Source organism: Canis lupus, chromosome 4 (assembly GCF_048164855.1).
Source record: "Canis lupus baileyi chromosome 4, mCanLup2.hap1, whole genome shotgun sequence".
Taxonomy (NCBI): Eukaryota; Metazoa; Chordata; class Mammalia; order Carnivora; family Canidae; genus Canis; species Canis lupus.
In genome coordinates this window covers 59423889-59703630 of record NC_132841.1, presented here as the reverse complement: position 1 = coordinate 59703630, position 279742 = coordinate 59423889, and the positions used below count along the sequence as shown (strand labels likewise).

The window sequence follows — 279742 nt, the reverse complement described above, 5'->3', positions numbered from 1 at the left end:
AAAACAAGTTATCAGGATCCCTGGGTGGCTCAGCGGTTTGGCGCCTGCCTTTGGCCCAGGGTGTGGTCCTGGAGTCCCGGGATCGAGTCCCATGTCTGGCTCCTTGCATGGAGCCTGCCTCTCCTTCTGCCTGTGTCTCTCTGCCTCTCTCTCTCTCTCTCTCTCTCTGTGTGTGTGTGTGTGTCATGAATAAATGAATTAAAAAAAAAAAAAGCCAGGTTATCACCAAGATCTTTATGAGGCCAAGTCTCTGTGCCCCACCCCAGAGGCTGTGGTCCCCAGTATGCAAGAGCAGCCCAGAGGGAAGAGGGGCCACCAGGGAAGCCAGAGGGAAGGAGGGGTCCAATAAACAGCCACTCCCAGAGATAAGGGGTTGTCAGAGGAAGAGGTTGTGACGTGGACAGGGGCTTCTCCACACACTCGGTACCAAGCTGGACCACCGTCTGAGGCACCCAGTCCCCAGCGGGCATATGGGGACACTGAAACCCAGGGAGGCAGGTGTCCAAGGTCACATGGCGAGTCAAAGGGTAAGGTGGGGTGAGACCTGCCATTGCAGATGCCCAGCCTGGGACTTTTGAACAAAGTTACAGTGTCCTTGAGAGGGAGAAGCTGGGGTGTCATATCAGGGCTGTCTCGGGGCTCTGGTTGGGGGGAGGTCGACCTACAGGTGAGGATAAGGGGTGGGCTGAGGCTCTTTTGCATGGGCTAGAGGAGGAAGAGGAAGCAGATATTTGTATAAGCAAAACCCCGGGTTTAGGAGAGAGACACACAGGCGAACTATCTTCCCAGGCTGGCTTGGCTTGCAGAGCAACGAGAAACTTCCAGGTAGGCTGCTTATGTTCTATGTGGCCCTCAGGTGGGTGACTTCACTTCTCTGAGCTCCAGCTGCTTCATCTGCAAGGTGGGGATAACAAGACCCTACCTCATCCTACATGAAATAATACGTGCAAATGACTTGGCACTGAGTGAGTGCTCACGAGATAGTGGTACTATTGTCATCATTATTGCTCTGGAACGATGCCGAGGGCCAAACCCTGCATTCTTAGCCCATTCTCTGGGCTGGCAATCAGAGACCTGGGTCTGTTTCCAGGGCAGCACAGTCCTGCTGCAGGAACTTGGCAAAAATCCCTTCCCTCTTTACACTTCTAGGCTCAATTACCCCACCTGTAAAATGAGTAGGTTGGCTCTCCAAGGTCTTTCATGACCAGGATGCTATGAAGTCTAGTGTCTCTCCGTTTTCCTAGGTGAACAAGGGTTAGGTTTGGAGGATTGGCAGGTCTGGGTTATGGACCCCTTGGGTATCCCAGTTAGGCAGCGAGAAAGGCCAGTGGGGTCAGAGACCCAGCTCCTGTGCCCAGCCCTGTGCTTTGTGTGACTTTGCCTGGATACCTGGACCTGTTTGTGCTTTCCTCATCCAGCAAATGGGGCCAGTTTGCCCCACCCTTCCCAATATCAGGGCTCAAGGAAAAGCAGGCCCGGGGCAGGGTGGGAATAGAGGTTTACCCCAGCGTGTGTCTGTGGAGTAGGGGGCCTACCCCAGCCCACCCTCTGCCCTGGGAGAGGACAGCACTGAGGGGACCATGGAGCAACTGGCATGGCTCCCCTGGGCCTCAGGGCTCCCTGGTTCTGCTCTCTCCCTGATCAGAGAAATAGTCCCTACTTTGCCTGAAAGGCCCCCCACCTCCCAGCTACCACCCAATCCTGGGCACCGTCTTCTATCATTTCTGGACCCCTGCCCAGCTTCCCTGTCACTCTCAAGCTCCCCGCCTATCCTCTAGCTCATTTGCCACACACCAGCCATAGCCATCTTCCCACTGTCATCCCCATCAGTCAAAGCTCCCAAGAGGCCTGTCCCACCTGCCCTTGCTCTGCCCTCATCAGACTTATCTCCTGTCCCCCATCACTGAGCTCCAGATTGGTCCTCCCGTTCTACAGGACCATGTGTCCCCTTGGGCCTCAATACCCGTGTTTATGCTGTCCCTCTGCATCTTGACGCCTATGTCACTTCCTCTTGCAAGACTTCCATGTCTCCTCCCTTTGGGTTGAATATCCCAATTCCTGGTCCTTACCAAGATGTCATTTCATCTTTATTTGTGATTATTTGATTCATGCATGCTTCTTCCCCCCACCACACTATGAAAATCCCAAGGGCAGGGCCTTATCCACTACCAAATATGATGTCAACACAAAGGAGGAGTATTAGTACACACGTCAAATGAATGAAAACACGAACAAATGAACTCCTATACCTATTCCCAACCTCCATACTCTTGGAGGGTACCTAGAAAGCCCCAACCTTCCCACCTCCCAGGGATTGGCATGCTTTCTGCAGCATCCCTGACCAGAGCCCTCCAGCAGTCACTTGCATACCTCCTGTGATAATGAGCTCACTTTCTATTTCCTGGCAGCTCACTTCATAAATGGATGGCCCTATAGAGAGCACTTCATGATGGAGGGGTTTGAACCTATTTCTGTGCCTACAGCTTTCTCTCTCAGGTGTCGGGTCTGCCCTGCACCCCTCCCTAAACTCAGTCCAGATTTTCAAGCCCCACTTCGGATTTTCTCTTCCTTGTCCAAGCAATCCCAGTTTCATCAATTCAGAGAAAAAACCCAGTCCTCCTGAGCCTCTTCTCTCTTCCCTGTATACTTGCCAATTTTTAAGGGGATCCCTGTCTTAATTGCCCCCATTCTGTTATAGTACCCTTCAGAACCCCAGAATGCAAGATTCTGACTAGGGCCAATTCCTTTGGGTGGGCCCCCAGTACAGTCACACAGGGCCCAGCATTAGAAGGGCCCCTTTCATAGTTGAATTTTCTCCTGCCACCATCTTGAAGTTCTTAATAATTTTTGAACAAGAGATCTTCTCACCCTGTCATTTTGCACTGGACCCTATAAATTGTATCCAGATCCCGACACATCTGTCCAGCCTTGAAATGATGCTGACCTGCCCTGGCTGATGTCGTGATCCAAGCGAGGGACAGGTTGAATAGATAATAGATTCTGTTCACCTTTTGGGGGCCACATGACTCTGCACATTAAGGGTATCCCCAGGAAATGTTGGAGGATCAGTCATCATCGGGGGCGGGGGGGGGGCTTCTGTGCAGCTTGTTGGCACTGAACCCCCACTGTGGAAAGGGAACCCATTGTCCCAAGACTTCCTGACCCAGAGCCTTGTCCTTCACGAATCCTTCCTCACATCTTCCAACCTTGCTACTCGCTCGCTCCCAGCTCCTCACCTGTTTTGTGCACGCCCTCTGGGGTAGCTATGAAATAAGTACCAGTCTTTAACAGAGGAAGGGGGTGCAAGATGCATTTAAAAATACCACTGGGCCCCAGCTATAATAAATGAATCAGGGCTTTTAGATCCTGATTCACACAAACCAACTGTTAAAAAGACACGTTTGAATCAACTGGAGTATTTTGCATACGAACTGAGTGTTAGATAATACTCAAGAATTTGTGTTAATTCTGTTAGATGTGTTAATGGCATATTATGTAAGAAAGCGTCCGCGTGTTTTAGGGATGCATGCTGAAGTATGTAGGGGTAAAATGACACAATGTTGGAGATTTGTTCTAAAATACTCTAGCAAAAAAAGGAGGGGAGTGGATGAAATAACTTACAAAATCTTGATAATGGTTGGAGCTGGGTGATGAGCATATAGTGGTTCACTGCAAGTTCCATTTTTGTGTATGCTTGAAACTTCTCATTAAAATAAAAGGCGGGTTGGGGGAGGTTGAAAGGGTTTGTCAAGAGAATTGTGAGAAACTGCCTAGAATGTCTTGCAAAGACGCCACTTCCCTACCTCTTTAAGAACTTTCTCTGGAGGGTCAACTCAGGGAAACTCCCCAGTTGTATGCAGACTCGTGTATGTGCATATATGTGCATTTTCCCGGGAAAAACATCCAGAGCTTTCATAGGAGGCTCAGAGGGGTCGTGACCCCTCCCGCCCCACCCCCCCCACCCCCAAGATTCTACCTTAGGAGGGAACTGTTTGAAGTCAGGTTGCCCCCTCACCTCAAGCTGGTCACTGCGGAGGGCGCCGCCGGCCCGATGTGGCTGTGCGACACTGGCCCGGGGCCCCCCACCCTCCCCACCCCCGCCGCCCCTCGGATCCCTTTTCTCCCCCTGAGAGATGGGGTCACGGGCGGTCCACGCGGCGGCCGGCGAGGACGATCCCACACCTGGCGCCGCCTCGGACGCTCGCCCAGGACGCGCCCCCGCGCCCCGCGCCCCGCGCCCCCACCCCGCGCCCCCACCCCTCCAGGCCCCGGCCCGTCCACCTCCCGCTTGGGGCGGCAATTTGTCTCCTTTTGAACCCCCCGCCCCCGACGGGTTTCCCCCTTTGATTCGCGGCCCTGAGGCTCCCCCCGCTTTGAAATGCAAACCCGCCCGGGCTGGGGCCGCGGGCGCCCGGAGCTATAAAAGGCCTGGGTGGGGCGGGCGCGGCGGCCGGGCCCGCGAGGCCAGGTGAGCAGTCTGCTCGTCGGGGCGGCCGGGCGGCGGCTGGGGGCGCAGCATGCGCGCGGGCCCCCGCGGCCACCATGTACGTGGGCTATGTGCTGGACAAGGACTCCCCGGCCTACCCCGGGCCCGCCAGGCCCGCGGGCCTCGGCCTGGGCCCGCAGGCCTACGGCCCCCCGCCTGCGCCCCCGGGACCCCCGCAGTACCCCGACTTCGCCGGCTACTCCCACGCGGAGCCGGCCCCCGCACCCTCCGCGGCCTGGAGCGCGCCCTTCTCCGCGCCCAAGGACGACTGGGCCGCCGCCTACGGCCCAGGCCCCGCGGCCCCCGCCGCCAGCCCGGCCCCGCTGGCATTCGGGCCCCCTCCGGACTTCAGCCCGGTGCCCGCGCCCCCTGGGCCCGGCCCCAGCCTCCTGGCGCAGCCCCTCGGCGGCCCGGGCGCCCCGTCCTCGCCCGGAGCGCAAAGGCGGACGCCCTACGAGTGGATGCGGCGCAGCGTGGCGGCCGGAGGCGGCGGTGGCAGCGGTAAGGACCCCTCCTCCCTCGCCCTGCGCCTCCGGACGCTTCCCCGGCACCGGCAGGTGCCAGGGCGAGGCCCAGCCGCCCCTGGCTGACCCCTGCCCCGGCCCGCGAGGGCGCCCGCTGGGCCTCCCTGACCACCGTGGCCCTGGAGTGCTGCTCGCCCAGCTCCCCCCTTCGGAATCCCAGGCTGCCAGCCTTGGTAAAGCACAGCCCGTCCCCTACAGAGAGGGATCGGAGGCCCGGAGACGTGAAGAAACGTGCCCGTGGTGGCCTGGCACGGCCTGAACTAGGACGCAGGTCCCCAGACTTACCCCAGGGCTCGTTAGCAACACTGGCCCCGGTCGTCATCCGTTGCTCCCAGCCCATCCCAACCCCGGAGTAAGCTGCGAACCCTCCCCAGGACGGGCGATGCCCTGATGGCGTGCACAGGCGGGCCCCCTGCCTTTCCAAGGCTCAGTATCCCCATGGGTACAGTGAATCGACTGGTGGCTCCTATCCTTTGGACCAGAAAAGAGCCCTCTGTGGTTAGATTGGGGTGGGGGGTCCATACCTTGCCATCCCAGGGCCCTCCCTGAACTCTTGACCCTGGGGGAGGGGAAAGCAGGAGCAGTTGGGAAGGTGGCTACTGTTTGGCTCCTGAGACTGTGAACCTCCTGCCCCCAGGCAGGCCTCTCTGATCCACCCTCTTCAAAGGCAGAGGAGGGGGCAGGACAAAGGGCCAGCTTTAATGAGGGGCGGACTGACCTCCTTTATAGGTCCCCCCTTTGTCATGTAACAGGCTGCGCCTTAGCTCGGTAGTGACTCCTGTTGGCCGGAAAGTGAACACGATACCCCATTGTCCCGACTGTGTCCGGCCTGTCCTGACAAAGGCCACCTGGCCTTAGGGGCGGGAAGTCGGCCTGCCCACCCTTTGATGTCTGTCCCCTCCCCCCTTCCCCCAGCTGGGAGGGAGCCTGGGACTTCCCCCACCTCCTCTCTCTCTCTTCACCCCCATGTCCCCTGCACACACTCCTCACTCCTGGGACAGATGCTGGGGAGATCTGGCTATAATCTGAGCACCTTCTTGGAAGTCCCAGGGACACAGAAGCTCCTATCTGCCTCTGGAGGCCTCTCATTTGTGTGACCTTGGCTAAACAGTAACAGCTAATCTTTAAGGACCACTTACTAATGAATGGACCAGGCACTGACCTAAGATCTTGCATTAATTCTCACAACATTATTGTAGGTACTATTATCATCCTCATTTTTAACTTGAAAAATCTGTGGCCTAGAGAGCTTAAATCCTTGCACGAGGCCATATGACGAGTAAATGGAATGGAGGTGGAGGTGGAGGCTGGGACTTGAACCCTGGCAGATTGACCACCAAGCCTGTGTTCTCATCCTCTCAACAGCAGCTTCTCTTAAATTAGTCATCTTTTCTGCATCTCAGTTTTACCACCTGTGACATGATAAGGAAGGGTCTTGTACTTTTCTTTAAGTTATAAAAGGACCCCTTTGGAAAATCTGGTGGAAAATACAAATCTCTCTAGAAAAAAAGTGTTGCCTAATTCAGCAGACAATTTTAGGGGTTCTAGAAGCTCCCTAAGGACTTCTCCATTAACCCCGGTTGAGAACCCTGCATTAGATTAAATGAGAGGAGGTGTCTGGGGCCACAGATTCCCCTGGGTTTTGTGTCTGTTCCCTGGAGAAGGAAGCCTGCTTTTCCTACTCCTCTATTCCACTTGCTGGTTCCTGCTCATCAGGCAACTTTGGAGATGGCAGGGTGGGTTCCAGATGGAGGAGGAGTTCCTCAGGAGCAAGGACGTGGAGACGGTGTGCCAGTGGGGATCAGAGGACTGGTGGGAGGCCTCGGGGGAGCTTTCAGGCTGTGTGATGTTGGGGACAGGAGTTGTGTTGAATTCCGCTCAGCCTCTGGTCTCAAAAGTCATTTGGAAACTGTTGTTCCTGGGCAGGTAGGGGCCTAGCAATAAGTCTGCCCAAAGGCAAAAAATTTTTCCTCCTTTACCCCCAGAAAGTAAAAAGAGGGAGAGCCAAGGGAAGTTTGCAGACTCCTAAGCAAAGTGGCTGCCCCAGAGACCCATTCTGCTGAGGACTCAGGATTGTCAGCTTTCTAGAAACTGGAAGCTGCTGCCTGTCTGCCCGGGGACATCTGACTCCAACCAGTGTTCCTGAGATGAAGCATAATTGGCAGAATCAGGATGGAGTTACAGACCCTCCCTGAGAGAGTCGGCCAGGCCGTGCCGCCTGCCCCCCCCCCCCGCCCCCACCAACACACACACCTTGGCCTCAGTTTCTCCTGGGCAGTGAAGATCCAGGGTGTCTAGGATATTGCCTGTGTAATGCTGTTGTCTGGGATGGCAAAGGGAAGGTGGGTACATGCCAACACCCACCCCCGCACCCCCTTCCCCCACAGCAAATGTTGCTGGCCACCTGGTCTTGTGGTACCAGGTTTTCTTGCCAGCCCCTTCTCTCCTGCATCTGAGCCTCTAGCACTCTAGAATACTTGAACTGGACATTTAGAGACCAAACGTACCATTGAGAACTAAAGCCCAGGGACTGTAAGAAGTGTTCTAATTTCACACAAGTGGAGGCTGAGCTGGGATAAATATTGGATGAGTCAGTTAAAATTTTTCCAATGGTTTCCCATTATATTTAGGGTGAGATCTATCCTCCCTGAAGTCTGCAAGACAGTAGAGCATCAGCACCTGGCCCCTGCCTGCCTCCCCAGCCTCGCCCCAGTCTCCCTAATCTCTCCTTGGTCACCAAGCTCTAGACACTCCAGCCTTCTTTTAGTTTCTCAGATGTGCCACATCCTGCTGCAGGTCTTGTGCATAGCATACCCTGTTCCCTCTTCCTGGAAACTCCTGTGTCCTAACTCTTTGCAGGCCTATCTTCTTCTCACCCTTCAGGTCTTAGCTTAATGGTCATCTCCTCTGAGAGGTCCTCCATGATTTCCCAAGGAAGGCTCCCCCTATACACATCGATAATCCTCACCATGTTTCCTTCAGAGCACCAACACTGATTTCAATTTACTCACTTATCTGTGTGTTTGCTATTTCCCCACCCACCCATCTACCAAAGTCCACCAAAGTAACACCCATGAGGTCCAGAGCCACATCCATTTGACCCATCACTACATTCCAGGCACCATCATAGTACATGACATTTAGTAGGGGCTTCTACATTTTGCTGAATAAATGAACAGGACAATGTGAGGAACAGTAAGACAACTGGGAGAAGAGGGAGAGATGAGATCTTGGCTTTGACATGTTTCTGAGGTCCCAGCCCTAGGGATAGGACCCACGACTGCTGAGCTGAGCAAGCTCATGCCAAGGTTGGAAGCCTGTCCCTCCTGGGATGGTACGCTCAATACTCAGCTGAGGAGCTGGCATAGCTGAGGCTGGGATGGGGACTATGACCCCGGTTTTATCCTAAGGAGGGACAGTGAGAACCAGAAAGATGAGGGAGAGGCTGTTGGGCTTCACTCCATCATCAAAATACTCACCACCCGAGTGATTGATTACTGCCACCCGGCTCAGGCCTGGATAGGAGAGGACTTTAAGGGGTTCTATTTTGTGGTCGTACCTGTTTGCACCTATAAATAGCAGTGTTTTCAGTAAGTCCAGCCCCTTCAGCTTTCTTTCTTTTTTTTTTTTTTTAAGATTTTATTTATTTATTCATGAGAGACACACAGAGAGAGAGAGAGAGAGAGAGAGGCAGAGACATAGGTAGAGGGAGAAGCAGGCTCTCCACAGGGAGCCTGATGCGGGATTCCATTCCAGGACCCTGGGATCACAACCTAAGCCAAAGGCAGACGTACAACCACTGAGCCACCCAGGTGCCCCCTGCCCCTTCAACTTTCAGATGGAGAAACTGAGGCCCAGGGAGGAGGAACCCTCCTCCTTCCCCACCCTCACATTCCAGACCCTCTCCCTTGGCCCCTTGCCATAGCCATCAGCTTGGCCTCTCACCTTCAGCCTCTCTCTGATGTCCCAACTGTCTTCACAACCATTACCAGATTTTCAAGGCACATCTCCTGCTCGAGAGCATTCCATGGCTCCCCAAGGCTGTGGAATCCCCGTTTTGTTATATGCCATTTCACTGCCATCAAATCCAGCCACATTTCTTTGGCATTCAGAGCCCTCTTGAGAACTGGCTCCAACCCACTATTGAAGCCAGTATCTAGTTCTAGATACAGAAGTACTTACTGGGGAGGCTAAGGGCCACTGCCTGGGAGCCTCGGGCCTGGGGCTGCATATCTGTGAGAAACTGCACAGCCTCAGGCAAGTTAACTTGGATCATTTCTCTGAGCCTCAGTTTCTTCCACTATAATGTTAGGATAACAATAGGATTGCACCTTGAAGCGATGGTGCCCATCAAGCCCAGCCCCTGTGCTTGGTACACAGTAGGTATGCAGTGCATCAAGTGCCCATGATCGTCTCTGCCCGTCCTTAGCAGGTGCACAGAAACATACACCTCACACTCCCTGCCTCTCCAGTCTGGGTCCCCCAACCTAAACTACCCTTCCTGCCCTATTCACCAGTTCAAATACTGCGCCAAGGCCACCACCTCTAGAAAACCCTCCTGGATTCCCTCCCCTCCAAGCAACTTATTTTAGCAACTCTTTTTTTTGTTTGTTTGTTTTTAATTCATGAGAGACACAGAGAGGCAGAGGGAGAAGCAGGCTCCATGCAGGGAGCCCGATGTGGGACTCAATCCTGGGTCTCTAGGACCACACCCCTAGCCGAAGGCAGACGCCCAACCGCTGAGCCACCCAGGCGTCCCTTATTTTGACAACCTTCACCACTCTTGTTTATCACTTCCATCTACCTCAAGGACTAGTGGTCAGCCCCATCCTTCTCACCAGGCCTTGCGCCAAGTGATAAAGCTGGTGACCGTGGCATTGGTTTGAGTCCTTACCGCGTACCAGGCGGTGTGCCAAGAACTTTGCATGGGTTTTCTCACTCAAGCTTCAGAACAACGCTAAGAGGTGTGAGGATCTATTATTAGTCTCATTTTACAGATAAAGTTAATGAGGCTTAGAGAGGGTAAGGTGACTGCCCAAGCTCACACAGCTAGGATGGGCCCCACAGGGTTCAAACCCAGACTCTACAGCCTAAGTGGAATCTATCAAATAAAGTAACACACGAAGCAGCCCCAGACCCCTCCCTCTGTGCGTCCCAGCCCAGGTGGGGAAAGGAGGCCGGTTGGAAAGCTGGGAGAAGCTGATGGGGGATGGTGGGCACAGCAGGGGCCAGGCTGTTCAAAACTGGTTCTCCAGGCGAAGCTGTGTTTGACACCTCGTCTCTCAGATGTAGCTGGGAAGGGGAATGACCCAGTTAGAAGGTGGCAGAAGGCTTTTTTTGGTTGGGTGTTTTTTTTTTTCCCCCAGCTTTGGCAGATACTGCTGCTGAGAGCTTAGGGAATCATTGTGAAGGTTCAAAACAGCTTTGTTAGTAGCAGGGTCTGACTTGTCAGTAGGACGTTATCTTACTGGGCTGGCCCTCCAGTGTCTGTCCTGGAGCTCCTGAGATTTGGAAATAATGTTTGCATCTGGAGTCCACATGGGCTAACCTGCTGAACCCTCCCCATGCCACACTCGACCCTCAAGCTTGTAGGGGTGCATAGGTCCCTCTGCATCAACACAGAGAGCAAGTAGACCCAAGCTTGTAGGGGTGCATAGGTCCCTCTGCATCAACACAGAGAGCAAGATTGATGCTCCAAGCTCAACATCTTCCAGTGACTTCCCATTGCTCTTGAAATCAAATGCAAACCCTTGACCCCAGAGCTCAGAGCTCTGCTGGTCTCTCTGGGCTCACCGCATGCCTCTCTCATTCATTCATTCATTCATTCAGGCGGGCAGAGGATTCTGGCCAGAACAAGGCAGGGTCCTCTCAGGGAGCTGCCCCTTACTCTGCTACTCTCTGCCACAGGGCCTTTACACATGCTGTTCTCTTTTCCTGGAACATCCCTCTCATTGTTGGCGCAGAAACCTCCTGGACCTTCAGGTCTCGACTTAAATGTTGCCTCCTGCAGGAGACCTCTATCAAGCTAATTGGAGTAGATCCCTCCCCATCCTCCACCCCTGCCATTTAATATAGCTCTCAACTCTAGGTTTACTTTCCTTCATACTAATCCCAGCTTGTAATTATTTTGTTAGTTTGTTTTTAATCTGACCCTCTCCAGGAGAGAGGGGAATGAACTATTTAACAAATAAATTATGAGCACGAACCAGATCTACTGAATACTCAGCTCCTGTTCAGCATTTTCTCAAATGCAGGTATTTCTGCCCCCCAGAATTGTACATCTCTACATTAGATTTGTGGCTTTGACTAAGGCTCTGGGAGGATGGCCCTCTGGAGGTTGAGCTGACCAGCTGATGAATTGGCTGTGGGAGCGGGAAATGCCATCTGGGCTTTTGGCCCAAGCATTGGGAGGGTGGTGGCCATTTACTTAAGTAAAGCCCCACCAGGAAGCAGTAAGCTTGTGTTAGATGTTCCAAAGGATTTGTCGAGCACTCGCTGTGTGTCAGGCACTGTTGTGGGATGGGGTGAGCAAGATGGCATGGTCCCTACCAGGACCTACCCTCACAGAGCTGACCAGGAGCAAGGCACTGAGGGAAGGGGATTTGCAAAGGTCACCCAGTGAACTAGGAGAGGGCTGGGGTCCAGAGACCCTCCCTGCACCACACCCAGAACATGAGACCTCGGGAGCGCGGCCTGAAGACGATTGGGCAGGGACTTGACTTCCAGCCTGCAGGGGGATGACCTAGGTAGGGAAAGGCTAGAACCTGCCCCCTACGAAAAGCTCAGAGGGGCCTCAAGCTGTTCAGGCCAGGGGAGTGGGGGACACTTAAAGGAATGCAGTTGCTGTTTGCTAGTCTTAGAGGGGCTGTTCTGGGCCAAGAGCCTTATTTTTTTGGTGCTCCTATGACAAAATCCAAGTGGGTAGTAGATGCAAGGCCCTTTACAGAGGGTACAAGCCCAGGTGGGTTAGGATGCTTGCTGTGCAGCTGTGGGCATCTGGCCCGGGGTAGGAGTTTGGTCTAGAAGGGTTGTCCAGTAGAACTTTCTGTGATGGTGGAAATGCTCACTATCTGTTCTGTTCAGTATGCTAACCACTAGTGGCATGGGTCTCTCTAACATTTGAAAGATGGTTCATGTTACTGAAGAGCTGAATTCTTAATTCTGTTTAGTTAATTTAAGTTTAAGCAGCCACGTGTGGCAAGTAGCTGTCACATGGGATGGTGCAGGACAATCCCTCTGGAGAGTTCCTAGAATGGTAGGTAATCTGTTCCCTTTGGGTTCCTTATTTTCCACCAAGGAGCCTCTCTGGCCTCTTCTGTCTCTATGGTCATCTCCATCTCCATCATTGACTAGTTTTTATTCATAATTACCTTGTTCAGTAGGTTCTCACCCCTCATCTCTGCGATTACAGTGTATTGAGGAGGAGTTCCTGTTCTCAGTTTGCAGATTAATACACTGGGATCCAGAGAGGGGCAGTGACTTGCCTGGGTTCACACCACTGGCATGTGGCCAGACTGGGGGAGAACAGACAGGTCTACCCAATCTTGAAGTTTCTGTCCTCTTTGCTGCCTCCCCCAGCCAAGCCAGACCCAGACCATGGGCCTCCATGGAGAAGCCATGGCAGGGGACAAGGCCAAGGTGGCCTGGGAGGAGAGGGGCAGTGCCTGCTGGTGCTGTGACTGGAAAGGAGGGCTGCAGTGGAAGGAGAAGCCTGCCTAAAGCTGCAGGACCTCTGCACCAAAGCCAGCCTCTCCCCCCTGCTCCAGGGCTTGATTGAGGAACCGGGATGGAGCAGCCTGCGACCGGTAGCTCAGCAGGAACTAGGACCCCATCAGGGCCCAGCAGACAGCCTCATGGCCCAGGAAGGGAAATCCATTCATCATCTGACAGGCGGGTCAGGCCTGCTGCAGCAGAGGTCCCACCCCTGCCAGTGCGATGAGGAATCAGGCCCAAACTGAACATCTCAAGTCCAGCCAGTGGCCGCTCCCAGGCCAGTGTGTTCCTTGCCCTGCGCTCCCTATCGGGCGGCATTCCTCCCTCTCCCCAGGGACTCCTCCAACATCCCCTGCTGCAAATAGCTCAGCTCTCCTTGACATCCCCTTAGCTCTTTGCCCTTTACGAACTGCTTTCACGTCCAGAGCCTGAAGAAGTTCAGTCTCCTGGCAAGTCCTTTAGCTAAGGATGGTCAGGCCTGGGCCCAGCCCCTAAGAGGAGGGCTTGGAGCTACACAGAATTTTAGGATCTGCAGGCCCTCGGAGCTGACCCTCTTCTGATGCACAGGAAAAACTGAGGCCCAGAGAGGAGAAGGGGCTTATTCAGGACCACACAGATGGCACAGAACTGGAACCAAGACCAAGCTAGTGGTTCAGGATTCCTCCCCACCCCCCTCACCCCCCCCCCCCCCCACGTGCTATGAAAGAAGGCAGGAGGGCAGCCCCGGTGGCACAGCGGTTTGGCGCCGCCTGCAGCCTGGGGTGTGATCCTGGAGACCCAGGATCGAGTCCCGCATCGGGCTCCTTGCATGGAACCTGCTTCTCTCTCTGCCTGTGTCTCTGCCTCTCTCTCTCTCTCTCTCTCTCTCTCTCTCTCTCTCTCTCTGTGTCTCTCTCATGAATAAGTAAATAAAATCTTAAAAAAAAAAAAAAAGAAAAGAAAGAAAGATGGCAGGAGAGCCAGGTGCGGTGGATCGGAGGTGGAGTATTTTTACCTTAACAAGCTTTACTTGTTAAACTTAACACACACTCATGTGTGCATACTGTGTGTGTGTTTGTGTGTTGGGGAGGATCGTGATGCACAGCCAGGGTGGGGCTGGACCACACAGAGAGGGGGCATGGTGGGTTGTGGTGGTGGTGGTGGGGATTGGTGTTCCAGGCCCTGAGGGCCAGAACTGGCAGTGTCATCCCCCAGGGCCACAAACCCAGCAGTAGGAAGAGGGCAAAGGAAGTGCTGACCCAGAGGCCATGTGATTTTCCTGGAGCCACCCACCCCGCCCTGGGGGCAGAGGCTGAACCCTGTCCTCGCCTGGCCCAGGCTGTCTGGGGAGGCCCTACCGCAGGCCATTGCACGGCTCCTGCTCCCTATCCTCCAGCTGGGCAGGCCCGGTATCTAGGCTTTCAGACAGGGAAATCAGTCTCAGAATTCTTTCAGCAAGAATAACAAACACAACCAGAGAATCAACAAACATTGGGAGCTTCGTGTTTCCAAATTGGAAGAGACCTTATAAATAAACAGTCTCATCCAACACATCACCCATTGCGCAGATCCATTTCCCAGCCTTTCTACCACATGGCTGCCCCACCACTGTTGGAGATGAATGAGACTCCCCATCCTTGCACACCTACTAAGTGCCAGGTGCTGTGCTAGGTGTCATCTATTTTTCTAAAATGATCCACCTGGTGGTTGGAGGTAATTATGGGAGACCTCACACTGTGTGATAGGTTCTAGTGTTGTTCCTGAGGCTGGGCAGACCTGAGTTTAAATCCCAGCTACAAGGTGTGTGGACCTGTCTGAGCATCAGCCTGTTTATCTGTAAATGGGGATTACAGTTGCACAGCTTCGTAGGTATTGAGAGATGTATACAAGTGCCTGCCACATGGACATGTTGGCCATTATTAGAATAATAGTTATCCCCATTTTATAGATACAGAGACTGAAGCTTAGAAAGGTGAGGTGACTAGTCCTGATGAGCCAGCCAGTGAGAAGCCGTACTGCACAATCCCCGAGGTCGGTTTGCCCAAACAACCACATGTCAGGGTCACCTGAGAGCTATTCAAGTAGCAAATCCCTGAGTCTCATTTTAGCCCCACCGAATCTGAATTTCTGGTCTAGAATTTGTGTTTTTAAAAAGCTTCCCAGGACCTCCACTGTGTATGCTTTAGGAGATTGGGAATGTGCTACCTTCACAGCAGCCTAATGCATACGGATGGGCCATTCCTCGTATCCCAAAGCCAGAGTGAAGAGAAAGCCTCTCATTTGGGTGAGTTACCCAAGGGTCTTCCCTACTGCCCTCACCACCGAAGAGCTGGAGGGGGCCCCCCACCCACTCTCCTCCCCACTTGTACTGGCATCTGGCCCAGAGGGTTATTCATTAGGTGGCTGGGAGCGGCTGGCCCCCATCAGACACCTGTTGTAGGAGCCCAGACTTCCCCGTCTGCCCCAGCGTCCCAGGCGCCTGTAAATCATTCATCCTGGGGCCCTCTCCCTTACCTGCTGCTCTCACGCACCTCTCTGACCTTTCCCTCCTAGGCTCCTGGGGTGGCACAGGTGCTCACAGGAGGGGGAAGGGAGGGCGGCTTGGGGCAGTTGGGACTCTGGCTCAAAGCCGGCACTGGAGCCCAGGGCTCCTGACTGTCATTACAAATAGAAATTTGTTATTTGTGGCTCAGTCGGATAAGCATCCAACTCTTGATTTGGGCTCAGGACCAGGGTTGTGAGATCGAGCCCCCCTTGGGGTTCTGTGCTGAGCATGGAGCCTGCTCTCTCACTCTCTCTTTTAAAAGAAGTAATTATAAAAAATGCAAATTCATATCATACATGGTAAGAAAAAAGAGAGAGAGAAAGAGGAAGGAAGGAAAGAAGGAAGGAAGGAAGGAAGGAAGGAAGGAAGGAAGGAAGGAAGGAAGGAAGGACGGACCATCCCAAAGACTCTCACTTACCTATGGCCTCCATCCTCCCCAGAGGCTTATTGGTTTGTATATTCTTTCAGAAAGAACTCTACAGGTACACAGACGTATGAGCTTGTGTGTGTGTGTGTGTGTGTGTGTGTGTATCCCCCACTGTTATACAAAAACAGTAACATACAATTCACAGCATTCTAGGTCTTCCTTTTTTTTTTCTTTAACTCAATGTATCTAGAAATTGCTCCATATTTAGTGGCTACATAATGTTGCTCTCCATGGATGTCCCATCTCTTATTTAACAAGTATCCTACTTGTAGACATGTACATTGCTTTTAGTCTTGTGCCTTTTGAAACTCCTATGGCTTTGGACATTTTTCCATGAGATCAATTCCTCGAAGTGGGGTTATTGGGTCAAAGGGTACGTGCATATTATTTTTTTTAAAGATTTTATTTATTCATGAGAGACACAGAAAGAGAAAGAGGCAGAGACACAGGCAGAGGGAGAAGCAGGCTCCATGCAGGGAGCCCGATGTGGGACTCGATCCTGGGACTCGATCCTGGGACTCCAGGATCACACCCCGGGGCTGAAGGCAGGAGCTAAACTGCTGAGCCACCGGGGCTGCCCGGTATGTGCATATTAAATGAGGCTAGATGTTACCAAGCTGGGCTCCAAGGAGGATGTTGGCAATTATTCCTCCCTGGACAGCATGTGGGATTCCTTGGTTCCTGGGCCACAGCGTGATACCAAATGTTTTGTTCTTTGGCAGAGCCGTTTTCTCTGCAATAAAATGGTGTGATTTGAGAGCTGCACCGGAGCCCACCAGCCCATCTCCTGGGCCCAGAGAGGAGGTGACAGGGCCTGAGGGCTGGGTCTTCCCTGGCAGCTTCACTAGAACAGAGAAATAACTGCAGCTAGAGCCCTATCTCCTGTCTAGTCCCTCGCTCCTCAAATCCGGGAGGAGTCAGGCTATAGTTTGGGTCACCTGAGCCCAGGGTTTATGACACTACCAGGCAGGATGGCCCTCAGCAAGGATGCCTTTTTTTTTTTTTTTCTTTCTTTCTTTCTTTCTTTCTTTCTTTCTTTCTTTCTTTCTTTCTTTCTTTTTCCTTTTTTTTCATTCTTTCTTCTTTCTTTCTTCAAGATTTTATTGATCTATTCATGAGAGACACAGAGAGAGAGGCAGAGACAGACACAGGCAAAGGGAGAAGCAGGCTCCCTGTGGGGAGCCTGATGTGGGACTCAATCCCCGAACCCTTGGATCACTCCCTGAGCTGAAGGCAGACGCTCAACCACTGAGCCACCCAGATACCCCAGGATGGCCCCTTTCTGAGCCCCAGATTCCCCATCTGTGGAGACAGGTGTGATGGATCCCCACTTACTCATCAGAAGGGATGGGAGTGAGCACTGCATGCCGGAGGAAAAAGGTATCTTGTAAGTGCTACTTGTGACCTCTCAGGCTGTTTGGGTGGGGAGGGAGCCTCAACCCCCCCCCCCCACTTCAGGCTGTAATATTCTGGACATTTTCAAGGGTCCACCCTGCCTGTGGACCATCTAGCCCCAGCCTGGAGCTCTCGGGGGGCATGGCAGGGGGTGGGTGCGGGTCTGCCCTCACCATGATCTGGTCCCTCACTTCCAAGAAGTACAAGAAGACAGGTTGCTTACTGTTTGAGCTTCTGTTGCAAAGGCTTACGGGGCTTCTTGAGGGAGTTCTCTGGACCCTAAGCCTGACAGGGTCAATAAAGAGTTGTGCCAAGAGTGGAGAGTAGGAACTCTAGACCAGGTGGCATGGCCTCGGGCAAGTCCATGTTTGCCCAGGGCTTCAGTGACCCTGGTTACACAAGGAGGGCAGATTGAAAGGACTTACAAGTCCTAACCTGGACCTCCAGCAGCTGTATTACCTGCCTGAACCTTGGTCTCTTCATCTATGACATAGGAGGAGACTAAACTGAGCCCTTCCCGCTTTAGCCCAGTGAAGATTCAGAGCTCTGCTGGGCTCTGGGGGTGGCGCATTAGGCAGAACTGTTTTTGAGTCGGCGTTGAATTTTCTAGGCCAAGGAAGAGCCCATCTGGAGCCAAGGCCTCAGCAGCCACTCCCTTGTCCCTTTCCTGGGCCAGGCCTGGCCGAGGGCCGAGGTTGTCCCGTGCTACATCGGGTGGTGGGCTGAGGTCAGTGGATATCGAAGCGTCCACTGCAGTTCTGCTGCTCTGGCAGGAAACCCAAGGAAAAAAGCCCAGAAACATCTGTTGTCTCCCATTTTCTGCAAAACCATTTGGCTCTTGGGGAGCCCAGTGACTGTCCTGCCAAGCTGCGTGGGCTTGGTAATAGGGCGGGAGCTGGAAGAGGGGTGGGTGGTTAGCACAGGGGTGCTGAGGGACGAGCAAAGCCAGAGCTGTGGCCCTGGGAGGTCAAGGCCAGGCTGTGTGGGGGCAAGTGGCTGAGGTGGAACAGGTCCATGGTTACTTCGAGACCCACCATGCCCTGGTGGGACATGTGTAGGTCTGCAAGTGCTTGCGTGTACTTCCTATTTATAGCCAAGCGCTCAGCTTCTTACGAAGGAAACTGGTGTTTAGTCAGGCCCCCGCACCAGCCCGGGCCAAGCATGACTTTAATATTCTCTCCAGGCAGACCTCTGATCGCAGCCCCACAGAGAGCCCTGACATTCACCCCAGCTGGTCCTCAAATCCCGCTCCTGGCCTCAGGCTGAGCCCTGTAGAGAAGCCAAGCCACCGCCTTCACTCTCCTGGGTTATTGCAGGCCTATCTGTGCTTCCTCCTTCTTGCCAGTCTATCCTCCATGCAACAGCCAGAGTCATATTAAAACCTACATCAGATCTGCTGTCTCCTGGGCTCAGAAGCCTGCAATAGCTCCCCTCCCAGACAGAGTAAAACCCAGAGTCCTTTCAGTGGCTGACAAGGCCCTGGATGACCTGCCCCTCTGTCCTTGCTCACTGCACTGTGAGCTACACCTTGCTACACCAGCCCCCTACTGTCCCCCACACATGTCAGATGTCAGGCATGCTCCCAACCACAGGGCCTTTGAACTTACTGTTCCCTGCACCCAGAGCCCTCTTCCCCAGATACCTGCATGACTCCTTCTCTCACCTCCTTTAGATCTTTGCTTAAATTCTCCTTCTCAGTGAGACCTTCTCAGACTATTCTATTTAAATTCATATGCTGTCTCCTCCCCAAATTCCTAGTCCTCTCTTCTTGGCTACTTCTTCTCAGGAATACTTATCAATTAACATCAAATACTTAGCATTAACATATCAAATTATTTTGATCTATCTCCTCCCCTAGAAGGTAATTTCACTGCGAGTAGGGATTTTTTTTTTCTTTTTCTTTTTTTTTTTTAGTTTTGCTCACTGGTGTACTCCAGTACACCCCAGTCATTGGCCCGCAGCAGGAGCTCAGTAAATATTTGAAGCCTGATCCTGACTCACTGCTCTGTACTCTCAGAGAGGCAGTGATGTGGATGGCTCTGGGCAGACGGCTGCAACTCCAGTTTGGGGCTTGGTGTCCAGGGCTGGGGCCTTTTGAGGTACCTGCCAGCTCCTTGAGGCCAAAAGAAGTCTCCGTTCTTTCTGTTTGGTTTTGGGGCCAGCAGCTGCCAGGCATTTGACGGGAAGTAAAGAGCACCCACCCCAGGATGGTGCAGTAAACTTCCACCTCTGTCTGTGGTGGCTCTTCCCCACTCTCCTCTGCACTGGAGGGAGGAGCTGCTGGCTTGTCATTAGTCTCAATCTGCCCAGGTCCGTCAGGTGTCCCCCTATATCTCTGGTGTTAGTACTGGTGGTCTCAGGATCCTGAATCAGAACCACCTTGGGAACTTGTGAAAAATGCAGATGCTAGGGGCACCTGGGTGGCTCAGTTGGTCATGTTCTCAGGTTCCTGGGATTGACTGAGCCCCACATCAGGCTCCGTGTTCAGTGGTGAGCCTGCTTTCCCTTCTCCCTCTGTCCCTACGTTCTCTCTCTCTCTCTCTCTCTCTAATAAAGAAAATCTTTTTTAAAAAATGCAAATTCTAGGGGCCTGGCTGGCCCAGTCGGTTGAGCATGCAACTGTTGATCTCCGGGTTGTGAATTCTAGCCCTAACCTTGGGTGTAAAGGTTGTTTAAAAAATAAATAAATAGGGAAGCCTGGGTGGCTCAGCAGTTGAGCATCTGCCCTTGGCCCAAGGCGTGATCCCGCGCGCAATCCAGGATCAAGCCCCACATCAGGCTCCTTGCAGGGAGTCTGCTTCTCCCTCAGCCTATGTCTCTGCCTCTCTCTCTTGCTGTGTCTCTCATGAATAAATAAAATAAAAATCTTTAAAAAAATATTAATTAATTAATTAATTAATTAATTAATGTAAAAAATCTCAAAAAGAAAATAAAATACCAATTCTACCCCCCAGGCTTTCTAATTCACAGAATCAGGGAATGCCCTAGACGCTGTGTTTTTCATGAGCTTCCCAAGTGTCTGTTGTGTTGGAAGCTGCTGGGAGAAAGCTGGTGGAACTGGCCATCAGAGTAGAGCGGTGGGTCAGGGGAGCTGGAGTTAATCCCTGCCTCTTCCAGCAGCTTGCTGTGGAACTCCGGGCAAATTGCTTCTCATCCCTGAGCCTTGTGCCTCCCCAAGTGGGCATGAGAGCAGTGCTTGCCTGTCAGGTTGATGGCCTCCAAGCCTGACCCTGGGGAGTGATTGTTACCCCAGGGCTGGATGTGCATCCCTCCCCACCTCAGGGTCCTCCTTCGGGGGCCTGGATTGCTTCCTCCCTGGAGCCCTGTTTGAGTTTTGCAGGCCCCCACCCTCACCCACTCCCCTCTCCTCCTGGCCCCTCTGCTTCTCAGGTAAGACCCGGACCAAGGACAAGTACCGCGTGGTCTACACTGACCACCAGCGCCTGGAGCTGGAAAAGGAGTTCCACTATAGCCGTTATATCACCATCCGGCGGAAGTCAGAGCTTGCTGCCAATCTGGGGCTCACTGAACGGCAGGTGCGTGGGTCCCCCCACCTTAACCACAGAAGCAGTACCAGAAGTCTGGCCTTCAGGGTGTTTGCAGATTAGAGACTCAGTCAAGGGAGGAGCACAGAGAGGTTGGATCTGCCGACCATGTCACACAGCACAGCAGAAACTGAGCTGCTGCCCAATCCTCACCACTTGCAATGAAACCCAATATCCCTGACCCCCAGGAGGGGGACAGGGGATCTGATTAGCTATGGGCTGCAGCAGTGATGATGACTACTGTTTAAATCCCAAGGAGGGAGGAGGTTGCAGTCTTCCTGGTGGAGGGGTGTTAGAGCATGGACTTACAAACGGGGACAGAGAAGGTTACGGCGAGAGTTGTCTCTAGGGTCGGGGACAGGTTCTAGAAGGGAGGACCTGAAGGTTCAGCGGCCATGAAGAGTCTGGGTGGTGGCGCAGCAGGGAGCCCATAGACCCCACCTGGAGAGAGAAGAGCCCAGCTGCCCTTCCTCTCTTCCTCTTGCTCTGCCGTTTGGTCCCCCACCAGCTGGCCCATCTCTGCTCTCCCCACCATAGGTGAAGATCTGGTTCCAAAATCGGCGGGCAAAGGAGCGCAAAGTGAACAAGAAGAAGCAGCAGCAGCAGCACCCGCCGCCCCCCCCTCCAGCCCATGAAGTCACCGCCGCCACAGCTGGGCCACCCCTGGGGGGCCTGTGCCCCAGCTCTGCTAGCCTCCTGGGGGCCTCCTCCCCAATGCCGGTCAAGGAGGAGTATCTGCCATAGCCTCCTGCCCAGCCTCGTGGGCTGGGGGGCCTGGGGACTCAGATGCTGGCCATGTGGATCCTGTTAAGGCCTAGGAGGCCTGGTCTGAGTCCCAGCCCTGCCACTGACTTTCGGAATGACCTTGGACCAGCTGCCCTACCCAGTCCCTGCATCCCTGTGGCCCATCTGTGTCTTGAGCCTGCGGGATAAGGACCTCTCCAGCTCCTAGGGGATAAGGAAGCCCAGGGTGGGAGGTCTCAGTCCCTAGAGGGCTAGGTGAGGGGCCCTAAGTCCCCATGCCCCACCGCGTTCTCCATGGGTTCAAGGGTGGGAGGCTGCTGGAGGGCCTGGACTGATTCAGGAGAAAGGAGCCAGAGCTGAGAGAAGACGGAATGCTTGCAGTCCATGACCCGAGGGGAAGGGACATGGTCAGCTCCCACCTGCCTCTTCCTGGGCCTCACCTCCAGCTGCCCACCCCCCGCCCGCCCGCCCCATCACAAATTGGCCTGACCCCTCTCCAGGCTGGATGCAAAGCACAAAGCCCACAAGACTGGGCCAGAGCAAGCAGCTCTGGTGACCATCCGCTCTGGCTTGCGGAGCCATATCCCCCTGCTGGCATTCTCAGTGGGGCTTCCAGATGCGGAGAGGCAGAGGGGGCCAGAGGGCGGGGGCCGCCTGCCTAGTTTCTGCTGCCCCACAAGGCTGTCACTTAGGGCCCAGGCCTCAGGGAGTCCCCGGGGGACTTTCTCTGGACCAAGCAGAGCTCACAGCTGGGCACATGTTGTATGTACATAGAGTGGAATCTCTTGGATCAGCTTCAAGAATAAATTTTTTTTCTCTTGAAAAAACAAGTATAAAATTCATTATACACAGCATTAAAGGAAGATGCTAAAGAGGTATAAACCGTCCTCACCCTGCTCTAATAATTGCATAGTCCCCTCTAGTCTCTGTAGGTCTCCAGCAAGGTCACCTTTAAAATCTGTTTGGAAGATCAAAACAGGACATGGTTAGAGAAAGTCTATGAGACTATGCAAAATTGAAAATCCATTTTGTAAGCAGAATCATCAGACCCAATATATCAGGTTTTTAAAAAATTTCCAAGCACTTTCAGCTCACAGTTTTCACTCAACAGCTGATATTCATTGGACACCCCCATGTGCTAGGCATGGCCAAGCCAAGGGAATGCACAGTCCTTGCCCCACAAGAGTTCTCGGTCGGAGTGATGCTCTGGGCATCAAAGGAACAGAGCATCTGGTGAGCCCAGAGTGGGCTCCCAGCTTATGCCAGAAGGTCTGGAAGGCTTCCCGGAGGACGTGATGTTTGGATTGAGGCCTAAAGGTCCTGTCAGGAACGGTAAAGAATATGAACAATATGAACTTAGAGTATAATTTTTAAAAACTCCTAAGAAAAGCTACTGTTCTCAACTCCCTCCCAGAGGTGGGCAGGAATCTGCCACCTGGGGCCTTTGCTCCCTAGAAGCCTCTGGTGCCAGCTGCCTGCCCCTCTGTTTACTGTTCTGGGATGTGGCCCAGCCATAAAAAAGTGCGTAGGCTGCCTGCCTGCCTGCCCTTTGCTCCTGGGACACATGACAGCAACACATAGGTGGATCAAGTCCCCTCACGAGCTCTTGAAGGGCAGCAGGCACCTTCTCTCTCTCCTCCTGCTGGTGGCCTGGGAGACCTTGAAGCTTCCCTGAAGATGGTGGGCATCTAAGGCATGGGAGCAAGGTGGTGCCAGGGAAAGGACTATGGTTCCAAGAGCAGAGGAAGAGAGTTGGTGGGAGAGTGGTTGGCAGTGAATGGATATAGTTTTCTGAACTTCAAAAATATTTGCTGTGTGACCCTGGGTTAACTTCTTCCCCTCTCTGGGGCTCATTTCCTCATCTGTAACACTGAGGAGTTTGTTTACCAAAAAGAAATATGACTCAGCTCCAGAGAGTTTGGGAAGTCCTGCAGACTCAACCCTTCTGGGAGACTCACAGTGGTGCATTAACACATCAAAGGCTCTGACAAGTCCCACAGTAAAAAAAAAAAAAAAAAAAAAAAAACCTTAAATTTTCTTTAATCCAGCATTCTCCATGCTTTGCTACCCAGGACCCCCCTACCGGCCAGCACCCCAGTGAACAACTCACAACTCGGGAGTGTGGGGATGCCGTGGGCTGGGGGGCCCTACTTCAGCCGTGACTCAACTTTGGGCAGTTAAGTTTCAGCGTCAGATGGCTTGGCCTCCAGTTTACTGCCTCTTGGCTCTGAGACTTCAGGCAAGTTACTTAGCTTCTCTGAGCTTTAGCCTCCTCATTTGTCAAATGGAAATAAGATCCTTGAACCTATCTCAGAATTATGTTTAGCACAGGGTAGGTGCTGTGTTTTAGCCACCTGCTCATGGGGCTGTTGCATCCCTAGTGTGAGATGTTGGCAGGCTTCCCTAATGTTCTATTTTCCTCCACTCCCCACCCTGGCCTCCCCAATGCTGAGGGTAGAGCGTGGCCCATCTGAGGCAGGACAAGCCTGTCCCCGGCCATAGGAAAACCTCTGTCTGGCTGGAAGTCAGTGGCCAGGCCTGGCAGGCTGGATAGGCTGTAGCTGCTGCCCACTTGTGAGGTGGGGGGGGGTTGGGGGGCCCCACAAGTTAGGTTGGTGATCACCTGTCAATTGGTCTCTGAATTTCAGTAAAAAGGAAACTTTTAACTCCAACAACTTCTAAGCAATGCCTTGGGCTGAGTAGTGAGCTCTCTATCACTCAGAGATTTCCACCAGGGCCTGGGGCATTGTGGCTCAGGAAAGGGACCCCTCATGTCCTATCAGACTCTGCAGCCAACCCAGGGCTAAAAGGTGTTCCAGCCTTCCCGTCAGGAATAGCTGCTGCCGCTTCTGTTGTGTGTGTAGTGATTTTATGCCGTCCTCCCCCAGGTGGCAGGCCCTGACCTGGTGCTGGAGACTGGGGGTCCAGACAAACGTCAGATATGGCTTGACCTGGTCCTCAAAGGCCCATGGTCTGGTCATGGCCTCTAGCAAATCGGAAGTATGCACATCAGCACTGTTTTTCATGCAATTTCCCCTGTAGCTCCCTAATGCCATGCCCAGAGCCTCAGTGTGTGGGGGAGCCAATCCCATCGATTGCCGAGAGATGGGTGTGGGCAGAGCAGAGACGGCCACAGCTCTACTCTAGGGGAGGACTCAGCCAGCATGAGGAACAGAGGAGGTCTTCTGCCGCCCAGGGTACATGTGTGTGCATGTGTGTGTAACGGGTTATGATGGGGGGCAGGAGGACTGCGGAGCTCCAAGGAAACCAGCCCGGCTCCAGGTGGATGAGGTGCCCACCAATGGGACGCAGAACCTGGGAGGACAGCAGGCCTAGGACAGGGCCGCTTTGGAGGGCAATCCTCTCCCAGCGTGGCTGTTCCGGAGCCACTTTCTCTGAATCATACCAGATGGACTAGCAGTCTGATTCCTCATTTTTCACAGTCGCCACTCGCTGGTGTAACAAAACACATGCTCTGCAGTGATAAAGTCTGAACGTTTTAGCAAATTAAAAATGTTTATTTATATGCACTTAAAAATATCTCCCTATATAATAAAAGGAAGTACATTTTCATCTAACACTTTCCTTAAATCAGCACACATCTCCATTCTGGTTTGATGTGAGACCAGGAGAAACAGAGAGAGAACGAGGGAGAGGTGGGAAGAGGGGGAAGGGAGATAGATTATTTACTGGTTAGGATTCCTAAGTGGTCATTCTGCCCAAAACTACACAAGCTTCCTCTGGGATCAGGGAGCAGAGTCGGTGGTTGTAGCAACTGTCAAATGTGCTTGGTGGCTGATCTCATAGCCAGTTGTATGATAAGACTGGGGCCTACATGGGCAGGTTGGCTTACATGGACAATATCTTCTAGAAAATATTGGGGTTTTGTTTGTTTGATGAAGACCAGACTTTCCCACCAAGGGTTGTAGTGATAGGGCAGAGGATCTAGAGGGCAGAGCCTGTGCAGGGTCAGACTCCTAGATGCCAGGAGTAACCCCGCCTCTGCTTTACACAGTAGTTGTGCGGGTCCTGCCTGCCTATTCTGGGCCTCAGTGTACCCATCTGAAAAGTGTGAGCCTGGATCCATTTGCACTCACAGCCCCAGGGACTGCCAGGGATGTTCAGTGGTCACCCCATGACACGTTTGCTTGAGGAAGGCTAAAGATCCAGTCCTCTTCCCTCCCACTTCTGCAAGGCTGGCGGCTCCCCCCAGGGCTGAATCCGGGGGAAGCAGGCACAATGGGGAAGGGGCCATAAAGAGGCCAGTCTTCCAGGGCTCTTGAGCCAATGCCTCACCTCTAGTCCCTCTTCCTGTAGTTCTCTGGACCTTCCATAGGGTCTAATGATGGGGTTGTTGAGCACAGCTACAGCCTGTGCTGTAAGAGAACTGACAGGCCCTAAGGGAGGGGCAGGGGTGAGTCGTGCCTGGGTCTTCTTGGATTCAGGAGCCATGGGCTTCTCCCCTCTCCAAAGCCCAGAGATTCCGTGCTCTGTGTGACCTTGGGTATATGACTTCACTCCTCTGAGACAGTTTCCTCAGGTGCAAAACAGGGATGCACAAACCAGTCTTCCCAAGCTGTTGGAAAGAATCATAAGTTAGATATTGGATATAATCCTTCATCCAATGAACACAGTAGGGTTCCAAGAAGGCTTCTTCCATTCACATTCATGCCTAAAGGGCTCTTTCCTCCTGCATCTGGAGACCCCCTGGCCAGCCCTTTGAGGCCAGGTTGTTTTTTTTTTTTTTAAGATTTTATTTATTTATTGAGAGACACACAGAGAGAGGCAGAGACATAGGCAGAGGGAAAAGCAGGCTCCCTATGGGGAGCCCGATGTGGGACTTGATCCTGGACCCTGGGATCATGCCGTGAGCCAAAAGCAGATGCTCAACTACTGAGCCACCCAGGTGTTCTAAGGACATGCTTAAAGGAAGGAGCAGCTGGGTGGGACCTGGGGAGGAAAGGTGGGCCCAGGACCCAGCCAGGCCCTTTACCCAAGCCTGTACTCCCATATAAACCCCTCTTGCTTCCTTCTAGGCTCCAGGGGTACGAGAGACAACAGGCCCTTATACTCACTCTCCCCAATGGGTTGTGGCGGATGGTAGGGCAACCCACTATGTTCAGGCACTATGGCTTAGTGCCTGAACCGGGACACTGGAGTGAAAGGGGCATGATTTGTAATGCATATGCCAGATCCACTAGCATGTATGAGACCAATGGGCATGAACGCTCTAGCTAATAATTTCCCATCCTAGTCACAGGCTCACACAGACCCTCACAAGGCCCTGATAGGTCAGTCAGGCACAGCGTCCCTGATGGCTCATTTTAGAGATGTGAAATTATAACATTCCTGGGGTCATACTGCTGGTGGCTAAGAACCCGGGTGATCATGTAAGTCACAAGCCATCGCAACACGGTGACACTTGCCCTATCTGTTCTTGCCCAAACCTCCCTGTATCTCTTTCATCCCAGGGAAAGGAGAAATGTTCCAGACCACCCAGAAGGTCCATGAGGCCTGACTCTGTCACTGGTGTCACTCACTAGCTCTGTGACCTTGAGTGAGTAACTTAACCTCTTTGCTTCAGTTTGCCCATCTGTAAAATAAGGATGATACCATCTGTCCCTCCAGGTCACTGTGTTGAGACAATATGAACTGGCCCAGGATCTGGTACAATCAATATTGGTAGATTAGGACGATTGAATAAATACCTGATTCATGGCTGCTGTTCCTTTTGTTGGCAAGAGTGGGCAACTCATAGTCAGTGAATGTCAACTGAGCCCCTACTATGTGCCTTGCCCTGCACTACATGTTTTCTAGGCACAATCTCCCTGGATTCCTCACCTTATTGAAAGGGTGGTAAGATTCTTATCCCCATTTTCCAGATGAAAAGGCGGGGGGGGGGCGATCTTATTTAACGTGGGCAAGGTCACACAGCAAAGAGGAGGAGGCACTGGCTTGGCGGAACCAGGAGCGGGCTGTCAGTGTCCATGCACGTGGCCTGCCCTTCTCATTGCCCAATGGGAGAAAGGGGGGCCCAGAGAGGGCAGGTTACTTGCCCAAGGTCACGCAGGAGACGGTGGCCGAGGCCTCCAGACCTCCGAGGGTTCCCGTCGCGGACCCCCCTCCTCCTGCGCTCGGGCCCCTCCAATCCGCAGCTCTGCGTGCGGGGGCGCGCGCATCCCCCGGCTGTCGGTCCGTCAGCCCGTCTGTCTGGGTGTCTACGCGGGCGCAGCCGTGCACCCCTCCCCAGGCTCGGGCGCTGCGCAGGGAGAGGCAGGGCGTCCGCAGCGCCCGGCCCGCGCCCCGCGCCCCGCGCCCCGCGCCCCGCGCCCGCAGCCGCCAGACGGCAGCGCCTGCGCCCGCGCCCCCCCAGCCGGTGCGCGGGAGCCGCCGGGGCAAAGTGGGCGGCCGGCCGGCGGCGCGGTCTCCGGCTCGCTCGCTCGCTCTCGGCTCCCGGGGGAAGCCAAGCCGGGGAGCCCCGGCAGCCCGCCCTCCAAGATGAAGAAGCTCCAGGGAGCTCCCCAACGCAAGGTAGGGCACGAGGACGGGGGCGCACCTGAGGGAGGGGAGCAGAGGCCCGCCCCCATCCAGGCCCCGGGAGGGTCTGAGAGGGCGCCGGCCGGTCCCGGCTCGGGGCTGGGGGAGGCCGGGCTGAGCTAAGTCGCAAGGAGGGGCGGGGTCACGGCCTGCCGGGGGGTGGGGGTGGGGGTGGCGACGCGGCCGTCCCCATCTGGGGGTCGGGGTGTGGTGTGATGGGGCTGGGGCTCAGTGGGCCAGGCCCTTGAACAGGTGTCTGCACCCCCAGGAGGCACGGGGTAGGGGTGTCTGGGGCCGAGCACCCACCCTCTCCAGTACCCCAGCCGTTCCCCCCAGGGGCTGATTGGGGTCCGGGCTGTGAGCAGAGCTGAGCGCCAGCCTCTAGCTGGACTAATTTCGGGGGTGGGGGGCGGGGGGCGGGGAGCCGCCCTGGTGCTCCTGCGTGCGCTCTACCCTGAAGCAGCCTCGCAGAGCCAGCAGGGGGTCGCTGTCTTTCCTGCCCAGGCTTTTGCCCTGCGGGGGGGCCGCCACCTGCTTCCTGCCCATCCGCTTTAGCTCCCCCGCTAAGACCCCAGGCTGCCCATCAGCGGGGCTGGCCGGAGGCAAGGGCAGGGTGGGAAGAGAGGGAGACCCAAGGGATCTGGGGGTGGGGTGGAAGCTGGCATGAGAGAAGGGCCAGCTCTGTGCTTCTGGAGCCCTGGTGGAGCCCACAGCCCCTCCCCACCTCTCCTGTGGGGCTAGACCCCCCAGCCAAGTCGCCTGTGGGGGCGGGGCGTGGGCAGGGAGGAAGAGTATTGGGTCAAGTTTTCTCGCTTTTGGCTTAAAAGTACCAGTCCTAGCCAAGGAGTCAGAACTCCTGGGCACTATTTCTGCAGATACCACTTACCCTGAGACTTTGGGCAAGTCCATTCTCTAACCTGGACTATCATTTGATGATCCAGCTCCAGTATCAAGGCACCAAAGCAGGCCCCGCTGTTCCTGAGTGGGGCCTGGGGGATGTGGTGACCCCGCAGGGGCTGGTAGAGGCAGATGGGAGAAAGGACTCTGAGGGGCTGGTGTTATATTGACCACTTCCACCCCCATCCCCCTCCCTCCTGCCCCTCATTGGAGCCTTCTCCCCCACCCCGCCCCACCCTGCAGCTGGGCGGAGAACCACTGTGATAAGTGGGTCTTTTTTATTCGTTGACATGAGTGACTTCTTGGGGCTGTTTGTGGTCTCTTGGGTCTTCTTGGGTCCTGCTCCCCACTCTTTTCCATTCTCCTACTCTCTCCCCTTTCTCTCCCCACAAGAGCTGCTGTTCCTTACTGCCACAGGGCCACACCGTGTGTATAGCCACGTTCTGTGAAGCCTTACCTGGGAGCTGTGTCTTGTTATCCCCACTTTATAGACAAGGAGAAAACAGACATGGGGGATGCAGCTTGCTGCTTTCCCAAAGAGGGGCTGAGCAACCTAGGACCATCAGGGCAGGGTGGGGCCACCTGGCTTCAGTGTCCTCTCCCTTGGTCTCAAGGTGAAGGGGGCAGGGAGGGAGGAAATGCCAGGTATCAGCCAGGGAATAGCATTGTTCAGAGATGAGCCCTGGGCTCAAAGTCAGGGGTGTGGAATCTGGTTTTGCTCTGCCCTTATCTTGCTATTTGACCTTGGACTCATCCCTTCCCCTCCCTGAGACTCAGTTTCCTCATCTGCACAATGATGAAGTTGGACTCCAAATTTCTATTGTCTCTCTCATCCTGCAGAAGGTCTGAGAGCCTTGGCTTGGGGCAGGCTAACCTCTCCCAGAGCCTGCCACTGCTGGTGACCTACATCTGTTGGTCCCTAAACAGAGGGGGTGCAGGCCTGACAAACTCAGGATTACGTTCCTGCGTGACTCGGGATAGGCAGTGGGGAGTCGGAGGTGGGATCTTCACGCCCAGGCGGAAGTGTGAAGCGACTCACCGAGCTTCCAACGCTGCCCCATCGATTTGGTTACTTGTCTCCCAGGCAGTCCCATCCTCTCCATGTGCCAGCCTCCTGGGATTCGGCCTATGGTGGGCTTGGGGGTTCCAGGTGGTCTTGGGATTGGCTTATCTTTGGAGGACCCAGTCCCCTGTCCCTGGAGCAGGAGCAGGCTTCCCTCTGATTGGGGGAGGAGGGGGACAGAAAAGCTGGCAGCATCCTGCTCTTGGAACTCTTGTCACCATGGAAACAGAGAGCCGGGACTGCTCTGTGAGCAGAGAAAGGGCAGCAGCTTCTCAGGAGGGATCAGAGGAACCTCATTACTGGGCCCTCCTGCCAGCTGGCCTGACGGGGCTGGGGGGCTCACAGGGTGACCGGCCTGCCACACTACCCCGTCTCAGGGGCCGGTGTCAACTGGCTGCTCCTCCATCCCTCCCGGAGCTCACCTGGCAGGGAGTGATTCCAGGGGGCCCGTACTCACCCAGCCGGGGAGGAAAACTGTGGAAGCACAGTGCTAAGAGGGCTGGGGCAGGTTTCAGATAGGTCTGGGGGTTGCTGCTACCCTCAGCCCAGCATGTCTGAGATCACCACAAGCCCAATTACTGGAAAAGCAGCTTGTTCACGTTCGTTATCATCATCTCCAAGACACATAGTTATGCCAGGCTGTCCCTGTTATTACTGCCCTTCTGGCCAATAGCCAGCCTCAGGCAGGATTGTTACCATGGTCGCCACTGTCACCGAGAGCCAACCAAGACTGTTACCCCCAAACCCATCGCCTGACCCTGTCACCGCAGCTGGATGCCTCCAGTCCTATGACACCTGCACTCTCCTTCCACCTCTTTATCCCGGCAATGCTCACAGGACAAATGCCCGGCAAAACCCCCTCTGTCACCACCCAATTTGTGTGTGGACACCCACTTGGCTGGTGCCAGGAAGAGCAATTTTAGGGGAAAAAAATACCTGGTCAGTAGCTGATTCCCGAATCCCTGTGCTAGGAGCCAATCTGGTCTTCAACGGCTGTGAGTGTCTCTAGCTGAGGGTCTGGTGAAGCTTGCCTCACAGGCCATTAGAGCCAGAAGACTAATAGATGGACCTACATTTCTCAGAGTAAATCTCAGCATGCAAGCTTCTTAAAACCCTTTCCTTCAATAGAATTGCAGAACACTGTCTATTCTAATCCCCATTTAGATAGTCCCAGTGGGTATTGATGCATTAAAGGATCTGACAAGTCCTGCAACAAAGAAAACTGTTTTGCTTTGTGTTAATCCAGTGTTCCCCCAATTTCTTTGACTCAAGAAGAAGTCTTGAGCGTCTATGAACATCCCAAGGGATGAGTTTTTGGAAACACTGATCTATTAAATTCCCTCAGTTTCGAGATGGGGAAACTGAGGCCCAGAAAACTCTTCCCTCAAGTCACACCATGAAGTGGCACAGACTTGGGACTAGAATTGTAGTCTCCTGACTCCCAGTCCAGAGGTATCACTGTTTTCTCACCACTATTTCTCAGTAGAAGCAGGAGGGTCCTTTCTCCTTTCTCAGAACCGTGATGTAATTAGACAATGGGCTTTCTTTCTTTCTTTCTTTCTTTCTTTCTTTCTTTCTTTCTTTCTTTCTTTCTTTCTTTCTTCTTTTTTTAAGATTTTATTTATTTATTCATGAGAGACACAGAGAAAGGCAGAGACACAGCAGAGGGAGAAGCAGACTCCCTGCAGGGAGCCCCATGTAGGATTCCATCCCAGAACCCCAGGATCACTCCCTGAGCCCAAGGCAGACATTCAACCACTGAGCCTCCCAGGTTCCTGACAGTTGGCTTTCTTTGCAGTTCCGTCCTTCTCTGCCATGGGTTTGAATTTCAGAGGCAAGTGGGAAGGGCATGGCTGACCCTTTCTTCTGACCCATTCCAGGAGACACTTTGGGGAACTGCTCTCTGAATTTTAGGTAGTTGGCCTGGTGTCCTTGGGCTTCCTTGCTGGCCCTCAGCTTGAGCGGCTCACAGACGTCCTAACTCATCTGCCGGGCCAGCATTCTGAGCAGCTGGAGGAGAGCCTCCATTTCCCAGCCCCAGTCTGGAGGGAGAATGCCCAGTGGACTTCTCCACCCTCCTTGAATCGCAGGCAGGGATGTTAGGGACAGCTGGCTTCCTGTCCCCTCTGTGCATGCATCTCTCCTGCAGTGACAAGAAGATTAGGACTTTTGTGAGATAGATTGGAACTCAGTAGCCTCTTCCTGATGGTGAACTAAAATTCACAGTCCTCCATAGATCTCCTTGAGCCACCAGAGCATAAATCGAATTCCTCCCTTGGGGTAGCTTGTGTTCCCTCCAAGTCCTCTTCTATCTGTGCTAAGGGCCCCTACTTCTTCCCCTGTCCTCCTGTGACTGCTTCTTCTGAGCACCCTCCTGTCTGGCCACTTGCCCTGTAGACATGCTCCGAGCTATCTGTGTCTTTCTTAAAATACCATGCCTGGAATGGAATAGCAAAAGGCAGCCCTGGAGGTTGGACACTCGAGCTTCACCGCTGAGAAGCTCTGGGCTTGAGAACTAGCTCTCCACCAGCCAGCCTTGTAAAATCTCGGGTATGTCCTGACACCTCTTGGAGCCCCAGTGGTCCTCATGATTAAAATAGGACCCAACAGCCTGGTTGGCTCACAGGTTTAGCGCTGCCTTCAGCCCAAGGCCTGATCCTGGAGACCCGGGATCGAGTCCCACATCAGGGTCCCTGCATGGAGCCTGCTTCTCCCTCTGCCTGTGTCTCTGCCTCTCTCTTCTCTCTGTGTTTCTCATGAATACATAAATAAAATCTTAAAAAACAAGCAAACCAGGACCAAGAGGTGCCTGGGTGGCTCAGCTGGTTAAGCATCTGCTTTAGGCTCAGGTCATGATCACAGGGTCCTGGGATGGTGCCCCTACATTGGGCTTTCTGCTCAGCAGGGAGTCTGCTTCTCCTTCTCCCTCTACTGCTCCTCCTCCCTCTACCCGTCCTTCCTGCTCATTCTCTCTCTCTCTCTCATGCTCTCTCTCTCTCTCTTTCAAATAAACAAATGAAGGAATGCCTGGGTGGCTCAGTGGTTGAGCACCTGCCTTTGGCTCTGGGCATGATCCCGTGGTCTGGGATCGAGTCCCACATTGGGCTCCTTGTGGGGAGCCTGCTTCTCCCTCTGCCTATGTCTCTGCCTCTTTCTGTGTGTCTCTCAGGAATAAATAGGTAAAATCTTTTAAATAAATAAATAAATAAATAAATAAATAAATAAATAAATAAAATCTTTAAAAAATAAAACAGCGCTTAAACAAGTACTTAGCTCAGTGTTGTTCTGAGAATGAAATCAGCATATAATAAGAGCTCAGTACGTGGTAACCATTATTAAGATCATCGTCATCGTCATCAACATAGGACCTCCCTTGATTTGACCTCTGTGTCAACTGAACTAAGATCAAGCTGGCTTTCTTTGTGCCTGAGCCACCCTGCTGGCCTCATAAGTCTGTAGTGACCTGCAACCCCCAGGAGCTCCTATGTATAACGTGAAAGCCCAGGTCAGAGCACTTGATTTCCTCACCCAGGAGAGTATCTCCATATTCAGCTCTGTTTGATTTCATATTCTTATTTTGGGTGTGGGGCGGGATGTGTCACAACCTGGCCTCTTCTTTCTCCCTCACCCCTTTGGTCTCTTTTACTGGCAGCCCATTACCCCAGACCTGCTGATGACCCCCAGTGACCAGGGCGATGTAGATCTGGATGTGGACTTTGCCGCAGACCGGGGCAACTGGACGGGCAAGCTGGACTTCCTGCTGTCCTGCATTGGCTACTGTGTGGGCCTGGGGAACGTCTGGCGGTTCCCCTACCGAGCCTACACCAACGGAGGAGGTAGGGGCCCAAAGGGCTGCTTGTGGGGCATCTAGGCTAGTAGGCCAAGGCTTGGGGTGGAGTGAGTTTTTCAGTGGCATTAGCCACCACCTCCTAGATGGCCTTGAGCGGAATTCACTGAAAGCAGTGAAATGGGGCTGGGAGAACCGAGCTCTCTCTGCCTTGTCTTTTTTCATCACCCCAACCCCTCCGCTCTCTCTCCCATGCCCAGAGTGGATTCCTACTCACCTCCCCCCACAAAGCCTGGGCCCTGAGTGATGGGCAGAGAAGCTGCCTCTGCTTCATGACAGCAGGCTGTACCTACCTGCCTGGCAGTGATCACTGTGCTCTCAAAGTTCTCCCATCCCTCCTCCTCCCCTACCCCCTTCAGGACCTCACTCCATCCGTCATTCCCACTTGTGAATCTTCGATCTGTCCTCCTCTTCTGGTTCCTTCCACTCCGACTGCAAACACCAAGTCCGTCCCACCTTAAACCAATCCTCTGTTGTCCCTGCTTTGCCATCAAGTGACTGATCTGAGTCTTGTTAACAATAGCTGGGGTTGAGCACTCACCATCTGCCAGCCCCAGGCTTGGTGCTCTCACTTAACCCTGATGACAACCCTCCTGGGCGGGTACGGTTGCCTTGATGTGACAGCCAGGGCTTGGAGAAGCCAGGTCCCTTGTCCAAGGTCACACGGTGGCCTACCCAACATTCCACCTCCAGGACTACTTTGTCCAGAGCCAGTGTGCTCCCACCACCCACCCTCGAAGCCTCCTTCCGTCTCTGCCAAACTCCTGGAAGAAGCACCTATTGGCAGAGCGACAGAAATAGTCCAAATAGGAGATGAGGCAAGGAAAAGATGAATTGCTGTGACCGGAAAGTGTGAGACTGGAGCTGGCCTCTGATGCTCTAGGAACTCCATAATGGCCACAGTCCTGTCTGCTCTCCCTTTCCCTGGCTCCCAATTCTGTTTCTCTCTCAGTGCTGACCTCATTTTTTCCTGGGGCCAGCTCCCTCCTTGCAGGTGGGGGAGGGGGTGGCCACAGACAACTCTACAATGACTTCATCCTCAGAGCTGTTCTCTCTGAGCGCGTCCATATAGGATCTCAGGGAAGGTGTCTTAACTGGCCTGGCTCCCAGAAGGGGTGGCTAGTAAGGGGCTAGCATGACCGACAGCCCTCCCAGAGCCTGGTGGGCAGTTTTCTAAAGGAGCTGGCTGCCAATTGGAGAAGCCAATGGGGAGGGGTGTGGGACACAGGGGACAACTGGTGGCAGCCGCTAGCACCTAAGGTGGCATGGCAGAGAGGACACAGGAAGGTAGATTGGGGCCAGATCCCGAGGGCGTTCGTTTCCTACTGAGGAGTTTGCACTTTCTCCGGCAGGGCATTCCCTCAAGTGTTCCTTCACTCACTCAGTGTTTGCTCTGAGCCCAGCCCTGCCCTGGGCACTGGGGCTGCAGAGGTGAGTAAAGCCCCGCCAGCCCCCTTAGCCCTCAGTGATCTGATATATATCAGTCCCAGTCCACAGGAGAAGGACTCCGTGGGGTCGCAGGTGTCTGCCATCAGGACGGGGGCGGGGCTGGGCCTCAGAGGAGCTGACCCACCTGAGACCTTGCCGACCACCCTCCTCCTCCTCCTCCTCCTCCTCCTCCTCCTCTTCCTCCTCCAGGCGCCTTCCTCGTGCCCTACTTCCTTATGCTGGCCATCTGTGGCATTCCTCTCTTCTTCCTTGAGCTCTCTCTGGGCCAGTTCTCCAGCCTGGGACCCCTGGCCGTCTGGAAAATCAGTCCCCTCTTCAAAGGTGAGGCCTCATAAGTCATGGCAGGGGTCCTGGCCTGGGGGAGGCAGGGAGGTTGCCCCCCATGCCTCAGCCTCTCTAGGCAGAGAGGGAAGCGAAGTCCACAGAGGGAGGATGGCTTCTGAGGCCCCACAGCCTGGCCCACAGGAAGGCCTGACCTGAGGGCAGCCCCCTCTCCCGCACGCCCAGGTGCCGGCGCGGCCATGCTGCTCATCGTAGGCCTGGTGGCCATCTACTACAACATGATCATCGCCTACGTCCTCTTCTACCTCTTCGCCTCCCTCACCAGCAACCTGCCCTGGGAGCACTGTGGCAACTGGTGGAACACGGACCTCTGTCTTGAGCATAGAGGCTCCAAGGGTGGCAATGGGGCCCTGCCCCTCAACCTCACCAGCACTGTCAGCCCCAGCGAGGAGTACTGGAGGTCAGGCCACTGCCGGCCCAGCAGCTGTCTGGGAGGGCCCCAAGCTGCTGGGGTGGGGGGTGATGACAGGGGCAGGAATGGGCCGGCATCCCCGGGGGGCTCAGCTTGTACCTGGAAGGCCGAATCCCGGTACTGGTGTTAGGTGGACTCTGGCTTCTAATCCCAGCTCTTCGCCGACCAGCCGTGTGACCTTGCGCAAAGTATTTGGCTTCTGATACTTTATCTTTGAAGTGGGTATGATAATAGTATTTCTGAGGGTCGTTGTGAGGCTTAAAGGAAGGAAGTATAAATTGTGCCACCAGCCTATTGGATAATCATGCTCAGTAAACACTGGCTGATAATCATGATGCTGATGACACCAGTAATAGTAACCTTGCTGGCCACAGCTTTACCCCATGCCCGTGGAGTGTGGCAGGGTGACCAGAGGACACTCAAATCTTCATCCCCCACAGCCGCTACGTTCTCCACATCCAAGGCAGCCAGGGCATTGGCAGTCCCGGGGAGATCCGCTGGAACCTCTGCCTCTGCCTGCTGCTTGCCTGGGTCATCGTGTTCCTCTGTATCCTCAAGGGTGTGAAGTCCTCGGGCAAGGTGAGCCCTGGGGGGTCCTAGAGGCCTGCGGGGCTGGGAGGGGTGAGGGCTTCCTGGAGGAGGCAGCAGGGCATGGACTGAGCCTGAGAGGATGAATTGGGAAGAGGTTGGGAGTGGGGGTGCGGGTGTGGGGGGTGGGAAGCACTGCTGGAAGAAAGATTTGGAGGTAAGGATGGATGGTGGCTAGGCTGGTTCACTGGTTCACTAGACTGGAAACTTGTCAAGGATGGCCCTCTCTGTTACTCAAGTTTGTATCCTAACCCAGTGCTTGGCACTTTGAAGAGGCTCTGCAAGTTGGCTTATTGGATGCTTGGAAGGTGGGTCTAGGTGTCGGTACAAGTGACTAGAGCCCATTTGGTCTGTTGGAAAGTCCAAAGGGTGTGCTTCAGGTACAGCTGGTCTAAGGATTCAATGGGTGTCATCAGGAATATGGTTTTCTGGGTCTCTCAGGAGTGCCTTCCTCCAGTTGGCTTCCTTCTCAGGCTTCATTCTCCATGAGGGTCCCCTTAGCAGCTTCAGGCTTCCATCTTACCTGCCTACCCAAGAGTTCTCTCTCTTGCCCCAGTTTTCAAAACCCCTAGAACTGAGTCTCACTGTGTAAGCAGGGTCATGTACCCATCCCTGAACCAGTCACTGTGTTCAGGAGGGTGGGGTGCTGTACTTGCCTGGGCCTCGTCATATGCCCATCCCCGGAGCTGGGAATGGAGTCAGCCCCAGCTAGGGAAAGTCAGAGGATTGGTATCTGAAGGAGACCAGCTGGATGCTAGGAAGACAAAACCACAGATGCCCACCTGATGTTATGAAGGGTGGAAAGGACCATGAAGCTGGCTTAGAAAGACTTGGAAGCCTTCTGAATGGTTTACTCAATCATTTATAAATTAGAACTTGTCCCTGTGCAAAGTGCTGAGAAGTGTCACCCACGAGGAGTGGCACCAAAAGAAAGACTTAGAAAGGTAGGGTAGAAACCAATGAGAAAGAGAGAAGTGATCAAGGTGCAAATCCGGGCAGTGGGGAGCTTGAGACCTGGTGGTGTTTACCGAGGAAGTACCTGGAGGTTTGGGAACAGATGGAGACAGGGTAGGGGGAACTTTGGGAATGTGCAGTGGCAGATGACCACACAGGATGGGTTGCATGGGCTGGGGGGCGAGGGAATGAGCATATGGCAGGAGGAGAGTCTCATAAACCCTAGACAAGGCCTCTAGGCAAGGGCTGAGGGTGGCCTGGAGTGGGGCGCAGCAGAGCTGGAAACAGGATAGGTTGGGGACACCTCAGGAAGCAGTGACAGGGTTTTAATGAAGGATCTGTGTGTGGAGGGTGGGAGGCGGGGAGGGAAAGAGAAGCATCATAGATAATGGCTGTTCTCAGCTTGGCCTACCCAAAGGTTGAGGAGGCGAGTTAGGTAAGACGGGGATTTCTGGAAGAGGAACAGGGTAGAAGCAGGGTCCTCCCTGCCTGCCATCGCCACTTATCACATCTCAGGTGGTGTATTTCACGGCCACGTTCCCCTACCTCATCCTGCTCATGCTGCTGGTCCGAGGAGTCACGCTCCCAGGGGCCTGGAAGGGCATCCAGTTCTATCTCACCCCCCAGTTCCACCATCTGTTGTCTTCCAAGGTGAGGCTCTCGGGGCTGGGGCGCAGAGGGAGGGATCAGGCCTTAAGCCAGGGGGCAAAAGGAGGAGGGCCCCCTGGAGAAAAAGAGGGCAGCGGGTAGGAGTCCTCCGTGTGGTGGGCCCTTGGTACCACACTCTGTGCTCAACACTGTGTCTCTTTCATTTCTTATTCTTCTACTTCAGAAGTAGACATTATTACAAAAAAAAAAAAAAAAAAGTAGACCTTATTCTGGGGCGCCTGACCGGCCCAGTCAGAGGAACAAGTGACTCTTGATCTCAGGGTCATGAGTTTGAACCCCACATTGGATGTAAAGATTACTAAAAAAATAAACCTTAAAAAAAAGTAGACATAAAAAACAAAAACGTAGACGTTATTCTCCCATTTTACAGGCAAAGAAACTGAGGCCCAAAAGAGTGATAAGCTTAAGGTCCCATGGCTAGGGAGTGGCAGAGCTGGAGTTCCAACCCAGATGTGTCTGACTCCAAACCCCAAGGAGGGCATTAGTAATGACAGAAACAGTACTGCTGACGGCTAACATTTCTTATTTGTTAAGGGATGAGTGCCTGACCCTGCCCTAGCACTTGGCACGTAGGTAGTCATGAATCCTTACTGCCACCCTATAAGGGAACTCCTCTTCCTATCCCTGCATTACAGAGGGAGGTCCCGAGGCTCAGAGAGGAGAGACCATACAGCCACAAAGGAGGGAATCACATTGAGGGCCCTCCAAATGCAAGGAGGAAGTAAAGGGGTTCCATGGGCTCGTTGTCAACATGGATCTACTGAGAATTTACATAAGACACGACTTCCTTCAGAATTGGACCCACCTTAGCGATCATCTAGATTCTGGATGGGGAAACTGAGGCCAGGAGAGGTTTTTTTTTTTTTTTCCTCCTGACCTACTCTGGGCCAGGCTCTTCACCACGCCGTTCCCTGGACCTGTTGGCTAGCTCCCGCCCCACCTCCTCCCTCCTCTTTCCTTGGCCCCCTGGACGTGGCTGTGGTGTGCCAGCCCCTTCGCTTTGCTCTCCCTCTGCATTCTTCCCTGCCACAGGTGTGGATCGAAGCTGCTCTTCAGATCTTCTACTCCCTGGGTGTGGGCTTCGGGGGTCTGCTCACCTTTGCCTCCTATAACACATTTCACCAGAACATCTACAGGTTAGTGCAGCCTGACAGACCCTGGGGCCGGAGCAGGGAGGAGAGAGGCTGGCCAGGGCAGGCCTTGCGGGGTGAAGGCAGGGCCCGCTCACTCCGGCCTGGGCTTGTGTGCCTGGACTTCCCCTGGCAGAGACACCTTCATCGTCACTCTGGGCAATGCCGTCACCAGCATCCTGGCTGGCTTCGCCATCTTCTCTGTGCTGGGCTACATGTCTCAGGAGCTGGGTGTGCCTGTGGACCAAGTGGCCAAAGCAGGTGGGCCGGCTGCCCAGCCCTGGTGGGTGAGGGTGTGTGTTGGGCACAGCTGGGGCTGGGCAGGGGGCACACGTGTGGACCTGCAAGGTTGTGGATGGCTGTGGCCAGTGTGTGTGTGGATGTGCGCACATGCAAAGGAACGTGTCTTACCTGGTCTCTGGGTGTGCAAGTGCAAAAGGGTGTGGGTGGGCAACCTGTGTCTGCAGAGAAATGAATTTCTGTGCGAGATTGTCTTCTGTTTTGTTACATCTCAGCAACTCGCCTTGCTTGTCCAAATGAGTCATTTCCTGTGTCAAGATGTCTTGTGCCAGTGAATGGAGGGTTCAAGTGAGGATGTGAATCAGTGTCCTGTGCCAGTGGATGTGTCTAAGTATGTGTGGAGTGGGATTGTTTGTGTAAATGATGGTGTACATAAGTGTATTCAAATGAGGTTTCCTAGTGAGTCTTGTGTTTGTGCTCATTATTAATTCATTTATTTTATCACTCTGTGTTCATTGCACACCGGCAGTGTACTGGCCTGTGTCCTAGGAGTTAAGCGTTTCAAGTGTGCAGTCAGTGTGCATCTCTGGGTTTGTGACCCTAGTGTACCCAAGCGGGTGTAAGCGACCCTGTATGTTTGAGTGTGCCTACGGGGGCCTACCTCGTGCATGCCCCGGGCTGCTGACCCTTTCTGCCCTTGGCCCAGGCCCCGGCCTGGCCTTTGTCGTCTACCCACAGGCCATGACCATGCTGCCTCTGTCGCCCTTCTGGTCCTTCCTTTTCTTCTTTATGCTCCTGACTCTTGGCTTGGATAGCCAGGTGAGCCTTGTCTGTGCCGGCGTGCACCTTGCGGGGTGATGTGCATCTGGGTGTGTCCCTGTGTGATGTGTGTCTGTGTGTCCACACGTGATGTGTTATGTGTATGTGTGTGTCTGTGTGATGTGTGTATATCTGAGTGTGTGTGTGTCTGTGTGAGTTTGTGTGTCTGTGCACGTGTGTATGTGTGTGTGGTGGGGCAAGAATTCTGACACCTCCTTCTCTCCTCCCCAGTTTGCCTTCCTGGAGACCATCGTGACAGCTGTGACGGACGAGTTCCCATACTACCTGCGGCCCAAGAAGGCTGTGTTCTCGGGGCTCATCTGCGTGGCCATGTACCTGATGGGGCTGGTCCTCACCACCGATGTGAGTGCAGGGAGAGTGGGCAGCTGGTGGGGGAGGCAAGGCCAGGTGCCTGCAGCAATGTCTGTGACTACTCGCGGGGCCACCTGCTTCTTCCTCTTTGGGAGGAGGCTAGCCCACCCCAGGCTCTCTCCCCCCGAGGCAGCTTGGCCCTGTGGCCCAGAGTCCTGGCTTTGAAATAAAAGACCTGGCTTCAAGCCTGGCTCCTACACTTACTGAAGGACCTCAGGACAAGTGGCTTCACCTTCCTCAGCCTGTTTTCCCACCAATAAAGTGGGAGCCTACATCTAGGATCATTGTGAGGCTCCGATAAGATGATGTGTATAAAGGCTCAGTGGGTGGACAGTGGTCATGCTGTCATCATCTTGCCATCACCTGGCTGCTTCCTGCCCACTCCCTGCCTGGAGAAGGGGTTGCATGACGGAGCAAGACTGGGGTGAGGGAACCCCAGAGCTGTGACTTGTGTTCTAGGGAGGCATGTACTGGCTGGTGCTTCTGGATGACTACAGTGCCAGCTTCGGGCTAATGGTGGTAGTGATCACCACGTGCCTCGCCGTCACCCGGGTGTATGGTGAGAGGGGCCATGGGCTAGGGAGTTGAGGCTCCCCACAGTGGGAGGATGGGAGTCTACTGTGGAGCGCCCCCCTGCACTGGGTCCCTGCTCCCAAGGGCCAGCGTCTCCAGTGGGTGCAGTGGGGTGGAGGAGGGGCTGCTGGTGCTCGTGGGGGGTGCCAGTGGGGCCATGCTCCTGTCCTCCCCTGTGCAGGCATCCAGAGGTTCTGCCGAGACATCCACATGATGCTGGGCTTCAAGCCGGGCCTCTACTTCAGGGCCTGCTGGCTGTTCCTGTCCCCGGCCACACTCCTGGTAACGGGTGGGAAGGAGGGCTGCCGGCTGGGACCCAGGGCTGAGAGTAGGGTCCCCTCCTGGGTATTCAGGCTGGTAGGACTGCCCTGGCCCAGAGTGGACCTCTGTCGGGGCTGAGGGGTGGGTGGGCATGGGGATCTTGGTCTACTGCCCTCCCCCTTGATGCTCCCAGCTTTTGGGCTGGGCCTAGCCCCACGTTCCGTTAGCAAAACGAGTGGGGCTTTCTCAGGCCGCAGGGCCTTAGGGCTGGGGCTTTAGGCTGGTGTGTTGGTGCCTATCTGTGCTTCTCAGCCTTGGAATGGGAGTTCAGGCACAGGCTCTCTCAGGAACAGGGTGTTTCAGAGCTGGGCCGTCTCAGGCCTCACAAAGGCTCCAAGGATAGATGGTCTCAGGTTCTATACAGCTTAGGACAGGCTTGTCTCTGACACTGGGTGGCTCTGGGCTGAGCTCTCTCCAGCCTTCAGGTAGCTTAGACCTGGGTTATCCTAAGCTCCGGGGCCTTTCAGAAGCCCACCGTGATGTTGGGGCCCCCACCCACAGGCCCTGCTGGTGTATAGCATCGTCAAGTACCAGCCCTCAGAGTATGGCAGCTACCGCTTCCCAGCCTGGGCGGAGCTGCTGGGAATCCTGATGGGCCTGTTGTCCTGCCTCATGATCCCGGCCGGCATGCTGGTGGCTGTGCTTCGGGAGGAGGGCTCGCTCTGGGAGGTAAGTCTGCCCCGCCCTTGTCTGCCCGGCCCTCCTGCCCTGGGCCCACCTGCTAGAACAGAAAACATCTGCCCCAGCACCTTACCCAAGCCTCACGGGCTTTTCCAACCAGTAGCCTGAGCTATGAATCTTCTCAGACCTGCTTAGAAAGAGGTAGGCTCAGGGGGCTTAGGGTCCTTCCCCTGGCACCCATGGGGCATCTGAGGTGGGGGGAGCCCAATCCAAAGACCACAGATGTCAGCCAATGCCTGCATGTCTTGGGGAGAGGACAAGGGAATGACCCAGGGTGCCACTGTGAGTGGGGCAGCAGTCAGGTCTTGAACTCTAGTCACCAGCCCAAAGCTACCCTATGGAACTCAGGGTCAGAAGGCAACATGGGGACCCCAGAAGGTGAGTTGTCACCCTTCTCTCTGCTTCAGTGCATGGGTGACCTGGGAATGGGCTGGTGGTGGGAGCCCTGCCCACACCAGGCTTTGTGAAGAAATCCAGAAAGCAGAGGATGCAAGTTGTCTGGGCATGGGGATCTGCAGGTCTCATCACAGGAGAGTGGGCCAGTCGATGTGCCATGATGCTGTGTGACCACTGCAATGCCCTGCACCTCTCTGAGCCTCACCACGCTCTGTACTTCTGAGGCCATGGGTGTGGCGTCCCTCCGCTGGGGAGAGGCTGTCACTGTGAGCAGAGCTGAGTGAGCCTCCTAGGGTCCAGAGAGAGCCTAGGGACCCCCCACACACACCCCATATATCCCATCAGGGGTATGCTGGAGCCAGCTGGTACTGGTTCATGAGAGCTAAGAGCTAATTATTCAGGGATGTTGTGAGCCAGTTGTTAAACCATTGGTTACTTGGAAATGACCTTGGCGGGGATATTTACACCACTGGAATTGGCTACAAGGCAAGCCTCCTGCGCCCCTCCACCCACTGCCCCCAGCCTGCCTGCCAGCACCCTAGTGCGCCCACTCCCCAGGCTGCTGCACTGCACCTCCGCTGGCCCTCACCCCACCTTCATATCTCCGCCTGGAAAGAGGCTCAGGGCAGAAGTGGGCTGTGGCGGCACCACCCAGACCACAGGGCAGTCCTGGGGTCCAGCCCTGCTCTGTGGACACAGAGCTGCTGTGTGACTGGGAGCTAACCCCTTGCTTTTTCCCAACCTTGGGAGCCCCACCTGTGCTACTAAGGGAAACTTGTCTCCTTGCCAGAGAACCAAGGTGTCTGCAAAGGGAAGGAGGAGAGGGGTGTTGCCCAGGGTGGAGGGCCCCAACCCCCTGGACTCACAGTGCCCCAGCCTCGCTAAGCTTCCCTCCTGCCCTGCTGCCGCAGCCACCAACAGCCAGGTGGAGGGCCATGCTGTTGGGTGGTGAGCACTGCAGAGGAGTCCTTGGCCGGCTCCAAGTACCAGCTCCAGAGACCAGGGCTTCCAGCACTGACACATTAGGAGGAATCCTGGATCTGCCGTTTGCCAGCCGCGTGGCCTTAAGCAAGTTAATGCACCTCTCTGAAACTTGCTTTTCTCTGTCCTTAAAGTAAGGGTTGCTGTGAGAAGAAAAGAAGCTCATCAATGTAGTGAGGAATGGGAGGGGCAGGAAAGCAGAGCATTTTAAAAGTTTAGGATGGAGTCAGACCGCCCAGGTTCAAACCCCAGCATCACCACTTCTCAGCCGTGTGACCTTAGCCAAGTTCACTGACCTCGCTGAACTGTACTTGCGGATGCGATCTGTGGGGGTGGAGCGTGAAGGTCATAATGCCCCTGTCCCAGGGACACTGTAAGGATGAAGCAGCCCACACTTAGCACAGGGCTGGGACACGGTGAATGTGTTGTTCCCCACCAGGGATTCTCACGGGTGTGATTTTGCTCTCAGAAGCCATTTGGTAATGTCTGGAGGCATTTTGCTTGTCGTAAGAGGATAATGTGCACAGGGGATGCTACTGGCCCCCAGGGGCAAGAGAGCAGGGATGCCATTAAACATCCCCCAGTGCGCAGAGAGCTCTTACACAGGGACTCTCCGGCCCAAAATATCCAGAGCACTCAGGTCGAGAAGTGTTGGTCTAGGCTCTAGCATTCAATTGGAAACAAATCTAAGTCCTTGATCTCAGGGAGCTTGTGTTTTAGTGTGGGAGACAGACAATAAACAAGTACATAAAGATAGTGGTAAGTGCTATACTTTAATGATAATAAATAAAAAACTGAAACAAAAGCAAAGTTTAGGAATAGAGAATGGGGGAAGGTATTTTGGCCAGGGTGGCTGGGGAGACTTCTGTGAGGGGGTGACAGACACTTGGCGAAACCAACAAGATGATCTATGTGGATGTCTAAGGGGAGAGCATTTTAGGCAGAAGGACAATCAGTGCAAAGGCCCTGAGGCAGGAGAGGCTGGCATGTTTGAAGGTGGCAAGGAGGTTGACAAGACTGGATCAGTGGGTGCCGGTGGAAGAGTGGCAGGCGATGAGATCAGGGAGGTAGACAGAGGCCAGGACATGGAGGCTGTGGTAGGCACTTTGGGCCTTAGTCCAAGTGAAATGACAAGCCAGTGGCAGGTTTCTGAGCAGGGGGGTCACGTGCTCTACAACAGTAGCAGTTCAGTAAGTGTCACTATGCTTGGAGTATGGAGCCATGATAGACCCTGGGCTAAGGACACCGCACACATATTCCTCCTTGAATCTGCACACAGTAGGCTCCACTTAATGTTGGTCATCTGTCCTCCTTGAAGGGTCTGGGGCTCTTCTCCCCTCAGGGCAGGCAGAGGGCTTTGGGAATGGTCTGGGAAGGGAGGAACCCTAGAACGTTCAGACTTAGTCATTATCTTAGTCACGTCGCTCCTTCCATGGAAACTGGGGCTCGAGGGGGAAAGATCAGCCATCAGAGTCAGAGCGAGGCCAAATGTGAGACGCTTGGAGGGTCAGCGACAATCCCTGCCTCAGGCTCCCAGCTCCTGGCTCTTCCCCTAAGCTCCCAGCTGCTTAGGACTCAGCATTTAGGGGAAGGGACCCAGAGCGGGCTCCTGGATTGGCTGGCATGCAATCATAGCAGCACCACTTACCGGGCCCTAGCCTGTTCCCAGCGCCCTGCTAACTGCTCCGTCTCGGTGCCTCCTGACAACCCTGTGAGGGCATCATGATCCCCAAGTTACAGAGGAGGAAGTAGAGCACGGAAAGCTTAAATCCCATGGCCAGAGGCCACCCAGCTTGCAAGTGACAGAGCAGGACTCTCATCTGGGCAGGTGACTCATTCGCCTGGGGAGGTGCCACTGCCCTCGCCCCCCCGGGATCGTGGCAAGGGCTGACCAGGTGATGTGGTTAGGTCTCTGCGGGTGCCTGGCCCCCCGGAAGCACTCCGTGAGCGCCGGCCCTTCTCACCGCTGTCATTGCTCTGCCGCAGCGGCTCCAGCAGGCCAGCCGGCCGGCCATGGACTGGGGCCCGTCGCTGGAGGAGAACCGGACTGGCATGTACGTGGCCACGCTGGCGGGGAGCCAGTCGCCCAAGCCACTGATGGTGCACATGCGCAAGTACGGAGGCATCACCAGCTTTGAGAACACTGCCATCGAGGTGGACCGCGAGATCGCCGAGGAGGAGGAGTCTATGATGTGAGCCGGGAGGCAGGCGGACAGGAGGCCCCGCCGGCTGCAAAGGGTGGCCGTGCCCTGCGGGGTGCTGAGAGGCCCGCGGCAGAGGTTGCCACGGTGGGTCCCCAGTGCAAGTCCTTCCTTGTGGCCTCTGCCTCTCCTGTGTCTACCTTCTCCACACACGCACACAAACCCACTTGAAGCTCAGTCCTCATTCTGCAGGTGGATGAACTGTGGCCAGGGAGGAGGGACTTGCCCAAGGTCGCATGGCAGAGGGGACTGGACCCCAGGCCTCCTGGCCAACCAGCTCCCTTTCTTACCTGGAAGCTGGCATCGTTCTCGCCTCTCTGTTCAGGGCCCAGACTCCTCTCTTTTCTAGGGGAGCCTGCCCCACACACTTCAAACAGCCAGAATCCCGAGCTGGACAGGGATACTCGGGGTGTGGCGAGGCCCACGAGGCCCCCCAGGCACCGAGGGTTCGCAGTGAAGTGAGAGAAAGAGCCTATGGGCTCCCATGCCAGGGCCAGGCTTCCTGAAGGTGGTGAGGTCTGAGGGCCCTGGACGATGGGAAGTTGGGAGGAGGGCAGGGTGTGGAGGCCCCAGTGTAGCCCCTGGGCTCGCCACCACCACTTGGAGCCCAGGGCAGAGACCTGGGTATTACTAGGTTACAGCAGGGTCCAGGGGGCAATGTCGAATGAGGGGGAGGGGAGCAGGGGACAAGGGGGGGCAGGGGTTTGCATGATCTTGTCGCGCTTTAGATAGAATATCTTTCAGGGTCAGTGTGCAGGGTGGATTAGAGGGGACAGGGTGGCGGTGGGAGGCCCGTGGGGGGGCGGGAGAGAGGGGCTGGTGGCCTGAGGGGGTGGGGGTAGGGAAAGGAGGAGGTCCCCACACTTTTTTCCCCTCCAGAGAAACAGTTATTTTATTTTGACCCCACACTTCTAAGAAGGGCCCTCGGCTTCCCTCACTGGACCCCATGCCCTCGGGTGTAGGGAGCGCGGGCGTGATCAGGACAGAGGACCAAGTGGAGAGGTGGGCGTGAGGGGTCCTAGTCAGGCCCCAAAGCCCCTCCACTCCATTCTCCCTGTTCCGGTGGACCTCGCCGTCTCCTCTGGCTCCAGGCACTGCTGGGAAATTGGCCTTGGCCGGGGTCAGCCAGGGCGACCAGAAGGCTTGGAGGTGGTCTGCACACACGACATCTGTCCTGATGCTGCACACTCTGCTCGGGGGCGGGGGTCCCTGGGCCCAGGCATGAGGGTGGAGGCCAAGAGCCAAGGGCAGCCAGCACCTCAAGCCTGTGGCCAGAGGCCTTGGCATCTTCAGCCCCGGGCACAGGAGGGGCCGTCCTGGGGTCCCCCCTTCCCTGAGATGTGGAGCTTGCCAATGTGCCCGGGCGGGGCAGGGCACCCTCATGGGCCGCCTGCGCACCCCCTCCCTCCAGCCGTCTCCCCAGCCTGTCCGTGTTCTGTTGGTTTACTGTTAATAAACACCAATGAGGTCATCCTTCCTACCCCTTCTCCTGACTGCCGAGAACCGTGATGTGGGCAGCACTGGGGTTTCCAGCTTCTGTGGGACGGATGAGGGAACTGAGGCTCTGCTGTTCGCTTTCCTGGCTCTCCTGGCTTCTGACACTTGCTGTCCCATTTCTCTGTGGCCACGGTCCGTCAGGGGAGTGGGGTTGGGGAAAGGGGGGCGAAGATGAGGAAGCCCTCCAAGACAACTTAGCCCCCCATTATACATACAGACAAACTGAGGCCCTCCAAGGCAGGGAGGCCTTGCTCACAGGTACCCAGCGAGGCAGGCAGAGCGGAAGGCAAGCCCGGGCAGCTGACATTCCCCTTCCCAGCTGCAGCTGCTCCCAGCCTTACCCCAGGTGTAGCCGGGGCTGGGAGACCAGGGTAGGGAGGAGCCCCGAACCTCCCAGGCTGGAAGAATTTCCTGGTGCTCCCCACCCCCTCCTGGCAGGACCTTGCCACATAAAAGAGCCCCAGGGCCTTTCAAATGCAAGGCCCAGGTGTTTCAAGAAAGGCTTTGATTGGGGGTGAAGAGGAAGGGCTGCTGCATATTTTGGATATTAATAAATTTCCCCTAACAAAGGGCCGGGCCCCCTCCTGCCCCTCTTTGTTTGGGGCTTTGGGGCTCTAGATGGAGGGAAGCATGGGTTTGCTAATGTGCTGAGGATGCAAGAATGGACTTCCCAATTCAAGATGCCTCTTCCCACACCCTGGGGACAGGCTCCAACCAGGCTAGGGCTACCGGGCTGCTGGCTCAGGGGCCCCATCCCAGGAGGAAGCACTCTTCAGGCCCTCCTGGCTCTCTCTGGGACAGACCCCAGGCCATGGTCCTGTGAGGATCCCGCACTCAGCCTCTTGGCTGCAGCCTGGGGTCCTAGGGGTTGGAATGGGCGATCCCGGAAGCCTGGGCCTCTCTTCTCCTGGGTTCCCAGTCTGTAGTTGGAGAATTCTAGGAGTCTATGGAGCCCACCAGCTTCACCTCCCCCTGCCTCACTTCCCCTGCCTTGCTTCCTCTTGCCGCTCCTCCACTAGTTCACCGCCCCAACGCTTGGGCCTGAGGTTCCTGGTCTGTCCTCCCTGGCCCCAGTCTTCCAGTGTCCTGCTTCTCCCCTTTCTGCTTCTCCCAGATGGCCTGTCCTGTCCCATCACCTCCCCTCCCACCCCTGCCTCTGCCACCAGCGCCATCTCCCCACGGCCCCCATCCCCATCCCTTTATTGACTCCAGGTCTCCCTGGCTCAGAACAGACCCCAACCAGGCCCCATGGCAGTGGAAACTTACTGGAGACCAGGGACCCCCCCCCCACCCGCTGCAGGAATCCATGGCAGTATAGTGGGCCGCTCAAGGAAGACCCTGTTTGGAGTGGAACCCCAGCATGCCATAGCAGGTGACAAACCCAGTGCCTGCAGAGCAACCAGGCGAGCGAAGCTGTAGGTATGAACAGCAGAGTAAGCAGTAACTGACCCTTAGTGAATGTGGCAGAGACGAGTCAGGAGTGGGGACAACATGACTCTCTTCAGGGGCCCAGGCTGCCAGATACTGCAGCTTTTTAAGAGAAGTTGGAAGTTTGGACTTTTGTAAGAGATTTCCCATTTTATTTATCTTTATTTTTTAAAAATATATTTTATTTACTTATCCATGAGAGACACAGAGAGATGCAGAGAGAGAGGCAGGGACACTAGCAGAGGGAGAAGCAGGCTCCATGCAAGGAGCACAACGTGGGACTCGATCCTGGGTCTCCAGGATCACAATCTGGGCTGAAGGCAGGCACTAAACTGCTGAGCCACCTGCGATGCCCAAATTTCCCATTTTTAAAATGATGAGCAACTGATTGAAAAGAAGTGAAATAGCATGGCTCCCTTAGGGTGACTCGGAGGCCCACTGCTCTGCAAGAGGCAGGGGGTTAGCAGGGCTGTGTCCCACGATGAGAAGGTCCTGGAAGCTGAGGCCAGGCCCAGAGTGGGCCTGGGCCTGGCCTCACTCAGTGCTCTGCTCCCCTTCTCATAGCTGATCTCTATGTCCATGGACTCCTGGCCTGAGGATGCAGCATATGTGCCTGGCTCAGGTGTGGACAGGGCGCCCTGGGGCTCTTCATTCCTGTTCCAGGAACATTCTAGGACTCATCAGAGATGGTGTTCTCTTGGGGGGCATTGGGAAGCACTGAGTGGGGCACTGATCACCTGCAGTCACTTCCAGCCTATGATCCGTGGGAGCAAATATCTGGGAGGCTGAGGGGGAAAGACAGGGGGGAGGACTCCATACCACTAGAGTCAGCCATAGTCCCAAAGTTAAGTGAGGGTGAACAGACAGTTCCACCAGTTACCTTGTGTTTGGCTCTCAGTAGGCCCCACCCTCTGTGTTCCCCTCCACCACCCCAGCTAAGTTCACCTTGTATGGTGCCCTGAGCAGGCCCAGGCTTCTGCTCCAGTGTCTTCCCCATTCACCCATGGGACTCCAATCCATCCTTTTAGGTCTGTCCTCCATATACCCTCCCTTCCCCACCAGCTGTGGGCTCCTGGAGTCTTCAGGGATCTTGGCTCAGTCCTACACCTGGTGACCTGAGACAGCTCAGCTCAGCCTGCATAGGATGCTCATGGCCTCCAGAGACAACTTATTTTATTTCTGTGCAGTTAAGACACTTCTAGCACTCTCCCTGGACCCCAGAGCAGCTGAGCCCACAGCAGGGCATTGTGATGGGGGGCTTGTGCTGCTCAGCCACACAGACCTGGGTTCATTCCCAGCTCTGCCCCTCCCTGGCTGTGTGGCCTTGGGAATGCACAGTGCCAGCTCACAATTTTGCACCAGCAGCAACAACTGAAAGTGGTGTGTTGCCAGCCCTTGGGACGGTGAGCAAAGAGTTAAAACAGCCCCAGCCCCTAAGTTTCACGTGACCCTGGGCTGCTGAGCCTACGGTTTTGTGGTGGACACTCTGCTCCAGACTCATTTTTTGCTGGTGGCTCATGGAAAGTTTGGCTCCTTGAGCTCCAGGCCACTCCCTCTGGGGCCTGAGGCCTTGCTGACGCTGGTCCTGCCCTGGAAGGGCGTCCAGGGCTGCCCGCCCGCCCCTGGATCCTTGGCCAGCACTCCACCCCCTCCCTCCCACCGCCCCCACCTCTGTCTCCGCCTGACTTCCTGCTGCCTGACCCTCTCCCGCAGGACAGGGTAGCAGCCCGCCCCCCCTTGGCCAGCTGAGGCCTCCTCCCAGCGCCCCATCCAGAATCGCTTTCTATTTGAGGGAAGGAAAGCCTCTTCCCCTGATGTCCACAGCATCTGTGAGCAGCATCCCTTTGAGAACCATAGCCAACAGGAGGCAAGGCAGGCTTGGACTCTGCCAATAAGAGCCCAGTCTTGGCTCTCCTGTCCACTGACTGGGCAGCCGGGCTGGGTCTGCTGCTTGATCTCTGAGCCCCAGTGTCCTCATGTAAGATGGAGACAGTGGCTTTCCACCTGCAGGGAATTAAATGAGGTAATATAGGTGCTCGGTGCATTGTTTAAAAAAAAACAATCAGTGCTTAGTGGCAGCTGTGGCTGGTTGAAGCCCTGCAGGTGGAATGGTTCTTAGGAGCCTGCTGTCTCTAGTACAGATAAAGAAACTGAGGCCCAGCTCCTGCCTCCAACCAGCAAAGGGAGAAGGAAGGTGGGGATCTGTGTGCTTGGAGCCAGGGTCAGGCAATGATGGAAGCCCACAGACGAGTTGGCATCTTCCAGTTCCATGGCAAGATGCCTTGGAGGCTGGGCCTCGGTGTCCCCATCTTTCAAATGAATGGGTTGGAGAACCACAGAGGGGAACAGTGCCCATTCTTCAGAGCTGGGTTCTGGGACTGGCCCCTTTTGCTGGATGGAGTTGATGATTAAGAATTCTGATGGTTTCAAGAATGGGCTGTGAGGTCCAAACCAGCAGGAGGTGGGGATGCGGTGTAGGATCAGGGGCAGCACTAAAATCCTCCAAGCCCAGAGACTAGCTTTGACCTTGACTCTGCTGACCCAGGGTCAGGGTCCTACAGAGTTATAGGAATTGGGGTGGTGGGAGACAGGGGCAGGAGAGGGACCAATAGTCAATATTGATCTAGCCGAATCAAGGGAGTGGATGGGGAAGCAGGAAGGCTGGGGTGGGGCTTACTGGTAATTGGTCTTCCAGCTCCCAATGTAGCTGTGGGAACCGGAGAAATGGGGTGCTTGGTGCAGAATTCCCAAACTGAGCACTTACTGTAACTCCAGCTGCCTGGAGGACTGCCCAGGCTTAATGCATCCTGTCCTCTGAGGGTAGGGTTTAAACATCTGTATTTTTAGCCTATTCCCTGGGTGATCCTGCAGCAGCCAGCACAGTTCCCATATTTGGGAACCATAGGTTCAACCCCCTCATTGTTAAATGAGAAATCTGAGGTCCAGAGAGGGAGAGTAACTCAGTTAGGGTCACACTGGGAGAGAATGATGATAACTCTCCCCTTTTTCTTGGGTGAAAGGAAGTATGCTTCTAGATCACTCCATCCATCCCCCAGTTGTGGCCCAAAGCCCAGGAAAGGATGGTGGGGCCAGGATGCCCAGAGGGAAGTGGCTTCTGAGACCCTGGGAGGTCCAGGTAGAGAAGGGAGGGTGGGGCTTGTCCCAGGAGGAAGGACAAGGAGCAGGGGCCATTCCCACAGGACTGGACCTGCCCCACCCTGCCCTGTGCAAACACTCCCGGCACCTGCTGGGGAATGTTTCCTAGAAAGTTTACTATAGCCCAGTCTGAGGAAGGCCATTTCCATTCCTGAGGACCTACCTGTGCGCTGGAAAACTGGTCCACAACAAAGGAGATTTGGGACACACTTGGCCTCTGACACTGTGGCCTCCCACAGCCTCCTCCCTAGCCTCACCTCTCCCTACCCCTACCTGATCCACCGTTCTGGGCTCTCAGCCTTTGCCTTGCCTCCCCTCCCCCCTCCCCCTATTTCACCCTGCTGAGCAGGTGCACAGAGCCTCCCAGATCCCCGGTCACCCCCATGTTTCTGCTCCTCCTTCTGGTTCCCATGCACTTTGCACCTCCAGGTCCAGCCTCTACCCCGGCCCACCCTGCACTTTGCTTCTCCACGTGGCTCTCGCTCCCTGGGGACAGGAGACAGGTCCAGCTCGTCCCTGGGCCCTACTCAGAGCTGGAGCCGTGTCTGGAAGGGTGAGGGGGCATTGCTGTGTTCTGAGCGAGAGGAGGGAGTCCGTGGGTGTCATAGTAAGTGGGCAGGGGGGAGAAGGAGCCTGTGGTTGGAAGCTGGAAGGGACAGAGGGTCAAAGAGAGGAGATTCCTAAGAACACGAGTCACAGTTTGCCGGGAGTTCAGAGACAGGAAAACATGGACCGGGCCCTGGAGGCCCTGGAGCGACCGCTGGTTACATCCCGCAGGAAGCCTCTGCCTGAGTCTCTTCCTCTTCAGGACAGGGCTGTTCTAACGGACACAAGAGGTATTGTGAAGGCGCTCTGTGAACCCTAAAGGGCCGTGCTCCCGTCAGACAACAGCAATGTTTTCGGTGGAGTCTGCACTTTCTGAGCGTTAAAGGCTATACCTGTTGAAGCCAACTGGGAGCTGGAAGCCCGGGGCCCGGCGGCCTCTTACCTGCTCCCGCGCTGCCACCTGCTGGCGAGTATCTGCAATGACAGCAGGAGCCCTCCCGCCCGACCGCAGGCCCTTCCTCCCGCCAGCCGGCGGGGCCGCTGTGGCCGCAGATCCCCAAGGGTGCAGGAAGGCGGGGCTGGGAGGAGTCCCCGCGCTAGCCCGAGCAGACTCCAGTGCAAGAGTGCAAATGGAAGGCCCTTCATCCCTTTGCAACCCACACCTTGGCCCTTCACAGCCTTGGCCTCTGCTCTCACTGTGAAGGTCCTCGTGTGTGCAAGGAGCACACGCCTCCTCGCAGCCACTCTGCACACCAGCAGTGCAGATAGACCCTGGAAGTGGCTGGTGCAGGACTTCTGGAGTCCCAGACACTTCAAGCATGGTCTAGGGGTGCCTGTGAGCTCCAGAAGGCAACTCCACCCCCCCCACCCCCACCCCCCGCCAAGGTGTGGAATCCAGGTATCTTAGGTGGCAGTGTGGCTGAGGGACCAAATCACCTGGTTGGCCTGGGACGGTCCCAGGTTTAGCACTGAAAATCCTGCAGCAAACCAGGACAGGTGGTCACCCTGTGGTGGCCTGGAGGACCAAAGCCTCTGCATCACCATGTTGGCTCCCCTTGGACAGTCTGGACTCAGAGAACCGAACTGGCCTCTAATGGGGTGGGGGCCTCTCCTTGGCCGATGGAGCTTCTCATACCATCGCTTTCTCTGGCCCCAAGGCCCCAGTCCCAGGCACTCAGTCCACAGATAGTGTGTGAGTGTTGAGGGATTTCCCATCTTTCCCCATTCTGTGAACCAGTCTCCAGGACTTCTGAGGCCTGGGGGCTGGTGTGTGAGGTTGGGATGAGGGTGGAGAATAGGTTTGGAGGGACTTCTTTTGAAACAACTTCTCATTTTACAAGGAACGGAGGCCTACAGGAGAAGAAACCTGCCCCAGGCCCCTGAGGGAGAGTTTGCTGCTGGTTGTTAGTGGCCACCCGCGTCCACCGCCCCTGCCCTCCTTGCTCCATGCCTGGGAGGAAGCCAGCCTCATCCCACTTCTAAGGCTGGGACCCAGGGTCCAAGCAAAATCCCACTGGAATCGGCTCAGCCTTGAGCACGAGACCAAGTTGGCCCAATCAGAAAGGATACCTTGGCTTTTGTTTTGCAAATGCAAGATCTGGAACAGGAAACAAACAAATAAATAAAACCCACCCAGTGCTGGTGCTTGACCAAGACAGAGAGACAGCAAGTGCACAGAAGTTGGTAGCTATTTATTGCACTGAAAACACCAGTAAAACAGACACCCCTTCTTCCCCCCTCCCTCCCAGTAGCAGAAGTTTTGAGCAGTGGTCATTCAAGTTCACAGCCACATATTTAAAAAAGAAAAGAAAAGAAAAGAACTGAAACAAATCCCCAAACAAATAGTAACAAAGAAACCAGCACGGGGAGTCTGGCAAACACATCCCCCAAAGGGTCTCCCCTTGGGAGACAGGAGGCCGTGGGTCAGGATTAGCGCTACAGTGTGCACAATCCTGGGAGAACATGTTCCTATAGAGGTGTTCGCATGCTGGAGCCTGGGTCTGGTCTTAGGTCTGGATTTTTTGCATCTACAGGATGTTTTTAGAGGAGCAGAGTTTCACTGACTGGTGGGGGTGGGCCCTGGACCACTTTGTCTGCCAGCCTCCCCTGCGTGCTGCCTCAGGATCATGCTGGTGCCCTGTGGTCCACACTGGCTGACTACCCACCCACCCACAGGAGTGTCCTTCTTCATGGGGCTGTTTCCTCCTGGGGTAGGAACCTGCCTCCATTTCTCTGGCACTTGGAGTGGGACACAGTGGATAGGAGGCATGTCAGCAATTAAAAATCAGGACATTGGGGTCCTCCACTCAGTTCCCCCTGGTGGAAAAACCCAGGGCCAGACAGGAAAAGGATGGGCCCAAGGTCACACAGCAGGTCTGATCAGAACTGGGAATGGAATCCTACTAAACCCCAAAGCATGGCTCTTTCCCCACGGTCCACTGCTAACAAGCAGTTGACAGGCACCAAAGAGGGGAATGAGGGGCAGGTGGCAGAGTGGAGGCGGGCTGGCCAGGCCCAGAACGAAGCAGGAATCCAGCCGGTGACTAACCCTGTCAGTTCTCACAGGTATATTGGGCTTCACTTGACTTTCCCGCTTGATCCCCCATCAGCCCTGCAACATAGATTGGGCAGGAATATTTAACCCTTTAACTGATGGGGAAAAGGAGGCTGAGAATGGGACCAGACTTGGTCTGGAATTGCAGCATCCCCTGTGAAGGCCGCACCCTCACCTTTGGCTTGGGGACTGCTGTGGGGGCCCCTGGCAGCTCGCAAGGGAGGAGGGCAGTTTTGCTGCTGGGACGCTGGGATCGCTGGGCTTCGCTGGGAAGCCCTCTGGACCGGGGCCAGGGCCAAGTTCCTGCCCCTGGGCCTCGGCAGCAGGGTGTGTGCCAAGGATAGAGGCCGGTGATCAACCAGTCTGGAGAGCTGGAAGCCCAGGCAGCCTCTTTCCTGGCCTGCAGCCCCAGCACAGCCTGCCTCACCTGTCCCCAGGGCAGCAGCAGACATCTCAGGACCAGGGAAAACTCAGCCCCGGATCGAACATCCCCACCAGTCCTCCAGCCAACACCCAGGACTCCCCAGAGGTTCGGGGGATCCAGCGCCTCCTCCAAATCCCTGGGGATGTGGCTCTTCCTCCCCTAAAATCCTCCAGAGGGGACAGTATCTCATGCTGGCAAAACACGGCCACACAGAGGCCAAAAGCACAGAGAGGCGGCAACATAATTCCGAGTCGGACACTGAGAATACAACCTCTATTTTTTTTTTTTTTTTTGTCCAAAACATGTAGATTGGTTTTGCTGAGTATTTTTTCTTCTTTTCTTTTTTTTTGAACATACTTACTGCATATAAAGTCATGCAAAGAAAACAGTGCAGACAGTAGATCCTAGTGGATGTGCCAACGCATTCCACGTCAGAGTCAATCCCGAGGAAGAGGGAAAGAGAAAGGAAAAGAAAGAGAGATTTGAACCCACGGCTGCAGGACGAGGCGTGAAGAGGAGAAATTCTAGTGCTCTGCTTGGACCAGCAGATGCAGAGGGGAGAGGAAATGAAGACACATGCTCGTGAAACCCCCGAAAGCTGGGGGGAGGGCTTGGGGGGGCACACAGATGCGGTGGGATGAAATCCTGGGAAGCTGGGAAGCATCCTAGTAGGAACCTCAGTTTGGGAGGCAAGCAAAAAAAAAAAAAAAAAAAAGATATTTCCGTCCTGACAACCTCCCCCACTCTCTCTGCCCTGATTTGCTGTTTCTTAGCACTAACATCTGGTGTTTCTACAGTCCTGGGAGGAACCTTGAGACCAAAATGTCAGCGATGCCCTTCCCCCCAGGACTGAGTCCACCTCGGCCCCAGATAATAACCACAGGTGACAGAGGGCATCTCCGAGATGACGTTAAAAAAAAAAAAAGACCTAGAACAGAAAGAAACTGCCCCTCACCCCTCTTCCCGCCTCCTTTGCCAACCCATCCCGACCCTCCTCACCATAATTTGAGAGGCTTAGTTATTACATAAATATCCATTAACGCAAAATCGATTTACGAAACACACAGAGGTTTGGCTATAAAAAGGCATGCGGTCCAAGTAGAAGTGGTACCTAAACGTTGCCTTCTTTGACCCCCCCCAAAAAAACAATTGGATTCTCTCCCTCGGATGGGATGGAGCTGGAATTCTCCAGGACTGATAGAAGGGTGGAATGGGCATTACTTCTGGAGGTAAACGTCAGCCGAAGGCAGAAGGAGAGGGTGGGGGCACCCTGAGAGGATCGTGCTCCACACACTGAGGGGGAGGGGTCCGCGGGGACGAGAGGACAGGCCAGGGTGGGAGAAGGAGAAGAGCCAGGAGGCTGTGCAGGTGGGGGCTCCTGGTGTCTGCTCCTCTCTCACCTTCTCCCACCGGGGAGGCTGGCTCAGGGGTGTGGGGGGCCCTGGAAGGGAGAGACAGGGAGATGGGGGGCAGATGCCACATTCCTCCTGATTCCGACTCTCTTTCTCCTTCGCCCATGGGGGACACACAGTTGGGCATTCTGGCCTACAGCCAAGGCCGGACCAGGCCGACAACAGCCAGTAGTAAGGGGGGCAGTCCTCGGAGCCAGCACCCAGGGCACCCAGGCCTGAGGAAGCCCCGCCCTGGCAGGGGACAGAGAGCTAGAGAGGCAGATGGTTGGTGGCAGGGAGATGTGGCCATTTGCTCGGAAGTCGTGACAGCTTTTGGGAGCAGGCCGGTTTTCTTGACGCAGGTGTGGCGGTGATGGTGACGATGGTGGTGGTGGTGGTGGGGTGACGTGATTGGGGGAATTCCAGCAAAATCCAAGTGGGAGAACCAGCAGCCACATTCCATGAACGAAGAGTAAATCTCTGTGGTACAGGGTCCCCAGGCTTGTCCTTCAACTGTAAGAAAGGGTAGGTGTGGTGGGGAAGGTGTTGGGGGTGGTTCTGAGGGCGGCAGGTTTTCCCTGTGCAACCACCCCCCTCCAGTCCTTAGATGGGGTTGAAGCTGCTTCCGGTGGATCCCACCCCCCACCCCCACTCTCCACCCCCTCCCCAACCTGCAGGTCTGGTCTCCTCCCTGTGGCCCTCCGGCCCCCACCCCGTGGCCTTCCAGCAGCCAACTTCCCCGTCATGTCCCCCTGCAGACCGACACCACCCCATTCCTTCAGACTGTCCTAGATGCCAGATGGCGGGAAGGAGGGGCTCTTACTGGGGCAGGACGGAGGGCGCCCCAGATCTGTGGAAGTGGACAATCTGCCATTTGCCGTCCCGGCGGTGCCAGACGCGGGTCTCCTCTGACTGGGCCGTGCGGGGGATGCCACCCGCATCCAGGTACTGCGTGATGCGGATGTAGGCGATGCAGGCCGACTCGTCGCCCATCAGATGGATATGGGGGTTCAGGATGGTGGTGTGCACAGGCTTGCTGTTCCGAGACCACACTGGAGGTGGGGATGGGAGGGGGCAAAGGAGATGCAACTGGGGGCCTCCTGCGTCCCTTCCTTCACTTCCCCATCTCCCAGCGACCCTCTCAGCAGAGGCACCCCCGCCTTCCTCATTTCCACAGAAGAGGTCTCTGTGACAGGGCCCAGCTAGGAGTCAAGGCAGAACTTCTAGATGGCTAGAGAAGATCTCAGCTTAGAGACCAGGGATCTCCAACATGCCAATTCTTTAAAATACAGGGGAATGGGAGTTTAGAATCACGGTATCTCAGACACACAGAAGTATAGGCCTATGATTGCAGAATCAGATGAACTTAGACCAGAGTCTCAAACCCAGATTCCCCACGGAGGCCAGGCAAGTACATAAACGAGGCAGGTGAGTGAGGGCTAAGATGCTCAATCGTGGCAGACCGTTTGCCTGTGGGTCAGGGAGTGATGGGGGGGGGTGAGGGCCCCCCCCCCCCCCCCCCCGTGGTGAGTAGCACACTCTAGCCCACCTACAGAGGGCTCCCTGCACACACCTCCCTGCTGGTTGCTCTGTGAGTAGCTGACCCTTGAACAACGAGGGGGAGGAGTTAGTGGCCACCCCCCCACCACACACACACACTTGAAAATCCACGTAGAGCCTTTGACTCCCCCCAAGATTTAACTGCTTGTAACCTTCTGTTGACTGGAAGCCTTCCCAATAAGAGCAACAGTTGATTAATTCACAATTTTGGATGTTATTTGTATTACGTGCTATATTCTTACAATAGAGTAAGCTGGAGGTGAGAAAATGGTATTAAGAAAATCACAAGGTAAAATCTTAAAAAAAAAAAAAAAAAGGGCAGCCCAGGTGGCTCAGCTGTTTAGCGCCAGTCCAGGGCTTGATCCTGGAGACCCGGGATCCAGGGCTTGATCCTGGAGACCTGGGATGGAGGCCCATGTCAGGCTCCCTGCATAGAGCCTGCTTCTCCCTCTGCTTGTGTCTCTGCCTCTCTCTCTCTCTCAAGAATAATAAAATCTTTAAAAAAAAAAAATCATAAGGAAGAGAAAGTACATTTATAGTACTGCGCTGTATTTATTGGGGGAAATGTGTGTATAAGTGGGCCCACACAGTTCAAACCTATTTTGTTCAAGGGTCAGCTGTAAGGGGAACGCACATTGCCACACCTGATATTTCAGGAGAGTCTAGAAGTCTGGATTCTTATGTGATAATACCTCATTTTTATTATTGGCGTCTAATTCAAATTTAAAACAACATGCAGGCCGCATGAACCATAGGTGCAGTCCAGATATGGCCTGGGGACCCCGATGCATCGCCCCTACTCCTGACATATGGAATTATGGAAATCTGACTGATATTAAAATTGTAGAATCTTAGGATCTTGGAATTTTAAGGATGGAATCGGAGGTCATGGAGTTTGCCAGAGTCAGGTGGAAATGCATAGCTCTTGTAATCATGACAGAACTGAGAAAAATACCTGAAACTAGCTTTCTCTATGAAAAATATGAACCACTATTATTATTATTATTATTAATTATTATTAATTATTTTGGTTCTAGGAACCCTCGATTTTTTTAGCAAGATGGAAAACAAAAGCACAGAAAGACAATGACCCAGGGAGTGGCTGGACAGGGGTCACCAGGGTCCTGGGATTCAGAGGAACCCTCAAGGCTTCTTCTAGTGTAGCTCAAATGTAGATCCACATCCCCCAGAGAACTGACTTAAAATATACACTTCCCACCTCCGCTCTTAAAGGTGACAATTCAAAAATCTATACTATTAAAAAGCCTCTTTCTCCTGTCCCACCCTCCAATGCTGATGCCCAGCCAGGTTTGTGAGACATGGGTTTCCTAGAAAATGTAAAATGTCTTTTTGTTTTCCCCAGGACTGCTGAAAGCATCCCTCATATTATAATCACGCCTGACCTAGGCTTTGGCTACAAACACCAAATCACTGAATCTTACAAATGTAGACTAACAGACTTACAATTTGGGGCTCTCTCGAAGAGAATGTAGAGCTTTTGCATTATAGGCTTGGGAGTGACCTCAGAGGTCACCCAGTGGCCCTCCTACAAAATGCAAGGAGGTCCCTGTAAGCATCCTCGACTGCACCCAGGGCTGGAGGCACTCAAGACCATCCAGTTCAATGCATCCACTAAACACATCTGGAAACTGAGGTCCGGAGAAGCAATCTGACTTGTCCCAGGCTGGGCTACTTTTCTGAAAGAAATGCAGTAGAACCTAAAAGAAGTCAGTGTCCAGATGGGACTAAATTAGGACAATCTAGAACAATCTCAGAAGAGACAAACAAGCTCAGCATTGTTGAGGGCACTGGGCCTTGCTGTTCTTGGCAAGGGCTGGGGTTCTGGGGGACATTTATAAAGAAATGACCATCCTAATGTGTGTCTCTGAATAGACTGTAGCCTTCTAACAGCCACCCTTGTGGGGAACGTGGGAGGCAGGGCCAAGTCCTCCAGCAGGGAAAAACAGGCAGGGTGGTGGGACTTGGCCCGGGGCAGGCAGTTGCTCTGGGTCTTACACTCGTGGGTCCTTTGGCATTCAAACCTCGAGTTCAGGGGGCCAGTGTTGTGATGGGGACCATTGCCTGGACGCAGGCCAAGAGCTAGTTCAGCCTTCTCTTTGTGTTTATTTTCCTGTTGCCATCTCTGAGCCTTTAGAGCCAGCTCAGTGGGGACTGGGGAGCTCACTCTGCGAAATCAGCACCTGCAGGGGACAGACCCATATAGAGGCAGCCATGGTGATCAGTCAAGGAGCTCCAGGGTCACGAGAACCCTTGGGGTCCAGCCACCTCTCTTTACATGAGAATTTAACCTCCATTGCTAGCCTTGGAGCATCAGAGTTTGATTAATCAAGGGGAAAGGCAACTTCCTTCTTCGGAGCTTTTTTGGGGTGCTCTTGGGCTCTGGTTGTCTATAAGGTACAGTCAGATTGGGTGCAGGTAGGAGAGAAGTGTCCAGCTGGCGGCTGCTAACATGCAGGTGAGAAGAGGCAGCCCAGGGCAGGGATGGGGAGGGGTGAGTCAGGACTGGGTTCTGCCACTGACTTTCCAGGTTCCTTTGGATGAGTCACTTTCTCTCTCTGGGCCTCAGTTTCCCCTTCTGGGTGAGGTAGAGTTGAACTAGATCCTTTTTCAGTCACTTAAATGCCACTTTTGGTTTTGCCATCTACCTGCACTTCCTTCATTAAAATATTTCCCTAAATTGGGGCAGCCCGGGTGGCTCAGTGGTTTAGCGCCGCCTTCAGCCCAGGGCCTGATCCTGGAGACCCGGGATCAAGTCCCATGTCAAGCTCCCTGCATGGAGCCTGCATCTCCCTCTGCCTGTATCTCTGCCTCTCTCTCTCTCTCTCTCTCTCTCTCTCTGTCTCTCATGAATAAATAAATAAAATGTTTAAAAGGATATTTCCCTAAATCAATACACCTCATTAATTTATGTAAATTGATTTTAAAAGAAAACTGTCTAGTGCAATCAAGAATGAACAGCCAGTATCACAGAACACAAATTTAATCACGAGTCCAGCATAAATGAAATAAAGTTATGTAATTCTAGCTCCATGCTCTTGCCTGCAAGGGATCTGAGCCTGAGACTGCTCTCTCTTTGATGAAGACAGAAATTAGGAAGTGTGGGAAGAGGTGTTTAACGAACGCCCAGCTGAGCCTCTGCTCCTGACGAAGCCAGACGTATTGAAAGAGAATTTAGAAAGGGACCAACTTTCTCACTGTGCGAACCAGTGCCGTTTCCACATGTGCCAGAGATCATCTTTGTGTCGGCTCAGCGGCACATGCCTTCCCTTCGGGGTACCCCTGGGAATGCCACCTCTCAGGGCCTTCCTCTCGGTCCTGAGCTGATAAGTCTAACCTGCACGTGCTCTGCTTCGTCCCTGTCTGACCCCTGGCCAAGGTGAGACGTGGACACAGGCAGAAAGCGCTCTGGGTCAGGCCCAGCCTCAGCCCCCTGACAGCCCCTGCTTGCAAAGCTGCCGGGGTCTCTCCCACAGAGGAGAGGCCTAGGAAGGACAGACATGCGGACAGAGACCTAGACAAACAGGCAGGGGCACAGCAGTGTGAGCTCGGCTCTCCTCCTCTTCCCAGGACTGACCACCCACAGGCCTAACAGCCCACCAGCCAGCTTGTGACCAGTTGGACAGTCAGGGTGGCCCCAGGCATCTAGATGGCTGTGATGGGGTGCATGCCCAGCAGGAAGGCTCTCTCATCTGTAAACGGGGAATAAAGGCCCTCCCCTCGCCCTCCCAGGGGCAGGGGCAGGGGCAGGGGCAGGAGAGGGCTGGGAGGGCTTGTCACGCTTGTCCCAGGTCCCCATCCTCAGCCCCAGGAGGGACAGCTGGCAGTCGGACGGGCCCGGGTTATGAGAGGGAACCGAGATGGTACCAACCCCTGTCCACACGGGATCTTCCTCTTCGCTGGCTCCTGAGCTGCCCCGGGGGCCCTGCCCGTCACCCTGCTGTGCCATCCGGCAGGACATGGAACGCGAGCAGACAACAGGCACCCCAGAGAGAAGGGATTGCTCACAGTTTTCAAAATAGAATCGATGGAAGTCCAGGCCCTCGACCAGGTTCCCCAGGGCCTCAGGTTCGAAGGCTGTCATCCCGGGGTCACACATCTTCCTGGGGGAGGAAGTCAGAAGAAAGAGGGGTCGGGGTGGCCTCTTGGGGCCACCCTCTAACTCCAGGGGCCTAGACTGGAGGAGGGTGGGCCTGCCACATCGGAGGCATTGTGCCCACCTCACAGAATCAGTGGAGCCACTGGGTTGGAGAAGGGCTTCCAGACTGTACCTTGAGGCACCCACCGCCCACTTGTGGGTGCCCATTTAGAACTAGGAAGCCTGGCTCCCAGTCCTGGTCCTGCCACTCACTGGCTACGAGGCCCCCAGCAGGTGGCTTCACATCACCCAGCAAGAGTGCCACGAGGGTCCTGAAGCTTTGTGCGTGCGTAGCCCTCAGGCACTGGCTGGGCTAACTCGGCCCCTATGCTCCGCTCCAAACCGCATCTCCTGGCCCAGGACAGAAGGGCCAGAGGGGCTTTTCCCAGTTTGCTTTCCTGGGGTGGGGTGGGGGACAAGTGGGGGTAGAGAGGACCTTTCCTTCACATGAAAGTGACTTCTGCTCTCAGAGCAGGCACGTCCCTGGACGGGTGCGTTTTGCTTCTTTAAAGCTTCCCCTTCTATGGGAGCCTCAGTTTCCTGTTCTGTCACATGAGGAAAATAGCCTTCCAGGAAGTCATGCTTGGGAGGAAGCCGTATATTTCCAGCACAGAGCTCCCTCCCAGGTGTCAGCCTCTTAGGAAACCTTGGCAGCCAGGCCGAGGGAGGAAAATCTGCCTCCATCATCCCCAGGCCTCTGGGATCTATGGCAAAACACAGACCCTGGTAAAATGACAATGAGGTCGAGGACAGGAAGGACCTCGGGACAAGCAAAGATCCCACCCTGGGGGGAGGAGGGAGGACAGGCATCGGGGCCCCGCGTTGTCTGAGCTGGACATTGTGGTGAATGCAGGGCGCTCTACCCCTGCTCTTCTCTGACTGTCCTGTCCACGTGACCCCAGACAACTCAGCACCTCAGACTCTCTGAATGGATTAGCTGGGGGCTGGGAGCTCTGCTCAGACCATATGAGATGCTCAGGACCCTTCAGTTCCAGAATCCTTCAAGGTTGGGGGTCTGAGCTCCAGGTGTCCGGGAGACTGGGTGCCCTTCCCTGGAGAAGCCCCTCCCCAGGAGGTCTCTGGGCCCCCTGACTCTGAAGGGACTCAGAGGTCCCCTGCTCCAAATCCATTAAACTTCTAGGGATACTGAGGCCCCGTGAGTGAAGTTTTACAGGGCCAGACTCAGGGTACCTTTGGCTCCAGAGGTCATGGCACGGGGTCAGAACCTAGGGTAGGCTGCACATGCCGGAGAAAGGGACATCACAGAGGTGGGAGGGGGGGCCCCAGAAATGGCACGGCGAGGGGTGGGAGGTTTGGGGGTCCACAGAGGCCACCTCTCTTTCCCTCCCTCCCGGCTGTATCCTTCCAGAGATACTCTCTGGCTCTTTCCGCGACTGATTTAGCTCTTTTGAGGGCTGGCTGCAAGACCCGTTTCACGGCATGCTTCTGTGCTCTTCTGCTTTACCCAGGTGCACACGTGCACACACACCTGTGCACACCTCTTATGCACACAGTCACAGACGTGCATGTGTGGACAAGTGCATGCACACACGCGTACATGCGGTCTCAGTCTCACACCTGTACCTTCCAGAGTCCTTGTTCCTCTGACAGAAGCAGTGGATTGCTAGGGCTTTGCCACCTGCTGCTGCTGAAACCCTCCCACAATTAAAATGCACCTGGCCTGCAAAGCCTTTGGGAGACCAAAGGCTTCCGGAATCCTCGGCTCTCTGGGACCTGCTTCTGCGCCAGACCAGGCAGTGTGTGGGTGGTCACTAGAGGGCGCTCCGGCCCAGCCTTTGCACACAGCCGCCCCTTGAAAGGCTGGTCCCGGTGGGCAGGGGACATCTCATACCATGTTTCATTTCATGTTATTTTTGGACACCCGCCCTTATTCCCCCAGAGGATTTAAGGTTCTGTTTTGAGGTTCTTTGGCTCACCCCTGCTCACTGGAGGACACACCCTACGGATTCCTGCCTGCTCCTGCCCACCTGAGGTCAGAGGCCCGAGGAGGTCCAAGGTGAGGAGCAGGCCCATGCAGCAGGTCTGAGGAGAGGCCCGCCTCCCTCCCCTCCTTCCCCGCTCATCTCCTGCGGAGGCCCATGCTGCGGTAGGGAAGCAAAGGAGTTTTGTTGGAGTTCCTCCTGGGGAACAAGACATGAGGAGGAGGACGAGGAGAGGGAGGACCGAGATACAGAGAAGTATTGTGAACAGAAAGCTTCATTAAAGCATACAGTCTGAATGCAACACAGAAATAATGAGTTCAGTCTGATTCACTGCACATGCAGAGGGAGTGAATGAGGGTCAGAGATGAGGACCCCCAAAGTTAGCCGTCAGTGCCCCCTGCACAACAATCCAGGCAGGACATGCAGAATGGACCCAGCCGACTCACGTGTAGGACTCAAAATCTCCATTGCTTATGGCTTCAATCAGCTGCTCTGTCACTTTTATAATCTCCTGTTTCCGCACTGAAAGGCAGGAGGAGACACAGAGAAATGATAGTAATAGTAACGAAGCACCAGCTACCATTTTCTGAGTCCCTGTCATGTGCTGGACCCTGAGCTGGGACCTGAGGGCCTCGTAGGGACGGTCTCAGTCAGCCTCACGTCATCCTTGGGAGGTAGGTAGCATTGCTCCCATTTCACAGAAGCAGAAACTGAGGCCCAGCATAGGTGGGAAAAGACAGGGAAATCCCCCTCAGCTGCAAAGGGCAGAGCCAGCGTCCCCGTTGGCAGCTTTCGCCTCAGTGAAGCAGGCATGGCCGACGTTCTGACATTAGGCCTGATTTGAAGCCAGGCTGACTCCAAAATACGCTTCTCTGTCCCTTTGCTTTGCCACCCGAATCAAAACCAGGTCAACAGTGGTGGTTGTCACTAGCAGCCACAAAGCAGGGGCTCCCTCTGGGCCCACACTGGGGCCCCTAAGGAAGGTCTTAGGGCTGACTCATCCCTTAGGTCTGGGCAAGCTTTTTGCTCCATTTGGGTGCCTGTAGGACTTGGGCACTGACTGAGCGGTTCAGCACTTTCTAGGCATAACGAATCCCAGTTGCTGAGACCTGGCCTCCCCCATCCACCCCTGAAACACGACGAATAGCTGGTCTTTCTGGTAGAGGTTTAGGCGTCAGCTTTTGTATTCAATGTGTGTTGCTCTGACCCCAGTTTTCCCATCTGTGAAGTGGAAACAGCACCACCTCTCATCCCTTCAGTGCCACACCCAGACTTGAGCACCGGACTTCACGTCTATCCCCGCACAGGTCCCCTCAAGCTGTGCAACAAGGCCTCAGGGCTGTTTCCCGGACCATCAGGTGGTGACAACGGCACCCCCCCTCCCACTAATGGGGTAATGTGGGATGAGGCAATGTGCACACAGCGCCTGGCACCTAGTAGGTACACATTTTAAGTGCTGCCATTTCCTGCCTCCTCCTATACAAGTTGCTACACCTGCTCCTCACAGACACCCCAGGAGGTTCGCGGGGCCAGTGCCCCTCCAATCTGATGCACTAGGAGATGGAGCCGGGTGTCCTGGCTCCCAGCAGAACTGTCCCACCAGAAGCCTCATGTGGTTCCCTGGAACAGGCTCTCCCCACCATAGCCCCAAGCTTCACTTCAAACCCAGGCAGCTGGCTGGCCTCCGGAGCAGCTCTGGTGAGGTCCACGGGCACGCTGCCATGTCTCAGTCTGGGAGGGAGGGAGGGAGCACGCCTGGCTGAGGCCCTGTGCTTGACCCTTTCCTCACCACTCCCAGGACCACCCCACCCTGCCTGATGCCAGGGAGCTCACCACAGGCCCAGATGCACACAAAATCCTGTGCCATCCAGGCTGAAGGAACCTTTGGGGACCAGGGACTTAGCCTCCTTTTCAAACTATGGGGGTAATGGAGGCCTAGCAAGGGGTTGACTTGCCCAAGGACATAGACCGTCTTGGTGCAGAGTCTGGCTCCCACCCCAGGGCCCTTCCACAGGACCCCCCACACCCCGCATGCTCCCTGACAGGTTAAGCCCATACACTTGTCTGTTTCCCAACTCAGATACATGCTCCATGGAAGCTGGGCCATGGCTGCCCTCGTCCCACTGGATACCTGGACCAGGCCTGGCCCCCACAGGTGTTCATCACTGAACCAGCAAGTACACCAGGCATTGTGCCATGCGCTCGGCCTGCAGAATCTTGAAGCCTCACGGCACAACTTCATGTGGCTGTCACTTCCATGTCAGAGATGAGCAAACTGGAGGGGAGAGCGGTTGACTGGTCTGCTGTTGTGAGCTGACCCCCCCAGCCAGTGTTTGTGGCTCCAAAGCCCATCACACACTCCTCAGGGCAGGGGCCCTGTGCCCAGCATGACTCTTGGCACACGTGGGCGCTCCTTAGACACACAGGTCACCATCTTCAATGTCTGTAGCACAGTGAGGGGCTGAGTCTTTATCTCCTGGCTTTGCTAAGATTTGCCGGGGCTGGGAATGAGCCTGTCTTGGACTACGAGCTCGGCTGGCTAACTCCCGGGCCTTGCCTGGGGCGGGGGCAGAGGAGGCAGGAATGACTGAATCACTGGGTGGACTGAACCAGGGCCTGGGGCTGCTGTCTTCACACTGTGTGCTGGAATCTACCCAGTTGCCAGGTGGTCTCTGTCCCTAGGAGCCCAAGAGCCTGGCCTGTTGGCCGACAGGAGACGCCTCATTCCACGCCCACGCAGACTCGAGGCGATGATCCAGAGCGGGTCCACATGCTCCTGGCAGGTCATGGGACCTGCGCCACCTCCTTGCTTTCCCAGCACAGACTTCAAGATTCCTTCCAGCCTGACATCCCATGCACCTGTGCTTAATTAATGCCCTAACTCTTACGGGCTGCAGCTCGCTGCCGCCTCAGAGACTAGGAAAGCAGCATGGATTCTGGAGCCGGACTCCTTGAGTTTGGATCCTGACTCTGCTACCAAAAAACTGTGACCTTGGGCAAGGTACTTGCTCATGCCTCAGTTTTCCTCTATGCATAACGGAGCTTCTAACAGTACTTACTTCGCAGGGTGGTTCTGAGGACTGTTAAGGATGCATCAGTAGAAAAAACGAACACATACATGGTTCTCATAAGAAATGTCTATTGTTCCAAGCCCTTTCTATCAACTCATTTATGTCAATAATGATGCATCGTATAAAGCATTTAGGGCTGTGCCTGGCACTCCGTGAATAAGAGCCATGATCATTATCATCTGGAAATCTCTGAATTAGAAGTTCTCTCTGAGGACAGCCTCTGGTCTCTAGCCAGGGCAGAGATGCTTCCCAGCAGCCTGATATGCAGCCTGACATGCTGTCTGGCATCTCTCTCCCTTTTTGCCCACCTCCTTCTTCCTCTAAGTCAGACTCTCCCCTCTGAAAGCCCATTGTTATAATTCTCTTCCCCGTTCTGCCTTCTGGGGCCCCAAGGTGTGCACCTGCTTCCCCAGACCCTATGCCCTCCCCCTCTACTAGGTTTCTCTTTCTAGGGCTGAAAGCCTCCAGGATTGGGTTTGCAGGATCTGACTTAAGCTGGCCATCCACTCTTTGAGGGTCCTCAAGCTATTTAAATGTCTCAATGTGGCTTGAATACTGCAGAATATCAGGTCTGGAGGAGCACTCTATTCCCTCCCCAATTCTGGACACTATGCCTCTATCAATGCATCCAGAAACAAGGCCTCACTTGGCTGTGCCTAGCCACTCAGGACATCAAGTCTGCCAGCAGTGGAAATCTAATGGGCAGAAATCTCCCTATTAGCTTCATCTCTGGGACAGAAGATCTGGGAATCTGGTGCTCCTTAGATCTGGAGAAAATCACTCTGGTTTTGGGTCCCTCCCTTGCCCTCAGCAGTCCTGTTGCTGTGTGAGAGATTCATTCAACAACTTCTCGGTAGCCACTTCTGGCATTTCTCATCTGCCAGGTGTTCACCCTTTCAGTCCAGGAGTGCTCCCAGACAGATGGGAAAGCGGAGGCCCCAGAGAGGTTAAGGTACTGTCTGAAGGTCACACAGCATGATGCTAGGGTTAAGATGGGATCGACATTCCTGACCGGTATTTTCCCAGAATGTCTCTGCCTAGATTCTGAGGCAGCTCTTTGGGTTGGGGAGGAAATTAATTTTTTATGGAGCTGACCAGTAGGAGGCAGGAAGTGGGAAGGAAGCCTAGCAGAGCCCTGCGCAGCTCAGAGGGCCAGAGTCCTGTGCAGTAAGCCTGAGGTGCTCTGAAATATTAATGTCTCTCTCTGTGCTCAGGGGCAAATGTTCCCTAGAGGGTGACATTTCTAATTAACTTGAATGTTAGGTCAGAATCCACCCCACCAGCTGCTATTCTCACTTAGTGAGCAGACTTAACAAATTAACACCAGAAAATGGTTTTTTTGAAACTTACTTTGAGGCCTGAAGAAGCTAAGAAGCTGAGGCACAGAGCTCCTCTCTCCTGCCAAACACAGGGATGAGCTCCTGGCGGAGCCCCTTCCATCAGACATGGCCTTTTACATGTGGGAGACTGAGGCAGGGAATGGGGATCCTGGTTCTGCCATTACTAACCTGGATGTGCCTGGGCCTGATTTCCCCTTTCTGGAAAGGGACTTCACAAATTTCCCCATCCTGATCTCTCTAGAGCAGAGGATGGTGACAGCAAATGTGGGGCCTCAGGGATGCCACCCAGAGTCAATACTCCAGGTGGAAAGTGTCTTCGATGGGTCACATTTACATTTACAACACAGACAAATTTTGCACACCTTTCCAAATATTTCTCTAACATATAACCATCTGTCTCAAAATAACCTTTGAGTAACATGGATGCTCCATAAAAATCTCATGTGGCTTCCTGTCATTCAGCTATAAGCTCCAGTTTGAAAAAAAGAAATTAAAATGTGTTAAACCATTACCAGCGCCAAATACTGTGAGACCACTTTATACGCAGCCTCTCATTTCATCCACACAGCAATCCTCTGAGACTGATACTGTTGTCATCTCTTTACTAAAGGAAAACTGTGGCTCAGAGAGGTAGAGTAAGTTGTCTAAGGTCACCCAGCAAAGGGACCGCAGTGAAGAAGCACAGAGCCAGATCACCTCTATGATCCCTGTCTGCTCTGAGACCAGCATTATGAGGCCACAACGAGTCTTTTCAAATTCCCAGTGCCTCTTGTCACAAGGACAGAGAGCGTCAAATATGGGGAAAGTCTTGGATATGCCGTGTCTTGAGCCACCACAAATCTATGGAATCAGAGTCCACAGGCCCAGGGCTGGGAATGTGGTTGGAAAACTGTACCTGAGGGACTTAGAATGCACACTTGACCCCAACAGGGAGTTTTTCTTCAAGATAATCAGTTTTTAAAGGTTGTCCCTAGGGACACTTGGGTGGCTCAGTGGTTGAGCATCTCCCTTCTACTCAGGGTGTGATCCTGGGGTCCAGGATCAAGTCCTGCATCAGGGTCCCTGCAGGGACCCTGCTTCTTCCTCAGCCTATGTCTCTGCCTCTCTCTCTGCATCTCTCATGAATAAATAAATAAAATCTTTTTAAAAAATTAATAAAGGTCGTCTCTGGTGCCATCGTCCAAGACCGATTTGATCTAACACCAGGCTGTGGTGTTAGAGTGACCGCCCCCGCGCCCTGCTCAGAATGACCACAGAGGGACACACAGGGTGAGGCCGAACTTCCAAGGCATCTGGGCAGATCAGGAGGTAGTCACGGTATTCAGTGTGTCAAACTGCCTTTAAAGGTGGAACTGCAACTGTGTGCAAAAATAGCTGTTACGTAATAATAAATTGCTCTTTGCCCCTCCATTGTACTCTTTTAGGGGCCAACATCTAAACAGAGAAATGTCTACCCTGGTACAGCTGCAATCCCTCCAGGTCAGTGGTGGCTTTCTAGGTTGGAGAGACTCCCCAGGTGTCTCCCACATGTGCTGAGTGTGAGACACCCCCCACCCAGCCTCGCCCAGGCTAGTGTCCCTATCCCGTGGGACAAGGACGGCGGGTGTGGGCAGAACCGCAGGACATCACTAACTCACCCAAGGATTTGGTGTCCCCTGAGCAGACGGTGACACTCACCCTTCCTCCTCCAACTCCAAGCATGCTTGCCACTCACTGAAGCCTTTGAGCCACCATTACCAGGTGGGCCCCGGAGCCACACTGCTCCAGGATTCAAATCCTGATTCCACCCTGTGAGGTAGGGGACCTTGGGCCTATTTATACAACCTCTGTTTCCCAGGCTGTAAAACAGGCTTGATCACAGAACCTACCTCCCAGCTCAGGTAAATGTAAAGCGTACACCAGGTGTCCCGCAAAAGGCAGCACTCTCCCTGTCACCGTCCTCATTCGTTCTGCTCTTAGCTGGTCATAGTTATCTGGGGTTTTGCTCCCTCATCCATCAGAAACCCTTTGGGGACTGTCAGCCACTGGCCACAGTAACCCCTGCATGTCTGGGTTGGTCTTGGGCAATGCTCCTTGTACCCCAGTCAACTGGATTTTCTGAATTTTTGCTTTCTCTTCCTTTCCTATCATCACTTCATGTTTCTAGAATCAACTCATTTTTTTAATTAATTAATTAATTAATTAATTAATTAATTAATTAATTTTTAAAGTAAGCTCTATGCCCAACCTGGGGCTTGAACTCACGGTCCCAAGATCAAGAGTCTCATGCTCCACCAACTGAGACAGCCAGGTGCCCCTAAAATCAACTCGTTTTTTGGAAAATTCAAAAAGAAAATGTACATACCCCTATGACACATCTGTGACTTGAATATGTTCATTTTCCCCCAAAAAAGTGTACTAAACTACCTACATCACCCCACAATAAGAAAAGTCCATGTGCACACCACTGGTGGACTGAGTACCTCACGCGGGGAACCAGTGCCCTGCAGTGTGCCCAGTCTGCAAGGGGCTACAGCTGGGTCTCTGCGGAGGAGCAGGACACACGGTTGGCACTGGGGCCCTTTCAAGCTGGAGCTGTCAGTGAAGGGGGCCTGCCGGGAGGCCCGGGGGGCCCAGACGCTGAAGGCAAGGCCCCCCCTACCTTTGGTGTCTTCATCCTCAATGGTGGTGTTGGTACTCTCTGAAGATTCCTGCCAAAGAGAACACAGGAGCCGGTGAGGCCCAGCTGGCAAGCGGGACGAGGCACGGCCAGTTGGGGGGGCTGCCCCTGCCCCAGTTGCCTGATGCTGCGGCCCGGTTTCTGTAAGCCTCACCGGCTCTGCCATCCAGATGCTGCACTGAAAACCCTGCCAGACTTCCGAGCCTAAGGAGGGGAAGGGCCCAGCTAAGCAGGTGGCTGGTGGCAGGGGGCGTGGATGAAGGGATGGATGCAAGGAGAACCCTGGCCTTTCTGGAAGGGCTGGGAGGGCTCCCCGGCCCTGTCTGCTTGAGGGAGCAAAGAGGGGGTGTGGAAGAGCAGAGAGGCATATGGTGGCCACAGGACAGGGAAGGAATACACACACTGGCAGAGAGGAAGAGAGAGAGGTGGGGAGACCCAGTGTGAGAGAGGCTGGGCCTTTCAGTGGGAGAAAAACCACACACCTGGGGGAGACAGCCATGGGATCAGAAGAAGAGGGATGTGGGCCACCATGCCACCGCCGGAACCCCTAGACAGAGGCAGGGGCTGGTGCCTCCTCTGCCACCGGCGGGCCCTGGGTAGCGTCGAGAAGCTCAAGATGGGCCTCTCTGGCGCCCACTCCTTTGGCCAAACCAAGCCCCCCCTCCCCACTCGCCGCAACTGGCACAAATCAAGCCCTGAGATGAGTTCCAGAGCAGAGGGCGGGGAGAAGCAAGAAGCCAAGGGCTGGACGTGGGATGGGCTTCGAATCAACCTGCGTACCTGAGGGCGTTCTCTGGTCTACCTGCCAGGCTGCTGGTCTGGGCCATGGAGTGGGAGGTGTCAACAGAAACACGCAAACAACACGCACACGCAACACACATGTTGTCACACAAGGCACACGTACCAAGCATGCCCTGAGCACCCTCTCCCCCGCCCCGGGTTCCCAATGCAGCCTGCAGGAGGGAGGCAGGAGCGAGGGTTCGAGGCCCAGCATTTTACCGGCGTTTGGAAGACGGCGGACACTCACCATTAACTGAACGCTGGAACTGGACTTTCTTTTCTGGAAAAACAAGGAGAAGAGATGGGACAGGAAAAGACACAGAGTGAAAACGGCAGGGAGCAGAGAAACGGCAGGGAGCAGAGAAACGGACGACAGGGGGAGGTTTGGAAGGATGATGGGCCTCAGGGTCATCCTCGACAGTCCCTCCCTTGCCAGCGTGGCACTGGGGCAAGAAGTCAGGGCCGTGAGCAAGAGCTGCCCTCGCAGGGCTGGTCCTCTCTCAGCCCAAAGCTCTTGTGGGGGGGCCTCATGCACAGCCACCTGGGGCTCACCATCTGACCAGCAGCTCCAGGCCGAGCCTCCCTTGGACCAGGGCTCCTCTACACCAAGCCCTGATGGCGGAAACAGATCCTAGGATTTGGATGCCAGTTGCCTAAGGCCTCTGGAAGCCAAAGCTCTGACAGGACAAAAGGCTGCTCAGGTCTTGAGATGAGGCCCAGTGCCTCCTCCTAGCCTCCCCATGTGTCTCTACTGAAAGAGCCCCTCTCCTGGTTTGGTTGACTGTCATAATCACTTGGGAAACTTGTCGAAAAGAAACATAACAAGGCCCCCTCAAGGGGTTCCATAGCTAGGTCTGGGGTGGGGCCTGGGCATCTGCATTTTAAACAGTATCCCCAGGTAACTTCAAAGCAGGCCTGGGTGTGGAAACCAGTCCTCTAAGTGGCCTTCGAAACCCTGCCTGCGGCCCCAGCTTCCCGGCGACAGGCCCGTTCAGCTCCTTTACACTGATCGAGAAACTGAGGTATGGCCAGATGCACAGCTGGGCCCTGCCATCCCTCCTAGTCCAGCTTTTGGAGGATTTGCAGCTTCGTTTGTATTATTGGCTGTGGAACCAAGGGAAGGAGAGAAAGAGAGAGGACACATGCAGACTGTCTTCTCGTTCTCTCTCTAAGCTGGGAGTCGTAAAGACCAGCCCTCAGGGAAGGCTGCGGGTCTAGGACTGGCCCTTGCTTTGCACGCATGGGAGGCTGGGGCCCAGAGCCAGGCAGTGACCGCCCGAGGTCTCCCAGCTAGCCGGTAGCGGAGCAGAGGCTGGAACCCCCGAGGGTAGGCTTTCTCCTCCATCCAGGCCTCCAGGCTCCAGGCCTGAGTGCTCTGCACAGGCTCGTCCTTCCCGGACGCGCTCACCTCTGAGAGGCCTGGAGGCTGTTCTCTTTGCTGTGCTGTGGGGGGAGGAGCAGGGAAAGGACCTGAGATGCCCTCAGGGTGGGCCTTTGCCCCGGGGGAGGCCCTGGCTATTCTCCGAGGATCCTTAGGTCTAATTCTGGGCCTTCTGACTCTAAGATCCAGAGCCTCTGAGGGCCAGGAGCCTCCCACAAACATAGCAGAAGGGGCTCACTGGGCGTTGCCTGGAGTCAAGGCTCCGGGTCCCTACATCTGGATAGACCGTGTGAGTCCCACCGCCAGCAGCCTGCAGCAGCCCTAGGTCGGCCTCACTTCCGGCCGGGCACAGCGTATGTGGGAGGGGATAGGCCCTCCCAGCTCGCCGTCAGCAAAAACCTGAGGAACACAGGGGCCAGGGTTCCAGGCGGGACACGAGGAGGGAACACAGAGCAGAGACTGCATCAGATTCGAACATACAGTGACAGGATGGGACATGGGGGAGAGGGGTCACGATGGCACGGATGGGACACCAACAGGGGGCAGTGAGTGGGGTTGAGGGGTGGGAGCAGTCGGCCGCTCCTCAGAGAAGTAGGGGCTTAGTGGTGGCTGGGAGGGGGCCGTCACTCCTCAGTAACAGAAAGACTCCATTTCCCTGGATCACGGATGATGACGATACTAATCATAACCCCATACTGACCGGGGTCTTTCACCAAAAGTAGAGTCACATCTCTCAGAACCATGTGGAGAAGCATGGTTCTAGGGTCAGCGAAGCCGGTAGAAATAGAGGCAAAATTAGCCTCGAAAAGCCCATAAAGTACAGTATAAAGTACAGTACTCTGCAGCTCTGCTCTCCAACCAGCCCATCTTCCCTCCAGCAATCACTGGGCCTCCAGCTAAGCCTCCGACGAGGTTGGTGGTGTCTCTAGGGACCAAGCTGTAAGAATACGCACTTCCCCATGGGGGCTGAACACGGATAGGCTAACGGAGGGCCTGGTGGGACTCCCCAAGGCCCACTCCGGTGCGAGCCTCTTACTGGCCCCAGCGAACACCTGCCATTCTCCCCTTGTACAGATGACCCAGGTGCACAAAATCGATGACCCAGGTCTCCAAAGGAGGGGAAGATGGGACCCTGCAAACCCACGGCTTCTTGGCTTGAGGTCCAGCGTCATTCATAGTGAAATACACGACGGAACCCCCTGCCCAAAGGGACATATTACAGGCCGGGCTCCCCAAATCCTGGTTACTGTCGTCTTCCAGCTGGACTTCCCTCCTTCTCCACCCCCATAAAGGGCAAAGAGACGGTCTGGCCAGGAATAGCCTTTGGGGAGACTATTCTTCATCCACACCTGCGCCACCCTGAGAAGTCACTTGGGGTCTGTCCTGCTGCTGCAGGAAAGAGTGGCTTTCTCTTCTGTTGTGCCCACTGGTAAGCCCTGCAATGACTGGCCAGAGTTCCACCATGCTCGGTGATGCCCTTGCCTTCAGGCCGTCTCTGCCTCCTGGCCTTGCCTGGAGAGGAGCCAGAAGAGAGCTTCACCCCAAGACCCAGCCTGAGGGAGGCCCTGACCTCACACCCAATGGCTGCATGTCAGCCCTTGCCAGGGCCACACCTAAGAGCCAAGCAGATGGCGTAGCCCACCCTCTGCCCCCTCCTCCTCCACTGACCTGGGCCACAGCCCACTGGCACCTGTGGCCTCTGTCCTATACTCCCAATATTTTTTTTTTCCTGGGGAACCCAGCACCCCCAGTGTCTATACACTATGGCCAAGGGGGCCCCAGTTGCTCCAAACTGGGCCAACCTCAAATTGCACATTCCCCCAATACCCTTTCCAATTAGACAGGGGAGAGAATTTGACTCATGGGTAATCCAAAACAGCAAGTAAACCAGAGCTCAGTTCTGGACTCCATCATAGGATTTGGGATAAGCGTGGGTTAACTTTATAAACTGGGTTGGCTTTAGATCTGTGTTGCCAAATACTTCCTTGATCAAACTTTGTTTTCAAGAGGAATCTTACTTGAAAGTGCAATCTAGAAAACAGAAAAGACAATGCTGACTAGCATCTCATGAGCATGTATCCCACGCCAGTACCCCTGCTAGCTCCTCAAAGCCTATTATCTTCCTTCATCCTCACAAATAGCCCTGGGAGGTGGGAATCCCTTTTACCCCCATTCGATGGAATGAGGAAACACAGGCTCAAGGGATTCAAATAACCGGCTGAGGTTTCCAGCTCCGCTAAGTCCGCCCTGGCTCCCTTAACCACTGCGAGGTCTGTAACACGGAGCTGCTCTGGCTGTAGTGGGCGAGCGAAGCCCAGAACCTTCTCTGCTCGGCCTCCTTACTATCCTACTCTACCCCATCCACTGCCAAGGGTGCCTCCCCAAAACGTTCAGACTCCAAGAAGTTCAGTTTGAAAACCACTGACTTTGGCTGATAAACAAATAATTATGTATTCTTCAAGTACCCACGATGAGAAGGAAAAGGGATTAGAGAGAGTTTTATTGCCTTTTTCTTTTTCTTTTCTTTTCTTTTCTTTTCTTTTCTTTTCTTTTCTTTTCTTTTCTTTTCTTTTCTTTCTTTTCTGTTTTTAAAGCTTAAATCTTAGAAATCATGAAGTCTACCCCCCTCCCACCGCATCCATTGTACCTATGAGGAAACTCAAGACCCTGGAAGGCTCAAAGCAGTGGGGAGGCCCAAATCCTGCCCTCAGCCAGTCATCCAGCCCAGACCCCCTTCCATGCAACCCCTAAACCAAAGCCAGTGGCCTGAGACCATAAATAGCACTACAATGAAGCCATGAAGCCACCAGCCCACCTGGGTGGCTGTGTTTGGACAGCATCCCACACCTTCCAGCATCCTGGGCACAGCCCAGCCCTGAGTCCCTGGCCAGTCAGGGCTCTGAGCCCAGAAAAAGGCAGGGTCTCAAGAGAGGAGAACCCACAAGGCAAGCCAGTGGCAGGGGAGAAGGGAGGTGCAGAGAGGGGGGGCAGGCCCCAGAGAGCAGAGGGAGGAGAAGAGAGAGGTGGGAAGGAGGGGTCAGCAGGGTGTGGAAAGAAGTAGCTCGGGCATCAGGGGTGGGGATGGAGGACAGGCCTGGGTCAGGGGAGGAGGGGACTCTTGGCACTGAACCGGCAGGCCTCGACAGGGGAGGGTGGGTGTCTCTGAATCCCAAAGCCAAGAGGAGTGGCTATCCTTCCTCCGTGGGCTTTGTGGGTTGGACTGGGGTGCGCACGGGGTCAGGGGTCACGATCAGCTCTGTCTCTTCATTGTACCCTCACTTTCCGGTCCTCCCATCCCGGAGAACCAGAGATCTCCTTCAGACCTGCCCCTTGCCTGGGCGCCCGCCCTATCCCCAGGCCACCTGCCTCGCCCATCTGCTTTAACGCCCCCCTCCCCCTCCTGCCCCCGCCAATCCTGGGGATGGCCCGGGCCGCACGAGGGACGACATCTGCCCCATCTGCCCGGAACACCGTGGGCAAGGCCTGGGCCTCGCCCCAGCCCCGCAAGCCAGGCCCTGTGGGCGGAAACGCTGCCGCCCGACGCGATGCCGATGCCGATGCCGATGCCGATGCCGGCCCTGCCAGGCCCCCCGGGGGGCTTACCTTCACACCATCATTCTTTTTGTTTCCTCCACTCTTCCCTCCTGCGAAGGAGAAAAAGTAGAGGGTTACCAACAGCAGGCAGGGCACCGAGGCCCACAGGGTGAGGAGCAGCAGCATGGGCGCCTCAGCGAGCCGCGGGCCGCCTCCTCCTCCTCCTCCTCCTGCTCCTGCTCCTGCTCCTGCTCCTCCTTCCTCCCTGGCGCCGAGGCCTGGGGGTGCCCGCTAGGTGGGCCTGGGCTCCCCGCTCCTCAGCAAGCCCCAGCGTGCCCCTCGGGCCCCATGGGTTGCGGGAGGTGACCGGTGCGTCCCAGCCCCGTGGGGTCAGTGTCTCAGCCTGGGGATTCCCTCTGGATCCCGGTCACCGCCCGGGCTGGTGGCGGCCAACCCGGAGGCCTGGCTGCCTGGCCCGGGGCTGGCTTCTCCCTCCCCGCCCCAGCCCCGCTCTAATTTTAGCCCCACGCTGCTGCCGAGGTCATGTGTCAGCCCTGCCTACTCACTCTGGACAGCTGCGGGCCTTGTTTTGCCGGTGAGGAGAAGCAGATGCCCCGCTCAGGGGCCCACCCTGCCAGAGCACCCATCCCCTCCAGAGGCCTCCCTCCCCTCAGACTTCAGAGCCCCACGGCTGGGCTGGCAGCTCCGTGGTGGCTGGGAAAGGCAGAGCAGCCCTGGGGAGGCCCCGCCTCTGTCATTCCTCTCTCCCTCCTTACCTCCTGGCCAGAGCCCTTGGAGAGGGCCGCCCACGGCCAGGAATTGGCATGGATGCCCAGCCCTGCCTCGCGTCTGGCCTCTGGCTGCTTCAGACCACAAACAATTGCCTTACGTTAAAGGAGACAGGGTATCTCTAAAGCGCTTAGCACAGCACTTGACGTGTATGCAGTAGACGCTCAGTAAATGTGTAGCCACTGTAAGTCCTCCTCCCGGTGGCCTGGGGATGGTGAGCCTGGGAAGAGGGGAGGCACGGGACCTGGATGCCCCAGAGGCTCTGAGGGACAGGCTCATGCTGGCCCAGCCTCCCAGTCCCCCTCACGAGTCCACCTGTGACCCTTCCAGGCAAGTTTCCCTCTTGCAGAGTAAATGCGGGGGTGGGTGCCTCTGGATCCCGAAGCCGAGAGGGATGGCTGTCCATCCTCTGTGAGCTTCGTGGGCCGGGCTGGGGCGTGCAGTGGAACAGGGGGAGTGGTCGCCCCTCAGCTTCAAGGGGGCCCTCTCAGCTCCAGCCCACGACTGCAGGACTGCAGGTTCTGTGAGGTCACGTGTTCTGAATTTCAAGAAAAGACAGAAAACTGGGTTTTTCTGTGAAATCTCCTCATTTGTAATTGCTGGGGACTCTTGTCAAAAGCGCCGCTGTTTTAAAAACACCCCTGGTCCCCATGAGCCCATCAAGAGATGGAAACTGACCCACGGGCACCATTTTGGGAGCTCTGAGTTTCCAGGGGCACTTCAGATGTTAAAAAAAGATTCTGACTGTCTGGGTGGCTCATGTTTCAGTTGAAGGAACTGTAGGATCCTTGTCTGGGGAGAATGCGGTGGGGCGAGCCCAAATCTGAAGCTGCAGAGTTCTCATGCCTCTGGGTCTCATTCTTCCAGCTGGTTAATCTGGCAGGTAGACTCCCTGCAAAGTCAGAGCCATAGCTTCCCAGACCGACCCCTTGCTGTGGAACCGGCCACATGTCCACAGCAGCCCTAGCTGGCTGGCCCAGCAGCCCCAGTCAGAGGGCCCCTCGGGTGAGCTTTGCTATATCTGCTCAGCTGCCCTGTCAGCTGTCCGGTCTCCCCAGAGAGAAGCCTCTGGCAGGGGCTGGCCTGGGTGCTCTCCAATGTGCCAAGGGGAGCTTCTTGCTAAGCCATGACACTAATCCCTTCCTTTTTCTCTTTGGGGCTACACGCTGCAGGTCGTTGGGTACTCCCTGTCTTAACCAGTCGGCTCTGGCCAAGGCCAAAGGCTGCTACCCCGGGCTCTCTGATGACCCATCTTGGTTAAGAGCACTTGCTCTGGGGTGGTGCAAAGCTGTACTGAAAGCAGGCTCTGCCTCTCTCTCAGGCCCCCACTGCCCTGTCACAAAGGCCACCTGGGTGAAAGCATGGAGACTGCTGAGTACAGGGCTCAGTACCAGCAGCAAACAGGAATATTGCTACTCCCTGGCCCTGGTTCAGTCCTCCCTGGACCTATACCCCAATATTCGGGAGGTTTCTCTTCGGGCTGGCCCAACCTGAGAATCCCAGCACTGGTGGGAGGCTGGGGAGCCAGACTCAACCTCTAACCCTTCCTCGTGGGCCTTTGGCTTGCTGACCTTTCAGCTCCCGCCGCCTCTGGGTGCAGGTGACCCAAGCCCCCAGTCTTAAAGTCCTCTGTATCCCTCACTCTTCCCAGGCTCCTGGCCTGAGGCCCCATAGATATCCGACAGGGCGATGCTCCCAACAGACCTGTGCAGGATATATATGGGACTCTGAGGTCCCACCACCTACCAGAGAAGTTCCTGGTAGCCAGCATAGTGGTGAGGATGGCTCCCTGCAAAGATAAGGAGGGAAGGTGGGGGACAGGAAGTTGGAGGGAAGAGGAGAGACAGAAATGGGGAGGGGGGAAGGAGGCAGGTGCTGCATTGAGACACAAAGCCAAAGCCCTCTGCCCTGCTCATCCAGTTGCCCTCAACCCATGGCCCAGAGACCATCCCTGCCTCCCTGGGGAAATCGGGGTGAGCCAGGCCTGAGCTGGCACAGCTCCTGGGACAGGGCCATCCTAGCAGCAGATATTAATAGGTTCCAGTGACCTGGCCAGAGGTAGTAGAAGGGCTCGGAGACACCTGTTGGTGGGGACTTCTAAAGGCCAAGGACGATAGACCCTGCCCTCCTGGGGCCACCCTCCTCCCCCTCCACCCAGGCACTCAGTACCTTACTTCACCACTAGTTCATCTTCCCCAGGGCTCCTGGGCTCACAGCCATGGACGGTTGACATGAGAAAGCCTCTTGTCTCAACAAGGGGCCCAAGGATGGCCTTCCTGGTCCTGGTGCTGTCTGATTTAGACAGTCTCTGAGTCTGACAGCCCATGATTTTAGGACATTTTGAAATATGCTCTGTGACCATTCCCCGTGGGGAGGTGGAGTGGGACTTAGTTCTCCTGGCATCATGCTGCCCACCACCCCCTTGGCCCATGTCGCTTCCGGAGCCACCATGTCAGGCCTGGGAGCAGTTGGTGAGAAGGTTCCCAATGAGCTGGGGCCTCAGGATCTGTCACTCAGCATTCTGACAGCTTCTCTGTTCCAGCAGGCTGGAACCCCCTCAGTTGCTCTTCCTACCTGCTCATGGGGTCCCTGGCGAGGTCTAGGCCAGGGGGTACCACAGCCCTGGGAGCACATACAGTCTGCTTGAGAGGCAGCTCCTGGCCCACCTGGGTCCCCTTGTGGCTTCCTCTGGGTGGTGACCCCTGTCCCTGTCTCTTGGCTTGTCCTCTCTAGTGCTTGGCAGCAGGACCTCTTACCCACCCCCCACCTCCCAGTCTCCTGCCCAGTCCCATCTCACCCCCTAGAACCTCTCGCCAGCCACACTGAAACACTTAGAGGCCCCCTATGGGGTCAAGCTCATGCTCCCAGACTTCTGCATGAGCTTTTCTCTCTGTGGAACATCTGCCCACTCTGACTCTACGTGGCTAATGCCTGCTTATCCTTCTGGGCGTCCGCCTAAGTGCACCTTGCCCAGCAAGGCTTCCTGGGATGCTTGCCCTGGTCCTTCCAGACCCGGCTCGCGGCCCTGCTGTGGTCACCTCCAGCCTCAGGGCGTGCCCCATCACAGCACTCACCACTGCCCCTTAATGTCCTGGTTCCTTGTCTGTCCTTTCCACCTGCTCACTCCCCAGCCCAGAGAGTCGGTGCTCAGTAAGTGCTCGTTGACTCAGGGAAGGAGAGAACTTGTGAGTGAGTCTCTCGGCCTCTGTGGAGACCCAACCAAGCTACGCCATGTCCGGGGGCCACGGAGGGCGAGCACCTGTTACCTTCAGTTTTCTCCTGGCGTTGAACTTCTTCAGGCAGTCCACGGTCTCCTGTCTGTGCATGCAGGAGGCTACGGTGGACCGGTGCTGGAGGAAGTGGGGAGAGGTGCGTGAGTGGGAGGCAGGCCCTCCCAAAGGCCCTTCGGCAGGGCGTCTTACGGAGCTGTGGTTGGCATCTTAGGGGGGACAAATCTTTGTTCTAGGGGACATTGTAAATACGGCAGGTGCTTGGCATCCCTGGCACCAGACATTCCATGCCAGGAGCACCCCCAGTCAGGATGCCAACACAGAAGGCCTCCAATGTCCTCCCACTTCCCCTTGAGAACCAGAGCAAGGTAGCATCTCTGGATTAAGCCACCTTGACCCTATGCTGGGCCTGAGGGGCCAGGGGCAAGGCCAGGATTCCATGGAGGTCTGGACCCTGGAATCTGGAGGCGCTCCTGGTAGGGCCCTGCCGAGGAAGGCTCACCGAGATCCAGGGGTGCTTGAGGGCCTCAGCGGCCGTGATGCGTTTGGATGGGTTGATGGTCAGCATCTTATTGATCAGATCCTTGGCTTCCGGGGTGACGGTGTCCCATTCTGGTGATGGGAACTGGAAGGGGCAGAGGGGCCAGGTTTGCCCAGCCTACCCCAGGCCACCCCTGCGATCCCCCAGCCCCTGACTGGCAGGGGAGCAGGCAGGGGTCCTACTGTCCATCCACTGGGCATCCAAAACCAGGAGGAGTTGGGATCCTTAATGCAGGGGCCCCTCTGGAACCAGAGGAGGGTCAGGGTCCTTTGCCCCCAGGACAAATCAGAGCAGCGGCCAGAGGGGAAGGAGGCCTTCCTCTGTTTTCCTGAGGCTGTGCCTTATCTGGGGAGCAGTAGGCCAGTGGTTATAGGCCAGACTTCAGAGTCAGAAAGCTTGTCCCATGAGCAGCCTGGTGGCTCAGTGGTTTAGCGTTGCCTTCGACCCAGGGCATGATCCTAGAGACCTGGGATCGAGTCCCACGTCGGCTCCCTGCATGGAGTCTGCTTCTCCCTCTGCCTGGGTCTCTGCCTCTCTCTCTCTCTCTCTCTCTCTCTCTCTGTGTGTGTGTGTGTGTGTGTGTGTCTCATGAATAAATAAATAAAATCTTAAAAACAAAAAATAAGGCTTGGCCCAAGTCCTGGCTCTGCCTCCTGGGCTGTGTGATTTTGGACAAGACATGTGACCCTCAAGCTGTCCCTAAAGATATGAGGGTTCAATATGATATAAAACACATAGCACATGGCTTGATAGAATCAGCCTTATTGAAAATCAGCATAGCTCAGTCATTAGAAACACAGACACTAGAGCCGAACTGCCTGGGTTCAAATCCCAGCTCTACCATTTCTTAGCTATGCGGTGCAGGCAGTTATTTAACCTGTCTGTGCCTCGGCTTCCCTTTCTGTAAAATGGGGGATAATAATCTTATTTATGTCATAGCTGGGTATGAGGATTAGCGCTGATAATGTAGAAAGCATTTAGAAGAGTGCTGTGTTAGCTATTATTATTTGTATGTGCATTATTATTTGTGTGTGTGAGAGAGAGAGGGAGGGAGAGAGGGAGGGAGGGGGTCTGGCTTCTGGGGCCTACCTTCTACCGCTCACCCCACTTTGGTGATGCTTCTGCCCTTTGGGGCCCCAGGCTAAATGCCATCACACCAAGGCCCAACCATGAGGTGGGGTCGTGTGCCGTCACCCCTCAAACTCCACCCACCCTACAACTAAAGGGTGGCAGGGGGCCTAAGTGGGTTGGGAGGGCAGGAGGGAGACAGCTTAGGTCTCTGACCTCCCTGGTATTGGCTTTCACCAGAAGGGACACAAGGGACCACAGGGAGGCCAGAGAGAGGAGGGACACTCACATCATAGGCGCCAGCTTTGATCTGCTGGTACAGGCGGTGCTGGTCTTCATCCCAGAATGGGGGATACCCAACCAGCAGAATGTAGAGGATGACCCCTGGGGAAAGGACCAGGAGAAGCCTCACCCTTCTGTGAGGAGGAGCGACGAAGAGAGGAAGAATGGGAAAGGAGAGGGCACCCGAGGGGCAAGCACCCAGGGTGGTGAGAGGGCTTTGGGATGGACTCACCACAGGCCCACAGATCCACGGGTTTCCCATATGGGTCCTTCCGCAGCACTTCTGGGGAGAGGTATCCCGGCGTCCCTGCGAACCCTGCTCCCCAGACACACAGACAGGCAGACACACACACAGAGGTTGGCATGTAAGCAACCTAGAGCAAGATCCTGCTGGAAGAGGGATGGGGTTGCCCTGGAGATGGGGAAAACACTCCCCGCCCCCCAGAGTGGGTCAGAGGCAGGAAGCTCTGGCCTGGCGAGGCAGCAAAGCCTCTAGACCAGGGTGGACAAATACACAGTGCACCTGTCACCACCCCCACTCCAGAGCCTATGGCAGAAGTCATGGATTAATCCCAGAATCCTTCCCGTGGTGTCCTGACTCAGCATCATACACTTCTAGCAGCTCTCCCGCAGCCACTACCGAGTGCTGGTGCCACTCTAGACAAAATGTCCTTGCCATGCCCGGAAAGACTGAGCAGAACCCTTGCCCGCGCCCTACCCTTCTAGGAGCTGGGCCTGGGCTAGCAGGAGGCCTGCCCCTAACTCTGGTTTTGCCCTATGTCCCCTGGGGAGGCCTCTTTTCCCTCAAGGCTTCAGTTCCCTCATCTGTCAAATGAGAGATTAAGGATTCCTCCTTTTACTACCTCCCAGCAGTGTTTCGAGGATCACTTGAAATAAACGGGCACCCAAAGTACTTTAACAAGTAATCATAAGAACAGGCACTCTTTATTGTGTGTGTGCTCAGCATCGGACTGAGCATTCCACACCTGGTCTCATTTACTCCTCACACAGCCCTGAGGACCCACGGTTATCACCCCCATTTTACAGATGAGCCACGAAGCCTCAGCAAGGTGAAATGACTCGCCCCCAAGTCACACACCTCCTGAGTGGCAGAGTCAGAACTTGAACCCAGAGCTCTGGCTCTAAACCACTGATCAGTAGCACCCCCCAAAAAGTTTTCCTTTTTGAAAAGAACTCAATTATGTCAAAATCTCAGAGTACGCTGGCTCTTCTGAGCTTAAAGGCTGGCTCTGCCGCTTTTAACTTCCCATGAACTCTTCCAAGTTTCTTAGCCTCGTGTTCCTTGTTTGCAAAGTCAAGACCATTGGCTCTGGCACGGCACCCAGGCCGTTAGGGGAACCCATGGAAGCCCCCAGCCAACACTGGTGGCGTGTGCGCATGCGGAGAAGCCGTGTACTGTTTTGATGGTAACCGCATCCCTGCCCCTGACCCCCATGGAGATAGGATGGGCAACACCCACCGACCAGAGGCTAAGTGCGGTGAGACCTCTGCTCCCTGAGCCCTGGCTCATGCAACAGTCATCTCCTGCCTGTCCCTGCTGGGGCAGGGGGGCTCCTAGAGCTCAAAGCGTCAACACAAGGCTGGTCCCTGACACCCCTGCCGTCCCCTGCCCCCACTCACCGAACCATGCCTGCTGCTCCCCTTCTACCTCTATGGCCAGGCCAAAGTCCGCCAGCTTCACCGCTGCGCCCTTGAGTTTGGAGGCCAACAACAGATTCTCCGGCTTCCCAGGACCAGAGAAAAGAGGGAAATCAGGGAAGAAAGAGCCAGAGGACAGTGAGCAGATTCAGAGCCTCACCTCTGGGGCCCTGAGCCTACAGGAGGAGGAGCAGTGGGCCCTGACCCCACCTCCTGTCCCAGCCACAGGACCCTGAGCTTCGGCCCCCAGAGAGGGGAACACCCTAGGGCATGCAGGACAACCTGCAACAGGACAACCCTTTCTCTACCACCCATCCCCTCCTTCGCCTCTACTCAGGGTTTGGGGCTGAGGCTGATGCAACGGCAGGGAACTGGGGTGGGGGGAGCCACACCGCAATAAGGAAAAAGGAGTGACATTTATTGTGCCGCTACTGTGTGCCAGCCACGAGGTTGAGTAGTTTGCATATATCACCTCACTTATCACCTCAACAACATCTGGGATAGGCATTATTATTCCCGTTTTCCACAGTGGCCTCCTGCATTCCCTGAAACTGTCATGCTTGCTCCCATCTCAGGGCCTTTGTACTTCCTGTTTCTCCTGTTTGATCTGCTCCTTCTCTGAGTTTCACAAAGCTGGCCCATTCTCTTCATCTGCTCCTACCTTCATGTCACCCCCTCAAAGAATCCTTCCATGACTAAAGGAGGAGCCCCCAGGTATCCTCTGTCTTAGTGACTGGTGGTTATGGTCACAGATATCACAATTTGTAAGTTTTTCCCCATGTGTCTATGTGCTTGTTTATTGACTGTCACCTCTATAGACAGTGAGCTCCTTATCTGTCTGTCAGCCACTATCACCAGCACCTAAGGCGGGGGGCAGCTCATAGCAGGCACTTAATAAGTATTTGTCATACGTTTAAAGATGAGGAAACTAGGGCAGCCTGGGTGGCTCAGCGGTTTAGCGCCGCCTTCAGCCCAGGGTGTGATCCTGGAGACCCGGGATCGAGTCCCACGTCGGGCTCCCTGCATGGAGCCTGCTTCTCCCTCTTGCCTATGTCTCTGCCTCCCTCTCTCTGTGTCTCTCATGAATAAATAAATAAAATCTTAAAAAAAAATGAGGAAACTAAGGCCCCCAAAAGTTAAGTGACTTGACCAAGATCACACAGCTGATAAGGCACGGAGCCAGAATCAAGGCCAAGTCTGGCTCTGGAGCCATGTTCTTAACCATTCCGGGCTGAGAGATGGGGGCCCCATATGTGCCACCTGGCCTCTGGGGACTGGAAGACAGCTGTCTTCTGCTGGGTGTGGAGAACAGGAAATCCCCCTGCACAGGCCAGAGGGGAGTCGAGGTGAATTCTGCAGCTGGGTAGTCCTAGCCTATGACCTGGCTCCGCCACTTCCATGCTATGGAACTTGGGAAAACCATTTCACTTCTCCGAGCTTTAGATTCCTCTCAGAAAAGTGCATAAAGCCCACCTCATGGGGTGGCACATGGATTAGTCATGATAATCCACGTAGGGCACTTGGCAGTGGCCCACACCACATGCTCCATGAGCATTAGCACGGCTTGGGGTGGGGTGGGAGCATGGGTTCTGAGTCCCTGGAGACAGCTGATTTCCTCTGACCCCCCCTTCCCACTGGGACTTCTGAGGGGGGCCCCACATCTGACCTCTCACTGCCCAAAGCTAGGCAGGACCCAAACAAATATAGCTCCATCTGCCTGTCATGAAGGCCTCTTTTATCCTCTGGGGACTGCGTTCCCAAAGTGTGCTGGGTCTTGGTAGCCGCCCTGTCCTGATTTGATGAATATGCCACTAATTAATCTATCCAGAGTGGCCTAAATTTGTGCTGCCTCTCCTCCTTCCTCCTCCCATGCAGGGGCTGTAGCTATAATGGGAACAGGCCCTCTGGGAGAACTGCCCTGCCATCTGGCCGGGACCCTCTTGGAGGGTACACTTGCCTCCAGGTCTAGACTGAGCCCTAGGGAGCTCCCCTGTGACAGTCAGAGGTGGGTAGGGGTTCTGGGCAGAGCACTGCTTCCCAGAGATAGACCTGGACCTTCTGAAGGATGCCCAGGGGGAGTGTCCAGAGAGGGTGTCCAGGCTGAGGAGGGCCTGGAGGTCCCATCCAGGGTGGGGATGGAGGTACAGCCTGCAGAAGACTTAGGAGGTCCAACAAAGCTGCCCAAGTGGCTCTGGGGCTGCTCTGGGCTGGAGGCTTGATTTGTGTGGCCACCCAAGGAACAGGATCTGGGCTCAGAAGGCCGGGGCTCCATTCCTAGCTTAGGCACAATTGAACTGCATATTCTTGGGCAAGTCCCTTAGGCTCTTTAGGCCTCTGTTTCCTGCTCTGAAAATTGGGGGTAATTTGTGAGCTACCAGCCTCAATGCCTTGAGGCTCAGCCAAGAAGAGCTAGGAGTCCGTGCTGACTCCAGGCAAGGCCAATCCTCGGTCACACATCTGCTTAGGCCTGTCCTTCTTCTCCTTTGGGTGGGAAGAGGAAGAACCCTGAGGGCCCCAAGGCCTGTTTTTCTTCTCCCCCCACCTGCCAGAGACCCAGAAACAAGAATCACAGTGCCTCTGTGCACCAGGCTGTGCTGTCTCCTTTGACATCCTGGCAACCCCAAGCAGACGTTGCTATGGCAACCCCACTGTAAGGATGCTGAGGCCCTGCCACCAGAGAGTGGCCTAGCTGGGCCCTGGACCCTGCCGTAGCTGGCCTTGGCAGCCGAACTACATCTTCCCTGGTCTGGCCAAAGCACATGGGCCTGGGAGTCAGGAGACTGGATCCCATGCCTAGATACTCCTCCCTGCACCCTCATCTAAACAGTGGGGTAGATATTTCCTGCCCACCCGACTCAGGGGACTTAAAGACCCCTGGCTTCACAGGTGGAGGGCAGGGCAGGAGGCAGAGGGGCAGGCTCCTGGGTGAGCCGCACCCCAGGATGGGTCACTCACCTTCAGGTCCCGGTGCACCACACCCATCTGATGGCAGTGCAACACGGCCTCCAGGATCTGCTGGATACAGTGGCTGGGGACAGAGAGGGAAGGGTCCCCGCGTGAAGGCAGGCATATCCCGGGAACCTGGGAAGCCAGTAAGGGAGACACCCCGCCCCCCTGCCACCATTGCCAGGCCGCACCTGGCACTCACCTGGCATCAGCCTCACTGTAATACTCCCGGGCCACGATGTCCTCAAACAGCTCCCCGCCAGTAACCCTGGGGAGATAGGCACAGAGTCACCCTCCCACAGAGGCTCCACGTATTGCCTCTTCTGGAAGAGTCTCCAGGACGCTAAGGGGTGGGGGTACCCAGGGACCTCGGAACCTCAGACCAAAGGGAGGAACCCCAGGGACCCTGGCAGGGGCCTCCTGCTACAAACCTCTTCCTGACTCCAAGCTGACCCTTCCACTGACTTCCCTCCCACCACTTGCTCTGCTCTCCCACTGGGTCCAGGCTGGGGTTAGGACAGGGGCTGGGACGCTTAGGTTCCTTAGGCTCCTGGAAGCCCAGGCACTGGGATTTTTGTTGCTGTGTTTAATAAAATTTATTTTTTAGAGTATCTTTAGGCACACAGCAAAACTGAGCAGAAGGCATGGAGATTTCCCATATACCCACACATGCAGAGCCTTCCCCACTATTAACTGTTTTTTTTTTTTTTTTTTTTTTTTGCAGATGGGACCAGTGTCTTCACTGAGTTTCTCTGCCAACCCAAGAACCTATCATTTCATTGTTTTTCATTCAGTTGACTGGCTTTCAAAACTTTAAATTTACTCCAAAAGGAAACTGTATCTTGCCACTAGACATGGAAAGCCAGTACCACTGGCCACAAATAGAAACAAAATGATGTGACAAGGAAGTAACAAGTGTGTGTTGGCGTTTCAGGGAGACCCACCTGCACTGTTTGGGTGGCAGGCCTACCACATTCGGGAACCTTCTGTCTCAGAGGAGGGAATTCAGCCCAGCTGGGGGGGCATTTGGGAATCAGGCCAAGGGACCCAGCTAGGTCATCCCTGCTCAGGCTGCCCCTAGTGCCCTCGTACATCCCAGGGTGGGCCCAAACTCACAGGTCGAAGATCAGGTAATGATGTCCCTCCTCAGAGATGCTGTCGTGAAGCCGGACTGTGGGAGGGGCCCAGGCAGCCAGTTAACCTCCAGAAGCTGGCTTCCCGCCCGCTCCTGCCCTCTCACCTCACCCCTCCAACGGCCAACATTCCAATTTCCCAGTCACTGAGCACAGGCTAGAGGACAGGCACTTTGACAAACGCCAGGTGAACGATGGCTCACTGACCTTGGGCATCATCAGAGGAGGCCCAGGTTTTAAGATGAAAGACCCCTCCCTGCTTTGGTCAAAGTCTGGCCTCTTCCTTCCTCCAACCCTCAGCCTCCTTGCTGGGCAGGCTGGCATCATGGCAATAACCTGTGGCTGGGGTCTCTGCCACTTGCTAGCTGGGTGACTTCAGGCAAGTTGCTGTACCTTTCTGAGCCTCTCATTTCTTCCCTGGACAATGAGAATGAAACTCCCGGACCTGCAGACTCATTGTGAGAATTCCATGAGGCACACAGTCGGTGTCCACCCAGTGCCGGCCTGAGGGAAGAACCCTGCTGTGCATCCAGGTGTGAGATAAGCTAGCCCGTGGAGGTGAGGGGACAGCGGTCCCTGAGTTAGGCGTGCTGAGAAGCTGTCACCTCTTCATACCTCATTTACCAAGAACAGAGCTCCCCAAATTACCCCCTGAGATTCTGGAAGGAAGGGCCCAAGGCCGGGGGGCTGATTCTGGGGGGCTGGACCCTGCCAGCCAACTGCATTTTCTCCTGGGACTGCTTCACATCCTTTCCTGAGCCACAGCCTAAAAATGTCCACAGAGCGGGGTGCGTGCTCAGAGAATTAGGATACGTTGCACAGCAGAAGATTACGCAGCTGTTAAAACAACACAGCAGTTACGTATCTCCCGGTTCAAAATCATCTCTGAATTATGTTATTTGGTAAAAAAAAAAAAAAAACAAAGTACAAAACAGCATGCGTAGTACTTTAAAAAAAAAAGTTGTGTTTAAGCTTGTTTATGTCATAAGCTTCTCTGGAAGGATACAAAAAAGTGGGCATTGAGGTACCTTGGGGAGGGGAATCGGGAGAGTAGAGGTGGGGGGTTGGTGAGACTATGTTTTCACTGTGAGCCCTGGTGCCATCTGAAATCTTGCCATGTGCATGCATTTCTGACTCAGTATTGAGTCCCCTCAATGGTTCATGGCTCTCCTATCTGCACATAAAGTTTGGAGAAGCAGGTATCAAACACGCCAGAGTAGATATCTACTACGGGAGAGGAGAGAATGTGGCCAGAGATGGAGAAGGATGGCAAGACAAATTTTTAAATTTTTTACATTTTAAAGATTTTATTTATTTATTCATGAGACCCAGAGAGAGAAGCAGAGACATAGGCAGAGGGAGAAGCAGGCTCCCTGCGGGGAACCTGATGCAGGACTCGATTCCAGGGCCCTGGGATCACGCCCTGGGCCAAAGGCAGATGCTCAGGTGCCCCACAATTTTCTTTAAGATTTATATATTTAAGGGCTGCCCCCAAAAGATGTTTTAAATATATTTTATTTTATTCTTAAGTAAGCTCTACACTCAATGTGGGGCTGGAACTTATGACCCCGAGATCAAGAGTCACGTGCTCTACCAACTGAGCCAGCCAGGTGCCCCTATTTGAAATATATTATATGTATGGGTTTATTTGTTTGTTTGTTTGTTTGTTTTTCTGAAATATATTGTAAAGCAAAACTAAAAAGCAGGTTCCATAAGAGAACATAATATATAATCTTCTTTAATTTTTTAATCAACACTTTAATATAAAAAATTTCAAGCTTCCACTCAAGTGAACACCCATGTACCCACCACTTAGCTTCTATCATTAATCTTCTCTTATACTTGTTTTACTACATTTGTAACCATTTCCTCTATCTATTAATCTATTTCAATTTTTTAATGCATTTCAGAGCAAAAGTAGGCTTGGTTTTTGACCTGTATATGTGTGTGTTTTGAAATGAGCATCCTGTATATTCTGTGTGCCGAATCTGGCAACCCTGTATTGGTACCCTGGCCAGGTTCCCTCCTGTAAGAGGGTACAGCCATCCTGCAGCTGCTGGGAGAGCTGGCTGCTAACCGCTCACAATTACCCCCCTTCGCTGGAGAATTGCCCCTTGTGGCTGGAGCCACCTAGTGTACAAGGTTATCTGCAGCCTTCGGCCAATGACTGACTGACATGGGGAGGCAGGGTCAGTGCAAAGGGCCAATCTCCTTGCCTTAAGGAGGGACAACCCCTTAACCGGATATGTTCCAGAGGCTTCCCCACTGCACCCTGTATACACACCTGAAATCAGGTCAAAGTTAGACTTGACCTCAGGCCACATCCTTGGTCAATTCCTTCCCTTTTTCTATCCTGCTTTACTCCATCCCTTGCAGGTCTCCCCTGGAAGCACAGCCTCACTAGATCAAAAGCACCTGAATCCCTGCCTTAGGCTCTGCTTCTAAAAAACCTGACCTGAGACAACATGTATAGAAACACTTGAGAAAGCACAGATATCATATATCCTATGGAAATATGTATCATACAATATTAGCTCTAAGCGGCAAGGTTATAGAAGATACTTTAAAAATTGTCTTCTCAAAAAAAAATTGTCTTCTCACTTATCTACAATAAACTTGCATTATTAGTCTATCAAGATGAAGTTTTTAAAAAGACCCTTTCCTTGAGGTACCTGGGCAGCTCGGTACTTGACTGTCTGCCTTAGGCTCAGGTTGTGATCCCGGGGTCCTGAGATCAAGTCCCACGTCAGGTTCCCCGCAGGGAGCCTGCTTCTCCCTCTGCCTATGTCTCTACCTCCCTCTCTATGTCTCTCATGAATAAATACATAAAATCTTAAAAAAAAAAAAAAGTTCTGTGGCTACTGCCCAAACTTCAAAAAAATAAAAAAATAAAAAAGACCCTTTCCTTGGGGAGTGGACTCCTTACTGTCTACTCTGTTGTAGGCAGGCATGTATGTTTTTAACATCTCTTTCCTGAGTGTGAGAAGCTCCAAGAAGCCAAGCTGTGACCAGAATCATCTCAGAATGGGCTTTTAGAACCGGGTCAAGAGCCATTTGAGAAGAGCTCCAACAAGACTAGGGTCCTTGATCCACCCTCTGGCCAGAAGCCTCAGCTCCTTTAGAGAAGGTTCTCAGGGTTCGTGGAAATGGACAAAACTGGGGAGAGGGTCCTTTGGTGCTCTCACTCAGATGGTATTTTTATGCTGATTCAAAAGGCTGCCCCTCTGCCTGGTGGCTCAGTCAATTAAGCATCTGACTCTTGATTTTAGCTCAGGTCATGATCTCTGGGTCCTGAGATCAAGCCCAGTGTCAGGCTCCACACACAATGGGGAGTCTGCTTCAGGATTTCCTCTCTCTCCCTCTGCCCTTCCTCCCCTCAAATAAATACATAAATCTTAAAAAAAAAAAAAAAGGCTGCCCCTCTAAGCATCCAAGCAAGGGGAACACAGGCTGGATTCCAGCCCCACCTGCATAAGGGCACTGGGGTGAGCTTTAGTCGCTGAGAGGTGACACCATCACAGCCCAGAACCCAAGAGACAAGACACATAAAACCTCCCCTCCCATCAGTGAAGGCTACCCTGAGAAAGAACTCAGTCCAAAGCCGAAGAGGAAAAGAAAGATTCAAGAGCCACCACAGGGTATGAAAGGGTCTCACCACCTCGCAGAGATTGACATGCCTGTGGTCATTGAGCTATGCTGCCCGTTTTTGACTTTTTAAAAATATTGCCATAGATCCAACAAATCTGTAACCTAGTTTTCATGTGTATAGCTGGGCTCACGAATTTCTGACATTCCTTTCATATTTCCAACAGTGATGAGTTTTTTCTTGGAAATTGAAGGGTAATGCTTGTTATTGTATCCACTGCCTCCTGACAGCACATTCCTGATGTCCACTTGGGAAGCTAAATGGAGTGGCTGGGAACCTGGGCTCTGGAGTCACTCCTGCAGGACTCACCTCCAGCTCTGCCTCTTATAAGCTGTGTAACTTTGGGCAAATTAGATAGCCTCTCTGAGCCTCCTTTCCTACCTAGGGTGGTAACACCACTGGCCTGCTTCGTGTGTGGGGGGTGGGGGTGGGGGGAGGGTTAATGGATGATGCTCGTAAAGCCCTCAACACAGTGCCTGGCACCAGGAAGAACTTGACAAATGGCGACACTGTCATCTTCATCACCGACCAGCCTCACTTCACGTGCCCACCCCACATCACCTGCTAAACTCTCAGGTTATCCCCTGTTCCCCGGGGTGGTCTTCAGAATCGGTCCTATCAGCAGGTGGTGATGGTATGGAGTGTGGGACACTGCCCCTGTCCCATGTGCACAGTACAGGTGGACCCTCCTGTGCTGAGCCAGGGCCTCCCTGACCTGGTCCACTTGGGGCTGGGCAGCGGCCAGGAAGCCTGGCTAGGGTCACCAAGCAGGCTGACTAGGACTCAGTCTGGCTCCTCCTGGCACAGACTTGCCTCTTGGATTCTGTGTCCACAGCTGTACCTCTTTGCCCTTCTTCGGGCAGATTATAATCTACTTAGAAGTGGGATGCTTAGAGCCTTGGGAAGCAGCACCCTCCTGGGCCCTTTCAGCCCTGTGATAGCTTTGGGGTTCATCCCCAGATCTTCCTGGTCTGGGGCTCAGCTCTGCTCTATACTTCTCTGTGCATCAGCCACCCCACAGCCACCCCCACCCCGCCCCTGCTCATCCTCAGCCCCCAGCAGAGACCTCGGCATGTGGTGGGGCCCCAGATGCCCTTGCCATAGGTGAAGGAAGGAGTGAAGGCCTCAATGATGGTGACGTCGGTAAGGCGGGTAGCTGCCATTCCTGAGACTTTACCACGGGCCAGGCTTGTGCTAAGTGCTTTCCTTGCAATTTCTCATTTAACCTGCCCAACAGCTGTAGAGGGTGGCTGCCTACCATGATTACCCTCATGAGCCTGTGCACGCTCAAACACCTGGTGAACAGCAGAGCTGGCATGGGCCCCAGGTGCAAACCCATTCCCTCAACCACCATGTTAAATACCACACCCCAAACTGGTGACTCAGAAGAATGAGAATCGTATGAAGATTACATTTTCAGGTAAGGTTGTTTTGTGGAAAGGTGTAGACTAAGGAAAAAGAGGAACAGCTTCATGACGATAGAGCATTTACCTCGGGACTGTCACAGTGCTGTGCTCTAACTAATCACAACCCTATGAGGCGAGTACCATTGCCATTCTCCAGATGAGAAAACTGAGCTTCAGAGTGACTCAGCAACATGTCCGGGGTCACACAGCAATTAGGCCACAAACCTAGGATTTGAGCCGCAGTGTGTCACCCCCAGAGCCCATAAGGGACCGCTCCCCATGTATAGCGGGGGTGGGGCGGTGAGAGGGAGAAGGAGGCAGCATTGACCTGAGTCAGCTGCAATGTGCAGCAACACACACACTTACACACACACCCTCCCCGCCTCCTTCCTCTGGGGCTGACAGCCTTTCTAAGAACCATGGAACTTGGTAGTCGAGATCCCTCACAACGCCTTCCATCACACAGCTGGGCAGGTGGAGGCCCCGAGCAGGACAGGAGCTGCCCAGGGCCAAACAGTGAGTCTGCAAAGCCGGTCAGGGATCGGGGTCCAGCCAGGGCTGCTCCCCAGCAGCCGCCTTGCTGCCCCTCCTCTGATTCTGGCCCTGGAGCCTCTGGCTGCTGTTTGCACAGTTCTGTTCCCCTCCCTGGGCACAGGGAAGGGGAGGTGCCTTTTGGGTATAAATAGCAGATGGAGATGCTTCTCTCCAGCAGGAGAGTTAACCCTTGGGGCTCTGGGCACAGAGATGCCTCCTTCCCAAGGGCAAAGGCGTGGTGGCTGTCAGAGTTGGAATATTCCTTAGAGAACACCTAGGCCTTGCTCCTCAAAACATGGTCTGTGAACTAGCAGCGCTAGCATCACCTTGAAGCGTGTCAGACGTGTGAAATCTTGGGCCCCACCCAAACCCACTGAACCAGATCTACCTTTTAACAAGATCCCCCAGATTATGCAGAAGGCATCTCCTCGTGAAGATGGGGGAAAGTGGCTCAGAGAGGGCAGGGCTCCTACCCAAGGTCACACAGCCATTCCCCGACAGAGCTATATCTAGACTCTATTCTTCCTCCCGTCCCCACCCCACCCCCTCCAGCCACTCTGCCTCAATGCAGAACCTTGATGGGCAGGGATGCAGACCCCCCAGTCATGCATGGGAGAGGCAGGGAGGCAGGCAGTGATGCATGGTCAAGGCCCGGCCTCTCCCCTGTGGGCTGTGCTCACTCTACCCCTGGGGCAGGGGCCACCTTGGAGCCTGCCACTGGGGGCAGGGGGCAAGCAGGCCGCTGGTCTAGGTAGGTGGGCAGGCCACAGTGCCAGGCTGACTCGGCTTGGGGTAGGTTTGGGGAGTAGGCCACTATGGTCAAGGCCAAGCCTGGCCTATTTTCGTCTCTCTCGGAGCTTCAAGAGTTTTCCTGAAACAGCTTTTCTGAAGGAGGCTGCTGGCAGCGTGGGCTAGGAGGAAGGGCCCCTTCTTCACCACCCCCCCCACCAAGCTGGTCTCTGAGAAATGTGGAGACCATTAAAGGCACCCCCTTTCCCATCACTCCTGCCACCATCCCCAGAGAAGAGAGCAGCTGCCCTCCTAGCCCCAAACGCCCACCAGCTCAGGCAGGGCACAGGGCCAGGCTCTACCCACACCCCCCACTCGTCCCCCACAGCTCACCTATGTTGGGGTGTTTCAGCAGGCGGCAGATGCGAGCTTCGCGCTCCAGCTTCTGATGGTCTGAAATACAGATGCCCAGGTGAAGTAAGATGCCCAGTGGGTAAAGTTTCCTCCCAGGTGAGGGAGGAAACTTTACCCACTCTGACCCTGCCTCTTCATGGTCCCTTATGATCTGTACACCCCAGGGCAGCCCCGGACCCCATCTGGGTAAGCTCGCCTTTCTGGCCAGGCCCCTGGGTTCTCCAGGAAGGCAATAGGATGCAGCAGAGGCCCCGAATGATGGGGAGCAGGGTTGCAGTGCCTCAGAAGTCCCTTCCCCTCTCCAGGCCTTGGTTTCCAGGGCTCTCAAGTGAGGTGCCTCCCTGAGCCCCATCCACAGAGCCTGGAACACCCCCTCAGGGCAGATTCCTGTGGCCCCCGCCTCCAGCCCTTTCCCTCACAGGGCACTCCAGCCAGACTGAACTGCTAAATGGCACTTCTCCAGACCCACCCCCTCAGCCCTCTCGCTTGGGCTTGGGGGCCTTCACCCATGTGGTTCTCTCGGCTTAGAACTTTCCCTCTCAACCTCCCACCTGTCCTTCACTGGCCATCACTCACTCACTCCTACCTATTCTAATATACCCTCTCCTGGCAGCCTGTCCGAACTGCCAGGGTGGTAAGGGCCCCTCCTCTGTGCTCTCAGGGCCCCTGGACAACACATGCTACTTTGTCTCATGGGTATCTTTACCCTTAGGGGCAAGAATTTGGTCTCTTCTATACCCCTGGCATCTTCCCAAATGCCTGACACATAGTAGGTACTCAAGAAATAATTGAATTAAAGAACAAATCATTGAATGATGAACCTTTCTAGCGGAGTGCATATTTTCTCTACAGGAGAGGAATTGTATTAACTCACAGAGGCCACGTCCCTTACAGAGTACTCCAGACCAGGGACACTGAGAGCCCCAAAGAATCTGCAGGGTACAATCTGTATGTGGCCGCATCGGGGCTTACCCAGAGCTCCCACACCTGCTTTCCAGGACTTTTGTCCAAGCCCCCGGAGAGAGAGGCCTTGTTCAGGATCTGACCCCATGGTCTCCGACTCTGAGGCTGCTGGGAGCAATCCTACTCGTGACCCTCTTCGGTCCTCCCAACGACCCTATGCTGTGAGCACCACTGCCCCCATTTTATGCACTTCTCAATTTCCCTTCTGGTGCTTTTCTCACAGTTTCATAGTTAATGCCCTAATTTACAAAAACAAAAACAATACAAAGGGAGCCCGTAGAAAATTTACCATGTGCCAGACACAGTGCAGAGCACCCATATATCCATCTCAAGGTCTCACAACGACCCTTTTGAGGGAGGTGCTATCACATTCTGGCTTCACAGAGGAGGAAAGAGAGGTTCAGAGAAGCTAAGTACCTGGCTCTGAGTCACACCTGCAGTGATCAGAGGAGCCACACTTTGTACCCAGGCAGTCAGACTCCAGGGGTGAGCTTTCCTGTGCCTCCATGCCCTGACTCATCGCCACCACCTCCACCTGCCCCCAATTTCTGAATGGGAAAATCGGGGCCCCTAGGAGGGAACTCACATAGACATTCAGAAGCAGAACCAGGACAAGAACTCCCGTCTCTAAAGAGCCCCTTCAGAGTGGGCAGCCACCAAGGAGGGCAATAAGGACGTAGAGAGCCCCAGGCCTCGTCCCCAGGCAGCCAGTTTTCCTTTCCCCGCCCCTCTATTAGAGCAATCACTGGCCATTCTCCACAGGCTGCAGAAGCCAAGAGCAATCTTGAAATGTGGCTTTTTTGTCAGCAGAGCAATTAAGTTCAATCCTCTTTCCATAGAGTAGAAGCTCAACTCCCCAGCTGAAGGTGGGCTACAGGCTGGGGAAGGGGAGGATATGGGGGACATGCCCCTGGCCCCCCTCCCTCCCAGCCTCCTTCCACATCCTCCAGGATAGCAGGTTGCCAGTTCCCACACAGGAGGGCTGCCGAGGGCTCTCAGTGGACTGAGGATGGCTGGATTCCCCGCTGGCCCGACACCCTGTCCCTCACCCCACCATCCCCAGAAGAACCAGAAACCAGGCCGGTCAAGTGGGGCCTATCAGAGGGGGTTGGGGGCCTTCTGGCCCAGGTTGTACATGCAGGGGATGAGGGATCCAAATGCAGAATTCTGATGTTTTCGCTGCCGTGTGAAGTCACCCAGGAGCCCAGTTAAGCTGACAGCATTGAAAGGACACGCTGATCACAGAGCCTCAGACTTGGGCCTGATGGCCAGCCCTCGCTGCTGGAAACGCCAGGAGCTGTTTTTATAAACCTGGCAATCATCTTGTGCATCGTCCAATCACACTGCGTTGCAACTTCCAGTGCTAAAAGCATTAATTTGTTGAATTTATGTAAACATATATGTTATCCAACAGTTTTTGTAACTCTGAAATGTTTTTGTTTTCTGACATGCCTCAAAGAAAGTAAGGACTGTGTTTCTCTTGACCTCTGAGGCCTTGCTCTGTTATGTAGGTAAGGAAACTGAGGCCCAGTGATAAGGAACAGCCCCATTATCAAAGTCACTCAATAGGGTACATTAGAACCCAGATCCCTGGGGCGTCTGGGTGGTGCAGTCCATTAAGAGTCCAACTCTTTGTTTTGGCTGATGGTGAGATCAAGCCCCGCATTGCTCTGCACTCAGCACGGAGCCTGCTTGAGGTTCTCTCTCTCTCTCTCTCTCCCCTCCAGCTGTCTCTCTCAAATAATAAATAAATCTCTAAAAAATAAAAACTCAGAGCTCTGAGGAACTACTCCTAGATGCTCCCCTGACTCCAGCCAATAGTCTTCTGCAGCCAAAGACATCTTATTAAAATGTGAATTAGATGCTGTCACTCCTCAGCATCAAACTCCCCAATGTACTTGAAATCCAAACTCCTCACCACAGCCAGCCAGAACCAGCTGGACCTGCCTCATCTTGGCCTTGGAGATTCAGCCACAGTGGCCATCTTTCTGGCCATAGGCACACCAAGTCCCTTTCCACCTCAGGCCCTTTGCACTTGCTGGGCCTTTTGTCTAGAATGCTCTTCTCCTGGGTCTTCTCATGGCTGCCTCCTTCTCCTCAGGCAGATCCAACACAACATCACCTCCTCAGAGAGCTCCCCTGGCTGTCTTATCTAAGTGTCTCTCTGGCCCCATCACTTCCCCACTACCCTGTGTGGTACCTCATTGCTACCTAAAGTTACCCAGCTTATGTATACGTTTAATGTTCTTTACAGTCTTCCTCCCTACAGAACAGGTGCAATGAGAGCAGGACCTTGTCTGTCAGTCACTGCCATACCCCAGGGCCCAGAGCCTCTAAGCAGCTTGTCCAAAGTTCCATCACTAAGCAATGGCAGAGCTGGGATTTCAACCCATGTTCATAAATGCTATCCTATATTGCCTTCTATTCTCATAATTAATTGATGAAGCAATCAATTCAGCTCAATATAGTCCCACAACGGTGAAAGGCCTGACGGATGCCTCCTGCCCAGGTACCTGGGAGGATTGCCCTGATGTCCACTATGGTACCTTGTGAACCTTGTCCCTCCTCCTTGGGGGCGGGCCCAAGAGCTTGGCAGTCAAAGGCGAGTGAAAGTAAGGTTCGGAGTGAGGCTCCTAGGGCCAGAGAGTGCCAACAGGGCAGGGCAAGACAGAGTAGAGCATGAGGGAAGTGCCATTGGACAGCCTGGAAGGCTCTGCCTGCAGGGCAGGGGCAGGGGGAGGTTGCATGGGGAGCCCTCCAGCGGGCAGATGGGCAGTGGGGCTCTGGCCAGAGGCAGAGTAACCAGGGGAAGAAACAAACCTTCAAGTCTTGGAAGAGGAAATGTCCCCACCCTCTAGAAGGCCTCAACAGGGCTCCTGATCCTGGGAGGTTGGAGAAATAATCCCAAGGGCCAAGAGTGCCAGGCAGGGGTAGGGAGTAAGATGAGGAAGATGGGAAGGATCTGTCTCCCTGCCCCCTTCACAGCATGGACCTGAAGCTCAGGGGCAGCCTGAAGGAGCTCATGCGACGCTTCTCAGCCCACGTCCTGGGACTGGTTGCCTGGGAGCTGAGGAAGTGACCCCTCAGCACTCGGGTGGACGGTGGGTACCATGGAGGCCTCTGTACCCCCTGTGACTCGCTCCTGGCTGCACCATTCACATCCACGTGCCCAGCCATCCCTAAAATGTTAATGATCTTTGTGTGCTGGGTGAGGATCTGGCTAGGAAGCCTACAGAGCCCCTGGCAGGGAGTTATCCCTGAGCTTGGACTAGCTATCATAACCGCTGATGGGATTTTTTAAATGCAGGAGCTTGGCCTCACCTATTGACTCCAACCCTCCAGGGTGGAAGTAAGGCAGCTGCATTTTTTTTTAAGGCTCCTTGAGGGGATTTGGCAGGGCTTGAGACAGGCAAAATTTTTACTTTCCATCCCATGCCTTTGACTTCTTGGAATTGTGTGTACTATGAGCCTTTTATTTAAAAAGAGTAGTTTTAAAATACATGCCAAAAAATCTCTTGGGTTGGGGAGCCACTCAGCCAAAGAAGAGGCTGACCCGGGTTGGGGAGGGGAGCCACAGCTCCCTGGTGTGAGGGGAGGACTGACACCCTGGGTGGGCCAGGCCCCCACTGGGAGCCGCCAGAGTCACCGGGAGTGCCAGCAGGAGAGGCTTAGGGTATGTTGCCAAATATTCAGCATCAAAGTGCTCCCCACCCCAGGCACCATGAGTGGCAAACAAAGAAACCTGCTAAAAGCAGCTCTGCTCCTCCTCTCCCGCTGAGGGGAAAAGCGTTGGCAGTTGGCAGACTTCTTTGAGAAGGTTCCCCTGAGAACCTCCCCACTCCCACCCTTGACACTCACCTAGGCCTGAGCCACCTCTCTTGAAGGATGTCAAAGCCTCTACAAATTGCCGAAGACAGAGGACTTGGTGATTTCCTCCTGGCACGGCCCAGTCTATACTGCCCGAGGAAAGCTTAATCACCTTCCAGAAAAGAGGCAATGCCCCTTCCATTGTCCCCCTTATACATCTCTCTTTCTATCAGTGTGTGTGTGTGTGTGTGTGTGTGTGAGAGAGAGAGAGAGAGAGAGAGACAGAGACAGAGACAGAGACAGAGACAGAGAGAGACAGAGAGAATATGAGGCAGGTGGGGGGTGGGTTTGCTCTGAGAGTTCAGAGAACTGGCCCAAGAGCTCCAGCATCCAGGGAGGACCTTGGCTCCTGACCCTCCCTCATTTTGAAGCAACCTCAACCAGTCACCCCAAGTTGTGGCTCTCATTTTGCCCCATCTGTATCACAGCGGTTGGGACATCTCCTTTGATCGCTAGAGACATAAAGCAGAGAAGGCTCCAGACTGCCACTCGTCACACAGTAAGCAGGGCAAATCCCAGCATCTGGACCTAAGGCAGAGCTCCTGCGGCCTCCCTACCCACCCTGGCTCCCTGCCTGCTTCTGGCTCAGGCTCCAGACTTTTCCACAGGTGTCGTCCTTCTGCACCAGCTTTCATGCTGAACGGGTGCCATCGCGGCCCCAGGCCCCCAGAGAACCACCCTCCACACACCTAGCCTCTTCTCCCTGTAGGACACTGGCTGCTTATGGGGGAGTTCAGTAGCTACGAGGAAGCGCTGGGCTCCCAGAAACACTGAGCCAGCGAGATGAAAGGCAGCAACGCTGTCCAACACGGGGCCTGCTGGGAGGCCTGCGGGGGACCGTGTGAACATCCTGTACCAGCCTCTGTGAACCCCATACCTGCTGCGCCCCAGCTCAGACACAGCTGCCTCCTGTGCCAGGTAAACACCTGGACACTATGCCATCCCTGCATGTGACGTCTCCCATGCTGACCCTAAACCGGCAGGATTTCCTCCACCCCAGGGGGTCCCCGAGGCAGCTTAGACACTCTTCAGAGCCGGGATTGGATTTTTGAAGATAACCTTCCCCAACTCACTGACCGTGGTTACTATCATTACTGCTCTAACCACATGCCAAGGGCAAGAAGCAAGGCTCCTGGGCAGGCTTTCCAAGTTCCAATAACCGCCCAGATCACCAGGGTATCTTATTAAAATGCAGATCCTGATTCCTTAAGTCTGCCAACAAGAATTTGCATTTATAACAATCCCCTGATGATGCTGACACTGCTGGTCTTATTACAACTTCCAAACTGGAATTACCTGGAGATTTTTCCCAAACCCAGGTCACACCCCACACTGACTAAGTCACCACTTCCAGGGGTGGGGCCCAGGCATCAGGAGTTCTTGAAGCTCTCCAGGGGTTCCAGGGTGCGGATGGGTTTGGGAGCCACTGTTCTAGGGAATATTTAGGGATGAGACAGCAGACTGGGGTGGCTGAAACAGAACGTACCTGGAGTTACTGGACAGTGATAGAGTGCTGAGATGTGTTAGGTGCTGTCCTAGGTACTGGGTATAACAGGGAATGAGACCTATCCTCACCATCTTGGAGCTTATCTTCAAGATGCATGTTAAATACGGGACCAAGCCAGTAAGTGGGATAAGTCCAGGTTGGGGTAAAGCCACAGATAAGGTAAACAGTAATGACAGATATACAATGAGGGAGACACCCTCAGATTTAGGGATCAAGGAAATCTCTCAAAGAATGTGACATTGAGCTGAGACCCGGAGGTTGAGAAAGGGCCAGCCTTGTAAAGAGCCAGGTAAGGGAATGGTGGGTGCACAGGTATGGAGATGAGAAAGGAAGCAAGTGGCAGAAGAGCAGGGAAAGGAGTCCCACCTGGCACCTTACCCTTCACCTGAGTGGGAGAGAGAGCGAGCCTGGCCTGAGAGGCTGTGACCTCCTGCCTAGATCCCCCAAGGAAGGAAAATGGAGGGATCTGTTCTCATAATACCCACAGGAAGAATGATCTCTCCACTGCAGCATCACCTGGGGACAAACCCAGGTCCCGGTTCGTTCTAAACCAAGGCGTAGAGGGAAGAAGTGCCCCAGAGGGTGGGCACGGCATGGATCTGCCACCTACCTCTGGCTGAGAGCTTTTTGGTGTTGATGATCTTAGCAGCATACTCCTGGCCAGCCAGCACCTTCACACACCTGCGTACCACTGAGAAGGCTCCCCTAGGAGGACAGAGAAGGCAAAGGAAGTAAGGAAGCGTCCAAGGGAAGCATTGCTAGGACATGCCAAAGTTCATGCATCTGTACCATGCTAGCTAGGGAACCCTCCTGCAGGGCTGCTTAAGCTCCCAAGGGCTGCTGTGGCCTGACTCTGGGACAGGGCAGGGCTGGAGACCCAGGAAAACCCCTGCTAGCAGATTACGAGGGCCTTGGCCTCATGAGATGAGCCTCCCAGGGTTGTAATAAGTTGGGCTCACCAAGTTCTAAAACATCAGAATCTTCTACCCATTTTCACTTATATTCCACTGTACACAGTGTTCTGCTTTGACCAGTTAGTCTTTATTCTTACATTTAAGTTTCTTATTGCCAAAAGAACGCATTTTATGAGAAAAAAAAAAACTCTTCAAAGTCAGTTATGCCATGCCTTGCACAAAATGTGGTGAAATCTAGAAAAGAGTGTGTGTTATCCCTCTGTTTATTCCTGAACAGAGGGCAATGAGGGCACTGGGCACTTCTCACAAACTTTCTAGTGAACAAAAGGTGCCTATTCTTTTTTAAAAAATAAAATAAAACATAAATATTAAAAAAAATAAAAATAAAACATCAGAATTACGTAGTGTCAGAATCACAGAATCCAGGTCTCTGAAAGATTTTAGTTTTCCATTCTTTGAGTAGGTAACACATCAACATGGTTCAGAGTTCAAAAGATACAAAAATGTAGATAGTAAGAGGTCTCCCTCTCACCCCTGTACCCTAGTCTCCAAGGTCCCGTCCCCAGGGACAGACGGCATTATCAGGTCCATGAGCATCTTTCCACAAATACTCTCCCCCACACAACAGGTATGGCACTTTGCATGCTGTTCTGCACCCTCCTTTTTTCAGGAAATATTTTGCCGGTACTCCTTCCATACTGTAATATGAAAAGCTCCTCATTATTTGATGTCCTATAATTTACCTCACCAGTGCCCTATCGATGAGCAATTAGGTTAGTTCAGTCCATATTACAAAAAGTACTGCAATGACTGATCTTACATGTGTGCATTAGAATTACGTTGCCCATGCGTGCATGTGTCTGTGGATAAACTTCAAGAACTGTATTATTAGGTCAAAGGGTAGGTGTTATTGGTAATTTTGATAGATGTTGGGAGATTATCCATCTTAGAGATTGTACCAACTGACTTTCCCTAATATGTGAAGGGACCACCTCTCCCCTGTCCAAGGTGTGTTATCAAACTTTCTTATCTTTGCTAGAGACACAGGTGGGAAATGGTGACTCAGTGTATGCTTGATCGTAATTCTCCTACTGAGGCCGAGCATCTTTTCACATGTTTTAAGAGGCTCCTGGGATTCAAAGTATTGGTGGTTGGAAAAAAATTTGGGGCGAGGACTGTGAGTTTCAGTGCTTACATGGGTACATTGATTATTGCCATGTGGAATGTGGCCCACTTCCCAGATTATTCAATTTTTCTTTTTTTAAAAGATTTTATTGGGATCCCTGGGTGGCGCAGCGGTTTAGCGCCTGCCTTTGGCCCAGGGCGCGATCCTAGAGACCTGGGATCGAATCCCACATCGGGCTCCCGGTGCATGGAGCCTGCTTCTCCCTCTGCCTGTGTCTCTGCCTCTCTCTCTCTGTCTCTGTGTGACTATCATAAATAAATAAAAATTAAAAAAAAAAGATTTTATTTATTTGAGAGAGAGAGCATGAGTGAGTGGAGTGAGAGGCAAAGGGAGAAGCAGACTCCCTGCTGAGCAGGGGGCCTGAGGTGGGGCTCAATGTTGGGCTGGATCCCAGGACCCGAAGACCACGATCTGAACCAGAGGCAGCCACTTAACCAGTTGAGCCACCCAGGCTTCCCAGATTGTTCAATTTTTCAATAAAGCCTGAAGTCTGGCTACTTATGTGAAATTTCCCAATTTTTAAATACTGGCATCTTATTCTAAAAAAAAAAACAAAACAAAACAATTTGACCATAGTGTCTCGTCAGAAAACCAAGTGTGAGGGTGAGATCTCACATCTCAGAACTATGCCATACCTCCTACCTCAAAGGTCATCTGGTGCAACTACTTCATATCACAGAGGAGGCCCCTACAGAGTTGGACACTGACTGTAGTCACTGCCATTAGCACCCTAACCGCAGACTAACGGCAAGAAGCAAGTGTGTGGGCAGGTTTCCTCAATTTTAATGTGTATATGAGTCACCAGGGTGTCTTATTAAAACACTGATTCTGATTCCTTAAGTCAGGAGTGGAGCTCAAGACTCTGAGCTCCACTGTAGCTTAGTGTAGACGGCTTACATAGCTAGCCATGGGCAGGGCCAGGCCGAACTCAGTATTTGCACTCCCCCACCAGGGGAGCCTGCCACATCTGGGTTCCTGACACGGCCATGCCTCATCACATCCTCCAAACTTTGATCCCCTATCCTGAGCACGAGGGTGGGTGCAAGCCCAGGAAGCCTGAAGGCTGGCACAGATGCCCTCTCTGCACACACCCTGGCATGGTGTCCCTCATTTCGTGTCTGAGCAGCATGAATGGAGCAGATGGAAAACTGGAGAGGGATGAGGAAGAAAGAGCCAGGTGGGTGCATGAGACCAGGAAATGTCAGAAAGCACTAGAAAGCATTAGACTATCCACTGGCACTAGAATTCCTGGGCAAGTGGATAGCCTCACACAGCAATGGACATTCCCTGGGGTGTGCACCCTTGCTGTCCTTCCCCCACCCCACCTGCCCCAGGAAAGCAGGAAGACCTGAGTCTCCCTCCCAGAGGAGCCTCCCTGTTAAGGACTCCCTCACCAGTGCTCCCAGAGCACTCCACCCTTCCCCATCTCCACCCTTCCCCACCTAGCCCAAGATCCTTTGGGATCTCTCGTCCTGTTTGTCCCTCCACCTGACGGTAAGTTCCTGCAGGGCCAGGACTTTGACTTTCTTCTCCACAGCCCTGTGCCCCGGTGCCCAATGTCTGCTACCAACCAATTGGGCCTCCATGAATGTTACTTGTAGAAGCAAGAAGCAGATTGAGTTCACAGTGAGAAACATAATGACACCGGGGAGTGGATTTTACAACAGGGTGTTGGGAATAGGAACAGGAATCTGAAGAAGGTAGGGCATAACCGGTCTCTCTCTCTCTCTCTTTTTTTTTTTTTTAAATATTTCACCTACTCATTCATGAGATACACACACAGAGAGAGAGATGGGCAGAGACACAGGCAGAGGGAGAGGCAGGCTCCATGCAGAGAGCCCAATGTGGGATTCGATCCTGAGTCTCTAGGATCAGGCCCTGGGCTGAAGGCGGCACTAAACCACTGAGCCACCCAGGCTGCCCTACAACCCATCTCTCAAAGGTGCCCACCGCACCCAGACAGGGGGATGGACCCGAAGGCCTTCAGGTCCCTGCCCAGCTGGAGGCCATGATTCCCAAAGGGCCCAGGGGAGAGAGCATTTGAAGTGGCCCCTTCTGGGAAAGGTTGGAGAGCTCCTGTGAGAGCAGGAGCCTGGAAGGAGAGGCGCTGTAAGCTCCTGAGAGCAGAGGCTGGGTCTTGCCTCACTCCCCAGCAGCTAGCCCATGTTTGGTCCAGAGCTGGAGTTCAATTAACGTGGGATGGAGGGATGTAGGGGTGGTGGGAGGAAGGCAGCGAAGGAGGAATGGATATAATTTTTCCACTAAAGAAACAAATTCTAAGTAAAAAGTAAATAATGAAGTAAAATAATTCCATTCCAAGCAAAGATCTTAGACCAATGGTTATCAAACCAGCTGCTTTGGAATCCCTGTGGGGATATTAAAAAAACACACACACACACACACACACACACATGCCAGGGCCCTACCCAGACTTAACCAAACCAGAACCTCTGGGCAGGGGCACAAGTGATCTGTATTTTTGTTTAACACACGGTCCAGATGATTGTTTCCTTCCCGCCCGCCCTCTGGGGAAGACCTGCTAGATGCCCTGACATCAGCACTGACGGTGCTGTCACACGACACTCTATGCAGGGACGCCTGACAACCCCATGAACCTGGGCTCTGCCCAAGGAGCTGAGGACCTAAGAGCCACATCTATAAAACAAGAGAAGGCGCATTTGCTAAACTTCCTTCTCGGAACACAATGCCAAGCTTTTGTATAAATCTTAGCTTCTAACTAGGAGTCCCTTTTTAAAAAGATTTTATTTATTTATTCATGAGAGACAGAGAGGCAGAGACATAGCCAGAGGCTCCCACGGGGAGCCTGATGCAGAACTCGATCCCAGGACCCTGAGATAATGACCTGAGCTGAAGGAAGATGCTTCACTGACTGAGCCCCCCAGGCACCCCTAACTAGAGGTTCTAACTAGGTTCTATCATGGGGAGGGAAGCTCCAGGGGCCATGTACCCACTGAAGGACATCCTGTGCCTCTGAGAGTAGGTATGTGCATTTTTTTCTGGGGCAAGGATGCATAGCTTTTAGCAGCTGCTCAGAGGGAGGAGTTTATCAAAACCAGTTCAGAGCTACTGATCCAGAGGGCACCAGCCTCTCAGGTACCCAGAATGTATCCTCCTTTTAAATGTGCACCATTAAGGAGAAGGAGAAGCTCCTTCTCGACCACTGCAGCACTGCAGAGCTGGAACTAGGATCCCCATTTAACAGATGGGGAAACTGAGGCTTCAAGCAAACAGGAATACTCCTAGTGGGTCTGTGAAGAGGATCCAGGTCCCCTGCACTTGTTCTTCTGACTTCACCAAAGGCAGGAAAGTGTGACCCTCAAGATCAGGGGTTTCTGGGCTCACAAAGCTCTGTAGTCTGATTGTGACATCCTCAACTGTGATACTGAACTTGACACTTCACCTCTGTTTCCTTCTGCAAAATGGGGGCGATAATAGCATCTTCCTCCTGGGTTTGCTGGGGAGATCAAGGGAAGTAACACAAGCGAAACACTGCCCACAGTGCCAGGTACATAGAACATGGGGTGAGCAAAAGACCCAGGTCGGGGAGCCCCTCTTTCTACCTACGCAGCCTCAGGTCTCCATCCACAAGTGGGGAGGTTCATCTCTGCCTGCCATAGTGCTGGGGGTCAGGGGGATGGGGCCAGGGGCAGAGGAGAATCTGCAGCAGAAATGAGACTAACCTCCTCTCTCTTGTAGCTTTTGCTTTAAAAAGGCCTATTTCTGTATTACCATCCTGCATGAGCAAGTGGCCACAGCCTAGCAGCCTTGGCCAACAACAAAAAAATCCAGCCTAACCTTCCCACAGCCCTGAGATGACCAGGTGGCCTGCAGGTGACCAGGCAGGAGTTTGGAGACAGCACAGGGCAGAGAGGAGAGGAGAGCAACGTAGGGAGCTCAGGGTGGAAGGGACTGACGGGGTGCGGAGAAGGAGTGGTCCTGAGAGAAAGGGATGAGGTCTGCATGTGGGAACCCAGTGTGAGTGTCCCTGGATGGGTTCTGGGAGGGTCTACAAAGGTGTTCCTGGGTTCCAAGGGGTCAGGAAGGCATGTCTGCCCATGGCTGTGCTTGAGCGGCCCAGTCAGTGCCCTGCGTGTGTGATTCCATGAGGCTCTGGGTGTGGCAAGGCACAGGTGCATCACCCTGGGTATGAAATATCTATCCACGTCAGCAAGCAGGTCACGGAGTGTGGGTAGGGAAGGGTGTGTGTGTGAGACAGACAGACACTGGAGGACCAAAATCTCAGCCCCCAGCCCTTGCTGGGATGTCGCATGGGCCTTGCTTTCTTTCTCCACAACATGGGGGTGCGGGTGGGAATGAGGCTAAATAGTACAGACCCCTTTTCCATCTGTAATATTCTATACCAGGACATTCTGTGATGGTGGAAATAATCTGTGTTGCTCAGTGTGGCAGCCACTAGCTTCATATAGTTATGGAGCAATTGAAATATGGCTAGTAGGACTGAAGAACTGAATTTTTGACTTTATTTCATTTGAGCAGCCGTATGTGGCCGGTAACCACCATACTGGGTAGTGAAGCTCTGTGAGGATAAGAACAGGGCCCCCCCAGAGTTCAGATCGTGGTGCAGCCACTTACTGGCAAGCTACTTAACCTTCATAAGCCTGTAAAATGTAAATCAGCATAGTACCCACCCTGTGCAGTTGTTTCAGGGATTCAATGAGATATAATAAGGTATGCAATGGGTTTAGCACAGTCCCCGGAGTCTAGTAAATGCTCAAGAAACAACGCCTTTTATAGGCATCATTATCTACGAAGTGATGAGAACAGCTGGCATCATCAGAAACAAAATGGACCTTGTTTGCCAAGCTCGGGGAAGAGGAAAGCCAGGGGAGGAGGTGGGGGGGCCGCGGTGAGGAGGGGAAGGGGCCGCTCCCCTATGTGTGGGCACTTGCAGGCACGGAGGCCCCACCCTGCCCTCCAGCAGACAGATGGAGAGGGCATGGGGAGGGTGGGTCCAGCACGGCTGAGGATGTGGGAACGTGCTAATGGGCCGTGAAAAGCAGATTCACACTGGGAAATTGCTTTCTGGCTGCCTGGCAGTCCCGGTGTCCTGGGAGTTGCTGGCTGTCAGCCCGCAAGGGGGCTCACCACTCTCTCTGGCCCAAACAGCCCAAGATGCTGACATGGAAGCCAGGTGAGCACCGGAGCATCCGATGGGGGAGTTGGAAGACCTGGGTCCTCACCCAGCTTGGCCACCAGCTTGCTTATTCTCTGGCCCCTCATTTGAAAGATGGGGATGAGGACCCGCAGCCACACTTCCTCCTGGGCCATTTGGGAGAAGTGTCTCCTGCACAGGGATGGGAAGAGTTTCCTGCTACCCAAGACTGCCTCTGGCCAATTTCCTCTAAAGTAAACCTCCTCACCTTTACTCTGAGCTGCCCAGAGCCCAGGGCAGACCCCTGGGTCTCAGCAGATGGAAGACTGTTTATGGGGGCCTTCTGGAGACAGCACAGTCACCAAGCCCACCCCCCTCCACTCTGGACTCCTTAAGGATCTGATTGTCCGGGGTTCTGACGATTATTAGGGTCTTCTCTTCACTGGCCGCTTCCTCACACACACACAGGTCTCCCTTATTCTGAACAAACAAAAAAAACATCCTGCTCCCCCCAGTTTTTAAAATTAAAAACCAAGAACCTTTCTCTCAACCCAGCAGCTTGGTCCACTTCCCTCCTCCCTCTTTGCTGCCAAACTTCCAGAAGAAGTGTCCGATATCTGCTGCCTCCTCTTTCCACCTCCCACGCTCCATGAACCCACCACAATCTGGTGCCCACCCCCGGGCTCCCTGGAAGAAGCTGTGCCAGGCCTGCCCACCCCATGCCCCCCCCCAGCCCCTGCAGCCCCAACGGGCCTGATCCACTTTGCCAGCCCCACACCAGGCAGCAACCGGCCCCACGGACCTCAGACTTTGAAGCCTGTCCTCCCTTTCATTTCTAGGTGGCTGCACTCTCCCTGGCACCCTGCCTTGCTTTCCCTACCTCCTCTCCCGCCAATCACTGCTCCCCGTTCTCTCTCCACTGCCCTCTTACCACTTCCCTCCATCCCCACCACCTGGGCGTCAGCTGGGAATCCCCGGGGAGGCTCTGGGTGGTCACGAACACACCTAAAATTTAAATGAAATGATTCTATGTCTGTGCATTATTTTGGGCAGAGGATGCATATTTTCCATCAGCTTCACAAAGGTTTCTGTGATCCCACTGCCCCTGCAAATGGTAAAAGCCACGGACCATCACGTAAGATTGAAATCTGCTTCTCTACAGCCCTTTCTCTCTCCAGAATTCCAGTCCTAAGTTTCTTTTTCAATTTTTTTCCCAGTCTTGAGTTTCTAGCCACTCACCATCTTGCCTGGATGCTACATGGCAGGCAGCTCATAATCAAAGTCCAGTCTCCTCAGGAAAGTCTCCCCACTCTCGATTAAGATACCTAAGCATTCTACCTCTCTGAGATGAGCTGGGGTGATTCCAGAAAGTTCCTGGTGAATGCAGGCAGACCTGTTATCTGTGAGAGGATTAGCATCCTGAACCTCTTGATGGTCAGAAAGTCACAGCCCAGGTTAGCTGATCTGATTACTCAGCAGAGAGCAAGGCCTAGGGGTAAGGAAGCCAGAGCAGAAGGAGTCAGAATGCTCTGGGCTGGCCCCCAGAGCAGCTCCACCGAGGGGCCAGGGTGTGGGCTACGTGTGGCTGCATGAGGAGCTCCTATGCCCAGTAAGATCTTCCCATTGAGGTCCACCCTTTCCCCATTTCACAGATGAAGAAATAGGCCAAGACCCTGAACCCAGGACTCCCAACTCATTGTCCATTGCTCTCTCCAGTACCCATACTCTCAGATCAGAGGGGGCCCTCACCTGGGATCCACAGATGGGCTTTAGGGCCAGAGGGGTCTGTGGGAAATAAGATACACATTATGTAGGTTGTCGTTGAGTATGCGTTTTTCGGGGGGAAAGTGCCTGTGGGTCCTATGAGATTCTCTGAGGGCTCCTAGATTTCCAGAATAGTTAAAAAGCTGGAGTCAGATTTGCTGAGAAACAAAAGGGATATCCTGTTTCCACAGCATCCACCTTCCAGGGCTTTGAGCAAATCCCTTCACCTGGTTGGCCTAAGTTTGCCCATCTGCGAAATCAACTGTGGCTCATTTTTAAACCCGCTCTTTCTTCTTATGTATTTCTTTTCAAGCCGCAATGCCCTTTTATTTTTTTTTTAATTTTATTTATTTATTCATGAGAGACACAGAGAGAGAGAGGCAGAGACACAAGCAGAGAGAGAAGCAGGCCCCATGCAGGAAGCCTGACACGGGACTCGATCCTGAGCCTCCAGGATCACAACCTGGGCCGAAGGCAGGCGCTAAACCGCTGAGCCACCCGGGCTGCCCGCAATGCCCTTTTAAAATAACAAACAAAACATAGCTATGCAGATCCCCAAATGGCAAGTAAATCAGAGGACATAGAGACTGTGGGAGCTAGAGACCCCATTGGTTTGTTTTTTTCTCTTTTCTTCCCAGTTCACCACAGCACTACTGCCCAGAACTCCACAAACTACAACGTTTTACAGCCAGAAAATTCTAGGGCCTTATTACTGTAACCATACATCTCCCTCCTCCCATCCCCGGCTGCAGCCACCCACTGCCAGGCTCGAGAAGATGCTGCGGGGACTCAGTGTCTTTGAGCTGTCCTCCACCCCACAGGCCTGCCCTATGCCAACCCAGCAGAAGTCTCGTGGGGGACACAGAAGGCCTGGGAACCGGAAGATTCTGTTTGCTGCAGGGAACATTGAACCAACAGAAGTCCCAACATATTTCTTGTTTTGGCTGCGCACAGGTTTTCTTGAATGGGTTACAAAAAGGGAAATTGGAAAACCTTCAAAGACCTTGGAGAAGGACCGGAGGAGACAGAGCAGGGGGGACACGGAGGGTCTGCTTTCTTCCCGGGCTCCATGCACCTGCACGCCCTGAGGGCTTTCAGAGGCCCAGAGAGAGAAGCTCCAAGGGCATAAGAGGGCCAAGCACCAGACTGGAAAGGGGCTAGAGTGCCCTATTCTTGCGTGTCATTGGCTTGTGTGACTTCGGGCAGGCCCTGGCCCTCTTGGGCCTGAGTTCTCCATCCGTAAGACAGAAGAGCACCCTTCACTCCAATGTTCTCCGTGAGACAGGATATTCTGGCCCCTAAACCATCTCCCACTTCACGCTTACGGCATCGCACCGGCGAGGGCAGGAGGAAGATGGGGTGAGGGAGGACTTGAGCGGGCGCACGCCTGCTGTCAGAGCGCTTCCTACCTCCCGAGGCCTGTCCAGCTGGGAAGGGGGGCGGCGGTGGAAGGGGAGCCCTTCTGATAATTCGGAAGTCCTGCCTGTGCAGAGCTGAACTCCGCCTCCGTGGTCCTCTATACACTTTTGGCTCTGCTCAGGACATGCCTGCAGAGAGGAGGGAAGAGGACACCCTCCACCCCACTCCGCGGGGTCCCTTCTTCCCACTCGAGTCCTCAGCTCCTCAGTTTTCTTTACTTGACTTGGCTCCCAGAACTTTACCACCCTGCCTGGCCCCCTCTTAGAGTTGATCTAGAAACAGTTTTTAGAATTCCTTCTAGGCCCTAAGCATCCAAAAGTTGGGGGCAGGCTGAAGAAGCCTAAAAAGAGTAGGACCCCCAGCTTCCCCAGGGCAGATGTGCTCCATCAAACTACACACCTCAGAGCCTTTGCCTTTGCTGTTCCCATTCCGAGGAACACTCTTCCACCCTCTCCCTTCTCGTTCATTCTGATTCAACCTCCAGCTCCCCGGTGTCACCTCCTCAGGAGAGCCTTCCCTGATACCTAGTTGTGGTCTCTGCATCTCATAGCTCCGTGATTGTGCTCATAGTCCTTATCTAGCATTTAAATAATAACTTCCGGCAGCCTGGGTGGCTCAGTGGTTTAGCACCTGCCTTCAGCCCAGGGCCTGTTCCTGGAGACCAAGGATTGAGTCCCATGTCGGGCTCCCTGCATGGGACCTGCTTCTCCCTCTGCCTGTGTCTGCCTCTCTCTGTGTTTGTCTCTCATGAATAAATAAATAAAATCTTTAAAAATATAAATAAATAAATACATACATACATACTTCTGGGGGCACCTGGGTGGCTCAGTGGGCCAAGCGTCCAGCTCCTGATCTCAGCTCAGGTCTTTTTTTTTTTTAATATTTTATTTATTTATTCAGGAGAGACACACAGAGAGAGGCAGAGACATAGGCAGAGAGAGAAGCAGACTCCTCGTGGGGAGCCTGATGCTGGACCTGATCCCAGGATCCTGGGATCACGACCTGAACCAAAGGCAGATGCTCAACCACTGAGCCAGCCAGATGCCCCTTAGCTCAGGTCTTGATCTCAGGGTTGTGAGTTCAAGCCCCATGATGGGCTCCACGCCTGAAGTGATTTAATTAATGTCCGCTTCCCACTAGGCTATGAGCCCCAAGGGGCAGAGACTACATAAATCTTGCCTGTGGCACCTCCTGGGCATGGCCCAGGGCTGGAAGCAGAGAGTGGGCTCAGGAAATACTTGTTGCATAGATGCCAGAGTCACAGACATGTTTCTCCTTTTACGTGACCCAGAGGCCTTCAACCATTTCTGGCACAGATGCCTTGGGGGCAGTCACACCCTGCGAGGACCTGGAGGGCCTGGGCTGGGCCTCAGCAGGGTGGGGGGCTTGCTCTGGGGGCTGTGCCAGCCTGGCCTGGGGTGTCAGAGGAGCTCAGAAGGGCAGCATGCATGCAGGAGAGGGTGGACTGTGCCACAGGGACCCGCACAGAAAGAGGGAAAGGCAGGGTTGGGGAGCATGTCCTGTGCTGTTCCCACTCTGAGGAACATGCAGAAGCCCAGTCAGCATCATTTTGCTTTCCCTGTACTGGGGGGTAGACTTGTGCTGGATGCCCTGTGTGTGGGAGCCAGTGTGTGTGTGTGTGTGTGTGTGTGTGTGTGTGTAACAGGATGCGGGCATTGCATCCCAAGGCTCTGCCCTTGCCTCCTGAGAAGGCCAGGTCCTCGGACTGCAGGGCTGCTGGCAGCAGTGTCACTGTGTGCTTGTGCAGGGAGGCAGGCGGGCAGGAGGGATGCTCGGCAGAGTGTCAGTGTGTCTCAGCCTGTGTGGGGGTGGCTGTGCGGGGGTGGAGGGCTGCGGCATGCACCAGAACATGTGCGTGCCTGCCGCTCGCTTGGATGGCTTGGAGGGGGAGGAAGGAGAGTCTGTCCCCTTCCCTGTTCCTGCCACCCCACCCCCACCCCACCTTGAAGACCTACCCCCCCCCCAATGCCCCGACTTCCCATCCTTGGCCTTTGGCCCCTGCATGTGATCTGGTCCCCTACCTCGACTTTAACAACCTCTCCCTCTGGCCTGGGGCTATTTTTCTCTGGGTGTTGGTTTCACCATCCAGGTTATAAATAGACAGTGTATTGGTCCTTCCAGTTCTGATGTTCTGGGAGTCTAAAGGGTAGCACCTCTAGTGGGGCATTTTGGCATCTGCAGAGTTATTCTCATCCCCATTTCACAGGTGGTAAAGTTGGGATCCTCACAGGGTGGCCCAGTCAATTAGAGGCAGAGTCATGATTAGAAAATAAGCCTCAGCTCAGCATCCTCTTATCCACAAGGCCATGGACCCCTCTTCCCTAGTAGCGTTCCTCAGACACAGCAGCAAGAGGGGTCCCTCTCAGGAGCTATCTCCCGCATATACAGGGTGCTGGACACCTGCACCCAGACCCTTCCACCTTCTCAAGCCTCAGCCTGCTCCTCTATCAGATGGCAAGTAAGCTCTCTGCCCCCTTCAGAGCTAATGAATGGAGAGGTGCCCCAATGGCCACAAAGCTCTGTGAATGTGAGAGTCTACTAGAAGCAAAATGAAAGCACACCCTCGTCGTTGGGTGGTACATGGGTGCCCAGGTGTTCTTGCTCCCCAACATTACCCCACTGAGTCTCCTGACAGCTCAGCCAGAGAAGGATGGGATTGCTGAACACATTTGACAGATGTTAGAGCTTGTATCCCATGAGAAAACCAAAGCACCTGGGACCCTGGGACCTCAGTGTGGGGAGCAGCCTCTGGGCCCCAGGTCCCCCAGCCCAGGCCCAGATCTTGATATACACCTTGGGGGTAAGAGCGGGCAGGAGGCCCCGGAGCCAGCTCTTGTCCATCCCTCGGCCCCCTGGGCTGGCCCCTGGAACCCCCATCCCCAGCTCAACACTGCCCTTGAGTCCATTTCAGATCCCAGTTTCTAGAGAAAGAGTGGGCTGCACTCTCTCCCGTCGCCCTCCCTCCCTCCCCCTCTCAAGTAAAATCTTCCAAGGCTTTTTCTGTACAACTCGGTGATTACACAGGCTGCAGGGCAATTCTCTGCCTCCCTAACTTCTCCTGGAAGTGGGATGTAAAGCCCAGAGAATGTCAAAGGCTGGAGGAGGCCTCCTCCTTCTCTGCCTCCTGGAACCTGACCCCTTCCCCCCTCCCATCCTGGCCTTCGGAGAAGGTGGGTTGTGCCAGGAGCTCTGGCGCAGCTGCCCAGACCCACTCTGACCACGAAGCTGCCATTACTGCAGCCTGCCTCCGAACACGCTCCTGTGCTCCTAAGGTCTGGCTCTTTATTTCTCTCATCTCCTGGGAGAAGGGAAGGTGGGGGTCAGGAAGGAATGAGTGAGCTAGTCTCTGAGTTCCACTTCAACCTTCTAGGAGACCTGGAATCAAGACCCTGGCTTACCTGAATCACATGCTGCAGTGGGACCTTTGTCCCTTAGCATCAAGGGCCCCCAGAAGCCCCTGTCCAGGGCCCGAACTCTGGACCGCACCCCACCAAGCTGGCTGCCCAGCAGGTGAGAGAAGTGCATCTGCTCTTACATCCATAACCAGCCCTACCCTGGGTTCCTAGGAGGCCTGCAGTCACAAGCCAGGCCTCACTGAGTAGGATGCCAGGAAGCCCTTGACAGGCACACGCCCTGCTCTCCAGCTGAGCAGCCCAGGGCCCTGCAGAAGGAGGGCCGAAGGCTCCGCTGTCAACTTGGCAGGACCGACTGCCCGGCCCTGGAGGTAGGCTCTTGGAATGGGGGCTCAGCTTCTGGGTGGTGACTGCAGTGTCCCAGCCGGCAGGGACTATGGGTTCACAGTTGAAGGCTGGGCCCTGCTAGCATCTTCCTGGCTTCTCCCTGCAGAAGAGGAGACGGGTCGGGCTCCTCCCCCAAGCCAGGCCAACTCCAGACAAAAGGTAAACATGTGGCAGGCCCCAGCTGCAGGCTTCAGCCTGCCTAGCCCTCTGACAGCTATGATCCCAGCGGCAGTTCCTGCTGAAGGCCCACTGTGTGCCGGGCTTGTCACCATATCTTCACGCGTGCCAGGTTATTTCATCCCCACATTTTATCTCCAGACCACAGGGGTAAGGATGCCATCATCTGGCCAGCGTCACAGAGATATGGGTGGCGAGCTCCAGAGCCTGGGCCATGTGCTGGGTGCTGCCCCTACTTGCTCCACTGGGCGCCTGGCCTAAAGCTGCCATGCAGAGCAGCAGCCCCGCTGCTCAGCGAAGTACCCTGGCCTTTTTAACCAGTCAGTGTTTTTTAACAGCATCAGAAGCATGAGGTCTCCTTCTTTCCAGAACAAGCATCCTTAACCCTAGGCCCATCCATTGCCTTCCTAACGTCCTGCAAGCTCCTGACGTTGCCCGCAACATTTTCGTAGGCTTGTGAGTTTCTCTGGAGGATGTAGACTTCGACTTTCATCAGATTCCTGGAGGAGTACACGACCTAAAAAAGGTTAGGAGCCCATACGGTTCTAGAAAGAAGAGGTCTGACATCGATCAGACATGGACCGGCCAAGCCTGCCACCCTCGGTTTCCTGTCGTGGTCACACCAGGGCCCCCTGTCCCCTGGAATTCTTTCCCTGCCCTGGTCCTGGCAGGCAGTGGGGTTGAGAAGGTTCGCGAAGGCTCTCTGCACCAAGTCGCCCCCACAGGACCCAGTCTTCATGATATCCATCTCCTCTTGGGGCAAAACATCACTTTTATTTTCACTTGAAGTGCCTGAGTCACATCTCAACTCCATTTCACTGCACTCTGTGACGCAGCCCTCCCAGCACCGAGCCTTGGTCATCCCCTGAAAGGCAGCTCCCAGCTAACCAGGGAATCCTTGCATTCCAGTGGGCACTGGAACCCCACTGAGCAGGGGCCCTGCACGCTCCAGCAGACAGCTACCGCCCACCCTGGCCCCCAGCACAAAAACACACTCAGAGACACAGAAAGTCTGAAGACAAGAGTGACCACACGTCTGCACATGAGTGTGTGTCTGTACAAGGGACCTGGTGTGTACCTGTGAGTGTCAGGGTAGCCTGCTATGCGATTGTGTGTGTGTGTGTGTGTGTGCAGGCAGTCTACTGTACACAGCCGCAGGCCCACCTCCCACACATATGCAGACACCAGCATGAGCTCACACATGCCTTCAACACCCACACTCCTACCAGAGCCTTTGGCCCAGGCCTTAACACGCATGCACATAAACCTTCCTGTGTGCGTGCACCCCCCCATTCCTCATACAAATGTACATAGCCAGACCCTAGAGGAACACCATCGTGCCCAAGTCCCACTCCGGCATCCTTGCGCAGACATATTTGCACATACCCAGACCTCACACACATTTTTCTGCTGACATGCACACAGCTCTGAACTGCCATACATGTGTACACAGAGTGACGCATATTCACACCTTCACTCCCATGCCATCCGGCCAATGGTACCCCTTGGGTCACTTGCACATATTCACACTTGCAGGCTTTAAACATGATGCACACACCGGCACCTCCTCCTGGTGCACACACGTGAACTTGCATACTCTTTCATAGCACGCAAGTGTACCCTAGAGTCAGTCCCTACACAGCACACATCAAAATGCACACCTGCATGTGCATATCCGTACCTCACACAGGCAGCTACTAACAGGGCCCCTCTCCCCTGCACCCCTGCTGCTAGAGCAAGGACCACCCTGGGCACTGGAAACGCTTTGCCCAAGGGGCAAAATCTGCCTCACAACTGTACCCCTACCCTGATCCATCTCTGGAGCCTCCACAAACCTAGCTGGGGGCATCCAGAGTGTTCTCCTGATGCTCCACAACCTACTGGGCTATGCAAAGGGGCTCTTCTGTCCCCCCATCCTCCCACCTTTCTCTCCACACCAGTCATCAGGGGCATAACATGAGCTCTGGGGTTGGACAACTTTGCCAGGTACCATGAGCCCCTGCAATAGCAGTGCTCCCCCCAGCTTGCCTGATTGCCCCTCTTTGCCTCTCAACACCTAGGAAGCCCCATCAGTCCCTCGCTTATTCACCCCTGCTGCTGTACTGATGCCCTCTCCAAGAGAAGCTGGGGGGAGGGAAGAAGGGAAGGGGGGATGGAGGGAGGGAGGGAGGGAGGGACGGAGGGATGGAGGGAAGAAGGGAGGGGATGGGCTTTCAGGAGAAGTTGGCTGCTCTGCACCCACACCATGGGTGCCTAAAGTCAAGAGGAACTACCTGGGAGATGTGAACTCTCTCCCACCAGAGGTGTCCAAGTTAAGGCCAGATGGACATCTCAAGAGAAAGTCAGCAGGGGGTTCTGGCCCTGGACTCAGCTGACTGGGAAGATCCTTCTCTAACCCTGAGTTTCTGAAAATCTGTGTGTGCCCAGACATGTGCTCTCAGGGATGTGAGTGTGTGTATGTGTTTGTATACATGCGTGCACACTGGCAGGTACCATCAACCTTTCACCCCTACATGCACAATCACCCAGCCGGCCTTGGCACATCTGTGCACCCGCAAACATGCCGACACCCAGCTCTGGGCACTCTGCACAGTGTCCCCAAATGCATGCAGCCTTCTCCCTGTGTATGCACAGGAAGCACGCAGGTGCACACCCCCTGCCCGTGACGCTGACCCCCTGCACCCTCCAGAACTCTCTGAGGTGCAACTCACTTTCCCAGTTCCTCGAAGAGCTGATACTCTTCTGTGAAGCGGGTGCAGGTGATGGTGGCCATCCTGGCGCTGGGCGGGCAGGCGAGGAGTGTGGCCGGAGGACCAGGACTGGGGCTCTGCTGCTCTGCTCCCGGAACCGGGGGCCACTCGCCTGCCTGTGCTGCTGAGTGCGAACCGAGAACCAGCTTGACTGACGAGCCCGGGGCTTCTGAGCAGGGCACTGTGGCTGCTCACAGCCTCGCGAGCCTTCGTCAGCATCCAGGTCCCCATGGCAACCACCTCCGAAACGCCCTGTTCCCGTTGCCCGGGTAACTGCCTCCCCAACACCTGCCTGCCTTCCACTGCGAAACCTGCTCCCGGACGCCCTGGCCCTAACCACACACAATACTGCAGGCCCATGTGGGCCCAGGGCGGGGCGACCCGGCACCCCCGAGGTGATGGACTGCAGGAGGGGCTCGAGGAGGGGGAGAAGAAGAAACTTAATCTACAAGTGATCTTCTCTCTTCCCACCTCCCCCACCTCCAACTGTGGGTCCCTTGTAGCAGACAGGATGGGATTAAGTGGGGCAAAAAGGCAGTTACCATGGTAACGGCCAGTGGGTGCCACATTCTGGGATGGTCCCCAGGAAAGACAGGATGCAGTTACCCTGGCAACTTCATCTCCTCTGGAGAGACAGGTATTGCCCCGTTGCCCTGGCAACAGCCGGGTTCTAAGGTTTACAGGAAGCGATAACTAATTCATTGGGATCTCTCTCCCAATGGATCACTGTAGTCTGTAACTGTCTCTGCTCCCCTCTATATTTTGTTCTTGCCTCTGCCTCTGTCTTCCTTATGTCGCTCTCATTCTCTGCCACCTTGTCCATCATGCTGGCACTCTAGCTTGAGCGACAAGTGCAGAGGGGACATCAGGATTCTGGAGGGAAGTGCCCTGCCTGCCCGCTCACCCCCACCTCTCTCCTCCATCCCGTGCCCCCAGAGGGACCATGGAGATCTGGCCTCCTGGGGCTCATGTCCCAGTTTCTGCTTGTGCTTCAAGTCAAGGTGAAAGAGGCGGAGGCGGCAGTGGGGAGGGAAGCATGGCCTGGCATGGAGGGGAGTGGCCATGGGCCTGTCCTGAAATCCTCATTCCCATTCTCCCTGCCAACTTCCACTCTTCAGGACAGCAGCCAGATCCATGGCCCCAAGATCCCACCCAAGCCCTCGGGGGTTCGGAAAGAAAATGGCTGGAGTTTAAGGATCTGAGTTCAACTCCAGCTCTGATGTTTATGAGCTGTGTGACCCTGGGAAAGTCACTGCCCCTCTCTGAGCCTCCAGCACCCTTTCTGCAAAAACAGAACAAAGCTGCCACTGCAGAGGAAGGCTGTGAAGAAGGAGTGGGCTAAGGGCTGTGGAAGCCTTTGGGAAGTATGTAAACATGAGGCCTCTTTTTAGTTTCTGGAAGAGGAAATGGAAGGTCTAAAGTAGGACCATGACCACCCCCATCACTCTAGCTTGGACTGAGAATTTAACAGCTCACCAGGCTGAGGTCTGATGCCAGCCAGTGAGCCCAGGTGGGATAAAAGGATTCAGGATCCCAACCCTCTGAGTTGCTAACGCACCCCCTCTGAACCTCCAGATTGCCTTCGTGGTCACCTCCCTTCCTGGACATGTTGTCTGCGTGTTGGTAGTCCCCAACCCTAGCAGGTACCTGGCTCACTATGTTAGGTCCAGGGGCCCCCAGAAGCCTCTGGGCACTCTCTCCCACAATTTTGCCCCTCTTCCTGGGCATCAAGGGTAAGAGAGAATGATAGAATGCCTCTCCTGAGGCAAGATGCAGCCACTTCTTCCCTGGAGAGAAACAGGAGGGAGGCCGAGGGGAAGGAGGAGAGGCGAGCTAAGGAGGAGGGGTAATGGCTTAGCCACTAATTGCACCATTACCACCTTCAGAAAAAGGAAAAACCACTCAGTTTTGTTTCTGCGCACAATATGCTTCCCGCTCCTGCCGCCAACGTTGCAATTCAGAGGCAGAGAAGAGAGGCCTTTGCTCGGGGGCTGCACAGCTGGTGGGAGCGGGCAGGGCACAGAAATCCTTCCTGCCAGAGGTGAGAGGCAGATGTGGGAAGTGGGGGGAAGAAGGACTGCTCGGCCACCTCCCCCCTAGACCCTCTAGCCCTTCTCCGGAGATGGTTTCCACTTGTGAAGGTGTTGCAACAGCCCTTTGAGACCACTGAGGCCACCTCAGTCATTGTCCGGGAGACTGGAGCAGGACTCTACCATCTATAGGCTGTGGGACTTTGGATGAGTAGCCTAATTTCTCTGTGCCTCAGTTTCTTCATCTGCAAAATAGACTTGATAATATTCCCTATCCCCAGGGCCGGGCAGGATGAAATGAGATGAGAAGATGATCACAGCAGCTGACACACTGTAAATGCTCAGAGATAAGAAATTATTACTATTAAGAGATTAAGCCCTGCCTCCTCTGAATCCTGGAGGCACACACCACCATCCTTGTTCCTAGCACTTGTGGTACCATTCTCTAAGTCCCCACTGGAGTGGAGTTCCTGGTTTGAGCATCACCTGACCCCAGCCTGGTCCACAGCAATGCCTATGGGACAGAAGACTGGGGCTAGAAAGACAGGCTCACAAGATCTCTAGTTCACTTAACGATGCTTTAGAAATTAACACATAAAACAAATGGCAGATGTACCCTGAGGCTGTATTAATGGGAACCTGAAGTTCTGAACGGAGGAGGTGATAGTCCTGCTCAGCAGGGAGCTGGCCTGACCACCCCATTCCCAGCTGGCCCCATTCCCAACCCCCACTTGTGAAAGGAAGCACTCTCAGAAGCCAGCAGAGCACCTGGTGGAAGGTTAGGAGGTCGTGCCCTTAGGTCACAGGAAGAGGGTGGGGCGGATGAGAGGGACCGAGGTTAATGGCCAACTCTCTCCCTGTCTCTGACAGGGACCATGGAGGTGGTTTATGAGGCTTCCGGGGGTAAGGCCAACCAGGCTCCAGACCGCTCTGTCCTGCCCCCCATCCCTCCCCACCCCGTCCCTCTGTCTGTCACCCTTCCTCTATCTCTTCTTTCAGCTCCCCTTTCTCCTCTCCTTCTACTCTCCCACTTTCCTCCTTCCCTTGAGCATTTTCTTCTCAAGCCTCCCTATCCTTCCTGTTCCTTTTCACCTCCTTTCTTATTTCTACCTCCCTCCCTCCTGCCTCTTCTCTCCTTCCCTGGCCTAGACCCTGTGCACAGGAAGGGGGACTGGGGGGCTGTGGGACAGGACAGGCAGGACCTAGTGGCAGAGATGACTGGAGAGGAGGAAGGATAAGACCAAAAGGTCTCCTTGGCAACTCTCACCCCCTTGGAACCTTGGAGAGCTTAACTCAGGGGTGTGGGCACTGCCTCGGACAGGCACCCCCATCCTGAATGTGGCTGCAGCCCTGCACACCAGCTAATTGACTGCCTCCCCTGTGCCCACAAGGCTGGCAGCTGTGCCTGGTGGTGGCGGGCAGTGAGGAGCCAGGCCTGCCCCTGGGACGCGGAGAGAATGAGCCGATGATTGCATGGGGGCTGTTCCTGCCAAACGCCCCACTCCCCAGGGCCATGGCAGGCATGCGAGCCAGCACGTGTGCTCCCATCTGCAACAGGCGTGAGGTACTCAGGAGCTGGCCTGCAAAGCCCCAGGCTAGTGGCCAGGGGTGGGAGCGCTGGAGGTCGCTGAGCACAGTCCTGACATGCTAAGATAGGGCACGTGAACACAAGCTATACCCCATGTATATGGGGTGGGAAGGAAAAGACTGGGACCTGGGCCAAGTTCCTGGGCCATGGCGGCAGTGGGGGTACTGGGGGGAAGCAGAGCCCTGGTAGCATTGGGACAGCCCACTCACAACCAACCTTCCAGAGCCCACACACATACCCACACGCGCATGCTCAGGTGCCTCAGGGTCCTGCAGGGCCTGGGCAAGTGCCGCAGAAAACGTGCCATCTGAAGGGTCCCCACGAGGCCTGTCCCACTAAGGGCAGTGAGTGTGGGGGACAGAATCGGTGAAAAAGTGGGCCAAGAGAGAAGGGCTCCTGCAGAGGGTCTAGGTGGAGGGTGATTTGGTTAATTAATGGCAGTAAGTAACGCCAGGCTTATACTTGGGAGGGAAGTCAGGGGTCAGGGAGCAGCACCACGTAGGAGGCACTGCTTGCAGAGCAGAGGCAAGCAGGGAGTCAAGGGACCGAGGGCCATGGCTGCTGGACCAATGTCACAGCACAGCAGAGCCTGCATCAGAGGACCCAAGTTCAAATCCAGCCGTTGGCTACGGGTATTCATGGCAGGTCTTTTCCCCCCGGGGCCTCCACTTCCTCCTGAGAAATATGGGGACAAGATGTTCCTTCACTGACTCCAAAAATATGAAAAATAGTTATTTCTGCCTTAGAGACAGGCCCTGTGCTCAGCATACTGCACAATTTATACCTCACAATACATATCTGTGCAATAGGTTCAGCCGCTGCCTATTTTGCAGAGGTGTGACGGGACTTAGCCATGTACAGTCTGTGTGACTTCTGCACCTCCGACCTATGTTCTTTGGCCTGCATAAGGGCTGGAAGGGCCCTGACAGATGGAGACCAAGGCCCAGAGAGAGGAAGCTGCCCTCCCTTGGTACCAGAAGTTAGGGGCAGAGTCAGGATATAATCCAGAATTCTGGACTCCAAGAACAGTGCTCCTTCCCTTCCCTTGCTCTGCCCACCCTCTTTCTGGCACCGCAGGCCTAAGTTCCAAGGTAGCCAGGAGGTACCAAGTGAGAGGAAGTAACACTGTGAGGCCCAGGATGGGGCTCAGAGCCCTGCCCCTCCAGTCAGGTCTGGGGCTCCCTCCTGGTTCCCTGGGGACTCATCATCCCTCCCCAGCTTGGATAGGGACATCCCTGGCTCTAACCTGACTGCCTGACCAATCTGCTGCCGTCTGATCCAGCCAAGTGGGAAACTGAGGGTCAGTCTGGCATCTTTAGGTTCCACTCCATCTGATCTGTGACCCAAGGGGCCAGAGCTGCCTCTAGACTACCTCTCTCCCACCCCACCCCACCCCACCGCAAGTGGTACAGGCATCTGCCCAGCAATGCCAGCCAGGGGTCTTATACAGAGTCCAGACCCAGGTACCCTGACTGGGGGGAACTCGGACCACAGGAGGCAGGAGGAGGTGGACAGGACCCACGCAGTCTGCTGGACAGAACAGAAACCACAGCAAGCACACTGGGCCTCTCATCATAACACCCTAGTCCTGGTGGCTCCTTACCCCAATACCTTCCACCAATTTCAGCCCTGGGCCAGCTGCCCGCACCCTGGGTAGGCAGGCTTGGGGATGGCTGGACTATGGACCAGGTTGCAGGCTGAAGCTTCAGTGGGGCTCCTGGGCTGTCTGCTGGGTCCTGGGTTAGGTAGGACTCTGAGCCAGGCAAGCTCTAGGCTGGCTTTAAGATTAGACCGCACGTCCTCCCAGGCACAGCCCCTAGCCCTAGAGCTGGACTCTCTATGTTTGAAGCCAGGTTAGCCATAGGGGGTAGGCCTTGGCATCTAGGGAACATCAGAAAGGGCCTTTTATGGTCCTGCTCGTATGGCCCTAAAGGGCAGGGGCCCAGGAAGAGAAGCAGGGTTAGAGCTTGAAGTCAGGCCACATAAGGCAGGCCCAACACACCAGTCTCATGAGAGGCTTCCACTCAACTGTTGCAAGCCCGGAATTGCAGGGGAGCCCTGGCACCATGCCATTCTGGAAGGGCACAGCCCATACAGCCGGGAGAAGCACTCAGTAGAGCTGGAGTATCCTGGGTAATGGGCAGACTATGAACAACCCATCTGTGGAATATGCTGGGCCTGGGACACCATCCCCATGGACGACCTCTTCAGGACTTCCCTCCTAAGCAGGCAGAAATGCCGGGGGGTGGCTGGAATCCAGAGACCTCAGCCAGTCCTGGCCCCTGCCCCCCACAGCCCAGGCCTCAACATCCTCCAGGGGTGGTCGGGGTTGGGGGTGGTGCAGAGGATAGGGCCCGGGACACGGACAGTCACCTCCGTCCTGCCACCCCAGGCCAGACTCTCGCTGCTGGGCTCAGCTACCACTGCAGAGGGCATGCAGCTCTGGAACCCGTACCCAAACCCCCTCCACTGCACCGCACCTACCCCACCCCACCCATCCTGCTCATCCACAAGCTGACGAGTCCTAACAGGCCTCCTTTGCCAGTGACAAAAATAACTATTTTCAAAATTCACAGCAGGGCTTTCGCCTACACACGCTGCACCGACTGGAACCTGAAGGTAGATGTGCAGGGTGCAGCGTGTGCATGGAGGCGCGCTGTGCAGCGAGCAGGCCCTGAACAGCACCCCCCCCCACGCCCCTCCTCCCACCCCTCAGCCCATGGCCCCCAACACACACACGCAGGGGTCCCCAGAATGACCAAGAAGGAAGGGCTCTTAAATCATCCATTGTATACAGGGGGACGCTGAGGCCCAGAGAGGGCCTGGGATTTGCCAGAGGTCACACGGTGGGCCTGTGGCAGGACTGGATCGGAACCCATATGTTCTGCTTCCCGGCCAGACTGCTCACCTCCTCTCCCATTTGCTGAGTCAATGGTGAGCTCATCCTTGCCCTCAGGATGCACACATGAGCGTGTACACAGACCGCACTCCAGCCCTGGCTTCCGTGTGACTGCATTTTAATCAAGTTAACGGGCTCCTCCACAACCCTTACCTTAGCTAGTTCTCTACAGCCCTGTGAGGTAGGCAGAGCAGGGGCTAACATTCCCATTTGCAGATGGAGAAATTGAGGCCCAAAGGGGAAGGATTGGGTCCAAGGTCAAAGCAGCACTCAGTGGCCTGTTGGCCAGGGCCTCTTTACACGGCTGTTCCCACCACCCTTGATCCTGCAGCAGCTAACAGCCAGGTCAATTCTCTGGGTGCTGGGGGCCAGAAGGACAGCTTTCCCCAACATCCCCCAGTACGAGTCTGGCCTTGGGACCGGCCCAAGCCATGGGAAGACCAGGAAGGGCAGCCTGCCTCCCTGGACCTCCACCCTCAGCACTCAGAGGATCCCTTAAGAGTGGCCAGATTGCCATGTCTCTGCTAGGGGCCAGGCCTAGAGAGCTGCCTCCACATAGCCCCTCACCCAAACACCCAAGCAGTACCACAGAGATGCAGGGTTCAAGGGTGAGGCCTTAAATGAGCTGGGAGGTGGCAAGGTCAATGGGAACTCCATCATGGCCTCAGGTACCAGGTTCACACAAACGGAGCCACCAAGTCATTAGAGCTCATTTACAGATGAGGAAACTGAGGCCTGGAGAGCTCACACGGGCCACTTGAGGTCACAGAGCAAGTCAGTGGAGAGCCAGGACTGGAATCCAGGTACCCCAATCTAGTTTATTCTTCCCCAAGTCAACTCCCCACCCTTCAACTGAGGGGCACTATATGCCCTCCATTTCCCTGCAGATGGGGACTTGACCTCAGACCCCTCCGTGGGGAGGGGCAGGGCCAGGCTTGAATGGAGAAGTTCATCTAGGGGGAGAGATCCTCGCCTCCCTCCCATCAGATCCTCTGGGACATTAGCCTGGTGTTGAGTTTTCGAAAAAAGGATCGAAGCTTGCAAATCTTGCATTTTTTCTTGCGGCGCCCTCGGGAGAAGCTTCGAGCCCTGCCCGCCTCTTCCTCCTCTTCCTCCTCTTCCTCATCACTGGCCCAGGGCCCCCACGCACCCCCATTGAAGTCGGGATGGGCCCGAGGATTCTCGGCGGGGTAGCGCACAGGGATGGCTGTGCGGTTATAGTCCACCAGACGGGCCAGCAGGGCCCGGACCACGTCGGGTCGCTGGCCAGCCAGGTCCTCCCGTTCGTAGGGGTCGGCGCTGATGTTGAAGAGCCACACCGCCTGGCGGGCGCTGGCCATACGCTCGAGGTTCCACCAGCTGCCCGGAAAGGCGGCCAGCGTCTGCGGCGGGATCCAATCTCCGTAGCCGGGGTCCCCCGTCAGCAGCTTCCACTCGCCCACGCGGATGGCGGCCTGCACGGCAGTGTTCCAGATGCCAAAGCCAGCCTCCAGGGAGCCGTGGCGGGCGTGGTTGTAGAGCGGGTCAATGTTGTGCAGGATCTCTGTGCGCGGCGAGGCCCGGCCCTCACTGATGGCCGGCCACACGTCGTAGCCGTCTAGCCCGTCAGCCGCCGAGGCGGTGCCACCTGCCAGACCCACCAGGGTTGGGTACCAGTCAGTGATGTGCACCAGCGCCCGGCTGGTCCGGCGCTTTCGCTTGAGCAGGGGGCTATGGACGAAGCCAAGGCCGCGCACGCCACCTTCCCAGTAAGTGCCCTTGCGTCCTCGCAGAGGCCAGTTGCTGCCCCCCGAGAAGGTCTGGCCACCATTGTCACTGGAGAAGATGATGACGCTGTTGTTGTAGAAACCGTAGCGCTTGAGGGCCGAGGTGATGTTGCGCACGGCTTCGTCCATGCAGGTCACCATGGCTGCGTACTTCCGCCGGGCCACGTTGCCCATGGTGCGGTAGCGGTACAGGTACTCACGCGGGGACTGCAGGGGCGTGTGCACCGCCTGGAAGGCCACATAGAGGAAGAGGGGCCGCCGGGGGCTGTGGCTAGCTAGGATGTGGCTGACACGCTGGGCATAGAGCATAGTGGAATACTGGCCGCTGAGCCCCCAGGCCACGTTCTCGCCCTCGTGCAGGTCAAAGCCGCACACCCCGGGACCGTCACAGTTGTCATAGGTGTAGTAGTCCACATTGCCCGTGAGCGAGCCCAGGAAGGTGTCGAAGCCCCGGCGGGTTGGCAGGCACTCCTTCCGGTAGAAGCCCAGGTGCCACTTGCCCACCATGTGGGTAGAGTAACCTGCCTCCTGCAGCTTCTGCGGCAGCGTCACCTGGTCCAGAGGCAGGCAGTTGGGCTGCCGAGGGCGGATGATGGAGTGCTGAAGTCCTGTGTGGATCTGGTACCTGGGTGGGGAGAGGGCACAGGTGAGCCACAATCCACTGCTCTGGCCAACCAAGTCCCACTTCTCTCCCTGAGGTGGGCTCTGGCCCCAGCACTTCCAGCAAACCTACAGTAGTAGCCAGCAGGTCTCATCACGTGATAAGCACTTCAAATGCATTATCTCATAGAATCCTCGAAATCAATTGAAGCAGGTATTTACCGTCATTTTACAGACAAGGAGATTGAAGCTTGGGATGGTTTAAACCACTCACCCAGGATCACACAGCTAGGAAGATGGGGAATTAAGAGTCGAACCCAGGTTAATCATGACAACAAAATAGTAATAGCTAATACCAAGCACTCTCTGGGGCTCAGCATCGTGCTACGCTCCCTTATATGAATTAACTCACCAAATTCTCACTGACCTAGGAAGTACATGCATATCATTATTAATCCCATTTTCCAAATAAGGAAACTGAGACTCAATAAATTAAGTTACTTGCCCAGTGATTCAAACAATAAGTAACTGGAGCTGGGATCTATATCCCAGGTGGTCTTCAGAGACTTCAGAATCCCTAAGTTCTAAGCTTCTAACTTGCTCTGGGGCCTAGAGCAAGTCCTGCTCTCCCAGACAAACTCCTACTCACTCTTCAAAGCCCAGCCCAAATGTTCCCCCCCTCTGTAAAGTCTCTCATAACTCTCTCAAAAATGAGTCACTCTTGCTTCTGGGTTAACATTTAGTACACATGATCACTGTCCTACTCGGCCATGGAGTTCTCCTCAGTTGTACATGCTCTTGGGCCCAGTGATATGTAATGGGGCTGTCCTTTACTCAACTTTGTATTCTTGGCATTCAGTGGATATCTAAAGGATATTCAATGACTTATGGAATGAATGAATGGAATGAATGAATGAATGAAACAAATGAAGAATGGCACTCAGAGGATTTTAAAGGCAGAAGGGACTCAAGTCAAATTCTATTTACCTTGTCTTAAAAATACAGGTCCAGGGGTGCCTGGGTGGCTCAGTTAGTCAAGTGTCTGACTTTGGCTCAGGTTATGATCTCGGCAGGATACTGGGATGGAGCCCGAACCGGGAGTCAAGCCCCACACCAGGGTTCACACTCAGTGGGGAGTCTGCTTGTCCCTCTCCTTCTTCCCCTGCCCCTCCCCCTGCTCATGCTCTCTCTTTCTCTCATTCTCTCTCCAAACAAATAAGTAAAATCTTTTTTTAAAAAAAGAAAAACACATATCCAGAGGAGGGGAAGGGTCTTGCTCAAAGTCACTCAGTGATCAGGGGCAAAACCAGGACCTGAACACAAGTCCAAGCAGAGTCTGAACACAGACTCTTTTCCAGCACATGAGGCTGCCACATATCTTTTGCCCCATAGTGGCCTCGGTTTGCTCATGTAATGGGGTGAATTGAGTAGAACTCTGAAAACCTTCCAGTTCCCAAATTTTATTAGACCAGTTTTCATGTGCCTACCTACAAATTCATGTGGCCCCTGGATCTGGGTCACTCACCCAGGCTAATACTTTGAGGCAGGAGTGAATGGTTAGCTGAATTCTGCATTCCTCATCTATTCATTCAAATCCCTTCTGTGGTCAAGGCCCCCATGTGATCTGCTTATGGTGTCCAGCTTTTACTCAAGTCTTGAAAGCCCAGAGTAAATAAGAAGCCTGGAACTTCACAAGGGTCTTAGAATCCCACACCTTTTTCTCACCCCAGGGGAATCCAAGTTAAGCCAGAACCAGAATACCTGACACCTTTAACCCAAGCATGAGAGTGAGCTCTCCTGTTTTTGGTTTCCTTATCTTAATTAAAGCTGTTACCATTGTTAGGTATCATTAACTACTATTGTCGTTTTTTATTTGCCACATATATTATTTCATTTAATCCTCATCAAAAATCTACAGGAAGATTATGATTATCCCCATCCTACAGATGATGAAAGTGAGGCTCTCCAAAGTATAGCAATGGGCCCTACTGCAGACGACAATCAAGCAGCGGCTCCAAGCTTTGAACCCAGGTCTACACAACTCATGCCCAAAACCTCTCGGTGGTGCTGGCTCCACAGACCTCAATCAAGCTAATGAATGATTTAGATTTAATACAGGAAGCACCCTATGGCCAGGTAGCGGCGGAGCCTCTTCTTAGGGTTCGGTACCACGGAGCACTGGTTTGTAAAGTGGGTGGGCCAGCTAAGAGTCACCGAAGCCCGTCTGCAAGTGAGTAACATGAGAAACACCGGTCTCTCCAGCTTCACCAAACACGACTGGATGCATTAACAAACACTAATGAGAGTAGTCAGCATCAGTCAGATGGAGCCAGCTGCAGGGGGCGGAGGGCAGACGCTGCCCAGCCACGCTCGGCTAACTTCACAGATCAGGGGGTTGGAAGGCTGCCCTGCTGGCTGCTCATTCCCCTGCTCGAACTAAAAGTCACCTCTCGGGAGAGAGACGCTAACTTGTGCACAATTCTTGGGAATGCAGATTCATCTTCCCTCCTCTGGGGGTTAGTCAACACTTGGTCTTCACCGCCACCACCAACGCCCCCACCCACAGCACGTACACCAGCCCCTCTTGCACTTCTCCAGTTCTCTCTCTGTCCTGGAGCTGAATGCTCTGTGCCCTAGTGAAGGAAAAAAAGGTACCTATTTGATTCCTAGCTCTGGGACCTCTGCCAACCACCTGGCCTCTCAGCCCCTTCTCCTACAGACCCTAAAGTTGGGGAGAGGCATGAGTAGGGCCCTCCCTGACTCCATGCCTCAGTTTCTCCCACCTAGGAAACAGGGAGAGCCAGGCTCTTGTTCCTGAGATCATACTAATGGCTTTTGGGTGGAACTTAGAAGAAGGCATGCCTTGGATCCCATCCAAGGAGGATTAGCTTCAGCCTTGCCAAAGGATTTTCTCCTAAGTGGCCAGAGTTTGCCTTCCACACCCCCACCTCCTGTTTCCCTGCTCTTTTAATCCTGTAATCCCGTCGCCTTGCCTGTGGACAACTCCTTACAGAGAAAGCAGCACGTCTCTTTGCGGCTCCCAGCCAACTCGGGAGGATTCCGCAGATGAAAAAACAGAGGCTTGGAGAAATGAAGTAACTAGCCAAGGCTCCATAGGTCACGGCATCCTGTGTGTGTGTCTTTCTGCACCACCTATACATTCCTTGGTTTCCTCTCCATGCATCCATCAATTTGGGGACCCTAATCCCTCTGGTGACATCCCTCATGCTGCCACTTATGGACAGCCAAGCAAGCTACACACAACTCATCCCATCCTCACCACTCTTTTTCAGGATTAAACACTGCTCTCCACCCCATTTATAGAGAAGTTAAATGAGTTGCTCATGGCCTCAGGGTCTGTAAATAGAAGCAGCCTTAAAACTTAAGTGTCAGAGATTGCCATGTTTCTCTATTTCTCTAACAAAGGGATGACCAGATGTCTCCTTCACATGGTGTGTAGTGTGTGTCCTAGAACATGGGAGGGAGGAGACCTCAAAGATGATCCAATCCATTCAGTGCACAGTTGGAGAAACTGAGGCCCAGAGAGGGCAAAGACTTAACTCATGATCACAGGGGCCACTGGGGACAGAATTGGCCGGGTCCTGGTTTCCCAGGTCACAGACGGTGGACTCAGAGGAAATCTACAGCCCGGATTTATTAGGGGCTCCCTCCGCCAGCCCCAGCAGCCTGGGTCATGCCTACCTGCCAGTGAGAAGTTGGCTCCGCGAAGGCGTGCAGATGGGCTGGATATAATAATTCTCCAACTTGACACCCTCGGCTGCCAGCCGGTCCAGTGTAGGGGTCTCGATATCTGAGCCGTGGTAGCCCACGTCGTGGTAGCCCTGGTCGTCGGTGAGGATGAAGATGATATGGGGAGGCTGGGGTGGAGGGGCCGAGGGCTGCTCCAAGCCGGGCTCCCCGGGCCCGTCGGCCACCAGGCTCGGCTTGGCCCAGTCCCAGGACAGGTAGCCGAAGCTGAGCAGGCTGACCAGCGAGAGGCCAGTGAGGGCGTGCATCGCCATGCCGGCCCGCGCGTCCGCCTCGCGCGCCCAGGGCGCACGGCCCGCACGGCGCTGGACGGTGCCGCGGCCCGGGGGGCGGCTCGGGGCTGGGTCCGGCACCGGCGGGCGGCCCTGCGCGGCCGCAGCGGGGCGCTCCGGGGGGGTCAGGCCCGCGCCGAGCTGCCTCCCGCCGCCCGCGCTCCCGCTCCCCCAGCTCAGCCGGGCCAGCCTGAGACGCGGCGTGGCTGCTTCCAAAAAGTGCTCTCCACCATCCTCCGGCTCTCCCCTTCCCACTAGCCCTCGAGTGCTCCCGCCTCCTAATTTCTCTCGCCTCTGCTTTCCCTTCCTCCTCCTCCCGACCCTCCGGGCCCCCAGCCCGGCCTCTCGCCCCGCCCGGAGTCCCGAGAACAGTCGGGCTCCCCGCAGGGAGGCGGGCAGGACCCCGACGGGGAAGGGGAGGGAGGCTCGGGTTGGGCGGGCCTGGGGGGGACACCGGGGAGAGAATGCGAGAAAGTTGTAACATCTGCCGGGGCTGAACCCCAGGTGGAGGGGCGGGACGTGCAGCGGCGGCTCCGCCCCCGGGCGGGAAGCCCAGGCCCGGTCGGCCCTCTGGCTCCGGCCCCCTCCTGGCCCGGGCCGGGAAAGGGAAGGAGAGGGGCTGCTTGGAATTCAGTGGGACGGCTCCGGCGCGGCCCGGTCAGACGGTCCTCCATCTGAGACTCTCAGCATCTCTGCGTGCCAGCCCTGGAAGGGACGCTCATAGTTTCCTATTCCAATCCTGTCTTTCTACAGTTGGAGAAACTGAGGCTCTGGGATAGGTGGGAACTCGTGTAAGTCACAGGGCATGTCAGTAGCTTCTTCCCTGGGGCTCGGTGGCTGCTAGAGTGACAGTAGAGGCAGCAGTGGAGAACGGGAACGACTTGAGCAAGGACCTGGGGCTGGAGATCTGGAAACTAGATTCTGGCCTTTGCCAGCTCCTCTCTCCCGGTGTCCTCCCCTCCCCCTCTTCATTCTGAAGACCGAGGCTAGAGTGCCAGTGCTCAAATCCAGGGGTCAGGGGCTGTTGAATGCATCTTGTATCCACAGAGTCCAGAAGCTCAATCAGCACATGTTGCACGAATGAATGAATGAATGAATGGGCCTCCAGCATGGGTGCAGGCCAACTCCCACCCGAGGAAATCTCCGCGGCAGAGAAGGCATGCTGGAGGGACTCCTGGGCCAGGCAGGTATCATAAAGGAGTAAAGCAGGGGGATGGCCCTATTGCCAGAGGAAGCAGGGGCTACAGTGAGCCAAAGACCACAGCCTTGGGTCCAGCTGACCACTGTCATGCAAGACTGCAGACCAATGTTTCCAGATCTCCTGATTTTCCAAGAACACCCAAATCCAGATTATTATGAGAAATATTCCAACTGTTAAGTGCTAGCAACTAATTTAAAGCAAATGTAAGCGCTGCACGGGCCAACTCAAACCTGAGTAATATGTTAGGCCGTCGGGCGCCTTTTGCAACTTCCACTCTACTTCATTGTTTTCCCAAGTTTTACTAGGCTACATTTTTAAATGGGAAAACTGAATTAAACAAAACCAGTTAGGTATCCTTACTACCAGGACTTCAGACGTCGGATATGCTGACCTCCAGGAGGAGAGTTGGCAAAGCTGTATTTTCCAATTTTATTTGACCAGGGCCCTCCTTTTCACAGGGCTTCTAGAAGGGCCAGTGTTTGGGGTACTTAGGGAAACAAAGACTGCCCAGGTGGGTCTTCTCTGCTAGCATCTTTCCCCTGCCAGCATTCTGTCATGATCCCTTCCCTCTGCCTTAAAACCACTGTGTGTGGGGAAAGAAACCAGACCTCCAAAATAGCAGCCCGAGTGAATCCACATTTTGAAATGAGGGCTGCGTGGGGCCGGCCGCTCCTGTTTGCTCAAAGCCCCATATTTAGGGTGACCAGATTTATCAGAAGGGAAAACTGAGCCTGTTGTTCTGGCAAAGGAAATGTTGAGGACAGACAGGAAAAATACAGCCTCCTGAGGGAAACGCTGCTAAAATGGTGCTTCCAGAGGCTTCAGCCTGAAGGCTGTCCTGGGGGTCAAAGTGGGACAAGTCACAGGAGGTCAGATGGACTTGGATTTTTGCATTCTTTGCATTGTCCCAGACCTCCATCAGGAGGATGTGGAGAAACAGCACAGGCAGAAATGGCAAGGGAGGTGGGGTGGGGATGTAGCCTGGAAGAAAAAAGGTTTGGTTGAGGGGGAAGCTCACAGCCTGCAGATCTCCCGGGGGCAGGGGGAGGTGGGGTTGAAGAAGGGGGTTAGGGAGCATCCTAGCAGAATTTCTAAGAGTTCGAGACTATGGGCTCTGACATCAAACTGCTAGTGTTCAAATCCTGCCACTTATCTGGGGCCAGGCCTTGGGCAGATTATTTGGCCTCCCTCAGCCTCAATTTTTTCTTCTGTAAAATGGGATAACAATATACATGAGACACACTACAGTGTTCAGTAAAGTGCCAGCACAGAGTAAGTACTCAATGAATGTGAATGATTATGATGATTGTTTTCTGTGGTTCAGGGAGAAAAGACCAAGTCCTGTGGGTTGACCATTACTGGGAGGCAGATTTCAGGCCAATTTAAGGGGTTACTTTTGTAGGAAATCTGTCAGCTTTCTTAATCAGAGGACGGCAGTGATGGGTGAATCACCGTGTGGAAAGAAGTAGGTGGCACTCTGGGGCCCAACTCATGTTCCCCAGTATTCATGTTTAAGGGCACCCTCAGTACTCCCCCAAACCCATGGTGGCCTCAGGGGGCATCAACCCCCTCTAACATTCTAGGGAAATAACTACTAACCCTCAACTCTTAATGCCATCACACAGCAGGGCTAGGCTGGAACATTTAAGCCTGATGTTTCCAAAGGCTCAGGGATGCCAGTGGGGAAATAAACAATGAGAACGTGAATCCAGGTCATATGGCTGTTGAGATGTGACTCACTCATCTTCCCTTTACAGGATGCCTACCCACCTTCTTCCCTGAGACAACATCTGTCGGCCCTACTGCCACCCAGATGGACTCAAGAACTCCAAAATGCCTCAAGTTCAGTCCCAATAGGTAGGTCTCAGAGAAGCAGAAGTTCCCTCTTGAGCTCAGCTAGCTTTTGCAGTTTCTGTCTCAGGACCCACCTGTTTCCAAGGAATGACAGCAGGAATATCTGTCCCCTAGAGATGGGGGAAATCTGTCCCCTCATTCACACAGGTGTGTGCCTCCTCTGTCATTCACAAAGAGCAACTGCATTAAAACAGTGCTAGAAATGTAACATCTGCACATGAAATACAGATCAGATACGGCAGGGGTATAGTGTTGTTAACTTCCCATCAGATTTCAGAAAGCACTGAGCTCCCCATTACTAGCACAATGCAAGAAGAGCAGAAAGTGCCATTTATCTAGGAGGTTAGAGAGATTCCAAATTAAATTGGGGAGCAAAATCGAAAGACTTTGAAAGTTCTTTCCAACTTGAAAATGTTATGATTCGGATTATTTATCCACAGAAAACTTGTGAGGTTGCAGAGATATAAAAGTGAAAAAGTGGGTGAGTCTGTTTTGTGACTTTGTCTTTCATTGCTATGTGTGGGGTAGGTGTAGGTGTGTGTGTGTATGTTTGGCCATCTTTGAGCTAAAATTAACTTAGTACAGATATTATTTTCTTCTGACTTAATTGACCTTGACAAAGATCTTTTTTTTTAAGATTTTATTTATTTATTTGAGAGAGAGAGAGAAAGAAAGAGAAAGGGAGCATAAGCAGGGGGAAGGGCAGAGGGAGAGGGAGAAGCAGACTCCCCACCAAACAGGGAGCCCAAATGTGGGACTCATCCCAGAATCCAGAGATCATGACCTACCTGCGCTGAAGGCAGATACCCAACCAACGGAGCCACCCAGATGCCCCGACCTTAGCAAAGATTTATGCACAGGTTATGCATGCTGTTGTCCTCTGGAGGTCAGTTTGTGTAGGTGGGGCCAAATCAAGGATCCGAAAGGTAACATAGAAGGCCTCTGAACAATCAAACGTCACAGAGTTCGATCCGTGGACTCAGAGGAGAGCTTCTCTGGCCTTCCTCACTCCAGGCCTACTGACTCTTGCTTTGTGTGCAATTCTTATAAGGCTCACAATTTTGTTTCCTAGGAATATTGGAAGCAGTTCAGAAGGAATGGATGAGAAGGTGGCTTGAGGCACTTGCCTGTTTTATAGTAATACAGCTTCACAGTGAAAACATCAGGGTCAAACAAAAGAATACACAGAAAAATTGGACCGGTAAATTCCCAAAGCCTGGGATTTTGGGGCCATTTGGTGCAAAAGCCAAGAGCTGTGTCCACCTGAACAGATCTGGGGGCACCACCAAATCACAGCCAAGCCACAGAAGGGCATGAGGCATCATCCTTCAGTGTTTAAGTTCTGTTTAAGATCCTCTCTTCAAAAAGGCTAGAGAAGGCATCAGGAATGTTTTAAGGTTTCTATCCAAGATGGTTACTTTGACAGGTTCATGGTGTAAGCTCAGCTTCCCCTGTAGAGCATCCTCCCCAAAGATGCAGGCTCGGGCAGCAGTACTGGCTGCAATGCATTCCGCTCTGCGTTCCATGGTGAGAAGGATGCCAGCGCCCTGCAATGGTGCTGGATGGAGGTCAGGCTCCCCAGAGGCAGGCCCGACTCCTCCCCCTCCTGCCTCTCCTCAGAGCCCATGGATAACAGCATTACATTCCCTGCACTTTAAGCTCCTCGAGCCCCTGGAGCTGGAAAGGGCATGTAGCGTGTGGCACCCAGGAAGGAAGCACACCAAGTGGGAGCATGAGAGTCTGCTTCTGCACCCTTGCCAAGAGTTAGGCCATATCCTCCTAATGAGCCATTTCCTGATTCGAAAAATGCCTCCACAGGATTTCCTGGTCGTCTAGTGTAGTGGCCACTGGTTCTCACTTTAAGTCACACACTCGACTAGTGCATCATGAATTACAATAAATCAATGATCAAAGGTAAGGTCAGAGGTGTCTAAGAAAGCCATGCTGGCCGCATCACAGAGACTGTATTGCCCACCTGGATGAGCTATGCTCCCCAGTGGGTGCCAAGGGGGCATCTGAGGCCTGGTGGTTGTTGCTAGTCATTATTTGGGCAAAATGGCTCTGGGACGAAGAGCATTTTCCTCCTTGAAGCTGGTGCACCTCCTTTTGCATTTCTGGAGTGGGGTGGGGGAACACACCCCTGACCCTTGCTTCCAGACTTCTCGGCCATCTCACCGAGTCCTCATGTTTTAGCGTCAGGATCTCCATATCAGACATCAGAACCGAGAGTGGCAAGAGCCAGGGCACCGTAGTCGCTTGCCTTTAACCCTTCACGGGGCCCCAGTCCTGGGCATTTCAATGGCTCCTTTCTCTGGCGCTCAATGAAACATTCTTCCGAGCAGATTATTGAAAGCAGAGCTCTAGGCCCACAATGGGCGCTCTGTGCTCACAGCCGCTGCCCAATCTGTTTGCCCAGCTCGACTGCGGCCTCGCCTCTCCGCACACTCCCGCCCGCCGCCGCCCGACCCCGGCCCCACCTCGAGGCCAGCTCAAAGGGAGGCCGTATGAAAGGACTTGTTCTCCACCTTCTCAGAAGTTCCCGCCTTGGCCTCTGCCAGCCTTGGGAGGAATTAGCCCGATGGGACCCAGGCCTGCCTCCGGCCCATCCATCCGGGGCTCTGCCCACTTTTATGTCTGGAGATTTCTTTTCTTTTTTTGAATATATGTTTTATTTATTTATTCATGAGAGACACAGAGAGATACAGAGAGACAGAGAGAGAAGCAGGCTCCATGCAGGGAGCCCGACATGGGACTCAATCCCAGGACTCCAGGATCACACCCTGGGCCGAAGACAGGCACTAAACCACCGAGCCACCCAGGGATCCCCCTATGTCTGGAGATTTCTGTCCTCACTGGTCAATGGGTTTCTCTCTCTCACTCTCCCTCTCTTTCTCTCTCTCTCTCTCACACACACACACACACACACACACACACCAGGTGGGACTTTCAGAGAAAGAGATGAAGCCCCAGAGAAGCAGACTGAGATCTGGGGTCACTTGGCTGATCCAGAGATCCAGAGAAGTAGAGGGGCTCCAAAAAGCGAGGGTTCCAGGCTGCCCACTAGCATCCCCTCCCGGGTTCAGGGAAGGAAACAGTTCCCCGAGTGAGAGCCCTGGAGCTGATGGCTGTACTCCAGCCTAGCCCTGCCATTTGCTAGCTGTGTGACTTAGCTACCTAAGTCGACCTCTTAGTGCCCTGGTTTTCTTATTTGTAAAGCAGGAATAATTATAGTAGCTACCTCATCAGGTTGTTGTAAGGATTACAACAGACAAGGCACGTGATGCTCTTAGCACGGTGCCTGGTGTCTAATCAGCTCTCATGAAATAATAGCTGTTGTTATTATTGTTACTATATTTAGATTCTATTGTCATTGTACTTAGTCTATTCCTACAAGTGCAGAGCCCTGGGAACAAAAATCAGCATTCCCTTGATCAAGTCCTTGTTCTCTTCCAAAATCTTTTAAAGATTTTATTTATTTATTCATGAGAGACACACACAGAGGCAGAGACATAGACAGAGGGAGAAACAGACTCCATACAGGGAGCCCGATGTGGGACTTGATCCTGGGACCCCAGGATCACGCCCTGAGCCAAAGGCAGACGCCTAACCACTTAGGCAACCCTCTTCCAAAATTTTCAATGGCTGGCTACTCACTGCCTATAGTAAAGGGCTAGAGCTCCTTGGCTTGGCTCTCAGGGGACAAAAACTTGATTCCCTCCTTCATGGTAACAGTCACTAAAAGTGTGAAGGGTAAATGGGTCCTCTCACTGCCATTTGTGACTGTCCTCATCTACTATATTTGGAGAACCTGGCTTTTAGCATCAATATAAGGAAACCCTGCCCATGGGGAGAAAGACGCTGAATCAATACCAAATTGAAATTTGGAGGTCGTAATAGTGCTATAATAGCTTGCCTTTAGTGAACACCCACTATGTGCCAGGTGCCGTGTGTGAACATATTATTTCACTTAATTCTCGTGCAAGCCTATGACACAGGTAAAATTATTACCATTATCTGCATCTTCCAGACAGAGAAACTGAGAAGCAAAGAAAGGGTAAGTAATTTGCCCAAGCTCACACAGCCAGAAAGCTATGTCCGAGCCAGGATTTGAACTGGCTGTTCAAACATCTGTTATATTGAATATGCCACGATTCACTCTCCTGTTAGAGACCCTCAGTCTCTCACAAGGCTTCACTTACGGTTCCCCCTGTGCCCTTCGTGGTTAGATGCCAACTCTCTCAGTGCTTTGGCAGCCCCTGGCGGTCCCCAGGGGTCCTGGGAGGCACCCTCACATCCTGGGTAGAGCTCCACTGCTTGGCCACTACTGGCTTCTGGGCCCGTTCCCTGCCCTCCTCATTCTCTCCCTGAGGTCCCAGTGCCTGCTCCAGTGGCTTCGGGACATCCCAAAGTCCTCTGAGGCAGAGGCTTCCCCTGGCTGCCTGTCTTCTAGGAACCAGATGTCACCTGTCAGCTCTGCCTCCCTGTGGAGCACTAGCCAGTCTCCCAGGGCAGCAGTCTTGCCGGGTTTTTCTTCTAAGGGACAGTGCAGCCCAGCCCCCACTGCCTCCTGGCCCTGGCTAGACAGCTCCAAGCTGGGGATGCTCACTAATGACAGGGATGAGGCTTGCCTCTGTTCCTATGGCAACTGCTGCGCTCCACTTAGTCAATCACTTTTTGAAGCTCCTGCTGGTGTGAGAGTTATTTTGCATAGACATACTTAACTCTTACCCAGGAACTCTGCACTGGGTCTTTAGATCCTTCCAGATCGCTTATAAAGTTGATTTTCTCTTTCCTCCCTTTGTCGAAGTCCCTTTATCTTTAAAGCTCAGCTCAAATCCCACCTCTTCTAAGAGACCTTTCCGGGTCTCTCCCTCCCCTTGCGCCTCCCCAGGTGGAGTCAATCTCTTGCTCCCCACACTCCCCTGGGGCATGTTTACGGCTCTCTTAGATCACAGTCTTCTGTTTCACAGTTATTTATGTGTCTCCCTCTGAGCCCCTGGTGACTGATCAGCCCATAGTAGGTGCTAAACAAACATTTGTTTGAATTTATTTGAATTTCCCTTTCAGGGTTTTAAAAAATTACTATTATTAACAGTACAGACCATTACTAATAATCCCTATGCTTGTAAAATTATTTACAGTTTATATATAGCTTCATGCTTGAGGGCACTGCTTTAAACCCCAGCTCCACCCTTGCTAGCTCTGTGACAGCGTACAAGCCTTGTAACTGCTCTCAGCTTGCTTCTCATCAGTAAAACGGATTGTTGTAAATATTAAAATAAATGTGTAAAGAGTTTACTTAGCACAGGGCCAGATGCTTGTGATGCCTCAGTAAAATGTTAGTCATTATTATAACTCATGGTCTCATTTGGACCCCACAAGAGCTCTAGGATGAGAAGTGCAGGGCTTTTGTTAGTGTCACCAAGGGCATGTGAAGAGGATGAGGCTCCGAGAGGGGATGTTCTGCCTAAATGTTCAGACCTTATTCAAGTGCTGTGGTGGGTACCTGTTGTCAGCTATGGGGCCTTTCCGTCTCCCCTTTCCAGGTCATGAAACCTGGATTTCCCTTTGCAGAACTACTCCTTCCTACTGGTGGGTCCACTCTGAGGCAGGCTTGGATAATCAGTGTCAGATGTCCCTAGTCACAGTGATTAGTTCAGGGATGGGCAAGGGGACCCAAGTCTGTCCAAGGAGACTCACTTCTGAGATTTTTGTTTGAATTTCTGAGAACAAGATTGTCTCTTTGCTGCTGGACTGTAAGCCTAACTCTAGGCTAACTCTAGGGGCTAACTTGAACAGAGAGGAAAGCCAAGTGCAGAGGTGAAGACAGATTCATTATATTGTCAGCTGAGCCGAGGAATCCCAAAGATACAACAACCCCTGGACTTTGGCAGTGGGAACGGATACAGTCCTTCTGTCTCATGCCAGGTTGTGTTGGTATCTGCCATTTGCAGCTGAATGAATACCAACCATTGCAAATATACTATGTCGTCCACACAGAGATCAAGGATCTCTCTATTCCATTCAATCACATGACAGACACTTCTGGAGTACTTACTATGTGCCACCTACTTCCCCGGGCTGACACTATAGGAATGGATTAAGACAAAGCACCCAACCCTCTTGGAGCAGAGGTCCATTATCATCCCTCTTGACATAGGAAGAAACCAAGGCTCAGAGAGGAGGACACCCCGAAAGTACGTGTCCTTCAAATGATTCAGGGTGCCATGGTCCCAGATGAGGCTGGGTAGGAGCTGGGGGAGGCAGCTAGGACTGGCCAGTCACTGGTACGAAGGACTGGTTTAGGAATTCATGAGTTTTTACTCATGCCATGTTCTGGACCAAAAGCAAGAGGTTGGATACAGAGGCTGAGACTCCAGTCCCCTGGGTCCAGGAGTCTGGACAAGGGACATTTTCCTGGGAACAGTGTGGCTCTGAAATCTGATTTGGTTGATTCCCATGCTCCTGGCTGATTGGATAGCCTCTCCTCTTGGGCTACAACTCTGATTAATAAAGTCTCTCTAGCATCAAGATTATCTTAGGAGGAGGCTGCTTCTTCTGGGATCTTTCACTATACTTCTCAAAGGGAAAGGCCCACTTTGCAGCCCAAGCTGAGGCAAGTTTTTCTCCTCCATCTGATGACTCACCTCTGGGAGAGCCCAGTCTCTCCAGGGCTGGGCCCCTGGGGGAGGTTGTGATGTCTAGAAGTTGGATTTGCTCTCAGCTTGCTTTGTTTGTCTCTGACTCGTCTGGATCCTGCACAGGGTCTGGCATATAATAGGATGAATAAGTTTTTCTTAAATGGATGTTTGTGAAGTTTTGTTTGTTGGTTTTTTTACTCATAGCAGAGTTTAAGATGCCCATCCTGAGGCAAACTGACTGTGAAACTAATACAGTTTAAGCTTCAAGACCCTTCCCTGGCACAGTCCCCACTCTAAGCCCTGGGAGGGGCCCTAGCAATGTGTTCACATGGTCATGTGCTTCTGTAAAAATTGCACAAGTCATTTTAACTGTAATCAGTTGAGATCACTCACTTTTTCCACTCTGCCCTCCTTACTGTCAGACTTTCCTTATGTCAGATGGCTTTAGAATGGCCGTGGCATTTTTTGGGATCTGGCTAAGGGGAAGTTGCATTTAGTTTGCATTTTGTGGCTGTCTAGGTTTTATGAATAGTTAAGTCAGCTATTTCAGGATAGAAATGTCTTGAAGGATCCCCTTGCTGTCTACTGAGCCCACTTACTTGGCATAAAGACACAGAGGTGAAGGCTCAGAGTTGCATGGTGACAGAAATGTGACCTCCAGGACCTGGTGGCAGAACTGTGTGTGCTGGAAAGGAGGGACAGTTTGAAATCCAGGAAGCTGGAAGTGAGGCTTCCAGCCTAGTAGATAGTTCTTCCAATGACCAGGCCTCTACAATGGTAAGCAGACTTGGTGCTCAGAAATACTTAGACAAAATGGAAGTTATTCCCTGTTGAGAATATTCTCAGTAAGACAATGGATACAATGATAAATGTACCACAACCCTCCCTTTCTTTTTTGTTGTTTATGGCTGAACTGTGTCCCTCTGAAAAGGTATGTTGTTATCCTAACTCCTAATACCTCAGAATGTGATCTTATTTGGAAATAGGGTCTTTATAGAGGTAGTCAAATTAAAACAAGGCCCTCAGAATGGGCCCTAATCCAGTATAACTGGTGCTCTTATAAAAGGAAGAAAGTTTGGATGTAGAGACAGGCACACAGGGAAATCCCAGATAGTGATGAAGGCAGAAATCACGGTGATGCTTCTACAAGGCAAAGAATACCAAAGGCTGCCAGCACACCACCAGAAGCTACAAGAGGGGCCTGGACCAGATTCTTTCTCACAGCCCCCAGAAGAAACCAATACTACCAATACCTTGATTTCAGACTTCTAGCCTCTAGAACTGGGAGACAGTACGTTTCTGTAGTTAAGCCACCCAGCATGGTACTTGGTTATGGTGGTCCCAGTAAACAAATACCCATGGAAATAGAAGTTGCCAGAAGACCTATGTCTGTAGACCACAAACCTGGGGCAATAGCACACACAGTGAGTACATCCAAGTGTGAAGTCCTATGTTTCATGCATTCCAACAATCACAAATCAAAAGGAAAAATTCAGTTAACCATGCAAGAAGGAAGAGCTAATTATCTTTCCACGAGTATACCTAAAATGGCACCTGTAGCTTCCCTCCATCCTCCAAGACCTACGCTGTTCCACCATCTGGAACTTTCTCTCATTGTCCGCAACTAGGACTTCCCTACCTCCACCCCCAGAGCCTCATCCTGTTACCTGTGTGTGCTCCCCACATCATATTTAGAAAGCAACCAGCTGGGCTCTGCTCCAATGGGCCCAGATCCCAGATCTGAGATTCTAGAGAATTAAAGGGTAGAGTGGCCTGAACCCCATCCCCCCAAACCACCCTTCCTCATCACTTTTCACTCCTTCCCTGAGCCCAGAAAACCAAATCAGAGTTCTTTCCTCTCAGACCCTGAAGGAACAGTGCCTTCATGTTTGGCCCCAGGCAAGCATTCTCAATTACTCTGGAAAGGCCATCTAAACATTGGCGATTCTGCTGGGTTTTTCTTTCCACCTTTTCCTCCTCCTTCCCCTGGCCCGGCCTCCAGCCTCTCTTCCATATTCCCTGCCCCACAGTGTCCTCAGGGGAACCCAGCCCTCTCTTCCCCTGCAACCCACTTCCCACCACGCTTACCACCAGCCTGCTCTCTCTTATCAGACGACCAGCTCCAGTTGTTTTTCTTAGACGTCAATCTGAGGCTCTTGGCTAAGGATGTAGGGAGAAGCAGAGGGAACTCCAGGGTGGTTGGGCTGCAGGGTCCAGGCAGGGATTCAGTGGTTCACAAGGTACAGGGTTCTATCTAGAGCACTTTCGGGTACAATTTGACTCATCAAGATCCTGGACTCAGCACTGAGAAGAGGGGATTGACCAGGACCCTTGGAATGACAGAAACCCAACTTGCCAGCTTAAGACAAGAAGGGGGAGTTTTTTGACTGGTGGAGCCAAGTGGAAAGAGATGGGGAAGAGTGGGACTGCTGGGATGACTTGTGTTCTTCCATTTTCACCTTTGTCCCTCTGTGGATGTCACTTTTATTCTACCGGGCTCACCAGGAGGAAACTCAGAGACACTTTCTTGGCCCAAGTTAAAAAGTCCCAGAGAGCTCACACATGGGGCTCTGATGGGGATGTTCAAAATGGGGATGGGGATGTTCAAAATGGTCAAGCCACAGCGAAAAACAAAAGTCAACATAGAATTGCCTTAAGACCCAGCAATTCCACTCCTAACCATATGCCCCCAAAGAATTGAAAATGAGGACTTAAACGTATACTTGCGCACAAACATTCATACAGCACTATTCACAATCGCCAAAAGGTGGAAACAGCCCAAATGCCTTTCAGCGGAAGGATGGGTAACCAAATTGTAGAATATTACTCAGCCATAAAAAGGAATGGAGATCTGATGCATGCTACAGTGTGGACGAGCCTCAAAACCAGTACGCTGAGTGAAATAGGTCAGACACCCAAGTTCCCATATTATATGAGTCCATCTGTGTGAAACAGCTAGAATAGGAAAACCCATAGGATGCAGATTGGTGGTTGCCAGAGGAATTGGAAAGAGGAAATGTAGAGCAACTATTTAACTGGCATGAGGTTTCCTTAGAGGTGATTGAAAGGTTTCGAACCAGATGTGGTGCTTGTACAACATGGAATTGAATTGCTGACTCACTTTTAGAAAGTTAATTTTAGGTTGTCTTAACTTCACTATGATAAAATTTAAAAGCTTCAGAGAACTCTCTCGTTGGCTTATCTTGGGTCAAGTGCCCAACCTAGCCAACCAACAAGGATCAGGGGTGGGATCTACAAAGACAGGGCAGCTCTCCTTAGGGTCACATGGTTGCAGTTGGGCAAAGTTACATTTCCTGAAGAGGTGGGAGACAGGGCACTCTTCTGGGAAAATGAAACTTCAGTTTAATAAATGAAAGAATGGCTAAAACATTCTGATGTCATTCTGATGACAGGGAACATCAGGGCTAAAAGAGAATCTGGAATTACACTATCTGTTTGGTGGCTACTAGTTAAGTATGGCCATTTAGATTTAAATTAATTCAGTTTCTAAGTGACACAAGCACCTTTCAAGAGCTAGTGGCTACAATATTGGACAACATAGATATAGAACTTTTCCGTCACTGCAGAAAGTTCTATGGGACAGCAATAATCTAAAGGTAATAGAGTCCAACCCCTTCATTTTGCAGGTGAGAGAAATGAGACCTGAGAAGGAGGGGACTTACATAAATACACACAGCAGTTTAGGACCTTGGCCAGAACCAACACTCAGGCTTTTTAACCCCTATCCTGATGATGTGCTTTCCCTAAGGTGGCGCACACAGTGGGGTGCTGTCTCTCCTCAGGGGGTTCTCAGCTTCATGGGAGAGGAGACATGCTCACAAGAATGACAGGGCAGCCCCTTTCATTCCTTTCACTGATAGTATTGAGAGGCTATAGAGGGCCAGGCACCCAGTCACACCAGGAAAAGCAGTGTACGCCACAGAGAGGATGATTGGCAAAAGGCCACACAAACGTAGGGGAAATGGAGATGAAATTTTTAATTGGAAAGAAGCTCTAATGTCTTTCTGTTTATAAAAGCAACATGCTCGTTGCATGCAATTTAGGAAGGCTTCAAAAATATTAAGGAAAAATAAATATCACCATAATCTTCATGACTCAGAGATTGTCATGGTTAACATTTTTATATATATATCCTTCTAGGCCTCTTTTTTCTCTGCGTTGCCAATTATAGACACATATATATGGATCAAAATGCATTTTATACACTTTATTCTGTCTCCTGCTTTTTTCGCTTAATATATTTTGTACATTTTTTTATGTAATCAAATGTAGATTCATGTCATCATTTTTAACATCTGTGAGAGATGAATTTTGAATAGAAGGTTCTGCAAGGCTACTTGATGAAATGGCATTTGACCAGGCCCTTGAAGGATCAGGAGGCAGATGGTAGCCAGGGCAACCTCAGCAGAGGAGGCAACTCAGACAAAAGTCAGGTCAGTCCCCTCTGCCCACAAAGCTGGCCATCGATAGAGGAGGGGATCGAGGCCCAGAGGCAGGGTTTAATTCTATCAAGGTCACGTGTGAGTTGGTGTTAAGGGTGAGATTTGAGTCCAGGACCCTAGCCCTTCATCCACGGCATCAACATCCACAAAGTCCAGCCCAGAGTCCCTCCACCCCATGAGCACTTGAGGCCCTGTACCACCTGGTTCTTGTTCCCTTTCATTGTCTTAATGACAGATGACAGCCCATCATAGATCATGCCGTGCATCTGCTTCATGCACTGACAGGGAAATTGAGGCCCACAGGAGGAAAGGCTGTCTGGATCACCACGCTAGAGGAGAACGATCACTTTCATGGAGACAGCCCGCATGCATGTCAGGCCACGAGCTGGGGTCTGGCCTCCAGCCCACCTGGGGACCCTCTCCTCTCCTCCTGAGGGCTGTGCCTGCGCCACCCTGAGTCACCGTCAGCCCGCTGTGAGTCAGCAGCATTCCTGGGGGCTGACAGCACTGCAGTGCGGCCGCAGGCCCTGCCTTGTGCCTCGGTGAGCCTGGCACATTCTCCAGCGAGGCCAGAGAGTCAGCCAGATGAGTGGCCTCGGGTCACGGCCGACAGCCTGGGAGCTGACCTGTCGGGGCCTCAGGGATTTGAATGACTCAGAGAAACCCCAGCGGCCTCTGTGCTGCCTGGGAGCCTGGCTCTGACCCCACACACTCTCTCTGAAGGAGACTGGGGTGGAAGGCCCTGGCCACTGTCCCAGCTGGGAGAGGTGGTGGGGAGGCAATGAGAAGATTCTCTGACACCCTCTCTACCCAGATTTGGGCAAGTCACTCCCCACCTCTGTGTGCAGAGGAGGATGTCAGGAGCACAGGCTTTGCCATGAGACAAGCTTGGGTCAGGGTTGAAGCCCCAACTTAGCCTCCGGCTCACACGTGACTGTGGCCAGTTACTTAACCCCGCAGGCCCACAGCAGGACCAAGTGAGACAGTGCATGGAGGGCACTTAGCACAGGACAGGACACAGAGACGACACTCAAGAATTGGTAGCTATTTTTTAAAAGGTTTTATTTACTTATTCATGAGAGACACGGAGAGAGGCAGAGACATAGGCAGAGGAAGAAGGCTCCCTGCGGGGAGCCTGACATGGGACTCGATTCCAGGACCCCAGGATCACGACCTGAGCCAAAGGCAGATGCTCAACCACTGAGCCACCCAGGCACCCCAAGAATTGGTAGATATTATTAAGGCAGTCAATATTATCCAGAGTCTTTTCTGGCATTCTCCTTTTATGCATTCGCTGATTCACTCATTCATTCACTTAGCCAGTGTTCATTGAGTGCCTCTGAGTGGGGACAGAGCTTGGAACAGGGCTTTCCGGAGAGGGGAGGTCACCTGCTAGAGGATGTTCGTGGTTAAAGCCTTTGCTGAGAAAATACAGACATTGGCCACCACGGTCTCTGCATCATGGAACTTACAGTCTACTGGGGAAAAGAGAGACCATACAGTTATATAGATAATAAGAAAGGAAATTACAGATATATGGTTGAGGGTGTCTAGGGAAGCCCACGCAGATGGCATGGCCAAGAGGTCTCTTGGGGCTGGGGGTTGAGGGGTGATGTTTATGCTGAGACGTGAGGGCAAAACCGTGAAAAGAAGCCAGCCTTGTAAGGAGGCTGGAGGAGGGCCTCCAGGCCAGGGCAAGAGCAAAGGTGAGGACCAGTGCCAGAAGGTCTGTTGGGGAAGCAGGGCAAGGAGGTGCATGGCGCTGCAGTGAGAAGGGGAGTGGCTGGAGAGGACAGGGAGTGTCAGGGCCTTTCAAGCCATGTGAAATGTGTCTCTTTTTTCCTAGAGGCGATTCCATGCCTCTGTAGGCTGGGGTTCCAGGCAGGGCAAGACCCCCCAGTACCTGAATCAGAACTAAGCTGGCAAGACCTTGGCCACTTTCCCACGGGGGCTGTCTGTGCTCTGTCCAGGCCGCTGTGATTCTCAGCCTTCCCAGCGCCAGCAGGACCCTTGGAGGTCAGCCCCTCCTCAAGCAGGGAGACCACAGCAAAGCCACCTGGAGGCTATTTCTGGCAGGGGGCCGAGCCCTCCAGCTGCATTCCGGGAGCAAATCGGCCTCAGTAGTTGGTCCTGAGGAATGCAGAGTCCACCTCTATCCTAGACACAAGGAGCCTTTTCTCACCCAGGCCCCTGGGTTGAGGATTCTGGGGCTGGAGGTCGCCTGATTTCTGCTATTCACGATGAAAACCTTTGCAGAGCAGAGAAAACACAGCTGTCAGTCAGAGGCCCGGCACAACACCGGCATCCCCCTCCCCTGCCCTGTCCAGGTCAGGGTCCTTCCCTGCCTCCTCAAGTTCAATCACACTGGCACTCAAAGACCTGCATCTTCCTTGACTATTCTAAGCAGGGATGACAGCCATAGACCATAGATCATCTCCTGAGCCCACTTCATAGGCAGGGAAACTGGGCCCAGGGACCAGAAGGGGCCACCCAACTGGATAATATGCTACCATTGAGAACTTGTTATGTATCAGGCAGTGTGGTAAGAGCCTGACCAACATTTCACAACAATCCTGTGATGTGGCCACCCATGTTACTGCCATGTTCCAGGGGAGAAACTGAGGCTTAGAGAGGTTCACTTACATGCCCAAAGTCGAGGAACTTCTAAGAGGATGAATCCAGATTCGAACCCAGGCCTTCTGACTCTACAGCTCACTCTAATGTTTTTTGTTGTGTTTTATTTGCTTAAATTAAATTTGTCCTCAAAGGAAACTTGTTACTACTACTACTACTAATGAAAAACCCATGTCGGGGAAAGGGAAAAATAAATGCAAGAAAAACCAAATAACGTTAGTAAATTCTAACTAAAATCTAAAAATACTGTTGCTGTTCAAAGACCTGGACCTGAGAGGTGCTCTCAATTGATGAGAGAGATCAGAATGTGTCGAAAGGGGCCAGTGATACGCCAGTACCAAAGGAGGGTTCCTCGTTGAAAGAATTTCAAAGCTAAAATGAGATTGAAAGGAGATTAGCTTTTCACTGTGTGCTTCCCTGTTATTCAGTGCAGTCTGGCTATGTGGTCCTCATCTGTGCTGTCCAGCAAGCGTTTCTGGGTTTCTGCCTCCCGGGCATGGAAGGATGACGCCACCCCATCCTTTTGTGGTGGGGTGGGGCCACGTGACAAGTGCTGGTTCCGGATTGTACCATATTATGAGGTGGGGCATTTCACTACTGGGGGGAGGCCCTCCAATGCTCTCTTTTCCAGAGTGAGGGCTCCAGAGTGAGGAGGAGCCATAGTGGATATGTAACAGGAGTGGGAACTAAGCCGTGTCGTTATAAGCCATCAAGACTTTCAGGTGCTCATTTACTGCAGCGTCATCTAAGTGTTCTGACTAACATGGCATACCATCCAGAATCATGCCGAAGATGCGGCCCCCTTTTTAGAGTCCACAGCCTCATCCATTGTGCTGTGCAGACACTGGCCAAGTCCGAGCCTTCATGTTCCTGTAGAAGCCATGTCTCTTCCCCTGGGTTCACTACCTTGGAAAACCAACTGTTTCCCCAAAGTACCCTTGACTTGCTTTGCTTATGCATCTCTCTCCGGCAGGAATGATATCTCCATATTAGCCAAAACCAACATCATGGTAGAGATATATTGCCTAGATTTGGATCTGGGCTTTGCTTATTACTAGCTATGTGATCCTAGGTTAGTCACTTTGCTTCTCTAGAATGGACTAATGGGAATATTAAAGTACTCAAGTAGAGATAGCAATAGGACTCCACTACTCACAGAACCCTTGGGAGGGAGGATTCAATGTGTTTCTATCTGTAAAGCAATAGAACAATGTCTGGCACATAGTAAGATGTTTATAAGCGTTAAACTATCAGTGTGATCCTTGCTTGCTGAAATCCTGCTTCGGCCCTGCTCCTGGACTGTGCATTAAAGATCGGGCCACTTTTCCCCTGATTCTGAGGGACACTTTGCATCCTGGGTGGAAAGGTTGGAAACCAAGTATATTAGATTGCCAGGGCTCCCATAACAAAGCACTGCAAACTGGGTAGATTGAAGCAACATAAATTTATTCTTTCATAGTTCTGGAAGTTAGATTCTAAAATCAGGAGTCAGCAGGGCAATGCTCTTTCTGAGATGCTGGGTAGAATCTTTCCTTGCCTCTTCCTAGCTTCTAGTAGCAGCCACCAATCCTTGACATGCCCTGTCTTGTAGACGTGTGACTCCACAATTTCTGCCTTTATCATGTAGCATGGTCCTCTCCTTGAATGTCCACATCCTCACATGGTGCTCTTCTCTTCTAATAAGGACAAAGTTATATTGGATTAGCACCCTACCCCCAATCCAGGATGACTCTATCTCCAATTAAGGTCACATTTACAGGTGCTGGTGTTAGGACTGCAACATATCTTTTGGGGGGAACACAATTCAACCCACAATGGCAGGAATCAGAAGGCATGGCCCTTTGGCCTCTGGTTTTTCCCTGGTGGGTGAAAGGGGGCATAGAAACTGGAGGGAGAAGGTGAACGGGAGCTCTGATCTGGGTACCAGGACACCTGGTCTCTGCCAGCAGCTTCCAGGGTCACCTCGGATACTCCCCTCTTCTAGGCCTTGTTATTCTTCATGGTAAAGTGAGGAAAAGCATGGCCTACCCTCAACCAGGTTCTTATGAGACCCAAATAAGGCAGGGGCTGAGAAGATGCTTTACATCCTGGAAATCCATACACAGATGAGAAGACTAGCCATCTGCCTTTGACATCCCTCTCATCCTCTCACCTTCTCATCCTCTCACTTGAGCTGGGCAACGTTACTGAAATGGTAGTTTGTCCACCAGCCCTGCTAATTAAGCCTGCAGGAGGCTAGGCCCTCAGCGCCCCCCCTCTCTATCCCCAGGTTTCACATGAACTCATCCTTTCTCCTGTTCCTTAGCTCAGTTCCTTGGCTCTGAAAGTCTGTTTCCTCCCCTCTCAAGTGGGGAGAAGGTTGCTACCACATATGGTTGTTGCAAGGATTAAATTTAGAGGCAAAGCAGTTAAGTCAGCACAGTGCTTGACGCATGGTAAACTTGAATAAACATTCATTAATATTGATTTGATCATCACTGTAAGAAACAGCCCCCACCACATAGATACACAATGTACTGCGACCACCGCATGTCCCCTTAGCTGGGGGACCTTCATTCGTGCCTTCATCCTGTAGCCTTGGATTCGGCCCCTTCTCAGCGTCATGCCAGACCTCAGAAAGGATGGGCCTGGTTTATTGGGAGATCCCACCAGTTCTGCTCACAGTGTGGCTTGAGAATGGCCCCTATGTCTCGGATCCTTAGTCTCCTCCCCTGTTCAATGAGAGTATTAGCCTGGGCGATCTCTGGCAGGCCTCAGCAACTTGCTTGCTGTGTGATTCTAGCCCACAGGGGCCCTTCAAGGCAGTTTGGGCCCCAGACCTGGAGGGGCTGAGCAAAGGCACGGTGGGCAGAGCTCAGACGAAGGCCAGGACTTCACTCTTTCGCATTCTGCAAAGCCTTCCCTTTTTAGCCTACCTAAAACCACACCTATATACACAGCGCTAATACTGCTTCTCCCTAAAACATTTATTACCTGATATTGTACCTCAGAGTTATTTGGAGCTTACTTTTTCCCAAGCTCCCCCACTAGAATATAAAGCCTCTAATGATAGCACCCCAGTGGTTAACATAGGACTGGCCACATAGTAAAGTGCTTGACATATTGTGAAAGGAAGAGAGGGAAGGAGAGAAGGAAGGAAGGAAGGAAGGAAGGAAGGAAGGAAGGAAGGAAGGAAGGAAGGAAGAAATGAAACATTACCTACATCTGTGAATTGAGCCAAGATCACCTAAAATGCCTTTTCTTTCTCACCATTGCTGTTGCTAAGCGATGTCTTTTTGTATTTATCTGTTCAACCAATATTTATTGCCAGCTGGCTCTGCCCCAGGCGTGGAGCTGAGCCCAGGGGATATGGGGGCTATCTCCTCTGGGTCTTACATCCTCTGAGGAAGAGACAATTTAACATTTTACCCAAACGGTAAACTAGACTTGTGGTCAGTACAGGGAAGGAGAGCAAGGCCCTGCGCGACCCTGGAACTGGTCACAGGCTGGGGGTTGGGGAGGAGTTAGGGAAGGCTTCTCCAAAGAAATGATGTGAGACCTGAGTGGTCAGTCCTGGGATCAGGAGGAGAGACTGGCTCCCTGGTGTAGCCTGTGGCAACCCACACCCCCGCACACACACACACACCCCCCCACCGCACACACACACACACACACACCCGCCGCTAGGGTCTGGCCTGCTTTCCTGAGGCCCCTTGCTCCCTAGCTGCCCAGCGGGACACCCTCTTGCAACCCAGCCAGGACCTCTCTCCTCTGCACCCCAAGACAGCAGATCCTTGCTCTCTGAGCTGTCCCTGCCTTGACGTGGGCTCAGCTGCCTGCCCTCTCCACAGGGCTCTCCCTCTTTGTCTCCCTTTGACACATGCCAAGGTGTTCCCTGACCTCTGCCCTGCTGCAGCTTGCAGATGGCCTCCCTCCTCTCCCATCTTACCTCCCCTGCAGTGGCTCTCTGACTCCCCTTCCCCCGTAGCTGGGGTGTAACCCCCCTTTTCTCCCCTGAGTCAAGACCTGACTGACCCCAGGTAGTGTTGAAGAACATCCAAGGAGGTTGCTGTCAGGCAGGCTCCATTTAACAGCAACAACAACAACAACAATAGTAGCAAGGACAACAATCACAAAGTGCTTCCCTGTGACACTTGTCTTAGTAGGTGGTTGAGCAGGGGCTCTGCGACAGGGCTGTGACACGGAAGCCCTCCATGCCTTGCCAAAGAGCAGGGCCCGACTGTTCCACACCCTCATGTCAGGGCTTCTTGGGGCCAGTGAGTGAGCCAAAGGCCTGCTCCTTTTCCAGGAAATGCAGCTGTGCTCCCTTGTGAGGGAGCAGGATACTGTTGAGAGGCAGTCAGAATCATGGATCTTTCCAACGTGGGGCAGAACCTTGGAGAAGGGAATTAGATAACCATCCTGCCTTCTTGACATTCCATAAATAATGGTAATTACAACCGGTACCTTTTATTTTTTTTTATTTTTTAATGATTTTACTTATTTATTCATGAGAGACACAGAGAGAAAGAAAGGCAGAGACACAGGCAGAGGGAGAAGCAGGCTCCGTGCAGGGAGCCCGACGTGGGACTCGATCCCAGGTCTCCAGGATCACACCCCGGGCCGAAGACAGGCGCTAAACCGCTGAGCCACCCAGGGATCCCAACAACCGGTACCTTTTATCTAGTACTTACCATCCGGTGCCAGGCGCTGTTCTCAGCATTCCACATGTGTTAGTGGCCTGATCCTCATAAAAACTGTGATCCTCACTTTACAGAAGACCAAACATCCCCACAGCTACTGAGCGACTAGGCTGCGGTGGAAGTCAGTCGGCTCCAGAGTCAAGCTCTTAAGCTCCACTGGTATAGCATTTCCGAGTCACCAACATGGCCCTCGCAGCCAGACTCGTCCAGACTCATCGCTACCCCAGCATGGAACACACGAGGGCAAAAGGACCGGTCATCACAGCCCACGTACGCCCCCAGCCCTTGTCTTACAGTCCAGAGGCCTTGTTCACAGTGATGGGTCTGGATGCCTCTTAGAAGAAAAATACAATTTTCTTTTCCACTCAACAAGCCCATGTTTCTCTCCCCTACCTCCAGCCCCAGTGTTTATTTCAGCAAGGAGATGGCCTTTGAAGTCCTCACTTCTTGAAAGCTGAGAGGGAAGGGAGGCACGGCAAACATTTCAAAGCATGTCCACATTTTGGTTGGAACGTGGAATTTTTTTAAGGATTAATAACAGTTTTTGGAATCCACCGACCCTGCTGCTTTTTCAAGGTGAAAAAAAAAAAAAACCCCTTGAATATCACAGCTGTCGGGTTCTGGTGGGGGAGAAGCCCGTGAGGGCAGGGAGCAGTGCCAAGGGCCTCCGTAAGCAGAACCAGGCAGAGACTGATGAGGAACAGCCCCAAGTGTGGTCTGAGGGGGGGATTTCATAGATCGTAGCAAAGCCAGAGGAGGAACAACCAAATTGTTCCTAAAGCTCCATTCACTCTGTCTAAAGGATTGCCTTTCACTCCCGGGTTATGCCTTTCCTGGTTTGTGTGATGTCAGGAAGAACTCTCTTTAGGGAAATCGTGACTATATTCAATGATAGCCTTTTAAAAGTGTCTTTAGCAAAAGAAAATCATTGCCAATCCTATTTTTGGCCCCCAGCCTTTAGTTTTTAAATTTTTTGGAATGTGTCTGGTCTATGAAATCCCAGGTCTGAGAGTAGAGTTGGGGAAGAAGAACTAGCTGGACCCCAAGTTATCATAATCCAAAGTAGAAATGGGGGGCCTCCTAAGACTCCACCAAAGTGCCAAAGAGGTTCAGAGAAGATCTCTCCAGACACAGATCCAAGGAGAAAGGCTTCTTGGAGGAGGAGCTCTAGATCAGGCCAGGAAGGGCAGGGACCACTGCTCACCCCGGGGCCAAGACAGAGCTCCAGGGAGAGAGAAGGAAATGAGCAAAGCCACAGAGGAAGAAGCAGAATGGCCCTGGGGGACACCTGCTTGCCCACAGGCTCCCTCAAGCTGATCTCATGTACTTCTCATGACAACCCTGGAAGAAAAGTACCCCAGTCATCGCCATCTGACACGCTAGGGAACAAAGTCATGGGCAAGGTCACACAGCAAATAGAGGTAGAGCTGAGTTCTCACCCCGTGCACAGGGAAAACGTGGGGCCGTGAATTTAAACATTATTGCCATCTTCAAAATGGTGACAGCAGAACATTCATCCAAGCGCAGGGCCCTCCTACGTGCAGGGCCCAGTGTGACTGCATGGGTCATACTCCCAGGACCCGAGACCTGCCACCTGGCCCGGAGTCTAGCTCTATATATTCCGCTGCTTTCCATCAGATGGAAGAGTTAAGTTAAACAGAACCAAGACCGACAGTATAACCACATTGTTCCTTGGTGGCTATGTTTGGGGAGCTAAGATGATAGGTGAATTTTTTCCACATTTCTATGTAACTAATTTTTAATACAAGTATAAATTTCTTTAAAATAGAAAAGAAGAGGGTGCTTTGCCTTGTCACTTTCGTGGTTTTACCTATACAACAGGAAGAATTATGGAGTCTCCTGACCATTCTCTGAGCTTCCCTTTCAAGGTCACTTGTGGCTACCTGTCAGGACCAGAGTAGGCTGTGATAAACCAGAGCACATGGACCAATGGAAAGACCACAGCCTGGGAGAGAAACTAGGTCTACTTCCTGCTCTGTCATGCATGTGCTGTGTGGCCTTAGGTAAGCCCCTCACCCTCTCTGGGCCTGATGGTATATAGTAGGGCCCTTTCATACAGAGTGGCCTAAAGATCAATTATGGCAGTGGTCAAGGAGGCAACCCCACCCACCCACCCACAAAGATCCTTTCTGAGTGTCTTCCTTTTCCACAAAGACCATAGTGGGGAGTAAAGCAAGACAGCCTAAGGGAGAGGTGGGGCAGTATAGTGTGCAGAATGCTGAGCCTGCCATCAGGAATTCTCCGTTGGAGATTCACTAGGTGGGTACCATCTGCCCCTCTTAGCACTCAGAATAAACCCTGAGCTCCTTACCATGACCCTATATGACCTGTCTTGCCAGTCTCATCTGCAGATGTATGTGTCCTCCCTCCCTCTCTGTGACAATCAGCAATCATGCCAGCAGGCACCTTCCATCTGGTTCCCTACTGTGGCTTTATGCTTAGATATTCAATAAATATTTGATGAATAAGTGGATGAATGACCATCATAGACCTCCATTTGCCTATCGATGCAATGGGAGTATAGGTGTTACTCAGCTCTGGTCACCGATGCCTTTTCAAATATAGCACAATTTAGGGATTTCCTCCCAGAGACAGTAGAGACACAGAACATTTTTTTAAGATTGATTGATTGATTGATTGATTGAGGGTAGACACAGGGAAAGAGAGAATTCCCAAGCAGACTCCCCACTGAGCATGGAGCCTGAGGCAAGGTTCAGTCTCAGAACCTTAAGATCATGACCTGAGCCCAAATCTGGAGTTAGCTCCTCAACCACCCGAGGCACCCAGACACCCTAGACACACAACATTATACGTCAAGTTCGGAGAGGGTGTCCCCAACCTCTTTGAAACTTACCTCAGATTCCCTGATCTTGCTCTGAGGTTTTCAGATTTGAGAACAGAAAACCGTGAGATCAAGGGGCTGTTCCTTTGGTTCCAAAAGGTGCTCAGTATTTGACACTCCCCTTTCATGGCCTTTGAGTTTCCTTATTTGGAGGTGAAGGTACCCCTTGGTGCTCCCTCTTGCTCCCGTCCCTAACTCCGCAGCCCCCTTGCAGTCTGGGTTCATTACTCTTGCTCCCTGGTTGGCCACCCTGGCTCCTTCTGGCGCTGTCCCCTCCTCTTCCAGCCACTGGGATCTTAAGATAGCAAACTCGGGCCCCCTGGAGAAATAGTCTCCCTTAATACTAACATAGTCCCCATCTATAAAACCTTTCAACTTCATAAACTCGTAACTGCAGAAATCTGTCCAAACATTCCGGGGCGGTTGTAACTATTGGTGTTGGCTTGCAGACCTGAGCCGAGCTGCCAGGGCTTTAATGAGGAAATACTTAACAGTCCTAGCCCAGGGTGACGGCCAGGGAGGGCGGGGAGCCCGCTGATGGGTGCCAAGGAGCCATGAGTTGGCCCCCAGGGCACAGCGGATAGGACAGGCTATGGAGCGTTTTCTCAGAAAAGTGAGATTGACTTAATCCTGTTACCCTTTGCGGGTGTGGGCGGAAGAGGCGGAGATGGGTCAGGACAGCTGTCAAGAGCAAGAGCTTAGCCAGGGCTGAACTTTGGAGTTGAGAGCCCTGTAGCCAGACAGATGAGAAAGGCGCTTTCTCCCTCCCAGGCTCGGCGCGCTGGCTTTTCCATGATTAATGTGGAGAGAATGGCTTAGACGCTTCGAGGGCCGCCTGTGAGCAGAAGTGGCCCTTTCTTCCCTCCTCCTCGGGCGCCTGTCTGGAGGATGGTGGGCCGGGAAGGGTCAGCCGTGTTGGTGGGGTCTGCGGCAGGCTTGCCTGGAACTGGTGCAGGATCCACATCACTGAACACCCAGTCCCCACCCCGCCCCCCACCCGGCTCCCTGAAGAAGGGGGGGCTGCTGTGGACCCAGCCAGGCAACTACAGAGAAGCCCGTGGCATTTCCCCTCCCACAAGCCACATGAAACAGCTCTCAGGGGAGAGGGAGAGAACACACTTCAGAAGTGGGTGTGAAAATCTGAGCCTGGTAGATGAGGTGCCATCCACGACAAGGGGGCGACTCTGTGGCCTCGGAGACTAGTCTGAAGGAGTTCCCTTGGGTCTGGTCACTGGGAGAAAGGGCACACAGGCTGTGTGACAAGAGGAAACTGCTACCCCACCGCACTCCTACCAGAGGTCCCCTCCTCCTGCACTTTGCTGTGCAGACAGGGCTACAGTTTGTACCTGCGGCTAGTGGGCAATTCTATAAGTCGGGTACCCAGAGGTACCAAGCCACCAAGCCAGAGCAGCATACCTGACTACCCCACTGGCCCAGCCTGTCACCATACCTTGGAGCTTCAATTTTAAAAGGCTAGGGCTTGAGAGAGCCTATAAATTCCAGGTACATGGAGAAATGAAAGTCACTGTCATAGGAGCTGAGGGATAGGGTCTTTCCCAAGAGAGTGATGGATTGCTTTCCCTTCATTGCATCAACAGCTCTTGAGACCTTGACACAGGACCTTAAAAGGTCCTCCAAGACACCCATGGGATAGAGCCCTATTCTCTTCACAGGTTAGACCCTAGGAATTATACTTGAAGCCCCAGGGGTCAGGAAAAGGATTGTTTAGGTTTCTGACTAGGAAAGGAAGAAGAACCTGAGGCCCCAGAAAAAAACAAAACAAAACTGAATTAGATCATAAAATGGATTTTTCCCTTGGAGGTCCTCTGGCAACAGGCTGATTTTGCAGGTGGGACCTCTCCAGCTCAGAGAAAGGAGAAGATTAAACATGCCTCTGACTCCCCCTCACCCCAACCCCTGCCACACCACAGCACTGCATGATTCCCTCTGCCCAGGACTCCCTTTCCCTTCCTCTGCTCCCATCTCTGGAGAGGGCTAGGCATGCCATGACCATGCACACGCTCCCCCAGCTCCCAGCAGAGATTGGGCTTGGGCCAGAGGAGTTTCAGGGACCTCATCAGAGCTGGGGGGTGAGGTGCTTGCAGGCAGGAAAGCAACAGATGTAGGAACAGGAGTCAAGAAAGCTGATCTCTCTGCTAGAAAGCTGTGTGACTTTGAGGGGGCGCTTCTTCAAATATCCCTAATATTTGAAGAACCCATTACATTTGACAAGGCTCTTTCACATATGTTACCTCATTCTATTCTGAATCCCCTGGGGGCTCAGTTTCCTTGCATCAAAATGAAGGGATTGGACCTTCAAGGCATTTTGTCTCCCATGTTAATATTTTGCTTTATGGTATCTGATACATTTTATTGTTCGTTTTAGGATTTATGATGCTAAGATTCTGCATTCTGGGATTCTAGAATCTTTGGCTTCTAAAATTCAATGGTCTTTCGTTCTGGGAATATATGACTTTTTTGTTGCATGATTGTGTATGTCACTGTTTCCCAAGTTTCTATCGTATTGGTACCACCTTTACCGCCTAGGCTATGTCTGCATACCACCTGTATTATTATTCATTTAGTATTTTTCCTTAAATAGACTCTTTTTTAACTTAAATAAATGTCTTTAAAATGGAAACTTTATATCACTACTGCAAATGGAAAACCAGTCTCACCTGCCATAAATAGGACCTAAAAGTAAAAATAAATACAATAAAAACAATGTTATTAAATTCTAACTAGATACTGTTGCCTGCCAAAGGCTCAGAGCCCAAGGCCTGCTCTTAAAAAAAAAATCTATTTTTTTTTTAGCACACATGCATGGGCGCACACACACACACACACACACACACACGAGCAAGCTCAGAGAGGTATTAAAAACGTGTTAGCATCAAATTAAAACAGTATAGTGAGAAGGACTTGAAAATATCACTGAACTTTTCATCTCCTTTTCCTTAAGTGTTTGTGTGTTTGGTGCTGGCCCTGGATACCACCTACGTTCATTGCGAAGTGTGTCCCTTCAGCATGCAAATCACCTCGCTCGACTACACATAGGCAACAGAACCTAGAATTCTTGCCTTCCAGGCCACACAAACATTGTCCAGAAACAACTGTCCACAATTTGTCCAGTTAGTTTCTTCTCTTCTGAGCTTTGAGCCAAGTCCTCTTTGCATCATTACAAAACCAGGCTCTCGAATTCACCTTGGGGCTTCCCTCTGCTCATCTCTGTCAGGGTTCAAAGAAGCTAGAGGAAACTTCGAAGCCTCCCACCTGGAGACAGTGGCTCCAGAGCCAACATCAGGACTCCAAGCCCATCTGGCAACAGTTGGGCCTACGGTGATGCCTTTGCCTCCAGGACAGAAAGAGGAGGCGCAGCCCGGGCTGTGCTGTACCTCCAGGGTTAGGGAAGGTGGAGGCTGTGGGAAGACTCTGGTGTGGCCTACACATCCCTGCAAGCTCAAGGCTGGGCTCACCCTCTTTGGAGCTGGCTACACAGCTAGAGTGGCATCAGGATGGGCACTGACCCGTGGGCAAGAAGACCCAAGTCATAATCCCCTTGCCACTGCTGGCCCCATGTGGGACCCTGAGCAAATCCTTTATCCCCTGTGCAGTCACTTCCTCACTGTAAAATTGGGATGGACACACTGGTCTGACTATCAGTTCCAATTACTTCTTGGGTGACACTCTATCTTAAGCATGTGTTCACACTTAAGTAAATGGCTGCTGCTATTATCATTAAAAGAGTAATAATTATTACTTGAGCCTCATGATTTGTCAGGAAAGGGTAGGGTGGGCAGTGATTTTCTCATTGACAAGGTCAATACATTGAAATGTTTGGGTACACAGAAGCACATCAAAAATTTGATAACAGGGCATATACCTGGGTGGTTCAGCAGTTGAGCGTCTGCCTTCAGCTCAGGGTGTGATCCCGGGGTCCTGGAATCAAGTCCCACATAGGGCTCCCCGCAGGAAGCCTGCTTCTCCCTCTGCCTGTGTCTCTGCCTCTCTCTGTCTCATGAATAAATAAATAAAATCTTTAAAAAAAAAAAAAAAGGAAAACTCAGTTTAAAAAAAAATTGATAACAAATTCTATTTCCCTCCTGCCAGTCTCCTGGTGCCTAAGAGCAACATCAGTCCCTAGACTGAATTCCGTTTCTGGAGCTGGCCACATGAAAACTTCTCCATGACAGTCACTTTGACCCCACATCCAAGGTAGCCTCTGTTTGACCTACTCCAGAGCAATTCATACAAAGCCAGAGCCATCTTCCTCTCTGCTCCTTTCATTCACCCTATGGGCATTCTCACATTTTGGCCTCTGTCCAAGCTCTTGCCCTCCACCGGGATGCCCTCCTCTCTCTGCCTTATTTGATCAGCCCCTCAGGGCCAACCTCGGAGACCTCACTGATGGTCCTGGCTGGATCACGGGTTCTCCTTCTGGCTTTGGGTAAGTCCCATGGCTGTGCCAGGTCTTAGTCTCCCCATACGAAATAAAGCATTAAGCATGTCCTCCAAGTTCCTCCCAAACCTAACATTGAGAATGGTAGATGCTGTAGTGCCCACCACAGGAAGGATATGATCCTGGCTACTTGAACTCCCTTGGCTTGTTGATGACCTGTCAGGCTTGCAGTCAGGAGAGTGGGGACAACTGGCTGTATGGCCTGTGAAAGTTAATAGCCATCACCGCAGAGAGTGTAGGCAGCCAGAGGACAGGGCTACACCTACATTTACTGAGCCTCACATCCTCAGCCCAGCACAGTGCTCAACACCAAAGATGCTCAATAAATAATTAGCAAATGGATACACGTATGTCTGAAAAGCAGTATGGTAGGTATTATTAGTAAAAACTGAGGTTGGAGTCAGATGCAATCAAGCTAGAACTCCTTAACCATAAGCTTTAAAGAGAGAAAGCCCCTGACCAACGCTCCCCTTTGTGTTTGCCTCCAGGCTCAAACACCTGCATCAGCCCAGTCTAGAGGTGTGGGGGGGGGGGGGGGTGAGGGGAGAGAACAAGAACCCAATAACTTATTTTAACTAACTAGAGGAAACATCACAACTACAGGCAACCTTACCCCACCCAATATTCATTCGTTTATCTCAAAAACATTTCTTGAGAACATCTGTGCTGCTGAGGCTGCAGAGAGGGTTGGGGGGATAGGCATGGATAGGATCTGGTTCCTAGCCCCAGCTCAGAGAGGCACTTTTTGTATGACCTTAGACAAGTTTCTTCATAGTAGTCTTGTCTCCTCATCTCTAAACTTGAGAAGTTGGACTTGATGATATCATCTAAGGATTCTTTCCTTTCTTATTATCTGTGATCAAGCTGCAGGTCCCTCTGCAGGGAAGGAATGGAGATTTTCTTAAGGATCTGGGAAGTTGTCCATGCATTAAGCATTATCTGCAAACTAAATACATGAAATTATAACTCATCTCCTTGCATGTGTGTTGGAGCGGGATGGCTAATGCACTTCACAAAAGGGGCTCCAACTTTGAAAGGTAGAACCTCTACCAGGAGTCGCCCTGTCTCCCTCTGGTCCTAACTCTCGGAGCTTACAGTTTTGCAAATAAGATAGAATCCAAGTAACTTGACTACAAGGCAAAAAACAGACATGGGTTCTAAAGGTTCAGAGACAGACAAGACCTCAGTGACCTTTAAGGGGTCCCATCCCACTGAGAATCTGAGAAAAGGACTAACTGCCACTGGCAGGATGTCCTCATGCACCAGATTTTATGTCCAATTACCTAGTGGTCACAGGTCTCCTGATTCATCTCACAGACCTCAGATTAAGAATTCTTTATTTAGAGAAACCCATCAACAGATGTCAGGCAGGTCTGGAGCAAATGCCTAACTTGAATTCTTGAACAAAACCACCATGGAGGCTATTAGGAGAGACTAGGGCCACACAGGGTCCATGCCCCTGGGACTCGGGGGCAGGGGTTGCTGATGAGGTAGCAAAGGGAGGGTGGGGAGGAAGCTTAGATAAAATAAACCATGAGCCATCCTCTCTGTTCCTTCTACTAGACAAAGCAATTCTTTAAGCTGTTCTAAAAGACCGAACTCATAAGCTTCAAAACATAAACAAGCAGAGCCTCTTAAATCATTGGGGAATTGTCTATGAATATAATTATTGGATTACATTGTTCATAATAAAGAGAGACTGAGCTGAGAGTCCACAACCTCTGTGATTGGGTAGAGAAGGGCAGAGAATCAGGAAGGGTCCCCATTGGGATGAGACCCCCAAAATGATCCTGCTCACAAGTAAGACCACCAGCTGGAAAACTCTGCCTCCTTGCCATGAACATGTTCCTTGGAGTGCTAGAAACCTGATGGACAAGTAAGATTTTTCAAGTGAAATATGCTTTTGATCCTTAAGTGGTAATGATTTTGAAAGTCACAGCCACAGCCGCCAACACTAACAATTACACCCAGCAGTCTCATGGCCTAGGACAAAGGACCCAATGGCCAAGTGCAGTTTGATTGAGGCTGCCTGGCAGCTGAGGGCTCGGACCCCCTGAGTGAGGGTGGGGGCGGACTGGCTGGGGAGGAGAGAGGAAGTTCAGGCTGCTGAAAACCGCCTTCTCCCACTTTGCAGTATATCTGAATTGCCTAAGCTTTTTATTACCACGCAGGTTCTGATTCAATAGATCTGGGGTACACCTGGCAATCTGTATTTCCAGCAACCTACCAGGTAATGCTGATGACACCAGTTCTCAGGCCATGCTTTTATAGCAAGCTTCAAGGGAATGGCCCTGACAGCAGAGCATGGCTAAGCCCATGAACTTCGGAGTCAGGTAGACCTAGGTTCAAATCCTGACTTCCCCATTCCACTAGCTAACTAACCTCAATTACTGAGCTTCCTTGAAACTCAGCTCCTTACCTATCAAATATGAGTTAGAGGCAGGATTATTTGTTCATTCAACAAATAGGTATTTAGCGTCAACTTTGTGTCAGGCTTGGGCAGGCCCCGGGGATGCAGGGGTGAGTCAAAACAGGGCCGGGTTCGACAATCTTAGAGATAATGGATGTGAAGTCATCAGCACAGGGCCTGGTACATGGTAAGCACTCAACAAATGATATCTATTTTTATTAAGAGGGGGAGGAGTATCAGCCATTTTAAGCATCCAGGGGAAAGAATGCTTCTGTTAAATGCTGACTGCATAGAAAGATTTGGAATTCATTCTGTGAACCAGGGGACCCAGATGCGAAGAGTATACAGTCCCTCTCTCCTTGAGGAGCTCCTGGTTTTAGTGGAAAGATGGGTGTGTAGCCTGAGTGGCCCCAGTAAGCCACCCCACTCTCCCCGATGGTATGCGTCAACATGAGTTCATTCACTCTATTCTCACACTTGGTCCTGGCCACCAGCCTCTGCTCACTTCTCCAAGCTGGCACTGCTTCTGTCTTGATTGTCACACCTCAACTTTACTCTTCTTACTCTGCCAGCCAGACAGCCCGTAGACCTCCTACTCAGAGCCAGGCACCACTCTGTGGGCCTCCCTACCTCCCTGGCCAGGGGGCCATACCAGTCAATCAATCCAGACACTGAACAAACAATGATGTCGTGGCATCCTGAGACGGAAAGTCACACACTTGGCCTGCTCTCCAAATCTTCATACTATCCTCAAGGAAAGGCCTAGCTGGGCTGGGATAGGTTTAATCCAGAGGTTAGAGTTCTCAGAGGAAGGAAAGGCAGCTTGCTTCCAGGTGGGCTTAGCTTGGACACCTGGGTCTGGGCCTCCCTGTGCCTTCTTCCTGGTGTAGGCTTTGCTGCAGTGGGGTTCTAAGTCAAGGCCAGAGAAAAGGAACAGGGCGACATTTCAAGGAATAGCCAATGACAGGAGACCCAGAAGCAGCCCCAACCTTCAAATGAACTGCAAGTGACAGGGCCTCTTACAAAACCATCAGGGGCAGTGCTAGGCCTTGGGGACACAGTGAGGATCAGGGCCGAGCCCCTGCCCTCATGGAGCTTACAGTCTAGCCAAGAAAGCCTACGTGCTGGCATTCCATCACTGCTTGTTGGGCACTGTCAGGGGGGCAGCCGTCAGCAGTTCTTCCCCCGAGGCAGGACTTCAGCGGAGACCCATAGGAGAAGGGAGGCCAGGAGGGCAAGCATTCCAAGATAGATAAACAGCTCACGTGCAGTCTGGATCAAGAAGACTGGTCTGTAGGTCGAAGCCACAAGTGTGGGAAATTAGCATAGTGAGGAAGGAGGCCAGGGGCAGACCACAGAGGGTTGACCTCTCTAAGGAGCGGGGGGCTCTTCTGAGGGCAGTTGAGGGTTCCACGGTACAATTCAGCAGCACAATCACTCATCCCCGTTTATGGATGGGGAAACCGAGGCACCGAAGAGCAGTAGGTCACTGGCCTGAGGTTACACAACCAGAAAGTGGCAGGGCCAGGATTCCATTGCGGCAGCCTGAGGCCAGAGCCTATACTCCCAAGCACATGGTTACGTACATCCACAGACACCAATTCACGTATGTTAAAATTTAAAAAGAAAGAAAAGAAAGAAAAGAAAGAAGAAAGAAAGAAAGAAAGAAAGAAAGAAAGAAAGAAAGAAAGAAAGAAAGAAAGAAAGAAAGAAAGAAAAAGAAAGAAAAAGAAAGAAAAAGGAAAGAAAGAAAGAAAGAAAAGAAAGAAAGAAAGAAAGAAGAAAGAAAAGAAAGAAAGAAAGAAAGAAAGAAAGAAAGAAAGAAAGAAAGAAAGAAAGAAAGAAAGAAAGAAAGAAAGAAAGAAAGAAAGAGAAAGAAAGAAAGAAAGAAAGAGAAAGAAAGAAAGAAAGAAAGAAAGAAGAAAACTGTACCCCGGGCACTGGGCTCAGCCAGAGCCCATCCAGGCAAATTCTATTTAAACCCACTTAACAAGGAGCCTCTTAATGATCTCATTAGCCCGGACAGGGCCCTTAGGAGACTTGAGGCCAGGCCCTGCTTTAAATGGGGCTCCTCTGAAGTGGCCACCGCCTGAAGCGGCCACCTGAGAGGGCGGGCACAAAGCCAGCCTGCGAGCCCCGCACCCGCTGGGCCAGGCGCCACGGGGCTGCTGGCCCGGTGAGACTCAGCCTCGGTGGGGCCCAGGGCGCCCGTCGGGTTTCCATTAGCTCCATCCCAGCCACCCTGTCCGCAGGCTTGTACGGACGGGTGGTCTGGCCCGCCACAGACAGCTCCTGCGCCATGATGGCGGCAGCCGGGAGCCTGTGGCCTTCCTCAGGCTTCACCCTCTCAGGGTCGGACTTCCGGCCCCCTCAGCCCTGGTCTGGCTCATGACCATGCCGGGGTTCTCCGTGACCCCAGACTCAACCTCCACCCTCTGTATCCCTCATTTCCTTCCGTCAGTCCTCCTGTTTTCCGGACTGACCGATTCTGATCTGTCCATGACCCCCTGATCCTCCGGGAGAGTTGCCATGGAGACCCCGACCAGACAGTCCCCCATCCACATGGATGCCTGCCTCTCTGGGCAGCTCTGGGTCCAGCATGAAGGGCGAGGGTCAGCATCCCGGCAGGGCCATGCCACCTTCCGAGCTGCCCCAGGAAGGCTCAGAGTGAGTGACCTTCTGAGAAATGAGCACCTGGCCAATCGTCCCACCGCAGGGTGCAAAATCCAGACAGGCAGAAGGAACTGATTCACCTTTCCAGAACTACAAGCCGAGGCCCTCCCAGCAGGCTGCGGCTGAGGCCCCTGCCTATTAATAGTCAAGCAGCTGTTTGCCTCCCTGAATGAGACTCTTTATTTGCAAGCTGCGTTGACAAAACAGATCCCGCTCCTTCCTGCCGGCAATATTTGGGGATGCAGGGGCCGCAGGGAGATGTTCCTTCCTTCCAGGGAAGTTGAAAAGGTCAGTGCAGGAAGAGACCTTAGTGGTGACCCCCCTCAACATTGAGGAGGCCGAAACTAAGCCCGTTATTACCATCCCCTCGGCCCCCTCCCTCAGTCCTCCTCCCATGTTCCCAGCATCAGCCAAGGGCCCCATTCCTCCTCAAATACTGCCTCCTGGATAATCTCCCCCTCCTTTGTCCCAGCCTCAATCTAGAAGCTCCCAAGTCAAGTCCTTGGGTGACTGCATCCCTGCTGACATCCAGGACTCATCTTCTGTGCCCCCAGCCTTTCGATCCACTGTGTCTGTGACTGTGTGTTCTCGCTGAGCTCCTGGCCTTTGCACATGCTATTTCCTCTGCCTGGGGCTCTTTTTTCCCTGCCGTCTTCCCGTGTTCAGTGGTCCCTTACATCTTGGTCTAAAAGAGACCAGGAAGCTTTGTCTCCTGGTACCCACCTCAGGGTGCTTTCATGCTCTGCTGAATTTACCCCCTCAGCTGAAGTTCTAGGAGGGTAAAGTGAGGCCTCTTTTTTTTTTTTTTCATTGCATTTCTCTGACAGCCACAAGGACACTGTATGACATAGAACTAAATCAGAGGGCTTATAAATTTTTTCTCCTTCCCCAGACCTCCACAGTCTGATCAATCACTCAACCCTATTAATTCAACCCGGTTAAGAACAGGTGCTATGGAAATGTCGGTTTGAATCATGGTCCTGCCACTTACCAGTTGAGAGACCTTGGGTAAGTCACTTAGCCTTGCAAAACCTTAGTTTCCTCACCTGTGAAACAGAGCCAGCCATCGTGCCTGCCTCGTAACATTGTGGTAAGGAGTCAATGAGATAATGCTTGTAAAATGTCTAGCCCAATGCCTGACATATTCAGCAAATGTGAGCTGCAAAAATAACTTTCAACATTTTGATTTGAAGCAGAATCTCTCACCCATCCCTGCCTCCCCATTAACTACCACCCATGATAGTTGTTGCTGCACAGCACATGCTTTGAGAAATGCCTGTCTAGGCTAACTCCCCTGCTACTGAACAGGCAAAGCGTGGAAGGAACAGAGAGAAAAGCCATGAATCTAAGGGTTAGGTACTGTCACATGCCTGCATCTCTGCTTACTGGCCAGGGTAGCTGAGCCTGTGGCCACCTGCTGGCCCAAGAGATTGCAATGGCTGGCCTCCCAGGGAAAAACCAGGCACCAAGGAGCTGGCTGTCTTCATATCAGAGCAGCCTAGGCATGTGTTTTGGGTCCCCAAACCCCCCAGAGTGCCCAAGGCATGTTTTTGCCAGGAGTTAATGGACTTTGTTCCTTCTCTGCCTGATGAGGGTAGAGAGGGGCTGATAGAGGGTTAGGGAGGAAGGAGGCATTCATTCAAGCCTTGGAGCTGGAGCTCTTTGCTTCCAAGAGGTTGTTTGCTTGCTCCTCTAAGCTTCAAAGCCTTCTTAAATTGTCTTCAAAGAGTGAGCACTAATCTCTGCTTCCTACAGGACTTTTCAGTGCCCAAAGCACATTTACTTCTATGACCTCACTGGGTCTCTTAGCTGTCCTCCCTGTGAGCAGAGAGTAAGGCTCTCCCCAACTTGGCTGATGATACATTTGAGGCTCAGAAAAGGCCAAATGCCTTGCCCAAGGCCACAGAATGAGGACGTAACCACGCCAAGGCTGGAGCCGGGATCTCCTGGCTTCCCATCTAGCACACTTACCTGGCTGTTGTTCAAGATGAGTAGCTAGCGGAATGCTCTCTAAGCTCTTCAAGGCCTGGACCCTTTAAGCAAATAGCTCTAGGCTCCAAAAACATATGAAAAGATGTTCAACCTCATGGGGATTCAGAGAAGTACAAATTAAGACCATTGTGAGTTACCATTTTACACCCACGAGATTGGCAAAAAAATAAGGAGCCTGACAATACCAAGTGTTGGCAAGGATGTGGGTACTGCTGACAGGAGTGTCTGTGGGGATAAGTGATTCAGAAAACCATCTGGTATTATCTTATAAAGTTGATCATTCACTTTCCCTACAGCATAGCAATTCCACTCCCGGGCATGTATATTCCAAGGTATGTATACATGAATGCTTATCATTTGGACCACACTGGTTATTAAAATTTTGAAATAAATTCAGGCCAGTTGGTAAATAGCTGCTACTCCAAGTCTCTGTCCACCCATCCCCTTTACCGTGTGACCCTACTGCCCCTCCCCATGTTCTGGCTGCCCCAGCTCCTCTCCTGGGGACCCTTCCAACATTCCCATGATCCAGCAACAGTAAGGTTAACATCTAGCCTCTCATAATACCTCTAGGACTAGGTTCCAGCTCCATGGTATTCATTCTGATTACTCGGTGCCCTTACCCTTCCGATTGTTTGTTATTATTATATACACCCCAGAGAAACTCTTGTTCACATGCACAAAGAGAAATGCACAAGTTTATTCATAGCATCAGTGTTCTTGGTAGACACAAGAGCAACTGCAACAGCCACAATAACAAATCAACTATAAATAACTTGATGTGCGTGGACGGAAGATGCCCATCTGAGCCTCATCCTTCTGTTGGGTCCGAGAAGTGCTCAGAGGCTCTGGGCAGATGAAGGAGACAGGTGGGCCTTTCAGTGAGGCCCAAGCCCCATCTGATGTCATGTTGGATAGCAGGTACGGAGCCCTCATTTCTGTGCCAGGTGTTACATTCCTTAGGGTTGTATCTTACTTCCCAGCTGAGGCGGCAGTTACCATGCTTCATTCCATTTCACAGGGAAGGAAGCCGAAACATAAAGAAGTACAGTGGTTTGCCCAAGGTCACACACTGTCAAGCTAGAGTTTGAGGTCACGTCTGTTGGATTCCAAAGCCCAAATTCTTCTTCACCACTGTGGGCTCACTGCCACAGAGTAGGGGCTTCTGGGGTGTAGGACCTGCTCTCCTCAGAATCCCCAGCATCTAGCACAGAGCCTGGCATATGGAAGATGCTCAGCAAACAGAGACTTGATATCACAAATTAGTCAGTCAGCCTGTTGTGTCAGACCTCAGCCTCTGACCTGGCCTTGCTCCTGTCTGGTCCCTGAAATCCAGGCCAGAAGGTCATGTATCCCTCCAATTCCACTTCCAGATCTCTTGACTTTGAACCTGGGCTTGTTAGTCATGTCTCTGGGAGAGGCCCCTCCAAATATTTAAACACAAAGAACTGGACTTGGGGCACCCGGATGGCTCAGTGGTTGAACGTCTGCCTTTGGCTCAGGTGGTGATCCCAAGGTCCTGGGATCAAGTCCCACATCAGGCTCTCTGCAGGGAACCTGCTTCTCCTTCTGCCTATGTCTCTGCCTCTCTCTGTGTGTCTCTCATGAATAAATAAATAAAATCTTCAAAACAAAAAACAAAACAAAAAACACACACAAAGAACTGGACTCTAGTTATGGATTCCTTTATTTTTTAGATGTTGATTGAGCACCTACTACATGAAGTGCAGAGCTCAGCTTGGGAGAAACAGCACTGACCAGAAATCATCCTTGCTTTCTGAAGCTCTCAGCCTGTCCTGGGTGACCCAACCCTGAAACCACATCCTCCCAAAGAGCGGGTGCTGAAATGAAGCCCATGTGCTTGGCTTAGTGGCCCTTCAACCGGTCAAAGTGGTCAATCAAATTGTCTGGCACTGCATCACTTAGTTGGGTGTTCTGTCCCCACATGCCTCCTATCTGACCTTTTGCCTGAGAAAGAATTTGTTTTTGCTCCGGGAAGAGAGGTAGAGCTATGGAAAGTCCAACGTGCTCATTTATTTGTTTGGTTTCCTTAATTTAATCTATTTAACAAATAAAAATAAAGATAATGTGTTTGCCCAAATAGTGACAGGCTCCACCTGATGTGTTATTATGACACTTCTGGAATTAAAATCACACCACTGCGGCTAATGACTTCAGTGCCCAGGGCAGTGGGGAAGTGCCAGGTGGGGTTAGGTTCCTGAGCCCCCGCCACAGCTCTACCAGTAACTGATGTTGGAAAACTCATTTGGCCTCTTCAAGCCTGTTTCCTTCCTTTATGAAACGAGAGTTGAAGCCGCTCAGAAAGACAACTTTCACATTCGCTACCTCATTTTGCCGTCATGATATTCTATGAGGAAGTCTCTTTGGTCCTAATTTATCAGTGGAGAAATGAAAGCAGAAGAGTCAGAAGAATCCAGATGACTCAGCCAATAAGCAACAGAGACAGGACCTCAATCCCGGCTCCCAGTCCCTGTCTGCCATCCTCTTGTCTTCACCAGGGTTTCTCAAACTTGGGAAATGGACATATGCCTTAAAAAATTTCTCACTGACCTTAAGAATATTTCCAGGGACCTTAGGGATCTTACAGACACAAAAATATAAGAACCTTCTCAGTTTGATCTTTGTGGAAATCTTGGTTTGTGGAGGGGGCTGTAGCATCACTGATTATCCCAGTGCCAAAGCGATCATAAATGCAAACACCAACACAGGTATAGTCACAAGACCATGCGACATTATCAGGCAGACATCCAGACAATCCAAAAATATTATCCTTAATTGTTTTAGCTTATCACTGGAACAAACACACAAAAAAAATTAAAGTCTAAAGGAACTTGTGGGGAACACCACCCCCCAATCTGAGATTCTGTAAGGCTGCCTTCACATTGCCTGAAAACCCCTCCCAGTTCTAACATTCTTTGAGTTTCCCTGGTAACCATCTGCTGGTGGAAATGACAATTAAGCTGTTCAGCTGCCTGGTTCACTTAGTTCCCCCATTATGGCTCCGTGCCAGGGTCAAGAAGGCCTGAATTTACCCACCTGCAGTGACATGCCAAAGGAAGAGGGAACCTCCCAAGCCCAGGGATGAGTCTCAAAACAAGGAGTCCGAAAAGCCTAAACCTGGATGAACATCATTCATTTCTCCACCACCCCATCCACTAACCCATCCGTTCTTCAAATATTCACTCCTGCCCGTTATATTCTAGGTCCTAAATTTGGGAGAGAGAAGATAGGGTGGAAAAAAAAATAAGCAAAGTTTACCAAAATGTATATAATGTGCTACTCTCAATGTTATATAAATGCATATATGTATATACCCTCCAATAACATTGCTTCCTCCTGGGCGGCTGGGGAGAAGGGTGGGAAGCTGGGAGACTTTTCTCCACATCCTTTTTGTACCTTTCTAGTTTTTACATCATGTGTGTGTATTGGCGATGCCAGAAATAAGTTTCAGTTGTAAACAACACTCCTGACTGCCATCCCAGTGCTCTGGTCACTTGAGCGGGCCAACCTCTCTGTGATGGTGGTATTGGTGGTGGAGTGATTTAGGGTGAGCAGAGTGAACAGTAAGAATCTTTTGGCCTTACTCTCCACGGGCTCTGTGGTCTTGTTCAAATGGCTGCTCACCCCAGAGGGTTCTGCCCACCTCCCCCCAGGCTTGACCCTGCCCCAGCAGGGTGCTGGGCCCAGGATGAATTGCTTGGAGGTAATGGGGGTACCCCCCTGCTGTGGCCTCAAGAGACCTGTCTGTGTGGGCTGGCATGTGGTCACGTATGAGTGACAGTGACCGGGCACATGTGCTCTTTTCTTTCCCCAAATATTTTCCTTGGACCCTTCAGATGCTCTCCCAAGCCTGCTACCATGGATAATCGGCTTTCAGCTGCCGTGGTGTGCATCCTCCCGCCTCTCCCACAAGATCAGGAATGCAACTCCATACCCACCCCTCCCTCAGGAGTCACCTGACATGGGCTCAGGACCCAGGGCCAGAGTGCAAGGGGAGGAGTGGTGAGCCTGGATTCCACACACCCGGTTCCTCCTGAGACCTAGCCAAGTTCTGAGATGTAGTTAGATTTGAAAAGAATGGATCAATCCCTTTGGACCAGAAAACATTGGGACGTCCATGCTAGATGGGCTTCAGATGGCAGCCTCTCTGGAGACTCTTGTCAATGAGTCCTTCCCCTCTCCCTCCTGCCACGGCCTTCCTCCTTCCAGGTTCACAGCATCCCTGAAGCTCGAGACTGTCCTTATCCCTGTTTTACAAGAGAGGTGACTGGAAACCAGTGGTAAAATAACTTACTCCCAAGTTCACCACACCCGTAAATCTCTCAGGAAGGAATTCCAAGCTGGCCCAGCCCGGGAGCCCATTCTCTTCCCACCTCAGCACAAGGCCTCCTACGGAGGGCGCTATGCCGGCAAAATGGCCTCTGCCTACCACAGACTGCAGAAGCAGAGGGAGAGATTGACACTGTAATTATCTTAAAATGTAAAAATCCTTGTGCATCAAAAGACTCCATAAATAAAGTGCGAAGACAGGCCACCGACTGGCAGAAGGTAGTAGCAACAGGCCCAGAATTCGAGCTCCCACAAATCAGGAAGAACCACACAGACAGCCCAATGGAAACATGGGCCAGAGATACAAAGGCAATTCACAGGAGAGGAAATGCAAGGGACCAGAGAAATGATGAAAACGTTTCAGCCCCACTGATCAGAGACATACAAATTAAAAACACCAATGAGAGGCATTTGGCCCCCATCAGAACAGCATAAATTCCAAAGTCTGACAATTGCTAGCGTGAGTCTGGATGTGGAGCGACAGAAGCTGGCCAGCCCTTCAGATGCAGTCAGGCGGTGGCAGTGGGGGACGGGAAGAAGCTCCTGTGCCCAGGGACCCCTCCCCAGGTGCATGCGGAGACGTGTGCAAGGACATTCATGGCAGTGAGATTTGGATCATGAAAAACTGCAACCAGCTCAAATGCCTATGGACAGGAGAATAGATTAATAGATTGTAGTACATATTTACAATGAAGCGGATTAAAAAAGTGGCAACGTATGTACTGAGCTCTGCACACAACTCGGATCACACAACGCAGATAAATTTCAAACAAAATGTTGAAAGAAAACAAGCAAATTGCAGAAGGCTATGTACAATATTATATCACTCACAAAAACTTGAAAAAATCTGCAAAGCAGTACTTTGCATGTTTTATGGATATATACATATATAGCATAAACATAAAAATATGTACAGGAAAGAGTCATGCCAACCTCAGGGAACAGGGTGGTGACTGTCTCCGGGCAGGAGGGAGGGGAATAGGCTGAGACATTCTGACTTATTGGTGATGTCTTTTTTCACAACCTAGGTTCCGGGAACATGGGAGCTGTATGTATACGTACCTACAGTTTTCACATGTCAAATGTTTAATTTTTTCAAAAAGCAGGGAGCCAGACTGTGGCTCCCAGGTCAGTCGCCTCCCAGGTCACAGATCACTGTTAGAAAATCTCATCTGCAGTTTAGCCATTGCTCCTAATTCTGTTCCTTGAGGATCCCGTGCGATTGTGTAGGCTGGCAAGTGCAGAGAGGAGGCTGCATCTCCCAGCCACCCCCTCCAGCGCCACCCCCTCCACCCCTCGCCACCCCTTCCAGTCTTTAAAGCAGATGGCTGTTCAAACAGCATGTTCTTTTCTGTGGAAAGTCCTTGAGAAGCCCAGACGCAAAGGAGGCTCAAAGAAATCCCACCACATTTGTCAGTGGAGTTCTCCCTGCTAACCACGGACGAGGCTCAACAAGGGATGCTCAGTGGGGAGAACTGAGCTGGGCGTCAGGACATCTGCTGTTGATATGCTGGGTGACTCTGGGTAAGCGACAACCCTCTCTGAGCCTTGGTCTCGCCACAGGAATGCCAGTTAAAACGTGTGGTCCAGTGTGGTGGTTCCAAACCTAGAAGCATCAGAATCAACTGGCGAGCTTTTGAAAGTGTTGAGGCCAGGGCCCCGATAATCGCAATTGCCTGAGGTGGGACCCTGGGAGTGCATTTCTCTTGAATTGCCAGGTGATGCCAATGCACTGGCAAGTTTGGGGATCAGACAGTCATTCCAGGTTGGACATTCACATATGTGAGAGAACTCTGTCCACGCCGCCTTATCTTCTCTCCCCACCCCCAGTGCCTTCCTGTATCTTTGTTAATCATCACCCTGAATAGTTGATGCCAAGCAGGGTGCTGGGTGAGAATGAGGGAGCAGATGAGCTTCCAGAATGCGGCCCCTCTCAGCCTCCCACTCCTTAGTAACCGCAGGGAAGCTGAGAAAGAAGGCGGGGAGGAGGGGCAGGCACTTGCACCCCCCCACAGGTGGAGGAGGGTCTGGTGGGGGGACATGGCCCATCTGCTGAATTCCCACCCCTCTGTTCCAAGGCCCAGTGGCTGAGCTACTGGAAGTGGTGCCTCCCTCCCTGCCCCCCATCCTCAGCAAGGGCAGGGAATCACCACAAATCACAGAGTTCTAGAACATCCGTCAAAGGCAGACCCATGTTTTCTCGATGGAAGCCATTCACGGCCGCCTTACCACCTGTACTATTATTTAATTGCTACTTTCTTTTACATTGACTCACTGCTTTTTTTTCTTGAATGTCTACTTTAGCCCCATTCTAAGCAATAATATCTGTGAAATAACAGGTTTGATGTGCTAGTTATTTTTTTGTCGAATACACATTAAAATAAATACATAAAGATTTCCATTTTAAAATGTCCATCTATTTATCTCCTGAAGCCACTCTGTGCGTCACTGCGCTTTCAGAAACACGGAGCTGGTCCAACCCTCTCCACTTACAGAGATGCAGACTGAGGCACGGGGGACGAGGGGGGGCTGCCACAGGCCATACCACGGGGATGGAACCCCTTATCCCCACAGATGTCCACGCTGGAGATTGGGGGGGGCACCAAAGGGCTTGTGATGGGGCCAAGGGTACCCTGGTGACCTTGACCTTTAGGGAGACCTTTCTCTGGTGGTGCACTGCCCCCTCCTGGTAGGCCCTTCTGCAGTGTGGCTCCTGGGAGGAACATCCAGAACAGAGGGCCTCCTCTGAAGGTGTGAAGCTGAGGCCTTCAGTCAGGGAAGCCATCCCTGAAGAGGTGGTATTCGCACTGGGCTCTGAAGGGTGACCAGACAAGGCCAAGCTCGAGAGCCTATTAGGAAGCTGTGATTCGTCCTCAGGGTCAGTGATTGACCCGGGTAGGGGGGAGATTTGATAGGCCTGAGAGAGAAGCGATGCCAAGTGCAGTGCGGAGAACACAGGGGAGGAGAGAGTGGGGCAGACACAGCTGGAGGGAAGAGAGGCGTGAAGTGGGACGGGCCTACCTCCGCCTCGAGCCCGCGGGGACCTCACCAAGCTGATTCCTGCCTCGGGGGCCTGTTTCCTTATCAGTGAGAAGAGAGAGCCAGGCGTCATGCTCTCCAAGGACACTTCCAGCTCTGAGAAATAAAACCACGTAAATAGGAAATTATGCTGATGAAGTTGTGAATCGCTACACCCCTTTGGCAGTTAATTCTGCTTTAGCTATTAAAATAAACCAGAGCATCCCCTCTGGCCCACTTTCATTCCATTCTACAGAAATTAAAGTTCCGGTCCGTAAGGATGTGTTTAGCAGGGTGTTGAGAGCAGCACTGTTGTATTAGCCAGAAGAGAAGTAACCTGTCCTGTGCTGTCTCCCACTCTGTCACCAGGAGTCCCCCTCCTCCCCGCCTCCCTGCAGGCAGCTGGCCTCCATCCAAACCTTGCCCCTCACCCATTAACTCAGAGCTCCTGGCCTGGGCCTTACCTCACCTTCCTTCTCTAGGAACAGAGCAGGGAACCAGTAAGGTGCTCCATAGGGTGCTCTGAGGGCTAAACCCGTAAGTGTGGGTATGCCTCGCAGCGCAGCGCCAGCTCACGGTAGGTGAGCTGCCACTCTTACTCAAAAGGCTGCAGCAGATCCCAGTCTCTGGAGAAATGGCTCTAATATGTCAGTCGGTGAAAAAAAAGCGAGTTGCAGAATTGTGTGTTTAATATGATCCCCTTTTGTAAAGCAGAAAAGAGAGATGAAAACGGGGAAATGGGAAGGGAGGATTCAAGCCTTATGGCAGGGTGTCTGTGTCTGTCTGAGCCCGGAGGGAGAATGTGAAGGGACCTGACACGGGACCCCAGAGGTTGCTGAGGGTGGGGGTGGAGGGATGGGGTGTTAGAGGGTAGGGAAGTGGGCTGGGAGTGAATGACATGAAGGACCAGCTTTGTCTTTATACAGCCCTGAATCGTTTGACTAATGATTTCAGGATTCACTTTTAAACCTTTTGTCAATCTTTAAAATCTCCAGTGAGATTGAAGAAAAAAGAAAGCAAGAAATTGTCATCCCGGGAGAGGGAAGGAGGCGGTGAGAAACCTACTGGCCTAAGTGACTTGGCCCAGGGAGAACCCATTGTTACAGTAGATGAAAGGGCCGTCTTTGGGTCCTGGGGGCAAAGGCAGCCTTCCCAGACAGGCCCCTCTCTTGAGAGTTCCAATGTCAGAAGGGCCTTTGTCCAACCTCTCCAACCAGAAGAAATGTTGAGGATCAGAGAGGTCAAGAGACTGGCCCAAGGTCACACAGCAGAGCCTGGCCAAAAAAGGGAGTGTCCTGACTCCTGGCTCAGTAGCTTCTCCCCTGTATCATGCTACCTTCCACTCTGTGCAGCAGCCATCCTGCTGGGAAAAGAAGGTTATAACGTCCCACCAGCTTAGCTTCTTTTCCCTCTGTTGATAGTCCCTCCTTCACTCATTTCCTGAGTGCCCTCACTGTGCCCTGCTTGAGAATTCAAGATGACTAAGTCATGCTGCTTACCCGAGAGGCACTCACAGTCGAGTGGTCTGGAAGCTTCTGCCTTCTACCACTAACAAAGACATCTTTTTCTAACTGGTAAAAAAAAAAAGAAAAAAAAATGCTCGGAGGCTAATTTTTTTTTAAATCCACTGTTTTGTTTGCTGCTGTCTTAATTGTTGCCATGTTATATTTTATCAGTTTAATGTTTTAATTTTGTGCTTGGGCCCTGAGGCAATTCAGTGAAGGGTATGATTTAGAAAATCAAGGAAATAAAAAAATTGTCCACAGAAGAGGCAGCCTCCCAGGAGCCAAGGACAAAGCATAAGTGCCTAAAATGAATTTTATTAGGAACAAAACAAAAACAAACAACCTGTTGCCAGACAGAAGGTATTAGACCATCCTGGTTTTGTTTTTGTTTTTTAATTTAATATCGGTTCTTCATTTTTCTCCAAGGTCAGCCAAAGACTCATGACCCAGTACCCTCTCCATTGACTTCTAGAAGCTTCCACATTTCTGCTTCTGGGCTTGTACTCACAATATGTGCCTTACCTGCTCTGCCCTCCTTTCTTCCTCAGGAGACAGACTATAACCACCCTTGCATTTTCCAATATTTGTTGACTGGGGTTAGGAATAACACAGCCAACAAGACAACCTCAAACCTGCCATAGGGGAATTTATTCCCTACTAAAGCATTCATTCTCAATGAGGGTGATAATGCCCCAAAGGGGTGAAAATCAGTTTTTGGAGGGGTGAAAAGAAGCTTTTATTTACAAATTTGTATGCTCATCAGCCTGTTGACTTATCTCAGTCAGTGGCCCATCCGGCCACCCAATCAGGAACCCAGGCATTGCTATCATTTGGAGTTGTCAACTGTCTTCCAGCTCAGGCTGCTGGTTACCAACCTCATGGTGGCCCAATCCATGGTGGCTTCTGCTTTTTCCCTGAAAATTGAGACTCCATCTGTCTCTACTTTCCTCCCTGCCCAGTCTAGGTCCCGGAGCCCAGAGACTGAGCATCTCTCTTGCCAACATTTAGACCCCTGTGCCTCTTTTCCTCACCCATCTGGCAAAACCCAAGGCCTCTAGATAAACCCTACTAAGTACTTTCCCCCTGCCTGCACCTGGGTAGGTGAGCTGTGAAGGAGGAAACCTCTCAGTGAGATGGGATAGGACACACGTAAATTAACGATCACCAGCTTCAAATGGGTTGTCAACATTGTCAGGCAACTGGGGATTTTGTGGGCAAGTTTGCTTCCCAAGTCGGAATGCTCATTCTCCTCCTTCCTCCAGACTCTTCACCACCTCTTCCTCGCTCTCAGCAGAGGACCTTGCCTCCCACTTTGAAGAAAAAATAGAAGCTCAAGATGAAATCTCCCTTAACATCCCACTACAAACCTACATCTACATCTGCACCCATCCTCTCTTTGTTCCTTCTTTTGGTTCTAGAGAAGTCATCCCTCCTCCTCTCCGAGACCAACCCCTCCACCCACATGCCTGATCCCATTCCCTCTTGCACATGCTCCTGAACATCACTTGCTGATTATCTCCCCTATTTCCTACACCCCTAATTAATCTCTCTCCCCTTGATCTGCCTTTAAACAAACCCAGCTCTCTTGCACCTTATAACACACCTCCTCCGACACACACACTGACCCTGTCACATTGTCTCTCTTCTCCCCTTCACACAGAAACTTCTCAAAAGACTCACTGCCTCCCTTACCCCTCCTTCACTCATTAGACCACTGCCACCTGAACTTCTCTGTCACTCCAAGAGGTAGCACTCCCTAAAACCATCAACAATTGCCACAACTGTCATTAAAACAAAGCTCACGGTTCCATCCTCATCCCATCTGACTTCTTAGACCATTCCCCAGGGGCTTGCCCCACTTTCCTGAAACTTTTCCCTTGCCTTCCTTCCCTACACCCACCCTCCTGGGTTTTTTCCTACCTCTCTGTTTGCTCCTTCTTGGCCTTTGCAGGCACATCCTTGTCTGTGCAGCCCTACCCTGGGGGTACACCTCAGGGCTCCCTCCTGGGCCACCTTCTCTCCTCTGTCCGTGTTCTGCTCCTTGGGCAACCTGGCCCTCAGCCACAGCCTCAGTTATCATCTCTCCTCTGACAACTTCCCACCTTCTTGTGGGTCTAAACCCAGGCTCCCAAGTGCCTACCCGACATCTGTACTCTATGTCTCAAAGGCATTCCAAACTCCACCTGGCTAAAGTGGAACTTGTGCTTTTCATGCCCGCTCCCCCTTGTCACCTTCTCCCTGCTCTGCCCCCACCCCAGTCCTCTCCAGTCTCCTCTTTCTCAGGGAAAGTGGCTGCCTGCCAGGCTGCACAGAAACTTTGCAGTCCATCCGATGACACTCCCTCTGCCTTGCCCTCCATTCCAACACATCTCTATGACAACTTTACTTCCTGATGACTCTGGAATCTTCCACCACTCTCCACCTCTGCTGCCACCAGCATCGCCCTATTAAATTCTGCCTGGATGCCTGGCTGCACTCCTAACCCTAACTTGTCTTCCGGCACATACACATATGTACCCTATTCCACTCTCCACTGGGCATTCACACAGGTCACATTAAAATGAAAAATCTATCCTGTCCTTCGTGGACCTACACTGTCAGTGGCTTCGTATCATGCTTAAGATGAAAAGAAAGATCCTTAACATGGAATTTGCCTGTGTCCACCTTCCACCTTCCTCAATCCCCCTGCTTTTCCTCTACACCCTGCTACCAAGGCCTTTTCTCACCTCTTTTCTCTTGCATGGGTTCTTCTCTCTACCCCGGGGGTCTTCCCACACCTTCCACCCAGCCATTCCTCATCCACACATAGTTCAGATTTCCTTGCAAATATCACTTCCTCGGAGAATCCTTCCCCAACCCCCAAGAAAGGATAGATACCTCCTTCCTGTTAAGTGCTTTCACAATAATGGCTAGCATATATATAGGCACAGCACTATTGTTAGACGCTCTTCTGCTTAGAACTCAGTTACTCTTCATGACAACCCTGTGAGGTAGATATTACAATGATCTCTATTTTACAGATGAGGAAGCTGAGGCACAGCGAAGTTATGTAACTTACCCAAAGTTCCCTAGTTAACAAGAAGCAAAGTCAGAATTTGAACCCTAGCTGTGTGACTCCGCACAATATTTACTGTTCCACAAGAAAACTCAATGCTTTTCCTCTCTGCGTGTATGCACTATTTGTAACAATTTGTAACTTCCTACACTGTTTAGCATGTGTCTCTTCCTTCAAACTCTAAACTCTCTGTTGGGGTGGAGACTACTTCATCCCAATAGTAAGTACTGAATAAATATTTTACTCAATGGCTAAACGCAGGTTAGTCTCCTCCCTCTTTCTTCCTCACTGCCTTTGGTCACCTGGTCCTATTCCTGTTTCTTCCTGGAGAAGGAGTTCTTAACTCTAGGTGATTCAATTATGTGCTTATCCATGTCCTAAAACTGGTTTGAAAATGTTATGTCACATTCAAAATTTTCTACAGCAAAGTCTAGGTGGTTCACGCTGTCTTCAGTTTCTCAATGGGTCCATGAAGTTAAAAAGAGCTGATTCAAATATTTCCCAGCCTACCTCATCCTCTCCCTGCCAACCTCCCCTTGACAAGTACAACAGCCTCACATCTAGTTTTGTTCTCCACAAATCCATCCTCCACATTCTGATGATAGCAATCTCTTAAAAACACAAACCCGGGTCACCCTCCTCCATAAAACCAGTCAGAGATTATCTATCACCCTTGGAACAAAGTGCAAGCTCTGCTTAGCAGGAGAGGGTGCTGTAGGGCCTGTTTACTTCTCCATCCTCCTTGTCCTTACTCATCGCCTCTTACCCACAACTGCAGCCCACCAACACAGACTGGGTTCTATGTTTGGGCTTCCCAGCCTATACCAGGGCGATTTCTCCCGTCTATATACAGGCAGTGCCCTCTGCCTGGAATTCCAGTCCTCTCTTCTGCACCTAGAAATTCCTACTCCGTCTTTAAGCCTCAGATGAGATGCCTCTTTGGGGTTAGGTGCCCCTCCTCTGTGCTCCCGAGGCTGTGCCAGTCCTGGACAATGCGCTCAAGGCATTGAACCACAGTTGCTTGGTTACCAGATCTCCCTGTGAGCTTTGAGGGTAGCCACCATTTCTTATCCATCTTTTTATCTCTCCTTCCTAGGTGAGCAGTAGCCTAAGGTACGGTGCTCAAAAACGATTTATGCAGTAAATGAACAATGACAAATAGTCATGGATCGTAAAATCTATGGGAAGTGAATGCATGAGTGGGTAACTGGAAGTTCGGGACCCGAGAGAAATGCAGATTAAGATGTTCAGAGATGAGTAAAACCCTATCGCGGCCGTCACAGCGAACAAGGAGGGCAAATCCCTGCGGTGAGCAAATCCGGAGGGTTTAAGAGGGAGTCATTCATCTCTAGGCCGGGAGGCGGGACCGGCGGGACCACGCCCCCCCGCCAATGGGAAGCCTTGTTACTCGCCGAGCCTCCGCCCCTTTCGTCCGCCGGGGCGGGGCCGGCCGCTCCAGGAGCTAAGACTACATTTCCCGGCGCGCCGCGCGGCGCGGGAGAAAGAGGAGCCGGAAGTGGGGCGCGCGAGGTCCAAGGGCACGAGGGAAGTGGCGGGCGGGGACCGAGGGGGGCGTGCAGGTGAGCGGACAGGCCGAGTTTCGCCGGCATGGCCGAGGCCAGGAAGCGCCGGGAGCTCCTTCCCCTGATCTACCAGCACTTACTGCAGGCGGGCTACGTGCGCGCGGCGCGGGAAGTGAAGGAGCAGAGCGGCCAGGTGAGCGTGCGCGGGCCGTGCGCTCGGGCCGCGTGCAGGAAGGGCTGGAGAGCGGCTGCCTGCGCCCCCTCCCCCGGCGGCCTGGCGGCGCCCAGCGCCCGACCCTGCGGCGCCCCGGGGGGCGGCCGGGGGTCCCGAAGGAGCCGCAGCCTCTGCCGCCCTGTGGCTCCCTGCCCTGGGCCTCAGTTTCCCCAGCCCCGCCGTGGGCGGGCCGGGGTGTGAGATCCGACGCGCAGGGCTTTGTAATTCCCGCGCCCCTTACCTCCACCCCCTTCCTGGTAGTGGCGGTTTAAAGTTTCCCAAGTCCCGGCCACGTGGCTCAGCTCGGCCCGGGACGGCGGGTGGGCTGGAGGGTCGGGTCGCCGATCGTCGATTGTCGGAGGGGTGGATTGCGGCCGCACCCCAGGGAAGGGGGAGGCGGCGAAAGGGAGCGCCAAGAGGAGGGGCCAGTGGCCCCTAATGGAGCTGAAGCTCAGGCCCTCATCCCTCCCGTACCGAGGTAGACAGCTCTGGGATGCGAGCTTGTGGTGGAGTCATTGCCTACTTCATTTTTTCCCCGCAGCTGTCTCTGGCGCTCAGGGTGCTGGTGATAGAAGGCTGAGCAGGTCCCCCAGCCCTCCCAGGGTCTACAGTCTTGAATCTAGTAGGGGAGGTGGGCACAGATCAAAGAATCACAAAGGTAACTGTACACTTAACACGTTAGGTGCCAAAAACGAGAAGCATAGGGTGATAAGACAGGGATGGCAAATTGCCCACATCAGGGATACCCAGCATTGCTTTCCTGGGGATGTGGATGCTGATTTGAGACCTAAGAGAAGGGAAGTGGATATTCCGGGCAGAAGTGCAAATGCCCTGAGGTCGGAGGCAACTTGTTGCATTTGTAGTGGCCTCTGGAAAGTCTATTGTGGCTGAAGTGTGGAGTTACAGGGTGACAGAGCAGGTGGGGAGCTGGCTGGAGCCCTACTGTAGTTAGTTGGGTCTTCATCTGAGGAGTAGCGGTAAGCCACTGGAGGGTTTTAAGCTGGCAAAGTGGATATTGACCTGATTAGTCATCCCTTTGGCTGTGGCGTGGGGTCTGGTCCTGATGCGTGGCTCCCAGAATCTCCCTAAAGGGTGATGGGCCCTAAGACGTTATTATCCAAGCTTTTCTCCACCCTCTCGACCTTGATTGCTTTTGCTTTCTTACTCCATTCAGATCACTTAACAGGTAAGTGGGGCAAGAGATAGTACCCATCTTCTTTGGGGCATTTGTCTAGGCGAAAGTATCCTGTATCCTGTCCTCATGGAACTTGTACTGTAGCAGGAGTAAATGAACAAATATTTTTTAAAAAAGAAGAAGAAGAAAGTTAATGATAGAGTGTGTCAGGTGATCTTAGGTGTTAGCTATAAAAATAAAGCAGGCAAGGAAGATAAAGAATATCAGTGTTCAGTTATAAATAGGAGGATGGGGAAGCCCCATTGAAGGCCTGACATTTCACCTGAACTTTCACCTCTGAGAAGGCAGAGACCTGAAGGAATTGAGGGAGCGAGCCATGCAGTTAGCAGGAGAGCATTCCAGACAGAAAGAGTAGCAAGCCCTGATGGGGTGGGTGGCCTGACACATTTGAAGGACAGTGAGGAGGCAGGTGTGTCTGGGGCAGAGCAGAGTGAAATTGGCGATTGGAATCTGTATTACCAGCTCATGTGCGGCGCGCTGGCTAGAATATCTCATTCAGGCCTGATAGCTTCCTGCTAGGCGAGTGCTCCTCTTATCCCCGTATTATAAAGGAGCCTGAAGTTTGAAGAGGTGAAGAGATCAGCCCAGCCAGTTAACAGAGGAACTCTGCCTGACTCCATATGCACCCTCTTGGCCATTCTGCCCAGATCTCAGATTCTCAGATGCTGCCCTCACCTCACACTGCTCGCTCAACCTCCCTGGGGCACTCGACACCCTGGGTTCTTGACATTTACAGAGTGGGTCATCTGGCCTCGGCTCCACTGGACTGGATTCCACCTGGTTCCCTCTGCTTCTACCAAGAAACTGGCACCATTTGGTTCTAGTCTCTTCCCAGTGGATGAATGGATTGCGGTCGTGCCTCCTGGGTGCCTTGGATGTCTGGGCTGTGGTTTGTACGACCCTGGGAAGATCGCCCCACCTGGCCTGTAAAAGACTTGAGAGGTCAGGGGTGAGAAGAGCCCTGTCTTGTGGCCTCTAAGTGTGGAGAGCACCAGGGAAGTTGGGGGCTGCTGGATAAATGCTAGCCTGGAACATTCAAACTCCAGTCTCCCAGAGGTCCCTCTCCCTAACATGTTATCTTAAAAGGTTTTATCTGGAAGTACTTACCCTCCTTGTCTCTGGAAGGTTTGAGTGGTACTAACATGGCCAAGCAGACCTATTTCTCAGAGCAAAAAGCCTCCCATGAGGTCATGGAGAGTTGGGCCCAAGGAGGACCTGTATTGTCCTAGGGGCTTAATTGCTGCTTTCTTTTTGCTTCTCCGCAGAAAAGTTTCCTGACTCAGCCTGTGACCCTTATGGACATCTATACTCACTGGCAACAGTAAGTCTGGCAGGTCTGAAAGAGTAGAATAGGGATACCCCAAACCATCAGCTTGAAATAAGCTAGGATGCTAATCTGGTCTACAATCTGGCTGCATAGCCGACTGTGGACGCTAGTATCGCTCCTGAGAGCCAGGTCACAGGTATGGGTGTCTGATAGTGAGAGAGGTGTGATCAGTGCTAGTAAGGACCCCAGCTTTTCAGTGGCTTGTTAATCATTCAGTCACCAAACATCTGTTGAGTACCTACCCAGTAAGTGCCAGGTCCTATTTTAAGTATGGAGATACTGTCCTGAGTGAGACAGACATGGTTCCTTCTCTCCTGGATCTGACATTGGAGTCAGGGAAGTAGGCATGCATCAAAGATTGAAACAAATAAATGTAAAGTTAAAATGGTAGTGAAGATTATGAAAAAGGACCCAGTGACAAATCCCATAAACAGGTTAGCCAAGCCTCATTTCGTCTTTAGGGGGAGGTTTGGGGGGGTTGGGGGCTTAGGGGAGGTTTCCCTGTGGTGACCTTTGATTTAAGGGCTGCAGAGAATGGGGGAGTGAACGAGGCAATAGGTCTGGAGATGAAGGTGGAGCAGACCTGGCAGGGGAAATTGCCGATGTAGAGACCTGTAGCTGCAGCCACAGGATAGAGGAGGTTGGACGGTTGGCAGGGCCCATCCCAGGCAAGGCCTCATCATCCATGGTGAGAAGTTGTGTCTTTGCCCCAAAACCAGTGGGAGCCATGAAAGGGTGAAGTAGAGATGGGTGAGATCACTCTGCAGGATGGCGTGGCTGGTTGGGGCTGTGGACACCATCATCTAGGCAAGAGCTGATGGGGCTTGAGACAGGAATAACAGAGGGGTAGAGAGTCAGACAGTGGATTCCAGGAATATTAGGGGACGAGACCAGGAGCTGTGGATGGTCTGGAGGGGCAGTCTTGTTGACTCCTGGTGCCTGGCTTGTGCACCTGCATGGAATGTGGGCCTGAGCATGGAGCAGGAAGCCAACCCAATTTAGAGGGAAAGATGGAGGGAAAGGGAGGAATGTTGAGTGTGAAATGTCTGTGAAACATGCAGAAACAAGGAAAGGGGGGATAATCCAAGGACCTGTCAACAGAGGATTGGTTTGAGACGGAGGGAGGGGATAACCATTCTCTCTGTGAATTGGCCTGACCATAGTCAACCAGGGGAGTGGAGTGAAGGACTTGCTGTCATGTCCCATGAGGAGTGATTAGAAAATCCTGAATTGTCCAGGATTGACAAGAAGACAGGCAAAGGGACAGGTGATGTGTCTGTGCATCTCTGAAGACAAAGGGAGTGGGGTATTCTCCGGGGCTCTGAGAGACTGAAGTGGGACCCAGAAGTACCGCTTTAGGGAGACGGGTTGCAGCTTCTAAATAGAAGCTATCCAAGAAGGAGGTAGGCTACGGTTCCCTGTCCTCAGAGTTGTGTAAGTAAAGGCAAGAATGGTGCGCAAGAGATCCAGCTTCCGGTGGGAGCTAAGGTCTGTGAGGGCCCTGTCAGCAATCAGTTCTTGCTGTCCTCTGCTGCTAAGAGCACAGTACATGCCTGCACTCCCTCTCCCTCACCCTCTTCAGCGTGCCCAGGTGTCTGGATATTACAGCACTTCCTTCCCTAGAGAACCACTCCAGTGAGTCCTTCCTTGTCACTGGTCCCTTCTGTGGATGAGGGGGACTGAATGGAATGAGGACCTCACACACCCACTAGAGGCAGCCTGGCCTAATGGTTCCCAGCAAAGTTCAAACCCAGGGGCTAGCTGTATGACTTTGCGCAAACTTGGCTTCCTTGAATCTATGTCTTCATCTGTAAGATAAAGATAGTAAATAAGGTGCTAAACCTGACCATTGGAGGCATCCTCCCTACCGCCGTGCCGCCCCCCAAAATTTATTGAGCAGCAGCTACTGTGAGCCAGAATTGTTCTTGATATACCTGGAACTAACCAGAGAAAAATCCCTGCCCTTGTGAAACTTACATTCTGTTGGGAGGAGAGGGGCAGGATGAATTGATGTGTAATAAATGAAACCTAGTTTTCAGAGGAGTCTCAACAAAGTAGCCTTCCTGGGAATGAGGGATCCACATCCCAAACTATGGCAGAGTGTATCTATCCCAGCTGGGGAACATGGGGCAGAGACAGTGACACCACCTCAGGGTGGGAGGGTGAGGTCAAAGGGATGGTACTTGCTCAACCAGGAGAGTGCTTCTCCTGCCCATGCCCCAAACTTACTCTGACCCTGAGCACAAGTCACTTAGTTGATAGTTTCTTGAGATGTCTGCTACAGGCTGAAGATACATAGTAAGCCAGCAGAGGTTCCTGCCAGCACTGCTCCCCTCCTCTGCTAGGTTTGACCACGCGGTGGGGGAGTCAGGCAGGAAGTAAGTAGAATAACAAGAGAGAGAAAAGTGCTCTGCAGAAAATGAAACAGGATGGCAGGGCAGAGAATGTTGGGGGGCAGGGGAAGGGCCTTTGAGGTGGCTGTATTGGTGCTGAGGCCTGAAGCACCAGAGGACCTAAGGAGAGTCTTCCAGAAAGAGGGCACTGCAGGTGCTGCAAGTTCTGGAGAAGGGGGAGCCTGGGTGGCTCTTATGAGCAGCCTACAGGTGCTGGCACATTCCCACTCAGTGATTGTTAGCCACTGTCATTATATAATATTATCAACCCTTCTTGATTATTTTGAAGACTAATAGTTATAAAAATAGTTTATGAAATGGGTGAAGATGCAGAATACAAGTATATTACACCGTGTTTTCAAATTCTGTATGCATACTTCCTTTGAGGGAGGAGGTGGGTGTCTTTCTTTTTAAATCTCCTGGAGGTGCCCTTGCCACCTGGTTGGTATAGCCAGTCACCCTCGTCCTGCAGAACCTCAGAGGTTGGCCAGAAGCGGAAGGCAGAGGAGGATGCAGCGCTGCTGGCTAAGAAGACCCGAGTGTCAGACCCCATTAGCAGCTCAGAGAGCTCAGAAGAGGAGGAGGAGGAGGAGACAGAAGCTGAAGCCACCAAAACCAGTAAGAGTCCTGCATGCTGGGGGAGGCTTTGTTGGTGTGGGGGGCAGTGCTCAGCCCAGGGCCCTGTAGCTCTGGGGAGCAGGCTTTCAGATATTGGATTGTTCCAGGGGGAGAGTCCACCTCCAGCTTCTCCTCCAGTGAGCCCTGGGAAGACCAGGAGCTTTCAGAGAGAGATTGGAAGCGTCTCACATACCTTTTGCAGTATTTAGTTGAGCCCTTTCTTGTGCCAAACATTGTGTCCCAGGTACTGGAATTCTGGTGGCGAACAAGAACAGAGCTGGGCCCTTACAGTCTAATTTGGGGTACAATAGCTATGTTGTTATAAGCCCCTGGATGCTTCTGATAAAGATGGAAAGAGGCCCACATTTGTAGAAGATCTGCTGGAAGGATCTCAGAGGACAGCTAGCAGGCACCTCTTCTGTGTGGCCTCTGGGCTGCTGAAAGAGGGGCTGCTCTTCTTGTTTTGGAGTTAACACAGGCAAGGTGTTCCCAGGGGCTCTGGTTTCAGAGCTTTGGCAGGGGTGACCCCGTGAGGCCTCTGCAGCCCCTTCTCCCCAATTCCTCGAGACAGTTTGTGCTTCAACCAACATAGTTGTAACTCCACAGTGGAATCGTCCTTTTTCTCTGCAAGGTTACTGGGCTTTACTTACATAGAAGGTAATTTCTTGGTTTTTAAACGTATTTTCTGATTGTGAAAGAAATACAGGATTCATCATAGGCTATTCATTAGAGGGTATATGAAAATTACTGGTTAAAAAGGCAGGAAAAAATTACCCATATTCTTGCCACCTACGATTTGGCAAATTATTCTTCCATTTATTTTTCCTGGGCATTTTTTTTTTTCTGGACATGTTTTTAAAAAAATTCAAAATCATATTGAACATATATCTTCTATCTTTCTTAATCTTTTATTTATTTTTTAATTTTTTAATTTTATTTTTTTATTGGAGTTGAATTTGCCAACATATATAACACCCAGTGCTCATCCCGCCAAGTGCCCCCCTCAGTGCCCATCACCCAGTCACCCCAATCCCCCGCCCACCTTCCTTTCCACTACCCCTTGTTTGTTTCCCAGAGTTAGGTGTCTCTCATGTTTTGTCACCCTCACTGATATTTTCACTCATTTTCTCTCCTTTCCCCTTTATTCCCTTTTACTAATTTTTATATTCCTCAAATGAATGAGACCATATAATGTTTGTCCTTCTCCGATTGACTTATTCATTCAGCATAATACCCTCCAGTTCCATCCACGTCAAAGCAAGTGGTGGGTATTCGTCGTTTCTAATGGCTGAGTAATATTCCATTGTATACATAAACCACATCTTCTTTATCCATTCATCTTTCAAGGACACTGAGGCTCCTTCCACAGTTTGGCTGTTGTGGACATTGCTGCTGTAAACATCGGGGTGCAGGTGTCCCAGCATTTCACTGCATCTGTATCTTTGGGGTAAATCCCCAGCAGTCCAACTGCTGGGTCATAGGGCAGTTCTATTTTTAACTCTTTGAGGAACCTCCACACAGTTTTCCAGAATAGCTGTACCAGTTCACATTCCCACCAACAGTGCAAGAGGGTTCCCGTTTCTCCACATCCTCTCCAACATTTGTTGTTTCCTGTCTTGTTTATTTGCCCCATTCTCACTGGTGTGAGGTGATATCTCATTGTGGTTTTGATTTGTATTTCCCTGATGGTAAGGGATGCGGAGCATTTTCTCATGTGCTTGTTGGCTGTGTCTGTGTCTTCCTCTGTGAAATTTCTGTTCATGTCTTTTGCCCATTTCAGGATAGGATTGTTTGTTTCTTTGCTGTTGAGTTTAATAAGTTCTTTATAGATCTTAGATACTAGCTCTTTATCTGATATGTCATTTGCAAATATCTTCTCCCATTCTGTAGGTTGTCTTTTAGTTTTGTTGACTGTTTCTTTTGCTGTGCAGAAGCTTTTTATCCTGATTAAGTCCCAATAATTTATTTTTGCTTTTGTTTCTCTTGCCTTTATGGATGTATCTTGCAAGAAGTTGCTGTGGCCAAGTTCTAAAAGGGTGTTGCCTGTGTTCTTCTCTAGGATTCTGATGGATTCTTGTCTAACAGATCTCTCATCCATTTTGAGTTTATCTTTGTGTATGGTGTAAGAGAATGGTCTAGTTTCATTCTTCTGCATGTGGATGTCCAATTTTCCCAGCACCATTTATTGAAGATACTGTCTTTTTTCCAGTGGATAGTCTTCCCTGCTTTGTCAAATATTAGTTGACCATAGAGTTGAAGGTCCATTTATGGGTTCTCTATTCTGTTCCATTGATCTATGTGTCTGTTTTTGTGCCAGTACCACACTGTCTTGATGACCACAGCTTTATAGAACAACCTGAAATCTGGCATTGTGATGCCCCCAGCTCTGGTTTTCTTTTTAATATCCCCCTGGCTATTCGGGGTCTTTTCTGATGCTTTCTTAATCTTTTAAAATTATAAATGCAAAACAAGTTCACTTTGAACCAATACAAAAGCATGTGGGAAAAAAATGAGAGGTTTTCTATCCTATCCTGGTTCCCTTTCCCCCGCCCCTTTAATATATCCTGGCAGGTAGCTTTGAAACCTCCCTTTGCATCTCTGCTGACAGCCATGCATATGTGCGCAAGCCCCTATCTAGGCACTATGTATAAAGCTTGGCCAATTTTATACTGACCGACGTTTGACGCTAATGAATTTGTATTTAATGAATTTTATTTAGTGATATTTAATGAATTTTCCCTGTGCTAATGGGATCAGAATTATCCTTTTTAAAAGAGTCCCTGTCGAGAGAAGCATGGGGAAATATTTGTGGGCAGCGTGATACGATGGCTGGCGTTTTCTTCAGAGTCCTCCTTGTTGAGGAAGGGTGCCAGAGAGGCTGCTCGACATCACATTGGCCACAAGTTGGTAATGGCTGGAGCTGTATGGTTCACTGTACTTCTACTTACAAATGTGTCTAAAATTAAAGAGAGAAGGAGATGGAATTAAATGCCCGGAAGAGAGTTAGACCATGCAGTTCATCTCCTCAGTGTCCTCTCTGGTTCACAGCACACCCTAGAAATATTGCCTGGTCTGAGGTCTGGGGAGACAGTACCTCCTGATGTAAGAGCACCAGGAATCTAGGTCTCAACATCTAACTAGTTCCCAGTTCCATGGTTCAGCTGCCTTTCCACTAGAAACTGTTGACATCCTGAGCAGCTTTCTCTGTGGTCTCGGGGCTGGCTGGCCTGCCACTGTCCCTGTCCTGCTAGGTGGCCCTTGGGCTGTGGTGTGGTGGCCCGCCCTGAAGTCGTGCCATGCCATTGAGTGGTATGCAGCCCAACTGTGAGCCGGCCCTTTTTTCTCGTGGGGCTTCCGCGTCTCAGGACTCCATGGGGGATGTGGACCTGTGGCTGTTGTGTTGCCCAGCTCTCTCGCTCCTTCTGGATGTGGCTCCTGCCTACATCACTCCCACTACCACCTCCCAACTCCCCCCGCCCCAGCTCTTTTCCGTGAGTCTGGGCTCAGCCTCACATCCTCATGCCAGGACCAGGCAGCCATTCCAATTGCACTGTTCGGTGAGCTGAGACCTGTTGGCTGTTCTTAAATGAGAAAAAGCTCATCTGCCTCATCCCTTGGATGTTCCTATCTTGCAGCCCCAAGACTAGCATCTACCAACTCCTCAGTTCCAGGACCGGTTTTGCCATCAAGCACAAAAGAAAAAGGCGTGGTGAGTAGGACCAGCTCTGGCCTATGGGAGTGAATTGCCCTATGGGGGGACAGTCCCCTGCATCAGAGAAGGATAGTGTTGTGGGTAATTGCCCAACATGGATTCAGATGTTAGCCTTTATCACCAGTTGTGTGATCCTAGAGTGTCTCTTTACCTCTCTGGGCCTCAGTTTCCTTTTCCATAAGATGGGGACACTGCCCACTGCTCTGGACCCCTGGGCACAATATGCATCTGTAATAGCTCCCTCCCATCCCCCCACTCCCATCATCCCTGCATTGGCCTGTTCAGCCAACAACTTGTTACTGATCCAGTTATTTTCCAAGCACTCTGGGAGGCAGTGGGGGCACCACAGCACTAAGACACCTGTGGTTCTGAAAGCTCAAAGATCATTTTCTAGACTGAAACCACTTAGAGAGTGGAATACCATTTGCTGGTAGTCCATAAAGCAGTGTTAACAGACACAAAAAGGACGCGTCCCTGAGCTGCCTGGCACGCTAGCAACCATGAGAAGTAGTGATAAGAACCACAACAGACTGCTGGTTACCGCTTAACAAGTGACTGCTGTGTCCCAGGAACTGTAATTAGGCTTTCTCCCTGCCTCTGTGAGGGCAGGTACCACTGTCAGCCCCATCTTAAAGATGAAGAAGCAGACTGAGGGAGGTAATTTGCCCGAACTCTGCACGGCTGGGAAGAGGTGTATGCTCATTGCTAAGCAGGCCGTACCCAGCGTGTCTGTCACTCCTCTTTGTAGGCAAAGACCAACAAAGCCAGCAAGATGGTCAACTCCACACCACATCCGGCCTCTGCCAAGGCAGTGGCCCACATTCTGTCTGGGAGATCACCCAGGAAGTCTGCAGGGCCCTCGGCAAATACCATCCTGGTCTCGGAAACTGAGGAAGAGGGCAGTGTCCCGGCACTCGGAACCACAGCCAAGCCTGGTGAGCAGCCCTGACCTCTAGACGCCAAGCCCCCTGAGTTTGGGCTGCGGAGGCAAGCCTCGGGCACTGCTTTATCCAGCTCTGGGACATTCTGGAATTCAGAAGTTTGTCTCCATGGCAGTAAGAGCCCCATGCCTTGATGAGGGAGGGTCTGCTGCAGGGACATGTCAGGCTTTGCCAGGGAAATTGGAGCAGCCTGGATAATGATGGATCATCTTCTAGTTTATGGTGCGCAGGTGGGTACAGGCCCACTATGGCGGCTGAGACGAAACTGAGAGGCCTGGGTTTGCCTCAGTTTCTCATGTCAAACAGGCGTTTGCCCTGCCTGCCTCAGTGTGATGATGGAGGAAGATCTCTGAGCCATCAGATGCTGGCTTGTGTGTGCTAGGACCTATTATAACCCTTCCCAGGGCCACAGAGACTTGTGTGGGAACACAGGGATACGAGTGGCATGCGCCTCAGCTGTGGGGCTTCAGGAAAGGTGGAGCTGAAACGCTGCGTGGGAGAGGCGAGAACACAACACCTGCCTCTCATTTGCTGGCGTGGCGGAGTGCTGGCGAGGGGAGTCTGAAGGATAAGTGCTCAGTCCTCTCCCTCTTCCTCCCTTAGGAATGGCATCAGCCAACCAGGCCGACAGCTCCAGCGAGACCTCCAGCTCCAGTGATGAGACCGATGTGGAGGTAATTGCCACCATCCTCAGGAGCTGCCCTCTGCAAACCTTTAACCCTCCCAGACGCCTGGCCAGGGCTTTGCACGCCAGCGTGGCCAAATCAATTCAGCAAGTGTTTCAGGGGCACTGGGAGCTGGAAAGGCTGAGGCCTGCAGAGCAGAGCCAGATGCTGCTCGTGGCACCTCGGGCATGAAAAAGGTCTAAGGTTGGCGGGGAGAGACACCATCGTGTCTGTGAGACAAGGGAAGGCTTTCTGGGAGAGGCAGCACTGGGAGGCCTTGGTGCACACAGGACTCACCAGGAAGGGGTCTGAGGGAAGAGTGTTTAAGTGGGAGGAGCTACACAAGCCAAGGCCCAGATGCAGGAGGGTGGCCATCCTGCCGTCTGGTCAGGGTGAGTTGGGTGAGGGGTTCTGGGCCTGTTGGTCAATGCCAGGCCTAGGCATATGGTCAGAGATGGTCAGGTGTTGGGCTGGGGCCTCCTCTCTTCCCTGAACTGTGGCCAGGGAGTCCTCCCTTAATGTGTGCCTAGGCCTTGGGAGTGTAGTGGCAGGCGGGAGTGCGTGTTTCCCATGGCCGTGGGGACGTGGAGGGGTCCCACAGGAGTTTGCCTGCAGTGCAGAGGAGATCACAGGCAGGGGCCATGTTCTGCTGTTGGACCGTAAGGACCACCAGGAGGCACTGGGTTTTATTCTAGCGTCTGTGAGAAGCCATTTCAAGGTTTTAGGGAGGCAAGAGGGCCTGATCTGTGTTTGAGAAAGATGGCTGATTGTGGCCAGGGTTGGACGACAGGGCAGAAAGAAGGTATAGTAAGACTATTGATGCAGCTGGTGGCAGGTGTCAGGCCTCCTGCTAGAAATAGAAAGGTGTGTGGAGGGAGGGCCAGGAGGATTCAGGGGTGGCTTTATATGGTGCCCAGAGTACTTCTCCCTTGCCTCCTGTCTCACCCAGTAACTGTGAAGATGGAGACCGTACTCCTGTCTACCCCAGGCCACTCCCCATGTTTCACCCCATCAGGATACAGCCATGAGGGCGCCCCGGGCGCCCATCCCTCCTCGCCCTGCCACGGGAAAGGGGGCCACTCCGGAAAGCCAGCAGTCAAACACACAGCCTTGGTGGGTCAGGGGCCAGCACAGAGCCCTAACAGCAGTGGGGAGTTTGTGATTGGGGAGATGGCTGCCCCAGGAACTCAGGGTCAGGTGAAATCTGATGAAGGTAAGGGTAGGGCACTGCCGGTCCTGGAAATGTCAGAATTTTAGAAGTCTAAGAAAGAGCCCATAAAGGAAAGGAATGTGCCAAGAAGACTCTTGGTTAAGACTGGAATTCGGGATCCCTGGGTGGCGCAGCGGTTTGGCGCTTGCCTTTGGCCCAGGGCGCGATCCTGGAGACCCGGGATCGAATCCCACGTCGGGCTCCCGGTGCATGGAGCCTGCTTCTCCCTCTGCCTGTGTCTCTGCCTCTCTCTCTCTCTCTGTGACTATGACTATCATAAATAAATTAAAAAAAAAAAAAAAAAAAAAGACTGGAATTCAAATCCTGGCCTTTCAGTCCTTGGGATGACCATCCCAATCAGATACTGTTGTTGAAGGGGCAGATGGGGTGAGGCTCCCAGTTGAGAGAGACTGGACTCTGTGTACTAGGTGGCTGAGGAGCATAGTTTTCGAGGGTTGTGTCCCCAAGGCTACACAGATGTGGGTTCTAGTCATGACTTTTCCCTTAATGCTGGTCTTGAGTGGCTTAACCTCCCTGAGCCTCTTGTCCTTTTCTAGAAAAGGAGTATAAAGACAGCATCTGCCTCAGGGAGTTGATTGAGAATCAGATGACACTAGGAAAGGACTTTGTAAACCATGAAGCCTCTCCTGCCCCTCAGAGTCAAAGATCATTTTTCCCTAATTGCATTTTCTGGTTCCAGGTGAAACCTTCAGTAAAACCACCCCAGGTCAAAGCCTCACCAGCCCCTGCCAAGGACTCTGTAGGGAGAGGGGCAGGCCCAACCCCTGGGAAGGCAGGGGATGTGACACCCCAAGGCAGAGGGGGTGCCCTGACCCCAGCCAGCAAGGCCAAGAAGCCAGAAGACGACTCAGAGAGCAGTGAGGAGGAGTCTGAGAGTGAGGATGGGGCCCCCGCGGAACCACCCCACCAGGTGAGGCCTGGGGCCGGGCTACCCCTTGGTGTCCCCGGGACTCCCCTGCCCCCTGGGGGCCAGCCAAATGGCTACATGGTGAGCATCTCCTCTGCCAGATACAGACTCACCTTGGGGTTTGGGAAGTGGGAGCTGGGGGCGTGAGTTAAACAGCACTGGCAGCTGGGTTTGCCTCAGCCAGCCGTGTAAATTATCCTAGACAGGCTGCTTCTCACAGGGTGATCCTGCACCCTACCCTGTCAGTAACTCCCATGGACCTCAGTTTCCCTGTCTTATGAATAGGATGTGACCAGCTGATCTTATAGTGAAGGGACTTCAGTTTTAATTGCCTGGTCCTCTGGCTTCTCAGGCCAACTCATGCCTTGTTAGCTAACAGGAATCCTGTTCATTTCCATCTGCTGGGATGCCCTCCCCTGGGCAAGTGGCCAGGGCTCTGGGCACATGTGAAGGGAAAGCAGGGGGTTGGGAGGCTGTTGGGGTGGGAGAGCCAGGAGGAGGAAGCATCAGACCTCGGTGGGGAAAGGCCCCACAGTCCTGAGCTGGCCAGGGGAGACTGCGGGGGGTGGGGAGGCCTGCTGCATCCTGGCCCAGGCCGGGTGGCAAGGGGGAGGTACAATAAATATGGTTTGTTTTGCTGGGTGTTAAAGAGGAAGGTTAAGCGGCGTGGGCTGTAGAAATGGGCGATTAAAATGAAGTGCTCAGGGAAGGCCTTACAGAGACATCAAGGACCTGAAAGGGGGTGGGGTGGGGGGGCATGTGCTACGTGAACATTTGGATGAAAGTCATTCCGGTAGGGAGCACAGCAAGTGCCAAGGCCCTGATGTGGCCCGGGGGGGGGGGGGTGGTCACACAGGATACAGCAGTGAGCCAAGCTAGACCAGGTGCCTGTGCTCACAGAGCTATCCTGCTGACGAGGAAGGCCAGCCCGGGGAGGTTCTGACCCCTGCCTATGGGTGACTTGGGGAGGAGCGCAGGGGCATCAGGGAGCACTGCCAAATGAACTGGTGTCTGTCTCAGACCCAGAGGAGAGGCAGTGGTAGCCAAGTGAGATGGGCAGGGCTGCGAAGGCCCCTGGAGTGAGAGGGTGAAGCTGATAGGCCAGGCCTGAGCACCAGTCAAGTCAGAGAGGGTGAGGAGAAGAGGAACAAACCACCCTTTCTCTTTACTAGGTGAAGGCCTCAGAGAAAATTGTCCAGGCCAAAGCTGCCTCGGGTCCTGTCAAGGGGACCCCTGGGAAAGGGGCCACTCCAGCTCCCCCTGGGAAGGCAGGGCCTTCGGCTGCCCAGGCCAAGACAGAGAAGCCAAAGGAGGACTCAGATAGCAGTGAGGAGGACTCCGACAGCGAGGAGGAGCCACCAGCTGCCAAGACGCCACTTCAGGTGAGGCCTGGGGAGGGAGAGTGCATGCAGCCCGGGCCCCTCCCCAGAAGGCCTTCTGAGACCTGTTCTGCCCCCCTGCACGAGCCCTGGACATGCTCAAAGCTCTGCCCCTTCTCACCCGTGGTACGTGTGGCATCTTTTGCCCTGTCTGGATTCTTGTGTCTCCTCATGTCCACCTTCTGGGCTCCCTTCCCTGATTCCATTTATCTCCTTCCAGGTGAAGCCTTCAGGGAAGACACCCCAGGTCAAAGCTGCCTCAGCTTCTGCCAAGGAGTCCCCTAGGAAAGGGGTCCCTCCAGTGCCCCCCGGCAAGGTAGGGCCTGCAGCCGGCCAGGCTAAGAAGGGGGCGGGGGAGGAAGACCCGGACAGTAGCACCGAGGAGTCTGACAGCGAGGAGGAGGCACCAACAGCTGTACCCCCAACCAGGAGCCCTGTTCAGGTGAGGCTGCAGGTGCCCCTGCTCAGAGGACCCATCTGTTGGCTTGTCCTCCCCCTCCACACCTGGGCCCCATGCCCTGCATTTGCCTCCCTCACCTCCTGTCTCCCCTCCCAAACAGTCCCCTGTGGGCCCCTGCCCTGATCCTGTATTTTGTTATTCCCAGGCAAAGCCCTCAGGGCAAAACTCCCAGGTCAGAACTGCCTCGGGTCCTGTCAAGGGGCCCCCTCAGAAGGCAGGGCCTGCAGCCACCCCAGTAGGAAAACAGGAGGAGGACTCAGAGAGCAGCAGCGAGGAGGAATCAGACAGCGAGGGGGCAGCGCCAGCCCAGGTGAGGCTCCTGTCTAGAAGGCTCTTCTCCTCCTCGGTGTTGGTAGCACTCTCCCACGCGCACACCTATACACACCTGCACTCTGCTGGCCCTCTCGGTTTCTTATGTCTCTGCACACAGCCATGCTCCTCCCCTGATCCCGTGTGTCTCGCTGCAGGCAAAGTCTTCTGGGAAAATCCCCCAGGTCAGAGCTGCCTCGGGTCCTGCCAAGGGGCCCCCTCAGAAGGCAGGGCCTGCAGCCACCCAGGCCAAGGCCGAGATGTCCAAGGATGACTCAGAGAGTAGTGAGGAGGAGTCAGAGAGTGAAGAGGAGGCGCCTGCAGCCATGGCTCCAGTCCAGGTGGGGCCCAGGAGGGGCCGCTGTGCAGCCCTACCTGAACCACCCCCACCACTCAGCTCCCCAGAGAGCAAAGGGGAAGGACGGCAGCAGGGTCCCACCCGAAAACAGAGGGGGAGGGGGGTGTTCTGCATTCAGGCTCCTTCTCTAGTTTCTGACTTCTGCTTCCTCTCAGGCAAAATCAACTGTGAAAACACCCCAGACGAAGGCCTACCCAAAGAAGGGCACCCCCATTACCCCTATACCTGCCAAAGCTCCCCCAGTGCGAGTGGGCACACCAGCCCCTTGGAAGGCGAGAGCAGAAGCTTCTCCAGCCTGTGCCTCGTCTCCAGCTATGGCGAGGGGCGCCCAGAAGCCAGAGGCCTCTTCAAGCAGCGAGGAGTCTGAGAGTGAGGAGGAGACTGCTCCCGCCCCAGCAGCAGGACAGGTGAGGCCAAGTGTATTCAGCTGACTCAGGGCCAGAGCTCATGTGGCCACTTGGGCACCTGTGACACATATCTCTTCCCTGTCATTCCAGGCAAAGCCTGTGGGGAAAGGCGTCACCGTGAAGGCTGCCTCCACACCCACCAAGAGGCCCTCAGGCCAAGGCACTGCCCTAGCACCCCCTGGGAAGGCAGGGCCTGCAACAGCCCCAGTGAAAACTGAGGTGCAGGAAGACTCCTCAGAGAGCAGCGAGGAGGAATCGGGCAGTGAGGAGGCTGAGGAGGCGGCTGCGGCTCCTGCTCAGGTGAGGCTGAGGAGGAGCCAGCCCATCCCACCCACACCAGAGCCCCAGGGCAGGGTGGAGGAGGGGCTTTTGTTGGCGGCCTTCACCCAGCCTCCTTGCCCACTTTTCATTCTGTTTCCTCTGCCTGTCAGAGGGTCTCCCCCTGGCCTTTTGAGCTTCCATTGAGATCCCTTATGCCTTCCACAAGCTCTGTTGGGCACCCCATCTGTCAGGTGCTGTTGAGTCTCCCTCTGGGAGCCCCAGCCTAGGTGGAGGCGTGGGCGTGTGCACAGGTTCCTCCAGCAGGGTGAGCCAAAGCTGAGAGTAGAGAGCCTGCACCTGGGCCAGCAGCATGGTAGGTGATAGCATCTAAGGATTTCCAGCGAGGAAGACCTCCTAGAGGAGGTGGCATTGGGAACTGTGGGCTGAAAGAGCTGGCCAGGTGAAATGGAGTGTTCCAGTCAAAGAAACTAGCCTATGTGAAGTCCCAGAGGGTGGGAGCATGCTTGGCCTGAGTAAACTGCCCCAAGCGGAGCATTTTGGTAGGATCACTGGGGCAGGTGGTGTGGCAGGGGCAGATAGCCAGGGGTTGGAGCCAGGATGCCTGGGTTCAAATTTCTGCTCCATCCAGTGATGAAATCCAAGACCTTTGTTTACTCTTCTGTAAATTGGGAATCAGCCTTCACAGGATTGAGAATTTAACGAGATCTCACCTATCACACACAGCAAGTTCACTCATCTGCCACCCTGAGGGTGGGCCGGGCTGATAGGGAACAGAATCAGGAGTCCCCTCCCAGCCTGGAAGAGTTAAGTTGGGAAGAGTGAAGATGGCTAACACCCTGTGTAATGGCTAACACTCACCATTTTATTTGTAATTGTCACACCCCCCAACCCCCGGCCATAACCACTCAAGAGATTAGTCATTTTTTCCCCCTATACCAGAGCATACATTTTCTATGGATTTTTTTTCTTTTTTTTTTTTTTTTTTTTTTTTTGAATTTTTTTTCTTGTCCTCTTCTCACTGTTGCCTTGTGGGACCCAGGTTCCTGTAATTCCTAAGTGCCTCATGAGGTTTTGACCTGTGTGAGCCTTGCTGGTGTCCCAGCCCAACAGCTCCTATCACATCTGCAAGCTACAGACACATTCCAGACCAGTGCCTGAAAAGTTTAATTGTACTCATTGCTTAAGTATTTGTCTTCCCATCTGAGCCTCCCACCAGTACCATTAGACGGGGGTTCATTTGCTTTGATTTCTGGAGGAGGAGATTAGAGTTTAGAAGAGTTGTTTGCTGACCTGCTTCAGCCCAGCCAGCCAGTGAGGGTCCAAGCTGGGCCTGGGCCCCAGTGTGCCTGCCTCAAAAGCCTTTGACTTTCACATATCCTTCTACTATATCTTGGCCCAGACTTTTCCGACCACAGACATGATTGTGCTCTGGGGCCATTCTCTCCCCACTTCTCCCTCCCCCCTTCTCCCTCCTTCTCTCTCCCCTTCCTTCTCTCTCCCCTTCCTTCTCTCTCCCCTTCCTTCTCTCTCCCCTTCCTTCTCTCTCCCCTTCCTTCTCTCTCCCCTTCCTTCTCTCTCCCCCTCCTTCTCTCTCCCTCCCTCTCCCTCCCTCCAATAAAGCAGCTAATCCCTCTCTAGGGCTCAGATTTATAGCCTGATGCCCTGTCAGAAGATGGTGTCTTGCCTAGCTTCAGAAAGCCTGAATTGCCTCTACTGAGCCAGGCAGGTCTGATAGGAGTCTTGTCTGGAGGATAAGAATAATTAAGTCTCTGTTGTGGACTTCCCGTGAGGATGAAATGAGAATACTTGTATGGCCTCGCTCTCAAAATGCTGTCTGTTCACACTCAGTGGGTCCTACACTGTTCAGTATTGCTGGGGTCAAGTGAGTCAGATGGCCTCTGGTCTGCTCAGATCCCCCAGCCAGCTCAAAGGAAACCTTCCATGAGAGAGCTGAGGTTCAAAACAAATTAACAAAGACTGGAGTGCTTCTGGAAAACCAGATGTGCCAGAGTCTGAGGAAGGAGGTGATTCCTGATTGAAATGCCATAGGAAGAGAGCCCTGGTGTCAGAAGGGTGGGGCAGATGGTCAGTCAGCATGTGGTGAATGGCGGAATAAGCGCTAGGGCGCCTTTGGAGCCTGACCTTGTGTTCTATGTTGATCTTAACAACTTGGTTACATTTGCTTATCTGTTTTCCCGACTTTTGTAGATTCCTTAAGATTTTCTATATTCAAACCATGTTTTGTATGGTTTTATTTTTCCTCTTCAATCTAGATGGCATTTCTTTTTCTTGCCTTGCTGCACTGGCAATACTCTCTAGTACAATGTAGAATAGCAATGGTGAAAGTAGACACCTTTGCATTGTTTCTAATTTAGGGTATAACATTCATTCTTTCACTATTTAGTATGGTTTTAGCTCTAAGTTTTTCAAAGATGCCCTTTATCAGAATGAGGAAGTTTGGTTTTTTTAAGATTTTATTTTTAAGTAAGCTCTACACCCAACGTGGTGGGGGAGGGTGGCGTTTGAACTCACAACCCCAAGATCAAGAGTCATATGCTCCACTGACTGAGAGGGCCAGCCAGGTGCCCCAAGGAAGTTCTTTCCTGTTCTTAGTTTGTTGAGTTTTTATTATGAATTGGAGTTGAATTTTTGTCAAATGTTTTTTTCTATTGAAGTGATCTTACTGTTTTTTTTCCTGTTCTATTAATGCAATATACTGCGTTTAGTTGATTTTTTTTTTTTTTTTTAAGGTATTAAGTCAACCTTTTGTTCTTACAGTAAATCCCACTTGGTCATGATGTATACGCCTTTTTCTTTGCTGGATTTGGTTTGCTAATCATTTAAGGATTTTTGTGTCTTTATATCAGGAATATTAGTCTGTAGCTTTTATGTGATGCCTTGATCTGGCTTTGGTATCAGGATGATTCTGGCCTCATGAAATAGGTTGGGTAGTATTCTCTTTTGTTTTCTGAGGGTTTATGTTGGATTGGTGTTATTTCTTCCTTAATAGAATTCACCAATAAAGCCATCTGGGCCTGGAATTTTTTGAATGTGGAAGATTTTTAATGACTAGGTCAATTTTGAAAATTATTATTGGCCTAATCGAGGTTTTTTTGCTTCTTGAGTCAGTTATATGTGTTTTACCTTCTGGTAATTTTGTGCACACTTAATAATTTGTGCCTTTTGGGGTGTCTGGGTAGTGTAGTCGGTTGAGCGTCTGACTCTTGGTTTTGGCTCAGGTCATGATCTCAGGATTGTGGGATCAAGCCCCACGTTGGGCTCTGCACTCTACATGGAGTCTGCTTGAGTGAGATTCTCTTTCTCCTTCTCCCTCTCCGCCCTTCCTGCTTGTAATGTTCTTGCTCTGTCTAAAATAAGTAAATCTTTTGTGCTTTTTCTAGACACTTGTGTTTTCATCTCAGTTGTCTAGTTTATTGGCATATATTCATAATATTCTCTTGTAATCTTTTTTAATTTTCATAGGATCTATAGTGATGTCCTGCTTTCTTCCTAACTTTTGGTAATTTGTGTCTTCTATTTCTTGGTCAGCCTAGCTGAAGACAGCAATTCTGTTGTTCTTCTCAAAGAAATAACTTTTAGTTCCATTGATATTTCTCTGTCATTTTCTGGGTTTTATTTCATTAATTTCCACTCTGAATTTTATTATTCTTTGGGTTTGAATTGGTCTTCTCTTTCTAGCTTCTTAAGATGGAATGTTAAATTATTTATTGTAGCTCTTTTTTTTTTTAATTTAAGAGTTGAAAGCAATGAATTTCCCTGTAAGGGCTGCATTAACTTCATCTTGTGAATTTTGAAATGTTGGGGTTTTTATTCTTATTCTTTGAACATGAGTTATTGAGAAGTGGGTTAGTTTCCAAATACCTGGGACAGCAGATTTCTTTTTGTGATTGATTTTTTTTTTTTCTTTAAGACTTTATTTGAGAGTGAGAACATGAGCGGGGGGCTGAGGGGGGTGTTGCAGAGGGTGAGCGAGGAGCCCAGGAGATCATGACCTGAGCCGAAGGCAGTTACTTAGCTAAGCCACCAAGGTGCCCCCTTGTGATTGATTTCCAGTTTAATCCCTCTGCACTAGAGAACATATTTTGTATGATTTCAGTCCTTTTAAATTTATTGAGACTTGTGAGGTCAGCTTAGTGCTGGTATCTTTTGTGTTTTCTTTTTAATCTTTTTTTTTAAGATTTTATTATTCATGAGGGAGAGAGAGAGAGGCAGAGACATAGGCAGAGAAGCAGGCTCCACACAGGGAGCCCAATATGGGACTTGATCCTGGGACTCTAGGACCACGCCCTGGGCCAAAGGCAGATGCTTAACCGCTGAGCCATCCAGGGATCCCTTTTGTGTTTTCTTAAGTGAATGTAAAAGACATTGCTCCCCACTGGATGGCTCTTCTGTGCTGAGCACATTGGCTTAGCCAGACACAGTCTATGCTTTAGAGGGCTTGCTTTCTTAAAGTCCCAATTCTTAGTTTCACTTGGTCTTGTGTGGATGAGGAAAGCTGAGCTATGGGACAAATCAGTGATCAGATGACCTCTCTGAACGAGTCAGGGGCCTAGAGACACCACCAGATTCCTCATTTTGCTTTTCATTAGCAGAGTTTGATTTCACACACCTGTCAGCGATCTCCCATCAAAGATTTTAATTCTTTGTTGCTCTCCTGTCTCTCGGTCTGTGTTTGCTTAGATGCCCTGAGGGGGGTTTCGGAGGATCCCTTGGCTATCAGTTAAGATTAGGTTAAACTGAAGAAAACCTCAAATAGCCATGATTTTCTCTATTCTGGCATCCTGAGTACCTGGCTCCTGCTTCATAGACCAAAATGACTGCTAGAGCTCCAGCTGTTACCTCAGCATTTCTTCTATCTAGGAGGAAGAAGACCCATGTTTTCTACACATATAAGAAAGTCAAATGGTGGGGCACCTGGGTGGCTCAGTGGTTGAACATCTGCCTTCAGCTCAGGTTGTGATCCTGGCTCCTAGGATGGAGTCCTGCATTAAGCTCCCTGCATGGAGCCTGCTTCTCCCTCTGCCCCCCCTCCCCCCATGAATAAATAAATCTTAAAAAAAAAAAAAAAGTCAAATTGTATACTTCGATTTTGCTAGCCAGAAGTTAAACTAGCCACCTAGCTGAAAGGGAGCCTGGAAAACACTTCTGCTGTGGGTAGACTCATGCTTAGCCGACACAAGAAAAGTGCTCACAGTAACAAGTTTAGGCGAGTGCTTGTTATGCACCAGGAACTGTGTTAAACACTGTGACTCTCCCATTTAATCCTTATGATAATCCTGTGGGTGGGCCTTGTGGTTAGCCCCATTTTACAGAGGAGGAAACTGAAGCCCAAGGAGATCAGTGATTTGCCCAGATGCACACAGCTATTAAATGGAGGAGCAAGAATCCAAACTCAGGCATTTGACTCCAGAATCAGTGTCCTTGGCTAACTACTCTGCTGCATCTTACCCTCTCCCTTCTGCAATTCCTATTTCTCCTTCTAGGTGAAGACCGCAGTGAAAACCCCTCAGAGCAAGGCCAACCAAGCTCCCACCAGAGCAACTTCAGCCAAAGGGGCAGCATCAGCTCCAGGAAAAGTTGTCAGTGCAGCTGTTCAAATCAAGCAGGAGTCCCCGGCCAAGGCAAGTGGAACCAGAAGCCCAGGAGAGGCTGGAGGTGGGGTGGAGAGAAGGACCAAGCAGTTGGCTAAGCCCAGACAGGCCCCCCGCACAGGTGGGAGGGACTTCTGCACACTCACACCATGGGAGGGCTTAACCTAAATGGAGCTGTGCTACCTACTTCCTTCCCTAACGCCACTACCTCTTATTCAGGTAAAGCCACCAGCAAGAACCTCCCAGAGCAATGCTGTCTCAGTGAGGGGCCAGGGCGCTGTGCCAGCTGTGGGGAAGGCAGTGGCCACAGCAGCCCAGGCCCAGCCAGGGCCAGTCAAGAACCCAGAGGAGGACTCGGAGAGCAGTGAGGAGGAGTCCGACAGTGATGGGGAGGCCCCCACTCCGGTGAGGCCCGGGGAGAGTGGAGAGCAGCTCTTGCTGTCCCTCCCTCCCCTAATTCTATTTCTCTGGCTCTAGGTGAAGCCCTCAGGGAAGACCCCCCAGGTCGGAACTGCCTCAGCCCCCAGCAAGGGGCTGTCCAGGAAAGGGGCCACAGCAGCCCCTCCCAGGAAGACAGGAGCCGTGGCCACCCAGGCTGGGAAGCCGGAGGAGGACTCTGAGAGCAGCAGTGAGGAGGAGTCTGACAGCGAGGAGGAGGCGCCGGCCCAGGTGAGGCCTGATGAGGAAGCTGCTACCATACGAGGCCTCTGAGCTGATACAACCCACTCCTCCCTCAGGACTGGTGCAGGGCCAGGTGAGGAAAGAAGACCAGTTTAAAGCTGTGGCTCCCGGGTCCTTAATCAGCTGCTGTCCTCCGTGTCTCCTTAGGTAAAACCTGGTATAAAGCCTCCCCAAACCAAGGCTTCCCTGCTGAAAGGTGTCTCAGGCACTCCTGCATCTGCCGAGGCCTCCACAACACGAGTGGACAACTCAGCCCCACAGAAGGCTAGACCAGCACCTCCTGCCAAGGTAAAAGAGGCCAGAAATCCCAGGATGTCACTAGGAATCTCAGGTTCCAGGGGGTCCTGGGGGGCTAGAAGAAGTCCCCTCCCTCACCTGGGCCTGGGACCGCAGGTAGGCATGTGTGTCTCCCCAGGTGGAGCTCCACTGGTGTGAAACCTCAGGAGTGAGAAGGAAGGAATGAGGAACTGGCTTTTATCTGGATGATTTTCCCTCTGTCCGTGTGCAGAAAGCAGCAGGAACGGCTGTGTCCTGCAGGAATTCAGGGAGACCAACTCTAGGATTCAGAGGGCTCATGCGTGTGCTGGAAGTGATTTACACAGGCCTGGTAGTCAACATTTAGCCTGGGTGTCAGGAGAAGCTGAAGAGGGTGGTGGCTGCTAAAGCAAACTGGAGAGCTCTGGTCCATCTAGGAAGATGGTCCCTGTCAGCTCCAGCACCCAGATGTGCCCCCTGTGTGGCCACATCTTCCTTTCCTGTGCCAGGCTGAGCTCCATCCCCTCTTAGATTTGTTTTCTTCACGAGTAAAACAGTGCTCCTAGCTCTGACCTCTGCCTTCAATGCATCAGACCAGACCAAGTACAAGCGCTGTGTCTCTCTGGTAGAGATAAAGGGATGAAAGATGCTGGCCCTGGCCTCATGGGCAAGACGAAGTAGCTGGCTTATTGGAGAATATTCTGGCCGTGCTCTTTGCTGGAGCTGGGAGAACAGGTCTCTTAGAGGCCAGAAGAGGCGCTTGAGCGGAGCCTGAAGAGCAGGGGTTCGCTAGACAAAAAAGTGGAGCTAGGCACTCCGGGGCAGGGGATGACCAAGGGGAGGGAACGTGAAGTCAGGTGGGTTCCACAAAGGCCAGCCATCCTTTGGGCCTCAGTTACTTCTAGTTGCTTGTTACCGGTCACATTTACAGAGGCCTACACATCAGACTAAGACACAGGGGTCCCAGCCTTGTTCAGACAGTATTTTGGGGTTTCTTTTATGTCTTAAGGATGCCCTGATCCAAGAATCCACTTATCTGCAGGAGAAAACCTAATTCCCAAGGCTTAAAGGGCATTGGTTACCTCATAATGCACAAAGCTTTGGGGTAAAGGTGGTTCCTTGGGTGCGACATCATGGGTGACCCAGATTTCTTCCATCTTTTGCTCATTGTCCTGGCAGGGCTGCAGCACCTCCACAAGAGCTAGGAAGTCCCTCAGCTGACCTCCCTTCCCCCTTCCCCTCCTCATTCAGATCTAAGGCATGTGCTTTCCCCCCCCCCCCCCCCAACACACACACAGAAAAAAGCCGCTCACTGATAAGGGGCTTGTGGTTCTGTGATTGGCTGGGAGAAAGGGCCACCTCCCCCAGGGCCTGGTGCGGGGGTGCTGCTTATCAGAGTCCGGGTTCTGTTAACGAGGAAGACATGGGGGCGCGGCTGTTGCGGTGTGCTGCGGTGTGCGTTGTAGCTGACCCGTTTAAAAAGTAGGAAATGACATAAATCAAGATCTAGCAGCTCTTGAGAAATTAGACTTGGGCAGCCTGCGTGGCTCAGCCGCTGTAGTGTCTGGACTCTGCCCCCGCCCAGGGCTCCCCTGAGCTGGTCACTACCAGTGCCTACCTCTCCATACTCTCCTCTTCTGGCCCCCTGATTCAGCTCTTGCCCAGCCAGCCCCCCTCATTTATTCCTGGCCTGGTAGGAGGGGTGGCAGCCTTGGGACACTTCCAGGTGGGTCTGGCTTTTACCTGGGGGTGCCACAGCCGATGTGAGCGTGCTGGCACCACTGCCTGCCCTCTGCAACCTAGTCCCAGGCTGCTGTCTCCTCTCATTCAGAGGCCTGACCAACAGCACTCCAGCCCTCAGGTTTGAGTGGCGGCTGGTGGCTGACTCCTACGTCCCTTTCAAGTTCAGAGCCAACTCTGGAGGGAGCATTAGCAAAATGGAAGCCTGTGTTTCCAAGTGGCCGTGGCACATGCCTGCGACTATCCTCCTGTGCGTGTAGTAAGGGGCTGTGCTGCTTTCCGTGGACAGCCGATATACGTGAGGGTCCTTGCTCACTGGCCACAGTTTCCCCGCCCTAGTCCCTCAGGTGTGTTCCCCCTCAGCTAATGGCTCCTCTCCCCTACCCATGTGCTTGTCCCCTCAGAAAGAGGGGAGCTCCAAAACTGCGAAAAGCAAGGCCCAGGCCCCAGCACCTCCGGAGAAGAACGCAGAGGGGTCCTCCGAGAGCAGCGACGACGAGCTGCCAGCCACCCAGGTATGCCCTTCCTTCTCTTTGGGACACTGCAGCTCAGAGTAGGGCAGCAGGGCCTGGGGAGGGGGCTGGGGAGGTGGAGGGCGAGGGCAGATCTTTGCCATTTTAACAGCACTTTACGGTTTCCTGGTTGGTTCATTCATCCTCGCAGTAACCCCAGGAGGTAGGCAGCAGAGCATCATTGAGCATCCAGGCTTCAGAGCCAAACCATGTAGGCTCAGTGCTGGCTCTCCCAGCCACCAGTTCTGTGACCCTGGGCACACCCCAACCATTCTGAGGCCTGGATATTTGCACTGTAAGCAGGCAGGGTAACTGTCCTCCCTCCCGCATCCGGGCACCGTGTGCTGCCTGACGAGGAGCACCTGTCACTGCAAGAGGGCACGTGCTGTGGCCCATTTGATGCATCAAAAATCAAAGCCCAGGGAGTTGAAGTCAATTCCCCAAATTGTCATGACTCAGAACAAACCAGGTAGACGCTGGCCCCTGGCTCCTTGTGCCTCCCCTTCCTGTCTGGGGCTGGGAGGCTTCTTTGCGGAGCTTGGCAGAAGCCAGTGGGCACGACCGGGCCCTCGCCTCAGCGCCCGTGGCGCATATTCACATGCTCTGCTGCACCTGCCGTCCTCCCCGGACTGTTCCCCCTGAGGTTGGGACCAAGGCCACCTTGTCTCCCCAGCTTGCTAAGTCAGGCCTCTGGGTGAGGCCCACCTGTCCAGCAGATGGCAGTGCCCTTTGTCCTGTAGCCCCAGGTGCCTGGACATACTGCCAGTCCCATAAGTGGGGTCTCCGTAACCATCTCCCTCAGATTCCACACCACGTGCTGACCTGCCCACCAGGGAGGTCAGGTGCTTGCCACCCTGTGACAGGCTGGGGTGTTCACACCAGGTTATAAAAATCCTAATGAACAGCTCCATCTAACGCTGTCAGCCACTCTGTGCCAAACCCCGTACCTCCTTATTCTATTAAGTACCCACAACATCTCTCTGAGGGTAGGTCCTTCTTTTATCCCCATCTTAAGGAGGAGGCTCGGAGAAGTTGAGTGAACTAATTGCCCAGCATCACCTGTCCAGGAGCAAGCGGGCAGATCTGACATTTGAACGCAGGCCGTCCGCGCTGGGCCTGCTATCTGCACTGTCCCCTCTCCTAGGAGAGAGGAAGGCCAGCTGGGCCCTGCCCTCTGGCTGGCCGGGCGCCCTTAGGAGGCCGCCGCCTCCTCTGAGCAGGATCGGGACAGCTGGGAGGGAGGGGGCTGCCTCGCCCTGCTTTGCGGGGGCGGACTAACACAATTAAAATGAACATCATGCTTAAGCTGAACCGTTTAATTGGTACGTTAGTCCTGAAGATTCTGGAGTCCCTATTAAAAAAGAAGCAGGAGAAAAGTTGGCGTTCTGTGCCTTTCCCTAGGAGGATTCAGGGAAGACGGCACAGCCTAAGGAAACTGCAGCCCCTCCTCACTGCTGGGGGATGTTTAGCTCCTTAATCCCCAGCTCACTAATTATGATTATTATCACTATTATGCATTTGTCAAGTACTTCTCTATTGACAAGTTTCACTCTGTTATTATTAGCCTATCAGTGGAGAAAACGGATGGATGCCAGGGTGGTAGGCAGAGTCTCGGGCTGGGAGGTGGAGGCGATTGTGGCTCCATTCCCAGGCTCCCTCACTGTGCCTCAGTCTCCCCAGCTACAAAGGATGGGCCCCAGCCTCTTTCTCTGAGATATACTTCAGGGGGTGGTGTTCTGTGGCTCAGCCCTGTTGTGCTGGCATTATGAACCCCAGAACGGGGTCTGTGCTGGGGTAGGTACCATATTAGTGTGTTAAGTTGAAGCCCTAGCATGGTTGTTTCTGGTAGGAGCTCCTGTCTGGTGCCTGGAAAGCTGACTTCCAGCCCAGCTCTGGCACAGTTTGCTGGTCACCCTGGGTGTGGCCACTTGCCCTCTCTTGAGCCTCAGCCTTCTCAACCTGTGGAGTGACATTCCCTGGGGGCCAGTGAACCACGAGGCTCCAGGCCCACCCCTGGGCAGTGGGGTTTCCTGGCCCCTTAGGGTGGGGCTGGCCCAGGACCTATGAAGCGACCCTGAGGCAGTTCTGTGAGGGGCCCTCGGATGCCTCCTTGGCTCTGTCCCTTGCCCCCAGAGTTAGCCACCTGGGCTGGTCAGCTCCTCACTCCCAGCCAGCCCCAGACTGGAATGAGGGCAGAGTTGATGAGCCCAGCTGTGACAAGCTCCCCGCTCCCCCCGGGGTTGGTGGTTCAGCAGGAGGGGAGCCCCTGCACCCCCTGTGGGCCCTGGCTGCCTGGTGCCTGCCGGGAGGTCCGGCCAAGCGTTCAGGCTGCAGCAGCTCCCCGTAAGCCTTGGTCACCCCTGCATGTGCTGTGCTTTGCAGTTTTCAAAAAAAGCGCAGCAGAGCCCCTCCGGTGAGCGAGCCCGGGTTGAGATTACTAACGGCCCCTCAACAGGTGGGAAACTGGGGCCGAGGAAGCCCAGGGGCTGGCCCGCAGAGGTGGGATCAGAGGCGGGTTTCCCCGTCTCCCTGGGTCGCACGGCCCACTTTTGCATGATGCCCTGCCCCTGTACCCCTGTCGTGTCCCTGCCCCCGGACGCCAGGCCTCCCGCGCCGCCCCCAGCCCGGAGGCCGTGTGGGCAGGTGGAACGGGGGGAGGAGGCTTTTGCTGCTGAGCTGCTTTTAACATCCCAGACGTTATTGTTTGCCGCGGTGGGTTCGGTGCCTCTCCTCGTCCCCGACAATCTGTTCCTCTGTCTTCTCACATATATATAGATCCCCCCCTCCCTCAACTGTAAGCCTTCTCCCACTTTCCATCCTTCTCTCTTTCATCATGTGGGAAGGCAGGCTCTGGAAGCGGCAGATCAGAGCAGCCGCGGGGGAGGCCGTTTGGCAAGGGTGGGAAGGGCCGCAGCCCAGCAGAGCTTCCCCCCTCAGGCGGGCACCTCTCTGCTTTACTTTTCATGCTAGCTCTCCCACTGCCCCCTGGGCCCCGCAGGTGGGCAGGCTGGTGTGATGGGCGAGACCGGGTCCCAGAGGTTGGCCTAGGGCAGCTTCCTGCCACTGCCCTGTGTATCCCCCCCGCCCCCAGGCCGGAGAAGGGGGGATCTCCAACAAAGTCTGACCTTTGAGGACAGGAGATGCAGCCTCATCCAGCTCCCTGGCTCCATGTGTGCAAGGCGCCCTTGCGTGCAGCAGGCATCTATCCACCTGAGCTGTGACCCCGGCCTGGTCCGCAGGATCCCAGGGAGCGGCCGCTTTCTCTCTCTTTTCGTGCCTCACTGGAAGATGTAAAGCCTGCCCAAAGATAGAACAGCATGAAGAACCCCCACGTGCTTCCCCAGCCTCAGCGGGTCTGCACTCGTGACCAGGCTTACTTTGTGCAAGCCCTCCCCTCGTTCCCCAGCAACCCTGGGGTACTTTTCTTTTAAAGGATAGCCACCGCACAGCATCACCCCCTAAGAAACTGGCCTGCACAGTCAGTGTCCCCATTTCCCAGATTGTCTCGTGAATGATGGTCTTTACATCTGGTGTGTTTAGATAAGAGTTCACACGGGGCCACACTCTCATTGGGTTCCTTAAGTCTTCACCTTGGTTTTTCTCCTGTGCACTTTGTTTTGCTGAAGACACTGGGTCAGTATAGCTGAGTGGTTGCACCTTAGGCCACAGCTCAGGAGGCCACATCAGCATCTCTTGGGCAGGAGCAGCTCAGTTACACACAGTCCCCAGCTGAATCGTGTGTAATGGTTGGGCAGCTGAGGGCTGTGCTGCTTAGAGCACCCTGCTCGGCCAGCGTCTGTCCCTGAAGTTAGCCAGAGGCAAGAAGGCTGCACTGGTTCTTCTGGCCCTGGCTTCACTTCAGTGAAACTGTGCGACCCTGGGCAGCTCTTCTGGATGTCTAATTTCCTCCCCCAACCCATCCAGGGGAGCTAGTACTGCTGACCTCAGGGGCCACTGTGAGCTATTGTGTGGGTCTTAGGAGGTGCCTGGACTAGGGGTGCACAGGGTGCCATGGGCAGCCCGAGTGACCTCTGCCTGCCCTGGGTCCCCTGGACCCCTTGCCTTATAAAGTCCCTCCCCAGCTTCCCCTTTGCCTGGCCAAGCCTTTAATCACTGGGGGGGTATGTTTTGTTTTTGTTTTTCAAGGTGATTAAACCCCCTCTGATTTTTGTCGACCCTAATCGTAGTCCAGCTGGCCCAGCTGCTACCGCCACACAAGCTCCAGCTGCAGACACCCCGAGGAAGGCCCAGGCCTCGGAGAGCACAGCCAGGAGCTCCTCCTCCGAGAGTGAGGATGAGGATGTGATCCCCGCTACGCAGTGCTCCGTTCCTGGTGAGCACAGGCCCACTAGGCTGGGCTGACTCTTGTGCCGCAACTGCCAGGCTCCCCTGGGAGGGCTCGCCAGCACACACACATGTGCACGCTCAAGCCCCATTGAGGCTGCTGGCTGAGTTACCCGGCACGTTGTTGGCCAGGAAGGGCTTGGGGCCAGGTCTCTGCAGCCTACATTGGTTCATGCCGATGAGGAACTACCTCTGACCTCTGTTTCCGGAGGAGTATTTGCCAGGACTTTCTCTGCCAGCTCCAAGGGGTGGAACCACACCAGTGGCTAGGAGCTGCAGATAGTAGGTTTCTACGTAATCTAAGGAAGAGCTTTGTAACAACTAACCGCCTGCCTGAACGAGGAAGGGTGCTCTGAGGTGGTGGTGAGCCTCCCAGTCCTGTTGGCATGTAAAGTGAGTCAGGGTAGTCTAACCAGACGTTGTAGGCAAGGATTCCATCTGTCAGTGGGAGACAGAGCTACATCTGGGATTTCTTTGACCTCTGAGCATCTGTGATATTCCCAGTGCCATCAGGAAAATGGCTAATGTTGTCCTGATGCTGTGAGGATAATAATACCTGATTTTGGTAGGCTCATTTAATACAGAATAACACCAGAGGAAAATGTCAGTATAATCCACTGTCTGGAATAATGACTGACATTTTAGAACTGTCAACTTTACAAAAACTGGAGCTATATCTGTTTTTGTCGAGGTCCTACTGGGCACATATGCCCCTGATTTTTCCTTGATGTACTGTGACGCTACATATTTACTGTGTGACTCTTGCTGGCTACAGAGCAGTCCTCAGGGTGGGCTTAGTGTGGTTTATGCCAGCGGTGCTTTGCTGGAGGGAGTTAAGGGCTTCATGGTTTGGGGGGTTATCACTGACAGCACTACATTGAACACCCGTCACTGAGTCTTTGCAAATGATCGTGATATTCTTAGGAAGACTTCTGAGAGCACAGAAGGTCCCGTTTGGTAGCAGTGCTCCCCATCATTGCTCAAAGCGCTGGCCTGGCCAGCTGAGAGGCAACATTGTCTAGGCCTGAAGTGTGGGGAGGGGCCAGGAGAAATTCTGGGGTCACTGCCATAGCAGTCCTGTGATCTCCCCTGAGCTGGTGACACAGAGATAGTGACAGCTCCTGCCTGCGAGGCTCAGGGAGGTGGGGGGAGGCAGGCTTTTGCTGCAAATACCGTGAGCATTGGGCCACGTCCCCATAAGGGCTGGTAAGTGGGGATTGCTACTTGGGTGCCCTGACTTGTACCCCATCCCACTCCATTTCAGCCGGTAGAACCAACGTGACCCCACTCACGGCCCACCCAAGGCCGGCTGTCAGAGCCAGCACTGTTGGGGCCAGCGGCGGTGAGGCATCCGGTCGGGTGTCAGAAGGCAAGAAGCAGGAGGCACCCATCACTCAGGTACCTGGCAGGCAGGGGAGGGCTGTGCAGGCCACCTGGGGGCAAGGTACCTCCCTGCCCCCTCCGCGCCACCCCCCAAAAGTAGCCTCCCCTTGTGGCCAGCCCTTCCCTGGCTTGGTTGCAGGCCTGAAGCGGCTCCCGGGTACCTCTGAGGTGTGAAGAAGAGCAGTCTGGGAGCATGGCCCCCAGGCAGAACCAGGGCAGCTCCGCGTGTCCCTTGGCAGCCGTTCCAGTGTGGTTGTGCTTTTGGTCTTTTTCTCTCTTGGTTCGGAAATGCCATGAACAAACCTTGCCCTTTCTCAGTGTGGATACTGGCTTTCACTGTTTTCAATGCTTTTCTGCTAGGCCTTTGCCTAAGTCTGCAGCCTGAGCAGGATAGGGTTAGAGGCTCACCGTGTGAATGGCGGAACTGAGTGCTGCTCCTCAACAAGACTGTTGAGGCCCGTCTAGGGTCAAGCAGGGCCAGAACCCAGGTCTCCTCACTCCTGGTACACAGCTCCTGGGCCACGTGGGTTAGTTTTCCTGTCCCATTGTGTCCCGTTCCCCACCACCACCAAAGAGGGCAGGATGGAATGGGGCACCTCTGTCCCAGAGGGGCTCATCATGAGGTGCAGCCCAGGAGAAGCTGCCTGGGAGCACGGGTGCCATGGGTAGCTGTGCTGTGGTCCCTGCACCCAGCAGCCTGCATCCATTCGGCCATTCAGCCAGCAGATGGTGCTGAGCATCTGCCCGCACCAGGCACTGGCGATGCAGAAAGAAGACAGGGAAGTCCCTTCCCTTGTGGGCCATGAAACAAGGAAGCCAAAAAATACCTGAGTATTTTGGGTGGGTGCTTTGAAGGAAACTGAGTATAAACTAGAGAATGATGGGGTGAGCTGTTTTAGGAAGGATGGGCAGGAATGGCCTCCCCAAGGAGGTGACATCAAGGCTAAGGGAGTCCTCCAGGCAGGAGAGCACAGGTGTTGGGACCCTCTAGGGAAGTGCTGGGAGGGCCTGGGGGGTTTGCAGGGAGCCCCGCCCCGCTCTTCCCATTCTCACTCCCTGACTGGTGGCAGATGTGGGAAGCCAGGCGGCATCAGGGGGACCTTTGAGGAAGTTTTTGCAGCCACCAGGCCAGAGACTTTTCCCCAGTGCAAGCTCAGATTGAGTTGAGGGGCCTCGGGTGGGACCCAAGCTGCTTCCCTCCGCTAGGCTAGAAGCTGTCTTTGGATCCTCTGAGAACATCATGATCACTTAGAACCTGAAGCCTGGCCCCATTTTCTGCCCACATGTGGCAGTATCCCTGTGACTGTCCGTCCGTCCCCCACTCTCAGCCCCATGGCTCCTTGTGCAGATACATACAGGCCCCTCCTACCCCAGCCAGGATCTGACCAGGGCATGGCACAGATGGCATCCTGAGAACCTGAGAGTCTCAGGGCTGCCTGTGGCTGTCCACAGGTGACAAAGAGGAACCCTGCTCACCTCCCGCTGACCCAGGCTGCCCTGAAGGTCCTTGCTCAGAAAGCCAGTGAGGCCCAGCCTCCTGCTGCCAGGACCCCGTCTTCAAGTGGGGTGAGCTGGGGAGCTGGGTGGTGGTGAGGCCAGGCCCCACCCTGGAGGGGGACAGCGATCAAAGATGACAGAAAATAGAAGGGAGGGCCCAGGCAGGGCTCAAGTCCCAGCACCAGCACTGACCTGCCCTGTGAGTGTAGCATGCACACGTGTCTCTTCCCCATCTCCCCCCTGCTGCCCATCTGAGCATTTGTGGGAAGGCTACGAAGTGAGGCCTGGGTGCGAAGAGCTAAGCGGCATTTGGTCCTGAGGTGACTAGGGTGCTCAGTTGCACCAAGTCTTAGTTAGTTCCCTTCATTTATTCTTCTACCCTTTTTTTTTTTTTTTTTTAACCAAACTAGGTTGACCATGCTCTGGGCACACTCCCTGTAATGAGTCCTCAGATCACCCCTGTGCAGGCCAAGATGACCAACAAGCTCAAAAAGGCTGAGGTCCCTGCAGTCGAGCGAGCCACAGCCACTCCTGTGGGACACCCCAAAGCCAAGGCCTCTGAGACCTCCAACGACAGCGAGGACAGCAGCGGCAGCTCTTCAGGGAGTGAGGAGGATGCTGACGGGCCCCAGAAGGCCCACAGGCGGGGTGAGGGTCCCAGCAGGAGAAGGCTGGGTGGGCCCGGAGCAGGGGAGTGGCGGCCGGGCGGAGCCCTAAGCTTGGGCCTCCACTGTGTATCTCCTTGTTCTGCAGCATCTCCACTGTGTATCTTCCTTGTCTGCCTCATCATCCCGTGCTGGGCCTCAGTTTCCCTCCCCCTCCATGAGGAGGTTGGTCTACATGATACCAAATACCTTCCAGCTCTGCAGTGTGGCCACTGCTGACTTTTTGATATCAGGCTCCCATTCCCAGGGTCATCCCCCCACCCCACAGAAAAGCAGGGCCACCTAAGTAGGGCCTCAGGAATTAGGAGGAAAGGTTTTAGCATTCACGTGTCTTGCTTAGAGGGCTGCAAACAGCCATTGACCTTGGAGGGAGTCATGAGAGCAGGTACAGCCTTGGGCAGGAGGGTGAGGGATAAGCAGAAGGCTCAGGCCATCATCCCGGGGCCTCCCAACAGCTGACCTGTGCTCCCCCAGTAGGTCCAGCCCCCTCTGCGACGGAGACCTTGGTGGAGGAGACCACAGCAGAGTCTAGCGAGGATGAGGTCGTGGCACCCTCTCAGGTAACTGCGAGGGAGGGGACTGGCACCTACCTCGGGGCCTTGGGGTGGGGGTTCAAGGCCACCCCCAGGGCCGCGTGTTAGCATAAAGCCACCAGCAGTGGACTCCTGGAGTCTGTAGCAAAGACTTGCCTTGACTTTAGAGGAGTCCCAGAAAAAAGGATATTTTGTAACAGATGGGATTTCTTTAAGGTTATCCTCTGTACAAGGCAAGCGCTGGTGATTTTCCGTTCGTGTTAGTAGTGAGAAATTGTCTTCTTAACTGTGCCCAACGAAAATCTGTATTAATTAAAATGGTGCAGGAGGTACCTACAGAGGGCTCAAGTGCTCGCCGCCTGGCCCGATCTCTGGGGCTCTGGGGATGGCTTCCTCACGGCAGGCCCTGCACTGGAGGGGAAGGGGGGCTGGGCAGGATTCCAACCTCGTTCACACTGGCTTTCTTCAGTCTCTCCTCTCAGGTTATGTGACCCCTGGGCCAACTCTGGCCAACTCCCAGGCTTCAAAGGCCACTCCTAGGCCAGACCTCAACCCGTCGGCTTCCTCTACTTCCATCAGCAAAGATGCCCCAGATGGCAAGCAGGAAGTGGAGCCCCAACACGTAGCAGGCACTGTATCCCCTAAAACAAGTGAGTTAAGGGCCATAGGAAAGACACAGTGGGACACGAGGGACAAGGCACTGGGCCCCTTCTTTCCCTCCCACCAGTATGGTCTTGTCTGTCGCAAGGGCCTCTCCAAGCACTGCCCGGGGCCCCTTGCACAGGTGTCTGGCTCTTACAACCTGGGATGGCCTGGAGGTCGGGTTATCCAGTTCTGTGGGACACTGGTGCACCTGATAGGCTGATCCCTGCCTTAAAGCGGCCTTGGCTCTCTCTAGATGTCCCCGCTGACTTTCCTTCCTAACAGACAGACTGCTGGTATGGGCTGTAGGAACTCGGACAAAAGGCAGGAACCATTTGTGGAGAAGTCTCTAGCACATGGCAAAGACCCCCAGGTGATGGCCTGGCTTGTCATAAAGCCTCAGGACCCTGGCCACTCTAGGCCTCTGTGCCCTAACCACACAGTTCAGGGGAGATCCATCCAGTCCGTGTCCAGGCGTGGCACACACAGAAAGCAGTCACCTGGTGTCTGGGGAGCAGACCAGAGTACTGAGGTCACCCAGCCTGGGGCATCCGCCGGCCCTGACTTTGCCAGTGCTGAGGGACAGGAATCTCCGACCAGCATGCCTGGGACAGCTCTGGGCAGTCCCCAGCTTTGGTGTTCGAGGGTGTTTGTCAACAGGAAACAGAAGTGGGCTGCAGGGAAGGAGGTTGTAGCACACAGGCTGTGCCCTCCTCAGCTTCCCTCTCCAATCAGCACCCCCAGCCCTTGGCCAAGAAGCACCAAAGGACTGAACTGGGCCTCCGTCTGTCCTGGGACCCCCTCTACTCAGCCTGCCATGTGTGCCTCCCCGAGCTCCCCACAGTCCTGGAGCCAGAGCTGCTGGAGATCCCACCTGGGCCCCACCCTCTGCAGGCACAGTCCCCGAGCCCGGGACATGGAGCAGGGCAGCAGCTGGGCGTCCTTCAGAGCCCAGCATGGAGGCACTCTTGTGTCTGTGGAGACCTACTGAGTCACCTGGGAAGTTAGGGGCGGCATTGGGGCACTGCCGATGTCAACCCACCACCACCGTCGTTGACTTTAGCTGCAGCTCCCGGTGCTGGGTCAGCAGAGCTCGTTTTCCTCCCCAGCATTCTTTGTGAGAGGCGGGTGCGACAGGGAGACATTTTCGAGGGGGCTGTGGAAGGTTTTTTTCACACGTGTAGTCAGCACACAATTATCAAAGGAGAGCAGAGGCGTGGAAAATTCTAAACAAAGGCTGCACCAGAAGTCACTCTGGCAGGCAGCAATCCTGCTGAGTCAGCCACCACGTGTGTCTGCGCCATGCCCGTCGCCCCTTGGCTGCCTTGTCCCCTGACCAGCTTCTGTCATGAGTCTCTGACTTAGAGGCCTCACCGTTCATCTAAGTCCTTATTTTACAAACAAGGAGACTGAGGCTGTGGGAGGAGCGTGGTCCCACAGCAAGTGGTGGTTGGCAAACCTAGAAGTCTCTTGCTTCCCAGCTCTGGACTTCTGGCTGGACAATACCATCTCCTGTCCGACCTTTCATTTTGTTGATAGATTTTATGCCCCTTCTTTAACATTCTAGAGTCCTTTTCCATGTCCAACCTGACTTAAATTTTTAGTGCAAGGAGACAAAAGAGTGAAGTTAAAGAAAAAAGCTCAGTTAGAAACTGCTGGAAAGGTGTGGGCCAGGAGACCCGGATAGGGCAGAGTGACCACTGGCCCGCCCTTTCCCCGTCTGTACCATGGTCAGAGGAGGTTGACTGGGTCCCTAGACCCCCTTGGTTCTTAGTCAGTGAGCCTGTTTCCCGACTCCCTGGTCCGTGACCCCACGTCCTCTCTCCACAGGCAGGAGAGAGGCTGATGCCACGCCTCAGAAGCCCCGGAAGCCCAAGAAGGAGGCCGGGAGCCCCCAAGCCTCCACGCTGGCCCTGCAGAGCGACATCAGCCGACGCCTCCTGAGTGAGCCCTGGCCCCTGAATGAGGCCCAGGTCCAGGCCTCGGTGGTGAAGGTCTTGACAGAGCTGCTGGAGCAGGAACGGAAGAAGGCCGCCGATGCCGCCAAGGAGAGCAACAGGAAGGGCCGGGTGGGCCGCAAGCGGAAGCTGTCGGGGGACCAGACAGCAGCCAGAGTCCCCAAGAGCAAGAAAAAGAAGCAGCTCGTGGCCGGGGGAGGTGGGGAGGGTGCTGCTGGCTCACCAGAAAAGGCCCTCAGGACTCCCAAGGGGAAAGCCAAGAGAGATGGAGCAAGCAGTGACATCAAGGAGAAGAAGGAGAAAGAGTCTCCTGGCTCTCTAGAGGCCAAGGAGAAGCCGGAAGGGGAGCCGGGGACACTGAAGGTTGAAGGTGGAGACCAAGGCAACCCAAAGATCAAGAAGGAGAAAAAGAAATCAGATAAGAGTAAGTGGCGGGCTGCAGGCTGGAGCAGACTTCCAGGCCCTTGCTGAGGTCAGCATGTGATGGGGGGGCGGGGAGGGGCAGGTTCAGCAGGCACGGAAGGGACAGGCTGAGAACTGCTGGGGTGGGATGATAGTGGCAGAGCCAGAGCTGGATCCCAGAGTCCCCAGCAGGTGGGCTGAGCTGCCAGGGAGATGCAGGCTGCCACAGGGTGCGGGGCGTGGCCTGCTCCCAGGTCCTCACTCACAGTGGGTGGCCAGTCAGCACGTGCACTTCAGCTTCCTGCTTCTGTGACCCAGGCACCTAGATGGCAGGTTCCCCTTGGGGCTCTCAGGCCAGGGCAGGTAGTCACGGAGGTCTGTGGGCTTGTATTTTGATGGGTCCCCAGAGTGTGGGGGGGAGGGGGAGAGCAGGGGACCTGGCATTGGGAGGAGTGGTTTGAGGATCCCTTGAGACCAGCCTTGTGTCCCTTGACATTACATTGACCACACACACCCACAAGCATCTGTTTACTTAGGGGGGTTATTTTTTTTTCTTAGAAAAAAAAGACAAGGAAAAAAAGGAAAAGAAGAAGAAGGCAAAAAAGGCCTCAACCAAAGACCCTGACTCACTATTCCAGAAGAAAAAGAAGAAAAAGGTAGCGTGAGTTCCTGAGGGGTCTTCAGCCAGAAGAAAGACCCACACCCGGTCCCCAGGGTGGATGTGATCAGCTCCATCCTGTGCGTGTCAGGGTACCCATGGGGCGGGCCAGACCCAGTCCCTGCCCCTTTCCATTCTCAGGTGCCAGGGGTTGGGGGGCCCGTGAATCGTGACACAGTGGAGAAGCTGGGTGGAAGGCAGGTGCCACTCTGAGGAGGGACATGGTCTGTGTGTGTAGAAGCCATGCAAGTGACCCCGTCTGTCTGTGAGGTAGAAGGATGTTCTTGGGCTGGGTGAAGACAGGAGGGGCAGGGGCAGGGAGGCCAGCCGGGTCAGCAGAGGTGAGAGGAAACAGTCCCTGGGTTGTATGTATCCCAGCTGGCCGGGTATCCTCTCTGCAGAAACGTAATCCTCGGCTTTTTTTTTCTTTTTTTCTTTTTTCTTTTTTCTTTTTTTTTTAAGATTTTATTTCCTTGAGAGGGAGAGAGAGCATGCAAGAGAGAGAGCACAAGCCAGGGGTAGGGCAGAGGAAGAGCTAGAAGTAGACTCCCTGCTGAGTGGGGAACCCAACGTGGGGCTCGAATCCAGGACCCCAGGATCATGACCTGAGCCCAAGGCAGAGGCTTATACCTATTGAGCCACCCAGGCACCCCCACTCCCCTCTGCTTTATGGGTTCTAAAGGCTGATCGCCAGAATAGGGGAGCCTCCACACCTTACATGGGTGCAGTTCTCACTGTGCCAGCAGGTCTTCAGCTGTGTTCAGAGCTGGGCATCTGTTGGCTTCAGAGTCCTGGGCTCCTTCCTGGGCAAGTGGGGCCCCATCCCTGCCCTTGGAGGTCCCTGTATACCCACTATCTGTTGGGGGGGAGCCATGCGTCCTCAGGAGAAAACCATTGCAACTGCTCCTGGGAGGAAGGGGTGGGCAGCATGGCGGGGAGGCGGAGATGCTTCAGATTCAAGAGCCTCTCGTACTTCTCTCCTCACAGAAGAAGACAGCAGAGCAAACTGTCTGAGGGGCACAAGGCGACAGGTATGCTTCCTGGCCTGGAGATCCGTAGTGAAGGTGGGAGGGTAACTAGCATCCGGCAGGGTCCCCGGGGCCAGGCAGGGAAGGCGCAGGGGCTCAGAAAAGTAGTTCCATCCCTGAAGGTCAGTGGGGCTGGTGAGCTGATGCCAGAAATCAGAGCTGCAGAGTCCGAAGGCTCCAGAATGGCGATGGCAGTGACCTACACAGTGCTCGCTGGGTGTGGGCACTCGGCTGGTTCCTCTTTGTAGAGGAGGAGAGTCTCGAGGTCAAGCACTGCTCAGTGGCTCCCCACCATCGTCCACTTTGTCTTCCTTGTGACTCTCTAACTGGAGGGCATTCCTCATGGGGAGGAAGGTGGTTTCCTTGGGGTAAGCCATTCTGATGGAGCTGGGCTTTCTGGGTGTGGATGAAGGGGCTGACTGGACCCCCGCAGCCTCCTGGGAATGGGGGAGACCCAGAGCCCGCCTGGCCGGAGCATGAAGCGCTCGGCCCGGTTCCTGGGACATGGTCCAGACTAACGTGCCCGCCGCTGTTGATGGTCCTCCCTGCACCAGAGACACCAGATTTTGATTTGATTTTCTTCTCTTGGGAGAAAAGGGTCAGGAAATCTTACATCTGGATGTGTTTCCTTCACCCAGGGATTTCTTAGCCAAGTGGTGACCAGCCCCATGCCTCTGCCCTGTGCCCACCGTGGGCTGGAACTGAATCTTTAGCTTCCCCCGTCCCCAGAAGAGGCCAGCCAGCCACAGTGTCCACGCTGGCCGAGCTAGTGAGCCCTGCAGAGGCTGGTCCGAGGAGGAGGAGAAGCTTCCAGCTCCAATGACTGGCACTCACTGACTCCGCGTCTGACTTCTGTCCTGACACAGAATGCTTCATAGAGATGTGTACAGTATATATATATTTTTTTAAGAGACCTGCCCCTCCCCCTTCAAACTGACACTCCCAGAGGCCTCGGGACCTTCCATCCTTTGACCTGCAGACCCAGCAAGGCCCGGCCTGCAGCTCCTCCCATGTCCCTGGTCTCTGGTCTCTGGCTGATGCTGAGGCTTTGTCCTCTCTGTTTTTCACATTTTGTTTGTGGTTTTTTGTAACAACTCGGAAAATAAAAGGCTTGAAGGAAAGGTGAGTTCCCAGCGCATCCGGGACAAGTGTGTTACACTTATTCTTGGAAGGGAGAGTCTGGCTGGCCCTTGGAGGTGAACAAACCGTCGCTCCGGGTTTGTTCTCAACTACACATCGGGGCTCTGGGACGCTGTGGTGAGTGGAACAGACAGGTTGCCAGAGAGCGAGACTCTGCAAAGTGCCCCAGGTGCCGAATCTGTGTGGGGAAGGCTACCTGGAGGAAATGGCATCTCAACTCTGGAGGACCTCATGTATCGTCATGGTCGGTTTGTTAGAGAAGGCCAGGCGGATATCCAGAGGCAAGAAATGGAAAAGGGGGGTGGGTTTCTTTTTTTTTTTTTTTTTTAAAGATTTTATTTATTCATGAGAATACACAGAGAGGCAGAGACACAGGCAGAGGGAGAAGCAGGCTCCATGCAGAGAGCCCGACGTGGGACTCGATCCCAGGTCTCTAGGGTCACACCCTGGGCTGAAGGTGGCGCTAAACCCCTGAGCCACCCAGGCTGCCCTGCCTGCCCCATGGGCATCTTGGGTTGGGCTCCCTGCACTCTGACCTCCCACCCAGACCACTGGTTTCAAGGTCTCGGTTATCTCCTTGGGATAAATGAGCCAGATCCCAGTAACAGTCGGAGCCAGAAGTGTTCTACTCACTACTTTTATTCTCAGCCCTGAGGGCCAATGACAAGCTTGGCTGCGGAGAGGGAACTGGGGGTTGGCAGAAAGTGAGGCATCGCTGTGGAGGGGCTGGTTCTTCCTGGGTGAGTGTTGCTGGAGAGAGGGAAGGGGTGGCTCCCCAGCTGAAGAGGCTAGAAAGGGGCAGGAACAGCTAACATGTTGGGTGTCGGGGAACACTGTCCCCTCTCCCTGCACCTTCCATCTCGTCCATGGGCCTGGGTCTTGGGGCTCCAGGTTGGAGGATGAAATGGGAGTCCGCCTAGCTCTTGGGCCACCTCCTTGGGCCACACACTCCTGACAGATGGGGGCTTGGGCAACAGAACGTTCCTGCATCGTTAAATCTGTGCTGTTCTGACATGACCTGTGTCCCAGGATGATGGAGAGCCAGGTGCCAGGGTGTTGTGGAAGGAGCTGCGGGGTGGGAGACAGTGAGTTGGGGGAGCAGTGTGTAAGGGAAGGAGAAGAGGGGCTAGGGTCGGGTCGGAGGATAGAAGGGAGCAAGGAAGCAGTGGCCACGCAGCGTGGGCTACGTGCTGGCATCCGCATCTGCTGTTCTCAAATGATAGCTAAGGAGAAGAGAAGCAGCAGGTTAGGGTTGGGGTCACCTGTTGTCCCTGCCCCTTCCCGGTATCCTGGGACCTCAAAGCAGTTGAGGACTCTCCACCCCTCCCATCCCTAGTAGTGGTCCTCAGGTGTGAAATGGATGTCTGGGGGAGGTTGGAGAACAGCCCGGGGTCAGGCCATGCCAGCCCTCCATCCATGAGGGATTCGGTCCCTGGGGGGCTAAGCTGCTGGGGACCAGATGACCCCTGCAGGGGCCCTTACCTTGGCCCAGGTCCTACTTGGCCATGCCCAGCCCAGATGACAGGTCTTCCATGTCCAGTGGCTCTGCAAGGGAGCAGCAAGTGCATTTGTCACTTGGCAGTCCAGCTTCCCACACCCATTGACAAGGGGCCTGGGTCATCCTTCCCAGCCTGGCCACCAGCCTCATGCTGGTGGAGCAGGCGCCAAAGGGCAGGACTCTTGTTGGATGGCAGCAACCAGGTGTGGTCGGGGAAGGCCAACGGAGGGAGTGATGACGTGAGATGGGTGGGCCTGCGGGCTCCTGGGTGCACCGCGGGTGGTGCACGGCTGCGTGAGCGTCCGCGATGAAGGACGGGACGGAAGGACAGATGAGAGGTAGATGAGTGGATGTAAGGAGAGGAAGGATGGATGAGCAGATGAGCGCACAGGCAGGTGATGAAGTGGATGGACAAAGCGGCAGCTGAGTGGCTGCCCCCCCGACCGGAGCTCGAGTGTCCGGCCCCACGTGTGCCTTCTTGGTCCTTCTGCTCCTCTGACACTCCCTGGCCAGGTAGGCACTGCTTACCACTGCAGTTATGGTGCCCGTGGCTCCTGGTGTGGGGGACCTCGGTGCCGTTGGGGAAGACGCACCAGCAGTAGCCGGTGCTCCCATAGCACTGGAGCGGCTTATAGTTGCCGTTCTCGTCGCACTGGGGCCTGAACATGCCAGGGTGGACATCGGGGATGCGGCTGACCTCCTCCTGGCACTTGGTCAGTGCTGAAGCGACAGGCATGGTGAAGACACAGTGAGTGAGTGGGCCCCGGGCCAGAATCTCAGCAGAACCAGAGAGCCACATACCACTGCTGTGGGCCTACGGCCTTCTGCCCAAGTGGCTGGACTCACTCTACCCATTGCATAGATGGGGAAACTAAGGCAGGGACCAACGGTCTGAGATCAGAGAAGAAGTGATTGGCCATGTGGCTAACTTATCCCAGAACTCGCTGATTTGTGGCCCTCAATGCCTATTGAAGTTTGGATTTACACCTGTGACTCTTATTTTCAGGGAAAAACAATAGGCATCTTGGTAAGTCTGAGCTTTTGTTACTAGAGTTATCCAAGTACAAATGGGGCTTTGAGGATGTTGTAGAGGATTCATACATCAGCTGGGAGTTGGTCAAGATGGCCTCAAAGGTGCCTTCTATGAATCTATGATTAGAAAATTGGAGGCCTGTGCTAGGGTGGGCCATTGATCTTCCACTTCCAAAACTGAAGCCCAGAGGGAAGACACCTGCCTAAAGTTGCATGGCATATTAGTGCCAGGATGAAGACCTGGCACTCTTGAGACTTTAGGGCTGAAAATCTTAACATACATTGTCCACAAGATGGAAAAACCCCACGTTCTCTTGTCTGGCACTTGCTGGCTGTGTGAGCTTGGAGAGGTCCCTCTGAGGGTGGTGGGGTCATGAGGCCCGCTCAGCCCCCTCACTAGAACCCACGCAGTGCTGAGTGGAGAAGGTCGTTGTGACGACACCTGGGATATCTCAGGTCATTTTGCTCCAGTCCCACTTATGCAGTGCCATCCTCAACAAGGGAGGTCTTCCTCAAAAGGGAGAACTGAGGAGGAGCAGCCAAGCCCAGAAGGAACAGGCAGGAGAGACAGGAATAAGAGTTGAGAGACACGAGGAGTCCCGGTGCTTGGAACTGGGAAAGCTCTAGGTCCTAACCTCTACAGCTCCAAGGGAGCCCTGAGGGAGCTTCCAGAAACCCTGGCATCCCAGGGCTCCTGCTCCCCATACCTTTTAGTGGAACCTCAGTGCTCTTCTTCTCCAGGGAGTTCTTGCTCATTTCAAACAGGAGCCACTGATACATCCAGTTCTCAAAGACCTAATGGGAAAGAGGCAAGGGGTCAGACTCCAGAGCCCCCTCCAACCCTGCCTGGCTTTGCCCCTGGGGACAGAGTTGGAGGATCCAAGAGGGGACCCAACACCCCAGAGTCCAGCTACAGCCTGGTTCCCTCCTAGAGACTCATGGGCTTGGGTCAAGGCAGTTCCTCAACCCCAGGCCCTCTTCATGTCTGTGGCTTTGTTGGTGCTGGTGCACCTCCTCTGGCTTCCCGAGGATGGCTTCCCGAACCACCTCCTACGGCGCCTTCCCCAGCCCTATCCTAGGTGTCAGGAATGAGAGGGAGCCAGCGCAGGGAAAGCTGCTGACCTTCCAATCCAGGGTCTCCATGGTGTTCTTAAGGTGTTTCAGGTTCTCTGGGAAGCTCCCCTTCAGCTTTGGGTACACCTTCAGGGGGTCCGCCTCCTGTGGGGTAGCAAGGCAGGAAGGAAGGTCCAAACAGAGCTCCCTGGCAAGGTGAAATGTGCAGCCCATGTTCCCCTGGACCTCTGCATAATGGAGCCAAAGAGTGGGGAGGCAGCAAGGGCCCTCCAGCTGCTCTGCTACGTGATCCCAGGGCTGGGAGTTTGGAGACCCAGGTTCCAGACCCGGATCTACCCATAAAGCCCCAGTCTTCTACTCCTTGCAGACTCCACTCACCTTTCAGGTCTCCCCTCCTCAACACTCCCTCCCCTCCCCCCACTCAGTTGGGTCCTGGCCTCTTTCCTCACTAAGCTCTCCGCATGTCTGTGTTAGCCTGGGACTCCCATGGGGTTGGAAGCACAGTCTGATTGCTTCCCAGTGTAAGCCCACAGCCTGGCACAGGGCCTGGTGTAGAATAGATGCGCAGCAGAAATTTGGGCAGGAAAGATGGGCATCTTGAGCAAGTCACTTTCGGGCTGTGGGCCTCAGATTCTCCAAACACTCAACAAAGTAGATGGCAGGGCTAGACTCCATATGACATTTTAAGGGCCCCACTGGTATTCTTTCACTAATCTGGTGAGCCCAGAATGGTGCAGACCATGGAGCGTACTGTCATGGGCACCCCGGGTTGGGCAGGCAGGACCACCAGCCAGATCCCACTCACCAGAAGCAGGTGCATCACGTGGTCCTGTGTCATGTTGCCGTACTCGGTGGCATTCTGTGTGGGCTGTGGAAGGAAAGAAGAGGGGGTTACCAGTACTGACCCTCAGAGGAGGGGTCCTGGAGCAGAGCCAGCAGCTGGGGTCCCAGGTGCTCAACAGGATCAGGCCCATCTCTGCCACCTCCAAGTGTGAGGACAAGGATGAGAGCTCCAGCAAGTCACTTTACCTTACTGCGGCAAGGTCCTTACTGGGCAAATCTGCATAAGCTTTACTGCCCAGGGCTTTGTGCCTGCCCAGCAGATTGTTTATGACAAACATGACTCTATAGGACATCAAGGACTTTGGGAAGGGAGGGGGCTGTGAGATGCTCTGCAGAAGCATTTTGTAAACCTCCCAGGGATGGGATGTTCTCTCCAGCCCGGGAGCCCTCCTCTTCCTAAGGCGGGCTCTGTCCTCCTCCAGCCATCCGTGCCCCCACCCCTCAGCTGGGCCTTTCCTGGCGCAGCTGTTCTCCCCTGTCCCTCGGCACCTGCCCTGCACCCAGACTAGATAACACTTCCCTGTTCCACCACCCTGGGGTTGTCCTTACCCCCTGGGGCAGGCTTTGAATGGGCAGCGCCTGCATCATCATGGGAGTGGCCACCCTCATCTTGCTCAAAGGCTTGGGAGCTGTGGGAACAGGAGGTACAGTATGAGTGTGGCCCAGTGCTAGCGGGGGGAGTACTCAGATCAGGGACCAGATGAGGGTGTGGAATTCTAGGCGAGAGGGAGGAGACAGTGGGTCCGGCTGGGGGCAGGATGGGGTCTCAGAAGTGAAGGATGATGAGTGGGGGAGGGGAGGTTGGAGGGGAGGCACGCACGCTTGGGAAGCTTCATGCGCAGGCTCTCCAGCTGCAGGTTCTGGGAGGTGACTGTCAGCTTGTCCAGCCGGCCCTGCTGCTGGTACAGGAAGTAGGCCGTGGTGGCCTGGCCAGCCAGGAGCAGAGCCACCAGGACAGAAAAGCCTGTGTACAGAGCTCCTCGGCTGCATTTGCTGTTGGGGAAAAAGAGAGAGGTCAGAGGAGAGTGCAGAGGCGGCTGCCCCAAGGACTGACCGAGAGTGGGGCAATGCCCCCCCATTTCCGTCCGCTCCCCCTAACACACACATAAGCACAAACAACAAGTGCAGTGGCCATGCAGCCTGAAGACACTCCCCCAGCCCCATAAATCCAACCACTGCTGCTCCTGCAGGCCTCCTAAGCACAGCTGCCCCCGGACCTAGGAGGAGTGGGGAAGAGCCAGTGACAAGAGAGCCCTTGTCCATTCTGCGTCTCTGTCCCACCTGTGTACCACGGGGTCTGCCAGGGGGTCTCCTGAGGACAAGCACTGCCCTCAGGGGAAGGAGGTGCCCCCTACCTACCCTACGACTACAGGGAAATTAGAGAAAAGGGAACTAAGTGGGACTGGACAGCAGAGTGGGTGGCCCACCTGAAAATGAGAAGTGTGGCCTTGACATTTTAGGGGCAGGCAGGGGGCAGTGGATGATGTCAGCTGGAGCAGAGTCAGGTACCACACCCTCTGGGGATACATCCTCCACTCCGCACTCTCCATGTCTTTGAGCAAGTCTCTGCCATTCTCTGGGCCTGTCATGTGGGGGCCTCTCACCTCAGCAATTCTAGGATTTGGTGGTTTTCTTCTTTGAAGCAAGATCTGACTGTGACCACAGAAGTATTTCAAATGGTACTGTCCACCCAGGGGGTTTCAGCAGGGGTACAGTGCCTGAGCCTGTGTGACCGGAGAGTGTCTCATATTTCCTAAACGAGTTGGCTGCACAGGGAGGGATGGCCAGGCCTCAGACACTCAGTCCTTGGAGCAATTGGCCGAGGATACAGTTTTGGGGGCACGTGAGTCCCAGCTCCGGGAATGTAAGGATCCTGCCCCAGGACCCTGAGAGTTCCTGGCCTCTTCTCTGCCACCTCACCCTAGGGCTGGGGCTACTAGAACTCCGCTAGACACGTCAGGATGACACTGCACCCCCTTACTCCAGGAACCAACAAGGACAGTTCAGGAAACTCTAGGAGATCCATCTGCCTAGTAACTCATGACATCACACACATAGCTCATTCTCATTGGCTCTCTACTTGCCAGTCCCCTGCGTGTGTTGGGCCAAGGTGCAGCCCAAAGGATTGTTGTTCTGTGAGAAGAAAAGCAAAAACGCCACGTGAAGAAAAGGAGGAGACCAGGCAGGAGGGGAACCCAAGTACCACTTCTTGGCCTTCCGCAGGAACAGGGGTGGCCTGGCCTCTGTGAAAGTCCACCCAAGCCTGGGTCTTGCTTGGGTTCAAGCTCTCCAGCTCATTACCTACATGCTCACCCCTTCTGCAACCCTACACTCAATCTGGGTATACTTTCCACTATTCCTTCTCTGAACCTCAGTTTCTCATGAGGTCTAAGAATCTGGAGAGTCACACTGGAGATGGGACCTAGAGTGGAATCCTGGCTCTGTTACCCCCTTAGTTCAGGGACCAGGGGCAAGTCACTTAACCCCTCTGAGTGAGTAACTTGAGGTAGGAACAGCTACCCAATGGGTTGTTATATAAAATAAGATCATGAGAGTAAAGCTCTTCACTCCATACCTAGGTACACAGTCAGCACTGAGTACTACTCTCAGGGGAGTTATTTGTTAACTTTAGCGTCTGGTATCCTTCCTCTTTTTGCCTCTTGAATGTGGGCCTTCCTTCTGGTTCTGGATGGCTGCCAACTCTTGCCACCTGTCTCTTCATTTCCTCCTTTCCATTGCCTCCTTCTTGAATAAATAATAATAATAATTGGCTGAAGTCAGGAGCCAACCAGAACTAGCAGGAATCATGATGCAAGTGTCGTGAGGCAGAAGCGTTCACAAAGGGGTCTGAGAAACAGGCTCAGGGCTGGCATGGACTGAGCACACAGGGCCAGGGCCAGTTTTAGAAGCAGTAACCGAACTCAGGAAAACCAGGCAAGGATTTGAGGAGGGGGTACCCTCTCTGTACCCTGAGATCACACTAGGTCTGCAGCTCACCAGGTGGCTCTCCCTGTCCTCTCCGAAAATCCTGCCTCCAAAAGGGGGCCAGATGGTAGGGTAAACTCATGCTTTGAAATCAGGCCAGTCCTGGGTTCAAATTCTGACTCCAACATTCGCTGTGATAACTTAGGTAAGATGCTAACTAACAAAGCCTCAATTTTCTCTTGTGTAAAAATGGGGATAATACAAGTATCCGACTCATAGAGTTACTGTGAAAATTAGGGTTGGGTTTTTAGCACATAACTAACCATAGAAATTACTAAGTGTGGCTGAGGACCAGTGACAGGTAGTCCGTGAAAGGGAACTATTATCAGGACTACTGTCATCATTGTTTTTATTATTCCTGAGACCCAGAGAGAAGCAGTGATTTGTTCAAGTCACATGTGGCAGTAGCAGAACCTGGACCAGAAGCTAGCCCTCACAGGAGAGTCAGCCCTCCTAGCCCTGGGATTCCTTGGGATTTTCACAGATATACTCTAATGGTCTATATATCTGGTCACCTGTTCCCCAGAATGCTGTTCTTCATGACATCTCTGAGTGTTTCTCCCAAACCCCCTTTCTGCCTGGCAACAGTTGACGTCACGGCTGTAAGTCCCTCTAATTTGCAAATGACTTTTTTTAAATTTGAGATTTTCAGGTCATCTCCACACCCAACATGGGACTCAAACCCCCAACCCTGAGATTAAGAGTCGCATGCTCTACTGATGGAGCCAGCCAACCCCTTCAATGTGCAAATTACTTTTTTGAAGACTGGGGAGAGTGGGGCCATGGGGTAGCTGCATTCTAACCCTGCTTTTTTTTTTTTTTTTCCGGGAAACACCTGGATAAGACAATCCTGGGGCTGGGAGAGGGGTCCCGGGGCCCTCTGGATGGCCGCGCTGGCCCCTTGCTGCAAGGGAGAGGGACACAAGGGACCGGGCATGACCCACATCAACCTTCAGTCCCTTCTAAAAACTTAGCCAGAGCCCCGCTTCCCTTTCCTGACCCCTTCCGGCATCTCTCAATCCCTCCTGTAATGGCAGACGTGTCCATCTACTCGACAGACACCTGCAACTACCTTCCCTGGCACAAACTCAGATGCTCAGCCATGGTGGTTAGGGAGAAACGCCGCTTCCACCATCCTCTTTGAGGAACTCTGTCTCTCCATCTAGGATCCATAACACTTTTCCAAAGGTTTCTAACCTAGTCCAAGGTTTCTAACCTAGGATTTGTGGTTCAGCATCAGGGGGTCTGTGAGGTCCCCAAAATTGTGTGAGACCCTAGGGAGAGAATCCAGGGTTCTCTTGTGATTTTGAGAAGAGAAGTGTATCACGCAAAGAAATGTAAAACCCCGGCCTCAAAGAAGCCCCCTCATTTTACAGGAGCGAGGACAGAAGCCCAAAGCAGGCCAAAGACTTGCTCACGGTCACCCGGAGTCAGGGCCGGAATCCGTCCCTCCTGTGGCTCCCCGTCTAGTCCTCCTGCGGCACATCTGTGTGGCCCAGGATTTTCAGTGCTCTCTCCTGCGGCTCCCACATACCTCTCTGGGGCACCAGGGCGCTGGCCCAGTATGGGCAGCTGCTCATGGTTGGAGATGAGGTCGCGCTGGTCTTCCATAGTTCTGGCCTCTGGTCTTCCCCACGCTTCCTGCTGCTGCTGCTGCTGCTGCTGCCGCCGCTGCTGCCACCACCTGGGTGTCTGGGACCCTGAACCCCTGGCTCACCTCTTGAAGTTGGAGCTGAGGAGGGATCTGATTTGTCCACAGAAGGCCACTCCGCCCACCTCGTAAAAGTGGAAGTGAAAACCCCAAAGCTGGAAATACCCCCCTTGGGCAAAGCTGCCTCTAACAGGACAGGATGGGGAGGCGGGGGCTCCCCAGGCAGGTAGAAAGGCCCGCATACTTCCATTGGCTGCTCAGGACCGGCATCACTTGTTTCTGGGCAGACCTTTGGATTCATAAGGCACTTTGGATATTTTGAGAAACAGGCAAATATTCACCCCTTAGAAGGAAAATCACTTTGAAACAGAAAATGCCTTTGTCTCCCCTTCTTCCCCACTGATGAGTGGATGCAGAAGGTGGGGCGGGAATGATGGGCCCAGTGTCCCCCATGCTCCCTTCTAACTTGAGCATTTTATGAACCTGAGTCATGGTTTTAAGGTTCTCGTCTAATATTTGCTGCCACTTACTAAGCCTTCCTTTGTGCCAGACACGGTGCTAATCATTTTACATACTTTGTTCATTTTTTTTTAAGATTTTATTTATTTATTCATAGACACAGAGAGAAAGAGGCAGAGACACAGGCAGAGGGAGAAGCAGGCTCCATGCAGGGAGCCCGATGTGGGACTCGATCCCGGGTCCCCAGGATCACGCCCCAGGCTGCAGGCGGCGCCAAACCGCTGTGTCACCGGGGCTGCCCTACTTTGTTCATTTAATCTTTACAACAACACTTTGTTGTTGTTGTTTTTAAAGATTGTATTTGTTCATGAGACACACAGAGAGAGAGGCAGAGACACAGGCAGAGGGAGAGAAGCAGGCTCCATGCAGGGAGCCCGATGCGAGACTCAATCCCAGGACCCCAGGATCACAGCCCAAGCCAAAGGCAGATGCTCAACCGCTGAGCCACCCAGGCGTCCCTACAGCCACACTTTGAGGCCTGTTTTATTTTCTCCATTTATTAGGGAGATACACTGAGGCTTTGAGAGGCTCCGTGCTGGCCCAGGATCATGCATACCAGAAGTAGGGAGTCTGTGTTTACACTCTGCTCTTCTGTTATGCTGATGTCCAAACCATGTGGTTCAAATTCAGGACAGTGGAGGCCTCTGCGGAGGACCTGAAAAGGGGGGCTGGTGGAGATTTAACTGTGTTGGCAAGGTTTTATTTCTTACTATCTGTGGCTTACCTACCATATTTCTTTTATTAATCTTTATGTCTTTTGTGTGTTTCAAAATTTACATCAATAAGTTTTTTTAACAATTTTTAATTTAAGAACTTTGTGGTTTAGGGGCACCTGGGTGGCTCAGTCAGTTAAGAGTCTGCCTTCAACTCAGGTTATGATCTCAGGGTCCTGGAATCGAGCCCTGCATCAGGCTTCCTGCTCAGAGGGGAGTCTGCTTCTTTCTCTCCTCCTCCTCAGCTTGTGCTCTCCCTCTCACTCTCTTTCTCTCAAAAAAAAAAAAAAAAAAAAAAAGAAAAGAAAAGAAAAAAGCTACCTGGGTGGCTCAGTGGTTAAGAGTCTGCCTTTGGCTCAGGTCGTGATCCCGGAGTCCTAGGATTGAGTCTTGCATCGGCTCCTTGCATGGAGACTGCTTCTCCCTCTGCCTGGGTCTCTGCCTCTCTCTCTCTGTGTCTCATAAACAAATAAAATGTTTAAAAACAACAACAACAAAGTGTTGCTGTAAAGATTAAATGATTAAATTCTATCCTGGGATAGAATCCCACCATCAGGTTCTCTGCGAGGATCCTCCTTCTCCCTCTGCCTGTGTCTCTCATGAATAAATAAAATCTTTAAAAAGCAAAAAACTTTGTGGTTTGTAGATTCAGTGCATCTTAGATTTCAAGAATCAAGGGAGATAGTATATGTATTTTGAGGGGAGGGAAAAAGAGCAGACGTGGTCTTCAATGCACCAGACCTGAGTTCAAATCCCAAGTCAGAAAGACCCTAACCACATGACCCGAGCCAGTCCCTTGACCCTTCTGAATCGGTTTTCTCCTTTGGAAAAGAGGGACAATAATACTGAACTTGCAGAGTTGTAAGATTAAATAAGCATTTATGAGCACAAAGCCTGGTACCATAGGAGATGCTCAAGAAATGAAACTGTTATTCAAATATTTACTAGGTAAGATATCTTCTACATCATCAAGACAAATAAAATCATGTATCCATGCAAACTTGAGCACAGGGACACCTGGGTGGCTGAGCGGTTGGGCGGCTGCCGTCAGCTCAGATGTGTGACCCTGGAATCTGGGATTGAGTCCCACATCCGGCTCCTGGGAGGAGCCTGCTTCTCCTTCTGCCTGTGTCTCTGCCTTTCTCTGTGTGTGTCTCTCATGAATAAGTAAATAAATCTTAAAAAAAGACAAAAAAAACAAAAAACAAAACTTGAGGGCGGCCTGGTGGCGCAGCGGCTTAGCGCCGCCTGCAGCCTGAGGTGCGATCCTGGAGACCCAGGATGGAGTCCCATGTCGAGCTCCCTGCATGGAGCCTGCTTCTCCCTCTGCCTGTGTCTCTGCCTCTTTTTCTCTCTGTGTCTCTCATGAATAAATAAATAAAATCTAAAAAAAAAAAAACTTGAGCACAAATGTTCATAATAGTCAAAAAGTGGAAACAACCCAAATGTCCTTCAACAGGTGACTAGATAAACAAATTGTGGCTCATCCATACAATGGAATACTACTCAGCAATAAAAAGGAATGAACTATTGATACACAACCTGGATGAATCTCAAAATAATTATGCTATATGAAAGAAGCCAGAAAAAAAGAGAATATGCTGTAAGATTCCATTTAGATAAAATTCTAGGAAATACAAACTAATTTACAGTGATAGAAAAGAGATGAGTAGTTACCTAAGGATTTGGGGGGGGTGCAGGAAGGGATAAAAAGGAGAAATGACAAAGGGGCACAAAGAAACTGTGGAGGCATTCTCTTGATTGTAGAGCTATTTTCATAATGTATGTATATGTCAGAGCTTGCCAAATTATGCACTTTAAATACAGAAAATTTAATATGTGTCAATTATATCTCAATAAAACTATTTTTAAAATAAGACTTTTAAAAAATATTTCTTAAAAGACAAGTGACAAAGAAAAATACTGTATTTTAAATGTTTCTATAAAGAACATAAAAATTCAGCCTATGAGACAGGAGAAAATCTTTTTTTTTAATAAATTTATTTTTATTGGTGTTCAATTTGTCAACATACAGAATAACATCCAGTGCTCATCCCATCAAGTGCCCACCTCAGTGCCCGCCACCCATTCACCCCCACCCCCCCGCCCACCTCCCCTTCCACCACCCCTAGTTCGTTTCCCAGAGTTAGGAGTCTTTCATGTTCTGTCAACAGGAGAAAATCTTTACAAATTATATATCTGATAAGGGTCTAATGTCCAGAATATATAAAGAGGTATTAGAACTCAATAGTTACAAGATAACCTAATTTCAAAGAGGCAAAGGAATTCAGTAGATTTTTCTCCAAAGATGTACAAATGGTCAATAAGCACATGAAAAGATGCTCCAACATCATTAGTCATTAGGGAAATGCAAATCAAAACCACAATGAGGAGCCACTTCACACCCACTATGATGGCTATAATCAAAAAGACAGGGATCCCTGGGTGGCGCAGCGGTTTGGCGCCTGCCTTTGGCCCAGGGCGCGATCCTGGAGACCCGGGATCGAGTCCCACGTCGGGCTCCCGGTGCATGGAGCCTGCTTCTCCCTCTGTCTGTGTCTCTGCCTCTCTCTGTGTGTGTCTCTCATGAATAAATAAATAAAATCTTTAAAAAAAAAAAAACAATAAAAAGTGTTGACAAGGATGTGGAAAAAGTTAAACTGTCGGCTCTTGCTGGTGGGAATGTAAAATGGTGCAGCTGGGATGCCTGGCTGGCTAGGTCAGTAGAGCATGTGACTCTTTTTTTTTTTTTTTTTTAAGATTTTATTTATTTATTCATGAGAGACACAGAGAGGGAGAAGCAGAGACAAGCAGAGGGAGAAGCAGGCTCCGTGCAGGAAGCCCGATGTGGGACTGGATCCAGGGACTCCAGGATCACTCCCTGCGCCAAAGGCAGGAGCTAAACCACTGAGCCACCCAGGGATCCCCAGAGCATATGACTCTTGATCTCAGGGTCATGAGTTCGAGGACCACAATGCAGGAAGATTTTACTTTAAGAAATAAAATAAAATGGCACAGCTACTTTGAAAAACAATTTGATAGTGTCTCAAAAAATTAAACACAGAGTTACCATATGACCCAGTAATTCTGCTCCTAGGTATCTACGCAAGAGAAATGAAAACAAAGCCCTACACAAAAATCTGTACACAAATATTCATAGTGCCATTATTCTCAATAGCCCAAAAGTGAAAACAACCCAAATAGCTACCAACTGATGAGTGAATAAAACGTGGTATACCCATATAATAGAATATTATTTAGCCATAAAGAGGAGTTAAAATCTCAACAGAACTGTTGTTTTTAAAAAATAATGAAATACTGATTCATGCCACAGAATGTTTGAATTCGGAAAACATTATGCTAAAGGAAATAAGCCAGCCATAAAAGACTATATATTGTATGATTCTATTTCTGTGAAATGTCTAGAATAGGCAAATCCACAGAGAAAGAAAGTAGATTAGTAGCTGCCAGGGGCTGGGGGAGGGGTAGGGGGTAGGGGAGGGAGGATACAGAATGATTGCTAATGGGTACAGGGTTTCCTTTTGGGGTGATGAAAATATTCTGGAATTAGATAGTGGTAATGGTTATACAACTTTGTGGATATGTGGAAAACCACTGAGTTGTACAATTTTAAAAGCTTGAATACAGTGCTATGAGAATTATAGCTGAATTTAAAAAAAGATTTCTTGGTAAGGATGGCTAGAACATGCATATAGCTTTGCTTCCTCTCTCAAATGACTTTTTTTTTTTTTTTTTTTTTTGTAAACTATAAGAACAAAGAGGACAGAAGAGAAAACAGCAGCAGAAGTTTGGAAGCTAGAGAGCATGTATGGACTAGAGGTAACTACCATAGCAGACCCCAAAAAACTAAATTTTAAACCTGCAGCTAGAAAAGCTGAGAAGCCACCTATTTACATGGAAGAATAGGCTCAGGAATTGGGAATTTAGGTAACTGGGTGGGAGTAAAGGTGGGACTAAGAAGAGGAGGATTGGTTGGAAGTCTGTTCATGGAACAGTTGGATATCCCCTTCTTCTCAGAGAAGACTGGAAGTTTATCCCCAGGAATAGTAAAGGGCATAGGCTGGTACTAAAGCTAAGAGTCCCAGCCTTCTCCCCCCCCTCCCCTCAGTTCTCAGAATGCTAAAAGGCAGGCCTCTCCTTCCAGGTAATACATGGAAAGATCCTTCTTTGGAGAACATGACCGTACCAGTAAGAATGACCTAAATATTCTGACATTGGGGGTTCCCCCATAAACAGATAATGCTATAGGGAAGCCCTCAGTGGATAAGCCCTATTCATTACAGCATCCATTTGGTCTTTTAGACAATCAAGGATCATAGAACCTCTGAAGAAAGCCTCCAACATAAAAGAGAATGAAATAAACAAATAACCCAAACCCCCAAAAAGCTCCATGGAGGAAACAAATGGCTATGACTAGCCCTAGGGACATAAAATATGATACTGTACCCATGAAACAAGAATAGGATGCTATAAAGATATAAATACTCTTAGAAGAAAAATACAGCTATTGAGGATTAAAAGTACAAGGGCAGATATTAAACAACTGGTAGATGGAAGATAAAGTTTTTTTTAAATCTCTTAGATTTATCTCTTAGATAAATTTCCTACAAGGATAAAAAGAAAAATCAGAAAGAAGAGATAAGAGAATTAAAGACTAGTCTGGGAAGCCCAACAGTCAAATATCAGAGTTCGAGAAATAAAGAATGGAGGAAGTCAAGGGGAAAAAATCATCAGTGAAATAATTCAGTATCATTTTCAGAACTCAGTTTCCAAATTGAAAGGGCCCAGTGAGTACCAAGGAAAAGGCATAAAATAGTTTCAAATGAAAGGACATCATGATTGAGGTTTCAGAAAAATAGTGACAAAGAAAAGATTCCACAATTCTAAATTTCCAAAAAGGAAAAAAACAAATTTTATACAAAAATAAACAAAAAAACAAAATGGGAATCACAATGACTTTGGACTTCTTAACTGCAACCCTGGAAACCAGAAGATAATGGAGCAATGCCCTCAAAAGTCTATGGGAAAATGATTCCCAACCTAGAATCTTTACTGAATCAAATTATCAAACACATTAAGGATGTCATTAAAATATTCTCAGATATTCAATGTGTCAAAAATTTTCCTTTCTCAGAAAACTTCAGGAGGTTATACTCTACCAAAATGAAGGAGTTCACTAAAAATAAGTGAAGATCTGGGACATGGGAAATGAAACTCAACTTGTGAGAGGGAATGGGGATTCCCAGAAGGGTGGCACACAGAAATTCTAGGAATAAAACAAAACACCTACATCGGATCAGGCCCAAAGGCTCTGAAAGATAGCTCTTCAACATGACAAACTTGATAGATATCTGATATGCCTAGATGTAGAGAGAAAATTTAGATATTTTTTTAAGAGTATGAGATTAAATTGTGATAATTTCATAGAAAATTAAGTAAATGAAGGAACACTTATGCACTCTTGGTGGGAACATGAACTGGTGCAGCCACTCTGGAAAACTGTATGGAAGTTCCTCAAAATTTAAAAATAGAACTACTCTATGATCCAACAATCACACTACTAGGAATTTACTCCAAAAATACAAAAACAGCAATTCAAAGAGATAACATGCATCCCTATGTTTATTGCAGCATTATTTATAATAACTGAACTATGGAAGCAGACCAGCTGTCCATCAACAGAGAAGTGGATAAGAAGATAGAAGAGAAAACAATGGAATATTATTCAGCCACAAAAAATTTAAATCTTGCCATTTGCAACAACATGGATGGATCTAGAAAGTATAATCTTAAGCAAATACGTCAGAGAAAGACAAATATGATTTCACTCATATGTGGAATTTAAGAAACAAAAGAAAATGAGCAAAGGAAAAGAAAAAAGAGACAAATCAAGAAACAGATTCTTAACTATAGAGAACAAACTGATGGTGACCAGAGGGGAGGTTGGGGATGGGGATAGATGAAAGAGGTAATGGGGATTAAAGAGTACACTTAGCATGATGAGCCCTGAGTAATGTACAGAATTGTTGAATTACTATATTATACCACTGATACTAATATAACATTGTATGTTAATTGTACTGGAATTACAAAAAAAAGAAAAAAAAACAAATAAAAAAAAAGAAAGGGCACCTAGATGGCTCAGTTGGTTAAGTGTCTGTTTTTGGCTCAGGTCATGATCCTAGGGTCCCAGGATTGAGCCCTGCATCAGGCTCCCTACTCAGTGGGGAGCCTGCTTCTCCCTCTCACTCTGCTGCCTCCCACTGCTTGTGCTCTCTCACTCTCTCTCAAATAAATAAATAAAATCTTTTTTTAAAAAAAAAGAAAGAGGGATCCCTGGGTGGCACAGTGGTTTAGCACCTGCCTTTGGCCCAGGGCGCGATCCTGGAGACCCGGGATCGATTCCCACGTCGGGCTCCCGGTGCATGGAGCCTGCTTCTCCCTCTGCCTATGTCTCTGCCTCTCTCTCTCTCTCTCTCTCTCTCTGTGACTATCATAAAAAAAAATAAATAAAAATAAAAATATAAAATAAAATAAATAAAAAAAAGAAAGAAAATTAAGTAAATGAAAAACCAAGATAATTATTAAGTGTTGGGAAAATGAAAGTTATATAGGAAATGAATAGTAATCCTAGTACACTGTAGCTCAAATTGAATGCTGTATACATTGTCATAATATGGTAAACTTTGAATGCTAATTATACATAACCAAATATAGACTAGAGGCATAAGGGATGATGAGAGGACAGAAAGAGTGACATAGAGGAACAGAGGATGAAAAAGGGCTAAATCTTCATCTTCCACTGTGAAAAACCAACCAGATAATGTATAAATTGAAAAATCAGGAAGTAATACCGGAAGTCATTCAGAGATACAGAGATAAATATCCAAAGAATTAGCTAAAAAATATTTGAGGGACGCCTGGGTGGCTCAGCAGTTGAGCATCTGCCTTCTGCTAAGGGCGTGATCTCAGAATCCTGGGACCGAGTCCCACACTGGGCTCCCTGCATGGAGCCTGCTTCTCCCTATGCCTCTGTCTCTGCTTCTCTCTCTCCTGTGTTTCCAATGAATAAATAAATGAAATCTTTAAAAAAAATAAAAGTAACTTTAAAAAATTTTGAAATAGGAAGGTGAGGAAATGCTATTTTTCACGCAAGCCTTATAGATGTATTTGATTCTTTAAATATGTAAATTTGTCCTTTGATACAAAGTAAAACTAAATTTAAAAATAAAGAAAAAAATGCATCAAAGTCAATCGATTCTAAGCTGATTGTGAAAACAGAATGGCAGTCCAAATCCTCTCCCTTATGAAGCAACTTTAGGCTAAGGCTGAGGATGACCCCAAAGACCAACCTGGCCTTGCCCAGAGAGGGCTGGAGGCTAATTCTAGCCAGGAGGATGGACTCCAAACCTGAGTTTCCCCAGGGTAGGCAGGAGAGGGCTCCCTCCATTTTTCTAACAGGGTAAGAGGTCCCAGTTGTCACAGGCCCCACTGCCCAGGGAAGGAGTCCTGTGCCACCTGTCTCCTTGCATGGGGGAAGTGAGATAAAGTGATGGAAAGCAGGAAAGCTTGGTATCTGATACACCCTTAGAGGGATACAGGTTAAAGCAGGATTCAGCTCCCCCATTGTTCAGGTGGAAAAAGCTTGGCTCAGAAAGGGGAAAAGAACTGGCCCAAGTTTGCACAGTGCTGAGACTAGTCCTGCAATTAAACAAAAGAGCTCTGGGCAGACTTCCTGTATTCACATCCAAGTTCCAATAGCTGGATCACGGGGCAGAGGAAAAGAAAATACAAGTAGGTGTGTTGGAGACATCTTTTTTCCAGAAAGCAAGGAAATGCTTAAAGACTACTGGGATATGTCAGGATCCAGGATGTGGGGCGACTGGGTGGCTCAGTTGGCTGAGAGTCCGACTTTTGATTTTGGCTCAGGTCATGATCTCAGGGTCATGAGATAGAGCCCCACATCAGCTCTGTGCTCAGTGCAGAGTCTGCTTGATTCTCTCCCTTCTTTCCCCTCTGCCCCTCCCCAGTTCTCATGCTCCCTATAAATACATACATACATACATACATACATACATACATACATAAAATCTTTATAAGGAGACTCCTTAAAAGAAAAAAAAAAGATAGATCCAGGATCCAACTTGAATGGGCACCTGTTAGCCAAATAGGGGACAATTTCAGAATCAATTAGAATAATTTAACTTGCCTCTTTAGAAGAAACTATAGTTCAATCCCAGTTGATAAAGAAAATTCTTCTTTACAGAAGAATGCAAGAAAACTAACATAAAATAAAAGATAGAATTAGAAAATCACCTTTTTATAACCCCAGTGTAATAGCTGGTTCAGGCAAGAGCCACCCATGGATGCCAAAACCATGAGTTCAAAGGTTGGAGGGGGACAGGATACCCACACACTGTAGTATCATCCCGAAGGTCCTTGCTGGTTGCAAAGAGGGAAAGGCACTTTACAATGATGCAGTCTTGCTGTCACCACCAAGTGATCAAACTTAGCATTAACAACAGTGGGACAACCCTACATTATGTTTCCTAATGGGGTGTAATATTCTGCATCAGGTGAGAAATATCTTTGCTAACAAAATCATTAACCTGAATTTACCCTTAAACCTAAGTTCCAGTTTATAGTAATTAGAGGGATAGAAGAACAAGTTAAATGACACTACAAGGAAACAAATTCAAAGACAGTCTGCAAGACAGTGACTGTTATCATTAAAGAGTCAATGCCATGAAAAAAGTGTGTATGTGTGTGTGTGTGTGTGTGTGTGTGTGTGTAGAAGGTTTTATATTTTAAAAGATCAAAGAAATGTAGGAGTACCTGGCCAGCTCAGTCAGTGGAACATACCACTCAATCTCAGGGTTGTGAGTTCAAGCCCCATGTTGAGTGTAGAGATTACACAAAAACTAAAAAAACAAAAACAAAACAAAAAAAAAAAAACAAAAAAAAAAGAGATGAAAGAACTGTAATAACCAGATGCAATTTGTGAATCTTGACAAGATTCTGGTTTGAAAAAAAGCTATAAAAAGACATTTTTGAGAAATTGAGGAAATTTGAATCTGGATAGAATATTAAGAGGATATTTGGGATTTATTGCTTTTCTTAGGTGTGATAATGAAATTCTTTACTATAAGTGAATATCTTTTGGGAGCTGAAGGCTGAATGAAATACTTGGAGATGATATGACATGATGTTTGCAACTTACTTTCAAATAGTTCACAAAAAAGATACAGATAGATAATAGATAATATTAACAATAGTTGACTATAGATGGTGGGGTATAGGAATGATCACTTTTCTATATGTTTGAAATTTTTCATAGTAAATGGTTGGGAAAAAAAGGCAACTGTATACAAATCCTATATAGGAACTGTGTTGGGTGCCAAGAAGACACCACATTCTCAACACTGTTATATTGACACTTGTGGGGATAGTGGGCTCTTTTGCAGCATAGGCACATAATATGTGCTGTAATCTTTGTTGGACTTTCTCAGTAACTATCAAAAAGTTTTTTGGTCTTTTTTCACAGGAAAAAATTCCAGCTCTACTACTTACTAGATGTGTGATTTTAAGCAGATCGCTTCCTTTTGCCTCCATTTCCTCATCTGTAAAATAGGCATACAATAGAATCTATCTTATTGGATTTCTGGGAGAATTAAATGAGTTAATACACATGTGCCTGACACAGAGACTAAGTGTGCAGTAAAATTTCGGTAGCTCTATGATTTTTCCTGAAAACTTGCTAAATCTGAATCAGGGACCCTGTCTGTGTACAGAAACTTGGAGCTGCTCAGCAAAAGAGAGTAGCAAGCATGTTTGTTTGAGCATGTTTATCCTCCCACCTGGGACCTTCCTGGGAGTCTCATAGTGTACACGTCAAGCTGGTTAGTTGAAATGCCTGCCCTCCCCTGGTCTCAGTACTCCAGGCTCCAGAGGTATGAGCTCCTGCCAGTTCACTTGGGTAAGCCTGGGGGTGGAGTCTCCCGGGACATCAGGCCCACGCTGTTCTCTTCCTTCGTCCCTAAATCCCTGACAAAGAAGAGCTGCCCCAGGTGGCAGGCAGGCAGTGCATGTCCAGCGCTGTCCATACCACACACGGCCCAGCCATATTTTGGTGTGGGGCTTCAGTGGATCCTAGTACCCTTGAGCCATGAACACAGAGCCAGGAAAGGGGCTCTTTGTGGGGAAGGAGCAGATCTGGGCTCCAGTCTATCTGCTACAGCCGCTCCAGGCAAGTTACTTACTTTACTTCTTTCATTCACTCGTTCAATAATTATTTATTGTACATCTACTTTGTGCTAGACACTATCCTGGGTATTTGGGCTTTATTAATGAACAAAGCAGAGAACTATCTCTGCCCTTACAGAATTTACATTCTACAGGAAGATAAACAAGTAAACTATATTGTTTGTTAGAGAGAGATGAGCAAGCTGGAAAAAGGTATTGCTGGGGCAGGTGGATGAGGGCAGGTTTCAGCACTTGATAAGGTGCTGGGATGGGCTTCACTGGCAAGGCCAGATTTGAGCATAAGCTTGAAGGAGGTGAGGTAGTTTACCAAGCCCATGTCTGGGGAAGAGGGTCCTCAACAGAAGGAAAAGCCAGAGCAAAGACCTCATGGTGGGGATGTGCTTGGTATGGCTGAGGAAGAGCAATGAGGCTAGTGTGGCTGGAGTGGAGCCACGGAGCTGGATAGTGAATGGACATGAGGTCAGTGATGTATGCAGCCAGACACTGCGGCTATTTTCATGACTTTGGCTTTTACTCTGAGTGAAATATCAAGAGCCACGGGAAGTCTTTGAGCACCGGAGTGCTGTTATCTAATTGTGTTTTAAAAGAGCTACTTGGAAAAAATAAAAATAAAAAATAACATAAAAAATAAATAAAAATAAAAAAATAAAAGGGCTGCTTGGGCTGCTATGCTGAGAATCTGCGCAATAGGGACAGATAATCTCCACTGACTCGTGGGACTGCTCTGAAGGTCTAAGGAGAGCCTGGATGGAAAGCACTTTGTAACAAAAGGCCCTGAATATAGTCCAGCGCTTCTGGGAAAAAGAGACTAGCTATTCTGTTTCTTCCCACCTTACCAAAGGCACAATTGAGCAAGGAAAGGATTTGACTCACCCAAGGTCAGATGTTCTACAACCAATTTAGGATCTGGAACTCCCAGACTCTTCTCCCAGATGCCATCTGGCAGGTAGGTAAATAGCCTTTGGACTTGTGATCTCAGCTAGTGCCTCTGAACAGGACTGACTGAGTAGTCCTCCCCTGTGATTCATTCACCCAACAAGTATGTGCTAAGCACCGGTTCTATGCCAGGCACTAGGATACAACGGCATTTGAAAATACCTGGTGAAGGCTCAGAGACTAGGCTACCAGTGGCTGGAGTTAAGCTTAGGGGTCAGGAGTCAGTCTGTGGCTGGGGTCAGGTCACAGCATGAAGCTAGAGGCAGGGAGACCAGTTAGAAGGCCGTAGTGAAGTCAGACTAGAAAGGCAAGGCCTGGTGGAGCCTACGGCTGGGAGCATGGAATAAAGGGGACGAAGAGTAAGAACATCAGGAGGAAAGTCCACGGGACTTGGGCCAGTCTGGATATGGAGAAAGGGGTGGGACCAAGATGTTGCTGAGCATTCCTACGTGGGTGACAGGGAAGATGATGTCATTCACGGAAATAGGAAGTCCTTAGCACATTTGAGGAATAGAAAGAAACGGCATACGTCTGAGCATTTTGAGCAAGGGGGAGAGTGGTTTCAAATGTTCATGGAATAGGCAGGGACCAGATCATGCAGGCTTGGGTGTTAGTGGGTATTATTTCAACACAGTGGGAAGCTAGCAGAGGGTGAGAGGCAGGAAAGGGCTGCTTTTGGTTTATGTTTTAAAATGATGTGTGGCATATAGATTTAAGGGGAGCAGGAGTGGAAGCTTGGAGACCAGTTAGGAATGAAGTAGCTTAGGTGAAAGATGGTGATTTCCGGTGGTGGTGGAGATGGGGAGAAGTGGATGGATTCCATAGCTGTTTTGAAGGGAGAGATGTCAGCACCAGCTTTGGGAATGAGATCACTGATGGTGCCTGTGTTTGGGGCACAATAGATGGTGGCATTCATCAAGATCGGGAAGATGGGAGAGCACATTCTGTGTCAGACAGCCTCCAGAGTTTGGTTCTGGCTATGTTGTGTGACACCCACATGTAGACATCCAGTAGATGGTTGACAGTACCAGACTGACACTTAAAAAGAGTGAACGTAGACGTCTGTAAATGATCAACTCGCAGATGGTTTAAAACCGTGGGACTAGGGCTGACCTCTGGGGACCCTCAACATTTAGAGACTGGATGGAGGAGCAGCCCTGACCGTGGTGGAGGAGCCATCAGGAAGAAGCAAAGCCAGGAGAGGGTGCACTCACAGATGCCAATAAAGGAGCGGAGGAGGAGTGTTAACTGTGTGATACCGCTGCGAGGACAAGGTGGAGGAGGAGGCCCGTTGGGCTTGGTCACGTGGAGGCCATGGGAGACGAAGACAGGAGGTCAGTGAATTGGGTTGGAGGGTGACTGGGCGGAGAAGTGGTGCCAGCATGCAGGGGGAGCAGGGAGGTGGGGGGGCAGCAGTTGAAGAGGACTCAGGTCACGGTTTTTGAGTATGTTTGTGGATGGGAATGACTCAGGAGGGAATGGGCAGGGGCTGATGGTGCTGAGGGGTCCTGCCGACTCCTACACAGCAAGTCCTGAGGTGCTTCCGCAGAAGCTGCCCCTCCAAGCAAGGCCGCTCTGTCACCCAGCCTCCTTCCCAGTGCCTCCTGTCTGTGGCAGCCAAACGAGCTCCTTGACACGTCTCTTCTGCTCCTCGGGACTCAGCTGTCCTGCTTCTGCACGGCAGCTCACTTCCCAAGTGCTGCCACCAACAGCACCATCCACTGGATTTGAGGAAAAAGTGGCACTTCCTGAAGTACACCAAGGCCTTCAGTCCTGGCTTTCATTCCCTCTTGGTGTCTCACCTCTTTGAGTATAACTGACTCCCACATGGTTTCTCATTTTATTGTCACAACAGCCCTATGAGCCTCAGGGAGATAATGAGATCTATAAGTAGGCGCTAAGCGTGCTGGTAAGTGGCAGGGACTTGAACGCAGGTCTGAGTTATCTGCAGATCCCATTCTCTTAACTACCATGTCATGCAGCCTCCACAGACCTCTTACTCACTTCGGCCAGTCATAGTGAAGACCATGCCTCCTGTACCCCTAATTCCCATGGGATAGATTTGAAAGGCAGATGGGATCCTTCCCCCATCTTTGTTTCATGGTGGCAATTTCTACAATTACTCTCCAGACAAGCTCAGTATCAGTTCACCAGGCTTCTGTCCTACCCAGGAATGACCTCTTTCGAGCATTTCCTCACATCCCTGATGTTTACATGCCTCCAGGGACAGAGAGCTCACTACCTCCACGAACAGCCTATTCTAAGCAGTATGATAGCATAGCTATCCAAAACACGGACTCCAAGCTTTGCGCAGTGGCAGTATCGGAGCCAATGAGGTTTATCCACGGAGCGTTTATTGCTAATCAAAACACGGATTCCAGCCCACATTGCTGTGGGTGAATCTCAACTCTGCTACCTACTAGTGTCCAGTGCCTCAGTTTCCTCATCTGCAAATGGCAATGATAGTTGTACCCACTTCCAATTGTGATTATGAGGATTAAGAAGATGCTACATTTAAGCTGCTTGGTAAGCATGTAATACATTTCAGCTATTAACATCATCATCACTGTTTTTCCTGAGGGAAAGCTACAGCTTACCTTACTATAGTCTCCACCCATTGGGCCCTTGGAATAGTACCCTCTTCGGCACTCACCTGCGGTTCTGCAGTTCTCAATTTTCATTTTCTCCTGACGCAGGGTTTGGATTTGTTTTTGTTTTTAGGGTTTTGTTTTTTTTTTTTTGGTAAGCCCAGTTATTCATCATGCAAACATGGTTTTCCTGAGATTATTTCTCCTTGACAGAGTCCCTGGTTGTTTGCCAGGCAAGCTCAACATTGCCAAATACATAACTAGGGTGGGAGAGTGATAGCTGAAGGCTTTGCCTCCTCCCCTCGTAGGCCCTCTTGTTGGCTCTCAGGCTTTTGCACTCCCTGGATTTAGAATCTTGTCAGTGGGGGCCCATAACTGCATATCTACCATCAGGGCAAGATTAGGTGATGATGAAGAGCCCAGATTCTGGAGACAGACAGAGCCAAGTTCAAATTCAGACTCGTCTGCTTATTTGCAATGTGTGATCTTGGCCAAGGCACTCAGTGTCCCCAAGCTTGAGCTTCTTCATCTGCAAAAATGAGGATAACCACCTTGCTTACTTCATCAGGTGCTATGAGCATGAAGACAGTGCATGGCGTGTAAAACACTCAGCACAGTTCCTACCTCAACATTTGCCATGAATATTCTTAGGGCTGTGTTGTCTAATAGGGCAGTCACTAGCCACAAGTGGCAGTTGAAGCCTGAACTGTAGCTAGTCTAAATTGAGATGTGCTGGATTTCAAAAACTTAGTATAAGAAAAGAATGTAAAATATTTTAATAATTTTCATATTATTATGTTGAAATGAAAATATTTCGGATATATTGCATTAAATAAAATATAATTACTATTATTTTTTCTACTTTATTAACAGGTTTACTAGGAAATTTGAAATTACATATGGCTCAGTTTTGTGGTTTGCATTATATTTCTTTTGGACAGTTTATTATTACAGCTGAGCTTTTGTTGTTTTTGTGGGGGTGATGGTGGTAATGGTTGGGTTTTTTCTTTCTAGTAGAGGAGAAAAAAAAATAGTACAACTGGTTTTGGGGTATTTGAATTTCAGCAGCTGTACCTGTCTCTTATAGATGGTATTTGAGCTGCAAGGGCTCTTTGGAGATTAAGGAGATCCAATCTCCTCTGTAAAGATGGGGAAACTGAGACCTACTCACAGGCCCATGGGATAACGCCTAGGGCGGACCTCAGATCAGAACCCAGACTTCCCCATTCCAGCAGGCAGCTTCCTGTTAGAATGATGCTGCCACCTGGTGGTCACCCATGAGTGAGCGCTCTAACAAGGAGCAAGACTTGGCTGCCGTCTACGTCCCTGTTCTCTGCAGAAGCGAGGACGGGAAGATCCTCGTTCTCCACCTCCTTGCCAGTCTGCCTGTGACCGGCCCCAGCATGCCAGGGGTATGAAGTGTGCAGGATTAAATCCCAGCTCTGTCCCTTTCTCGCCATGTGCCCCTGCACAAGTCACTTATCTCTGATCCTTGGTTTCCCCATATGTAAAATGTGGGTATTAACAATACTTACCTCAAAGTGATTACATGAGGCAACACCAGTAATTTGAGTCAGTAAATATCTACAAAGCACCACCACTTATGCACTGTTCCTGGTACTGGGATATAGCAGCGAGCCTAAAAAGTCCAGTGGTTTTCAGGGTGTGGTCTTTAGACCACAGATAGGCAGCAGCACCTAAAAGTTTGTTAGAAATGAAAATCTTCAGGCCCCCATCCCAGATCTACTAAATCTGACACATGCTCAAGGTTGAGAACCAGCAGACTTAGACACATAGAGGTATGTATCGGGTGGAGTTGAGTGCTATGAAAATGGCAAATAAGTGGTTAAATATCTTGAGAATAATAGCTGGAGGGGGGTGGGGTAAGTATGGAATGCTAACTGATCGGTGGTCTGGCCGAGCCTGTCTGATAAGGTGACAAGTTCCAGCAGAGATCTGAAAGCAATTATTTAGAGAAAAGGTTAAAGGGTATGCCTTTTGTTCTTCCAGACACTTCCTATATTTATAGTAAGTCCTGGGGATATAATACAGGTGACTGTGGTTAATATTTCCAAAAGATACTTCCTGCAAATTGCACACACAGATTCTGCTTACATCTCATTGGCCACAATTTAGTCATATGAACTACACTTAACTGCCTGAGGAGTCTTTTTATTTTTATTTTTTTAAGTAGACTCCATGCCCAGCATGGAGCCCAACAGAGGATTTGAACTCAAAAGATCAAGAGTCGGATGCTTAACTGATTGAGCCACCCAGGTGCCACTGAAGTCTGATCAACCGTACATCTAGCTAAAAATTGAGATTCCTTTTTACAAGAGAAAATGAAAAAGAAAAAGCATACTGGGAAACAATGGTCTCTGCCACACTGAGAGATTCTGATGTAACTAGTCTTTAGGGGCCTGGTTTATACTTGTATGCCTCCAATGATGGGGAGATTCCTATCTCACAAAGCAGTTTTATTCCCTCTTTGAACAGCTCTTTTAGAAAACTCCTTGATAACTCAAGTCTACCTCTCTACAACTCCTTGCTGACTGCCACCACCACCGCCACCCGCACTGCAACCATGCCACCCTACACCATCATCTACTTCCCTGTTCGAGGGCACTGCGAGGCCATGCACATGCTGCTGGCTGACCAGGGCCAGAGCTGGAAGGAGGAGGAGGTGACCATGGAGACCTGGATGAAGGGCTCACTCAAGGCCTCCTGTCTTTATGGGCAGCTCCCCAAGTTCCAGGACGGAGACCTCACCCTATACCAGTCCAATGCCATCCTGTGACACCTGGGCCGCTCCCTCGGGCTCTATGGGAAGGACCAGCAGGAGGTGGCCTTGCTGGTTGTCGCGAACAATGGTGTGGAGGATCTCCACTGCAAATACGTCCTCCTCATCTACACTAACTAGGAGGCAGGAAAGGTATGTGAGGGCACTACCAGCTTACCTAAAACCTTTTGAAATGCTGCTGTCCCAGAATGAGGGGGGCCAAGCCTTCATTGTGGGCAACCAGATCTCCTTTGTGGACTACAACTTGCTGGACTTGCTGTGGATTCACCAGGTCCTGGCCCCCAGCTGCCTGGACTCCTTCCCGTTGCTCTCGGCCTATGTGGCCCACCTCAGTGCCAGACTCAAGCTCGAGGCATTCCTGGCATCCCCTGAGCATGTGAACCGCCCCATCAATGGCAACGGGAGCTTGTGGAACCCTGGGCGGGAAGCTGAGGGGCTGCCTGACTTCCTTTCTCCCTGACCAATAAAATTTTCAAGTGAGAGAAAAAAAAACAAAAACAAAAAACCTCCTTCCAAAAGGCCAAATCCTACAACTTTAGGACTACACATGATTCATTGCCCCTCCTCCCCAAAACAGATTGACCAATATTAAGTGTCTTTGGACCACTAGGGTCAATGTCTCCCCTGAAGCCATGTCTTGGGAAAGGTTTTCCTGATCTCGCATTAAGAGATTGAAAATGACCTTGATAGTAACCTCTTAGATGAGAGGGAGCCACATCACCCAGGTCAATGAAAGTTAACTGGAAGGCTAGTGCTCTCACTCAGGCACAACAGGAAGGAAGCAAAGCAGGAACGTATTCAGTTCTAATCCCATTGGACTTTTGTAATTTCTTTTTTAAGATTTTATTTATTTACTTATTCATGAGAGACACAGAGAGAGAGGCAGAGACCTAGGCAGAGGGAGAAGCAGGTTCCCCCCACAGGGAGCCCGATGTGGGACTCAATCCTCGACCAGGGCTCATGCCCTGATGAAAGGCAGATGCCCAACCACTGAGCCACCCAGGCATCCCTGTTTTGTAATTTCTTTAGATTTTGCAGTTCAGTAATTCTTTCTTCTCTTGGCTCTAATCTGCCATTGAACCCATCCACTGAATATCTAATTTCAATAACTAATGTATTTGGTTCCTTTTCAGACATCTGATTACTTCTATTTTGCCTACTTTTGGGTTCCATTGGTTCTTTAAATATTTCATATGTAGTTGTATTTTGTTCATTCTAACGTGGAGTCTTTGGGGTATATAAATGTTTGTTGACTCTTGTTTGGGTACCTACTTTCAAGTGTTGGTATCTTTCTTGGGGGGAGGAGGGCTCCTATTTGGTTGAACCTTATCTGTGGGAACCCAGAGGGCCTCAATTGTGGTTCTTTCCAGATTTACTTTTACTTTTTGACTGGAGCACGGAACAGTCCTACTCAGGACTAATTAGCCCAATCTCAGGACTTCTGGCTTATTGTGAAGGTGAAGCTCAGCGCCCTCATCTGGAGGCTGAGGACAGAGTTAAGGGCAGAGCCTAAACTTAACTTCCTGGCACGGACTTGGTATTTGCCAGGAGGGCTACCCCAACTTTCTTTGCCTAAGAGCTCTGTGTTCCCTCAGCCATTTCTTATTAATGGACTTTCCCCCTCATTTCTTGAATGCCCTTGGAGATTTTTCTTTTCTTTCTTTCTTTCTTTCTTTCTTTCTTTCTTTCTTTCTTTCTTTCTTTTTCTTTCTTTCTTTCTCTCTCTTTTTTTTTTTTTAAGATTTTACTTATTTATTCACGAGAGACAGACAGAGGCAGAGGCACAGGCAGAGGGAGAAGCAGGCTCCTCGCAGGAAGCCCGATAGGGGACTGGATCCCTGGACCGTGGGATCACAATCTGAGCTGAAGGCAGATGCTCAACCACTGACTACCCAGGAGTCCCTCCTTTATTTCTTTGAGGCATAGGAATGCATATACTTATGTTATTGAGGATCCAGAAAGGCTCTTTAAACTATCTAGTTTATAGAATCTATTTAGTTTACAGAAGTGGGAAGCCCGTTCACCTATTCTTTCAGTGATTCACTAAACAAATCATTACTGAGCCTATACTTTGGAGACTGCGTTGAGGGCTGGGGTCGGAGACATTGAATGAGACCTACTTTGCCCTCTCAGAGTTCACAGGTTATTGGGGAAAATAGGCTATTAGAATGCAGGGGAACAGTGGTGGCACATGGGAAATAGGGGTGCCATGAGAATTCAGTGAAGCACCTAGAGGGGCAGCCAGAAGGGGGACTTTGAGAGGGATGAAGAACTGACTCTAACAGATTAGCAGAAGACAGTGAGGTGGGGTGGGGGAAGAGATGCTGAAGGAGCCAAGCTGGAACATGAGCAGACGACTGAAGGGCCAGAGAATTGAAAAGTGAAGGGAAGTAGGTATGACTTGAGCAGAGAGAGGGTTGTGTGTGGCTGGACCAGATAACGAAACATGTGGTGTAGGGGTAGGTAGGGGCCAGAGGGGAGACAGGGAGGCTTGTTTGAGAGACTCATAGGAGCTCAGGACAGAGAAAGGAGGCAGGTGGGCAGTAGGGACCCTTTCTAGGGTCCTGGTTGAGGTTGCAGCTGTAGCTCATGGCATCAGGCTCACCTGCCAAGGCTGGGCTCTCATGATCCGTGTCACAGGTGGGCGATGGCTCATCCAATCCTGCCCTGCATGCCTGTGGCCAACAGACTGCTCTGTTCCAACCCAAGCTGCGCAAATTGGCTCTCCTTGCAAACAAAACCCTGAAAGGAACTGCTTTCAAAGACCTGACTGACTGCATCCCTGGTTACCAGGAAACAGCAGGACAAGTTGCAAAGTCCCATCACAGGAAATAAAAAAGAATGCTCTAACAACCGCCAGCATTTTTCCACCAGGATTCCAGCCAGCTGTCATTCAAGCTCCTTGGCATAAGAACTCAACAGGCATAATACCAGTAGCTTCTTCAGAGCCTGGCACTGTGCTCAACACTTTCATCTTATTTTTTATAACCCATGAGGCAGCCTGTTATCATGGGAATTTTCATTAAATGGCTGAGTGGTTATTCCCCTCAAGCCGCAATCTCAAGTTTACCATTTGAGGGTCTATACACCATATCCTGCCTTAGAAACCAGGCTGTAAGTACCCTCATTCATTTCCCTCACATTTTTGCTTTGTAATTTTAAACTTACCCAAAAGTTATAAATATCATATGGCTTTTCTGTATACCACTCATCCAGTTTTCCCTAATATTAACATCTTACACTACCACAAAACGTTTATCAAAATTAATAAACTAACATTGGTACATTACTAATTGAACTTCAGGCCTTACTCGGATTTTTACCAATTTTCACACTAATACCTTCTTTCTGGTTCAGGATCCAATGCTGCCTTTAATTGTCTCTGTAATCTCTGGTCTTCTCTCATTTTTCATCACTTTTGATGACTTAAACCCTGTATTTTGCAGAACGTCCTCTAATTGCGTTATGGGTTTTTAGAAAGAGTACCATAAAGCTGAAGTGCTCTCATCTCCTTGAAGGAGTATAGCTGACCCCCAAACGACATATAGGCTTGAACTGTGTGGGTATTCACATGTGGATTTTTTTGATAGTGCTGTAAATGTTATGTTCTCTTCCTCAGAACATTAATAATTTTCTTCTCTCTAGCTCACTTTATTAACCATCCAACAGTGTAGCAGCCACCATCACAGGGCCCTATGCTAATCTTTTGCAGAACACTCCGTACCATCTGCTGCCACTGGGTCCTCGGAGGTGGATGCAAGCTTCCGGAGAGCAAAAACTTTTTTTAATCACTGATGAAAATAGGGCTTAGTGTGTATTTGTGGGGTGACTGAATCTCTATGTACTTTATGTACTGATGTGGAACAATCTCTAAGATCTGCCAAGTGAGAAAAAGCAAGATGCGGTAGAGTGTGCTCCCAATTTGCACAGAAGGTGTGGGGGGCGAGTATACACCCACATGTGTTTATATATGGCTCAAGTCTGGAAGCCTCCTCTTCTGCTCAGACTACACTTGGCTCAACAGTTTCCACTCTGCTCCGGCTCTTTAAGAATTAGTCCATTTTTGGAACCAACATCTCTGCTTTCAAAACAAGGTCTCTAAGGCCTCGGTCGGCTTAGATGATGGAGGCAACAATGCCACAACAAGCAGCGTGGAAAAGACCAATTGCATGCAGCACCGGTACCTTACCTCTCTCCTTAGGCTAGTCCTCCCAGGAAGTCACTTCACAGAACACAGGCTCACCCTGTCCAATGTCAGGGGCCTAACCAATCCCTCCCATGTTCCTGTTTGGCAAGTTATCTACATCCTTTCCTATCTACTAAATGCCTCCTGCTTTGTCCTGTACCCATGACTGCAGGTCAGTCGCACACATGCCCTGGTCAAATGGAGTTAGGAGAAAGAATCAAATATCCCCAAAGGAGAGAAGACTAGAGTCAAAATAGCTTACACAAAGGCAATTTATTAACAGAAAATAGTTTGAAGAATCCTGTTCACAGACGGCGACCACGGCGACCTCCCTTCCTGCGGGTGCTATCGGAGGGGATGGGGGTGACATCCTCTGTGGGGAGGAAGAGAAAACATCATTGCCTAGAGATGGATGGGAAAGAGTCCAGGCCTCCCTAGACCAGTGGTCTAACACACCAACAGTCAGTCCCGCTGCTCCCCACATGAATTTTCAGTATATAACAGACATGGATTGCCCCATCTGGTGCTTCTTCAAAATTTCTAATGTGGTCTGAACTCAGTTTTCTGAAGGGAAAACTGAGGGTCAGAAAAGGCACTCAACTTACATGATGCCAGAAGCAAGTGGGAAATCAGCTTTCTGACACCCAGCCCACTGACTCTCTAGTGGAAAGATTCTCCTAACAGGGGCAACTAAAGACTCCCTCTTTTCCAATAGATAAAAAGTTGAAAATATTCTGAAAAAACAAAACCTTAAGATTTAAGGAAAAGGTCAGAACACTAGATGGAAGGGTGCTACCATGTGCCCGGAAAGAGGGATAACACCTTCTTAGGAGCTCTAAGGGGCCAGGAGCTCACAGGCATGAGGGGGCAGGCATTACAGACGTAGGGAACTCATTGGGATTCTCAACCATGGGTGTTGCTGTTCCCTGCATTCATTTTTCATCATCACAATGACTGGCATGCTCTAATACTTAGTAGGCAGGGACCAAGGATGCTGATGGTCTTATAATTCGGGGACAGACCATACAAAATGCCAGCTCCTTTAAGAAACACTGAAAAGGGGAGACAATTCATCTCCCTTCAGGTTCTACCAGCCACTGTCTCAAGCCCTGCACACCAGGCAGTGTGGGAACAGTTCAGAAACCAAACTGTGCTGTCCCAGTACAGAAAGGAAGGTCAGCGTTTACATCAAGGTGGTAGGGGTGCTTAGGGAGAAATTGTCACATGGTGCCCCTTGAGACCCCCATCGACAATCCAACCTGCAAATAGTCCTCAGACCAGGCACTGCATCCCAATGGTACAACACAAGCATTCTGGGGTCAATGATTCAAAGCAAATCCAAGTGCTAGCTAGAGGGGGGTACTTACCAATCCGCCCAATCTTCATTCCTGAGCGGGCAAGGGCTCTGAGGGCTGACTGGGCCCCAGGTCCAGGGGTCTTGGTTCTAGGAAATGAGGATCTACATTAAGAAAAGCTTTGTCCAACTTGTCAGCGGTTCTTTCTAAGATCCCACAACCCTCTAGTTCAGGAATCTGCAACTTTTTGTAAAGGGCCAAACAATAAACACGCAAAACTTACTGGGCCATGTATGTTTTCTTTTCATACTTTCTGGCCCACGGATCAATTTGTGCTCTGCTCTGCCTGCAGCCCATTTAAGGGACTGTCCTTCTTGCCAAAGGCTGTAAATTTTTTTTTGGTGATCTGTCCATTTCTAGCTCCTCCTTTCCCCCCAAACCAAGACACTAGCATCCCTCCAGAGGACCATTTTATCGGGTCTACTGCCCACACAGAATTTTTTTTTTTTTTTAACATTAAACTCTATGCCCAACGTGAGGCCTGAACTCATGACCCCAAGGTCAAGAGTCATGTGCTCTGTTACTGAGAAAGCCAAGGGCCCCCGATACAGCAGTCATCTTTAAAATCCCCAATCTCTTGAGCACCTGGGTATCTCGGGTGGTCAAGTGTCCGACTTTTTTTTTTTAAGATTTTATTTACTTATTCATGAGACACACAGAGAGAGGCAGAGACAAAGGCAGAGTGAGAAGCAGGCTCCATGCAAGGAACCCAATGTGCAACTTGATCCCAGGATCACGCCCTGAGCCAAAGGCAGATGCTCAACCACTGAGCCACCCAGGCATTTCAGCTGATTTCAGCTCAGGTCATGATCCCAGGGTTGTGCTGAGGATGGAGTCTGCTTAAGATTCTCTCTCCTCCTGTCTCTCTCCCACCTCCAGCCTCATGTGTGCTCTCTCACAAAAAAACAAAACAAAACCAAACCAAACCCAGTCTCATCAAGTCATTACTATTAAAAAGTTCTTAGGCTCCCCCCACCCTCTTTGGCTAAAGTCCAAATCCTTACTGCTTCAAGATCTAGCAGGAACTTGCTCCTCCCTATCTCTCTGATCACACTTCATGCAACTCTTTCCCATAGATGTACCAAGTTCATTCCCACTCAGACCTTTTCCCTGCAGGTTTATCTGGCTATAATACTCTCCCCCTGCCCTTCCTTCACTGGACTAATTCCTGGCACAATATTTAGGTCTTAGATGAAATTACACTTTATCACTAACTCCCATTCCTCACACTGTACTTCTTGCTTCCCAGCACTTGCCACAAATGGAAAGCACATGCTCCCCTACTCAGGCTGTTTAAAGTCAGACTCTCCTACCAGCCTAGGCATCTCTACACAGGAAGAGTAAAGGCTACAGCTGACCTTTTCCATCATTCTTTTCTAGTGCCTAGAATATATCAACTATGCAGTTCAGTGCTCAATAAACACAGTAAGTTGGGGAGGGAGGGAGGGAGGGAGGGAGGGAGGGAGTAGAAGCAGTGGTGCAGCAATCAACTATAAAATACAAACACAAAATGTCTTGTGCAAAGTCACAAAAGAAAAACCAAACCTCAAATCCAGGTGCTCTGGCACCCATGCCCAGGGATCTCACCATCCAGCCCCTGCCTTATGTACCTATTTCCTCCTGTGGCTCGGAGTTTGATGTGGAGAGCAGTGATGCCCAGCTCCTTGCACCTCTGGGCCACATCCTGGGCAGCCAACATGGCAGCGTAGGGAGAAGACTCATCTCGGTCAGCCTTCACCTTCATCCCACCAGTTACGCGACAGATGGTTTCCCTGGGAACAAAAGCTCACAGTCATTTCTCGCATCCATCAAGGATCCTGAGTGCTTATCCCATCCTACAAAGTAAAGAGTGCCACAGTTCAGGTATGGCAGAGGATGAAGGTCAACTTGAACATGTATCATCCTTTTTCTTCTTTAAAGATTTTGAGTACAAGCGGGGGGAGGGGTAGAGGGAGAAGCAGACGCTCTACTGAGCAGGGAGCCCAATATGGGACTCAATCCCAGGACCCTGGGATCATGATATGATCTTGCACACTCCTTTCTAACAAGACTGTTGTGGGTCCTGCCCTGATGGGGTTCAAAGGCTCTAAATAACTGAACGTTGTATTGACAATATAAATTTACCTTTGCATTTAATCCTACCAATTACAGGAAGCCAGAGTGCCTCAGAGGTTGAGGGTCTTGCCTTTGGCTCAGGGTGTGATGCCAGGATCCAGGATCGAGTCCCACATCAGGCTCCCTGCATGGAGCCTGCTTCTCCCTCGGCCTGTGTCTCTGCCTCTCTCATGAATAAATAAATAAATAAATAAATAAAATCTTAGAAAAAAAAATCCTCCCACTTGCTTGATGAGACAGGCACTATTAACCTCACCTTATATGAGAAAACCAAATTTGAGTGACTTCACATGTCACTAAAACTTGCTAGTAACAGCCAGAACCTGTATGTAGAGCAGACTTCCTGTCTACCCCTCCTCCTACAAAGTATGAACAGATTGAAGATTCAAGAATTACACTTTAGAGAAAATGAGTGGGAAATGATCAGAAGAGGGAGACAGAACATGAGAGACTCCTAACTCTGGGAAATGAACAAGGGGTAGTGGAAGAGGAGGTGGGCGGGGGGTTGGGGTGACTGGGTGACGGGCACTGAGGAGGGCACTTGACAGGATGAGCACTGGGTGTTATACTGTATGTTGGCAAATCGAACTCCAATAAAAAAAATACAAAAAAAAAATAATTACACTTTAAAGATCATGAGGGCACAGAAGATATCTCTTTCTCTCATAATCCAAGTGCCTGGGAAATCACAATATTTGTGGCCAAACACCCAAACACATTTCCTTATCTGAACATTCTATTTAATTCTTTTAAGAGAATCCCATTAGCCACCCAGTTCCAGGGGCATTTCTTCCCCCAGACCCTTGCCAGTGTGGTCTGTGCCTCTTCACCCAGGTACTCACTTGCCAGAAAGATCAGTGACATGGACAAAAGTGTCATTGAAGGATGCAAATATGTGGCAGACACCAAACACATTTTCTCCTTCAGCAACTTGAGGTCCAAGGCTGATGACCTGTTCTTCCTTCTTTTCCTTCCCCTTACGAGGTGCCATTTCTGAAAGGAGGAAAAGAATCCAACATTAGTAATAGACGAGATGTTGCCACAATCTTCTTCCCGGCTATCAAAGGAAATCTCCAAGTTTTGCTCCTCTGTGTCGTGTTTCCCTCCACCCTGATCTGTGTAATCTCATCTCTGCCTAAAACTCATTTCTCCCTGCATTTAGGGGGCTTTCAATTGATGGCTGAAAAAGCAAAGTACTTTGAGATAACCCTTCTCCTGAATTTACCAAAAGCTCAGCTCATAGCATTTATAGGAAAGCAGCTTAGAGTTCTAACAGCAGATTGTAAGTAGCCCTCAAATTTTTAAGAAGTGGGCCTCAAAAGCATGAACATCACACTGGCTTCGGTCTCTGGAGACCTTTAAGTTCAACTGACCACTCTGCAAATCTAGGCCAAGCAATCATCCCTGGGCCTTACTGCCCTCAGTATACCTGCTGAAGAATTGCTGATGACTTGTTCTTGGTGACATAGCAGGTCAGCTGCAGAGCAGAGAACCAAGTTTAGGGATTCCTGGTCTACATCTCATAATACTTCTAAAGCCAGGACTGCTTCTGGTTTCCTGCCCTCCCCTCCACCCCCCATACCATTTACTTACAGTTTAGGCTCAAAAAAGACTGTAAGAGCACATCCAAAAAGGCTAGTGCGAGACCAAGGCCAATAACCTACCCATAACTGGTGACACCTGCTGCCTAAACTCTGCACCAATCCCTTGGCTTAGAATCCAAGGGTCCCTTACCCACATATCCCTCTAGCTCCATCCCCTATTCTATCCTGTGCTCCACCAGATGCCTCCAAAAGCCAGTTTAAATGCTATCTCCCATCCTCTGACAACCCATCTCCCGCTATCCTCTTTAGTCAGTCCACAAACTGACTAAAACCAAATTCTTAAACTTTTACTAGAATGGAGCATTGAAGGCAATATCCAACATCCTCTTGGAAGGCTAAGAGAAATGCTCCATCCCCGAAACTCATTGTCAGCGAAACCAAGTTATAACTCTAATCTGACGTGGCCGGCAATGGAGGTGCAATTACACGGTCACAGGCCCTGGGGGAGGCGGACACTAGAGCAGGAGGAACGCAGGTGAGGATAATAAGGTGGGACGCTAGGAGAGGACCACTTGGCCATCAAAGCCTCGGCCCGCCCGGCCCTCCAGAGAGTCAAGATCCAGAGCCATTTCCTAACGTTTTCAGAAGACGGGGGACATCAGAAGGGCTCGGGCGACTCGGGCTGTACCCCTCCGGAGGACAGGCGCGGCCTTGCCCAAGTCTGTGAAGCCAGGCTGACCCTGAACACCGGTCCCACGCCCAGGCCCGCACTCCCTTCCGGTGTCAGGACGCCCCGGCCCCGTGAACCGCGCGCATTCCAGAGCTGGAGAGGGCACTTCCGCTGCTCTCCCGGACGCCCCGGGGCCCTCCCCACAGGCCTAGTGAGGGGTCGCAGCAAGCGCCACCAGCGCAGGCCTCGGGTGTACCCAAAGTTAACTTCCCGCGCCCAATTAGATCCAGCAGAGCAAGAACTGTGAGGAGGGCGCCAAGCGCTCACGGGAAGTGGAGCTTCAAGGTCGGCCGGGAGGAGCCCGGGAAGACGCCGGCGGATCTCAGCTGAGGGGGCACGAACACCGATCCCTCCAGCGGCCCCTCCACAAATGCCCATTCTCCCCAGCCCGAGGCGCCCCAGAGCGGTGCTGACAACGGTCCTCGGAGGTCGCATCAGAGTCCCACAGACAGCGCTCAGGCCAGCGAGGCACGCTCCCCGCCCCCCCTTCCGGCTCGGGGCAGCGCGCCCTAAGCGCCCAGGGCTCGCAACGTGCGAGGCTCCGCAGTCACCCCGGAGGGCACCCACACGGGCCGTCCTTCCGGATTCCCTCCTCGAGCTCCTCACTCCGCCCCTATGGGACCGGGGCCGCGGTCAACCCCGTATCCCCAACCAGGAAACGCACTAGGTTATCCGGGGTCGGGCCTGGGGCCGCCCAGGCGGCCGGCGGAGCACAAGTGACAGGCCATCCCCGACGAGGGTCCGCGCGCCCTCGCCACCCGCCTGCCGCGCGGCCCCTGCCGGGGCCTCTCCGGCTGGAGCCGGAGCCGCACTCACTTCACTCCCCTCACTCCCACTTCACAGGCCCCTCCTGGAGGGAAGCCCGCCTCCTTCCGAGACAAGGCGCGCCCCTCGGGCTGCGGGCGGCCGGCCGCGCCCCTCTCGCCCGCACCTCACTCGGCTGCCGCCGAAGCCCCCCGGGCCCACGACCCCAGCCCCGACGGGTGGCCCCTGCCACAGGATGCCGCTCGATTGTCCTCGCCCAGGCCTCCTACCTGCGCGTCTTCTTCAGACTCCGCGACCGGAAAGAGAGAGCGGGAGTGGGCGGGGCGACGGGTCACGTCCGCATCCCCGGAAGTGTACGCCCGAGGTCACGCCGCGAGGCCGGCTCCCGGAAGGTGCCCGCTTTGAGCGTTTCCACGGAGTTGAAGACTCGCCCTCGGGAAAGGCGGTTCACTGAAGAGAGCACCAAAGGAGGCGATGTCGCTGCGAGCGGGTCGGCCTCGGAGGCCGCGCGAAGCAGCGACATCTACTGAGTGACGCGGACCAGTGTGCAAAGACAGTCGCGGCCGCGGCTAGAAGGACTTCCTGTATCCTGACCCCGGGCCTCGTGCGCCCGGGGGCAGCAGCGCTCCTCGTGGCGTGGAGGGTAATAACAACAACAACCGCGATCATCAGAGATTGGGTCTCCTACGTGTACTCGGCAGAATAAGAAGTTATTCCGTATTTATTGTATACTAGCTCGGGCTGAGCAATTTATATGCATAGCTTCATTTAATCCTCACAAAATTATCAACTAGATAACGGTTTTGATTTTTCTTTTTACAGATAAGGGATCACTGAGATCACACATTTGTGGCTGATTTAGAATTCTGACTGCAAAGCCCCTATGTTTAAAATAGCCACTTCCATATATCTCTCTAACATATGGAAGAGAGAATGTATAGATGGAGATATGGGGAAGGGCCGAGAAGTAGGTTGTGTCTGTATGTATGTGTGTGTGTGTGTATATATATATATATATTTTAATTCTGAATGGAGCCATCAGAGGGTTTTGAGCAAAAAAATGACAGAATCTGACTTCTGACTTAGTAAGATCATTGAAGATGCTCTGTGGAGATTAGACTCCCGATGGGGGTGGAGGTGAGGGGCTAACATAGAAGGAGGGGTTCTGGGGAGCCCTGGTGGCTCAGCGGTTTAGCGATGCCTACAGCTCAGGGCGTGATCCTGGAGACCCGGGATCGAGTCCCACGTCAGGCTCCCTGCATGGAGCCTGCTTCTCCCTCTGCCTCTCTCTCTCTCTCCTCTCTGTGTATTCTCATGAATAAATAAATAAAATCTTTTTTAAAAATATAAAGAGGGGTTCCACTTTAGAGGGGAGAGATATTAGTAGCTGAGACTCAGGTGGCATCAGTGGGGGCAGAAAAAAGCGATCAAAATTTGATTATATTCCAAAGATCCAACAGGATTTCTTGCTAGATTACACATGAGGCACAAGAGAAAGAGAATTGTCAAAGACAATTCCAGCGTTTATGGCTGGAGCAACTGGAAAGATGGCATTGCCATCAGCTAGGTTGGAGAAGTCCGAGAGTGGAGTCGGTTTTGGGGGGAAGACTGGATGCTCAATCTTAGGTCCGAGTTTAAGGCGTTTTTTGCACATCGAAGTGGAGATGCCAAGGAGGTTTTTGGGATAGATGAGTCTGGAATTGAGGAGAGGTGTCTTCAGCATCTAAACATTACTGGAAATCATAAGACTATTGATGACCACTGAGGGACTGAGTGCAGATAGAGAAGATGTCCAGGGACTGAGCATCAGACCGTTGGGATAAGAGGAGGTGATAGCCAAGGAAAAAGAAGTTGGAAACGGCCAGATGGGAGGAAAACTGAATATGGGGGAGGGGGTGTCCAGGAAGCCAAGTGAAGAAGAGGAACTAAGGAGAAGGGAGGAGGTAGCTATGCCACAGCACGGAGGGGTAGATGTGAGGTGGGGCTGAGAATGTGCATGGATGCAGCAACATGGAGGGCACTGGGGACCTGGACAAGAGCAGTTTCAGTGTGTGTGTATCAAGGGAACGTTTGAATGGAGTAGATTTAAGAAAGGATTGAAAGTAACGTGTACAAAGGACAGGATGAGAGATGAGCTCAAGAGGTTCTTTCGGTTTCTCTTTTTATTATTTTTTAAAGATTTTATTTATTTCTTCATGAGAGAGAGAGAGAGAGAGAGAGAGAGAGAGAGAGAGAGGCAGAGACACAGGCAGAGGGAGAAGCAGGCTCCATGCAGGGAGCCTGATGTGGGACTCGATCCCGGGACCCCAGGACCATGCCTTGGGCCGAAGGCAGGCACTAAACCGCTGAGCCATCCAGGGATCCCCTTGGTTTCTCTTTTTAAAGGTTGTCTTGGGGCACCTGGTGGCTCAGTCAATTAAGCATCTGCCTTCAGCTCTGGTCATGATCCCAGGGTCCTGGAATTGAGTCCCACATCATTGGGCTCTCTGCTCAGTGGGAAGCCTGCTTCTCCCTCTCCCTCTGCCTCTTCCCCAGCTCATGCTCTCTCTCACTTTCGATCTCCCTCAAAAAAAAAATAAACAAAATCTTAAAAAAATAAAGGTTGTATCAATAACATATTTGTACACTGTTGGGAATGGTCTACTAGTAGAGTGAAAATTTGATGAAGGCGCTGTGTCCTTGAGCAGGTGAGATTTGCTGGGCTTTAGTGTCCACAGGGAGGAATTGGCTTTCCACAGGAGCGTGGGTAGTGTGTCTGTGCAAACGGGGGAGAGGGGAGGTGCTGCAGGGCAAGCGTGTGTCGGGGTGGGAGCTCAAGTGTTCTCATCAGGGAAGTAGCACAAGGCTGGAGATGGGTGAGGGGGGGGAGTATGGGAGGTTGAAGGTGGGAGAAGGCTTGTGATGGCCACTAAGATCTAGGGCACTAGAGGAGAATTCGGAGGCAGCATTACGGGCCCACTTAAGGTTGGTGGTTGTTGTTTTCTCCAGCCCTGTTCAGCTGCACAGATGCAGCCACTGCATAAACAGAGCATTGGATTTAACCAGAGCTGTGGTTTTGTCGAGAGAAGAGAACTCGAGAGAGTGGCAGGAGAATGAGGGTGAGTGTACAGGAGCAATGATCATGACCAAGCATGCCATTGGAGCTGGATGACTGGGGTCATGAGAGCATCCAGGGGCTAAGGGACACCATAAAGACCATGGGGCCAAACAATCAGAGGTTCTGATGGGGCAAGGGACAGCTGAGACAGCTGGAGTCAATTACCTGCTGATACTTTGGGTGCAGGTCAGGGGCCGAGGGGCACGGAATTGAGATGTCGGTTGAAAGAGGAGTCGCAGGCACTGGTGACAACCATGGGAGGGAGTGGCTCTTCATAGAGAAGAACAGATCAAGGGCCCAGAGGCCAGGGTGATAGCATCCTCTGCGTTCTTGGTCTTGAAAGGACCAAGAACTAAAACAGGATAAAACAGGAAGCGACTGACTGAGAGTGATCCTGAGTCCAGGGACAGTCCTTAAGGGTGGCAGGATGGGACCCAAGGGCTGGTAGATGTCTTCACCGAAGTGGAGTAGCGCATGCTAGCTACACGTATGCGGTGACAAGATTCAAAACTGGTGCCCTTTGTGTGTGTGGGGGGGGGTGGCCTGGAAATAACGAGAAGCAAGAGGACAACATGCCCACATGCTGTGGTTCCTACCTGCTGCCACAGGCTGCAGAAGAAAGGGGAAGCCACGGGGAGGCCTGCAGGGAGATGCAGCATCCTCGGGGGAGAGCCAGAGTTTCTAGGACAGGATGGGAAAGTCCAGAGAAGACACTGAGAGAGAGGAAATCCCACTGCTGATGGCCTGGAATTCCCGAGGGCAGAATTCCAGAAGGCTCTGAGGAACCGAAGGAGAATCGAAGGCGGGAGTGGGGGTGGGGGGACCAAAGAGGAGCTACCAGGGCCACACAGGGACCAGAGTGGCAGCAACAAGGGAGGCCCTGGGTGCAGGGCGGCAGGCGAAGGCAGCAGAGCTTAGTGACAAGCTGCAGCTGCCCGGTGAACAATAGTAGCAACAATGGCCCCTATGTTAATTGCACACTTACAGCACGCCAGGCCCCAGCTGGATGACTGGGGTCATGAGAGCATCCAGGGGCTAAGGGACAGGTGCCTGTAGCATCTCACTGAGTCCTTTCAATCACCCTTGGAGGCAGAATTTTTTTTAATTCCCCTCACTTACAATGGAGGAAACAATCAGCCAACAGCCATCAGTAGTAGTGACACAGGGATCTGAGCCCAGGTGATCTGGCTCCAGAGCCCCGATGTTTTAAATCTCCAATCTGGGTGTTTTCTAAGTATCTGTTGAGTGAGGAAATGAAGAATAGGGAATTTCCCTGAGAAATCCAAACCCAGCCCTTTGCTGGGTCCTCCAGCCCAGGCTGGAATGCTCCATACTTCCCCTGTCTAGCAAGAGTTCATATTTTTTTTTAAGTTTTTATTTATTTGACAGAGAGAGTGAGAGAGCACAAGCAGGGGAAGAGGGAGAAGCAGACTCCCCACTGAGCAGGGAACCTGATGCTGGGCTCCATCCCAGGACCCTGGAATCATGACCTGAGCTGAAGGCAGACGCTTAACTAGCTGAGCCACCCAAGCACCCTAACAGTTCATACTATAATTTGCTCATGGGTTCCATCCTCTGCTCCCCTTGGAGACAAGTTTTGTGACAGGGAGCAAGGGAAGCATGGGAAGAGGAAGCTGTGGCCCAGAGAGGGTGAGCTAGTTCACCATAGACACACAGCCAGGAATCAGAGACCCGTTGTAGCCCAGTGGGCACTAGGGCTTGGAGGTGGGGCGGGGCCCAGAGCAGCTCCCTGTGTCCTTCTTGGAAACCTCCAGTTTCTGTCCTCCACGGGCTGTGACCTGCCTGCTGCTGATGCTCACAGGACTCACTCGTGGTTGAATGTGCAGGCCCCGGGCCCTCTGAGCACTTACCCTGCAGAGGGAAGCATCACAGGGCCTCTGTCAAGGTCTCTGTGAAAGGAGGAAGATGGGCAAGAAGCACGGCATATGTGCAGCAGGCTTTGCAACAGGGCGGGAGGGATGTCTGTGGGGGGCAACAGAAGGCTAGTCTAGCTTGGTCAGGGGCCTCTGGGCAGGTGCTGTTTAAATAGAGGCCCAGAGAGTGAGTAGGGGCTAGGGGTCAGCCAGGACAGGGAGAAGAGGGTGGGAGAAGATTCCCAGGCTGAGAAAACAGCTTGTGGGAAGGTCTTGAGTCTATATAAAATGTGGATCTACTTAGGATCATTCGTGGAGAAGTTCTGTGTGGCTAGAGGGGAGGGGGTGGTGGGGAGTGGGCTCCCAGATTGAGGGGTGAGAGGCTAAGTGCCTGGATGGGCAGTCCCTGTGTGTGCTGCTAGGCCCAGCTCTGCCCAGGGAGGGAGACCAAGGCAGCGGTCCCAGGGAGCTGTAACAGGACGCCCCCCCCCCCCCCCCCCCCCCCCGCCCCGTCCCGCCCCTCCCAGCCCCTCCCAGCCCTGAGCGGATCAGAGGGGCTGAGAATGCCTGCTCCCGCCTAGGTTCCCCACTAGATGGCGCATGATCCCCACATTGCGGGGAAGGACCGGCCTTGGCTGAGGCTGGTGTGGGGGGATGCTCTTGTGTGAGGGACCCGCTCCTCTGTTTCTGAGCCCAGAAGTTGGTTGGGGGGTATGAGTGTGAATCTGTGTGTGTAAATCTGTACTTCAGTCAGGACATCCACCTGGGACACGGTCATGAGATGGCCTTGGCAATGTAGTCTCCATTTATGCCTCATCTTATCCCCAGGAGCTCAGATTTTTATCCTCATTTTCCAGAGAGGTAGCCAAGGCTAGAGAAGGTCAGGAACATACCCAAGGTCTGGTCCTCGGGGCTGGTTCTGAGTGGATTAAGTGGTTAGAGGTGGCTGCCAGGCATCCCGGATCTGAACCTAGGCTCTGCACTTCACCATGCTGCAGGGCCGGCTTTCAGAGCACCTGCTCCGGGTCACCCTGGAGGGAAGAGCAAGGCAATGGGTTGGGGGTACCAGGATATGGATTCTGGGGCATTTACCCATTCAGCACACTTGTGGAGTGCCTACTACGTGCTAGGCTCTGTGCTAGGTGTTGGCAAATGATAAGGCAATGGATAGCACAGACCCAAAGCAGAATCTAGTGGCAGAGACAGCCAGCTGAAATGCTGTGAGGGAAAGAGGCCAACCCAGACTCCAGATGACCACAGGGCTGGCCTCATTCTCTCGGAGGGGGGTAGGGACTGGACTCCGAGGAAGAGACCTGGAGGGTGAGAAGGCACAACCAAAGGACATAGCTAGCATGAGGGCTGCCAACGCAGAGAAAAGCTTGAAGGAGGGGGCAGGCAAAGAGGGGGAAAGAGGTAAGATCATCCAGGAAGCCAGGAGCTTGGTGGGCCCTGGTGGGGAGGGTGCCATGGGAAGGCAGCCACGAGCTTGAAGCAGGGTATGGGTTGTTCTGATTTGTGTATTTCAAATTTCACTCTGCCTTCATTAGGAGAATCAGGTAAAGATAGTCATGCAGGTGAGAGATGGTGGCTCGGAGCATGATAGTAGCTGTAAGGATGGGAGGACTGAATCCAGATCCGAGAGCTGGATTGGAAGTAGAATCTATAGGATTTTGAGCAGTGAGTGCACAGTGGGGCCATTTACCAAGGTGGTGGAGCCTGGAGAGGTCATGATTTCTGTGGAGGGTGGGAAGCTCAGGCCCTGTTACTTTTGCAGCTCCCTGTAGGACCTCCTAGTAGAAAGATGGGGCAGACAGTTGAGGCTCACTGGAAGGTCTGGGCTGCTGATGTAACTTTAGGAGCCTCTAGATTGTTCTAATGTCGAGGGATTGGGGGAGGTCACCCAGCCCGCAGTCCAGGTGGCTTACGAATGGAAGGTAGCAAGGGCCCCATCGCAGCAGATGTGCAGAGGAGCCTGCTGTCAATCACAGCTGCTGGGAAGGGGAGGCCTCTTTGAGGGAGGTGGAACGAAACAGCCTCTGAGGGTGCCAGAGACCAGGACCGGGTGGTCCTGAGACTGTGTGGAGGAGTTGGACATGCTGACCCTCTCTTTGTCTGGTTAGATCCTCCTTCTCCATGGCACTCCCCCCACTGCCATCTGGCAGGGCCCAGAGGCAAGACCCTGAGGTGGGGGTGGGGAGGCCAGCCTCAGGGACAGGCTGTAATTTCAGCTGGGGGCAGGGTTCCTGAATTTCAGTGCCACCTGGTGTGAGGTTCCTCTTTCTGGCACCTCCCCATGATCTGCTCTGCTGACAGTCCCTCGTCCCCAACCACAGCTACTCAGCTGGCTTCCCACCTGGAAAGGCATTGAGTCAGGTGGCACAGCATGGGGGGCATAGGGAGGGGTAATTGGAGGGGGCTGCCAGGTTTAATTAGTGGTTGTGAAGCCCTGGAAACTGCATCTGAGAGCACCCCACCCCCACCCCCAGACTTTCATCTTCAAAACTTCCCCACCAGCCTGGATGAAAGGGCCAGGGAGGGGCCAGGTATTAATAGTAATTATTAGTTTCGCTAATAAAGAGAAGAAACAGGATTATCACCAAGCCTAACTTGTTCTCCCCTCTTTGTCTACCTTCTCTCCTTCCTCTGGCTCTACGTCTCTCTTCTTTCCTCTTTCCTTCCTTCTCTATATTTTTCTTTTTCTTTTATCCAGGCCTTGCCACTTCTGTGTGTCTTTGTTTTGGGGCCTCAGGATCCTGCCCTTCTGGGTCTTACCGGATCTTTGTGTTGGGGCATCTGGGGCACCAGGATATTTGGGGAGCCCCCAGTGCTTGTCTGGGTGGTAGAAGGAGAGTGGGAGTAGATGTGGGGGTGTGTGTATGTATGTGTGTATTAGGGTGTCTGTGTCCATTAACTCATTCATTCACTGTTTTACAAGTAGTTCCTGAAACTTACTAGATGCCAGGCACTGGATTGGGCCCCAGGAGTTCAATGATGAACAGGACAGATTTGGGCCCTGCCTGTGGAGCCAACATCCAAGGGGAGAAGAGGAACAACGAACAGTAAACTGACAAGTACATTCGAGGTCACAGATCGTCATGCACAGGGAAGGGATGGTGGCCACTTTAGACTGAGGGATCAGGGAGGTCTCCCCAAGGAGGTGGCATTTGGGCTGAGACCTGAACATTGAGGAAGATCCAGTTATGAGACAAGATTGGGAAAAGGATTTTTGGCAGGGAGAACAGCCCTTACAAAAGTCCTGAGGTGAGAAAGAGCTTGGAATGTTCAAGGATGAGATAGGAGGGTAAGGAGCAGGGAGCTAGATTTAGAAGGGGAAAGTGAGCAGAGCTGGGCCAAGGCCAGTGCATGGGTGTGCCCCCTGTGCACTCACACCCCCTGGTGCACTCACACTAGGCCCTACACCTGTTCAAATGCTCTGCTGTCACTGTCTTGAAATTCTTATTTTTGAACAGGGGTTCTACATCTCCATTTTGCACTGGGGGAGGTTGGCAAAAGAAGTGAATGTCTGTGTGTAGAAATAAGAGGGCTACTTGGCTGGTGTTTGATTGAAGGAAGGAAAGAAGGAGGGGCAGGGGGAAGAAGAGAGGGAGTAAGTGGGGAGGAAAGGAAGCACTGTGCACATATGTGTGAGCTCATCTGTGAGGCTGTCGCAGGACCACATTAGCCTAGACCAGGGGCTGCTATTACGTGTGAGGGGGCTCACACTCAGATGTGACCCCAATGTGTCCCCAAAGTCTGGTGGTACCTGTCGCCAGAGGGGCTCCCAGGAGCTGTGTGTACCAGGCCTGAAGCAGCACCATGATCAGGGAGTGAGGCCAGGCTCATCCCAGGCCCCACTTTGGGAAACAGGGTGACTCCTCCACTTCAGATGGAGGCAGCCCTGTCTTGCCTCTTAAGACTTGAGACTTTGGAGCCAGATAGAATTTGAGTTCAAATGTGACTTTGACACTCTGCCTGGTGGTTACAAATAACTGAACTTTGAGCAGGTGATTTGCTTCTCCAAGCCTCAGTTTCTTCATCTGTAGCATGGGGGTCACTACTTAAAATTGTTGAGGGGATTATAAGAGAAGAGTTCTTGGCCTAGTCAGCTTGGTAAATGTTGACAATAGTAGTTATTATTGCCATACAGTCTCTGGAGCCTTGGGGAAACATTTGCATCTGCCTCTGAATGCCTGCATAATCATGAACAAGCACCAGGAGGATTCTCCTGGGCCTCAGTTTCCTCTTCTCTTAAATTGGAATGATAACAATCTAACCCATCTCTAACCAGAGTGGTCAGGACGGAACAGTGTGATCTCTGTGGAGCGTCTCTGTAAACTGATGTGTATTGTTGCGTTGTTGGCATATACCTGACCATTTGGGAGCAGATTTTCTACAAATCTGCCCACCTGGAGAGAAAAGCACCCCTGGGTTTTTGGCAGCGCAGAAAACTCAGTCCCTGGATTCCCAGCCCTGAGTTATCATGCTCATGCCGGAAAGTCTGCCTGAGAGTGAACCTCAAGTTCAAGATCTGCATTTGCACCAGGAAGAGGAAGGTCCAGAAGCTGCAGCAGGGAAGGGGGAGGATGAGCTGAGGCAGAACAAAGGAGCTGGAGCCCAAATCCCCATGGCCTTGCTGCCTGCCTCCCTCTAGGCAGCAAGCAGCCGAGAAGCTATGAGAAGTTGCCTCTGACAAAGGGCCCCGGGTGACAGTGTTGGAGTGGGCCGATCGCCACTTTATCTCCCCCATACACTCCCAGCAGCTGATTTGCAGGTTCCTGCAAAACTCATGGGGAGCCCAAAGTTAGCACCAGCCCAGGAAAGAGAACCCCTGCCCCGGAGGAGTCCTGGTCAGGGGACGCTGGAAGGGAGAGTTCGAAAGGGCCCTTGGCCATCTCTGAGCAAAGACCAGGAACTCTGGGTCCATGCCTAGGGGCAGCCACCACCCAGCAAGGTGACCTTGGGGCTATTTAGCCTTTCTGTGCCTCAGTTCCCCCATCTATAACACATTACATCTTCTCAGTGCTGCTGGGAGAACTAAGTGTTCTCAGGTCCTCGGCTATACCTGACACACAGTGAATACTTTAACAAGCATTTGCTGCTATTATATTCTTTAACAGATGAGGCCACCCAGCGAGTTGTGACAGTCTGTCAGATATGCTGATAGACTACTTCAAAGCCCTCCTCTAAATTTGTTGTATTTTTGGCTGGCAACAATCATTCATTCGTTTATTCAGCGAGTATTTATGGAGCATATTTATAGTAGCCAAGCGTGGCAGATAGGGGGCCCCCAGGACTGATTGGTCCAGGAGGAAGGGCATTTGGGTGAAAACTAACATTTATTCAGCTTGAACCGTGGGCACAGTTTCCGTGCGCTCAGATTCCCACGAGCCTGGAGATGGGTCTTTGCCAATTAATAGCGGAGATCGTCCAGGTGAAGCCACAGGCACAAGATCACATGGCTACTCGGTAGCAGCACTCGGACTCACCCCAGGCTCATTTCACTCTAAAGTTTACGTTTTTCTGGGGCACCCAGATGGTTCAGTGGTTGAGCATCTGCCTTCGGTCCAGGTTATGATTCTGGGGTCCTGGGATCGAATCCTGCATCAACCTCCCCACAGGGAGCCTGCTTCTCCCTCTGCCTCTCTCTGTGTGTCTCTTATGAATAAATAAACGAAATCTTAAAAAAAAAATTGTGCTTTTCCAAATCTAGATTCCAGGTGTACCTTCCAATTGCCCCTCCCCTCCACACCTGGCCCCTACCCCCACTTTGGCACAGCCACACCCCTAGAGGCCAAAGGTTGGGCTGTTTTCTGCCGCCCTCTGCAGCAGGATCTTTGTCATTTCCTCCCCGGTTCTCCTGACCATGCAGAGCAACCTTGGGGCTTTCCTCAGAGGGGAAACCCGGCCTGGAAGCAGCCCATGGAAAATGTGGCTGCGGGTGACTCCTAATGTTTGTCTCCTCAGCTGCAGAGTATTTGGGTGCCAGGGGCCGGGGCAAGGTGGGGGAGGCTGCCCAGATGGGTGCAGATAGGTGATCCCCCACAGGCAGCCAGTGGCAGAGATCCAGTCCCTCTCTTGGGCTCTGTTGCCTGAGACAGGTCAGAGCATCTCTTTGGGCCTCAGTTTCCCCACCTGGAGAAAATGGAACTGTAACCGAGCTCTAGCACCCGGCCCTCTCTGCATGGCATTTGGGCTGGGAGTTTAGGTGCTGGTGGCGGGTCTTGTCCAACTTTCCTCTTGCACTCTCGTGGGGCTGAAATGGGACTGTCTGTGGCTGCAGGAGGACTCCGAAGGGATGAAGAGCTAGAGGACGTGCAAAATTATGTGAAAACCTTGATCATAAAACATAACTAATGATTTTACTGTAATGGGGCCGGGCAGATCATCATCGGCTGAGCCCCTCAAAGTCCAGCTCCAGCTTCTGCCTCACCCAGACTCCCGCCCAGACCCAAGCCCCCAATCCCCAGGCCCTCTGAAGGACCCGAGAGCCTGGGGGCCGGGCTAGAGCCAGGGGGTCTCTGGGCCTGGCATGACAATCCACCAACCAAGTAGTCATTCACCTGGAGGAAACACCTGTGGGGCCTCCCCGCAGCTGCCCTGACATCCTGCCGCGCCAGGTTTGCACCTTGGCTTTCCCTGCAAGCGGAGACAGGAGAGGGAGCTTGGGAGTAGGAAGAGGAACCCCGTGGCTAACCAGAAGGCATCCTCCTGGCAGAGCACAACACTTGCTTTATGCCCAGATTGGGAAACCCTTTCTGCTCTCTGGTTTCAGTTTCCCCATCTGCACAACTCATGACCTCAGGGAGCCCTCCTGGGTCTCCTAGCCCTAGACAGTAGGTTTCTGACTTCTGCTCTCCTCGGGGCTCCTCCGGCAGCAGCCTCCAGCAAATGGAGACCAGTTCCACCCTCACGGCCTCCAGCTGGGGTTTTCACCACACTCCCCCGCTCCATCTGCTGCAGTAGCCCCCATCCCCAGATGCTCTCCAGAGTGGACAGAAACGAAGGGAGGGAGGCAGGGGCATGGCTCCTCCCCAAGAAGATTCAAAGGCAAGAGTTTCACTTCCAGGCTCCTGCACATGGATGGAGAGATGATGATGCGGATTGATGGCTGGTGAGGCAGCTCCACACAGACAGGCCAGCACCCTGGGCCCACCGGCACGCCCACCCCCTTTGCCACTGGCTGGGCCAGATGGAGGGGGCAGCCGAGGCGAGGGCTCCCTGCCCCTCACTCCCCAGGGACTCTGCAGGGGCCTGGATATCTATCCACACAAAAGACATGTTGGGGGCAAGCCTTATCCACAAGCAGACTTGGGGCAGACTTGGAAAAACATTCAAATCTGGTGGAATCACTATTGTAACATTATAGAACCATAGGATGCTGCAGAATTTTAGAATCTTGGAGGCACAGCATCCTAGAGTTTTAGAAAATGAGGCATAGATTTTAGGTTTCTAAACCATTGTCCAACAGTGTAGTCACTAGTCACATGTGGCCAGTGAGTACTTGAACTATGACTAGTCTGAATCGAGATGTGCTGTAAATGTAAAATATCAATGGATTTTGAAGATTTGGTACAAAAGAAAGAATTTAAAACATCTCATTAATAGTGTCTTTATATTAATTGCATGTCAACATGCTAATAGTTTGGGTATATTGAATCAAATATGATATATTGCTGAAATTGATTTCAGTTGTTTCTTTGTATTTTTAAAAATGTGGCTACTAGAAAATTTAAAATTCAAGGAGTGGCTTGCATCATATTTCTAACAGAGCTGTTCTAAAACATAGAATCATATTTTAAAATCTCAGAATCAGGGGGACCTGGGTGGCTCAGTTGGTTAAGTATTCAACTCTTGATTTTGGCTCAGGTCATGATCTCAGCATCATGGGATCAGCCCCAGGTGGGACTCCATGCTCAAGGAGGAGTCTGTTTGAGATTCTCTCCATCTCCCTCTGCCCCAGCCCCCGCATTCCCACATGCTCTTAAATTAATAAATAAAACTTAAAAAAAATCTCAGAATCATGAAATTGTAACATTTCAGAACCTTAAAGTGATAAAATTTTAGAGCTAGATTTCCAGATCTTTACATTGATGACAGTAACTCTCAGAGCCTAGAAGAATCTGAGAATTTTGGTCTTTCTTTCACCCAATATAGGGATCCTTCTATCCCATCCTGACCAGTGCTGACAAGCTTCTGCCTACCACTTTTGATCACCTGCCAGAAAGTTCCCTGGAGCCAAAGCTACTGGACTTCTTGAATGCTATCTCTTCATGTTGGGTGGGATCTACCCCCTGCCCTTTTTCTACCTTTGAGATTGGTTCCCAGAGTACCTTTCAGGGCCTCCCAGACAAGTCCGCATGAAAAGTGGGGAGTCTGAGTCCTGTCCCTCTGCCTCCCAGGCTGCTGTCTTATAGACTGCAAGGCCTACCTTGACAACTGTTCCTAAAGGTGGACTTTTAAGTACCCCCAAGCAGGAACCTTCAGCTCCAGATAACCCTCTATCCTTCCCCATCCCTTAGCAGAACTGTTTCTGGGATCCCAATAACAGAGGAGAGGGAGTCCTTCCAGCCTCTCTCAATTTGTAGATTGTCCTGTCTGTCCATCTGGATAACTAGCCTGTACCTCATGGTCTCGACCCTGCCCTATTTCCAGCTCCAGATAGATGGGGGATGGGTGGCTACAGGCACTGGGGCATGGGGTGGCACAGGAATCAGGGGGTTAATTTAGAGTGCCCTGAATCTGCTTGAAAGAGACTCTTAGCGGAAGTAGGAAGAGGCTTTTTTTCCAACAGAATCAGGAATTCCAAGGCAGGACTAAGTGGCAGTGACTCACAGGGCCTCAGCAACACACAGGAGGAAGATCAGAGGTCAGAAAGGGAAGGCTTCCTGGAGGAGGTGGGACTTTTGAAGGAAGGGGTGGGAGTTGGAGTTATGAAGAGGTAGAGGTAAGGGCATTCTGGGCAGACATGGCTTGTGCCCAGGCCTTGAGGGGCCCAGGCTGCCTGGAGTAGAGGGGTCAGAGGTGGGAGGGCCACGAGGGTGGGTCAGCTGGCTGAGGACAGCCTGTGGGTTAGCTTCCGGGGATGTATGTGTACGACAGAGAGAAGGGATTCCAGAGTTAAGGAAAGTAAGAGTAACAACTATAGCTGTATATGGCCTGGTGCTAAGTAGCTTCCTGATACCTCATCTACCCTATGAGGTAAAAGTAACTATCCCCATTCTACAAATAAATGATTGAAGGCTTGTTCAATGACAGGAAGAGAAGGCTGACCTTGGATTCCAACCCTGGACAGTCTGGCTCCCAAGCTCTTAAGCACTGGATGGAGGGTGGTTGGGGGAGAAGGAAGGTAGGTGGGGGTAGATGGTGACTATCATACCATAACCACAGGTTATGACTGGGAGTGAGTGGGACTATGTGCAGTGTGTGCATGGGGGGAAGCATCCCTGCATCTCCCTCACTCTTGTCTCCTTCAGCCCCACTCATCTCAGAACAGACCCAGCCCAGCAGGTGGGTGTGAAGAGGGGCCTTGGAGGGACACCTGGGTGGCTCAGCAGTTGAGCACCTGCCCTTGGCCCAGGGCATGATCCTGGAGTCCCAGAATTGAGTCCACATTGGGGTCCCTGCAGGGAGTCCACTTCTCTCTCTGCCTGTGTCTCTGCCTTTCTCATGAATAAATAAATAAAATCTTTAAAAAAAAAAAAGAGGCCTTGGAACCATAAAACTTCTAGGCTTATTGGAGTAGATCAGCCCAGACAAAAGTCTGACTGCCATGCTAGTCACTGAGCCAACGTCCCACCAGGTCAGCTCTGCCCCCTGCCCCATGCTGGCACATTTGCAGGGGCCCAGGAATGGTATCTACACTTGATCCTGGGAGTCCTTGCCTGGCTGGAGCTACCTCTTCAATTTCTGTTACACACACAGTAGGACAATGGGGGAAAGCTGCCAGGCAGGGTCCTCCCCAAGTCATCCTATGTCACTGGTGTTGAGGCCAGGCCCTGCTCCTCCCTGGGCCTTGGTTTCTCCATTTCTGTAAGGAAGCAGATCAGACTGGCTCAGGAATCATAAATCAAGAAGCCAAGGGGGCCCATGATGCCAAAACTGGGGGGAGGGGCGATGAAGACAGGAGAGCTGAACAAAGTGGGCTGGGTATATGTATGGAGCAGTGGGACCAAGGAAAATGGGACAGCAGCCTTCAGACCAGGTAACCTAGATCATCTCTCCCAGCTTCACTGAGGCAATGGCAGGGGGCGGGGCTACTGGGATCCTGAGCCTCAGTTTCTTCAACTAAAGAATGGACATCATAATGCTTAACCCTACCCCACTGGAGTGGTAAGAATGAACTAGGATAATTGATGGGGATCTTGGAGAGAAATGCTCCTCCCTATTGATGAATACAATCTTTTTTTTTTTTTTAAGATTTTATTTACTTATTCATGAGAGACACACAGAGAGAGGCAGAGACATAGGTAGAGGGAGAAGCAGATCCCTGAAAGAAGCCTAATGTAGGACTCCATCCCAGGACCCTGGGATCATGCCCTGAGCCAAAGGCAGACAGACGGTCAGCCACTGAGGCCCCCAGTGCCCTAAGAGCAATCTTTTGATTTGAGTGGTGTTAGAAGTATTTAGCTCCAGGGAATCAACTGAAGAGAACTGAAGAATGAGGAAGCCAGGGAGTGGAGGAGTGGATGAGAAATGGCCTGGAGGTAAGGGCAAGGTGGTGCAGAGCACCCCTGACCGCAGCAGAGAGTTTTGGGAAAGAACAGGCCCTCCAGGCCCTTGGCACCTGCCATGCTGATGGCGGCTGAATCTTCCACTCGGCTTGCCAGGCTTGAACTCGGCCCTGGACCCTGCCCTGCCCTCAGGGGACTTTGAGCCCTTGCAGTGACATCATTTAGAGACCACATGTCCTTGTGTGTTTTTCTTTCACCAGGTCGTAAATGGTGCATGACAATGAACACATTAAAGAGGGACATTAAGCTATTTACATTTGTTTGCAGAAGCCATTACCTCCTGGCGTGAGCATTGTGAAGATGTTCACCTCCTTTGCTGTTCTATCTGTTCCATGGTCAAGACAAACCCACCTGCGGGCAGGTGGCCTGCAGATCCTGTGTAGCCGCAGCTTGGCATTTTTGCTAGCTGGGGGATCTCCTGCTGGTTAGCCAAATCTCCATTTTCCCATCTGCAAAATGGGGGTGAAAAATCTCTACCGTGTCTACTTCTCAACCTCTGTGTGGTCCTCAGGACTCGGTTAACAGAATGAGAAAATGCTTTTGGAAACAAAGGAAAAGTAGGATACTTGAAAGAGACTGTGCTAGATGAGCCAGTGGTCTGTGGTAGCTCCGGAGAGTGAGGGATGGTCTGGGGAAGGCATGACACGCATCTTTAGGTTCTGTCTGAAACAGGAAACCTGGCCCCAGATGTGGGACAGCTTTGGAAACCAGCTGCAGGTACTCTCCAAGGATCAGCAACAGCAGCAGCGATGAAAGTGGGTTTATAGCAGGGAAGGAAATGCCTGGAAGGGAGGGAAGGGAGCAGGGAACCCAGGTGCTCTTGGATGACCTGGGGGCTCATGGCCCCTGGGCACCTGGGAGGTGAGGTGAATGCTGATGAGAACCCAGTTTTCTCGTTGGATGGACCTGGATTGGAAACCTCCTCTGCCACTCCTGTCTGGCTGATCTTGGCGAAGTTACTTCACCTTTCTGAGCTTCATGCTGTCTGGGTTGCTGAGTAACAAACAGAAAGCCGGTGGCATGCGCCAGAGCAAGTCATGAGTGGCTGTTAATTGCTCCTTGTCCCCCACTTCAGACAGTCTCCGTTTGCTTTCAGAATGTTTTATAGCCATTGTTCATCCGAAGCATGGTTATTCCACCCATTTCACAGATTTTCTCCTTTATTTGTTTAAGAGATTATCAAGATCTGCCAGGAAGAACTCACTGTGTGTGTGTGTGTGTGTGTGTGTGTGTGTGTGTGTGTGTGTGAGAGAGAGAGAGAGAGAGATTGGGAGGGAGAGAGAGAGGAGGGAAGGGGAGGAAACTTACACCATGTGGTCAATGCTGTAATTACGGTGACTGTATTCTCCAAACCACAGATGAGGTCACGTGGTCAGACAGAGGCTATTTTCTGCCTTCTCTCGAGTCCAAACATGAAATCACATGTAGTTACACATTCATTGAATCACCTTTTATTTTTTTAAAGAAGCAAATGACATGAAATTTGGATTGTCCTTGACAAATCCCACTACAGTCCTGGAAAATCACTAAATCCATGACTGAGGCCCATAAAGTGCCCGGGCAGGAGCAGGAAGACTCCCTGAAGGAGGTACTGCTTAAGTGGGACCTTGAAGGCTGAATAGGAGGTTTCCAGACAGAGAAAGAGGAGGTGATGAGGTGTCCTGAATGCCCTCAGGACAGGACTTACCCTTCCTGCTCTAAAGACAACCCTTCTAGGAACTGGGGATGCTGGCTGAAGTCAGCAACTGTGTCTGTTTTCAGTTACTTTTCACTTTCATTGTTCCAAAGACCTCCCGGGGAAACAAAATTGTTACAGGCCCGTGTAACAACATCTTACCATTGCATTGACTTGTCCTCTCTAAAGTGGACTATGCATTCCTCTGCATTCCTATGCACAGGGGCCACCTCTTCTTGTTCATCTATGTGTCCCTCTACTTGTCCTCCCCCCTAAGGATGGCATGAGGCAGACTATCGGAGAGGTACTAAAATGTCAAATAGGAGTGCCTGGGTGGCTCAGTCGGTTAAGCATCTGACTCTTGATTTCAGCTCAGGTTTTGTCTTGTTCGTTTGCTTTTTTTTTTTTTTAATATTTTTAATTTATTTATTCATGAGAGACACAGAGAGAGGCGAGACACAGTCAGAGGGAGAAGCAGGCTCCATGCAGGGAGCTGGATGCGAGACTCGATCCCGGGACTCCAGGATCATTCCCTGGGCCAAAAAGAGGTGCTCAACCCCTGAGCCACCCAAGAGTCCCCCAGCTCAGGTCTTGATCTCAGGGTGGTGAGATCGAGCCCTGCCTTGGGCTCTGCTGCTCAGTGGGAGTCTGCTTAAGATTCTCTCCCTCTCTTTTTGCCCCTCCACCATGGCATGGTGCTCCCTCTCTTTAAAAAAAAAGAAAGTCAAATAAGTAAATGAATAAAGTACAATTGATGAGCATTTTGTAGGTAGATTGTATATATTTGGTGCTGAATCTGTTGAATTTCATTTCACCTGTTTCGTTAGCAAATGTGAGTGAGTTGCCTACGCTCTGCCCGGTGCTAAGTGGGGTGGTAGGGCTCAGGGGCATCTGAGACAATTGAGGGCCTCCCCATATGGAGCTCACATTCCAGGGGGAGAGATGGGCAGTGGATAAGTAATTACAACGGTGATGGAGAGGGGGATGTGGCACAGAGACAAGGAAGCCTGATTTGGATTAGGGGTGTAGGGAAAGCCCCGGGAAGAAATGAAATTTGGCTTGAGACCAAATTTGCCCTCAGGACAGGACTTACCCTTCCTGCCTGGATCACAATTAATGTGTAACACTTATATATAGTGTTCATCATGTGACAGACACCACCCTGAGGGCTTTACATATTTAACTCATTTCATTCTCACAAAAACCCCGTGAAGTGTGATATTATTCTCCCTGTTTTAGAGATATGGAAGCTGAGCACAGAAACGTTGACAAACAGGCCCAAGGTCACACAGCTTATAGTGGAAAGGCCAGCATTCAAACCCAGGCAGTCTGGCTGAGTCCACACTCTTATCAAATAATTAGTCAAGTAAAAGGGAAGGTGGGGCATACCATTAAGGATAAGAGGTGAGGTTGGACATCAAGGTACGGAATTTATCCTAAGATCAATGGGAAGCCATTGGTAGTTTTAAGTAGGAAATGAGCACGATAAGGTTGCATCAGAGACAGGAAAGTGGGAGAGAAGGAGAGAAAGCAGTTAAGAGACTGTGTGTGGACATGGACTATGGCAGGGATAAGATGGCAGCTTGGACTAGGGTGGCAGTGGTAAAGAAGAAGAAATGGGGTTGTATTAGATTAAAAACAAACCTGAAGGCAGAACCAATGGGACTGGCTCATGGATGAGATGCAGAGACAAGAGGCTGGTGTCAGATGTCTGGACTGCACAAGTGATTTGGGGACACAGGAGGAGAGGGAGAAGCGGATCTGGACGGAAGAAATGTATTCAGCTTCTCACTTGTGGAATTGGATAAAGATGACCTTGGGACAGCCAAGGGACATATCAAGTGGGCAGTGGAGAGGCTACCTGGGGCTGAGGAGGGGGTCTGGGCAGGGGGAGTTGTCAGCACAAAGAAAGTCCCTGTAGCTCTGACAAGTGTAGGTGGTTCCTAAAGGAATGGAGGAGCAGGACATCTTGACAGCCATCCTCAGAACTTTCTGGGGTGTGGTTAGAAATACAGATCAGGGATCCCTGGGTGGCGCAGCGGTTTAGCGCCTGCCTTTGGCTCAGGGTGTGATCCTGGAGACCCGGGATCGAATCCCACGTCGGGCTCCCGGTGCATGGAGCCTGCTTCTCCCTCTGCCTATGTCTCTGCCTCTCTCTCTCTCTCTGTGTGTGACTATCATAAATAAATAAAAATTAAAAAAAAAATCCTGGCTTTACTATTAAAGCCAGGTTGAACTGAAAAAAAAAAAAAAAAAAAAAAAAAGAAATACAGATCAGCTTCATCTAGTCCCACGGAGGCAAATTCCCTGGTTGGCCTGGGGCTTGCCTCCTTACAGGCTTTCTGGGTGACACTGAACTGGAAGGCCTTGAGGCCAGCTTGGTGAACAGCAATGCTGAAGATGTGAAAGAGTAGGAAGAGGTAGCTATCAGTGATAGGGGGTTACCCCAGTTCACTGTTACACCCCCCCCCCACACACACACACACAAATGCTTTGGATTTGCTACTCCATTGATGTGATGTCAGATCTCAATCAGCTTGGGCAGGAGGATGGCTCTGTGACCTGACTGGCCTCCCTTCCCCTTGCATAGCATGGCTCTGACTACCTCCTTCACCTGCGGAGAGCCTTTTTGCTCCATCAGGCCCTCAAGATAATGGCCGATCTGCAGAGCTTCTCTCAAGAGGTCACCTATCATCTGCTCCTAACCCACCTCTCCAGTTTTCTTGCCCATTCTTTCCTTCTTGCTACCTCCATCCTTCTCCTCCTGCCCCCTGCCTCCCACCCATGTGACACTCAGCTTTTCCTGAGCATTTTCCATGTGGCCTTTGCACAGGCTGTTCTTGTGCAAAGCATGTCCTTCTCCCCACCCCAATCCCACTCATTCCTTCTGATTCTGCTCTGAGGCTGCCTTTCCCCAAAGCTCCCCCATTCTGCCCTCCTCTTGCTGTAGGCCGTAGCACTCGCCCTGGGCCTCCTCAGGAGGCACTCAGCTTTGCCAGCCCCTGAACGTGAGGGCGGGGGGCGGGGGGCATGCCGATCATCTCCAAACATGCCTGCATAATTCTTGAGTGCAGACCTCAGTCTCTTTCAACCCTGCTTCTCCCTTACCAGGAGCTCAGGGCCTGGCACAGAGAAGATGCTCATGGGACTTCATGTGGATGGAAATGGTCTTCTAAAGCCGAGATTAGCATGAGTAAGTTTCTAGCAGGCTTGTTTATCCTGCCTAGGACTCAGAGCATCTTCAAGGACTTTTAAATCCTTGACCACAGGAACATAGAGCACAAAAGATAATTTGCTGGTGGATGCCGATTTCCCAGGCCAAACTAGTGGCAAGGCTGAAATATGCACTGAGAAATCGCAAGCCCATCTTTGAACATGGCCTGCAGTTTGGGCCTATGACCACCACTGTTAGGCTCATTCCTGCCTGATGGTATCCACCCAAAGCTGTCACTTGGGCACATGTATAGGAGTCAGGCACCCAGTCCTATCCCCCAGCACCTCTTTGGGCCTCAGCATCTTTCTCCCTCTCAGACAGGAGTGCGCTGGCTGAAAACCCCTTCCCCCCAGGGGAAATACTCCCGTATTTCCAGCTTGGCTTTTCTACCTCTCTTGGCTCTGCTCTGGCTGCTCATAGGCTTTTTGAGCTTTGTTCCTACAGTTAATCTTGAGCCTCAAAAGATCCTTAGGAAACTACCAATCTAGTATTTTCCGAATTTGCCCCAGCCTCACCCCAGGTCCACAGAGTGAGGATCTCCAGGGGAGGGGCCTATTGATCCACATCATCAGCAAGGTCCTTAAGGCTCACTTATTAAATCTCCCCTCCCCCTGCCCCATCTCTCATTATTCAGGATGGTTCATAGAGGGCAAAAAGCCGCCCCCCGCCCCTCGTCTAGAGCAGTGAGATCTGAGCACAGTCCCCACTCAGCTCTCTGTGAGACTCCCAGAAATCATCGCATCTCTCTGGGCCTCATCCGTTTAAAGAAGA

At 52.2% G+C, this 279742-nt stretch overlaps 7 protein-coding genes, 3 long non-coding RNA genes and 1 pseudogene across 26 annotated transcripts; 4 read left to right on the top strand and 7 right to left on the bottom strand.

The window, feature by feature from the left end:
* The first annotated feature begins 4463 nt into the window (after positions 1–4463).
* Positions 4464–21502, top strand: CDX1 (caudal type homeobox 1). Its single transcript, XM_072824546.1, has 3 exons — positions 4464–4987; positions 20460–20605; positions 21152–21502. Exons 1-3 carry the CDS (start codon positions 4543–4545, stop codon positions 21356–21358), a joined length of 798 nt encoding a protein of 265 aa, XP_072680647.1. The 5' UTR covers positions 4464–4542; the 3' UTR covers positions 21359–21502.
* Positions 21503–24889: 3387 nt separating this feature from the next.
* LOC140632479 (uncharacterized) lies at positions 24890–30096 on the bottom strand. Its single transcript, XR_012030073.1, has 3 exons — positions 29832–30096; positions 28782–28911; positions 24890–25934 (listed from the first exon to the last, which is right to left on the bottom strand). It is a non-coding gene; the product is annotated as an uncharacterized lncRNA (long non-coding RNA).
* SLC6A7 (solute carrier family 6 member 7) lies at positions 27729–47310 on the top strand. Its single transcript, XM_072824540.1, has 14 exons — positions 27729–27889; positions 33508–33691; positions 35341–35472; positions 35659–35893; positions 36346–36484; positions 37964–38098; positions 39149–39252; positions 39383–39507; positions 40193–40305; positions 40537–40668; positions 41137–41236; positions 41432–41532; positions 42073–42240; positions 45616–47310. Exons 1-14 carry the CDS (start codon positions 27857–27859, stop codon positions 45823–45825), a joined length of 1911 nt encoding a protein of 636 aa, XP_072680641.1. The 5' UTR covers positions 27729–27856; the 3' UTR covers positions 45826–47310.
* Positions 47311–54127: 6817 nt separating this feature from the next.
* Positions 54128–119271, bottom strand: CAMK2A (calcium/calmodulin dependent protein kinase II alpha). Of its 3 annotated transcripts, XM_072824537.1 has the most exons (19): positions 119031–119271; positions 102575–102669; positions 95607–95666; positions 88882–88936; positions 87968–88033; positions 87775–87847; positions 84802–84904; positions 83393–83476; positions 83168–83262; positions 81772–81894; positions 81306–81389; positions 79786–79828; positions 77320–77360; positions 72583–72615; positions 71538–71586; positions 64932–65007; positions 62413–62507; positions 57650–57878; positions 54128–57339 (listed from the first exon to the last, which is right to left on the bottom strand). In XM_072824537.1, exons 1-19 carry the CDS (start codon positions 119090–119092, stop codon positions 57336–57338), a joined length of 1470 nt encoding a protein of 489 aa, XP_072680638.1. In that variant the 5' UTR covers positions 119093–119271; the 3' UTR covers positions 54128–57335. The 3 variants fall into 3 exon arrangements, with proteins under 3 accessions (XP_072680638.1, XP_072680639.1, XP_072680640.1); XM_072824538.1 differs by lacking the exon at positions 72583–72615 and having other exon boundaries at positions 119031–119270; XM_072824539.1 differs by lacking the exons at positions 54128–57339; positions 72583–72615 and having other exon boundaries at positions 57646–57878.
* A 7108-nt stretch (positions 119272–126379) lies between these two features.
* Positions 126380–132034, bottom strand: ARSI (arylsulfatase family member I). Its single transcript, XM_072824536.1, has 2 exons — positions 131655–132034; positions 126380–127977 (listed from the first exon to the last, which is right to left on the bottom strand). Exons 1-2 carry the CDS (start codon positions 131972–131974, stop codon positions 126570–126572), a joined length of 1728 nt encoding a protein of 575 aa, XP_072680637.1. The 5' UTR covers positions 131975–132034; the 3' UTR covers positions 126380–126569.
* A 36575-nt stretch (positions 132035–168609) lies between these two features.
* LOC140632475 (uncharacterized) lies at positions 168610–181953 on the bottom strand. 2 transcript variants are annotated; one of them, XR_012030071.1, is made up of 3 exons: positions 181771–181953; positions 175236–175349; positions 168610–173820 (listed from the first exon to the last, which is right to left on the bottom strand). It is a non-coding gene; the product is annotated as an uncharacterized lncRNA (long non-coding RNA). The 2 variants fall into 2 exon arrangements; XR_012030070.1 differs by lacking the exon at positions 181771–181953 and adding an exon at positions 176732–176805.
* TCOF1 (treacle ribosome biogenesis factor 1) lies at positions 181321–220744 on the top strand. 10 transcript variants are annotated; one of them, XM_072824525.1, is made up of 29 exons: positions 181623–181750; positions 182071–182187; positions 183990–184045; positions 186917–187062; positions 190698–190771; positions 191523–191709; positions 192319–192389; positions 194291–194521; positions 195691–195900; positions 196118–196339; positions 196503–196667; positions 196825–197007; positions 197180–197431; positions 197522–197731; positions 203218–203355; positions 203545–203730; positions 203803–203994; positions 204154–204294; positions 206406–206516; positions 210660–210846; positions 212122–212255; positions 213693–213806; positions 214148–214385; positions 214877–214962; positions 215405–215585; positions 217408–217959; positions 218496–218593; positions 219583–219626; positions 220262–220744. In XM_072824525.1, exons 3-28 carry the CDS (start codon positions 184020–184022, stop codon positions 219607–219609), a joined length of 4362 nt encoding a protein of 1453 aa, XP_072680626.1. In that variant the 5' UTR covers positions 181623–181750; positions 182071–182187; positions 183990–184019; the 3' UTR covers positions 219610–219626; positions 220262–220744. The 10 variants fall into 10 exon arrangements, with proteins under 10 accessions (XP_072680631.1, XP_072680625.1, XP_072680623.1 ...); XM_072824526.1 differs by lacking the exon at positions 181623–181750 and adding an exon at positions 181769–181786; XM_072824524.1 differs by lacking the exons at positions 181623–181750; positions 182071–182187 and adding an exon at positions 181322–181508 and having other exon boundaries at positions 196118–196213.
* LOC140632474 (uncharacterized) lies at positions 189757–191791 on the bottom strand. The gene is made up of 2 exons (XR_012030069.1): positions 191495–191791; positions 189757–190018 (listed from the first exon to the last, which is right to left on the bottom strand). It is a non-coding gene; the product is annotated as an uncharacterized lncRNA (long non-coding RNA).
* Positions 220745–221384: 640 nt separating the features above from the next.
* CD74 (CD74 molecule) lies at positions 221385–230042 on the bottom strand. Of its 4 annotated transcripts, none has more exons than XM_072824532.1 (9): positions 229730–230042; positions 226031–226203; positions 225760–225839; positions 225173–225235; positions 224416–224511; positions 224001–224088; positions 222790–222981; positions 222246–222308; positions 221385–221986 (listed from the first exon to the last, which is right to left on the bottom strand). In XM_072824532.1, the coding sequence occupies exons 1-8, from the start codon at positions 229804–229806 to the stop codon at positions 222259–222261; spliced, it is 819 nt and encodes a 272-aa protein (XP_072680633.1). In that variant the 5' UTR covers positions 229807–230042; the 3' UTR covers positions 221385–221986; positions 222246–222258. The 4 variants fall into 4 exon arrangements, with proteins under 4 accessions (XP_072680633.1, XP_072680634.1, XP_072680635.1 ...); XM_072824533.1 differs by having other exon boundaries at positions 221385–221831; XM_072824534.1 differs by lacking the exon at positions 222790–222981.
* Positions 230043–242482: 12440 nt separating this feature from the next.
* LOC140632470 (glutathione S-transferase P-like) lies at positions 242483–248224 on the top strand (annotated as a pseudogene).
* A 3902-nt stretch (positions 248225–252126) lies between these two features.
* On the bottom strand, positions 252127–258953 carry RPS14 (ribosomal protein S14). 2 transcript variants are annotated; one of them, XM_072824518.1, is made up of 5 exons: positions 258651–258953; positions 256185–256335; positions 254838–254999; positions 253240–253316; positions 252127–252245 (listed from the first exon to the last, which is right to left on the bottom strand). In XM_072824518.1, the coding sequence occupies exons 2-5, from the start codon at positions 256331–256333 to the stop codon at positions 252178–252180; spliced, it is 456 nt and encodes a 151-aa protein (XP_072680619.1). In that variant the 5' UTR covers positions 256334–256335; positions 258651–258953; the 3' UTR covers positions 252127–252177. The 2 variants fall into 2 exon arrangements, with proteins under 2 accessions (XP_072680619.1, XP_072680620.1); XM_072824519.1 differs by having other exon boundaries at positions 258548–258663.
* Positions 258954–279742: the final 20789 nt, after the last annotated feature.

Bases quoted from the DNA above. Each gene is read 5' to 3' on its own strand.
- RPS14 (XM_072824518.1), bottom strand. From the start codon at position 256,333: ATGGCACCTCGTAAGGGGAAGGAAAAGAAGGAAGAACAGGTCATCAGC. The intron at 255,000-256,184 runs GTGAGTACCTGG...TTTTGTTCCCAG, and splicing joins GTCACTGATCTTTCTGGCAA to GGAAACCATCTGTCGCGTAA. The intron at 253,317-254,837 runs GTACATAAGGCA...CTCATTTCCTAG, and splicing joins CGAGCCACAGGAGGAAATAG to AACCAAGACCCCTGGACCTG.
- TCOF1 (XM_072824521.1), top strand. From the start codon at position 181,401: ATGGCCGAGGCCAGGAAGCGCCGGGAGCTCCTTCCCCTGATCTACCAG. The intron at 213,807-214,147 runs GTGAGCTGGGGA...TAACCAAACTAG, and splicing joins GGACCCCGTCTTCAAGTGGG to GTTGACCATGCTCTGGGCAC. The intron at 218,594-219,582 runs GTAGCGTGAGTT...CTCTCCTCACAG, and splicing joins AGAAGAAAAAGAAGAAAAAG to AAGAAGACAGCAGAGCAAAC.
- CDX1 (XM_072824546.1), top strand. From the start codon at position 4,543: ATGTACGTGGGCTATGTGCTGGACAAGGACTCCCCGGCCTACCCCGGG. The intron at 4,988-20,459 runs GTAAGGACCCCT...TCTGCTTCTCAG, and splicing joins CGGAGGCGGCGGTGGCAGCG to GTAAGACCCGGACCAAGGAC. The intron at 20,606-21,151 runs GTGCGTGGGTCC...TCCCCACCATAG, and splicing joins TGGGGCTCACTGAACGGCAG to GTGAAGATCTGGTTCCAAAA.
- ARSI (XM_072824536.1), bottom strand. From the start codon at position 131,974: ATGGCGATGCACGCCCTCACTGGCCTCTCGCTGGTCAGCCTGCTCAGC. The intron at 127,978-131,654 runs GTAGGCATGACC...CTCCCCACCCAG, and splicing joins AGCCAACTTCTCACTGGCAG to GTACCAGATCCACACAGGAC.
- SLC6A7 (XM_072824540.1), top strand. From the start codon at position 27,857: ATGAAGAAGCTCCAGGGAGCTCCCCAACGCAAG. The intron at 33,692-35,340 runs GTAGGGGCCCAA...TTCCTCCTCCAG, and splicing joins AGCCTACACCAACGGAGGAG to GCGCCTTCCTCGTGCCCTAC. The intron at 39,508-40,192 runs GTGGGCCGGCTG...CCCTTGGCCCAG, and splicing joins GGACCAAGTGGCCAAAGCAG to GCCCCGGCCTGGCCTTTGTC.
- CD74 (XM_072824532.1), bottom strand. From the start codon at position 229,806: ATGGAAGACCAGCGCGACCTCATCTCCAACCATGAGCAGCTGCCCATA. The intron at 226,204-229,729 runs GTATGTGGGAGC...TTTCCCCAACAG, and splicing joins CGCCCTGGTGCCCCAGAGAG to CAAATGCAGCCGAGGAGCTC. The intron at 222,982-224,000 runs GTATGGGGAGCA...CTGTCGCTTCAG, and splicing joins CACTGAGGTTCCACTAAAAG to CACTGACCAAGTGCCAGGAG.
- CAMK2A (XM_072824537.1), bottom strand. From the start codon at position 119,092: ATGGCCACCATCACCTGCACCCGCTTCACAGAAGAGTATCAGCTCTTC. The intron at 88,034-88,881 runs GTGAGTTTGGGC...CTATCTCCCCAG, and splicing joins CATTACCTGATCTTCGACCT to GGTTACTGGCGGGGAGCTGT. The intron at 57,879-62,412 runs GTGAGCAATCCC...CCCCACCTCCAG, and splicing joins TCGATTCTATTTTGAAAACT to TGTGGTCTCGGAACAGCAAG.